Raw genomic sequence first — 245818 nt, 5'->3', positions numbered from 1 at the left:
TTCCACGGAATCGTACGCAGGTAGAAATCCCGTGAGGAACTGGAAGCCCGCAAGAAGTTTGTTCAAAGCGGAATATTCTCATTCGTTTTCGTTAACCGCTTTTCCCGATCAGGGTCGCCAGTGGTCCGGAGCCCATCCTGGAACAACTGGCCACAAGGCTGGGGAGGGGGTGCACCCTGGATGGGCCGCCAGTCCATCACAGGGCACACACACATTCACACACTCCCTCACCCATCCGCGTACGGGCGGATCAGTGTCACCACTTCACCCGAACGGCATGTCTTCGGGCTGTGGGAGGAAACCAGAGCGCCCTGAGGAAACGCACAGAGACATGAGGAGAACACGCAAAGTCCACAAAGACCGAGTTGGATTCAAATCTACAGCCAAGCAGCCCTGGAGTTACCCGCTGTGCCACTGTGCCGCCCCAAAGCGGCGCAGCTCAGCGTAACTGTCGACCAATTTACCACGTAAATGATACGAATGGTGTATAATTACCCAACTGATTGCAATCATTTAGGGTAGTCATACAAAAGAGGGGATCGTTTGACTCTCTTTGCTTCTTCTGAATATCAGGTTTAGCAAGTCAAAACCAAAAATCACCACGTGCCAGTCATCCCGTACCACGTTTTTACTGTGCCAAACCGCTCACCCATCTTCCCGATCGCCGGCTTTCCAAAGGCATTCAACCTTTGACGGTGGTTCCACTCACTCGTTTTAGCGTTACCTCTCTCTTCACGCTCGCATCGGGCCCGTGGAGAACCTGAGCAGCACGTGCTCCTATTTTCATCACGTTCCTCTTCCCAAGCAGTAAAACTCACCTGGACCATGTGAGAAAGTTCCTGAAGAAACAAGCATGACCCAAGAGCAACCGGTAAAACGTGCCTGACCTCGCCTGTCGCTGCACATGGTTGCTGGTGTTCAGCCCTGGTCATGGAGACCACAGGCGGTGTAAGTTCAGCACCCATCTTTGAAACTAGGAGAACAGAAGGCCAGATGGGTTCAGCCGAAATCCGAATCGGCGCTGATGAAGAGGGAAAACCCTCACACGCTCCCTCCTGCCAGCAGGGCTGCGAACCATTGCCCTACCGGATGTTTTGGGAAACGCCTCCCAAGAGCCGCAGCGTGAACCAGAGCGTGTTTATACCTTGGACCGCTTCTACGTTGCTCGCACGTACGGCCCAGCAGGTACCGTGCAATTAGAGCCGCTGCCGTTAAACTCTAAGAACCAGGGTTTGAACCCCACCTCCTCCTGCAGTACCCCCGAGTAAGGTACTTTCCCTGAACTGATAGAGTAAAAATTTCCCAGCCAAATTAATGTAATTAATGGGTAAATTAATGTAAGTTTAGAAGCATAATGTGATTTATGATCATAAAACTCTTGTTATGTGTTGTCATTATAAATGACTTGTGATTTGATTTATCAGTCTTATATTGCAAATGATTCTTTCCCTACAGCTGAGCAGAGAAGCATTATGAGTGAGTATGATCATGTTAGGGGAAAGCATTTCACAATAAAGGAGAAAGATATATGGTTTACAACCCCAAAGTTATTTAGTTTATTTAGTTAATTTTCACTAATTACAGCAATAAAAGAACTACAGATTCCATTCATTATTAGTAATTGCTTGTCCATTGCAGGGTTGCAGTGGTCTGGAGCCTATCCTGCAAGTATATAATGTGAGGTAGGGAATAACCTGGATTGGGGGCCATTACATTCTATCCACACACACACACACACACACACACACACACACACACACACAGTTTAGTGTCACTAGTTCACCTAAAATATATGTCTTTGGACTGTGGGAGGAAACCAGAGCAGCCAGAGGTTATCTACATGGACAAAGGGAACATGCAAACTCCACACAGACCGAACTGGATTTGAAAACATGTTCAAACCCACTTCCCACAAGCAGTGAAGCAGCTGCTGTGCCACCCCCCCCAAAAACAGAATTTAAAAAAAAAGTGATAGAAGATGATAGTAAACGTAGCAGACGTTTCAGATTCAGTTAATCACTTACCATGATTTTACACGCCTGGCCCTCGCACCAGTTCACAGTAGCGCTTGCAAGCCTTGGCCAAAAACGGATGGACGCCTCGGACCAGCGTCACCCGTACGGATGAACGCTGTTGTGTTCAGGTGTCCAGAAAACAATAGCGGCATCGAAGCGGAAGGCAGAGAACAACGGAAGGAGAACCGGGTTCGAGAAAAAACGTTCGGAATTTCTGAGGGATTAGAGCTCGGTCGCTAGTGCTAGTTTTACCGAAGTTGGTGAGAGGCGAGATGCACGTCGCTTTGGAGAAAAGCATCTGCCAAACGAATAAATGTAAAACTCATCCGCATTGTCATGCAAACGGATGTGCGGTTTTACCTCATTTATACTGTACTGCTGCTTCAATTTCAGGGTAAATACACATGCAAAGGGTTCTCGGCAGCAGGGTGCCCCTGAGGGTGGAACAAACACACACACGCAGAGTCTGAAACCGCTTATCCTAAGTGGGGTCGCGGCGAACCGGAGCCTAACCCGGGAACACAGGGTGCAGGGCCGGAGGGGGAGGGGACGCACCCAGGACGGGACGCCAGTCCATCGCAAGGCACCCCAAGCGGGACTCGAACCCCAGACCCACCGGAGAGCAGGACTGCGGTCAAACCCACTGCGCCATCGCACCCCCGAAACGAGATGAGAAGCAAAGACATGGGCATAAGAGGCCAACGTGTTGAACAAGGTCATCGCAAGCGAAAGAAAGAGACACGGCCTGCCCCCGTTTTCCACACACCTTCACACACCTCCTAAAACCTCAACGCAAACAGAAACAACGAGATACAGGTAAATGCGTGAGCGACGCTGTAGAAATATCTATTAATTCGAGCTGGATTTACACGAAATATGAATATGAACTTCCCGCGGAGGCCCTTGCGCGAACCCTGCCTTTTTAAATAAAATATTCCAGTTTTGATGGAATGCAGGAAAACTGTCATTCGTAAAGAGGCGTCCAGAATTCACGTTAAAATATTAATAAAAGTTTACATGAACGACAAACACACTGGACCAGCTCTATACCCTCACTAGGGTGTTGGAGGGTTCGTGGGAGTTTGCCCAACCAGTCCATATGTGTTTTGTGGACCTGGAGAAGGCATTCGACCGTGTCCCTCGTGGCATCCTGTGGGGGGTGCTTCGGGATTATGGGGTTCGGGGCTCGTTGCTACGGGCTGTTCGTTCCCTGTATGACCGGAGCAGGAGCTTGGTTCGCATTGCCGGCAGTAAGTCAGACCTGTTCCCGGTGCATGTTGGACTCTGCCAGGGCTGCCCTTTGTCACCGATTCTGTTCATTATTTTTATGGACAGAATTTCTAGGCGCAGTCAGGGAACGGAGGGTGTCTGTTTTGGTGGCCGCGAGATCTCGTCTCTGCTTTTTGCGGACGATGTGGTCCTGTTGGCTTCATCAAGTCAAGACTTGCAGCGTGCACTGGGGAGGTTTGCAGCCGAGTGCGAAGCGGCGGGGATGAGAATCAGCACCTCCAAATCCGAGGCCATGGTTCTCAGTCGGAAAAAGGTGGATTGCTCCCTCCGGGTTAGGGGGGAGTTGCTCCCTCAAGTGGAGGAGTTTAAGTATCTTGGGGTCTTGTTCACGAGTGAGGGAAAAATGGAGCGGCAGGTCGACAGACGGATCGGTGCGGCGTCCGCAGTAATGCGGTCATTGTACCGGTCTGTTGTGGTGAAGAGGGAGCTGAGTCGTAAGGCGAAGCTCTCAATTTACCGGTCGATCTGCGTTCCTACCCTCACCTATGGTCATGAACTCTGGATCATGACCGAAAGAACGAGATCGCGGATACAAGCGGCAGAAATGAGTTTCCTCCGCAGAGTGGCTGGGCGCACCCTTAGGGATAGGGTGAGGAGCTCGGTCACCCGGGAGGAGCTCGGAGTAGAGCCGCTGCTCCTCCGCATCGAGAGGAGCCAGTTGAGGTGGCTCGGGCATCTGTTCCGGATGCCTCCTGGACGCCTCCCTGGAGAGGTGTTCCGGGCTTGTCCCACTGGGAGGAGGCCTCGGGGCAGACCCAGGACACGTTGGAGAGACTATGTCTCCCGGCTGGCCTGGGAACGCCTTGGGGTTCCCCCAGAGAAACTGGAGGAGGTGTGCGGGGAGAGGGAAGTCTGGAGTACTCTGCTCGGACTGCTGCCCCCGCGACCCGGCCCCGGATAAAGCGGAGGAAGATGGATGGATGGATGGATGAACGACAAACGCGAAAATGATCGCGCCTCAATTGCCGTCATTTTTTTCGTGGCGCTCCTGTAAAAGTCAGGATTTAACTGGTTTAAAACGTGTTAGAAGAAACAGAAAATTTACCCAGTTCTGTCAAAAACTTTTGTGGAGAAAATATGTTTTTAACAGTTCTTGCCATCAAGAGGCCACATTACTGAAACAAAAAAAAAAACACAATAAATAAATAAAAAAGGAAACTTCGTTCACTCGGTTCCAATTCTTATTCAGATGAAAAGCGGACTAAATAAAGTTTTATCAGAATTAAAATACAATCACATTTTCCACCCATTCTATACCAAGATGTGACCCTGATATCAAAAATGAGTTGTGCAAGGTGAATTTCTTAAAAAATTCATTTTATAAATTTTCTTAAAAATTAAAATGACATTTTATCGGAACTAAAGTAACGCCCTCGGTTAAATGGTCTCAAGAAATTCCGATTTTTCTCGCTGACTCCAGGCGGCCAGTAAACCGGCAACGTTTATCGTTATGAGGATGATATTCGTGTATTTACAACACAGTACAGTAAAGCAGTGCAGGTAAATAACCAAATTATGGAGGACACAGATTTTCTGCACAGATAAGGTGCTGGGTGGGGGGCACAAACATGGCAAGCGGAGGAGGACCGTTGAGGACCGTTGAGGACCGTCCGGCACCACCGCCCTCTCCATCCCGCCCGCAGGGTCCTTCCCTCCAGCAGCAGAGCTGCTCTACATGCACCGCAGCTCCCGCAGGCACCAGGTGCTCCTGGGAGGAACAGAGATGCAGTTGTGCTGTGTCACAAACACCCCCCCCCCGTCACCCATCACCCATCACCCGTCACCCATTTCCCTGTCCTCCTCCTTCAGCCATGCGGAAAGGGTCGCCTTGTCCTCTTGCCTTGGAGACTTAGTCCCTACTGTACATGTCACCCCCAGCTGCTATTTAATGTCCAAATTTGCTGAGACCCATGAACATTCATTCAGAAGTCATGTGGGTCCAACGAAAGCGATCCTGCGTAACTCTAACCCCCCCGCTGTGAATAGCCCTATTATGAACGTCTCTGAGCAGAGGGGAAGTGTTCGCTCCGCTTTACATCCTCTCTCTCACACGGGGGGGACAGCAGAGAAATTTCAAGCACGTACCAGTTGGCTTTCTGGGAAGCAGGTGTTTGAGGATCTTTCCTCTTGGCGACTTTATCGTACGACTTCCCCTTTAAAGTGACAAAGGAAAGGAAACCGAAGAGGTTACAAACACAGACGTCGCCACCTCGGCGTCCTAAAGATTGGGAGCGCTCGCAGCACGGGTTGCCAGTTCCGTTCCCAGGAGGTGTCCCGCTATTGCACCTTTGAGGAAACTGCTCCGGCAGTATCAGGATCAGTAAAGTGATGAAATAAAGACAGTATATTTGCCCCCTGCCTGAGCCAGGTAACGGATTCCTGGAAAAACCTTTTGTAAGGTGAATTCTCAAAAAGGCAACATGTAACCACATGTATTTATCAGACGCTTTTCTCCAAAGAGACTTCCAATGAATTCTATGTAGTGTCATCAGCCCACACACGCCTTATTCACCGCGGTGACTTACACTGCTAAATACACTACTTACACCGGGTTACTCAACCATACGTCAGCGGAACACACACACTCTGTCACTCACACAGTAGGGGTGAGCCTGAACAGCATGTCTTGGGACTGTGAGAGGAAACCAGAGCACCCAGAGGAAACCCACATAGAGATGTGGCGAACATGCGACCTCCACACAGACTGAGCGGGGACTGAATCCACATCCTATCGCACCGCCTAGGCGCTGGGAGACAGCAGTGCTACTCGCTGAGCCACCGTGACACAATAACTACAATGTTTCAATGGTCTAAATTATTGTGTCCCTGAGCTTCAAATCCGACACCCATTTCTGCTGAAATATCACCAAATTCCATCGAAATGGACACAAATACTTCAGTTGTTAACAAGGAATAACAACACGGTATAATATTCTATGCGCTTGTTCAGCTTTGGAGCCGTTACATACCGTAAACTTCCAAAATGATCACAGACGAAACATCTGCAAGATACTTAGTGTTTATAGTGTTTATTCAGCCTTTAATGCAAAAGAGAAGAAAACAATAAGGAGAGGAAAAAAAAAAAAAAAAAAAAAAAAAAAATTAATGAAAACAACGTGAATGGACTGATGCTCAGTGGACACGGTTCGGACAGTCCAACCAAGACCGTGATCAGACATTAAAATGATATATATGCTGACATTACGATGAAGGGTGAGGACTTAACGCAGCACGAGACAAACTATAACTGAGAAGAGCAGCTCGCGTTGACCGATTTCTTGCAAAAAACCCAAAGCTGGTCCTCATAAATGTGAAGAAATGCTTTGCAAGCTGAAGGAGGAGGAGCATGAAAGGAAACTCCTCGTGAAGCTGAATGACCGACTGTCATCGATGAATGAGACCAAGATGCGGTCTGAGCAGCTGGGCCACTTTCGAGTTCAATGCGCCAGCCCTCTTCTGAATATCCGCTTTACCACTGTAACCCCGACTTGGACCACAGTTACCAGTAACGGATTACAGCGAGTCACTTTTACTACGTTGCATGCAGATGCGGTGTAAGAATCCTTTCAGCTGCGTTCATCCCCTCTGGACGGTTCATCGTTTGACAGCACAGATTCGCCGAGGAGCGACCGTTAACGCGACGACGCCATCCCCGTTTTTTCAGGAATTCCGACGGCCTTCTGGGATGGTTATGTACCACCTTTGTTAGCTGAAGGTTTAATTCGAAAATTCAGGAAATATTCATTAGCTGGTTCCTGAAAACACGCGGCTGCACGTTTGCCGTCAGCATCCTCCGACCCGCCGACGATTTCGTATCCCCCAAGGCCAGAGACGCAGCTTCTATTCAGTTACGTTGGCGAGATGCATCGTGCAAGAGCCACGTGGCTCTGACTGCCGGGCCTCGGATGTTTGCCGCTTAGAGGTTCGAAGTGCGGTCCACATACACTAAGGTCCGAGATGACTTTACAGGTCGACCTCCTGTTCTGATTTTGGTTATATAGACCGTTGAGCCGTTCCTACAGAGCACTCTAGAGATTATGGTGTCTAAAGCTCAAGGACCTGTTTTGAAACGCCACCAAACCAGCTCTGAAACGTAGAGGCATGGACTCCACAAGACCTCTGAAGGTATTCTGTGGTATCTGGCACCAAGACGTTAACAGCAGATCCTTTAAGTCCTGTAAGTTGCGAGGTGGGGCCTTCATGGATCGGACTTGTTTTCCCAGCACGTCCTACAGATGCTTGATCAGACAAAGAGAGGTACAGCCTGGACAGGATGCCACTCTATCACAATGCAGCCACACATTAGCCTCTCATCTGTTCACACTAAGGGCAGTTAAAAGTCACCAATGTACCTGAACTGCTTGTCTTTGGATTGTGGGAGGAAACCAGAGCACCCGGAGGAAACCCACACAGACATACGGAGAACACGCAAGTTCCACACGAACGGAGCCACATTCGAACATACACCCTAACATCTCGGGTCCTGCGTGGCAGCAGCGCTACTCGCTGTGCCAACTACAACTACATTAGACCTACAATATGCGGTCACACTCCCGCGCTTTAACCATTTAACTTGGACACGCAGTAAAAGTAGGAGCAACGCTGCATCCTGGTCAGCGATTATGCTCGGAAATCTTATTTTGGGAACTCATATTACAAGAGGGGTAATATTTGACCCAGTTCTGCAGTCTAGGGAGGTTATTTATCTAAAAGTTGTGGAATTGTCCATTTCTGTGTTGCAAAACATGGTATTTTAAAATTTTACTTGTCAGTGGCCCAGTAAACAAGATTTTTAGATTAAAACCCTAAAATGTACAGCCAAGTGATTTATACCTAGTCTTGCACTGCATAACTGGGATCACTTCCTGTGTTTGTGGGGTCATGTCAGAGAATGAGAAATGTTTTGCGACACAAAATTGAAATAAATCAAATTTTAAAACGGGTAAAACTGGTAGATAATACACTCGCATGAAGGAGCACCAGAACACGTGAAACAGGTTAGCTCACGTTTCTTTCTAAAGACACTTACAGCATTTAGCTACTTGGTGAAATTCACACCTAGTGCAGCTGTGTAATTTTTACTGCATCACACACATACACAGATTGAAACCATCTGTCCCGAGCGGGGTCGCGGCGAGCCGGAGCCTAACCCGGCAACACAGGGTGCAAGGCTGGAGGGGGGACACCCGGGACGGGACGTCAGTCCATCAGAAGGCACCCCAAGCGGGACTCGAACCCCAGACCCACCAGAGAGCAGGCACAGGCCAAACCCGCCGCACCACCACATCCCCTTTTACCGTATCAATCCAGGGTAAGTACCTTGATGAAGGGTACTACAGCAGGAGGTGGAATCCAAACCTCGAAGCAATACGGCGCCTGCTGCCCAGATCATCCGTAAACACGATGCTTTGGAAATGCCATGCTCTCTTAGGTCAGACTTTTTCCTTTTTTGAGCAAGAACACCGAGTTCCCTCCAAGAACCAAAAAAAGAAAAGCACATGATCTGCATGATGTCAGCGTTTAATATCTGCCATCACAGTTTTCAATCACGTTTGACTCCAGGTTTACTGATATTATGTCATGAGTAATGGAACACCGAACACTTACGTCCTTGGCGAGACTACATTTAAAACAGTATAATAATGTAGACGAAATAATTATGCCCATTTGAGTATTGTCAGGATGAAGATATATTAAGCCCACTTCTCCCCGAATTCCAAGGCTAATTTCTTTTTCATCTCTGGGGCTTTTGTGCGCTGATGTATTGCAGAGCGTTCCAATCAGTACGGATTCATGCACACAAGGGCTGAAAGAAAGCATACATAAAAGATATGGGTTTGCAACCTCAGTGCTCGTCTTTTACCTCAGAATACTGACTTGAGTGTGTGTTAGACAGTGTCGGAACGCACGCTCACATGCAGGACCAGGCCGTGTTGGCAGCAACCTTCCTTCCCACAGCTCATTTGCGTACAAACACAAAAACTGGTGAGGAGTTCACTTCTCTCCAGTTTATATTTGAATTTTTTTTTAAAAAGACAACATGAGCTTATATTTCACTGGTACAGAAGTCCTAAGTACAGTATTTACACTTGTAGCTAATTTTTTTTTTTTTTTTTTTAAACCTGCTAGACACCAGTGTTGCTGTAGTCTTTGCCACTTCACACCTCAAATAAATTACTCAATGAAAGGACTTCATATTACATCTCTGGAGGGACATACAGCAACAATCATTAAACATAGAAAATGAATAATTATTTTTATAAATTTAATAAACCTTGAGGTGATATTGGAAAAAAAGTGCTTAACATTTTTCTTCGGCACAAATCTCAACAGAATAATTACCCTAATAAAAGAACTGCATCGAACTCAAGTTGCAGTTTTGAATAAGACCTGTATATCATCAGCAATTCATATCTTGTGCAGTTACAGTAAAGCGAACACTGGAATTCTGCCTTCACTAGAGTACAGAACAAAAAAAATTTACGTTTTTAATATGTCATTTTAATAATAGGTATAATGCATAAATTAAATGAATTGTAACATACATGAGTTTTTAAATCAGGGGTTGCTTAAGAGAAATTGAGTCCTAGCCCTGGATAACTACTCTGTACTGGTTCTCATTATCAAAATTTTTCAACAAAATTAAATTTCACAGAACACAAACAATAGTCCCCACCCATATTAAAGCTCAGTAAAAATTCAGCTGCATCTGCAAAGTGCCTTCAGAAGCATTCTGTTTTTAATGCGGATTAGAGCAAACCTGGGACTACCTGCTTAAGAAGCGTCCAACTGCAACACCCATCTCTGTACCGTTTGCAGAAAGCAGGTATGATGTCCCAGTGGCTTTTGAACTGGACACTGGTGATCATTTTGCTGAGCAGAATCTCATGGCAGAAAAAAACCACTTTACAGTTTCAAGGTCATGTTAGACCTACTTTTTCACCAAAGCAACAAAAAAAGACAAGAATCCAAGAAAAACCACAGCAGATCAACAGTTGAATCAAGGTACAAGGCAATCTGACCGTGTCTCAGTGTGTTGTCATGGCAAATGTTCAAGCAGCCACTCTCAGCATCTGACATAGCCATTTTGTGAATATTTACTGCACATGTGTACATTTACTCTGAAATATACCATGAGAGACCATGAGGGGAGAGCACCCAAGAGCAGAGTTAATTTCAATCAACATTAAAAAGACAAGTACTTGGTCACCGGAATTAAATATTTTGAAAGCATTTGGAAGAAGAAATGCTACCAGCTGGTCTTCCCCACAACAAGGCTCCAAACCCAAACTCAGAGACTAGAAATTACATTATGCACCAAAAGAGGGGAGGGGGGGGGGGGGGGAAGAGGATGGGAACACAAACTGACGGGGGGGAGCTCCAGAATAAGCTCATTCTATCCACACTGTCAGTATGCGTTCAGTCACAGAACAGTGTAGAATACCATAAACCTCCTCCAGTGTGAAACACCACAGATGCACACATACACACCTGCTGGTCAACATGTAATGCCCTGGGGTTTATTTTTTGTGAGTTCGGTAACATTTTCATGTTCCAAGTGGTACACTACAAAAACAAGGGTAAATGATGCCATTTGACCGGGCATTCAGATTCTGATACTGAGGAACACAGTAGCCTTGTATTTTAGTACCATACTCTTCACAGAAGAGAGCTTCAATGATTCCAAAGGAAGGCACCCAATACTTGTGGTTCCGGCCTTGCAGCTTTCTGGAGTTTTTTTTTTTTTTTTTTTTTTTTTAAAAAAAAAGGAAAAAAGCTGGCTTTTTTTGTCATTTTTCTTTTTTTAGAAATGGAATGATGATATACGTACAGTGATTACTGCCATTCATCTCCCTTATATCTTTTTTCATAAACAAGTAACAAAACAATGAAGTCTTTCAATACAAGAAGCATAGTCATTACCACAAGACAAAAAAAAAAAAAAATACAAAAAGCTTCATTTGTGTTGTACAAAAAAATGGACACATACACACACACATATATATATATATATATTTATATATATGTGTGTGTGTGTGTATAAAAACACATATTAGGACTCCATTTAATGAAAACCAGGGACCAAGATTATAGAAAAGCAGCAATAATGAAGAGTAACAGTTATAGTGCTTTGTTAATTCAGAAACCACAATGGCTTCTGGGAAGAGACTTTGTTACTTGTTGTCTTGGGACAATATAAATGGAAGATCCCACAATGTAAGGTTACCCATGAACAAAACTGATCCTTTAACTCCACCCCCCCATCCCACACGAAACCCTGCCTTCTGTATGTATGTCACCATTAGTTCTCCACACTACACAGAACTCAGGTACCCCACAAGGGAACCTGATTAATGTTCACAATATACAAAATACAGGAGTCCATAGCTACCTAACATTTACTACAGCACAGGAACCAATGAGGGTACAGTGTACAAAAAGAAAAAACAAAAACCTGTAAACACAGCACAATAAATAGATAAAACAGCAGGTTTCTCACCATGCACGTGATGACATATCTTCCCTATATAACTCACATCTCACACACTCGCTTCGGTTTAATTTTCTGACATTTTTCCCAAGTGCAAAACATCACAAATGAAGAGTTCTGTATTCAAGTAACATATATACAAGGAATATTACAAATATGCGGTACTGTACATATAATTGTCATATAATTTATAGATGTTGATTCCTCCTATTAACAGTAACAAAAAAAATTGAAAAGCGATGAGATGAGAATTGCAATTAAGTCCCAACAGTTGCCATGGAAACAATGTGCTGCATTCTGCCATCCTTTTGCATTTAAAATGCTATGATGCATAGCACCTGGATGAGAACCCAAGCACAGGACCCTGCCGGCAGACACTACGTCACTTCCATGGCCACCGTATTGTCAGCTAGACTGTTTAGTGCTGGCTTCTCTTGATCGTGCTTTTCCCTGTAAAGATGCAGGAGAAAAAAATTACAGTAAAAAGATATTCAAAATTAAGTGTGGCTATTTATTTTCTCTGAAAAGATAACTGCTGAAAAAAGTGACAGTGACAGTGTTTGAAACTAGAGGCCACTGATGGCCAGTGCTGCAGCACATACCAAGATCTGAGAAGGCTGTGCGAAATGCTCCATCCTAGTCCAAGGGGTAGAGAACCTTGAGGCTCACCTTGGCACCATGTCCATGGAGGGCGCAGTTGTGACCTTGGGCATTTGACAGTTGGCAGCGACAGCAGCCAGCTTTAAGGCAGATGGTGGCATGGGGCCTAGAGTTCTGGGCACATGGCGTGCACTCAGGGCGGACACAGAGGTTACGGTGCAGCTCGGCGAGGACACGCCCAGGCGGAGGTTGTTCCCGATCAGGACCTGAGTAGTAGAGTTGGCGGTCATCCCATGGTTGCTGGGCTCACTGAGGGAGCCAGGGACTTGTGTGGTCGTGCTGGACACGGTGTTGCTGTTGAAGGGCTGGTGGACAGCAGACCCCGCTGTGGATGTGGTTGTTGTCATTGGCTGGCTTGTGTGAAGTACAGTGGATGAGGTGCTACTGAGGTGTAAGCCCTTGTATACTCCTTAAAAGGGATTATGGGTTGGGTAAGAAGAATAATGGAAAAGTCAGTGACAATTATGCAGGCAGAAACACACTGTCATGGACCTACAGTTCTTAGCTAAAAGGTTACTGGGTCATATCCCAGAAGGGTTCGGCTGTTATATCCAGTACAGATAGACTGAAATTAATTACTGTCTATCTAAACTATTTTGATACTAGCCATATAAACCTAATTAACGACAAACCAAACCACGTTCAAGACCATCCTCACCTGAAGCTTGAACGACACCATTGACGCCGACTCCCAGAACGCCATCCTCTTTGGGTTTGTGCACCAATAGCTGCTCGGTTGTCACCAATGCGGAAGCAGCAAACTGGGCACTTACGGAATCTAACGTCTTGGACACCAAACTCTGGGGAGGAGAGAAGTGTGTGTGCTTGGACATGTGATAAGATGTCCCAGAAATGCTGTGCTTAATGGGACAGGGCCCATACCTGTGTGCTGCTGGTGGCAGACATGTTGCCAGACGTACTGCTGGCATGCTGCTGCTGTGTCTGTGCCAACTGTTGCTTCTGCATCAGTGCCAGTTGCTCCTGGTGCTGCTGGTACTGCTCGGCTGTGAAGCCTTGGTGAGGGAGGACAGACGTCAGAAAATACACAGACTGAGATGCACGTTTTAATATGGCCCAAGTGGTCATGCCACAGATGTCTGGAGTTACCAAAGTCTGCTGCAAATGATCGAGCACTGGTTTGGAGCAATTTCAACTGGTGGGGTGTGCCAGGACTAGATGGGGACAGAGTCCCAAAAGGCAGGGTAAAATATACATGGCAGTATTGTTTACCACCATCTGTTCAGCACTATCTGACAAACACATTTCATTTAACCAGTACCTATTCCACTGTGTCTGATTACAGGAAATATGTTGCTAAAGTTCTCAAGATGATGGAGCAAAGCATAGATTCTGCTTAGTCTCCCCTTAAAGTCACTGGAGGAGTGCATAAAGTGGCTCTGAGGAAAGCATTCTGTGCAAAGACAAAGGAATTTGCATTTAAATGACTACTTTCAAAATCTGTATGTATTACAACTTCTCACTTGCACTTAAGATTCTGAAAACAGTGCCTAGGGAGACAACTGGACTCAACAGGAGGGAGACAAAGTCCAAAAATGTAGGTTTGCAACGGAAGATTTCAACAACACCAATATCGACTCCCAGTCCCTCATCATCATTCTTTGACTGCTTCACAAGTGTCTTTAACAAACCAATTCAAAACCCAGAGAGATCAAGTAACTGATGTAGCATCACTGCATTTCAATAAGAAAAAAATCTACTGACCAGCTAAAGAGAAAAAGACACCTTAATTCATGGAATAATTTACTGGAATCAAGCTTAATTACATCTGAGCTGCACTGCACTAAAACTGGCAGCATGGAAGAGGACCCAGATGACAGAGCATTGCTCCGTCATTGTATTCATCGTTAAATGGCTGACATGTTGCTGTTCCCTTTTAAAATTCACTGTTGGTTGCTAATCCTGCCATTTACGCACACTGACAAACTGCATTTTATACTGCTGTTTTTAAACTGCCTTTCCCGTGTGTTTTTTGCTCTTGGGGGGATGGGGGGCGGACAGCAATCAACATGTAATAAACACGCCAACTGCTGTTTTATAATACAGAAAAACCACAACTTAACACCTCAGTATCAAACTGCAACAAAAAAAAAACCTCTTAAAGAATGGAAGAACGTCAAACAAAGCGCAGAAATAGCACTACGGAGGCAGAGAAGAGGAAGTTTGACCCTTTCAAATATATACTAGTGTTTACTTAATTAAGGAATGTTTTAATCATTGGCAAGGAAAACATACTGGATAGTGAACTAGCGGATTAGTCTGCTCAACTCTCCCGTATCAATTCACAAGATAACAGGTCAGGATACACTCACCGGTAGTGACAGCTGAGGGACCACAGCCCCTTCTGCTCTGGGGGGGGATGCTGCACACCATAGTGCCAGACTGCAAAGAGGGCGTTCTGGCTGATCCCTGGTACGGTCTTTTTGATTGAGGCTCTGTGCCTTCAGAATCACAGGACGGTAGTATCCGGGGTCTAAAATGTTTCCATCGACATGATTTAATTTTCAACAAGACTTTGTGAGGGTGGGGAGGGCTGCTTCTGTCCGAGGTATTCGTATTTGAGGTACTGGCTAGTGCATGGACTGTGGTGCGGGCTGAGTGTGCTGGTGATTGCGGATCCAGCTCAGCATCGAAGTCCGTGAATGCTCGATCCAGCAAAACCCTGGAGTGGGAAGAGGGGAAGTGACAAAACTAAGTCAAGGTGGATGCTTGGGGAAGCAGTAAACAGACCAACAATGCATTTCCAGCCTAAATATATATATATATATATATATTTTTTAAAGGCACTTCCTAAACCATTTTTGTGGGAGTTGACAGAAAAACACTTCAGGCTGCTTCGTACATGAGTCAAAGGTACGAGTAACCGACTTCAAGTGTGAAAAAGGCATTTTGCACACACTGTTGATCACTCACCTGCCACCTCGGCCCATGCGTCTCCGCGCCAACCCCACACAGCGGTGTGGCACCGAGAGAGAAGTGAGGCAAAATCTGTACCGCACATCTCCAAGCCCTCCGTCAGATGGGCTATTCCACGGCCATGCACCGCAATGGTCAGTTCGAGGCTGAAGAAACAACAGAGAATGAGTAAGAGTGACAACAAAGGAGGGAAAAAAAGAACAAAAGACAGGGAAAGAGACTGAAACCTACAGCATAGTACTGACAGCCTGCCTTCCTCCGGAAAGCAAAGGGACCGTCTGGGTCATTTTCTTCTTCTGCCTCTGAGGAGCCTGAATGGATCTGTGGAAAAGAGGTAAGAGCAGATGAGAGCAGCTCCTGGCAGGTGTAGCTGAGGACGACAGAGCTATAATGTGTCAGTACCTGGGAGAAACCTTCGTCGTCTGAGCTGGGGAAGTCATATTGGTTGAGGTCCTTGGCATTGAACACTGGGGGACTGGACTGCTGAGGAGCAGAAGCTGATGGCTGTAAGACTTTGGACTTCTCATATTTCCTTTTTGTCCTGACAACTTCAGTCTTCTCAGGCTATGAGGATCAGGAAACAATCCATGGTTATGAAATGCTCCGAGGTCTAGCTAGAATAGAGACTTTAAATGAATAAGTCTAAATGAATCTATTGACAAGGATCACTGTATTTCTGAAACGCATTCTTCCATTTTTGGTACTCTCTACACCTCAATTCCTTTCATACTTCTTTGACTGGTATCAGCCTACAAACAGGAGTTCTCCAAAAACCTCAGTAACATAGTTTAAGATAACCTCCAAGAGCAAGAAATTTACCAGCTTGAGCACAGAAACAAGAACAGTGACGTATACGTGAACTTGTGTCAGCTCAAAGTCTGTCCAAGACATGGTTCCCTTCTCAGATTCGAAACAAGCCCCAATTCACAATGTTTCCCCTGCCCACCTTCCCAACCCGCTCACCTTGGGCTTGTAGTCCTTTAGCTCCACATGATCTTGATGCCTAAACTGACTGCTGTTGGACAATGGAACGATGGGTACCGTGTAAGTAGGCTTGACCAGAGCTCGTTGCGCCAGCACCTCCGCCATGACTTCACTGCCGAAGTCAGCCATGCCATACCTGCAACCAGAAACAACATCAGTATTCCCAACACGCCGATACACATTCTCATACAAACATATCAGTAAAGGTGTTTTAGTTTGATCTGGGTGGTATATCAAATCATTCCAACTTAAATATTCAACATGTTTCTTAAAAAAAAAAAAAAACTGCTCATGTGCACCAGTTGTACAGGTCTACTGGCGGGGGGGGGGGGGGACTCAATTACAAATGAAAAAGCTTCAGAAGTGGAATAAATTCAGCACCTAGGCACAGGGCAAATAAAAGCGGAGCTAATAAAAAGCAGCTTTAGCAAGGAAACCCACAGACTTCCTTGTTCATTTCAGATTTCATTAAGATATGGTGACTGTTAAAAGCAGCCCAGAAAGCCAGATTCCCTGAGTAAAGGTAATTTACATATCCCCCCCCCCCCCAAAAAAAAAAAATTGTGCTGCAACTGCTGGCGGACCAAGGACCTGCACGCTAACGAGCACATTTGTTTGACCCTGCTGAGCAAATAAGGGCAGATTTAGCTAGTGTCACTTGCACAAAGGAACACAGAAATGTGCATTCAATCAGCATGTGCAAAAAGAACAGAGTTAAATGCAAGACAACGGTATGCTGTTAGATAACCACAGAAACAAGTTATTCTTCTAGTACATTCAGGGGCCCAGGTAGGATGACAAGCACACCTCTTCTCCACAATCTCCAGAGTGAGGTGTAGCAACTCTCTCTTGCTTTTCTCCCTGCGCTTAATCATCTCCAATATGGTGACCGCTCGGCTTAAATCTCGCCGCAGTTTCAGCATCTTTTCGTATGATGCCTCGTCGTTCTTGCGGTTCTAGAAATGGAAGCATAAATAAGCTTTAATTATATCGGTGCCTACAGATTCTCTGTGTCTTTTTTTGGTCACAAACACCCATTACTTACTTTAACTCCTGAGCTGACTCCTAAGTCACATTTTTACAAAAGAGTCTAAACACAAGTGTGCCAGCTAATGCAATGTATATCCTACATTGTATTATCTCCTATTACAGCATAATTATACCCATTTATCCTGCTAGGAAAATTACAGTAGCTATTCGGATTATGTACGTTGTTCAAGGGTTACCTTCACATAGTTAAACCACATGCAATGTATCTGCATCATATATCCAGCGTGGTGTCAGCCTGTTGTAATGCTGCAGACCTAGTAAGTGGGGGCAGGGCGTTACCTTGCGCGTTTGCATCTTCTCAGTCCTCCGGCGGAAGGCCACATAGGGGTCGTTCGTACTGGAGCCATCGCGCTTCTCCTGCTTGACTGTAGGAATGAGGGAAATGTTCTTGCTAGCTTTCCGTTTGCATATCCAGTACTCAAACACCTCGCGGATCAATTCATCGTCCTCCTTGAGAAGCAGCTTGGCCTCTTGTAGTGTTACCAGCTGGAAAGAGGAAGATAAGTGGGTCACTTACTAATGATTTCACCCAGCAGTTTGGATATGCTATCAAATCCAGCACTGGTTTACTGCTGCACACACAGTGGAGAGCAGAAAAGGCTGGGCCGTATGACATGCTGAGGATCTGTGGGCTCATGCTGGAAATGGGGGCAGAGGAGAAAACCACAGAGCACAAGGTCTGTACCTCAGATCCAGTAAAACTGTAAGAATAAAAGAGAAACAAATTCATGTGGCAGGAAAGAGCAAGTACTTTGCAGCATGTTACCTGCTGTCCGCTTCCCTTTTCCAAACGGTCAATCATCTCCTCAAACTGGAGGGGTGTTATCTCCATCTTCTTCTTCAGCTTATTCACAAACGCCTCATCTTCTGAATCCATATCATAGTCTGGCTGCTCTGCATCCAGACTGAAAGCTGCACCATGCAGAAGGAAGGAGATTCAGTGTCCAGTTCTTTCAAGCAACATGCACACCTCATGAGCACCATCTACATTTTGTCTTGGACTCCATTAATTTGTCTCTTTAACCATTTAGGCATTGCCCACTAAATGGGGCATTTATTTGCTCTAGTATTATGCCAGCATCTTCTGTTCCTACATTTCTTTATGTATGCTGCTTTATCCTCATGTAATTTCAATCAGGATTACAAAAGGTTTAACCATTACTGCGTTAAACACAAATTTTTAAAAGTGTAACACCGACAAACCACAAAACTTGCCAAGTTTCTCTAGTTTTCACCATACCCAAAACCACCTGACTGCACCAATTGCCATTTGTCAAGTAATGCTCACACAGTACAGTGCTACAATTTCTTATTAAATTAACAAAAGTCAGAATTATGGACAGGAGAAACACACTGGGCACTGCTATTTCCCAGAAGTCACTATTTTACACATTGTTTTGCTCTCCCATACACACACTATGAATCCTGGAACCACGTGCCACAAATGGATGGATGTAGATGTTCTCACGCTCTTGCCACTGAATATTGTTGTGGTGTCCACAGCTTTCAAAATCTATATGGAGTCTATAAGAAAGCCATGGCATAAACTTTGCCTCTGCAGCAAAAGTGACTAAGATGCAGAAAGCAATGCTGCATGTTACTTACGAACTGCGTACAGCGTTAAGAGAAGCAACCCTTTCCGCTGGCTTGGAGTCAAGAATGCAAATCAGCTCATACATTCCTTGCTGTCCACATGCTGTCACTCCTAAATATCTTCTTTTAAGCGAAAGAATGATTACTGCATACAAGACCAACATTTACTTATTATACTATCTGACACCCAGGGAGACTAAGGTAACCTAATAGCACCATGCCAGGTACAAAATAAATACGCTGCTTGAACATGCATCAGGAAACTTTGCATTACAGTCAAACTTTAACAGCATATATGAACAGTTCTATTTGGGATCGGTACATTTTAAAGAATGTGAGGGTCCTGTTTGTATCAGTAAAAAATAAAATGAAAATACCCTGGGACAACCCGTAAGCACCAGAAACTTAAAATACAATGAAAAGAACTTGTTCCTTGGAACATTTTACTTTACTCAACTTCATGGTAAGACACCCAAAGCAGTAATTTCAACTGTTCCAACATACAACTGTGTTTGTCCTAAGGCTGACTAAGGTCTACATCAAGGGGACATATCAAGGACGATGTTCTCAGCTCAAAACAACAAGTCAGGGGAAAAGCAGCTCCTGTAATGCAATGGAGTACCCCAAAAACAAGCTAAACCATAGAAAAGAAACACCACCTTTAGGCAAACAACAGTTTGTTTCTTAAAATCACTGCAGCATTATGTTAATTGACTAGATCCTATGACATTTCTGGGAAACAAACCACAGAAAAAGAGTTGGTAGATACACAGACAGACAGCGTCCTTGTGAGAATTCATTGTTCAAGGCTGCAAAAAAGTGTGCCTGTAAAATGCTGTCTCCAATGTGCCACTTTTGTGAGGTCAGGCAGTGAAGACCACAGCACCCCCCTGGGATGGAGGAATGTAGAGTAAAGCTTCCTGGAGTGTTATTTGATACTGTCAGTAGGAACAACAAATGCTGGGCTAGAGGGGTATCACTGGGATACAGCTGCAGGTACTACTCAAACCATCAGTCTTGCAGACAGTGTAATATTTTACACATTCCAAATCCGTTTCACTCTAAACCCACAGAAAACTGGAGCCATTCATAACTGAGCAACAAGCAGAAAATCTCCATTACATCTATTCTTTCTGTTTATGAACCTAAAATCAACAGACCTGTACATCTAGATACTCAATTCATATTCCAATGTAGTTATATCAAAAAACAGGATCTGTCAATTTTGAACAGACATTCTGAAAAAAGAATTATACGTTTTGAATTCAGTTCTGAGGCCCAGTTTCCGTGCAAGTCAAAAACAAGGGGAAATCAGCTCAAAAACACAAGTGATAAACGTACAGAAGCATATAATTACAACAAATTTAATCTAACCCTAAACTATGGAGGGGGAAAGAAATGTGTGCATATTGGATGTGGGAAGGCCTATACTCACGCTGTATGTGAATGAGCTGCTTTGGCATCTTGAATTCCCCGGGATAGAGGGAATCATAGTAGATAATGTTGCTCTCCGCTTCAGGTACAGGGATGACCATGTTCTCCCGCTTCTCCCCATAAACCTGCTGTGCCGAGATGGCTCGCTGGAGGTGGTGTTCCTGACGGGAAGAGAGAGGAAACAGGTAAGTGAAACCTGCATCCACTGCAAGTGATCTGCTAATACAGAGGACAACCAACTTGAGCTGGTCCATCTTCATTAAGTCATAATCTTGTGACGACACAACATTAAAATTAGAAGAAAACGGACTTTAGCAACAATTAATCTACTTCATGAAACAAATTATATCCGCTATTCTCAGAAGAGTTATTCTAATTTATTTTCATTATTCCATTATGGCCCGTGAAAACAACTTCTGGCATGGTATCTCCTACTGCTGCATATGAAAATGCAGGATTTGTGATAAGGCATATCAGTTCACAATTTGAGGCACTCTGACAAAAAGGAAAATCATCTACATTACACAATTTACGCTGCTGAGAAGCTACCATCAGGTGCTAGAGGACTATTCTGCATCCTTCCCCAATCTCAGCTAAAACAAGCTCAACCATCCAAGACACACAGTGCCTCAGATGCTGATAAAATGCAAATGACAATAAATGGGTAATGAATGGGATCCTGTGACTTCTTACTTAAAAACAGTTGTAAAAAGGAATTGCCAGAGCAAGTCATAACTGACATACAAACTGGCCAGTTAATTTCTTTGGGTTTTAAAAAGTTGAAACATTCAGAATGCGAGAGCGACCATTAGCTTTGCCACAAGTAAATGTATAAAGGGGGGAAAAAACTGTTAAATATATTGTGTGTTTGTGCTGAAGAAAAACATGAATAACCTGGGCATAAAATCTATTTACATTGTCCTTGGTGAATTTTACTGGAAGGGTTCAGATTAAGTACCTTTCTCAAGGGTGTAAGAGCAAAGCCCTTCTGTGATCTTGGGGCTTGAAATGACTGACTGTGCCTTAACCATAATACCTGCCACCCAGCAATGTTCCCAGCCACCTAACCCCCTGAGACAATATTACATTTAAAAAACCTGCAAACCCAAACCACAAGCGAGTTATCCTGGGTCATGCCTAGCATAAGCCTGAGGCTGGAGCACTTCTGAGTTGTGAAAGCACCACCCATACAGCATTTGAACAGTCTCCTTTGGCCTGAGCACTAGCACTGTATTAGAGCATAAAGCATACCAGACCAACAGGCCAAGTAAACCCTGCACTCACAAAACACTGCAGGGGGAAATAATTGTATCACACTTGTACCAACTTCCAGCTATACCCATAATTTACTGAGCCACAATACCTAGCCAAAAAGACCTTGCACTGTGCCACTCTAAAAAACTAACTTCAGCAAAGCCCTCACACAGTGCTACCATGCCAAAGTCCTAGCATCTCTGAACTTCCAATGTCCACATCTACTGTATGAGCATGCCACCCATAAACTTAGATTACTGCAATTTCTATAGGTCCTAAAAGAAAGGACTGCTGGGTAAGCCATGTGCTACTTGGTGGTGAAACTGGGAAATCATGGCTACATTTGTTTTGCAATAATTCCTGTATTAACTGGAAGTACAGTAACCACATTTCCTAATTTTCAGACCATATGTTCAGTCATGTTAAATTCATAAATTTTGAAATGGATGGTACTGGTCTCACCACTGCTCCATCACTCTCCTCTATTGATTGGTCCACAAGAAACAAGGACTGGCCTTTCTCTGCTAAAATACAATGACACTAGACAGGATTCTTTGGAAAGCGTGCTGTTAGAGAAGTCAAGATCAAAACCAGACATCAAATTTGTCAGGAAGTGATCGCGTTACACTTAGAACTTTGAAATTTTTTGGTTCACACCCATGACTACAGAAATTAACATGTACAGCAAAATCTTGGAGAAGGTGTACTGTGTGTACATGGACTATAAATGACCATGATTATGCTTGGTATCACGGAGCAGTACAACACCACAAAAGTCCAAATGTGAGATTTCTTAAAAAGCAAAAGGAGAACACCAATACAGTCCAAGTTATTTATTAAGAGGTGTTTCACTGAAAACAGGACAGCACTTAAAAGCAGAGGAAAAGCAAGCCCACTTATCTGCCACAGCATGAAAACTGATGAAGATAAATCCCTAGATGTCAACAAATGGTGACTGTGATGCATCAAATCTATGCAAAGAGGACTAATGACTGACTTTTCTGTAATACAGAAAATGCAATTAAGAATTATTGAACAAAGATATTAAAATATAAAAACAGACACACAGAACAAGATTAATACAGACTGCGAGAAAAGATTTAAGTAAATAACCTGGCACCGAGGTGCACATTAGAGAAATCTCTGAAACCCAAGACCTGACAAGACTATTGCACCACGACAGCTAACTGAGTTTAAGATACACCAACACAAGACTGATTAAAAAAATAAAATCAACTGAGTCATTTTCCAAAATAGTGATGAAGATGTACAGTTAGTGTAGCCACCCAATTGATAGCCATGGGGCTCGACGTAAACACCGGGGCAAAAGTTTTGAAAAAGGGTTCCAACCCTGTGGTCCCTACCATTTGCTCTCCTTGCCATGTTCATTATGGGAATTTGCCACGCAGCAGTGTTTGACTCCATTCACAACAAAGAGGGTACGAGTCTGCCTGGTACAGGACTGGCACGGAGCCCGGTCCAAATGAGGGCTCACAGCCAAAATGAGGAGCACAGCTTCCCAGGAGCATGGAAACATTTAAGGACTTGCAGGGGGTGCAGAAACCATTGGGTCACAAGTTCTCCCTGGCAGCAAAGAAAGTGGTCTTCAGAAATTATTCAAATTAGTGTGAATCTGGACTGCTGACAATTTCATACCAGTGCCTGTTTTACTCACTTCCTACAGTTATGTTTCAGTATAGTACAAGGCAGCAGTGGCCAACTCCAGCAGACAGATCAGCTGTGGGTTGTAAGACCTCACTATCAGTGAATGCAGGCCACACTGTTCTAATGTTCCCAAAACTGCTACTCGGAGCACCTTTCAAATCACATAAGGCACTGGCAGCTTAGCAGAACTTAATATACAGTATACTCTAACGTGTGATGCTGAAATGACCAAAAGAAAAAACCCAACCACATACACAAGTTTCATAAGCTTTTAATGTTCAACTTTAAGACAAAGCATAGTCTTTCTTGAAAACACAAGTGAAAAAAGAAAAATCCTGACAAAATTCAAACATTATAGTCCAATGTTAAAATGCAGAAATCTTAACTGAGCTCAAATGAAGACAGCTTATTAACATAATTCCTGGAAGTAATCTGTGTCAAAGCTATTGAAGCACCTTAATCAAGCTGAAATTAAGGCATTTCAACAAAACTTGTCATCTCCTAATTAGCTTATAAGTGACAGCAAAGTACCAGAAAACTGCAGCTAATAAATGCAAAGGAGATGGAGGACAGAAATGCAAAACAGGCCTGCAGATCTCCATGTGCTCCCAACTGCTGCTTTTCCATACAACTATTTGCATGCATCTCACAGTAACACTGATTTACATAGCTGCCTGCCTCTAATTTACTAACCTGGGCATTTGTGCTATATATGCTGAAACCTTTATTTACATTAAAATGAACTGCAGTCACCTAGATTCCACACATCACAAATGTGCTGCAATCATAGACACAGGACTTTAAGTAAGCAAAGACCTTTAAATGTAAACAAATATATTTATCGGTGGCTGGAGTTTTTGATCACAATTTGCTAATTTGATGTGATTACTTAAAACCATTTCAAAGTTTTTTTTTTTTACTACTAAAGTGTGATGGTCCCCCCCCCCAAAAAAAAACACAATTCAAATATCCCAATAAAAGCATAGTCATTCAAAAATACCAGTGTTTCAGAGACATATGGGCACACTGCATTTTCCAGGATCTGGATATTTTCCCACTGACATCCAGCATGCAGATTCTTCGCTGTAGAAGTGTTGAGCACGCAAGTGGTCATCGTCTAGAAGTAGCTTCCAGGACACTAAAGTCCCAGACAAAGTCAGCTTCTGAAGAAGGCATGATTGAACATTTAAGAATGCCTGGACAAATTTTTAAAGCCTTTTAATTGGTCACAGAATGCAGTGTCTGTCACAGTGCTTTTAGACAGTCAGTCAACACACCCTTACTCAGCTTACATACAGAAGAGATTGTATATCACTTTGGGGAAAAGCATCTGTTAAATGTAAGGCATATATTTTGTTTTGGTGTCCTTGTGCTTTCATAAAATGTGACGTATCACTTGTTCAAACAGCCGCACACAGCAACAACATTCCAGTATTTCATTTATATGCTTAATAGCATATCCAGGCTATGAGAAGGTTTCCAACAGCATGGACATGGACATACACATACACACAAACACACACACCTCTAACACCGCAAACCCTACCCCTAAAAACAGAAAATACATGGTAAAGACAGATTTCTAGGGAAAAGTATGGAAATGACACTACCTCCGAACAAATTTTAATGAAAATAGTTTCAAAACATGTAATATACCATGTTTATTCAGCCATGCCAACTGCCTCCCAAAAAGCTCTGCTGCTTTCCATGTCAAATAGTTCCACACAGTGGTTTAAAAAAAAAAAAAAAAAAAAAAAGCCTGCAGTGATTCCGTTAGAAGGCTTCCTTCAGCACAAGTACGTAGCATTTCCTAGACAACTTTGCTGCCAGCGCACATGGGGAAGGAGGTCACAGACCAAGACAGCCCCACATATTTCAGTGTAATGACCAAGTAACAGCAGGCACCACATCTCCATTGTCATTCCTGGCTGTTATGCAACAGTGTGCTGCTTGAAGGCAGCAGCAGGAGACGTTCTGCTGACAGATTTCCAACCACCCCCAACCCTGCGGCATACTCCCAGTTGCCAGAGCCCCCCTGCTGAGGTTCTGTACTACAGATAGCAACATTCACAAACGCTCTACAAATGTGGGGCAGAACAAATCTGGGGCAAAAGTGTTTTTTGTTAAGAGACTCAGATTTGACAAGTTAACAATGGCATCATTTCATGACTGCAACCCTCCAGACCAACTGTTAGGAATCCTAATTTCCACACCAGCAAGTGTTCATTTGGACTTATTTTTGCAATGAAAAAGATGCTCAGTAACTGTGCATACCATTCCCTTGAATCTCACAAACATTTACAAAATGCACTGATTAGCTGGGTCTGGAGAAGCGACGACGGATGATGGAGGAAGTGTTGCACATCCAAATGACTATTTAAATGACAACAATGTAGTACCAAAAAAACAAAACTGGTGGAACTGGATAGAGCTGTAACCTGGGTTTGGAGCTGAAAACATGCTTTGTTTACCCCCCCCCCCCCCCAAAAAAAAAAAAAAAAAAAAAAAAAAAAAAAAAAACACAAAAAGAAACCTAAATGCGTGAAAAACTGAACACTACCAGAGTGAAAGAAAAAAAAATTCCATCATACATATACTGGCAAAAACATGTGCAAGAAAAAAGTTAATTTACATTGAGCACATGCTTTCCTCCACAATGACTTAATACCTTTTCACCAAAGATGAGGTTAAATAGACTACAGTGCTTCTTACAGTCAATAAGATCATACAAAGAAACACTCATATATACATTTAGGACAATTTAATCACCAATTCATTTCACACAAGTCTTTGGACTGTGGGAGAAAACAAGTGCACTTGGATCAAACCCATGCAAATATGGCAAGAAGATGCAAACTCCAGAGACTTTGCAGGGACTGCATCCACATCCTTGTCCAGGCACGAAGACAAACACATTTGCAAGAGAGAAGACTTAATAGTACTGTTCTTTGTATAAGCACATCAAAAACTGTACTTCAGAAGCCTCTAAGACGGAGGGCCACTCCTCTCCCTTCACTTTAGTGGCACCTACGGTACAGTGTCCACTTTTCAGCCAACCAAGAAAATTACCGATATCAGGAGGCCCACACCCTAAATCTTGTGAGCCAGTTCACGTGCAGGTTCAGTACATGAACGCAATTAAACAGGCAGCTCATTTAATAATTATTGTAAAGAAATATGCTTAGCACACTAGCAAGAAAGATGTCTGGTAGGACCAGGATTTGGGGAGAGTGCAATGTAAACTGAGCAGCTTTGATAGGATTTTGTAGAAAACCACCTCTGAAATGTGTGAAATCACTGGACACAATACTATAAACACTATGCTTTTACAGCTTCGACCAGACTTTGCATCCAAAGGAGTTTACAATTTAACCCATTCATGCATCAGAAATCATGAGGAGATCAATTCAAATAAAATACCTGGGCCAAAGGTTTTACAAGAGCACTCCTCTGAGATTTTAAATAGGCAACCTTCAGACTCCAATCCAGTTTAACAGGGCCCAACAATGAATTAGCAAGTTCCTTTCAAATCTTAGACACTATGACTTGATTAAAATGCTGATGAGAAGTGAATGAGGGAAGCTGGTTTCTGTACTATATCTCATAACCACTTAGACCTTTATCATGTGGAGGTTCAAGTAAAATCATCCAGGCTCATTAGATGTATTGATTAGAACAGAGTTTCTTTTCTTTTTTTTTTTTTTTTTTTTTTTTTAAATACACAGAATGCAGTGCTTGACAGGTGCAGCACTAACGCCACTCATCAAAACAAATGAAACCGCATCATCTACAAGCCAACGAACAACCATGATGTAGCACTACTTCAGAATAAAGACGTAAGCAATGATACACACCAGTTCAAGTAAGACAAGGCTGCAAAAGCACTGCTTCAAGTCATTTTTAGCCAAGTTTAATCAAGTTCCAACCATGGTTAAGGGAAATTTTCCCCCAAAACAGGCTCAATTGCTGCAGTTGCAATTCAAGTGACCATTTTCTTCAGAGCAGCTTAGAAGTTATAAAGTAGACGACTTCTATAACTTAAAAATAGATGCAGAAATGTGTCAAACAGTTAATATGAACAAAACAGCTAAGCAACAGCCTAAAAATAAATATCAGTCCACAAGCAACAGTTCCTGTTCAAAACACAATGTCAAGACATCTTCAGTTGCCGACATAAGCTTCATGTCATATTTTCTATGACATGTATGCTGCTTTGGAGAAAAGCATCTGCTAAATACAATAAATTTAACAGTCAGATTTTAAAATAAAACTATGTTCTGATGTAGCTAAACACCTTTTCTTCACATCAAGAGTTTAAAAGCCAAAACAAGAACAGGGTTGTACCACAGCAAAACTGCAGCAGTACTATAAAATTGTTTCAACCATCACATTTCCTTTTGCTCAACACTAATTTCTGAAAACAGATTAAACAAAACCATTGTGATGACATACTGAGAAACAATCCACTACAAATCTTTCCTTAACTGTCTCTTCAGAACATTTTGGCTCCAATACGATTCTATGGAAAGACTAACACGTCACTGCCAGTAGGCTCTCGCCAAGGATGTGGCCTTGGAATAACAAAAGTCCTACAGGCTGTTCACAGCCAGCATTTCATCTTAATGTTGTTCATCAAGACCAACTGTTCCAATTAAAGTCAAATGAGTCAAACACACAACAGTTACTCAAGACCCCTCGTGTACAACTCACCAACAAGGACTAACAGCCATTTAGAAAGCAAACGCTTTGAACAAATGTTGGACACATTTCTGCTGAACGGAGATATGCAAAGCACTGGACCCAGGCCAAAGGGTACTACACGTGAAGTACATATCTTATGCACTGTACTAACAGACTACACCTTTTTCTGACTACGAGAACTAAAGACACATCCCATCAGATGTTGGAGGCTGTCAAAAGGAGGAACAGAAGCAAAACAGGTGACCCCCATCATCATGAAGCACCAGAGATTATACCAGAGAAAATTCAGACACGCACTCAAGCATTCATAATCGTAGAATCCCAGATTTTCCACAACAGCGGCACTTTCCAGGATAGCCTCAGCATCCTTCAATTATTCAACATATTCCAGGAGCCGTGCGAGTGTTTTATTCTGTAAATATCTTACCAAAAAGGGGTAAATTAGTGTCAATTATTGATTACAAAGGGTCATGGAGATTACAGTTGTTAAAACTTGGTATCAAAATACACAGTATACAGCATGCATTTTATTACCAATAAAACTGCACTTCTGTTGCAGAGCTGACATACATTACATATCAGAATACCTCAGGTTTCTAAAGACAAAGCTCAGATCTGCCTTGATCATTTCTCATTTTCATGTTCTCCCCTCAGGATTCACAGCAGCCTTTGTACTTCAAAAACTACTTTGACTTGCTGCTGCATATACAAAGCAATGAAAAAGGTCAAGCTAGATACATTTATTCATTTACTTACAGCAAACATTCATTTGGGTGTTCCTTCTAACCCAAGCACTGCTGATTCAGGGGGGCTTTGAGGTGAAATCACTTATTCCACTATTTGGTTTCAGTCAAATACATCATCTCCACAACTAAAGTTCCCAAACAAAATCTTTTGGAGGAATGTAACAGCTGAAGACATCCTGGACCATACAGACCTTTCATTGTTCATCCTGCCAGTAGTGTTTGTGGTGAGTAGGGTTACAGACAAAAACATGAGCACAAAAAAACCCTCTATGTAACATACAGGATTCAAAGCAAAACATGTGCTTTGAGTGTTGGGGGAGGAGTGTGTGTAGATGTTCAATATTGATCTCACTACAATTTTACAGTACTTGTAATATGCCATATATTACTGGATGCAAAACAAAAAATGCCCTCAACATGTGCATGACTGAAACGGGGGGCTGTTTGTGGCACTGCAAAGAAACCTGTTCTACTGGCTGTAACAGGAAAGTATATTCTTTTCAAAAAAACGAGTTCCATTCTAAATGAAACCCACAGCAAGGTCTCAAAAGAAACTTGTCTTGAGCGTTCACTGTAGCGTATTATTGAATGGTCTTCAGTTTGCTAGTGAGCGGGTGACTGGCTACGAGGACAGTTTCCCATATGCAATGCTTTGAAATGAGGAAAAGCCTAAATTAATCCAGCCACTGAGGAACATTTCTGTGACCAGCTGGAAGGTACTTCACTGCTTGATGTTCCTGTGAAATGTGCTCACTCCATGCACAGATGGGTAGGACCACTCCCCCACCACCACATACACACACAGAACCCTAAAGCCTGCAGTACTCACTACATTAGGGCAAAATCATGCATTTTGTTGCCCCAGGACTGTTATTCAGCAATAATTTTTGATATGGACATCAGTTCCACTTCCTTTACGTGGGAGTTCCAAACTACCAGGAAAAATGTAGACATATTGATATATGCAATTCACAACTCTTATTTCTATGTGCCACAGTCTGTGAAGAAGCATTCAGGAAGAATTTCATGATACTTGTACCTATGACAATAAACTTGAACTAATCCAACTGCCAACACATAGGTCACCTGTAAGCAAGGGCAGAACAACGCATCCTCTCCAGTGCTAAGGAGAGCACACCAGAGGATCCGGGAACAGGTTTAAATTCTCATTTCTAGTAGCTCAAAAAGACACCTTACTTTCAAACTGAAGCAGAAAAAGAAGGCTTCAAATGAGCATTACTCTCTGTGACAGAGCAGGTCTGTCTGAGCTAGGGTTCAGGAGTGAGGGGCGGGGGGAGTCATTCTACCCTCAACTTAAGTGTATGCACACACTGACTGACTATTCTTTATATCATACACAAACATAATATACAAGTACACTCAATCCCTCCAGAACATGTTATACATTTGTGTTCCACTAATATACCACATACCCAACAGTATTGGTTTAGGCTTGGCAAAAGACCCAAGTAGGTTCTAAGGTGGCCCCTGCCAGTGGAAAACAAATTACTACGGAAGTTTGTCATAAACTGGTTTTCATTAATGAGCTTATTTTATGAAAATGAGAAAAGGGTAATGTAATTGAAAACTATGCTTCACTAACTGAACATATGTAGCTCAATTTTCACATCTAACATTGATACCCCTTTGATAAAAATGGTTGTCCATACTATAAAACAGGCTATTTAAAGAGCTTGTTTATGTACTCTAAGAGAGCTGTAAATGTATAGAACGTGTGCTGCTGAGGGCAAATGGGAAGTATTGTGGTTTTTTGTAGATACTGTATATAGTTGTTTCACACTGAAACTTTTATTAAACACCTTTGGCACTAACAAGGTTTGTTGCAAATTAGCTTTGGAGGGGGGGTAAGCACATTCACCCCACACCAAGAAAAGGCGTGACACAATCCAAGAGACAGATACTCCACTGGCAACCTATACAACTTCACGTGGGCTTCTTCCCACTCCTGCATATTTTACCTCTCTAATTTTCTTACTCATGTTTATTCATTTTATTACTGCACAACTATATTTCTGCCCTGCCTTAGATTTTTGTAGTTTAATATTACATCTTTGAGAAGCAAATATTCTGTAGCAAACTAAATCAGCTAGTATCAGAAGTGTTTCATGGGTACGGTTTGTATGACGCCCCCTAGATTTTGTTGCTCAGTTATTACAATTAATCTGGGAAGCCAAAAGAATACTGATTAATGAACTGGATCTGCAAATGATGTGCCTGCCAGCTTGTTGTTCATTTGTATGACATTTTCCTCAAACATTTTACAATTTTTCACTCACTTACAGAGTTGGGTATTTTTGCTGGTGCAATTCATAGGAAGTACCTTGAATGAAGGGTAGTATAGCAGAAAGTGGGATAAAAAAAAAAAAAAAAAAGTTAGGTCCTTTGAGTGGAAGATGGTAGCTGTAACCAGTATACCAGACAAAATTTCTGATGAACCTTTAAAGGCACCTTTACGAGGAATGTTCCTGCTGAATAAACAATAAAAATGTATAGGCAGTAACACTGTGCACTAGACAAGTCACTTTGAGTATCCTTTGTGCAAAAAAGGATTCACCTCTACATTAGTGCATTCACCTTCTGGACTACCAGCGGCATGGTGCAATCCTACCTTGAGGGTCTCATCAAAACAGTGATCCCACCCAGATCTCTGCACTCTGCATCTTTGGGTCATGCAACTGTATCATCTCTGGAGGAATGGAAACCTGAATTACTCCACTTTTCCACAAGGGCTCTTCAATGGTGGAGTGATGATACCTGCTCATCTGAACTTTAGTAAACTGAAAACCTCTTCAGGCAGCATCTCACCCCAATACACTTCTTTTGGACCCAGTTGGCAAACGTGAAATGACCACCTATGCTTAGTGTGCACCATTCAAGCACTTAGATGGAACAGTATGGTACCTGTCATAACAGATTACCTAACTTCCTTACTGTATGAATATACGACCATAGAACAAAAACCCTACAATGAGCTTTCAGTGAAATTTTACAATAATTCTCTGATGATCAGGATGGAATAACTTTACATTTACATTTATTCATTTAGCTGATGCAAAGCAACATAGTATTGATCTACCTACACACTATCCTTATCTTAGCATTCGGTTTCTGCTAACTGCACTGTAATGCAACATCTCCAAATTCCTTAATATTCAAAATGCTTTGCAAAAACTACCCACTAATATGAACAAATAAGCAGCATCTGCCTGCTATGAGGCAGATACCTAAACAAGTGATAAATTCTTTTTAATTAACACCTGTCACATTATCTTCACAGTATCACACCTCTGTTCATACTTCAAAAAAAACAACAAAAAGGGACAAAATTACTCAATTTTATTTATCCCCTAATCCCCTACTCTTCTCAGTTGACACCTCTTCCCTTGGCCCTGTCATCACCTCTCTCAGATTCACCTACAACTGCTACGGTGATGATACCCAGCTCTTCCCTCCTTTCCACATGGAGCTACAGACATTTCCTCATACATCGCTGCAGACATTGCTACCTGGATGTCTGATCACCACCTACAACTAACCCTGTCCAAAAGAGAGATCCTTCACCTCCCAGCTGCCCTGTCTTCCCATCTTAAACTCTCTATGAAACTGGACAATCCACTTATTTTGCCTGCCTCCTTGCCTGTCTCGCAATAATGATTGACAAGTCCATCTTTCTCTCAGCTCACTGAAGCCAGAGCTTGGACCTGCAGATACACCCTGCACAATATCCACAGGATCTGGCCCTATCTAACAAGATGCTATGCAACTACTTGTCCAGGCCCTGATGATGTCCCACCTGGACTACTGCAACTGCTCTCCCTCTGCTACCAAACCTCCACAGCTGATACAGAACACTGCTGCACAAGTTGTACTTGACCTGCCAAAGTGCTCCCACATAACCCCCCAGCCCCTGCACTGGCTTCCTATAGCTGCCTAGATCAAATTCCAGACTCTGGTTACGGGTTACAAAAGGATCAGTGGAACTGCTCCAAGATATCTACAGGACCTGATCATCCACTATTCCCCAACCAGACTGCTATGGTCCTCAACCTCTTCTTGCTCGGTGGTCACACGCACCAAAATGTCCAAAATCAAAGTTTTCGGTTACAACGCTGCTGTAGTGGAATTACCTCCCCTCCTCACTCAGTACTGCTGAATCTCTCTCTACATTTAAAAGGGCCTTAAAACTCACCTTTTTCGGACTAGTTCATCATCAAGAGCATGTTAAAGTGTAAATGTTTATGCTCAATAACTTTGTGATTGTCTATTTAATAAAGGATAAACCTTCATACAGCCACTCGTATCACGTACTTTAGTTCATATGGTGCAATGTAACAACTCTGCTTAGAATCACACATCTGCATCTAAGTCTTTCTGTTGATGTACTGCACTCACTATTTTTCTGTGATATGTACGTCAATTTCAAGAAAAGCGGTTGCTGAATAAAGAAGCGTAAACCCATTTAATAGTAGCTCACCCACACCTTAGTACTGAAGGCAGCAACTGATCAATTGTATTTTTAACATTTAAGACTTCACACAACTTACACCACCCTTAAACAGAAAAAAAAATGCATTTCTTCTGCTCATGCAGAGGTGTGAATAAGTCATTCTACTCAACATGCTTTTGACAACTTCAACAGTACATGCAGAGCACAAGCCTTGACGGCAGCCTAAATGTTGATCATATTAAACCAGTAGCGGGCGAAGACTGTCTTTTAAAACAATTAAAATGTCCACATCCTTTCTTACATCAGTGAGCACACAAAACAAGTTGATACATAAAAGGACAGCTAATACAAAACAGTATGTATGACAGTAAGTGTGTTATTGGATATTTTCAGGCCAAGCTGAGACATGATTTTAGCGCATAAAACAGGGAAGAACAGGCAAGTTAACGTGTGTGACCGGATCACAAATAGTACTCTGCCAATGTATATACTTTTCTGTCTGTTGAGTCAGCAAGCAAGAAAACATTCCACAATCTTTCCAGAGCTGTGCATGGGTCCACAAAACACTGAAAGCAGATCAGACCACACTGTAATGTCAAGGGACTGTGACCTGAAGGTTGACAGTTCTACCCCCACTCCTTATTACTGGGTGTAGCTACATCAAGTTTACTGCATATTTTTAGAAACTGTTTCTTCGGTAAAGGCGACAAATGTTACATAAATATTACACTTTCCCATGAGTACAAGAGGATAGTTTTACTGTAGCAGTTCAGGGTAAACACCCCATCTCAGGGTACTGCAGCAGGAGTGGGATTCAAACTTCCAACGTTTTGCTTATACACTATACAGCAGCAGCCCTACCCAGAACACTACAGCTGCTGGCAAAGCAAGAACAGTGATGAAGGGCAAAACACCAGAAGAAATTTTAGATACGTGCATGAAAATGAATTTGAACACATAGCTGCTGCTGAGTATTCCATACAGATATTATTGTAGCTTTTCCAGAAATGGAAAAAAAAAATTGCTTGCAGTAACCCCCACGGGAGCCCAGCACACTTCACTTGTTCTTGTTTGACACGATGCACTTTCTTCACTGCACCCACAACCCTTGACACAATGCAAAAGCACAGCAGACCTGGCACACGTGATCCCCCAAATATAAATGTAATACATGATCATCACATCCGCACAGACCACCGCTGTCACACAGAGCTGCGCGACCCTGCTCCCTACTGACCGGGCAGCGAAACAGTCCCCGCACGTTAAACAGAGTCAGAGAGCCGTCACGATAAAATACTTAGGGGCAAGCAAGGTGAAACTCCAGAAGAACTCAAAAAACTCGAGTACCTCCACACTGACCACAGCATAAAGACTGAGACTCACTGCTGCTGGAACGCATCAAACCCATGATGTTTACTAGCGCCGCTGTGAGCGGATCCTGCGCTCGACGATATGAAGCAATGTTTTCAGTAGCCGAGACCCGGCCTTTCACACGTGTTTCTGGGCTGCAGACACTCCTCCGTCGCGCTCAGCGGCCGAGGCCATTGCGACTCCGCGGCGCCCCCTGGCGCCTGGCCTGGCGGCGCGCGGCCCCCGTCCCGAGAGCAGCAGCAGCAAGACGAGGCAACGAAATGGCGGACCCGAGTCCCGTCACGTGACCCCCTTTGTGCCTCGCGAATTGTCTCCTGGCGAAACGGTCTCCTGCTAGCGGCCGCGACTACACAATCTTGAACCGGCGCGACTTTATATGAACGCAGCCGTCGTATAAGTGCAGCTGGCGCGGCCGCCGCGCGCCCTATCACCGCCTTTCTGTGAGAAGAAATGGCGGCCATTTTGTGCAAACTTGCGCAGACGAGATAGGGGCGCCCCTCGCGCAGACAGTCCGGCGTTATTGTTCAATGTCGGTTTGGTAACAGCGTAACGTACCGATTCCTCCTCCTTCTCCATCCCAGTTGGCATCTGCGGCACTGCCCGGTTAATGGAGGCATATTCGTGCAGGTCGGGTAAATCCTCGCAGCGGAAGACGGGTAGTGGCTTGGAAGCGTCCAGCGCCCGCGCCCGAAACGACAGTTTGCTCATTTTTATAATTAAAAATGCTGCATAAATCTGTCCGATCCCCTAAATATCACAAGTGTTCCAATTTTTGCTTTCATTGATGTATCTGTGGCGTTCTCCTGGTGTCTATCGTTCGACTGGTGGTGACGAAATGTTACTGGCGGTGCAAACGGAGCCGGGAAGGCCCGGATCTTGGTCGCTCTCTGTCGGTCTCTTTTTTTCAGCCACTCCGCTCTCTCTCCCTGGTTCAATACGCCATGGCCAACATGGCGGACATTAAAAACTCTGAAACTCTCCGCTCGCTCCTGGCGGCCCGACTCCCCCCCCCCAATCACAGGACAGCCATTCCGGCACGGCCCCGCGCGCATGCGCGTGCGCGTTCGCAGCCGCGCTCTCGTCGCCCCCAGGGAAGGAGGGGGCGTGTTCCGTCGCGCGCTTTCAAAACAGCGACGGAGGGCACGGAGCCGAGCGCTCGCATACACGCGGACCGGACCGAACCGCAACGCTCCTCCTGGTTGTCATAGATAAGACTGAATACTGAAGGGGAAGGACGGGAAGCAAAGGCCACCGAACTATCGGAGCTGCTCATACACCGCTGAAGTAACTACAGACCGCTACATCTACCGAATAGCACAGTAAAGTGCTAGTGCGCGAATTTACTCCGGTCCATTTAAGAGGACGAATGCAATAAACGTGCTTAATGCATTTCTATTCAATCACGCAGCTGCCATTTCGGCCAATTTGGCTCAAGAAGTTGGTGAGAATTTTCAAGAAGTGCCTGAATGTTCGAACATACCGCCCCCGTGTGGTGTATATGTACTGCTTCTCAAATGCTCTCTGAAAGGGATAGAGAAAGAACACGTAGAAATAAATCATGTACAACAAATAAGTCGTGGTTGGTTCACTCTTGCACTAGCAACGTAAACCAAGTCGGAGTTTATTCGAAATAAACAGTGCGCATTTCAATGTCTCATCAGTAGTCAATTACAGAAACTTTTCATTGCACTATGTCTATTAGCCTGCCTTGTTGTATTTGTAACCAGATTGATACTTTTTTTTCCTTTTTCACGGAAAAATTGTATCTGAACATTATGGGCCAATACTTATCAGCTCAATTAGTAAAATGTTGCCGTTTTATAAGAAATCGTAAAAAAGGTGCACCACAGTGCTGCAATAAAGACTTTGCTGACTTCTCTTACAACTACAATAGAGAGACACCTGACCAGAGGACGGATTTAACATTGCATCTAAAAGCTGGCATGATAAAATCTCAAAAAACTGACAACTGTAGACTTCCTAGAGATTAAGCAATGACTATTCTCAGTGACAAGGCAAATGATGACACTCATTCCAGAGTAACAGGTTAATTTGTTTCATGAAATTGCTCCTTTAGGCAAATTCTTCTTGCAAGGGGATTTCATAATGTTACTTAAAAAAAGCCTCCTTAATTGCCTTCCCAAGTCAGGGGTCATGGTGGTCCAGCGCCTATCCTGGGGGTACAGGGTGCAAGGCTATGTAAGGTACACCCTGGACAGAATGCAGGTCCATTGCAAGGTAGTCTCACACACAGCAACATAAGTTACCAGATTACCTCAGTTGTGCCTTTGGACTGAGAGGAAATCGGAGCACCCCTAAAAAAACCCAGGTAAACGTCAAGTACTGACTGAGCTCTTGTTTGACCATAGACTGCGCCAACATGCCTGTGAAAAATGATTGTTTACAGATAACTGGACAAAAAGTGTCACCTAAAATCAAAAAAACCAAAGCAAAATGGTACTACATGACAGAAATTTTGTTAAAATACTCTTTTAATGTCCTAATTTCATTGATCACTTATAACCACTGGATCAATGCAGTCTGGAACTGATTGTGGAAATAATTATTCTACATATCTTTGGACTGTGGGAGTAAACTAGAGCACCTAGAAGAAACCTGCAAACATGGGGAGAACATGCAAATTCCACACAGACTCAGCAGGGACTGAATCCACGTTCTCTCCCACCACCCAGCTACTGTGAGACAGCACCACTACTCATAAGTTTAACATAAAAAAAAAATTTCACAAGATCACTGCCTATACTCTTTCCTCTGCACAACATTATCAAGGCTGTTTATACTTTAATGATTGATTTAATATATGAATTTTTATAGTTCATTTCTAAAAGAGCATTGAGGGGCAGGAGGCAGAGGATACAACCTTACACCAATAGGACTCAGGTTCAAAACTCACTCATGTTGTGGTTCCTTACAGAAAGGTACTTACACTGAACTGTTACAGTAAAAAAAATTAAAAAAATCACCCTGCTGTATTAATACATAAATAACTAAGTAGCTTAGTATACAAACCTGACATAAGTCTCTCTGGCGAAAACTGAACTAAGTAACACTTAATCTGCTTTTTAAGTTGTGATCTATTGAGTGAGTTTTTGATATTGCTTAAGGCTGTTAATGTGAGAGGATGTGGTGGCGCAACAGGTTTGGCCGGGGCCTGCTCTCTGGTGGGTCTGGGGTTCAAGTCCTGTTTGGGGTGCCCTGTGATAGACTGGCGTCCCGTCCTGGGTGTGTCCCCTCCCCCTCCAGCCTTACACCGTGTTGCTGGGTTAGGCTCCGGCTCACTGCGACCCTGCTTGGGACAAGCAGTTTCAGACTGTGTGTGTGTGTGCGTGCGTGCGTGTGTGCGTGCGTGCGTGCTGCCAATGTGATAGAGAGCAAGTAGCAAAGCAAACCAAGTTTGGTTTTAATGTGGAAAAAGTGACTGTCAATGAAGTGCCCAAAGGAATATTTGTCTCCATCCAGTGGTTGTATTAAAACAGGGGAGTCCAACCACCACCTAGCAAACCTTATTTTTACACTAGTGGTTTTTGTTTGTGCTGTAATGTGGAGGCTAATACACCAGATTTACCAAGACTGAGAAAAACTTTTAGGGTTTTAGGCATCTTGAATCTTTGTTGCAAAATGTCTAGAAGTAGCAATGTCATTGTTTTTAAAAAAAAAAAAAAAGTTGGGGAAGTAAAATGAACAAAAATACCACTGTTCAGAATAATATGGCCAGTGTATGAAAAGGGGTTATATTTTGATAAGCTTTTAAAGAGTATTATGCATCTGCAAGTATCAAAATTTCTCAAACTATGATGAATAAACTAAGTTATGAAGGTGGCATCTTAAATCAGAAAACTGTGAGAAATGAGTCAAAAGACAACTCAACGCTACAAGACATGTTGTATCTAATTGTTTTTAGGAGACTGACAATGCAACTACTCCATTCATTTCCTCACTTAAGTACAAACAAATGTTTATACCACCTCTGTTGCAATCAATGGATCAAGACAAGTACTTATGAGACACCCCACGACTGGTAGGTCCTCTTTGAGCCTCCCTTACAAAAGCCAATTTGAAAACATGAGATTTAATAAGTTGACATACAGACAATGTTTATGACAGTTAGAGAACACTCCTTCACCGTATGAGCAAATACAACACCACACTGACATCAGAACAGAATGGACCATGGCAGCAGTTCTCTCATCCTAGCTCACAAGTTTCAAACATGGAACTCCAAACTTTGTGCTCCTCCCTTGCAGAATCCGTGGACTTCCCACTCAATTGCTCAGGAGCTTACAGATGACACTCACCCAATAGGCAGAACCACTTGGACCCTACCTGTTCTCCATGGGAACATATTCCACCACTTCTTCCACTTTTCTCCCTTCTTCTGTATAATCCATTTCAAAATGGTCACCTCTATTCCTATGGAGGCCTGTAAACAGGGGGAGAACACACATCAACACATGATGAACATTAAGAACTAACACCACCCCACACAAACACACACTAACACCAGATCATTTTAAAGCAACTGGTACCATAACTACCAGCTTTATGCAGTAAACTATGGACATAATGGTTGTCGTCATTCACAGCAACTCCAACAAAACAATTACAAATGAGAACTATGCTCCAAATCAGACAAAACATGAATATGTAAATATGTTGTTTCAATGCAGCTGCAGATGTGCAAGTAAGCCCACATCTGTTTTCCATTCCTTCATCAGTTCAAATTGTAAAGTGCCACTGAAGAGTTCAGAAAAATCCCAACCCACAATTCTCACAGGGGTCTTGGAATGTACTCCAGGCATCCCAGCACATACCAATTCCATAAATTTATGTCAGTTGCTGAGGAGGGGGATTTCACACATGCTCCTCCCACAAGTCACTTTTGTACAATTTACAATATTTTCTCCCAATTCAGACAATGATTTCTTAAGTCTCTCCATTAAAGCATACAAACCTCAGGAAAGGTGAGCAAAGTATCTCCACTGGAGTCTATTTATAAGCCGTATGAGTTGCAAACTTCTTTTCACCTTTTGGACTGCAGGCTGCAACAGGTGACATAACAAGAATGGAGGAAAAATGCTACTCAGTCAGGTCTTCTTGCAGCACTATAGGCACGTAGTTGACCACGGGTGTCACTGTGAGCAATGGGATGACCTCCAGCAGTACCATTCAGCCAAGCAAATGTAGGCCATTCTGGGGTTTCCTCATTGCAGATGTCAAGCCTGAAACGTCAGAGACTCAAACCACTGTCCTGCATGGGCAGCACCCATGTAATGATGACAACAGCATCTCCATCCCCTCAATAGAGCAGTTATGCAGTCACTGCACTCATTCGAACATCACAGAAATTCAGTAAATGACATTACATACAGGTTATGCCTCAGTATACCTACCACACCGTCCACATTTGTATTATTCATTTGGTAGGTATCTTTCTCCAACACAATGTGCAACTTGGTGCAGACAAAAGGTCATTACAGTAGTCCAATATCTTGCATAGACATGATCACCACATCTTGTCAGACACCACCATTTTGCTAGTACCCATTACACTACCTACAAAATAAGAATCAAACAGTGAATGCAGTGCACATCTGTTTAAACACTGACATTTTAAAAGCAAAGTTGTTCAAACTGCAACAGGATCCTATCCCCCAATACTTGCAAGTTAAGACGTTTCTTAACGTGCAGTACATAAATCTCCATATTAGAGCTTAACATGTGCTCAGTGTTTTTTGTATACATATTTTATGTTTTGTCAGATTTTTAATTTATGTGAAATCAGTTTGTGGTGCTGGGTGTGTCCAGTATTGTGTACTGTATGGGTTCTGTTCAACATCATCTTAGGATGATTCCACCAACCACGGCAAAAAAAAAAAAAAAAAAAAAAAAAAAAAAAAAAAAAAAAAAAGGCAGTCAGTAATATTCATACCAGATGGCACAGAACTAATTTCTGGAGTTGAGGAGATCAGGAGAAAAACATCTTAAGCAATAGCTTAAGAAAATGTGTACCTTTTTTTCTCCATACAACAGGTTCATTATTCAGTATAAACAGAATTTTTGCCATTATGCTGTCCTTTTACATCCACAACAGGTATTTCATTGCCTACCCCATTTTATTCTACAATACATTCAGACACAATGCTTCCATTAAAAAAAGTATACACTTCCTACCATACTGACAGTCTCAACCAATCAGTGATGGTAAGTTTGTCTCAAGCAAAACAGCAAACACAAACTTTTACAAATAAACATGTAAACTACCATTTTTGATCACATAAACAGCTTTTATAACATGAATACCCTTACATTACCATAAAACATCTCTCAATCAAATGAAGATCTAGTATCAAATGCTGCACCTGTTTGCACAGAAAAGAGTCGGTGATCCTACCATAAAAATCTGAGTGAAATTATAAAGCTATCTCCTGAAAATGTTGCAAAAGGATGTAAGGATAGATTGAAAAGAGGATCATTAAGCTCACTAAATGCATTGAGAAACATTAATCCAAGTATCAGTTTAGTTATACTAATAAAATTGTATGAATTCTAAAAGCCAATGATGTCCATCATAGTATTTGTTGGGGAAGTTGGTCACTGCAAAGGCTGTCTCATGATCGCTATTAATACCAACTGTGGTCTTACCATTCTAGCACCAAATCCTGGGTCAATGGATCACTATCCTGCTTTATTAGACAGACATTTGTGACCACCATCCTTAGTTGGGTTCAGTTCTTTCAAAAATCCAAAATCTGACTATACTTCCAAGCATGGTGACATTTTCATGCACCACATCTTCGCATGAAGGTAATGGTCTTCAGGAATAGATGGAGCCCCTTAACAACATGTTCTATACTGTGCTTGTAACCAAGCCTGAGAAGACCACATGGGTGAGGTGAAGAACAAGCTCCCTAAAAAAATGGATGAACAAGTAAAATTGAGTACCAAATGAGCAGTGATATCCTGTGAACACAACTTGTACCAGAAGTTGACTCCAGGCAATACATGGTATGATATGTATGGATGCTAACCTGTATGTATGCAGGACTGCAAGGGTAGAAGATTTTTATGTTCATGCCAAAGAGAACTCTGCTTCTTCTAGGTAATTTTTACTTAAATACCCAAACAGCTCCTCACATTTTGCCCAAGGGACAAGGCCACCTCTTGCAGAAAGGGTTGCAATCAGGTTAATAAGCTGCAGCCAAAGCTCCTCCAGTGAAGAACAAATGACAGACACCTGAACAGAAAGACACTCTAGGCAGACAGGAGGCAGTGTTTGAGGAAGAGCCACCTTCAAACAGCCACAGGTTCTCAGAAAGGAGACAACTGGTTGACAAATGTAGCAAGAACAGGCCAGACAAAAGAACCCCTTTAAAAAAAAAAAATTTTTTTTTAAAAAAAACCCACCTTAGTTTTCATGGTTCTGTATGACAGTCAACAGGAACAACCCTCACCCTAAAGTGAACCTTGTCTAACAAGTTTTACTGTAGAGATCCTGTAACGTCAGAATTGTCTTTTGAAGGAAAAAAATGTAATGTGTATCACAGCATGATGCAACTACACAATTTCAGGGTTTTGAGTACGGTACTTCATACGCCAAGTGCAACGAAAACCGATCTTTAATCTCAAAGAACAATTTTTCACTCTGGCAGACCACAAAGGGCAACCTGAAGCAGATCCAGAGCCTCTGCCATATACAGCCTCTATTTAATGGTGCAGAGCCCAACTCCTTAATTACCACATCTCACTGAACATGCCCCTTCTCCAGATGCTTCTCCTGCAGATGGCAGCTAGTACTGCCTAAGCAAATTTAATTACTTGTTGTAAAACCCATTTGACAAAGCTAACTACCAGCAGTCATGGACCCAACTGGGAGTAATGCATCCAAACTAAGACATGATGCATTTTATTCCTATAATCTTGTGTTTTCATGAAGTTTCCCCCATTTAATTTCAGTTTCTCATTGTGACGGCACAAAAGAAATAAATTCAACTAAGTTGTAGTTACAAATGAGAATACTTAAGCATTTCAGACATTCTGGTATTTGGGGGTTTTTTGGACTAAAATTTGCACAGCTTGAAAGCTTAACTTTTCATTCGGCAAACTTCTGCTATCAACTGGTTCTGCAGTATGTGTCAGCTTTGATCTGAACTGTTCTAATTTGTTTGTTCTCAAAACCAATTTGTTATGTATTGTTCATTTTGAACTGATGAAAACCTGCAGCGTCAATGAAGAAATTAATCAAACAGAAGCCAGCGCACTATATTTTCACTCTGCACAAAGCTGCAGAAGTTCATTAAGGTAGTTCACGCATAAGCAGTTCTATTTATGCAAATGAGGTCAATACCCTGCATTTCATTCAAGTGCCAAGTTGTGTAAATGTATCATGCAGATGCTTTTCTCCAAGTGACTTCCAATAAACTATGTAGTGGCATCACCCCACACACCTTATTCACTAAGGTGAGTTACACTGCTAGAAACACTACTTACAATGGGTCACTTATCCATACTATATACATCAGTGGAACACCCTAATCATAAACTCATGTTGCATAACCAAATCTACACACAATATCACCCTATTGTTATGTTGGATATTATAACAGAGCAATACAAGGAAAAACGCTTGAGTGAAGTCTAGTTATAGCCCCTATTCAAGGGTGCGAGTGCAGGGACCTATCCAAGATACAAACTAGCAACCCCCATATCATAGATGCATGTCTTCAATAAAGTACAGATAATCAAAATACACTGAGATATACATTTGAAGCATTAAACAAATTGATACTAAGCATTTGTTTTGACTAATACTTTTCTGTTATATCATCATTAGCCCATAAATCATAAATGAGACAATTCAGGCCATTTAGATTTAGTGTTAAATAATTTGGTGAAGTTGTGTCCAGTGCTTTTCATTTTTGCTGCACTCCAACGCTAAATCCACCCTAACTCTCAAGTAGAAGGATAGACGGCATCATCATAAGGGTAACCATAAAGGGGGCCTCATTTATCTTGCTGTCCAATATAGCACACCATTTGGACTGCACAGCTGACATGCCTGGGAACTTGTTCTCCTTACAGATCCTATTTCATGGTACCTATAACAAGGCCAACCGACACCTGTGCTGAGCTCAAGCGACTTCTCCAGATCAAGTGTAAGCATTCATAAAACCATTCACTTCAGACAGCACACCACATTTTAGCTGCAACATGAAAATTCACTCCATGACCACCTAAGGACAATCTATAAATGAAGAGTCAAGCCCCCCGAAGTCATGTTAGAGTTTTGACAGTGCAGAGCACACCAAAAGGCGGTCCTAAAGCCAAAGACCTCAGCTTTTATCAACTTCTACAATAATATACCATTACAAAGGTCAAGCACTCAATATCCTTCTTTGATCAAAGATGCCAGGTTCTATTATTCATAACGACTAGGTGTGTGCTGGTTCTTGCCAATAAAGCGGATGTGTGTGTCATGCAAGCCTTAGGAATTCTTCAAAACTGTTAGGTAAAACAAAAAAAAAAAAAAAAAAAAAATTTTTTTTGCTCCTTCGACATTCTCTCAGATTGCCCCGCCTCTTCGGCGGTCTGTAACATCCGCAGTTAGATCAGGCGTCGGTGGCACGGCGGGGCAGCACCGGTACAGCGGCGACGCGAAAATGCAGACAAAAGACAACTCCGAAGTCGCGCGAACCGCATTATCGCCTCTTCAACGGGTACTGTGCCGCGCGCGCGCGCCCGCGGGCAAACCATCGCGATAGGAAGACAAAACGCGCGGCCCACTTTCCGTTCGGCATAAAAGAAACGCGCAAAATATCAGGAAAAGAAGAGGACTGCGAGCGATCCACAGCGCCACCGTCGCGGGCACGTCGACGCAAACAAACAAAACGCACCACCCCCGCGGTTCAGCGAAGGACCAAAAACTAAATTATTTAAATACCAAAAAGAGAGAGCTGCGCGTCTGCAGTTAAAATAGTGGGAGGAAAATACTCTCGTCGTGGGCTGAATAAATCCTCGTAGTTGACAGATGTTGTGACAATGTGAGGCGGTTAGGGTTAGCGCCAAACTCACTGTCCGGTAATCTGGTTAACGTTAGATGACGACTAACTTGTGTCGTTTCAGCGAAATATCATACGTCAACGTCTAGTTTAACACAAGGCTTGGCCCCCCACCCCCACTACACACACAAACTGGAGAAAAGAGCCCCTCACACACACCGCTAACTCGTCCCTTTGTTCCTCCGGGTGCGGAGCGCCCTGTTCTCCCTGTTCGTGCTCCGCTGTCAATGCCGAAGTGTTCATGTTAAAGTGTCGGTGTCTTTTTCCATGAATAATGAACAAAGATCCGCACAGTCGCGCGAGGACGCAGACTGTGTGTGTGCGCATTCTGCGCTGCAGCCGTCGCGCTGGCATTAGGGAAGTAACACAAGTTTCCTTTATAGCAAAAAAAAGGAAAAAAAAAAAAAAATACACACACAACAAAGGGAGGCGACGCAGCCTCTCCGTGAGTCCATGTTCCCGAAAATGGTACACTTACTGGAGAACACTTCGGCCCAAACGTGTGCCTGAAAATGGAGCGTGGCGTTGACGCGACACTATGGGCGGAATTCATAGAGCAGAAGGCTAGCTGAGGACAGACAGTCACCGACTGAAGCACTGACGGAGCGCCACACACACACAAAATGTGTGCGTGAACCGTGTGTGAAAAAGAAGCCATTTTCTTCAAACGTGAAGGGAAAAAATTAATTTTTAAAAAAAACTTACCCGGTGAATTATTGTGGCGGTGACAGTCAGGCTCAGCGTGGTAACCTGCTGACTAGCTGGCCAGCTAGCTACCAGAAAGACAGCGCGCCTGATGATGTTGAGCGAACAACGAGCGCCATGCAGCAAGACGTGTCCGCGAGACATCCTCTTCGGCTTCCCTCGCGCGCTAGCACTCCACGTCTCCCCAGGCGCGCGAACCGCGGCGTCTCGGGCTCCTCCACGCGCGGTCCCCATCGCCCATAAAACAGTACTGAAATCAGCAGAGAGCGCGCGAGTCAGTGAGGGAGGGGGGGCCGAGGGGGGTTGGCGCGAGCGCGTTCAGGAAGACCGAGATCCGCTCGAACCGGAGAAGCGCTTCGCCACGGGGTTAACAACTTTGCAATGGCAGACGAGCGCCGCGCGATTGGACGGTGCGTGGCACCAGTCACCTGTGGAGGGGGGGCGCGTGCGTGCGCGTTTCTGGGGGGGGGTGTTCGGTTCGAGCGACGGACGGGCGCGCGCGGCCACACTGCGGCTCGCGCTCCCCCCAGAACATCATGATCATCCGCGTTGTCTGAGGAGCGGAGGACAGGCCGTCCGAAGAGGCGTCACACAGAAGCGGTGCGCGTTTTTTTATTCGCCCAAACGACGTCCTCTGAGATACTGCACTGTTCGTGTCTCGTAGTAGAAACAGAAGCGTATTAAAAAAAAAAAAGAACACCAAACCAGTAATTCAACGACTTCCTAAAACAACCGACATGCGGAAATTTCGGAGTTTAAACCTTCACCTTCCGACCAAGTCAACGTCATTACCACCGCCTGCTTTTGTTGACTTACTAGTTACCCCTCAAAGTTAACTACTGTATTTCTCCTTATTGAAATAATTAAAACATCAGCTTCGGTGTGAAGACCAAGACGCATGTCTTCGATGTAATTAAATTAAAGAACATCATTTTGAGTAAATGTAGCTAAATGGCAATAGGCGATATTACATTCAGATAATAATAATCGTATTGTGTGCAGAATAAATTCCAAAAAATAATAGAATTGTTAAACGTCGTACGGTATTGTACTATATACACTGCAGCCTCACAATCTCACACACACACGGAATCAGATACTGTGAGACTGCAGTCTGTAGTACAGTACGTATATACACAATACAGTATATTTACATAATCAGCCATACACTCATACAGTGCATATTCCTTTCAGACTACGATCTTTCAGAGATGATCATTACATTGTTATTGTTGTCATTATTTTGTACTGTAAGTGTAATGTGCACTAGACTAGTCCAGGACAAAGCATGCAGTAAAATCACAAGTAAGTAGCATCGTGGTTCGAGCTGTCATCTTCCACTTATTACCCAGGTGGTTCGAATCCCACCTAGAACAGCCAGACCTTCCCCATGTCAGTTATGCCCGCACTGGCATCCCTCACCAGTCACTGTTTCAGTGAACATCACAAGCTAAAGCACCACTTTGACTTGCACCTTCCATCAGCGATTTAAAAAGTTGAATTAAGGGTTACATGTTTATTTCCATCAGGAATCGGAGGACTTGGGTTCGAATCCCTTCTCCGTCTGTCTGTGCTATCCTTGATTGAGGTACTCAGCATGAACCGATACAGTAAAACTTACCCTGCTGTATACATGGTAACGGTAAGCAGCCCAGTGCTGTTGGGTGCTTTGGAGAAAAGCTTCAGCTAAATAAATAAGTAAATGTATAGTAGTACCAGTATGCCCAAGAGCGTCTGCATTTATTTACATGATCTGAGCTGTAAATCTGGCGATAAGTTAGGCGTGTTTTATGCTAAACGATGACAGGACATGCATGTGCTGCCCCCAGGGGGGCTTTTTTGCCATGTGGACTGCAGGTGGGATGGGGGGGGTGCAGGCCTACCATCGAGTCACACGGTGTCTCTTCTACTCGTAACAAACACCACCCCACCTCAAAAGCAGCTCTGTCTTTAAAAAAAAGCTCCTTTTGATGTCTCCTAAGAATCAGGTGACCTTTGTGTTTGTATTGATTGAATCTTTGTAAATAATTCACCTCTGAGTGCAATAGCCATGTTGGAACAAGGTACAGTACCTCAGTGATGGGATTTTTTTTTTTTGGGGGGGGGGGGGCATATTTCCCTTCAAGCACCGTATATATTGATCTTTTTCATAAGCTTTTGATTTGGAAACCACAATCCCAGCTGTATACGGTCTATGTTGTTAACCGGAGAAAATTACCAAGGCTGAGGCTGTAATTTTTTAAAGGAGGAAATGCTACTTTCACCAGGAGGGGAGTTATTATTTCTGAGGGCCTGTAATCATATTATGAAGTGGTGGAGCTGATCTTGGATGGGTTTATTGTGCCATGGTTCCAGTAATTGATGGCGAACTGTGGTTTGATGGGGTAAGATGGTTAATGCCTGAAGGGTGCCTTCTTACATTTACATTTACACTTATTCATTTAACAGATACTTTTCTCCAAAGCGACCTACGTCTCAGCGAAAATACAATTTGTGCTTTACGTTAGGAGAAAGAGAGACATAGTTGCAGATGTGTGATTCTTAAGTACAGAGAGAGTGTGTTCCACTGATGTATGGATGAGTGACCCATTGTAAGTAGTGTAACTCACCGCGGTGAATAAGGTGTGTGGGCTGGTAACACTGCATAGTATCGATCGTAAGTTGCTTTGGAGAAAAGTGTCTGATACATTTATTTACATTTTCATTTTTTATTTAAGTAAACCTAGTTTATTTCTTTCCACTTTATGCACAGATATTCATCGCAGAAGTAGGTGCACAAAATTCAGGACAGATGAATCCTGATAACCTTCCTACATTTTTTTTTTAAGGTACACAAACATTTAGATACAATACAGCAGTAGCGACTGTGTAAAGGCTTATCTGGTCATAAAGTTACGGTGCATGAACATTTACACCTTACATGAGCTGGAGAGATCTTGGGTGAAGTGAGTCCAGAAAAGGTGAGTTTTAAGACCCTTCTTGAATGTAGACAGAGATTCAGCAGTTCTGAGTGGGAGGGGAAGGTCATTCCGCCACAACGGAGCCAGAACTGAGAACCTCTGCACTTTACCTTTCATCTGCGGGCCCACCGATCGAGCAGAAGTAGATGAGTGAAGCGGTCTGGTTGGGGTGTAGCGGTTGTTCTTCTCTGCCACCACCCCTCATAACAAATATTGAATATTCCTCAGATTACAGCATCCCAGCGAACCTCCCCCAGGGTAAACATAAATACCGAGAACTAGTTTCAGTGCAGTTCTCACACATTGGCAACATCTTGCATCATTTAGTCAACAATGGGTTAATTGATCTGCAATGAACTAAAAACTGAGGCCCAAATCCTGACTTCCAGTACAATAGCTTCTCGACCTTTACAATGAGCGCTCTGTATTTTCATCTCAGCGTCTAGAAATGTCTCGACAAACGACGGAGAAAGAGCATGCAGATCAGCCCTAAAGCAATCTATAATTTTCATTACGTTTTGGGCTTTCTACATCAGCTTCAGAGATTAATCATTTCCGTTATAGGCTGTAACAATATCAGATGGGCATGTATAAACGCTGGCGTTCTTGATCATCTAGGTAGGCTGAGCACGAACAGTGGAAATCCCCCCAGCTCCTGCTCATGCGTTATGTAATGTTCTTCTGCAGCATCTTCCGTTGATCTCGCAGCTCTCGGTTCCCAAAGGCGGGCGCAGGGCACCGTCGCGCCCCGGGCGCAGGCGAGAGTCGATGCAATCCTGCTGTTCCGTCACCCTCCCGCCTCTGGCGCATCGTCATGGCTGTCTGATGGGCAGGCTTCATGCTTCGCTAACCCAGCCTGTCGCACATTCTCTGATATTCCCGCCCTCCGCGGGCATCGGCACCGGAACATGTCGGGTGACGCTCGCCGTCTGACACACACATGCGTACGCGCGCACACACAAGTCCAGCCAGCAGAAGATGAATAAACCGGCGTGGGGCACAATAGTGCGCATGGGTTTGTCGGATTAGTTGACACAGCACAACACCGCTTCTGCGTCATCTCCAAAGCGATGGCTGAACCGATGTGTGTGACGCCCGGCCTGTTCCCTGACGGTAGATCCAGGCTACGACCCTCCCACCGCCCACCCGCTCCACACACAGCCCAGTGACCTATGCGGTCTCCAAGTTTGGGTTGGTGGGGGCCCACGCTGTGCGGTGGGCTCTGATCTGACACCCCGCCCCCAACAGCTCACCCTCCCTCATCTTTCTGAGAGCTGTTGTTCTCAGCTGCTTACTTTGTGCTCAGCAAAAGACCCCCCAGCCCCCCTCCCTCTCATCATTGCCAGGGAGAGGCCCCTCTGTTCAGCCACATCCCCTCTCGGCCTGCAGGCCCGTGTCCTCCTCTCTACCCCCCCGGAGTCTCCTAGCAGGGATCCGTGTGGACGTCCAAGCCGCCACGGCGAAAACACGGCTGTCCCTGCAGAGGCGCTTCCTCCCTGAGAACATCCACGTGGCCAGGCATTGCGTGGAGCTCAAAAGGATCTCAGAAGGGATCATCGTGTGAAAAATGCATCATTTCGGTGATCTTAATCCACCACACTACATGATGGCAAGGTGACACCCTTTTAAAACATTTGCGAGATGCTTATCTGGAAAACCCCTAAAATTCGGTAACTTCATAACATACTAACATGGTGTGCAACAAATGTACATGCTACGATTTATTTGTCTCATACAAAGAATTATTTACATAACCTTCACGGTTAATCATTTCCTACTGCTATAGTCATCAGTATGTGTGATTGTGTTATGTGACCATTTACCTGCATATGTAAATATAATTTATCCCACTCCTGCTGTAAATATTTTTACATTTTGTTCAATGTACAGTCAAAGACTTACGTCTTTGTAGTATTCTTTTATTACCATGAAGACTTATAAATATACATATTACAAATCAGTCCAATAAAGATCCACATACAGTATTCTGAGAGCATTACGTCATTAAAAATACTGTCATCATGATGTAACAGGAATATTCTTTTCGCATTGCCCCCTTGTGGACAATAGCGGCATTGCTCGTTATTGGCTTGACCCATATTAATATTGTGTAATGACATTTAGGTTTGTAACCCCCTTAGTCTTTTCTGTTTCACTTACTGACACATGTTAACTCAGAAGGACTAATCAATACCAACAGAACACAACATGTTCATAGCTCTCGATATTCTGTCATATACAGTAATTGTGGTGTGGTAGAAGGCCGGGGCAGGTTATGCTTACTCACGCATAAAAGGTTGATCTTTTGTAATGTTGAATGAGGAGGCATCCGGACCTGCATAGGACCTTATATATAGGACCCGTATGATCATTTCCTCTCCTTAAACAATTCATTATCCACCAGTAGCCGATTCATTACCCAATAAGTACACAATGAAGATATGCATGCTGTAGTGTATATATGGATGTCGTTGTTCTGAAATAGGATAGTCATAGAAGGCACATCCTGCTATTAGTGGTCCTTTAACTGGCAAACTGTAAGCAAACATTTCCTAATGTGGGAAATTAACTGTTAGAATGAGAGGTTTTGTGGATTGGGAGCAGGCCACATAGCTGGACACTCAGAGTTCATCTTGTTGTTGAAATCACTGCAGTGAACAGGGACACGTGGTTGTGGATCAAGGTAGGGTGGTCAGTGTGCAGAGAGGAGGTTCAGGAGAACAGTTAGAAAGGGCTCACAGCTGGATACTGTGCACATGATCCATTCCTAGCAGTCAACAGCCTCCTTCCCCTGTCCTGAAAACAAACAGCTGTACATATTCAGCGGCATGGTGGCACAGTGAGTAGCGCTACTGTCTCACAGCGCCTGGGTGGTGCGAGAGGTCATGGGTTCGATAACTGCTCGGTCTGTGTGGAGTTTGCATGTCCTCACCGTGTCTGCATGGATTTCCTCTGGGTGCTCTGGTTTCCTCCCACAGTCTGAAGACAGACTGTTCAGGTTCATCCATAGTGTGTGAGTGACAGAGAGAGAGTGTGTTCCACTGATGTATAGATGAGTGACCCCTTGTAAGTAGTGTATCTAGCAGTGTAAGTCACCGTGGTGAATAAGGTGTGTGGGCTCATAACACCACATAGAGTTCACTGGAAGTTGCTTTGGAGAAAAGCATCTGCTAAATAAATAAATGTCAAATGCAACATATATGAGGAACCAAGAAATGAGCTTCTACATGTGTCCCCTGCTGCTGGTCATTATCTTGACAAGTTGGGTTGAGGGTCAGGGGTGTGAACTGAACGGTCAGCGAGGTGATGATCTCATTCGGTTCACGCTCCACAGTGAATGTTTCCTCACTGGGCTTTATATTTAGGATTGAGAATCGTCGTCACGGCGCTCTTGTAGATGGGATTCTCACCCTGCAGGGAAGAGAGTCAATCCATTACTCTCAACTCACTGTCCTCATGCCAGGTAATGGCCATGAAAATGATGAAATGAAATATGATGCCGCACAAGGCTTGGTCTGTAACAGCGTCTCTGAGCTAAGAGCAGCTCTGTAACAGCAGAAACAACCAAAATTCTGGTAGGAATATTTGCTGTACTGTCTTTTCCCAGCAAGATGTATGCAGCTTTGGAAAAAAGAACTGGCTTGGGTTAGGGTTAAATAATTGTAAATGTAAAAAATATAAATGACAAAAAAGGTAAAAAAAAAAAAAAAAACGAGTAAAAATGTAAAAATAAATATAAATGGTCATTAATTCCTGAAAAACTCTTTGTAAGGTGAATTCTCATAAACTGAAGATGTAATTACCATCAGTTTCAATGGTGAAAATTCTGACTTTTCAGAGTCCCACAACTGAGACCCATTTATGCTAAAATATCACAAATTTTAATTAAAATGGACGCAATCACGTCAAAAGTTAACAGCAGTTACCAAAACAGCGCAAGGCAGTTTCCCTTCATTAATTACTCTATAATTTTGTATATCTGACCTCATCCAGCTTTACACCTATTACACACCCTACCCTTAAACGCTCACAAATATAACATACATACATACATATGATACTCAATGTATTAATTCAACCTTTCATGCAAAAAATAAGACCAAACTGAACAGAACATTTCTGCAATCAAGAGAAATCGATGAAAACAAGGTAAATGACACTCCACGCCGTGGGCCCACTCACCCTGTCCCAGCGCGCCCGGCCCAGCTCCCTCTGGAAGCGGGCGAACTCCCTCCGGTCGTGGACGGTGGTGAGCAGCTTCCAGATCAGCAGCAGAGCCAGGCCCAGCAGCACCACGGAGCCGGACGCCACAGCCGTCACCAGCACCACGTTGGGGCCTGGTGGGCACTCTGCGGGGGGGGGGGGGGAGGGGGAGATGGTCATTATATCCGCAGCCCATCTTAGACACCCGTCTGGCTCACGCTCTCAACACTCATAACAATAAACACTGTGGTAGCTCTTAAACATTGGAGGCACCGCAAAATATTAACTGTAATAACCCAGAATTAACAGGCACTCGGTGAACTAATTCTTCTTCTAACCGCAATGGACTGTAAGCACTGCTGGTGTTGCCACAGTAAAGGGGTTTTCACCTCCTTTCTTATTCCATAGTTTAAAGAAAGAATAGTTATTTATAGGGGGTATTAGATCTGATCCATATTGAATAAATGGAAAAGAATACCGTTGCACTTCCGGAACTAATCTGAAACGAAATATAGTCATTCGTTAGCGTTTAACGCAAAAGTGGTCTCTTGGTAGGAATATAAACCTTACGCTCTCGTTTGGCCGCCAAACAACAGAAGCTGTAAAACTGCATATCAAAAATGATAAGGCTGTACAATGCTACTGATGTGACATGGAAGATTATTATTACCTTTGACTGTTATTCATTATTGAGTTTTAGTGAATTTTCACTGATTTAGACAACTTCTCCAAAGTGTGACTGTGTTCTGAATGTTGTTGACTGACACCCACAGACTGATATATAAATATATTTATAGCCTTCCCACTTTTCCATAATCTTTGGGACTCATGTAACACATTAAAGAGACATTGGGATTCTCCTGTAATTAAATTTTTTATCACTCTAATGTATTTAAATTGGGGTTGGACAACGGTCCTGCTCTCCGGTGGGTCTGGGGTTCGAGTCCCGCTTGGGGTGCCTTGGGATGGACTGGCGTCCCGTCCTGGGTGTGTCTCCTCCCCCTCCGGCCTTACGCCCTGTGTTGCCGGGTTAGGCTCCGGCTCCCCGCGACCTCGTATGGGACAAGCGGTTCAGGCGATGTGTGTGTATTTAAATGGACTTATTTGCTTTTTTTTATTAGAGCTGTGTTTATGTGTAGTGTTTATTTTTATGGGATTCCCTTTTTTTGAATTTTTGAATTAGTTAACCGTTTTGTGCTGTCTTCCCACGTAATGTATATTATTGTATTTAATATAGTATGTGCGTATGTGTCCCATGTATGAAAAACTGAAAGTGATTTAAAAGAAGGTAATGTATTTCTGATGAACACAATACCATGGTAAGGGAACAACCCAGCAGGGCGGACTCACCTCGGTGGAGAGCTATGTGGATGTGGGCGGAGATGTTCCCTCGCTCGGCCTGATGGGAGAAATGCACCCAACAGCCACGCGCATCCCTCTCACGGCAGCGGCGCGAGCCGAGCTCGCGCTGCTCCTGCGGCAGGCGGCCGGGTTCCGACACCAGGGTCACGTTGAGGGGTCCGCACTCGCCGCGACAACGCTCTTCCACACGGTCCCGTGCCGAGGCACCGCACAGGACGCACTCTCTGAGGATCGGGGGCGGGGAAGGGGGGTGGGTCACTGTCAGATGAAGGGCTGTGCCAATGGGACCCCCACGAGTTGCGCTCCTACCTGTGCAGGGTGCAGACGTCCGGACAGGAGAGGCACACCTCGCAAACCGGGCCCTGGAAACGTGCGTCCACGCAGACGCAGGCGCCGCAGACGCAGTGGCCCCGCCCACTGCAGAGGAGGCCATCGGGGGCCAGGCAGGTGGCTGTGGACAGCGGACATTCACAGGCGCTCCCGCCGAAGCCCAGAGAGCACTGGCACACGCCGCAGTCACACCTGCCCCGGCCTGACACACACACACACACACACATACACACACACACGAATGCTGTCTTGATGGTGTTTCAATGACAGTAATGATGATGACGGTATAATAATGATGATGACACTTTATTTGCATACAGGGATTCTATACTGGTTCTTTAAAAGCACTTGGATGACATATGTGGACTTTGGTATGCTTTTGATTGCATTGTTTCTATTCTGGGGGTGCGGTGGCACAGCGGGTTTGGCCAGGTCGTGCTCTCTGGTGGGTCTCGGGTTCGAGTCCCGCTTGGGGCGCCTTGTGACGGACTGGCGTCCCGTCCTGGGTGCGTCCCCTCCCCCTCCAGCCTCGCGCCCTGTGTTGCTGGGTTAGGCTCCGACTCGCCGCGACCCCGCTTGGGACAAGCGGTTTCGGACAGTGTGTGTGCGTTTCTGTTCTTTCGTAAAATGGCATTTTCATACAATTTTATCTCATTTGTTGCTGTGATGATGGTTTGATTGGAGGTGTATTAGATGTTTCTTAGTATTTTACTGGAGTTTGATGAAGTTGGGTGGAGGGAAGGGAGACGTTGATGTTCTCGTACCCCCGCAGAGCCGCCCCTGGTACTGGTCACAGTGGAAGTTGTCGCACTGGCAGAACTTGCCGTAGTAGGTGTGCTCAGGGTTGCGGCGGGGCCGGTGGCACACACACTCGCCGCACACACAGTCGCCTCGCCCGCTACACACCTCGGAGCTATTGTCCCGGCGACACAGCGCCACGGCGCCCTCGCCGGCCGACACGCCCGCATCGCACTCGCAGGATGCCCCGACCCAGCCCTCTTTACACCTGCGGGGGTGGAGATGATGGGGTTGAGTAAAATTGGAGTAAAATACCTCATTGTGAATGCGACTCAGTTTATGTGGACTTTGTATGTTCTCCCCATTTTTGTGTGGGTTTCCTCCAGGTGCTCTGGTTTCTTCCCACAGCCCATAGATTTGGTGACTCAAAGTTGCCCATACCGTGCGTGTGTGTGTGTGTGTGTGTGTGTGTGTGTGTGTGTTACACTGCTTGTCTGTACAGATGAGTGAATGACAGCAGGGAATTTATTGTAGTGCATCTAACACCGAAAGTCACCTTGGATAAAGGTGTCAGACAAATACGCGACAATTTTTGTTCATCATTTTGGACAAAACTGTCTGCTTCGTGAATAAATCGTGTAAACCGGGGTCCCGATTACAGGACGCCAGACACACTTACGTGTTCATCTAGCTGATCCTTCTCTCTAAAGCAACTTACACCATTAAGCTACCTGCAGTTATTTCCCATTACTACTACTTTTGTTTATTATTAGTACTGCTTATAATTATTTTACTCATTGATACAGCTGGGTAATTTTTTTACTGGAGCAAATGAGAGTAAATACCTTGGTCAAGGGTGCTTAAGAGAGTGACTCGAGCCACTTTGCTACCTGGTGTCACCTCAGACTCACCGGCAGGCCCCGCACTCGAGCGCCCCGCGCCCCCCGCTGCACTGGGGGCTGTCCTCCACTCGGTGCTCCTGGCAGCGGCACTGGCACAGCGGGCGCAGCTGAACCTCCACCTCCTCGCCGAAGCCCTGCGGCCTGATGAGCAGACGGGATGGCTCAGGCGCGATGCCGCAGGGAGGAGCGGTCACGCTCACCTGGAAGGTCACCTGCATGCATACGCACACATACACACGTGGCCACAAAGGCAGGCTTTAGCTTCACGGGGGGGGGGATGACCTCACCAGACCACGCCCCTTCGCCCAACTCGCCCACAACGTGAGCATTGGGGACACGCTCACCTCGTCGCCGATGGAGATGTTGGAACACCTCCGCCCCTCCTCCCCTGTCTGTACCACGTGACCCTTGCAAGAGGTGTTGTACTCAACCTGGTACCCTTGGAGCAGCTCACTGTGGTCCATGATGACCTCCGAGGTCAGAGCCTGAAGGGCGCGAACTCACATTTACCACGGTAAAGAAACTCAGCAGCTGCTGCGCGAAAGCAGCGGACATTTTTGAGATCGAAGTTACAAACCCGGAGCTGAACTGCGAAACATATGATGAAGGTAACATTACCGGTTGCAAGGATCATACAGTATCATTTAGTGCCTTGTCGTCAGCGGAATATAACAGGGTGTCGCACAGCAGCTTCGGACAGAATCAGTTCTGAACGTTTGCGTCCAAACTCTTTTCGTGCCTTTTGCCGCAGTGCTGCAATGGCAACGGCCCAGACCGCTGGCGTAGGAGAGACGGCTCTCCACTTACATTGTACGCGTCCACAATTAACTGCAGGATGTTGTGGGAGTCGCTTGATAAAGTTCCAACGGCAGTCTTAGGAAATATTTCCTTTAATCCCTGCGGGCAAAGTAAGAGAGCAATAATAAGGGAAAGAGCCAAGATTCCGTTCGAAAGGAACAAAACTGGGACATGAGAACACTTGGGACTGAGCAACTTCTCACATAACATCGGAGACCCGCTGAGGATAAGCGATTTAGTGTTTATTTAGTGCGTTTTATTTACAGGGCAGGTATTGCTCACCATTTACTTGTAATGGTTTTGCAAATTCTTGTTGTATTACAATATTTGTGACTCGCGATTGTGAAAAGGAAGGATGTTAGCAACACATGTGACGCTCTTACTTCGTACAGGTGGACAACGTCCTCAGTCACTGCAAAGATGGTCTGGATGTTCTTCTCCTTCAGCTTCTCGGCCATGTGGGCCAAGGACGGGTAGTCCTGAGGGACAGGGGTGCGAACGTGACACCTCTCTCACATACGTGTACTGGTCAGACAGAGCGAGGTAGGAGAGGTCCATACAACTCCCCGGTCCTCTGTTTGGTCCGTGAACAGCCTGGGTTCGACTCCTGGTCAGACTTGTCCATTAATACAAAGAAGCTTTTCCAGAGAACCCTTTTCAATGGATTGGTGACCGTGTGACCTGAAGGTTGTTGGCTCACATCCCATAACTGCCCCTCTAAGGATGCGCTTTGTACTCTTTTGCTCCAGAACCACAACAAATGTGTGAAACCACGATTTGCTTGGCTGAACAGCATTAACAAATAATAATACAGAAGTAATAATTAAATTAATAATAATACCACTATTCAAATGAAGGAGCCTACATAAAATATGTAATTCAACATTCAGTTTATAGCTTCAGTTCAGATATAACAGCTCCAGGCAAACCTAGAGACACACACACACACACACACACACACATTGTCTGAAACCGCTTGTTCCAAATGGGGTCGCAGGAAGCCGGAGCCCAACCCGGCAACACAGTAAGGCAAGGCTGGAGGGGGGAGGGGACACACTGAGGACGGGACGCCAGTCCATCACAAGGCACCCCAAGCAGGACTTGAACCCCAGACCCACCAGAAAGCAGGACCCAGCCAAGCCCGCTGCGCCACTGTGCCCCCCACTATACACATACAACAAAGGACAATTCCTCTGGTTTCATGAAAAACATGTTACAGTTTGCATTTACAGCAGAACGTTGATTATCCAAACCAATTGGGAGGTTGGTTCAGTTAATCTAATAGTTTGATAATCAAGCAGAGATGAGAATACCCAGCAAGTAAATTATTGTATGCAAGGTTATTACTACTGTATTTTGAACTATGTATACTGAAATATGTTTTTATTGTATATTATAAATGTATTTTATAATATTATAAAAAATGTAATTTACAATATTATAAAAATAACTAATTTAGGAAATAATAACCAAAATGCTTCAAGAAACAATGTATAATGTATAGTTATATTTATTAATCTAATTGCTTTACATGGTTTCAACTGCAAATCACACTTTTCACATGTGCAAACACAAGAAACTGCACAGAAATATGAGTACAGTACTGTAATTTTTTGGGGGGGTTGCAGCAGTTTGGATGAATGACGTTCGGATAAATCGACGCTCTACTGTATTCATTTTTTGACACAATTCCTGAAGATACTTACACTGATCTGCCCATTTGCACAGCTTGGTGATTTTTACTGTATCTATTCGGGGTAAATACCTTGATCAAGTATACTACCGCAGCAAGAGGAGGGATTCAAACCCCGGACCTTGAAGCAGAAGGCAACAGCTCTAACCACTATGACGCCCACAGCCTCTCTGCTTGTTTTAGAGAGACATTTCTACAGATTGTGCACATTCGTTGCAGACGGAATTATCCTCTGTGTCTCTGTACTGGTTCGTTTCCCAGTTGGTCACATTTCTCACCTTGGGGCCCCGGGGCAGAGTGTGAACCCAGGGTCTCAACGCTGCGACACTATTTTGCCAGGATCTGCCGCAGTTTACCAAGCCGTTCTGAACGAGGAAGTGTGTTCTTTGGCAAGTTGTGCTCCTACCCAGTGCTTTTTCGCTGGCGAGCATCAAACCTTTTCTCTGTACAGCGACTCGACCGTCGTTCCTTACAGGATTCTCAGCGGGGGGCCATAGCAGAAGATGCAGGTTTGCCTGTACCCTCAGCTGAGCCTGTGGACCCCCCCGGCATTGGCCTACCTGTCGTTCGCTCATGGTGTACACGTTATTCTCCAGGTGACACTTCCCGTCATTGGGGAGCACAATCCCGCCCAGCTTCCCGTCCCCGGCAAAGTGGAACCCGCCGTCGGTGGAGAACACCAGCAGGCGCGTCACGTTCCTCCAGCCGATCTGCTCCTGAGAAAATAATTACTGCGAGGGTAAGAAAACTTTAAAAACTTTGGATCTCATTAAAAAGTGACATTTCTCATTCGTCGATTGCTGTTTTATGAATTATTTCCCCTAAACGCCACTTACAAGCATTAAAATGTAGGAATAAAAAAGAAGACAGGTTTTAGGCCTTCATAAAAAAATTACCTGCCTCATGGTTGACCATATAGTCAAAATTGGGCTTTTATGTTTTTGCTTGTTATCTTTGTTTAAGTTAAAAGGGAAGGACAATGAGGGTTGGAAAAGACAATTTATAGAAAGCATACCGCAGTCAGAATAACACCACCAACAGGGTAATTTCTTGGGAGCAAAGTTTTAGAGAAGAGGCAAAATGATGACATCTCTCTTTTTACATTTTAAATACGGCATCTCTTTCCCATTTCAATTTAACTTTTCATTCAAGATTTTAATTTGAACAATTTTTAAATTTTGTAATTTTTAAATAAAAATTTTAAACGTAAACTTTTAACGTCATTATTTCCTTTCGAATTTTTCTTTCCTGGGGTGGTAGTTGTCTCAGACATGAGTGTTTAAGGCTGCCTCTGCTTCCCTCATACACAAACATGCACTTTCACCTTTCGGTTGACTTGCGACGCCACGAGACAGAAATCCAGCGTCTATACGACTTCCCTTCAGACACAATGCCAGGAAAACGGGTGAGCGGCGCAATGAAGCGTCCACAGTCGCTCTCCAGAAGGAGCCATTGTGCAAGATGAAAGAGCAGCCTCTTCCCCGGCGGTTCCCACCTCGCAGACGGTGGCCTGCATGAGGGCGTCCAACCCCCCCTCCGGAAGGTCCATGTTTCCCGAGATCCGCTGCCCTCCCACCAGCTCCTCGAACAAGCTGCCGTTGCGGGTGAGGCCCAGGACGTGGTGGAAGCCAAAAGCCTTGGCGCAGGGCTCCTTCCTCTTGCAGGGGTTCTGGAGCATGTGCTCCGTGGTGCTGATGTAAGGCATCACCGTTTTGTCCACGAAAGCACCAAACCCTTGAGGCACACAAAAACATCGCCTGCTCAGTCTTGTTCGCGAAACGCAGTCTGAACGTCCACAAGCGGAGAGGAGAAACTTGCCGATTCGGAAGTCCTCGGTGATGTTCCTCATCTCGTCCATCAGGTCTATGCCCAGCTTCTTCACGTTCACCAGATCATCCTCCATGGAGAAGGAAAGGTCCATCAGGTAGTACAGGTCTATGGGGTAGTCCTCCACCCGCTTGAATTTCACCTCGAAGTTCTGAGGCTCACCTGCATGGACAGAATTGAGAGGAACTCACGTTCAGCTGCAGAGAAGTTAAATGAAGAGCACAGCACAGAATATGGGGAGATAAATCCTGATTCCTTCCCGTAACGCTCGCAAGTTACGAACAGAGCCAAGCCTGAATAAATAAGTACGGCAAATTTTTTGCCTGCAAACTTTGGGAGATACGAGCAAACTACAAAACAGGCGCAAAACGAGCCTGGCTGTAGAAATAACGAAGGAGAAATAATCAAAGTCAACTCTATTCAAAGTCAAAGTCAACATTATGGTCATTTGGTCATTCTACCTACAGGTGAGTTACACATATTGGAGAAATAAATTTCGTTTCTCTTTGGACCCCCGTGTCACACAAAACATACAGTTCAGTCTGTAAAAAGATAAATACAACAGACAAGAGCAGAACAAGACAAGACAGTGCAGCACACAGGCCAGAGTTTGGCAACAACGAATACAATATGTACTATAACTATATAAATAATGAAGGTGAGCAAGTGTTTTACACCTTGTTTCCAAACTATATGAGTATGAACAAATCATCTTATGAACAGATTGCTCTCTGCAAGACGGGTGCTTACTGCAGACAGGTACGTAGCGAATGTAAATTAAAGCAGTACACTGGAAGAGCCTGCCATCCCTGGACAAGACATCTTCCAGGACACCCTTGAGGTCTGGACTGGTCCAGTGCTGGACTCGAAGACATACCTGGGCGCAGGTGCAGTAGGACCTGCTGGGGCTGGAGCTGTGTGATCTGGTGGCTCCTCTGCTTGGGCTCCCTGACGTGGGAAGTTACCGGGCGGTCGCGCAGGAACACGCTCGATCCCCGGGGGTCTTCTATTGCGGAGCGGGGGCAGCCCCTTTCCAGCAGGGCCTGCGCGAGGCCACAGCGCTCCCAGGTGTGCTGGGCTGGACCAATGAAGCTCTGCACGCGTGTACGTACGAGGACATGCGGAAACAGGCACGTGCACACGGGCGCGCCGGAACAGGAAGGAAATTGAAGGGATCTATCCAGAAGTGGGTAGTAATGAGGTAAATTTACTCTGGCACATGCAGTTATGCTGAAGTGTGGAAATTTTTACTTTTCACAGTAACTGCTGGCGTCAGTACTTTCCGCTTCTACTCTGACATGTTTCTGTTACCCTCTTGTTACTTTTGAATTTCTGGCATTTAATGTTAACTTTTACACACACACACACACACACACACACACACACACACACACACACATTTTCTGAACCGCTCGTCCCATACGGGGTTGCGGGGAACCGGAGCCTACCCGGTAACACAGGGCGTAAGGCCGGAGGGGGAGGGGTCACACCCAGGACGGGACACCAGTCCGTCGCAAGGCACCCCAAGCGGGACTCGAACCCCAGACCCACCGGAGAGCAGGACCCGGTCCAACCCACTGCACCACCACGCCCACATAACTTTTACATTTCAAATTAAATAAATAAATAAATACAGAAATTTAAAAAAAATGAACTCCTCCAGCCACCTCTGGACCTGAAACTCTTGGCCTGTTAAGTGAGCTCTCATCTGCCAGTAAGAGCTGACTGTGTACCAGTTAGATCAACTAGCATCCCTCTAGGGTACAACATGGTAAAGGGTGCAGTGCAATTACCCCTCTGCATTTAGCGTAGACACTCAAATTAATGATGGCTTAAAGGACTAGAGATGTAGAGGGAGACACAACCTTTCAGCTGTATAAGTGTGCTGCTTGTCATACTTATCAGCTCAGCAATAACGCAGTAAAATATAAATAACAAAGCATCAATTAACCAGCAGGTATTACACACACAATGTCTACAACCGCTGGTCCCGAGCCTAACCTGGCAACACGGGACTCAAGGGACACACCCTGGACGGGATGCCAGTCCACCGCAAGGCTCCCCAAGCGGGACTCGAACCCCAGACCCGCCGCGGAGCAGGCCTCGGCCAATCCCGCCGCACCACCGCACCCCTCAGCAGGTATTACATTTCTATGAATTTGTATGCAGTAATGGAGTGTGAGAGCTGGTGGAGTGGTGGCACACGGTGGAACACCCTTCCTTACCTTCTCTGCACACCAGGCGCACAGGGGGCCGGACGCCAGGCAATCCTGACAGTTCGTCACCCCTGTGGAGTGACACCCGTGCTCTCTCCGCCGGCCTTCGGGACGGGAGGGATAGGGAATGGGGATCAGATTGATCGGACTAACACGCACGGGTCATGATCGGACCTCCTTGTACTTTTACCCCGGTGATCCCGCACCGTACCGTGAGCTCCTCGGTGAGCGAGCCAACAGAACAGGAGCAGTCCAACAGTCACACCTCGCAGAACCATCTGCTCAAAAATGAATTTGCACAAAAGAAACAGGAAAACACTCTGAGCAGAACAGTTTACTTTAAATGGCCATTCTGTTGTTTCCTTAATTTTTTGTGGCATATAGATCCAGAGGGCAGCGTCTGTGTTTGGAACATTAAACTGGTTGACACGTGATCATACACACACACATTTTCAGAACCGCTCGTCCCATACGGGGTCACGGGGCCTACCCGGCAACACAGGGCGAAAGGCCGGAGGGGGAGGGGACACACCCAGGACGGGACGCCAGTCCGTCACAAGGCACCCCAAGCGGGACTCGAACCCCAGACCCACCGGAGAGCAGGACTGTGGTCCAACCCACTGCGCCACCGCACCCCCCCACGTGATCATAACTGCACAATAATTTAAGTGGATTACGGAATGTCTGGACATCCTTTCGGAACTCCTTAGTTCGACCTGATCGCACGTGTGAAATACTGCAGCCTTCTGCCCTCGTTCACAGCACACGTACGTAGCGCTGCGTGCAGTTCCGCACTCTACCGTGATACGCGGTCAACTCTTTCTGTTTCTATGTTGCTGTGACCCGCTTCCATTTCGGCCATCAAAAGAAGAAATTTAAGCCTTAGGCGGTCAGATGAAACAAAAAGTTAATGAAAAACCATCCACGGACCAGCAGTTTTAAATAGTACTTACATTAAGTCAGCTTCCCTGGTCATTTACGTTGTCAAAGTGTGAAGGTTATGCAGCGATCATCTTGCCAGCTGGTAGGAATGTGGGGACAAGGTCACTGTCGCCTCAGTCCTGGTGGTCCTGGCTCTGGCGTCAGTGGAGACTGAGGGATATCTACCACCCTGAATGCGTCTCCTCCCTAGTGGAGGCAGAACCTCCAAGAAAACTCCCGAGTCCCCATCTCCAGACTTCCAGATCTGACTGTAATAAAATGCCCTGGTCTCGCTGGCCACCCCCTTGGACCCAGGTTCCAGCCCACTCCTCCCACCCCTGTTTTGTCAGGCAGTTTTTGTTAATACGCTTCCTGTTTCCTCCCTTTGGGTCAATCTGGTGTCACGTTCAGCAGAGAGGAATCATCTGGGCTACGGTGGGAAGAATGAGTGACTCTGTGGATGTAATGCACTTTTTTGTACCGTTCTCTCAGATGCAAGTTGCCTTGGAGAAAAGCATCTACCGCATGACTAAACGTAAATGTAATGAGACATCTAGACCTGACACTAAGGTACAACATCTCATTATCACGAACTGCTTGTCCCATATGGGGTCGCGGGGAGCCGGAGCCTAAACCGGCAACACAGGGCGTGGGGCCGGAGGGGGAGGGGACGCACCCAGGACGGGACGCCAGTCCGTCGCAAGGCACCCCAAGCGGGACTTGAACCCCAGACCCACCCGAGAGCAGGACCCGGTCAAACCTGCTGAGCCACCGCGCCCCCCTTAAGGTGCAAGATTTATTGCAAAAATAAACTCGGGGAACAACTAATAGGTGGAACGTTACTCAGTTATCCCTTTAATCTCATCAGGGCACAAACTCAGGCCTTAGATTAGTTCACCCAAATAATGCACAATATTTCTTGTCCAATATGTCATACTTAAAAATATCCCTTCCTGACATACATAATATTAATACCTAGATATATCTGACTGGAATGTCACGGGCCAGCCGAACCCAACACCCAAAGTCAGCGTTTCTGTGAACTACCACATTGGTTGTGCTCTTGACGCACCAGCCAATCAGCAGCCACCATGCACTGCGTTGAGCCAATGGCAACACGGCTTGGTCTCCTGCAGCAGGATGTTGAAACGCGCAACTGCAATAAAAACACCAGCAGCTTCCTGTTGCTCTCTGTTGGTTTCCATTATATGCTGTGCAGCACTGTGTGCCTGTGCCAGTCTGAGGCACGTTCACATCGTGAGTCTGAAGGGTCTGAAGCAGCTGTGTTTGAGCTGACACACACACACACACACACACGGTGGGAAGGAACAAGGACCGCACAGTCAGTCAGGGTTGTTTTGGTACTTTATTTAATAAATAAATTCAGAAACATTGCGCAAAAAAGTGAACATGAAGCAGGAACAAAAAAAAAAAAAAAAAAAAAAAAAAAAAGGCACTTTCAAAACAATAACGTGACACATATAGACAACATTTTTTATAGTTTTAAGGCTCTGGAAGGCCGTTGCCTTAACACTGATCTTTACAGACGTTGCATTTCTGACAAGGCCGGGAACGTGCAAGCCTCCTGACTTGGGGGGGGGTAAAAAAAAAAAAAAAAAAAAAAAAAAAAAAAAAATTAAAATTCATAAAAATATAAAAGGAAAAAAGCAATAGAAACAAGTGTGGACTGGATCTCGGTCTTCAAAATTCGCTTGTAGTTACCAACGGAAAATTCTTTAAAAATAAGGCTTTTGTCTCGCAAATAAGGCAGTTATATTTGGCATTGCTTAAAATGAGCCCAGAGAAGGACCTGAGTTTAAAAGTTACTTTCTGCCAACATCCATAATTCACTTGTCCTCAAAGTATTCAGTTTGTTATACCACATTCAGATACACATATTTAACACGAAAAAGGAAAAAAGCAAATGCAAGCACCCATCTTTCCCATGCTTGTAAGAATCAGCACAGAACCCACCAACTACTTCCACAGCACCTCCTAAGGTTGTACAGCATGTCGGTTACCACGGTACAGAGATCCCGGCTTTCATCTCAGGTCCTGTCTGACGCTCATGACTCAAACTCCACAGAAAGAGTTTCTCTCCCTCCGTCCACATGGGTCGGCGGAAGGAAAAAGGCACAACCTGACATTTGTTGACCTTGCCAGTCCTGCGGCAAAAAAAATTACCCATATAAAACAAAAGTAAACCCAAATTTTATACATGACTGTACATTTTCCTTAAAAATGATGCATAGAAAAAAAAAAAAAAAAAAAACAAACTGTTAGTAAAACAAAGAGAAAGAGTGGCCTAACTTAGCTATAATACTGTGACTAAAAACCAAAACAAAAATGAAAGGAAAAAAACAACCCTCCCTCCCCTCCCTCCGTCAATCTTTTGCATACAGTGTTGATATGAGAGAAGTGGAGCGCCATCATTTGCCCTCGTATTTGGGGTTGACCACAGTCGTCACGGCGCTCTTGTAGATGGGATTTTCACCCTAGGAGGCACACACAGGGCAGAAAGTTTGGCCCGGCACATCGATCGCAACACGGACATGCTGAAAACACACAGCTGTTATTATTATGTGAAAAATAAATTCTCGCATTTTACTATTCCTACATCAAGCCTTCTCATGCAGAGTGGTCTCACGTTCAGATCTCAGTTAATAAAAGTTTAAGAAACAATCCAACCGAAACCCCCGATTTCAGCATTAAATCTGACTAATTAGCCGGTTAATTTCCGACTAATTCACCTCCAGTACGTCAACGCGGTATTGAATTCGTGCATGCTTTCCTTAGAGCGCCGGCCCAGAACCCGTTTGGGTTATGTTTAGCAGGGATGGACGAGTAAAGGTCAAAGGTCACACCATGCCAAAGGAGACCGGATACAGACCGGGATGGACACGTCTGCCCCAGCGCGGTCGAACGCAGCCGTGGAAAAAGCAGAGTAATTTCCGAGACACACCGCCGTATAATAGGCAAGGCAGGGTGATTTACAGAATGTCCCTGTTAGACCTGCCCTTCAACAGACTGCGTGCATCCCATAGGTGTCTGTCTACAAGGAGTGCTTTGCGTGTGTCTGCGCACGTGTGTGTGTGCATGCCTGCGTGTGTTTCACCGAGTCACAGAATGTATTCGCTACGCGTCCCACTGAACACCCACAGCTGAAAATTATATTATCAGCAAGTCCCAAATGATATTTGTTGGCAGCAAGAAATGGCAAATGGAGACGAGGGATTCTGGAGGTGACAGGAACATGAATGTGTCTCTCTCTCACACACACACACACACACACACGCAGAGAGAAAACCATGCAGAAAACAAAAAGCAGAGGAAAGAACTGGAATACAAACTGGGACTCAGAGGACTGCAGCTTTGCGTCCATAGTGCGGATTCTGGAACTTATTAATAGGACTCCTGTATATGGGATTCTCTTGCTATGGGTAGATAAACGACAGGGCAGAAAGGAAGTCAGAGCAAGAAACAGGACACACACACACACACACACACACACACACACACGACAAAGAAATAGGAACACAAACATGATGGCAGGAGTGACTCTTAGGGCTTGGAAAAGAGATTCGCCTTTCAACCCTGGAGCTGCGTTTCAGATTTCTTCCTATTCCTCGTATTCTCATCCAATATGAATGTTTATAAAACAGTTATAAAACATAGATGGTCACCTAATATGTTAACCCATCTGACTGACTTCATTCCTTAATCGTTATCACAAGTTATACTCCTCTTTTTGGGTTGATGGTCTATAGACCTGACTATGGGACATGACACCACTCACGTGTCACCACACACACACACGACAGATGAACAAAATGAGAATAAAACAGGTCAAATTCGGTGAAACTCGTCATCAGTTATTTTGTGCGTTCAGATGCTTGGCGTGGAGGCGTCACGAAGCCTGATAACCATCAGATGAACAAACAACACAACCCAAGTGTGAAACCCACAGAACATTAATACACATAAACTAGGAACTCATGTCACCAATGAAGCACATCACACAGGCTGCTACAGAATGTCTGCCTGTTCACAACTGGGGGGGGGGGCTGCGATCTCTCTTCGGCATTCAGTCGAGGGAGAAGTTCAGAGCGGTCGGCACTTTGTGGAAGTTCGCATTTCAACTACCTGAAAGGCCAAACTGCTCATTGCATCAACATTGCGATGCTCTGCAAGCGCCCCCACTAATGAGAGTCCCCTGAAACTGCAGCGTCCCTGTCCCACCCCACCCTACAGATACCTACGGGGGGCAAGGTTCCAGGTGGGACAGACCACCACTCTGTTTAACACGCACATTTTACTGCCGGTCAATGTAATTCAATGACCGACCTCTAGGGGGCAGCACTACTTCAAGAACAAAGAGGTCAGTCTCAAAGGGAGGATCCAACGGGGCCTTCATTTCCAATTGCTGCGGGCGCTACACCAAAGGGGTGGGGAAATAAGCATGAAATTGATTTTAAGCAGATGATGAGGGTTTGACCTTCTTTCAGGGACCCGGACCATGGAAACGAAAGGGGAAACCCAGCATGAGCCTCGAAAGGCCCCGGGGCCCGAGAAGACCTGCCAGACACTGGCACACCCTGCAGGCGTGTTTTTGCTTTCCATTCCCACCCTCTGGGAGAAGCGGAGATCACCAGAGCAGCTAGGGACATCTGCAACGCGCAATAAAACGGCGTCCAAAACCAAACGCCCGGTGAGCCGCGGAGAAAAGTCCGGAAGGGCACGGGCCTTACCGTGTCCCATCTGGCGTTCATCTTCTCCTTCTCGAACTTGGCGAACTCCCTCCTGTCGTGGATGATCATGAGCAGCTTCCAGATGAGCAGCAGGGCCAGGCCGATGAGCACGATGCCGGCCACCACCCCCGCCACGATGGGGAGGACGTCAGCGATGTCGGGGCATTCTGTCGCGCACGGAAACGCGGTCAGGGTATCGACAAGACCGTGTCCCCCTGGCTTCCTTAAACTACCGGCGGACACCGAGTTCACGGCCCCGCGCCAACACCCAACACAAGCACCGGACGATGCGGGACCAGCGGGCTGCAGAGCGAGGCCTACTCACCACGCTTCTCCACCACGTGCACGATCTTCTCCGTGTTGTTGTCCACCATGTAGGTGTAGTAGAACCAGCAGTCGTTGTTGTCCCGCTCCTTGCAGTGCATCAGGGGGAAGGCCTGTACGGGCTGGGGCAGCTTGTCCCGGTCCTTCACCTTGATCAGCTTGAAGTAGCCGCAGTCGCGCTCGCAGGTCTCCTTCTTCTCCCCGGTGCCGAAGGCCCTGCACTGCACGCAGTCCCTGCGTGGACGGACACACGCAGAGAAAATTGACCACAGTGCTCCAACATGGTACCAAAAGGCGAAATACAGTACCAGAGTGCATGACTTGACCCTTAAAGCTCTGTCCGCACTTTTCTGTTGACGAATGCAGGGGGTCCTCGACTTACAGCGACTGCCGCTTGCGATGTCCCATCAACCTTAGGGTGTTATTTTCGAGTCCTGACATTCAGTCGTAACGTGTAACACCAGCCACTCCATCCGCTGTATGACAACTCCGGTTGGCCAAAGGACCAAATTCATTGACTCGGTCAGGGACTGCATTTTATTTACCAAAAAACTGTTCTATTTTCACAATGCTCTGTTTGTAATTCAAATTACAAGGCATTTACATTTATTTATGTAGCAGACACTTTTCTCCAAAGCGACATCCACTGAACTTTATGTAGTGTTCTCAGCCCACACATACCTTATTCACCATGGTGACTTACACTGCTAGATACACTACTTACGCTGGGTCACTCATCCATACATCAGTGGAACACAATCTCTCTGTCACTCACACACTATGGGTGAACCTGAACAGCATGTCTTTGGAGTGCAGGAGGAAACCAGAGCACCCAACGACTTACACTGCTAGATACACTACTTACAATGGGTCACTCATCCATACATCAGTGGAACACACTCTCTCTGTTAGAGTAAAGGATTATAAAGTAAAAACAGTATTGTTCAAGTGCAGAAAAGAAAGCTACAGAAAACTGAAGAAATCAAAAGTGAAGCGAGTGCAGCATGAAAATATTGTTATATTAAAAAAAGCCCACGGGAGGCGCGGTGGCGCAGTGGGTTGGACCGGGTCTTCTTCTCTGGTGGGTCTGGGGTTTGAGTCCCGCTTGAGGTGCCTTGCGGCGGACTGGCGTCCCGACCTGGGTGTGTCCCCTCCCCCTCCAGCCTTACGCCACGAGTTGCCGGGTTAGGCTCTGGTTCCTTGCAACCCCGTATGGGACAAGCAGTTCAGAAAATGTGTGTGTGTGTGTGTGTGTGTGTGTGTGTGTGTAAAAAAAGCCCTGAAATTAGTCAAAAAGTACAGCGTTGCATTAATGTGTTTAAACTATTCATCCTGATGATTCATATAATACGCTAGAAGTGGAAATGAGACTGATGACAAACCCAACTTACGACAAGGTCATTGGAACGGAAACCACTCATATTCTCAAAGCTAATACAAGATCTATAAAAAGTATTCACCATATTGGACTTTTTATTGATGCATATCAGAGAATCGCAACCGATTCAATTCAGGTTTTTCAGAACTTTAACAACGTTGTGCAACAGCAACACACGAAGTCCGCAGGGGGTGAATACTTTATAAAGGTGCTCTAAATAATGGTGGGAAACCAAAAACGGTGCATTGTGGGAAAGGCCGCACTCGGTCTCGGTCCGAACACCGACATGCCTCTTCCTTGAGAGTTACTATAGTAAGCGATCAGGTTACAGCATTTCAGGGCTCCAACTTACAGTGCCCCTATATTACATTGAAAAATATATATTTTTTATTATACGCAGATAATTTCTTTAATAGATACTTTTCCAAGAAGCAACTTACAGTGTTACGCTACCTTCCAAATATCTACCCATTTATACAGTTGGGTCATTTTAACTATGCCAACCAAACGCAAGTGTCTTGATCAAGGTACTACAGCAGGACATGGGATTCGAACCTGGTCCTTTGAGCGAAAGGTGGCAGGTCTAGCCACTATGCCACCTGCCGCTAGAAAAATCCAAAAGGCGTTTCAGTGAACTGAGCTTTCAAAACGGAGGAAAATCCGAAGACCCCCCCCCCCCAACGGAGAAAACACGGTAACCGGGCCAACAGAGTGGCTCCAGCTCCAAACTCCCACCCCAGGAGACTCACTTGTGCTCCGCGCAGACACCGGGGCAGGTGGGGCAGATCTCGCACGTGGGGCCCTGGAACTTGGGGTCGGTGCACTTGCAGGTACCGCACTCGCAGTTGCCCCTCCCGTTGCAGATCTGCTTGTTGGAGGCCAGGCACGTTGTGGTGTCGAGCGAGCAGTCGCAGGCGCTGCCCGTGTAGTTGGTGTCACAGATGCACACGCGGCACTCGCAGCGCCCGTGTCCTGGGTGGGGGTGGGGAGAGTAGTTACCAAAAGGGTTCGAACATCAGGCCGGAGCCAAACAGTCCATCCGTCTAATCTGCTGTACATTTACATTTTATCATTTATCTCACACTTTTCTCCGAAGTGACTCACAATGTTAAAGTTACAATTATTGACCCATTTATACAGCTGGGTCGTTTTGCTGGAGTAATTTAGGGTAAGGACCTTGCTCAAAGGTACTCCAGCTGAGGGCGAGGCTCGAACCTGTTACCGTTGGGGGTCAAAAGCAGCAGCTCTATCCGCTACGCTACCGGCTCCCCCACGGTGTAAATGTGCACATGCCGTTTACTATAGCACCCATGGGGCAACAGGTGGCAGAACAGTTAGTGCCTCGCCTCCAGGCCTGAAGGAGCCAGGTTCAAAGCCCATTTACTGCTCTTGTACCCTTAATCATGGCACTTACCTCAAATTGATACAGGAAAAACTACTCAGGCGTACGAAGTGTTAAATAACGATAAGCAGCTGAAGAGTGCGAGATGCCCTGGAGAAAAGGGTCGGACTAATGAATGAGCTTAAAGGGAAGGAAAGCGCTTTACAGGGTGCCCCCTACGGGAGGGAAGATCGGCCCACCTCCGCAGAGCTTGTTGTTGGATCGGTCGCAGTTGAAGTTGTCGCACTCGCAGTACTCGCCCGAGTAGCGCTCCTCCGGGTTATCCCTCTTCTTGCACTCGCACGTGCCGCAGACGCAGTCGCCGTTGTTGCTGCAGATGTCGGTGCCGTTGTCGCGGCGACAGTTGGCGTCCAGGTCGTCGCTGTTCACCTCGTCCGAGCTGCACTCGCACAGGCGGCCCACGCGGCCGTCGTTGCACCTGAGCGGGAGGGACGCGGGGACGAGCGGGTGCCGTGGGCGAGGGAGCGAATAAATTACCCGGAATCCCACCCCGAGCTAAACGAGCGAACTGGAGAAAGCGGCGCACCTGCAGGCTCCGCACTCGAAGGTCCCGTTGCCGTTGTGGCACATCTTGCTGTTGGCCTCGCCCGTCTTTTGGCACTCGCACTCGCAGATGAACTTGAGGACGATCTCCACCTCCTCGGTGAAGCCCAGCGGCTTGATCTTGATAGTCTCCGGCTTGTTCTGCTTGGGACACTTGTGCGCCGTGACGCTGATGTTAAAGGAGACCTGTGAGGAATAAAAGAAAATAAAAATTACTTACCACATAGGGACAGCTGGTAGCGTAGTGGTCAGCATTAGGGCCTTTGGACCCAAAGGTTGTGGGTTCGAATCCCACCTCTGGCTGTAGTACCCTTGAATAAGGCATTTACCCTAAATTGCTCCAGTAAAATTACCCAGCTGTAGAGCAATGCTTGTAAGTGTAACAATGTAAGTAGCCTTGGAGAAAAGGATCAGCTAAAGGAATAAATGTATGTAATGCAACACTGACCCAAATGCGTGTACCGCAGACACCCTGGGAATGATTATTAAATATCACCTTTTCTTGTGTATATAGCAGAAGCTTTTAAGAAGCTCTTGCTCACAGGAAAAACCCACACACATGCAAGATGGAGAGATTGCACCGTGCTGGACAGGGGACAGGAAGAGCTGCCAGGGGTTCACGGATGCGAACGTCAAGCACTGGCAGGAAACGAAAGCTCTGACATTAAGGCGAGCGAACGAGAGCGCGGGCGCTGACCTCATCTCCAATAGAGATGTTCGAACACTTCCTGCCGTTCTCCCCCTCTCCCACAACCCCGTTCTTGCAGTGGGACTGGTAGGCGATGGTCACGCCGTCCGGCAGCTTGCTGTTCTCCAGGATGACCTCTGATGACAGAGACTGCCACGCAGAAACACCAGGTAACAATCGACGATGTGAAAAGGGAAAAAACAGCTCTAGTGCATCCTGGCTGTGGCCTTGCATCCTATTGTAATAGGTTTAAAAAAAAAAAAAAAAAAAAACGTACACTACTCTCACAAGGACACACTCACGTTGTACGCGTCAATGATAAGGTTGATCACGTTGCTGGAATTGGCCGACAGAGTCCCCACCGCAGACTTCGGAATCAGGTTCTTCAGCTCCTGGATGGAGGGACAAGAGGAGCAGTTGAAAGGGAGCGTATGACGACGCGCGGAACCAGCCCCCTCCAGCCCACGTCGTCGCACATCTCTGGCACAAGACCCGAACCGCTTCCCTGGTCCGGGAGCCCGTTTTTACGCGTCCCACACGAGGGACGAGGCAGCTCTGGAAATAGCCGCAACGTAAGAAGGGGCCGCATTTAGAATCTGTTTCAGTTTCGTCTCCGGAGGAGGAAAATAGCCTGGATTTCCAAGACAGGCAGACTGCTCGGATAATAAAAAAAGAATCTGGAACCATACAGCTGGAATCCACCCCACAATTCACCAGTAAGTGGCCATAAAAGGGCCTTTTTCGGACTGGGAGCCGTCAACCGGTGCGCAGCAGGTGACGGGAACAAGTAAGACTCTGTGTGTGTGTGTGTGTGTGTGTGTGTGTGTGTGTGTGTGTGTAGGCTGGCGCACAGCACTCCTGTCTGCAAAAGCGTCGGACCCCTAATAAAGAGCGCTTTGTGACCCCGCAACCCAAGGTGAAGCTGGCACGCCACAGCTACCTTGTACACGGGCTGGAACTCCTCGGTGACGGCAAAAATGGTCTGAATGTTGTTGTCGCTCAGCTTCTGAACCAGGTGAGCGATCGAAGGGTAATCCTGAGGGGGTGGAAAAGCAAAAATGGATACGTTTACATTTATTCATTTAGCAGACACTCTTCTCCAAAGCAGTGTAAAAACAGAGTAAACGATAGTGTATTTCACCACCAGACAGGGAGCCAAAGATGCAGACGGGCAATTCAGTCCGTTTTTCTGATGCCACCGTTTAAACCAGCACACAGCACATGGGTAGCTGCATATAGAGCTGATAGGAGATACAAAGGTGTTTGTGGCAAATGTTGAAATGGAAATTTGTGCTTGAGACCCTTCTTGAATGTTGGGAGGGATTCAGCAGCTCTGAGAGACAGAGGGAGATCACCTCACTGGGGCCAGAATTGAGAGCCTTCAGAGTTTAGATTTTGGGCCTCTTGTGCGTGGGACCACCAAGCAGAGCGCAGCGGTCCGGTCGGGGGGTAGTGAGCGATCAGTGCTCTTCAATCCATATTTTTGCTTTTTAAAAAAAAAAAAAAAGGGGTAGACTGGCAATTAAATACCGAGAGAGAAACACACGTACATAATAGTGGCTCATGGTGTACATGTTATTCTCCAGGTGACACTTCCCATCGTTGGGGAGCACAATCCCGCCCAGCTTGCCGTCCCCGGCAAAGTGGAACCCAGCGTCGGTGGAGAACACCAGCAGTCGGGTCACGTTCCTCCAGCCGATCTGCTCCTGGGGTGGAAAGGCCAAGAAGTAACCAGACCGCTAACAAAACCGCAATTTACCGAGGACTAAGCTGCGGGTTGAGCAGCTTGCAGCTAAAACGGAAGGGCTTCACACCCACCCCGCAAACGGCCACTTGCATGATGGCGTCGAAGCCGCCCTCTGGGGAGTCCAAGTTCCCAGAGATCTGCTGCTGACCCACAAGCGTGTTGAATTGCTGCCCATCGTTGGTGAGCTTCAGCACATTCTTGTAGCTGAAGGGGCTGGTGCAGTTCTGGTCACCCGTGCACGGGTTCAGCAGTTTGGCCGGCGTGGTGCTGATGTAGGGCATGACCGTCTTCTCCACGAAGGAGCCGAAACCTGCGGCGGGAGGCGACAGCAACGTGAGCCGTGACCAAGACGCACGTGGGGCGTCGACGAAAACCAGGCGGTGGCAACCAGCACCCGAGCGTTAAGAGGCGCCACAAGCAGGGCCCAGCGACCCGAACCGAGATCATCGCCGACACAAAAAAAAAATGGAACGAAGGGAACAGCCAACACATTTAAACTGCGTAGAGCGACAGTTTAATAGAAAACGTTACCTATAAAGCTGCAACTTTTCGAAGACACGAGGCGGCGATGCTCATACGATGTTAACGTCACGTATAAGGCTGCAAATCTTCAATTTTTCAAAAACTTTGGGTAATTTTCTAAAAACATTTGTTATTAAACAAGTTTAATTATTCCCCCCCCCCAAGACTGTAATTTGATTGATTGATTTTAAAAGCAAAATTTGACACCTACAAATGTCGGTACCCCTGGGCGACCAAATGATAAATGTGCCCCTGCTCGTACGTTGGCCCCCCATACAAAGATATTCACTCCCCCACGACGTAAAACTCCTTTCTGATAAATTTCAGTTGCTGAGACTATTTTGAGAAACAAAGTATTTAAAATTACCCTCAATTTTTTTTAAGAAATTAATTTTGAAATATCACATTTCTAAACACATTCCTGCAATGCTTATAGATTTAAAATATTTATAATCAATTATATATTTTTTTTTAAATAACTTTTACAGCAACCCAAATTAAAATTACATTCACATTTTATTTATTTATCTGCGGCTTTTCGCCAAAGAGACTTACATTAATCTTCCTACAGTTATTTACCCATTTATACAGCTGGCTATTAATTCATGCACTTCTTAAAAATTTTAGTCCACTACAAGCAATAAAAAATATATTTTAAGTTACGGTGTCGAGATACGTTTCTAAATGCCGTTACATTTGTTCAAGTGCCTCTCGTATTTACAGACTCGCTGTGGAATAAAGTGATTTTTCCAACGTTCCCAAGCATTTAATGCCACTGTTTTCTCCATAACCCCTATAGCTCCATCACTTCTCATTACTGTAACAGGATCTTGTTGCAAATCTTAAGGAAGTTAAAATAAAACGACTTATTCCGAGAGACATTCGAAGGCCTGAGACGCCGTTACCGAAATTTTCGCCGGACCTTTAGAGATTAAGAAATATAACACGAGAAGCAGAGAACAGGGCTGCGGTCACGCCGTTCGCCGGGGGGGGGGTTGACAAAGAGCGCCCGGTGCCGGACTCTTACCGATGCGAAAATCCGAAGTGATCTTGGACATCTCGTACATCAGGCTCGTTCCCAGGTTTTTAACGTTTTCCAAGTCATCCTTCATGGAGTAGGACAGGTCCATCAGGTAGTAGAGGTCAATGGGGTAATCTTCAGCCCTTTTGAACTTCAGATTGAAGGACTGGGCTTCACCTGAGAGAAACGAGACGGGAGTTTGGAAGGGATCCTGACAACGGGCGTAACGTGGTGCGTAAAGCTGGAAACGGAGGCGAAAGATTAACGTTCGATAACGTGACACTTTACATCAGCTCCCGGAACACCAGTGACTGCACGCAGTAAATGATAGATTTAAAGAAATAATAATTATTTTTATAAGAGGGCGTGGTGGTGCTACGGATTTGGCCGAGTCCTGCTCTCTGGCAGGTCTGGGGTTCAAGGCCTGCTTGAGGTGCCTTGTGATGGACTGGCGTTCCGTCCTGGGCGCTTCCCCTCCCCCTTCAGCCTTGCGCCATGTTGCCGGGTTAGGCTCTGGTTCCCCGTGAACCCCGCTTAGAACAAGTGGTTTCAGTCAATGTGTGTGTGTGTGTGTGTGAGAGAGAGTGATTATTATTATAATAAATAATTCCAAAGGAAACTGTTCAATGCCTTCATCACAAACCACGGAGATCCTATTCCGATGATTTAATATGCTGCACGCAGACTTCAGAACGATTAACTGAGTATTTCAGGGTTTCAGGTTCAAACCAATGACATTCATCAAGCTTTTTTTATGCTTTTTACGGAACTATAGACAGAGGTTCTACATTTAAACACAATGTTTTCTGTAAGGGGGGTGCGGTGGTGCAGTGGGGTGGACCGGGTCCTGCTCTGGGGTTCGAGTCCCGCTTGGGATGCCTTGCGACAGACTGGCGTCCTGTCCTGGGTGTGGCCCCTCCCCCTCCAGCCTTACGCCCTGTGTTGCCAGGTTAGGCTCTGGCTCCCCATGACCCCGAATGAGACAAGCGGTTCACAAAATGTGTGTGTGCGTCTTCTGTAAGAGCTGAAATTCACTGCCTGAGCCAATTTATCCCTGACATTTACATTTATGCCTTTAGATGATGATTTTCTCCAAATGGTCCTACAATGGTGATGTTACTCACAATTATCATCATCATACATTTACATACAGCAGTGTCATTTGTACTGTATCAGTTTAAGGTCAGTACCTTACTCACAGGTATGACAGAAGGAGCTGCGAGTGGAACCTGTGCCCTTGGAGGTGGCAGCTCTAGTCACTACGCCACCTGCTGCCCTGACAGGGCGATTCTGCTGTGACAGGTGAGCCAAAGCGAGAGTTACCAGATCGGAGGTTCAGGGTGAGCTTCTGGGGCTGGATCTGCGTGATTTGCTCAGGAGTGAGCTTCTTTCCTCCGGCCTTGCTGCGGTTGGTCACGGGTACGTCCTTGTCGACGGTCTGGCTGCCCCGGGGGTTTTCGATCTTAGCTACACTGCAGCCTTTCTTCTTCAGGGACTCCAGGTCATCGCAGCGGGCCGATTTGGGCTCTCCCTGCTTCAGGAACTCCTGGAGATGGGCGAGAAGGTCGGCCACGCGTCAGGTGCCGGATCTGGGCGGGACGGGACGGGACGCCAGGACAAAATTAGATAATTTAGATAAAGGTTAATACCGCTGGGGGTGGAAATCAAACTTGGGGCATTTGAGTCCAAGGGCGGCAGCCCCAACCACTAAACCACTACGCCACCTACTGCCTCGTTAAAATAGAAGTATCCCAGAAGCCGGGCGAACCCTCGCACCTCAACTCATTTGAGGGTGAACGTTCGGAGCTGCAGGAGAACGGTGAAGTGGTTTCAGCACCGTGACAAGGCTCCTTCCCGCACTGCAGCCTCAATCCAACAATTTTTGGCAGGGAAAATAAATAAATAAATTCCTGTAATACCTCGCCCTCCACATTCATCCAACTGTCCCCTATGACTTTTTTCTGCTCCCAAAAGAAAAACAAAAGAAAGGTGAAAGGAAGGATCTGATGACAAAACCAAGCATCCAAACGCAGCTCTTAGTTGTATCACAGCTTAAGACTTACGGGGCACGGAAGGTGGGAAATTACTATGTTTTCCTGATCACACCTTATATGCAGCTCTGAAACTAGGTACAGTTAAAAACAGATCATGAAGAAACAAAAATTTGACTTTATGAACAAAAAAAAATGTTTGTGAACATTATACATGCAGATTGCATAATTTTATACTTTAACAACAAAAAACGGACTGAAAACTTATTTTAAAAAAACTGAAGCCGATGAAGGGAACAAATAGATTTAAACTATTTACTGCGTAGAGCGACAGTTTGTTTCAGAGAAAATGTTGCCTACAAAGGTGCAATATTTCACGAGAAGAAGTGGTGATGTTCATACAATGTTCACAACATATGCGGCAGCAGATCTTCGGTTATCTATTAAAACTGTTCATTAAGTGAGATTTTTGCATTTTTCCCGCAAGACTGCAATGTATTTTTTGACTGTAGAAGCAAAATTTGGCACGGCAAAATTGACCAGCATGTTTGCCAGATGATAAATCCAACGCTGCTCATATGTCGGTACCCCATACAAAGACATTTGCTCCCACATGATACAATTCATATTTTTAAAAAAAGTAAAACTTTTTTTCGGCAGCTCTCCAAACTGAAGAATTAACGGATGCTTCCAAGTTAACATATCTGAAGCCTTCCCTCCCTGAATATTCCTTTGGGAAACACCGATTCTGTATTTCTCCAGCACCAGCGGGGTAAACGGGGTAAAGTCCGTGCGGAATTCCTACGGCGGTGACGCACAGCGAGCGCTTTGTGCGGCTACCGTCGTGCAGAAAGGCAGGGAGGACAAGGGGCCTGTTGTTGGGGGCCGGTGGGTGTCCCCCGAGGCACGGGGATGGCTCTGTCGGTCGGGCAGCGCAGAAACGCAGCCCACGCGCAAGGGAGGCCGGCATGTTGGCGGCACCCGAACGCGACGGCAGGGCTCTTCAGGAACTGACAAAGTGAAAAGGAGAAATGTGGAAGGAAGCCTTCGATCTTTTAAAAGAGTGTGTTTGACCACACGCCTGGGCGCAGCATAAGCGAAAATGGAGAATGCCATCTCTCTCTCTCTCTCTCTCTCTCTCTCTCTCTCACACAACCTTCAGCCACCGAACAGTACTTACATGGTCCGTACACCAGCCGCACTTCTCGCTAACCTGTATACACTCCCCGCAGGATTTTGCGTTTGCCTTGATGCATTCGGTCCCATCTGTGCAGAGCAGAAGAAAGTGAACGTGAGCAACGGGAGACGTGCTTGAGCGGAAGCGTCCGACACACCGCAGCAGAGCAACGTTATTTTACTTGGAACCCAAGTGCAAACCCTAACTGGAAACTTCATTGGAACATTCTACCCCAAGGAAGAGGATGGGGGCTGGGGGGATGGGGGGTGGGGGTGCAGAGCAGTGACATCAACGCACAGGGACTGCGTGCCTGTTTGGTCCATGAGACACCGCAAACTGGATCGCCAGTGTATGACACACACTATTTTACTAGACTCACGTACATAAAATAGTGAGTGAGGGACACTGATTCCTTATAAATAAGCTAGGATTCATCCACTGCCCAGCAGCTGATGATAACTTCACAAATGATCCGTTTACCTTTATAAAGCACTCTTAACAGAACCACCTACAGGTGTGACTAAACGGAACCAGACAAAGGTAACAGTTTGCGAACAGTGCATAAGCAAACCAAAGAGCAGCTGAGGAGAGGAAAACAAAAAGACTCCGAGCACAAAGAAAGAAAAACTAAGCAGCAGTAGCCCCACCCCACCCAGGACACTGGAGTGAGATTAGACCTTACCTTGCTGAGCAGTGCTGCAACAAACAGCTCCAAACAATATCAACAGCACCTTCAGATCCATCTAGGGGGGAGAGGAAAAAAAAAAAAGAAAAAAACCCACATTAAAGCCAAAGTAGGTCATGCAGAGTGGCGGTTAGGAAGCGGTTTAGCCTCCCGTGTCACCCCCCCCTCCGTCCAGATACCACACGCAGACTCGAGTAACGCAGCCACACACCAGCACCATGCCCGAGAACCACTGCACGCAGGACTTGTGTTGGACTTCATATAAAAAGTTACCCTTAAAGCTGCACGTTCCAGGCATACGAAACCCAAACCAGGTTCGAATCCCACCTCCTGCTGTAGAGCTCCATCAAGGTACTTACCATGAACTGATACGGCAAAAGTTACCCTGCTGTATAAATGCTTAAATCACTGTTATATCTTAACATTGTAAGCTGCTTCGGATAAATAAAGAAATATAAATGAAAAATGACCCCATCCCAGATACACCACCCTGAATAATTAAATAAACAAGCATCAGCCCCAATCCCATTCCAGTCCCCGGGGCCAGCGGTGTGTCGCCAGCTCTCTTCCACAAATAGCATCAGTCGGGGCGGGAGGGAGGCGACGGTGGGGGCTGTTCCCCGTACCCTCAACAAGACAAACTACACACTTGTTGTAGCATAAACGCTGTAAAATCCAGGATGGGCCACTCAACTCATTCTAACGGCATTAAACTGACACAGCGAGCAGACTCATTATAAACAAAACACTTAATACTAATTCTGAAGCCAAAGAGGGAGTGAGGTGGGGGGGGAGGAGAGGCTCCCAGCGCTGAAGAACTCTGGGCCGGAACAAGCGGCTTCTCGCAGAGCATCGCTCAACGATAACCGAAGCGAGGACACCCACGGTTCCTGCGACACCTGGAGGCGAGAGGTCGTGCGAAGTCACGCTACACGTGACAGCGGACGGGCATCGCGGTCGCGGAAGCCAACGGTCTCGCGGCTCAGGTGTAACCGGGGGGCGCGCCGAGGAGCCCCGCGAGTAACAGACGGAAGGTGCGGCTCGTGCCGTTTCCCTACCCGCGTTCGCCACCATCCGCGTCCGCAGCCACCTCAACCGAAACCCCTAGGAGTCACCCAGGGGTCACGCACTCAGTCCGAAAGTGCACGCACTCAAAACCGGCACATGAATCAGTCTGCCTACCTGCGCTTCCCCGAAAAGAAAAGCGGCATAAAAACCAGCGTGCTTCTCACATATTTCATGCAAAATTATGAGAATCGCCATAGCCGGCGCGCAGCGTTCACCATAACGCCGCGAGGCGCATGAAAAGAGAACCGCGTCTTGTCGAAACATGCGATATCCGACGGGAATTTCCGTCATCTCGGGGCTCGTTCTTACTTCTGGGAATCCAAATTTGAGTTATGGGCCCAGACAAGAGCCCTGGCTCACTGCGTACCACAGGTATGGTACCGCACGGTACAGCACGGCGCAGGGCGAGCGAGAAAGGGCCGGGGAAGGAATGCTGAAAAGTAAGCGTAACGACGGGGGGAGGGAGGGAGGGAGGTTTCACGAAATCATAATCTTTCGAATAGTTTGGCTCAGAAGCGTGGAAAGTGAAATTTCGCTGTGGCGTCTCTGCAAAGACCGAAGTACCATCTGTAGCGCGTTAATGTTAAAGTCATAGAAGAGGAGAAACGCAGGACTTGCAGGACGGACGGACACACACACACACAGAACACATGATGGCTGAGCTGATACCTCCAGGCTGATTGGCTGATTGGATGCACCCCCACCCCCCACAGTGTTATCAGCTGAGAGGCTGCAGACAGCAAAGAGGGGAGGTAAAGGGAATTACCTTCCACAGCTCACTGGACCAAAAACGGTTCTTAACGGTGCTTAATCCATACCAAGACTAAAGAGGGCTGCATTAAACCACTTTGGTCCTGTACTATATTTTTACGGGGGAGGGGCGTGGTAGTGCAGCAGGTTTGGCCTGGTCTGGGGTTCGAGTCCTGTTAGGGATGCCTCGCGATGGACCGGCGTCCCGTCCGGGGCGCGTCCCCTCCCCCTCCAGCCTTGCGCCCTGTGTTGCTGGGTTAGGCTCCGGCTCACCGTGACCCCTCTTGAGATGTGCGGCTTTGGACTCTGTGTGTGTGTGTGTGTGTGTATATATATATATATTTTTGCAGCATTTCAGTCACAGCTGCATTGCTGCCCTCAGACGGCCTCCTCCGGTCGTCAACTTATTACCGATGAGTATTGATGAACATCTGGGAACCTTCAACCTTCTTGTTGAAACATTAAACTCACGTTTATTTATTTAGCTGCTGCTTTTCTCCAAAGCGACTTAATGATTGACCTATTCACGGAGACGGGTAACTTTTACCGGGTCAGTTTAGGGTACGTACCTTGCCGAAGGCTACCACAGCAGGAGGTGGGACTTGAACCGAAGGTGGCAGCCCTAACCAGTACGCCTCCTGCTGCAGAGTTTTCACCGGGGGCGGCGAGGGAGTCGGCGAGCTGCCCTCCAGCTACTATACCACCGACTGGCCAATAGAAGCATTGTTCATTACATCTAAGCCCCACTCAGATGTGTCTATGTACTAAAAACGGACATGAGACAGCACCTCCCACTGGAACACACACTCTGACTAACAGTCTGTTGGCTGGTATAGGTGTGGAGTCATACTGTGAGCATGTGTGTGTGTGTGTGTGTGTGTGAGAGCACAGTGAACAGACGCCCAAGGACACGCGGGACAGGCGTGAGCCGGCCGACATTCCCGAAAGCCCGACTCCCCCACCGGTGAGGGCGGGGAAAGCAGTGAGCGAGGAGCTCCATATTTGGTCAGACAGCTGCCCGCTTCCTCGCTGATCTCACGTTCCCAGAATTCTCCATCGCGGCAGCAGCCCCCACCCCGATTACCCATTTCCTGTGAAAAACTGCGGCGGCCCCGGTACGGTCAGCGTTTGCGATGCTGAGGAGAGCAGGGCTCTGGGGGTCTTGCTGGGACACGATGAGCCCACAGCAGAGCACTTTACGCCTGCTAAAAGTTCCTCTGAAGTAAAGTTCGATTTGCTACAACACACGTCATTCACACACCAACCGCTGTTTTCACCCCTCCCCGTCCCTTCCTCTTAGCCACTCACCCCGAGGAGAAAGGAGTCACTCCTTCCATTGTCTGCCGCCCTCCCCTCTCCTCCCCTCCCCTCCCCTCGTGACACAGTGCCCTTCAAAGCACGAGTACCAGTGGAACGTGTCCAGGTCCCGATATCAACACAACACACCGAACTGGTCCTCTTACATACCATTTACATCTATTCATTCAGCAGATCGTTCCTCCAATTTAATTAATTAGTGCTGATCTGACACCTATACCCAGTGTAACAGTGTTAGTTACTGCAGTAAACTGCCTACAGTCATTCACACGTCTATAGAGAAGTACACACACAAGCAATGGGCAATGAGTCACCAATTCTATAGCGTGTGGGTGGAAACCAGAGCACCTGGAGGAAACTGGGAGCACGTACAAATGCCACACAGCCTGTGTGGGTTGCAAACTCACATCCAGTACTACCTGGTATGGCGCCCCATAGATCTCTCTCTCTCTCTCTCTCTCTCTCTCTCTCACACACACACACCATCTGAAGCTGCTTGTCCCATGTGGGGTTGCGGGGAGCTGGAGCCTAATCCAGCAGCACAGGATGCAGGACTAGAGGGGACACACCCAGGGCGGGATACTAGTCCGTCGCAGGGCACCCCAAGCGGGACTCGAACCCCAGACCCACCAGAGGGCAGGACCCGGTCCAACCCGCTGCGCCACCGCACCCCCCTCACCCCCTAAATCGCCAGATACAAATCAGTGGGATGCACAGAGATTAAGGACAAAACCTTGCTGGTTCCCCTCCTGGAAGTTTCTAGAAATAACACAGAAATTCATCTTTCTAAAATTAAGATCTTGAGCTGTTCTGGAGGACGCTCCTCTGCATCACTATGGAAGCCACTCAGCTCTTCGGCGTACGCCCCGCGGTAAAGAACATCCCTCGACCCCGTTCAGGACACGGCGCGGCCTCGAGCCCACGGTGCTGGAGACGTGCAGATGATCCCCTGGTGCCTCCGGACTCCGAACTTGCCCCAGGACCGCATTCAGAAGCGCACGGAGCAGCAGATCCCCACCTTGGTGGTTCCGCGTGTTCCTCTTAAAGCTCAGACCTTAATTTAGATCTTATTTTATACCTTGAGATGCAGTGATTGCAGCTTTAAACAAGGGGAAAAAGTCTGAGGAGCTTTAGCGAAAATCCAGGTGCATCACTGACCAAAACGTCTCATCGGAACCTGAGCAGACGAGAAAGTCTGCTAAGAAAGCCACGCATTCCTAGCAGATGGACTGAACCGGTTCCAAAGAGAGTAAAGGTTTTTTTTTTTTTATAATAAAATAATAAAAAAAGAAAAAGTGACTCGTGATCTAACCATTTTTATGGACGTAAAACCCAAGTTTGGAGATGGAAGCTTGGGTACCAGAACATTCCTTGTTTATACTGGCCTGACGGCCGCGCAGGAGCGGCGCGAGCGAGAATACGCGTTTATGGAAACTGAGAAAACGCGATCTCAATCATTTCCTGCAGTGGATGCGCTACGAAAGATCACGCTCAAGTTTCCGTTTAAAGCATCTTAAGACGAACGCGAAGACCGCCGAGCTGCTTTCAGTGGAGGAGCGGCGCTCTGGAAGCAGGCGAAACCAAACAAAAAAACAAATCATCACAAGAGGCTTCATTTTTAACGGAATTAAAGAGCACAAGAGCCCTGAGCTGGGAATTTAAAAGAACCACAGAAAGAGCAGCAAACTTATTTTTGCACAGCATACATACAGTATTTCAGGGTACATAACTTGCTGGAGGTGAGATTTGAACCTGTGACCGTTGGGTCTAACAGCAGCAGCTCTAACTACACTACCAGCTGCCCCTGTACGTATTTTTTACGGACACCCTCCACGCAGCACAATCGGCCAGCGGCACCGTGGTAAAGGACCTTCTGCGCTCCAGTTCCAGTTTTCGTCCTCAAAAAGCCGATTCTCTGGAAAACGGTGCAGCTTGTAGCACAGTGATTAAGAGCTCCTGCCTTTGGATCCAGAGATCGCAGCTTTGATCCCCACCTCCAGCTGTAGTACCCTTGAGCAAGGTATTTACCCTCAATTGCTCCAGTAAAATTCCCCAGCTGTGAAACTGGGTAAATAACTGGAATCACTGTAACCTTAAGAGCATAAAGTCATTCTGGAGAAAAGCATCAGGGAAATGTAAAAAGGCACAAGTAACAGGTACTTCGCTCCGACGTGACCGTTTCTACGAGAACACGGATGTTAAAAGAGCTCAGATCTGGGAGAAGAAGATGAGAGAAAGGAAAGAATAGATATAAAATCGCACAGCAGGCAGCACTGGAGCCCCACACCACCTGGTGGTTTTGAGTTCAAAGCGGCAGGGCTCACGTGGGCTTCCTCTCACAGTCCAAAGACGAGTGACAGGTTAACAGGTAACTAGAGCCTGCAGACGCGGTGGCGCAGTGGGTTTGATGGGTCCTGAGCCAAAGACTCACCGGAGAGCAAGTCCTGCTTGGGGTGCCTTACGATGGACTGGCATCCTGTCCCGGGTGTGTCCCCTCCCCTCCAGCCTCTCGCCCTGTGTTGCCGGGTTAGGCCCCGGCTCCCCACGACCCCGAATGGGACGAGCGGTTCAGACAGTGCGTGTCACACTACATTGCTGTATAAATAGCTGATTGCAGATCACCGTCTGTCTCGCTACAAACCATTATACCACCGGAGGTGTGTTTGTCACAAAACGGCCGTGAAGTTGGCATCAATAAAGACGTCTCGCGAGCGAACGAAAAGTTACGAACTATGCAGTTACGGAAAGAGCGCGGAAACAGGAGATAATCAGGTGACGGCGTGTTCCACTCAGGCTTTTTTCTGGACGCCGATTTTCCGCATCGAAAATAACCTCTGCCTGAGGAGTCAAGCGAAGAGAGGAGGAGGATGTGGGTGTCTGTGGGTGAGAGATGCGCACGCACACACAAACACACACGCAGAATGGTGACTGGTGCTCCCCTGCACTCCAAAGCTCGGTCGTGCTCTACCAGCGCGTGGCGATGCGTCGGGGCAAACGGTGCATTGAACTTCAGACCCTGAAAAGACCTTTACATGATGGGTGGCGGCCTTGCGCCAGCAGTGGGGTCTGCAGAGAGACAGCAGCTGCATCCTGTGCACTGCTGGATGGAGGTTAGACTGAGATACAGCTTCCTGTGCTCAGCGAGTCTGTTTTTGTTGTGTCATTGCTGCTGTGTGCACCCCCCCCCCCCCCACCACACACACACACACACACAAACTACATGTGGCAAAAAGTCTGCCCCATCTACCAAGCTCCTCCAGTCCCCATAGACACTTCTTCACTACACTCACCTTCCTTCTCCATGGGGGTGGGATGCACTAATCAGTATTGCGGACACCCTCCTCCCGCCAAGTCAAAACCGTACAGCAGGTGGCGCAGCGGTTTAAGCCACCGCCTTAGGACTCAGTGGCCCCAGGTTCATCCAGCCTCCTGCTGCATTAACCTTGATCAAGGTACTTACCCTGAATTGATACAGTAAAAATGACCCAACTGAAAAAAATGGGTGAACTCTTCCAAGAAACTTAACACCAAGCCACTTTGGGGAAAAGCATCAGCTAAATGAATAAATGTAAAATGAGACCAATTTCAGCTTCTCCAGTACTTTTACCTCATCTTGCACTTCAACAGCACAGCACTGTTAGGAGGCAAACAATGGGACTGAGCAAAACCGCTTCATTCAACAGTCTGGCCCAACCCCCACCCCCCCCCCTTTTTTTTTTTTTTTTTCTTCTTTTTCTTTTTTATCTTTTTTTAAATACCTGGGACAAACATGTCCCACATAATGACACAGTGCCTACTTTGCTTTGCGGGCGAAAGCTAGAGTGGGTGTGTAAAGGGGTTGGCACCCCAGTCGAACCCCACGCAATGCCACAAAGCCCAAAATCGGACCTAGCGATTACAGCCCTTCCCTGCATTTTCGCAGATCAAAGGTTAGATGCAGCTGAACTCCTGTTGCCCCCACCGTTACGGTCTTCCAACAATCTAGTGGCAGGGAGGGGCTCCCTGAACCCGTCACCAGCCCGAAGTGTTGTCGCGGTACTGTGAAATCAGAAGCCTCGTAAATGGCAAGCAGGCTGGTCTTCCTGGGAAGCACCTCACCATCGTGGCCACTGCTGATGTGTTCGAAGCAGAGGTCGGGAAATGAGCCGTAAACGTGACACAACGCAGAAAGAGGCCGAAACTCACGTCATCGGCAGTACAACTTGCGTCGGGGGTTTATGACCCCAGAAGACAGGAGATTTAAAGGGGAGGGATTTTACTGCAGCGCAAAGCCTTTCTCACAGCTGTTATCTGGCCCTGGGGGGGGGGTGGTTATATCAATGGTAGCTGCCATGACTCACCTTAACCACCCCCACCACCCCTCCCCCAGCGACAGCCGCTCCAGAAGAAGCACGGCTCCTCCATTTGCTTAATTAAAGTGATCCGTGGATTCCGTGAAACACAATGGGACTGGACCTCGATCGCTCGAAAAGGTTCGGTACGGCACAGGAAGAGGACAAAGCGCATGAAAAGAGCCCTGAAATGGGAATCGCGAGCGTTTCCAGCTCAGCGCCCAGAGCTCCCAAAGTCAAATGTATTGACATCAAAATCACGTGAGCGCGGAAAAGCACAAGGAAACAGCAACCGGTGGCACGACGGAGCACATCCGCTTTCTGTGAAGGGCGCACAAAAGCAGCCTGGATCACATATCAATCGACAAAGAATTGGGATTATTCAGAAATAAACTGCTTTAAGATAAATTACACATTAACAGACACCTTTTCTCCAATGTTTAAACGAATGAACGTAAGCAGGTAAGAAATCGAAGCACACGTAAGTCAATTTGTTAAGGTGACATGTTTCTGATGGAAGACAGGATGAGCAGTGTCCCGGGGGGGGGGGGGGGGTCTACACTCAGTCATAAACCAACTCTCTTTTAGGACAAAAGATTATAGTGAGAAAGTACAGAAAGGGCAGATTATCCCCAAATACCATTAGGCTCTTTTCATTGAGATACATGAAAAGTGCCATAAAAATGTTTATAAATTAAGACTATTAAGAAGTCTGATTAAAAACATACACTGGATTCTCACACACACACACACACACACACACACACACACACACACACACACACACACACACACACAGACTGAAACCGCTTGTCCCTGTTTATTACATACACAGTTCAGCACACGTTAGAGTGCCTTTAAACATTTAACTCAACCCTTACTGTGCCCGTCAATTTGTTGCAGTAGATTGTGGTCTGTTAGTATGAAAGGTGCTCAGTTCCAATCCGACTCCTGTGCGGCTGTATTATGTACTCTTGATCAAGGTACTCACATTTACATTTATTCACTTAGATGCTTTTTGCCAAAGAGACTTCCAATGAACTCTATGCGGTGTTACTAGCCCACACACCTTATTCACCGCGGTGACTTACACTGCTAGATACGCTACTTACACTGGGTCACTCATCCGTACATCAGTGGAACACACTCTCTCTGTCACTCACACACTATTGGGGAACCTGAACAGCATGTCTTTGGATTGTGGGAGGAAACCAGAGCACCCGAAGTCTGACACTGTAAGTCACCTTGGTAAATAAGGTGTGTGGGCTGGTAACACTATATAGTATGCATTGTAAGTCGCTTTGGAAAAAAGCGTCCGCTAAGTGAGTAAATGTAAAGACATGAAACAACAACATTTAAGCATATACGTTTTCATGAAGGGTATTAGAATTATTAAAAGCGCAAAAACAGTTATAAAGGAAATGGGACAACACTGGCTGTGCATCTTGAACCCACTGAGGTGTCATCACCTAGCAGATGAGCTCAAGTGCAAAAGATCACATCTCCAAGCAACATGATACAGGGCCACAAACAAACAGACACACATAACAAGTGCTGAAGATTGTGGTTCGAACCACTGGTTAACCACACACACATCGAACTAGTTTAAAAGTGACACAGCACACAAGTCCATGCAAAACAACTGTACACTTTAACACACTTTCAAGACTGAGCCCAACTCGGAACGACACATTGGTCAGTATTAAAGACATTAAATTACACAATGTCCATGCAATGGCCAGTCACCGGGGCGCCACTATCACCACTAAAACAGAAAGGTAAGTACAAATGGGTAGAAAAGAGCCAACTACAATATATTTACAGAAGGATAATGGGAGGAAAAAACTGAAGTGGACCAGGACTGCATTGATACAACTGACTGTGTCATACATATTAAAAACGCAAAAATGAGTAATCTGGACTACTTGAGTAAAAAAAGTCAGGAAAAGGGTGAGGAAAAGTGGTGCAAACGGGACATGGACGCAAAATGAAGGCAACTAAGTTGATCCAAGTCTAATAATTCACACATTCGCTGCAGAAAACCAAAAAAAACCCACACTAATAGTATATGTACTCGATGTATTATTAATTTATCATCATCATCATATGTGGCGAGGCAACGTCACAGCGGACAATTTCCCAGAAAACACTTAGAAATAAAACGACTTTGCCGTAATTTGTGTGTTTGTCGAAAATAACATTAATTTAATTTTCCTCCTCCCAAGTGCTCGTGTCTCACTTCGCTGTAACTAAGCTCGGCTTTGTTCGGCCGCTGAAAAAGGGCCTCGGGGGACACATTTTGTCCACGGAGACACTCCCAAAAAAAGTACAGCGAGAACTAACTTTTATCATCACGGCTGTAACTTGTTACGGCGACTGTAAGACCGGAGTAGCGACTTAACAAACAACATCCAGCGGCGGTTTGTGGAAAAGTCGAGAAGTTTTTTTAAACTGGGATCGTGGGGAGGAAAAAGGGGAAAAAAGTTATTTTTTTTTTCCCCTCCTTCTCCTTTCCCCGCAAACAAAGGAGTGAAGTTCTGCCACTAGGTGAAGCACGGCGCTGAGCACCGACTGAACACCGCGGGCGCAAAAAAACGAAGTTTTCACGGCGGTGAAACGAGCGCCGAAGGGTTCGCAGAGCGGAGCCCGTGTCGCGTGTCGGCGGCACAACAAAGGGGCCGCGCGCACCGAACTCGTTACAATGTATCCAGCGCGCGAGGACAGGCAGGCGCCACACGGCCTGGAACGGCGAGCGCGGCGGCGGCGGCCTGTGTGTCTGAGGGTCTCGAGGAGCGCTGGACCCGGGCCTGGTGGTCATCGCGTCCGGCCGGGACCGCAGTGGACCGCCGGACGAACAAAACAGCGATCACCGCCTCCACCAGCAAAATCATCCTCATCATATTTGTGTGTGTGAAAAGTGTGTGTTGACCCAAAAGTGTGTGTACACGATCGAAAAGGAAGGGAGATAAAAATGGACGGAAGAGTATCCGATAGCCTCTCTCTCACGCTGAGCCGCCATCCCCACCCAGAAATACCGGAGCGTTAACCACACACACAGAGCCCCACTTTCAGTGCCCCGGGGTTGCGGGAAACCGGTCCCAGCAGCACAAAGCCGCGCGCCAAAAAACGCGCACACACACACACAGAGAGAGAGAAGGTGGCAGAAACAGACAGCGCGGCGATCATCATGCCATGATCACTACTAAGTATTACAGCAAACACACCGGCCCGGGTAAAAGACAAAGCACTTCCACAGTACCGACCTTTCAGGAGCGCTGCTCGAACCCAGAACCTTTCGTTCGCCCCGGAAGGGACGCGCATGTACGTGTTTAAATCCCGAGTCGCGCTCCGTCCTTCGCTGTCCACACTCTCCCGGTGGGGGGTGGGGGGCGGGGGGGTCCTGCTCCGACTGCGGCGACCTCACACACACACACTTATTGTACACGACCGTCGGATCGCTGACTCGCGACAAAACACACACACCTAAGCTGCTTCACGTCACCTAAACCATTTTCCCTGCGACAAACGAGGAGAAGCTCGGAAGCGATGGACACATGGAGGGCGACGAAGACACGAGAGTCCGGAGGAGTCGCAGAAAAGGACGAGTCAGCAGCCGTCCGACGATCCTCCTCCTCCTCCTCCCTCTTCATCGGGACCCACCCGCTCAGGAAATGCCACGAACACGTCATGGGCTCCCAACACACACACACACACACACACGCGCGCGCGGAGCTGACCGTAATCTTTAAAAGGATGAAAGTTCCTTTAACATAACACTGTCATCCACATTCGCGCCTTCAGATTATTTTTGCTTCTTCACAATTTATTCGTCTCACCCTTGTGACTCACACAGATGATTGATTCTATCATCTTATTAATAAAATACCTTCAGGTTAATTTATCCTTTTCCACTGCAGAGTGCTCTTTCCGAATCATTTCATGATTAGTACAGTGCTTCAACCGAAAGGCAATACAGCTGGATGGGATTCGAACCTACAACTATCATGCTACAGAACGACAAGCCTAACCAGGGCACTGTCAGCTGCCCCCACTACTCTGGAGAGTAGGAGAGTGTTAGACTATCTATACATTATACTATGATAGTAATAATAGGTGTCGCAATATTTTTCACAATAAACCACTTGTCTTTAATATGCCTCAAAACTGAAGACAGACAGACACAGTCTGAAACCATTTGTCCCAAACGGGGTTGTGGCAAACCAGAGCCTGACCTAGGAACACAGGACGCAGGGCTGGAGGGGGAGGGGACACACCCAGAGCGGGATGCCAGTCCACCACCAGGCACCCCAAGCGGGACTCGAACCTCAGACCCGCCAGAGAGCAGGACCTGGCTAAGCCCGCCGCGCCGCCGTCCCCCCCGTAAAACAGAAAACCCATCTAGTATTAGGACACTTCAGCTTTTTCCTAACCACACATTTTGAACACGCTGATGGACAGATCTACAATATACTTTTCTAAAGCATCCAGGAATAAAATCTCGGTGAAATGTATCACCGCACTACGACACCTCCTGCTTAGTGTGCGTCTTCTAACTTTCATGGTTCAGAGAGGGGTTTACTTTAGCGTTCAAGGTGAGAACACACCACACAAACTGATACAGATAGTGTCAGAGGCGTTCCGTCACACACCAGGAAGACCACCTCTGCTGAAAGATCAGCGAGGTGTTGCTTTCGAAGGAGTATCCAGCACGGGCTCTGGATTTCACTTCCCCACACACTCCTTGGTCACCAAGGCGACCAGGGTGCGGTCAAGCAGGGTGTCAGGTCCAGCTCTTTGTCAATACAGTGGCAATGAGATGAGGACCCTTTTAATGCATTTATTGTAGTGGAAAAATGTTCATCCTCAGTATGAGTGTTTGGTCTGGGCTTCTTCGCTACAAATATTTGCATATATTACACATAAAGCAAGCTAAAAATGAAAACAACAAAGTCTGAAGAAAACAAGAAAAACTCAGTGCATCATCTCACACACCCTTAAGTGACATCTTGTGTAATGCGCACGAAGTATAAGTGTTAGATCTGCTTTTACTTCATTGTTTTGCAAGATCCAGTGGATCGTGGAGTTTGAAAATAGATCTCAAAGAAACAAGAAAGTGGTGCTCTCTCACATGGGTGTGACCAAGACTTCAAGTTTACTGTAAACCATACATGAAGTTCTGCTGTGCCGCTTCCTGTGAGCTCACAACTTGCCGAAACATTTGTGGCCATACCAGCTTAAAGGGCACATCGAGACGGTCTCGCTGTCGCCGCTCTAGTGGCGGTGAGGCGGAAGCTGTTTCGATGTCCAACACATGCGCTTAATTTTTGTCGACACACACTTCTCAATAACTGCCGGACTGTACACAAAAGATGTTTAGAGACACATTTGTTGAGGCCCAAAAGCTCAAAAGCTGCTTGCTCTCCCTCAGCTTCAAGACATCAAGAAGCTCTTCAGACAACATTACCGGGCAGCAAACAGGCAGGAAACTCAGTTTTTCCTGCTTTTCCCCCCGAGGTTCAATTGCTCCGTTTTCTCTTTAGAAACTATGACCTTTATCTCTTTAAAGTCAACAAACCCTTTTTGAGTGGCCTCTCCCGGTCGGTTTGTTTCCTTGTTAGAATCATACGTGAATCTATATGTGTGACTCATATGTTTCTTTATTCTCTCTGTTTTTGTTCGTCAGGAAAGGTCGAACGCTTTCCTACATCAGGCAGATAATTCAAATGTCAATTTGTTGTGCAAATTAAAGTTCATAGGAGCAGGTAATGGCCTAGCGGCCGGCTGAAATGAAAGTCATCTGACCTGCTCAAAAGGGTGCCGTTATCAAGCTCCTCCCAAAGTAGGATTCAAAGCGCCACTCTGCTCCAAGTATTGCTTAAATCTCGCTTCCCAGCATCCGTCCACCCTTTATTAATCACCAGTCGTCCAATGCAGGGTTGCGGTGATCTCAGAAGCCTTGGGTGTGAGGGAGGGAGGGTACGCCCTGGATGGGATGCCGTTCCGCTGCAGGGCGGTCACACGCTCATTCGCTCGCGCACACTAAGAGCAATCTAGAGCCATCAGTTCATCTGAAACACATATCCTTGCACTGTGCGAGGAAACCAGAGCACCTGGAGGAAACCCACACAAACACAGGAAGAACATGCAAACTTCAACAGACACACTGATATCACCCAGAGACTGTCAGAGAAAGTCGAGAGAAAGTGCAATCCACTCTAATATTTGATGACACGCTAATATTTTGCAATAATTATGCAACGTTAGCATACTGGGGAGGTTGGACAACCAGCAAGTTAGAGGTCTTTCGTATTCCAGCCTTAAAAAGCATTGTTTTTGTTTTCTCCCCTTTGCTTCTTCCTGTCCCCCCCACGCACTTGTTTAAACTGTGCATCGCTGTGGTTATTAAGTTCTCTGAGACGGCCTACTAAGAAGGGAGCTGTATGAAAATAAATCGCAATCCAACCAGCTTCCCAGGCCTCCGGTCAGAAAGGTTCAACGGCAGCTGCCCTTAAATTTCCTCGGGGGGACCTTCTTCACACGGAGTCCCATCCTCTTTAAAACGCCAACAGGTGCCGTCCCCATGTTGTTTTCTCCGGTAACGTGGACCGAAACGTCTGCGCTGAGCAGGAAGCTCATCGGTCGCCCCCGTGTCTGCGAAATGATGCGTGTGATAGAAACACGGCGGTAGTGCAGGTGTAAAAGTAAGTAAGTTAAACCAAGCAGGTAAGTTGAACCAGGTGTTTAAATCACAATCACTTATTCAATTTACAAGTTTATTTTAAGATTTAACATTTAGATTCCATAAGTATATCTAAATATTTTCCAAGAATAGTGACCATCCCCATAGGGTTCACACACTTTGCATCAGCGCTGTATTTACACACAGGTCCTCGGTCACCACAAAGAATGGCCAGGAGGGGTGTGGAGCCATTGGCGCTTGGACCCCCAGACGTTTATTTGTCTGCCCCTTTTCTCTTTGGAAGTTTTTGTTTACCTCTCCTTAGTTGCCAGTAGGGTTACTTTATAGCTATTATTATTATTGTTATTATTATTATTGCTACTTATGTTTGTGCTGTATTTTCTGGAACTTTGTTCCACGCTCTGTGCTGCTCCAGTGCGGAGAGCACCATATAAAAATAAATTGGAAATTAATTTGGAATCGGTTGCTGCTCCTCTTGGACTTTTCTAGAAAATGCTGGTTTCTTTCACCTGCCTCTGAACGCAGCGCAGCCGCACAGGGCTGAAATCGGACGGAGGCGGCACAGAAGAGCTGCTCTGTTGCATTAGATCATCCATTTAAGGTCTCCTGGAACCAGTTCTGCGCTTTGGTGGAATTTTGGTATGAACAGGCTTCCTTTGCATAACAAGTGCAATTCGTTTCCAAACTTCTCGTGGAATTCTCATAAAAATAACTGTAAATTGCCCCCAGTATAAATGGGAGGAATAAATAATGTCTTCTGAAGGGTCTTCAGTCTTGGGCCTTGAACATGTGCTGGGCATCTTGAAATACGGAGACTGAGCGCGTTTCGGAGCGCGGCGCCCGACGCAACACTCCGAGAGCGGCTGTCAGCGATCCAAAGCGTAAATCTAGAAGCACGAAGGAAACCGAAGCAAATTCATATTTACAAGGAGTGTTTAGAACTGGTCATAATCTCTCCAGGCCGTGGAGAAAAATACTCAAACGCTCGTTCCTGGGTGCCAATACTTTTGTCCAAGGCTGTTTTTCCACACAAAATGCAAAGCTTTATATTTTTTCAGGGGGGTGCGGTGGCACAGTGGCGCAGTGGGTTGGACCACTGTCCTGCTCTCTGGTGGGTCTGGGGTTTGAGTCCTGCTTGGGGTGCCTTGCGACGGACCGGTGTCTCGTCCTGGGTGCGTCCCCTCGCCCTGTGTTGCCGGGTTAGGCTCTGGTTCCCCGTGACCCCGTATGGGACAAGAGGTTCTGTGTGTGTGTGTGTGTGTGTGTGGTGAGTTTCACTTCTAGGTTTTCAGTAAAATACAGAATACTTTTTAAGAGATTCTCACACATATACGTATCTTTCTTCACTTTGAGATGCTGTTTTTATATGCATTGCATAAAATAAGGATTATTATTATTATTATTGCTACTACTACAACAGTACCTTATGGTTACAAGACAGTGGCAATGCACAGAGAAGCTGTGCCATTCTTCCGGGGGGAGGTTGCCGTCCCAACGAGTGTGAGTCAACAAGTTGTTATGAAATGTTTTGAGCACATATTACATGTGCTCATTTGTGCAAATTCTTTCGACGTGACTTTTAAATGGCAGCAATCAGGCTCAGCAACAAATTCCAGGTTCCGCATCATATTTACCAAAATGTGGAACCTGAAGCCACCATAAAGCTGGGGGACGTAGGACCATAAAATATTACACAAAACAGCCTCTCGGTTATTATCAGTTATTATCAGTTATTACAGAGTGTCTGGGGCCTTTCCGCTGATATCGGCGGATTAGTCCTCCCGCCCTACGAGTGCCAGCATTGCCGCCCCTGAGCCACAGAACGCTGTAATCACAGAGCGGAGTGTGTGCTGAAGATCCTCCTCCTCTTCCCCGCTCTCTTTCATGTCACTACAGCGAACGGCATCACCGCTTAAGGTAAACGGCCAGACCAGGAGCCGAGCCGCCGGGAGTCCCGGACGGACGCCGGAGCCGAGAGATCGAGGAAGCGCGAACCTCAGACCCCGAGGTCTCGACGCCCCACGCCGAGCGCACAACACGGCGCGAACGCAGCAAGAAGACACCCCTTCCCCGTTCGCAGTTCCCCTTCGCTGATGCGCCGCGCATCCACTGTGAGCTGACATTACTGGAATCATAAAGCAGCTCTTGCGGCACTTTCGAAAAAAAAAAAAGCACTTATTATTAGTATTATTACTGATGATAATAATGATAAATTAAAAAAGCAAAAACCCAGCAACTGGGTCGCTGACATGCAGAGATAAAGGCAACAACACAGACTAATATTGGAAATGGCTACAAAGAGGAAGAAAGTATCATTAGGATCCTTCATACTACCAAAGTTCCTCCAAAAAGCTTCTAAGTTTTTGAAAATAAAAATAGAAATAAATAAATAAATAAATAAAATTGACACAAGGCTTGGGAAGAATTTGGTGGAATTATGAACAGGCTGATTTTCCATTTAGTGTAATATTTCAATATATTAAAATCCTCCGACTTATATTAATATCGTAAGTTTGAACCGGGAGGCATGCGGGCACAGCAAGTAGCACTTCCAATGCCTGGGTGGGGCAAGAAAGCATCTGCATGAGTTTGCTCTGGTTTCTTCCCACTGTCCAAAGACATAAGACGCAGGTGAACCGGTGACACTAAGTTGCTCTTAGTGAGTGACTCTCTCTCTGTGTGTGTGTGTGTGTGTGTGTGTGTGTGTGTGTGTGTGTGTGTAGAGCTACCCTGCAATGGACTGCTGTCCTGTCCAGGGTGTATCCCCCAGCCTTGCTCCCGATGCTTCCAGGATAGGCTCCAGTTCACTGCGACCCTGATCCAATGGAGGGAAGTTTTAACCGAATGCTCAGTTTTCCTCACCACCAATGAATGAATGAACGAATCAGTCAATAAATATAAAAATACATAAAAAAATGTAAATTTTTAAGCTAGTTTTGACTTGCTGTATCAAGAAAGTTAATGCTACGTTTAATTAAAAAAAAATGACAGATGTCGGTTCTGCATTTCGGCACGCGAAGAAACCTCTGGAGGTTTTTCGAGCACTAATGGTCAGAGACGCTAAGCGAAACCCTCCAACACTCAAGAGATGTCCCCTCTCTTCAGAGCTCAGTCGAACCCGATCTTCGGTTTTGTGTCACACCGTGCACAGATCCTTCGTTAGAACTTCAAGTGAGCGGGTGCGAAAGTTCCTGGTTATGTCTCTCACACTCATCCTGCAGGACGATGGGACAGCGTACGGCGGTTGTCCTTGGCAGCATCATTTCGTGATGCTTGACAACAACAACTCCGGCTTTATACGTCTTTAAACACAATACAGTGCCTGCTGTTTCTAGGAACAGTGATTATTTACTAAATCACACACACACACACACACACACATTTTCAGAACCGCTTGTCCCATACGGGGTCACGGGGAACCGGAGCCTAACCCAGTAACACAGGGCGCAAGGCCGGAGGGGGAAGGGGACACACCCAGGACGGGACGCCAGTCCGCCACAAGGCACCCCAAGCGGGACTCGAACCCCAGACCCACCGGAGAGCAGGACTGTGGTCCAACCCACTGCGCCACCACACCCCCTATTTACTAAATCATTACATTATTATTTGTTCCATTGTTAAATCTTTTTTTTTCGTTTTTGCAGCAAAAAATCGAAATATTTAAAATGTTGAAGTCTGCGCAGGTCGTGCCTGCCATGCGTGGTATGGATTTTAACAGGGAATTTGGGGGAGATCCCAGGAAGATCCAGGAGGGGTTACGTCTCCCGACTGGCCCTGCAACACCTGGGGATTGATTGGAAAAGGAAACTTTGTCAGCTGCATCCCCCTGGAAAAGCAGTGGGACACCGACAAGTATATATAAATGAATTAATGCAAAATAACCATATTGGCATAGCAGGACACAGTATGTGATTTTGCAGTGTTTCATTTGCTTTTTTCAACCAAGTCTATGAGGAATTTGTGCAGAGTTGTGCCCCCTTGTGGCAGGAGGCCGTATTGCACAGGGGACTCGACCGGACACATCAGTCACCACCTGTACTTTGATGCTGCGCTGAGTTTTCGGCGAAGACAAAAGTTCCGGTTTCTCACCGGAGCTCGACATCACCTCCGAGACAAAGAGGATGTCGTGAACGCGGCCCGTTCTTACGTCTCTCTGGAGGAGCGATGAGCTTCGGGGAAACTTCCTTTGCGAGAAAGGCTGCAGAGCCGAACCCCACTGGTACCGCGGTAACTCTCCCGAGCCCCTGTGAACATTCTTCCACGTAACATACACTCAGAGAATAAGTGCACCAGGCAGCGGAAGTAAAATAATTACATAAAATTAATTCCTAAGGCATAATCAATAATTAATACTGTTGCACAATTACTATTCAGAAGGTGTTTTCAGCTGGACCACTTCATTGCAAAGGCCTTGCTAAGAAGTCAAAATAATGCAGTGATGGCACCCTGCATAAAACACCGTCTGAGAAAGAACAACGACAATAACAATAACAACAATACTCATAATACTGGGTGTATTTTAAGTGCTTATTTGTAGTCTGTATAGAATAACAACTTGATGCCACGTCACTTGAAAGCAGAAAAGAGAAGAAGCCCCAGACAGGCCCACGTTTGTTTTGCCAGCCCAGACAGTCAACCTCATTAAGGACTCCTTTAGTCGGAGGGGCGTGGTCTTATGAGGAGGTGGGGCTATGTGGGTGGGCGGGGCCATTGTCATTATGCAGGGCCCTCATGTGTCAGAGTGTCATAGGAGCACCTTGCCGATTCCCCTGTGCTTTACGCTGCTCTGCCTTCATAATAAGAGCTTTATTTTGGTGCTTTGCGAGCGGATGACAAGCCGACCTTCAGCAGGTATTTATACCCGACTGCGAAGCGTAAGAGCCGCAGCCACAGTGTGTCGGGAGACAACAATCCCACATTCCTGCCACAACGATACGCACATGGAGACTGAGAGATGGAATGCCCATCCCACTGTTCCCTCCTTGTACAGGACAGCAATGCTGGACTTTCCAAGCGGAGGGAACGTGATTCATGTCCCAGAGCTCTGCTCACCTGTCTGCGTGCACATGGTGGAGGAGCTCATCGATCATCGGGGTCCTCAGCCTCCTCGGATCATCTGTGGTCTATGGGTGCGGTGTCGCGGTCCGGGTCGGGAGTTTAGTTGGCCATAACTGCAGGAACACGAAAAACCTGGAACAGGAAAACAGGCCTGGTGTTAGGGCTTTGTATCAAGCGGTGTGCCGTCCCAGCGGTCCAGCGAAGAGGACCGTGGAGCAGGTGTGTTCTGTTCAGCGCAGGTACAAACGCTCCTGCAAACAAGGCCTCGGTTAACATTCCAGGCATGCTGGGTAGTTTTCGCAAGGCTCTGCTCAGTCAGTGTGTCAGTGGGTCTCCAATGATGGGAAAATGTCTCCTCAAGTTCTTCTGCATCCATCCATCCATCCATCCATTATTAAGAGTCATTTATCCAATGCAGGGTCACTGTGGTCCAGAGCCTATCCTGGAAGCATAGGGTACCAGGGAGGATACAGTCTGGATGAGGCACCAGTCTATCAGAGGCCATCACACACACACATTTACAAACACACAAACACACACACACACACACACACACACACACACACACACACACACACACACACACACAATACCGGCAATTTAGAGCCACCAGTAGAAACTCCACACAGACCGAGCCGGATTCGAACCCATGTGACTCACCAGCGCTAAGTACTGTGACGCCATACTGCCGAGTTCTTCTACGGTTATCATAAATCCAGGAGGGACCTTGACTTTAATTATATTGACATGAAACATGATCACAACACAGTAGTGTCTGAGAAACGAACATCCAGTTTTAAACCTCAGCCTTGATCTTCTTGTAAAAAAACGGTTCACTTATAAAGTAATTTTTTTGTCTCTCTTTCGGTCCCCTTGTCCTCTGTCTTGAAGCCATCGCTCACTTCTGCTTGTTGCTCTTTCCTTCACAGCCTGTTTGTAGGTTACGGAATGTGCCGGAAGCACCTCCTAAAAACTTACAGGGTGCAGTCCATCATTGTAACAAGTAGCTCTCTGTCTTTACACGCACATGCACACAGAGGCTGAAACCACTTGTCCCGAGTGGGGTCGCGGTGAACCGGAGCCTAACCCGGCAACACAGGGTGGGGACACACCCAGGATGGGACGCCAGTCTGTCACAAAGAATCCCAAGCAGGACTCGAACCCCAGGCCCACCAGAGAGCAGGACCCGGTCGAACCCGCTGCGCCACCGCACCTCCCCCTGCATACGTATATGGGGCATCATAGGGCGTCATATATACATACATAATACATACATAATATATATATTCACAGTATGTCATTATATATATAGACGCACAGATACCCACATGTATAAATGTATGTGTGAGCGTGCGGGTGATTACATGTTCCGTATGCATACACAGATTTAAAGAAGCGACAGAATGAAGAAGGTGAGCTGCGAAAGGCATGACGCACGCTGTGTGACGGTTCGATGTCTCCTCCAGCGCCGCGGTGAGCGGGTCAGGAACGGCGGGCGAGTCGTGGTCTCAGCGCAGAGCCTTTTCCCATGATATGAACTAATAACGTTTGTAGCAAAACTGCAAGTCACTTTGGGTACATGTTTGCCAATATGGTTTGTGTAACCGTGGCGATCTGTCCTCCCGAACCGCCCCCAACCCGAAGGCGGGGCCCAGAGTGCTGCTGGGGACATCAGACGACGCATCTCGCCGATCGATGGCCACACGCTCGGCGTTGTTACATACTGCTCATTCGTCAACGGGGCCCTTTGAAATGTGACCCTCATGTGACCGCTGTAACACGAGCTCAGTCGCATACCGGGGGTTGGGGGGGATTTTCTTCATCGCCAATAAAGATGTGCGGGTGACAGATGACTTGGGAGCAGAAACAAGCGCAAAGAATGTGAACAACCAATCGCATCACCTCTTTTTCCTCCCACTTCTTCTGGACATGGGACATCATAGGGCATCATGGGACATCGTGGGTCAAAATGGGGGATGATGGGGGATGATGGGACATCATGGGACATCATGAGGGATCATGGGCCATCATCTCCGGCAGCCAGTTCAGTTCACTTTAGTAGGTCTCAGTCATGTTCACCACTGCTGCCCCCCTGTGGTCATGGAGGACATGACATGACAGACAAGATCTCTCCCAACTTACGACTGTAAGACTGTGCTTTTTCACTCTGTCACTGTAAGAGTGTTCTGGAAAGATGCAGACACACACACACACACACACACACACGCACACGCGCACGCACTGTCTCCCGGAGCGCCGACTGCGCAAAGAAGACAACTTAGAAGCGATCTTTGAAGGACACCGTGAATCGGATGCTGCTATCAGGCCCTTTAAATGTCACAAACATTTTCCCCACTAAGAAGGAGTCCGGATGAAATCTCGCAAAGGTTACGTTTCGGTTTTTGCCCCCCCCCGCCCGCGTCTCCAGATTCACACACAACGACAACATTGATCATTCTTCTGTGTGCGTTGCATTAAACAGTTACACACGCTTAGCAAAGCCAGATAGTTTCTCAATGATATTTGTATTATGATTAATTTCGATTATTACTGGGCAACAGTAATAATAAACCCGGAACGGAGTAGTAAATATCCAGCTGTTTACCACGAAAATGTGTACCATGATAAGTAAAGCCGAGTTTTTTTCTTATTAATTCTAATTGCGGCTATGGGCATATTAACGCAGCAATAGCACTTGTTACATGTTTGTCCTTTGTTTACTTATTTATTTTTTTTGCGGTCGTGATGAAGCACTTTGGGCCTCTTTGCTGTGGCTCTGTCGTGAGGATCGATGGCAGAGTCTGAGTTCCTTTAGGATGGTGGTTGGGGGGGGGCAGAACAGCTGTCACTTCTGTCTCCGTGACACTTTCCCTGGATGTCCTGCGGTCCTTAGCGCTCGGCCCGAGTCTGTCACGTCAGGCGACGGCGGTGCCGGGGGGGGGCAAATCGCAGTAAAATTAGGTCAGACAGCTCCCCCCCCAACCTCCAACCCCCACCCCACCGGCCACACACTGACATACAGCGCTTACGAGGGGCAGACGTCTGGCGGAACGGTCCGGGGCCACCGCCTGCCTCCATCCGCATCCACGACTTCGGTACAGAGCGGAGAAACGACACCTGAGTCCTTTATGCCACAAATTTCCCCTTTTTCACCCGGAAACAAACGCGGCACCGAAGTCCACAGGAGCCGAGCATCACGTGTGTTTCGCCGCTTTGTTAGCGAGCCTGGGGGCGGTTTCAGTGTGTTTCTGCGCTCTGACCCTTGGGGTTAGGGTTGGGGGTTCCGCCCTCGCCCTTGGGCTCTGTGTGTCACTGAGCAAATTGTGGAGCCGTTTGGACAAATGCATGACCGAGCGGCCTAACGACAGAGGAAAAACACTCCGTACCGACATGATGCCGTACAGTTTCAGAGACCCTGCGCACAGGCTGCTGAGATCGACTTCGATTATGCATTTCTGGGATAGAAAAAAATTACGATCAAATAAGACATCGGGACAAAGAAAGGGGACAATAAACGGTGTTTAAAAAAAAAAAGGAGAAAAAGTGAGAACAGAAAAACACGAAATTCACAAATAAATAGTCTGAGACCATAAATTTACTGCACAAGCTTGGGTTTGGATTATATGTCGCTTGCGTCTGTCGGTCGATGATGTACTGTTCACTTTAAAACGTAAAAGATCATTCCTGAAGAATGTTCTGTCTATAAAAGCTGTTTTAGCTCGATGTGAACAAGTTATGACTTGATTCAAACTGCAAAGAGAAGATTGAATTTTCTCCAGTCGACGTTCTCGCACTACAGTAAAAGCACTTTCATCACATTTGTTATTCATGCAGTGTTGTGACATCTGTTCTTGTTCACTCAAAATTATTTTAAGGAACTGAATGGAAACTGGGTGGAAAGTATCCAGAGAAGTGACAATGTATCCAAAATTCATTTTTTTCCCCCAATACTTTCATTTTGCAACTCTGCATACACACGCCTGGAACTGGACTAACGTGTGAATCCACACAGAGGAAAAAAAGGAGAATTCTGGCTGAGAACGAGTGTCGACATGGAAAGTTCCGGCAGCATCACATCACACTGACAGCTTTGCTGAGCTGTCAAACTGCTCACACAACAGTAACTTCTTTCCAGTTTTGTTACTGTTACAATTACACACATTCCAGTGGATAAAGTGTACACTATGGTAATTTTTGAGGTATTTTTGAGAGACTTGAGCCAAGAGCCATTAAACAGATATTTATTATTGCACAAGAAAACACCTACAAATTAATTTTCCTTTTCTGCCACTTTTTTCTCTCATATGCTAGAACTGAATCATCCCAGGCAGCTTCTTTACCCTGGTCACGTGTTAATATTCCAGTGGTTTGAAACCGATCAGTGGCGTTTTTTCCATGTCTTCAGCACCAGTTTCTGTCTTTTATCGTGGAGTTACGTGACCCAGTTAAGATCCACAGGTTCTACTTGCTGGATTTGTTCTCGGTTCTCATGGACCGACCACAAAGAGAAAAAAATGGGCTTTTCTACATTTATGGAATGGGCCTGATTTTGATCAAATCTGCAAGGGGTCCTTCCAGAAGCACAAAGAAATCCTGTTTTCACAGTCCTTCTCCCTGTGACTGCTCCAGAGGATCCTCCTCACCGCGGTAAAAAAAAGCTGCGTCTTTGGTTGAAGCGTCTCTCTCTGTCCAAGTGCTCTCTGTGGGTTCAGGCTCCGACCAGCTGGCGCAAAGAATCCCCTCCGCTTCCAAACATTTCCAAAGTAGTGATTGAGAGGAACAAAAGACCATAAAAAACATGGTATCTTAACAAAACATTTATTTCGGCTGAATCTTTGGAATGTAGTAGTCATGGATTATAGTCGCGGACAAGAACAAGGACAGGTGACTGATTCTTGAGATTGACCTGGGCGTCGTAGTACAAATATTATTTAAAGTTTTTTAAGGCCTTGCTGTTTATTTCCCTTTTTCTACAACAGCAATTTACAGAAGCAGTATTGAAAATAAAAGTTTTTCGTAAAAAAAATTTGCACAAAATCTTTTATGACAGTACAAAACAAAGCGATAATATACTAGTTAAGTGGAAACATTACTATAGGAAATCTGTATACCTTTTTCAATAATGAAAACATCTCATTAGTTGTACATTTCAGAATTATATCACATAACCTGAAACCATATAAAAAGAAAAATTCGTAACACTGTATTTTTTGTCTTTTTCGTTTTTTTTTACAAATGATTATTATAAACACATAAACTTTTTAAATAGATTTATCAGTGCAACATTGTTTCTTTTTATTTCACGCTACAGTATCCTTTTTCCTCTAGTTATTGTACAGAACCTGTTTCATAGCCTTCTTTTAGTTACCTGTCTAGACTCGTTTATCATCGGGCAGCTTTAAGACCGAAAATGTATCCAAAGGGACATACATGCAGCACTCCGTGTTCGTTCATGAGAATCCTTCTGGGTTTGGATGGTGCTGTGGCTCCGACAGCACGGCCACCCAGACGCCCATGGGCGCCAGCAGTCAAATGCTGTCAGTGAAAGCCATAGTTTCTTGCTCATCCCTGCCGATTTGGGCGTGCGGCGCTCGAGCAGGCACGTTTCCGGTTCCTCTGCTCCCGGTCCAGTTTCCTTTGGAATCCAAGTACCGCTGCTGCAGGCGATCCCCACGCATCATGCTACGTACCACATATCCGGTGGGGGTGTCAAGCTGCGCGTTAGGCTCCAGAACGTCTTAGAATGTCTGAACTGTGGATGTCTGTCTTGTTGGCATGACTCAAAGCACACACAGAACACACACCTTGTCTACAACACTTACTACAGCACATTGCTTATTTGTTCATGTACTTTCTTTGTATATCACATCCCAGTGACCCTGCATCCTTGGTGCCTCACACAGCAAAGGGTGCTCTTTTCAAATGGTCCGGTTGTGTGGACAGGCGGACAGGCCAGGAAGGGACCTGCTCCTGCAAGTAAAGCCAACGCAGCTGTGTTTGTTTTTCATTTTTGGTATCATGGCAGACAATTTGCACTTCGTCTTCTCATGGTCCAAGGGAAATCCTGATCGTGATTCCAGGCAGAGATGTAGACGGCAGCATGTTGACGCCGATTCAGGACACAGAGGAGCTGTGAGGCCAAACAGAGCCTGATATGTGTTTTCCGTCTGGCTGGATATTGACACCAACCCATGTAGGCGTACAAAGCAACCTTCAGCGACTTCATACATCAGTGTCTTGCCAGAGACAAAAGCTTATGCAGAACAGTGGTATAATAAAGTGGATGTGACTGAGTGGAGGAACAGGCAGTTCACAAACATTTATACTACCCACGCAGATGAGTTAGGCATGAATTTAACTAAACACACATCACATTGACTAATAACAGAGTCTATTTTTTTGCAGGTACCAGTCGTGCAAGTGGTAGAATGGGAGAGTAGAATGGATGTCGGTAGGAAGTCGTGGAGCCCGTTGATTAGTCCGTTAACAAAGAGAATTTCCTTGGACCTAAGTTTTTGACATCAGACACCGGCTTCAGAGTTTTGCTCTGCTGTCCAGCATAAAAAGAAAAAAAAAAAGCAGAAAAAAGCACTTGTCACTGCTCACAAAAAACAGACGATTGTATTTACAACACACAACCCTCAAAAAGGGATACTGCAGCTTAAAAAGGCAATTAAAATATATTAAAACCTGTATATTGACAACACGCTACGAGGGGGGGGATTTGTCTGCTTCGCTGACTCAGCCAGCTGATGTCTTTTTGCTCTTGTTTTGAGACATAACGAAAGCGTAAAACTCCAAAATCAACAAAGGAAGTCAACAAAGATGTAACAAAGGCACTGTCGGAACCATACATGGGTTGGGGCTTGGGTCAAGTTGTGCCCTTGGATGGCAGAATTGGGGGGGGTGGGAGTGGGGGTGGTTGATGGGGAGTACACTGTATGTCCAGCAGAGCGGCAATACTACATATTTGTCACTATGGTTCATTTTGGATTTTCACACCTTATGCCTAGAAAGAAATAACATCTTTGAAATTAAAATATAATCATGATTTCCTTCCAGAAAATGATAAATACTTTAAACATTGCCTCAGTTGGTCTCAACACCAGCATCCGATTGTTAAAATGAGGAGTTAAAAATTTTTTCCGAAAAAAAATTAAAAGAAAAAATTTAAATATCCTCTAACTGTACAGATTCTTTTATTCAGTTTTATACACAGTGTCCTCCTATAAATAGGTTTATCTCACTGTAACTCCTGAGAAAATCTTGGCTCAGTCACAACCTCCCATTGGTCCTGACCCCTTCACCCTACATAAAGGGGCAACTGGCAGGTCCAACTGGGCCGCGACCCGGAGGAGATGCCTCTCTTGCCCCTGCCCGGTCTGTCCTGGCACAGCTTGGCACGACCTTGCTTGGCACGTCCTCATGCTTCCGAATAGCAATTCTGTGTGTTCAGTTTATCTTTCTTCAGTTTGACTCCGTCCACCAGCTCAAAGTTGTAGTTCTCTAGAGCTGATAAGTTCCTGTCCGACATAGCGCTGTGAGAACAGGCGCAGTAGAGGACAACCCCACATATGGCCCCCAGGAAAACCCCCAGGGCACTCATGGCAATGATAGTGATGAGGATGGGGTCTAGGGTCTTCAGCATGTTCCCTGCCCCGTTGATGTCGTCAGTTTTCTCATTGTCAGGGAAGTCTGTGATGTCCACAACTGAAAGGCAAGAGGACAAAGTTAGACAAAGAAACAGACTGGCTCAACTATACAAGCATTTCTGGACATTGGTCTACATAAGGATCTATGGAGATTTGAAATACATAAGGTATTTCAGCCATATGCTGGCATCCTATAAATATGAAGTACTTAATGCTTCATTCAAAGACCACATGCAATGCGAAACAAATGTTTATAAAAACATATCGCTGTCCTCATGCACGTTTTTGACATAGCATTGAAGACCACTTATGGACTCATGTCGAGTCTGTTACATGCTATTACTGTGTATGTATTAAGATATGATATGGTAAAGAACTGGGGTGCATACTGATGTCCTCTGGCTGGATGGGCTCTGTGGGAACATCTGGGTCTGTGAACAGAAACATGATATGTATGTATAATTAACACTCTGTCCCCTGTCCATAAAAAAAAAAACAGTTTTCTGAGTGTGCATAACACTGAACCCACACCTGAGCCAACTGCTCTGCTTACCCTTGCAGTCGTCTGCATTCAGGTTGTCCAGGATCCTGATGTCGTCCACTGCGATGTCACCCAAAATGTTACTCTCCACTACTGCTTCGATCACAACCTGAGGGAATTGTGCAAATGTTTAATCCCACAGCTCTACAACAAGAAGGTACTATTCCTACATGTACGCAATGATTTTGTTTGCTCAGCTTTTTGTTTCTGTATATAATGGGAGTATATGGAATATGGCTGTTGAGTAACTGACTTTGCAAAGAAGTATAAGAAAATGGCAGCAACCTTACAGGCTAGAACAGGTTTTTTTCAGGCGCAGCTGTTGAACAGACACAGCGCAAAGGCTTTCTGACATATTTGGACCCATGAAGATGCCACAAATCCCCAACTATGAGGGACTGTGCCCAGCTCATCAAGAGAGCAGCAGACTGAGCTCACTTGAGGCTCTGAATCAGTATGTGGCTGGACTATTTGGTGTTCTTCTCTGGAAAGACTGAGGAAGACCTTGGGCACAATGTTTCACTGTTACAAGCCAAAAGAGGATATAAAAATAGAGATACTGTACCATGGACCAGTGCATTCTGGAAGAGTACAAAGTACCTTGGGATAGAATTTTAAAGGAAGAGGCGCAGCTCTATGGGATTGTGAGACAGTACCTGGTAGGGCTTGTTGGAGCGGGGCACCAGCACGCGGCCCTCCCTCCAGCGGCTACCCTGGTGTCCACTGACGGTCCACAGCAGGACATCGGCAGCGCCCTCTGCCGTCTCCTTCCGCTGCCTGACGTGCAGTGAGCCTATGTGTGACCCAAACATGTGGTACCAGAAGGAGATGCACAGGTCCACGTCCAGCGCCGTCACCACTGGGCTCACCAGCCGCGCTGCCTTGCTCTCCTGGGAGCTGGTGGCCAGGGTGTAGATGAAATTACCTGACCCTCCTGTAAGGGTGGTGAAGGAGGACGTAGTCACATCGTGAAAAATGGCTGCACTGTTAGATTATATGAGAGTGGGGCTGCGAAAAAACGTATGTACCTATTTTAACATTCACAGAGACTTATGAATATGTCCACCTACTCAACAATTTAACATTTTGAGTCAAACATAAATGAGCCAAATTTTAGGCCATTACTCTACAGTGGTGAAACTGAGCATACTCGAATACACATAGCATCTTCATGCTAATTAACCCTCCTGGCAAACTCACCTGTGTGGTCCATGTTGGGGCCAGTGTTGAGAGTTGGGGTCCCACTCGACTGGATCTGCCACCTCAAAGTGCTGTCTTTTTCTGATGTCCATCCGCAGAAGGAAGGGCTGTCAGCCCAACCAAAATCACATGCAAACCACAGGTACTCTGCAGTAAAAGGAGTTTTCATCAGTTTGTTTAACTTAGATTTATTGAGCTGATGCTTTTCTTCAAAGGGACTTATAATATTAACCTACTTGTAATAATTTCCCCATTCCGTGCAATTTTACTGTATCAAATCAGGGTAAGCGCTGTGCTCAAGGTTACTACAGTAGGATATGAGATTCTAACCTGGGTCCTTCAAGTTTAAAGCAACAGCTCTAACCACTACCCTTATTTTATTGCTCTATTTTAATAAATATTCGCTTTAAAATATTGCAGTATTTATATTACACTTCAATTTTTCTTTTTGTTAATTTTTTTGTTGGTTATTGAATGCGATGGTCAGTGCAATAATCTGCAACCCAGATGAGTAGGGAAACAACACACACACACACACACACAGAGTTTCAGAACCGCTTGTCCCATATGGGGTCGCGGGGAACCGGAGCCTACCCGGCAACACAGGGCGTAAGGCCGGAGGGGGAGGGGACACACCCAGGATGGGACGCCAGTCCGTCGCAAGGCACCCCAAGCGGGACTCGAACCCCAGACCCACTGGAGAGCAGGACCCGGTCCAACCCACTGTGCCAACGCACCCCCCACTTAGGGAAACAACAATGCATTACTATTCAGAACCACAAGGTGCCAGCAGAAAGCCACAGATGCCCTACAAATCAGATGAAAAGGGCCGAGATGCTGCAGGGCAGAAGACAGACAATGAAAAGGGAGGGAGAGAAAAAGAGAGAAAAATCTGACACAATGGGGTGGAAAATATCAGAGACCCAGAGAAGACCTTGCAGAATGAGAGCCTGAATCCCATTAATGATGTCTTTCACAATACAGCCTGAGTCTTGACAAGGTTAAATAAACAACATACAATACAAGAGAGCGAATGAGGGGGCCTTTAGAATACATACCGCGGAGTGCCTGCCTTCACACTAGTGCGCAGAAAGTGTGATTTTTAATGAGAAGGGTGGTAAAATTTAAAGGGAGAAAACATTGGGCTGTGAGCTTGCATGTCACTGCGCCTCTTCTGTTTGGTCACAGACCTAAGCACAAGTGGGACTGACAGGCGGGCTGTACATAGAATAAATGTAATGTACATATGTACAAATGTACATAAATTAGTTATGTAGGTCTAAAAGCTGTCCTTATGTCTAGTGTTGCATGTTTATATTTATGCTTATTTACATAGCACCGTGGTCCTGCGAGACACGACATTTCGTCCCACTGTATGTCCACACATGTAGTGGAATGACAATAAAGCTTGACTTGACTTGACTAGACTAGAAGAGAACGGTGTTTTCTTTCTCTGTGAGGTCCCGTGAAAGCAAATATGTAATATGGTCAGTTTTCACAGAAACATGACACGTGCTGATACACATATACATATATATATATATTGATTTGACTGCTAATTGAGATTTTAACTGGTTCCTGCAGGCTCCAGAGTACTTGTTCATAAATGCAAGAGGGTAATGGTGGGGGGGAACACCCATTATACCACACGTCAGGCTGTCTGCCATATTCTGTGGAAAATCCTGTCCCGATTATTTTTGTTTCAAATCTACAGCTAAAGCAGTGGCTTACGCAGACATACTGCTGGTACCAGCGCCATCTAGACCCCTACTAGATGAAGACTCATGCTGAGTATTTTTACTGCTTTGCAGTATTCAAGTGCCAGTCAGGAATCACCAGGAAATACATAATCCATAAAATGTCGACCATAAAGCTGAACATGAGCCGCACATCAGAAGGAAAGTGTTGATGAGGTGATGAGCTCTGGGACCCATGGACCTCCCTCCCCCAATTAGCCAAGGTCGCCCCATTAACAGCCTCCTAAGCCAGACCCAACCTAATTTGCATGCATGTGAGTTGCGGCTGATTAGCGACTGTGCTGAAGAAGCACAACACCGTAACTCATAATGCTCTGCGAAAGCCGCAGAGATACCTCCTGGGAGTGATGTGGGGGCAAAGAAAGACATGGAGACAGAAGTAGAGAAAAAACAGAGAGACAGAGACAGGAAGAGTGAGAGAGATGGAGGGCCTAAGAGAAAAGGCTGTCTTACCAGGGATGGTGTCTACCTCCGTCGTGGTCTCTGCCACAGTAGTCCCATCTGTTAGACACAGGCACACAAGTCATGGCTGCTTGGAGGCTGACTGCATGTCAAAGGAACTCACAAAGCAGGCACTCTTTCAGGGGGGTGAACACATGCCCTTATGGTGACGGAACGTGCACTAGAGACATTCATTGCTTGCGTTGACTAATGCAATTCATAAAGTGCAAAACACCAGCGTGTGTGCATGCAAGAGACACGCAAATAACTGCAAAGTGCAACTGTAGGCCAACAACAGTGCTGAGCGGTGAGGCTTTGACTCTCAGCTGGAATTCAAAAGCAGAGCTATAGCTGCCAGGGGAACAAGGAAGGGATGTATGAGCGTGGTGTCAGCACCTGTCACGTCGTAGTCATCACCTGTTCCACTGTGACAGTTGGCCTGCTCATCGTCACACTCATCTGGTACAGAGGTGGTAGCAGGAGCTGTGGTGGGCGCGCTTGTAGGTTCTGTGAGAGGTGGATGGAGAGAGAGAAGAAGAGAATGAGAAAAAAAACACAGTACTGAGCACTTAGGAACAGCACTGTCTCACACCCACCGACACAAAAACACACGCCAGAGCTCCACTAATGTTTGCTGTCACTGGTTCTCATTGGGGATCTCCCAACATCTGTCCTTCTATTGGGGGCTTTTAAAAATAGAATCTACGTCCCGCCCTAGGCTGCTGTATCCTCTCATTAGGCCCTGTGTGCCCCTTCTGCATGTGGGTAGCACCCCCTTCCTTGGGCAGGGAAGGGCTGAGTGGGATTCACAGGGAGGGACTCACTCTGCCTGGTGCGTTGAGAGGAGCCGCCCCAGCACAAGAACCTAAAATTCTCCGTTTGCTGTGAAATGTACTTTTGTTTACTCTGAGTTATACATAGCTTGGAGAAAAGCGTCTACTAAATGAACAAATGTAAAATTCCGACAGCATTCAGATTTGGTGACAGAAGAGAAGGGGCCCCGGAAAGAGGGACTGAACTAGATGCCATCTTGTAGGCCATGCTCTCTTATTCACCATAATAAGAAACATTAGCACTTGGCCAGTGCTCCAGCAAGACAGACGGAGATTCCATGCTGTTAATGATGTTGATGACCATCTTTGTTCTGGACATAGCTTTGGCTTTGGGACTGTGCAGCAACAGCTGTGTGCATTTAATTTTAACCAGGACACCTCCTCCCACCTGCCATAGGCCACACCCACCATAAGTCATACTGCTGTTTTCATTTAGGCAGAAAAATCATTCCCAGGCTTTAAGCTTTGGGAGGGCCAGGCCCAGCAGCTCACCCTGGATCTCACAGCCCAGCAGCTCCAGTCGAAGGCCCATGCCTGCTGCCGTGCCCCTCTCCGGGTACACGCGTAGGTAGCGTGTCAACAAGGGCTCCAGAGTCTTTAGTTCAGGGGTGTCATAGTTCTGGTTGCCCTCAAAAATCTGCAAAGGTGAGGAGGGGTTAGGGGGGAAGGAAGAGAAGGTAAAAAAATGTCCATTGACTGCAAACAACTTTGCTGTAGGCGTACCCCTGTACCCAAGGGCTGGCATTAGGGTCAGGGCCATTCTCACCACACCTCCTCTCTGAACATAAAAGGAACTTTGAAGAGCAGAAGAAGGCCACCAGATCCCCCCCAAGCTGACATCCCAACAATATTAATCCGCAGTGAGAGCTGGAGCGCAAGGCAACGGGGCGTTGGGCATAAGACAGCCTGGGTGCTTTGAGTCGGGCCTCTGAGCACGCTCAGTAGCTCAGTGAGAGGGAAAGCCCTCTCCAGGAGGCTGCTCCAATGCATAACAAGTGACTGATGTGAGAGCATTAATGCCTGCGAGCACAAAAAACGCTTCCCTCCTCCTCTTTGAAGGCAGCTGAAGGGTTGTTCGAAGAAGACAGCAAAGGGAGCCAGTGGTTGGAAGGAGGGGGTTTTCACCCCTTTGTGAATCACGCATCAGTTTGCACTTGCAGAAGACTCGCATTTCTGGTGGGTGGCTTATAAGTGGGAGCCAACTGCAACAAAGACCTCATACTCACAGTACACCTAGGAAGAGAGAATTGTCTAGGGGTGTGGACAGGTCTCACCGGTTTCACTCATTCCTATCAGTCTACCCTGAACTGAGGGTGAAACTTGACCCATGGGTTATTATACAGCTTGAGTGAAAGATAAAGAGAAAGAAGTTGACTTACAGACCTGAGCAGAATAAAGGAAATTCAATGAAAATTGAAGACTTCATGCTGGAGAAGTAGCATGTGAGCTTTCATATGACCCCTTCGTTCCTCAGAACTCCCACTGATTATCAGGATCTGATTATTACTCCATCATGGAGATCAGTGTCATACACAATAGCATAATTCTGAACACCTTTAAAAAAACATTAATCTATTTTCATTTAAGTGATAATAATGCAACAGGTACAGTTAGAACACTTATCTACATATATCCCAATCTGCTTAATGTACTTTGACTGCATGCAAAATTACTAATGACTGTTTATCACAATGGCTTATTATATTCCATTAAATGAAGCACCAAGTCTGACTATGAAAAATGAGACCAGTTCCATGGTTAGAGATAATGTTAAAAGTTTTCTATTTGACAAAATTTTTAAAAAGTAATGCCTTTTTAATGGGCTCTTTTCACTGGGAGGTAGCCATGAGCAGAACATGTAGTTGAGCACAGATAAATAAATGCAACATTCTTAAGCCTGTCGCACTTTAGTATTGTTTCTACTTTTTCAGTTTTTTCACCCCATTTTCCTATTTTAGCCTTTGCAAATGACTCAGCTTTTGAGTCCGACTACTGACAACTACTGAAGTGACGAAAAGTGAACGTAGGCTGAACTGTGCACCGTGAAATCCACGCTCAATCTTTCATTCATTTTCCATCTGCTATTTTGACCAGGCAATGTAATTGATTAAGATGTGGCTCCTTGTAGGGACTGCTCTCACTTGGCCCACGGTCACACCTCTATTGTTATGGCTCACCTTGGGCCTATCACTCCCATTGGTGTCCTGGACCATCTTCCAGTCGGAGCCATTGTTACTATAGCCCAGACGAAACTTGCGGAGGAAGACCTTGTTCTCACGGTGCTTTCCGCCTTGGATGATGAGCCCACGCAGCAGCTTCTCTTGGCTCAAATCCACCTGCAGCCACTCGTTGGTGTAAGGTTTGGCCTGAGGTGGCAGGAACCATGCAGAGCGGCTGGTCAGCAAGCGTGCATTCTCTGGCATCCAGTTGCGGTCCTGGTGGGAGGAGGCTGTGATCTGCCCATCAGAAATCAGGCCTGACACCATTCCCAGCATGCCTGAGCATGGGTACTCTGTGTGAGGGAGAGACAGGAAGTGTGAGAGGGAGAATCACAGAAAGAAATATACAAACACCAAGCAATGTCAAGTTATTCCTGGTCTATGAGAATAAGAGGCTCTAGAAGAGTCTTATGTGGAGGCAAGATAAACTAGACTGTCTTTTGCTCCTTACTTCTTTGGCTCCCCAATGCTGTCACTTTATAACAAGCACACAGCACTTCTTTGTTGATGCTTCAGGCTACACAGGGCTACAGAGATGTGCTACTATGATGGTATCTCTGCTCATTCTGAAAAAGATGGCTGAATGGTATGTGCAAAAACAGAAAGCAACAAAATTAGGCCTTTAATAGAAAGTCAATCATGCTAGCTATTTGCCTGTTTTTTTGTCTCATTGCTCTGTGATCCTTCCTGTTCCAGTGAGGCAGCCCACCTGACCATAACTTTAGAGCAAGAGACATTACCTCCACCTCCCCTGCCTTGACTAATGTCTCTTGACTCCTCACATGCTAATTTCTTGCCCGTGGCTCTTTTCTCCAGGCATCTCATTAAAGGTGGGTCTTCATTTCCCTTGTCACATCTTTTGATTTGTGCTGCACACTCTGCTTCATCTGTTCTAATCTGTGTCCTTCCTTTAGTCTCACTCTCATCTTCACTGCTCTTGCCTTGTCCTGCCCCTGGACAAAAACTGTGCCCAGCTTCTGGATTCCCCATTCCGGATCTGGGCTCCAAGTAAACGGAGACTGGCTGTCTGCTTCCTATTATTTTCATTCCATGGATTAACTCAAAAGACTTTACTGTGCAGACCTGCAGTAACTAACACTGTTCTGCATGATGTACTTCCATGGAAGGAATAGAAAATACAGTTTTTGCTTGGTGGCATTTTGGCTGTATTTATTGTAATGAGCAGAGTAAAAGGTTGATTGTCAAGCAGAAGAAATGAATTTTTCCCATCATATAAATATTTTCAAAATTCTCAAAGGAAAACCTTTGTGGCACCACCAAAGCTGAGGAAACAGTATCCATTTCAAATCCACAACCCCACGACCCAAACAAACTAGTGCTGGAGCTTTTTTTCTCCTGTTTTTAGGAAAGTGTTACTGTGCAAATTTCACCTCAAAAAAGTGTAGCCACATTTTTTTGAAGAATGTCAGACTGGGTTTTTTGTGAGGTGACATGGTTATAAATGAATGTCAGGTGTCAAATAAAAAGGCTGGAGAAAGAGTGACTGCACCTCCCTCGGTATCAGCACTGAGGGACTGGGGCATTTTTATGTGGGACCTGTGTCGAGACCAGAAGGCCTTCCAACTGTTCTTAATAACCCTAAACTCTTGATTCCTACTTGTGCCTTTCTCTGCGTCTGACAGGTGCTCTGGCACTGTGACAGGAGTAATGTTTCTGCTGTACGCTGTGTGTCACAGGCCCAGAACGGCAGTCTTGTTTATGCGTCGCTGTTTGTTGCAGACTCCTGACGCTGCAGAAAAAAACACTGACACTCCCTACCTTGCTGCAGGATTACAGGCTTTCGCAGACCGTCTGTTTTGACGTTTGCACAGTCAACAAGGAATAGGAAAAGGCAGGTGTTTTTACACTCTGCCAGGAGCACTCTAAGGGCTTCTCCTGCCTGGCTATAGGAGCTGCTGGCCTGGCATCAGAGGGGTGTGCACAGCACGGTGGTGATGTCATGGGGAGAGTGTGATCATAGCCTGTGGTATGCTGCTGCTCAATTGGCCCTTAAATAATGTAGCTGCAACTATCTTTATAGAATTTTCACAGATCCACTTTAAATACAGTGGCTGAAGAACAGGGCTAACGTTTCAAAGACCTCATCTTCACATTAGATCAGGTAGCAATACAGGGACACAAGCGGTCAAATCTGTATTGCAAGGAGGTAGGGGTGGTGGAGGGCCTCCAGAACAAGAATGCTAACGATAGAATGAGAGGCAGCTGAAGGGGCAGAAGGCACTCAGCCAAAGAAGAGGCAACCCCACTGTTAATGCCATTCAATTTGAATGAAGTACATCCAAACATCAGGTAACATAAATATGTAATAAACTTCATGTGCCACTCATTCATAATGTAACAATACGCCTATCGCTTCGGAGAAATGCTGTTGGATGTTGTACTGATGTTTGTGAATAAACAATTTATTTTGTGTGAAAATGCACAAAATGATGTCACATGCTAATGTGAAACAGACATTTACAGAAAGTAGAGGTAAACCCTACATTCTCATCTTCAAGACATAAAAATGAAACCACGTGTTTTTATCTGCATGTATAGCTGAACACATTGGCCCTGAAAATGTGAGCAAGATGGTACAGGATGGTTGGAAGGTGCCCTAAGACCGACCTGAGATTTTACAGCCATACACCTCAAACCGCAGAGCAATTCCAGTCTCCCAGGTGACAGGCCGGATACGGACAAAACGGGTCAGCGTGGGCTTCGGCAGGTCTGATATATGCACATTGGTAGGGTTGGAGTTCCCCTGGAAAATCTGGGAATCGGGACAAAGAAAATGGATGAATTATTCACATTGTTTAACGGGTATGTCTGGGAGGCTCAGGTTGAACTGTTCTCCAGAAATGCAGGAATAACAAAAGAACTGTATTTGGGTCATGTTCCACAAACACTGGTGATGTGTTGCTATTACAGCCAGACCACAGGAACGACCAGCACACCCTCCACCCACCCCACCACTGAAAGTGAACAAATGAGACAATAAGAAGGAAGAACACTGACATTCATTTGTTTTGTTGCTCATTTTGAGTTTATCTTTGCTGTTTGGGACATCTCTACAGCAGCCACTCCTCTGTAACAGGCAATTTTCAGTGTCCAACCTCCGTTCAATTTTTAAATAGTGCGACAGATTCTTAATGAGGCTGAGATCAGGACTTTGACTAGGCCACTGTAGGACAACCACCTGTTTCTTCTGGAGCCATTAAATGTTGTTTTGCTCTTGTGCTGGGGATCATTGCCCCAATGAAATAAGGACTTCCTCTCAAGCTTCACTTTTTCAGCAGACTGAAGCAGATTCCACTGTATTTTACTCTACCCATTCACCATCTAATTTTAACAAGATGCCCAGTCCCTGCTAATGAAAAGCAGTCCCACAGCATGAAGCTGCTTTCCTGAGACATGGGCAGCATTGCATTTGTGTACGGGAGGGTAGCACAGGAGAAACCATTATACAACAATAATATCTTTAAGCATGTTTCAAGTTTGCCAGAAAGTATGTAATTGACCTACCTGTGATGCTGGGAAAAGGTGTTGTGGCCAGATGAGAGCAAGGCAGGGCCAATTTAGAACAATTTAGCCAAAGCTCATAGTACTATATGCAGTGCAAGAAACACCATGCCTACTGTAAAGTATGGTGTCAACAGGACAATGATTCCAAACACAGGGCTGAAGCCACACCACAATGGCTCAGCTTTTTATTTTTCTTAAAAATATTTTCTAACATAAAAGCAATGTGACCTTAAAATAATTAATTTTGGGCTTTGATATTTTGAAATAAACTTTCAAAGAAAACAACAAATTTGTGATTCAGTAATATGAGAGAACTGGCCACGAATTTGAATACTTTTTCCAGACACTGCATTATGCTGTCTGCCTTAGCTGGAGCCTCCTCAGTGTTGTGCAGAGACACCAACATATTGCACTTCCTCTTTAGTGGAGCAATGAGCAACCTACTACAGTCAGAATTACATTTCAGTCACAACCTTTCCCTCACTGCTTCTGCCTCTCCTGTTTGTGTTTATTTGTGTTGTAATCATAAACCAACTGCTGCTAGGCAAGAGCTAACAAATAACTTTTATATCCAGCTTAAGCGATGCTGCTTAACCGACTCATTTATGACAGAACAGCCAGTGCTGGGACCAACCCCTGACCTTTCTCTCTAAAAAGACCCGTGTCCCCACAGCAACTACTCGGTTGAGTGGTTGTCACACGGAGATGTCACAGGTCTTGTACTATGCGAGGCCCAAGAGACAATGAAACACTGCACTTTAAAGGCAGGCAAAGGGGTACCATTAGTACGCAGAGTAGTGCTATCGTCTTGGGCCCAGGGCAGTGGTTGTCACTTTCTTGATGGCAGAACATGCAAAAAAATGTTGTCCACTCTCCAACTGTTCCGCTCGGTCGCTAACTGTTAAAAAGCTTTTCAGTACAATATAGGGGTGCCTAAACTGCAAGATCAGCACCTGCTAAATAGACCCTCTGCATACAGAAGTACTCTAGAGTCTGAAAAACCCACAAGCTTGACATCACCGTGAAGGAGTGCCTCTTCCAAAAAATACAATAATGGCACCCTGAGATGATGTAGAAAGCAGGGCTTCGGGACATGCTCGCATGTACTTTACTACGCAAAGTATGGCTAATGATGATAGCCTGTTGGCTGTAGGTACCAGTTCTCCCTGTGGGTAGCACACACAAACACACGCATGCATGCATGCACAAATAGTCGCACACACAAACTCATGCTTTCCTTCACCACAAGCAGTGACAGGCTGGTTTGTCTTATGGCAGTATTGCAACCTTTTTTGGTCATACTGTATGTGATCCACAAGCAATGTTTAACAGGAAGGTCACCACAACAGCTGCTCAAACAGAGGCCAACTTTGTTTACTGTGCAGTCTTTTCAACTTTGCAGCTTCTTCTCTTTGCTTTGTTCTCTGCTTCAGAATGTGCAGAGGCGAGAGCGGCTGATGTGGATTGCAATTACATCACCCCTGAAAGTAAACAATAAAAGCGGAGGACACTTGCTCTAGATGTAAATAACGTACGTTGTGTTGAAGTTGTTCCCTTCTTCATGCATTTCTGTGAATACTGTATACTGTATGTACACAGAGCCCAAAGAGATGATCTTTCCACCTGAGCTGGCCTGTTTAGCCACAGTGCATTAAGGGTGACAAGCAATGATCTCTAAACTAAGACATGACTCTTGGCAGTTAAACACATATGTATATGTATAACTATTGCTAGATTGTTTTAACTGACAACGGTGAGACCATTCTGCAATTATGCTAGTCAAAGACTACTGTCTGTGTCAGGGTTTAAGGGAGTTAAAATCCTGACAAATATCCCTACTTTCTGCTTAGAGTCCTCCTTCAGTGTGATCCAGTCCTCGCCACTGGAGCTGACATCCACCTTGTAGGAGGTCACGTAGTACGACTTCTTGGTCTCCTGGGAAATGGCTCCCTGTGTCCCAATGCCCGAGACAAACCGAAGGAAGCCAAGGTCCACCTGATTTGGAGAGAAAAAAAAGCCATGCACTCCTAAGTTTAGAGTTCAAGAATTAACTTATAATGCAAGAAACAGAAGCTATCACAGGAAGACATAAGCATATTTCTGGAAATACTAAAGGAATATGCATCACTAAGAAATAAAGTATGTGCTGACAACAAAGTTAATAAAATGAAAAATGTAATAATTGCTGTGGAGAACACAAAAATGAAAACCTTAATTTCCTGCAATGGGAGACATCTTATCAAATAGAGCTGAATGATGAATAAAACGGGAAATTTATAAAAGCACTAAATTATCAAAAGTGATATATCCTCTATATTAAACATCCAGACATTTTACAGTAAGCAAGAATTTCAACACTGTTACTATGGTTTATTATATTTTATGACAGCACATCCTGAGGAGGATACAGGCCTAATAGGCTAAGCAGAGCAGAGGTCCATGTTGAAAAGAACTAGGATGAACTTGAATGAGGCCATAGTGAAACTGATGAGGGTCCTGGGCAGTTTTGTCACACTGGTGCAAAGACTGTCCCTGATCCATGACTGTACCCCATCCTCCTTTCAGTGTGCACCAGGACACTTTAATGCTGCCTACCCCCACCTCCTTATGTCGATCTCCTGTTCCTGTCCAAATGTGAGGCATTGATATCTGTCCACCTCCAAAAGTAATGTAGGACACTAAAGCCAGGTCTTCAGTTTCTCTGCTTGCCCTCAAACCCTCCACGTCTATAAAGTGTTTGATCTCAGCTTCCCCATTTGTAACAAGAAAAAACAAAAAACTAAAGGCTTGCTTTCCAGCTGCTCTCAGCCCTACAGCAGCCATTGAAACACCAGTCACATCCTCCCAAATAGAGGAGAGGGAGTAACCCACCATATTCCACTGGGTGACAGAAAGCCTATGTAAATGACTTTCACAGGCTGCAGGAGTGTGGACTGTTAGTGTTTCATAGCCAGGCGCTAAGAGGCACTTGATGATGACATTAATATAGCATAATACAATTGAAGGCAAACAGTCAGACTCAATCAAATTTAGATCTGGGGAATGGGGGTGATTGCCTGTGGATAGAAGCATTTGGAGCGGTGAGATGAAAAATGTCTGGGAGGAGGTGAACTGAGAGAGACCAAGGGAGGCTGTAGCTGCTGAGGGATGGTGACTGAGTTGCCAGTGAAGGATAGATCAAGGCTAGGAAAAGAATGAAAATGAAGACAAGTGCAGGGGTGGGCTCAAAGTGCCAGGTCCATACTCAGCTCCATGAATTTGCAACCAAACACGCTCCAAATGAATCTACACAACATAACTGCATGCAGCCTACTGCATGCTGCATTCTCACACACTCCTTTCATTAGACTGAATCAAAGTAGGGTAAATAATGCTTTTCTTGTGCCAAAGGCAACATAAAAATGATTAAAATCATTTGCAAAATAATTTCCCCCCCTGCTCCAGGCCACAGAGCGCATACCAAATAAGGCTTCAAAACTTTTCCTTCTACTATAAATAGAGATTAAGGCTAAACCCAAATTTCTGACCATTTTCCTTTTTTTGAATCATGGCAAAAATTTTTTTGGGTATGGCTGCAAATCAGGAGGAATTTGAGAAGTTAAAACAGCAGTCTGGTAATAATGGCACAAGCCTCCTTGTGCAGCAAAAGAAAGGAATGGCTTTATTTTTCCACTTGGGAAGCTTAATCTGTGCTCTCCACTAGGAAACATACATTGCACATGTATCAGTACAACAACCCAAAAAAAAATAATAAAAAAAAACTGCTGATGTGCTAGACATTTTGTTGCATAGCCGTCACCTTCAGCCAAAGTGACTCAGTGATCCAAAGAGAACAGCAGTAAATCCAATGTAAACTGGGATGCGAGCTGCCAGCTTGGACCACTGACAAGGAAGCTTACGGCATGGACAGCTCTGGAAGCGATGACTGGTACTTGGCCTGGATCCTGAGCATTGACTGGTACTTGTTAGTCTGTGAAACGTGAGCCTTTTGCGGCCTTGGAACAGCTTTTGTGAAGACGTTACTATTGACTTACCATTTTCTCATTAACTGATGAAGTTCATTCCGGAGGTATACAATGGAAATTTAACTGGAACCATTCAGGTCACACAGCTTGTTCAAGGTTACCAAAGTAGGGTATGCAAAGTAACAACTTGAATGCATAACCTACAGGTTACAAATCTATGTTCCTTAACACTATGCTACCAGCTGACAGCAGGTTGCGAACACCAACCTGACTGCTGAACAGCTCATTGGATATGCCAGATCTTGGTGAAGAGCTTTGCATTTCTTTTATAGTCTGACTTCACAGAATATACAAAGTGTAATCTATATATACTGAGCAAACATCAAGAGGAGAGGCACAGGCAGGCATGAGTTCAAGAGAGGAGGTCTGGTTGTAAAGTGAGGTAGATCAATTTCGCAGACACAGCTCAAGCATAAGGTGAGAACAGAGAAACTGTAACAAATTTCCCACAGTATATTTATGGACTCTTCTTTTAAATGTACAGTTAACAATAATCAAAGCTATAAGACAAAGTGCAAATCTGAGAGTTAGCAAGAACTGGCAGTCTGGCCAGTGAGACCGGTTATGCTGAAAAATCAGTGCTGACAACTGGCCGCAAAGAACACGACATGTGCCAATCTGAGATGTACAGTTTAAGTACTGACGAAACTGATAGCTCATGTAAATACCTAAGTGGAAGAATGATCCCTCCTAATAGCTAAGAAAGGCCAAGAGATTTGTGGAACACTAACTTGCCTTTTTGGAATATGCGCTTAATTCTGATTTAGCATAGTTCTTTGTAATACACACACACACACACACACACACACACACACGGGGTCGCGGGGAACCGGAGCCAACCCGGCACCACAGGGCGTAAGGCCGGAGGGGGAGGGGACACACCCAGGACGGGATGCCAGTCCGTCGCAAGGCACCCCAAGCGGGACTCGAACCCCAGACCCACTGGAGAGCAGGACTGTGGTCCAACCCACTGTGCCACCGCACTCCTTCTTTGTAATATTCAGATTGTATTTTTACTGAGATGTACGTCGCTTTGGAGAAAAGCGTTTGCTAATTGAGTGAGTGTAAATGTAAATGTAATGTAATAATTTATTTACAAATATGATTACAGTGGCAGACACAGAAAAGTGGAAAGGGAATAAAATATGTTCTTCATTATAGGCTGGCTGCTTAGCCCATCATGTAATTAGATTAGCAGGGTTTTACGAATTGTCTTTGTGTGAAAAGTTCCTGCCACCCTAGCCAGCAAGACACCTGTCCATTTCAGGAAGGTCATGGTGTTGTGCTCTCAGAGTCACAGTTGCACTTTCCAGTGGGGGCATGAATGCAGATTTTTACTGCTGGCTGTTACTGTTAGTGGGTTGGCGGCAGAAAGCATGATTCCTGGGGAGGGTTTAAAAAAAAATGAGTTTGCAGGCCTCTTTCTTCCAAATTCTCCTGACTGTAGGGGAGAAATTCAGATAGCTGCCTGTCTGTGTGTGTGGGCTGAATGGATGATGGAGAACTCAGGGGAGAATGCATTAATATTCTGTGGATTTTCTACTTCCTTACCTCTGTCTCTCCCTGTCTCTCTCTTGGTCTTTGTCACAGAGCAAAAAAGCTAATGTTAAAAAGGTGATTCAAATTCAAACTCCAACCGGCAATGGTCGACTGGAGGCTTTCACAGTGTCAAGTCTTCAGCAGGCTGATGCTTCACGCACTCGGGCAAAAGGCAACAGAGGGGTGCAGCTATCTCGTGGTGATACTAGATCTATCCATCAGTTTCACCTGCTCCTTCTAATTTTATGTATATCACCTGGCTGTTATTCAGGTTCTAAAAATTCCATTAACTAAAGGTATAATTAATTCCCTTTCATGAAAATTGTATTACTTGATGCTGAGAGACAGTCCACTGCTTACAACCTTTAATTCATCAGCCAGTTTACCTGGCAGAATTACTTTGGTATTTTTAGCCCCAGCTGACTCTCCGAGACATTAAATTATGCACACCTGAATATAATATATTTTCTTGGCAATGAAAAATGACCTCAGTGGACCGAAACTTCAGCCGAACGACCAACAAGACATACTGGATCCTACATGTGTTGTATCCTTGTAACCATAAACACTAGTTTGCCTGTCAACATTTGACAAAAGAAACACTAGAATAACATCGTCTTCTAAACACTAGAATAACACTGTCCTCTCTGCCAAGAAAAAGCTCTATCTGCTTTGCCTCCATAACCTCAACAGTTCCTTAATCTGCTACTAATGATTTTCAAATAATGTCACACACGCAAATAGAAAAAAAATCACAAGTCTGTATTGAGACACAGCAGATTGTTTTGTTTTGTTTTCTAAGCTGCTGTGCTGCAAAAGTCTGTTTTGGATCTTGGACCGAAGTGAATGAGGAGTGAGCTAGTACTACTCAAAGCCATTGAGAGGCCCTTATCTAAGGCAGTGACTACATCGGCCAAGCCAAACCATATTCAGCACTTCATCACCGACAAGCTTATGTTAATTACAGGCCTAAGCTCTAATTACTCATCACATGCTGGAGGCTTCCAACAAGCAGCTCAATGGTTCTCATTTGGAAACAATAGAGAGTGGACACTTCTGCATTCTGCTGACCACTACCTATTGGAAACATGTTAGGACATAAAGCAGAAACAGACAAATCGCAGTAATGCCTTCATGCTTGCACAGGTTGTGCTCTTCCCTTCTTGCCTGTCAGCACAGCACAAACACTTATGTGGGACAGAAGAGGATGGCAGTGGGTTGTTTAAATTTTACAGGCAAGAGGAAGTGACACTTATTCTCTCAGAGACGTGTTTGAGGGCAGAATTCTTAGATCACAGATTCTGCATGCATGTGAAAATACCCAATTCCCTCTCACACTTTGACATGTATTCTCCCTGTTAAGTTGAGTGACTCTACATCTCTACAGTGTTTTATTCAACAGTTTTTTCTTAAAGCATATTAAAAAGCATGCTTTTCAAATACTTAGACATTATCACCGTATTCTTTGCTTTGTGTCAAAATATTTTTTCCTAGAATATTTTCCTATAAATCATATTCTGAAGTCTGTTACTGTTCCCTTCATCAGAATATTCAGATGATAAGCAGCAACGTTTATACACAACAGAAAACGAATGTTAATGTATTAACATTGCAGGATTTATGATAATGGCAGTCTGCTCTGTAAATAAATTATACACATATGGAAGGCAATTATTATAAAGGCAATGAAGAAAATGCAGGCTGCGGATTACTTGTATTCTACCGTTATATGTTACACAGTAGAGATGCTTTTAAGTATTGACAATTGACTTTTTTAGACAAAATGCATAATTCATGTCTCTCCTGTGATCAATGGCCACTGTCTAAGTGAATACGTTTGTTTCAAGATCCACTCACTTTTATCGCATCCCGCATGCCTTGACGGTGCTGGGACTGTGCTATCAGGGCTTTTGCCATGATATGCCCATAATTCATTATGTCAAAATCTCTGAAGACTTGTGCTCCTCTCCCAGAAGACAAGGCCATTTCAGGACTTCTGCTCCCCTATCCAGATGCATACCTCCCACTAATGTGCAAGCGACAAAGATGGACTGTGCCACCTGACGAACAGCAGCAAGGTTAAAGATGAAACAAGGGCGAAGTCCATAAATCCGATTTTGAATGGGGCAATAGAAACCCTTTTTGACCTTTCTTGATGGTGCAGACAATGCGCTAACCCTAGAGCATATCAGGTGTGATGCAGTGGTCTTACAAAAGGCAGTATATTCAAAGTCAATGTGCGTGAGTGAACATGCTGGAAAAAACCTCCAGACACACCTACCCTTCACCTGGGCCACCTGACATGCCCTTAACCTGCCATGTCATGATGAGGCATTAAAATCCATAAGTAACAATGTTCTAGATTAACTGTGCATAAAGTCAGAACTGCCTGCTGTAAGCACCTGCTCACAAATTAATAAAACAAATACTAAGTTCATCATGTCCCTCTAAAGGCAAATGAGATGATTTGTACTTTCTGACCGTCTGTGCCATTAGTTGCAGATTGTTTTGTAGATCTAATGTGCTTAATCAAAACGAAATGAAGAATTCCACTCTTAATAACACTCCTTTTAATTAAACTCCTTAAGGAGCACAGGGGCATACGGGTGGCAGATTTCTTTAAATTATACATTAAATGTCGACAGCAAGATTCTTTTTGTTCCCTTGGAAACAGATGTGCAGAACTCCACACTGGCACTTGATTGGCTGAGTAGAACTGTGGTGCCCAGCAGACCATGTTAGGCTTTTTTTGGAGAGGTTTTGCTGCCAAAAACACCCGCATCTCTACACTGAAGAGGATCTTAAATACTTGCAAATTTGCGCTGTATTGCTTTCTCTCATGCTCATAGTGTGACAGCCCATTTTTGATGGCACTGAAAGGCATAAAAGCTCAACAAATTTAATGAGGGGGAGGGAAAACATTCATGAAACCTACTTAATTATCGTGAATAAAATATGAACTGGCAAGTATAAGTGATGCAGGACAGGCTGGTTTGTTTTTTTAATGGGATGTTCATTTTATGCGTCCCAATCGACAAAGCATTTATAGCAGATTAAGAAGTGAAGTTTCTAACAGGAACGGATTCTGTCTCCTTAAGTTTTTCTCTTTCCCTGAGCAGCCCTGCTGGCTGTCTGCCTTCTGAGTCAGGACTGAGCTTTCTTTAGGTTAGGACCTCCAGGACAGTGCTTTAGACTTTCAGCCACGGCCCCAGGACCAAACACTCAGTTTTACTGCTATTTGAAAAAGCTGACCATTCAGCTGGCTTTCTGCAAGTTTCAGTGAGCTGAGAGCAGTGGTCTCAGCAGAGGGTTATCCATACTCTGCCCATTTCCATCCACATGCTACTCCAGTCATCTCTCCCAACCAGAAGCACACCAGCCCAACTTACATCAAATCAATTTGTCTGCATGTGAAGCACGGGGCGTTGTTTAGATAGTCATAGGAAGGTCTTGATCTTAGAGCACCTAGAGTAATACTGACTTTGAACTGGAAACGTTATTGGCCCCCTGAGGAAAGCATAAGGCTTACTGCATTCAGCATGTCGGGGCCAGCAAAAGATGGAAAGCTGGGCATGCTTTGCATGTGGCATATGTCTACAGCAGAAGGAATTTCCCTTTGAATCTCTGAGCCATTCACTGTAGTGGACCAGACAGAAAAGGGATGACTTCACAGAGGAAGCAGTGAAGTTGTAGATAACAGGTTCCTATTGGTTATAAAGTTCTGCACCTCACTATCAAACAGGGATGCTGAAATAAGTGATTACCACAGACTACGTGGAAAGATATGCTAAACAAACTATTTGCTTATTGCAAAAGAAACAAAGGTAATTCAGGCGCCAAATAAAGAAACAACCCTGCTGTTGATATGACTCTGTTAAATGCAAATGTAAGTTCCAGTAAAAGTTTCAGAGGATAAAGAGGGGGAGGGAACAGAGTTTCTGGGAAGGCTTTAATTGCCGGTGTTTTGCTGCAGACACATCCCATTCCTTTTATTTATTCATGAAAAACTCCGGGTATCAGAGAGCAGGATCTGCAGTATGTACCTGTATCCACTCTTTGCTGGAGTCCTCTGCTGGAGTCCAGCCATTCTCATAGTAGTTGAGCCGTGACCTCTCTGGTGACCAGTTTGCGTTGTACTGGGATGAGGCAATAATCTGGTCAGAGGTGATCTCCCCTGACTCCATTCCCAGTGGCTCCTTGCAGTCGAAGTCTGGAAAAAAGCATCCGCCTGTTAGAGGGCTTAAAGAATGCAGAAACTGAAAAAGACCATCCCCAAGGAATGGAGGAACTCAGTTTTCATTTAGTGCCTGAGAAAATGAAGTGCAGGTTGGCATTGCCTTTGTCCTTCAGTACCTAACGGAAGCAGAGAGGAAGTGTACTACACCAAATCATAAAGAACCATTCATAAAACTTTTACTGTAGTGCTCTAAAAAGTCTATACTTGAGGCAAAAAATAATTGTTTCATTGGAATTATATTTTGTAAGATGACTCAGGGATGTTGTGGAGTTGGTACACAATAAGGAAATCTGGGAGCAAAACACAAAGTTTCTCTTTTGGTTGCCTACAGGCACAGGAACATGCAGCCAAATCTTTGTGTTCAGAAACACCTGGGATAAGAATGTCTTTGCTCATTTGCCTGGGTGCATGACTGCTGTTCTTAGGCAGCTGAGGATCTACAAAATGTGCTTTTAAACTGAGGAGTCCTGCATATTTGATCACGGGTGCATGGACACAGGCAGAGCTACACCACATGTGTATGCATACATATACAGAAGTGAACACATTCAGAAATGTGGGAACACACGAACACACACACACACACACACATACACACACACACACACACACACACACACACACACACACACACACACACACACACAAGTCCACGATATCATAATGGGTGCTTCATACTTTTAACAGCCTCCTGCTCTTTTACCTACAGGCATGAGTGTAGGGCCTCACCAGGGAGGTAAGTTTTCCTGTTTCAATAATAGTCTAAACGGAGATGCAGATATTTTCTCTAATTTCCTGACTCTTTTAAAATATAACGTAAGTTGCCAGTTAGAGCCCTAATGAAAAAGTAAGAAAAATCTTTCAGTTAAAGATGCCAAAAGGCACTAAAAATAAAATTATGGGATCTTGGCCCAGCAATAGAAAGCTTTATTCAAAGCATCTTAGTAAAACTGACTGAATGCTTTGAAACAAGAAAAAAACTTCAAAAATTCAAAATGTAAAAAAAAAAAAGCAAAAAAATCATAATTGCATATCTGACAGTTGGTACTACGGAATGCTAAAGTGTGGGAAATTATTGAAATTATTCTTGACAAGCCTATAATAGATCTTAAGTTGTATTTTGCCACAACATGTCTTCTTTTCAATCTGCCATGCTAAGACAAGGAGTTGGTGACAAGTGCCTTCATCGGCACTCTCACAATGGGCCCAGCTAGAAATATGCATTAATCCCTGTGGGTCTCTTTAACCATCTGGGATAATTAGTGCTTTATTTAATGCTCCCCAATCATGATGACACTCATAGAGTGTAGAATGCTGTTTGTGGACATTCTTACAAGCTTATGGTGGTTATTCTTATATATGAAAATGTTTAGTCAGAACATTTCTCAAATCGGGGTGAGGGGCAAGGTCTCATGGAAGTCTACCAAGAATAGTCTGGAAACAGACTGGTAGATGTATTTTGTCTGCGATCTTATTTAAACATACTGCAGTCCAGATCAAAATCTAATTCATTCATAGTGAAAGTATACAGACAGAACTCTTCTTGAAAAAACAAAGAAACACAACTGTAGGCTGAGCAGTGGAGGACAGATCATATCACTACAGCAGCTGGTTCAACACTCTGCAATGATTCGGTCCAGGTGTTTCCCTTAATACATTTGCCGGTTGCTTTCCTAGCTACAGGTATGGACTGTCCGATTGTGAATTGGGAGCCCCCTGGTGGTTGGCCAAGGAGTGAGAGTCATGGAATATTTCAATTATGAACCACAACTTATGAACCTGACCTCATAATATATTAAGTTAATGACAAATCTCTTCAACATTATAGTTAAACTACAGTAATCTGTTAAAAAAAATGCCAGTGTGGACCTTTATTGTTACCTTGAATACTTTGCTGCTAAATGTAATTTTTTTTGTATTTGTTGTTCCAGACAATGTCTAGATGAACTGTAGGAGAAGCCAGCAATGTGGTATGGACAGGAAGGGCTCACCCTCTGGAACAGTCCTCTCTATGACAGTGTAGTTGGCAGAGAAGCCCTCCTTGGCAATAGCGTTGTCCGTGTTGATTGTAAGCGCCAGAATCCCGGTGTAGGAGATGATGCGTCCTGGTGTGTTCTGTCCGCAGAACCGGCCGATGTATGGGCCCACTGTGGGGAAACACATCCAGTCAGTGATCCTCTGACCCAGTACTGACCACCCAAACTGATAACAACCACTTGTCAGGGAGGGAATATAGCTCTAGAATTCATGATAGACCACTGGAGAATGATATACTCATCTGCAAGACTTGATCATCCACTACACCCCAACCAGACTGCTATGCTCTTCCACATCGGCCTGCTTGGTGGTCCCATGCACAAAAGTTAAAGCATGAAGGTTCTCGGTTCTGGCCCCGTTGTGGTGGAATGACCTCCCCCTCTCACTCAGAACTACTGATTCTCTGTTCACATTTAAAAAGGGTCTTAAAACTCACCTTTTCAAGACTCATCTGAACACGACTCACTTCGCCCACGATCTCTTAAGCTCATGTAAGGTGTAAATGTTCATCCACTATAATTTTAAGATCATGCCCAAATAAACCTTTATGCAGCTACTCCTGTAATGCAATGTAAATGTTTTATATATATATATATATATATATATATATCTAAAAAAAAATTACTAGGAAGGTGAGCAGGAATCAAGGATATTCTGATAAAATTTTATGCAGCTATTCGTGTGATGAACATTGGTTCATATGGAAAGCATATTGGTTCATGGATGGAAAGAAAAACTAACTGCACATAAGAATCACATGTCTGTATCTAAGTCTCTCTTACTGGTAATGTAATGCACACATTGTATTTTCTATGAGATGTATGTTGCTTTGGAGAAAAGTGGCTGCTACATGAATAAATATAAATGTAATACTGTAATTATACACACATGTACAACACAGCCAGGCCAGGGGACAGAAACAGAAACAAGAAAATAACCCAAATCCTGCAAAAGCTCAATGTATATGAACATTTACAAAGCAGACAACAATGCTTTTACAACAGCAGACCTCTGTCATGTCTCATTCTAAATGCATGTGTACTTCTATACTTCCTAAAATATGCAAGAAAGTTATCCCACCACAAATGAGCACAATTCACTCCTAGCTACTACTTGGGGAATCTAATAAGGGGTCCTCCTCTAGAGGAGGTGAAGTCAGGGTTGTCTCTGTTCAACAGGTGTAATTCTGTTTTTCAGTTGAATGCTGGGTGAGGCCAGGAGGCAGCTGGACATGAAACAAGACATGAAATTTTGTAGCCAGTAAATGGTCGAAAACGGAAAGTTGTAGATGTGTGAAAAGAACAGTAATAACAAGACTGTGACACACCCTGCTGAAGTGACAGGATGTATATGTGCTAAATGTCAGAGGAGTCATCATTAACCATTTTTCTGAGTCTCGCTGGATGGAAGGAAACCAGAAGGCCCTTTTGCTTATCTCTTATCAGGGGTAAGGTGATCTCTTTCTCATATCCCCCGTTTGTAGGGACTCAGTAAAGATGTAAGTGATTTGGAGTCATGAGGGGCAGGTAGGAGCTGATAATGCTGTTCACATGGAGAGGCTTGTAATAGGGAGGATTTGGTCCTCTAACAGGGCTGGGGAAGAATAGGGGCAAATGAGGCAAATGATTAGTTGTAATGTGCAAAAACAGCCATCCACTAGGTTTTCCATGGGGTGGTTAAATTTTCAAGAGGCGTGATGTGAGCGACCATGTGCCATAACAGCCCAGAGTCCTGGGACTGTCAGGCGCCTGGCTCAAGATTGGAGAGAGGAGGGACCCCTCCCATATCCACCCAGCCCCCCACACTAATGCAATATTGATCTGCTTAGCTTCAGTCATGACTCCTCACCTCAAGATTCTGTCTCCTCCCACAGAGACACCCTAGTGTTCCAAAACCAACTTTTGAAACCCCCATCACAAGGGATGTTGTGGCAATTCGGCATCTTTTTCTCATATTTCTGTTTTCATTTACGGTATGACAAAAAAAAAAACCTTGAAACCAAACACAAAGTTACGCCAGTCCAGCATTTTTTTCACAGCTCCAAATGCATCCCTTTCCCTTTATGTGAACACAAACAGAAAGGTGTGCCGTTAAAAAATGAAGGTCTCCTCTGTCTACAGTTTTCTTGAGAAAAAAAGCTAAGTTAAAAAACTTAACTTTGTACAAAAGGTCTCGAAGCATGAGCCTCATGATCACTATAACTCTCTACCCTCAGACAAAAATAAAAGGTGATAATTAAGTGATGGAACACAGGGCCCTCTAGGCGTTCACTGTCTTTTTAATTAACACCTGTTCTTCTCTAATTTGAAAGGAATATTTCTGAAGCCTAATTTATAAATAAACCATTATTGGAGATGCCTGCCAATTTCATCTGCTTCAACTGTACGCAAGCTGCCTGGGTAAAACACCTGCTTACTCTGAAATCTTTCCAAGATTTCACACAACTGTATATGTTAAAATCTGCACTGCCATAGAAGTGGGTACTAAATTGGCCTGACTACTTTGTGCTCCAAAAGAAAACGAATCTTTGAAAACGTTTATTGATTTCAGACAAACTGGTTCATTGGACTGCAGGCAAGTGGCTGCTAGGGGAGACCCCAGGGGCCAGGGGCAAGCTCATCAGGCCACCAGAGCCTGACCCAGCCTAGTCTGACCCCACACCAAGGCCTTGTTGATTTCCATTAGGCAAAGAACAGCAGCTTTTGCAAAGACTCAGATAAGAGCAATGCATTCCAGGCTTAATATAATGCTTGTTGTGATGCCTTCCTTTTCTTCTCCTGGGACATCCATAAATCACAATGCAACCATGATAATATCACCAAGGAGAAGATCCATAAAAACAGATGGGAAAAATACATGTACAAAGAAAACACACACATAAACAAACACATAGGACTAGAGAGTATAAAGAACATCTTGACTACCATTCCACACATCTTAGCACACACTGCCATGTTCCACTTCCTGCTTAGCCACACCCACCTGGGTGAAGCTATCACTTCCCCCTTAAAATCAAAGGTGAATGTGGTACTTTGCCTGGTGTTGGCATTATTGTATGTGCGACTACAGGCTCTTAAATAGCCATAAACCAGAAAAAAATGAAAAATCATATATGGATTGTGTATGATTATAAATTTTCCTCTGTCAAGAGGAAATGAAGAGGGGTATAGGTGAAGGGTCAGTCAAATATCTAGCGGAACATGTGAAGGAGATACAAGCAAACAGCCCCTTTTCATTATGTGAGCAGAGAGTACAGATGCACACCTGGAGGACACTGCCCCAAATCATCCTCCTCCTTATATGTTTAATAATACTAATAATAATCACAAGTTTCACACCAAGACAGGATCCCTAAGCAAATTCATGTTGCATTTGGTGACCAGTTTTATAAATAATGCCAACCAGACTTAGGCTTTTTGGTGTGTTTGAAGATAAATCTTTTTATATTTTAGTGGACAGAGGAAGAGCAAAAATGGCTGGTGCTACATATAATCATTTAAAGCAGGAAAAAAAGGCTCCCAGTTAATACATGATCCGCCTTTTCAATGTTAGTCAAACTACGCTTTTTGAATGCAATTTTACAATAGATGTAAAGTACACATGTGATACAGACCACATTTTGGTTTTATGTGGTAGTGTCAATAAGGGCTAAGACCAGGAAAAGGCAAAGTGTGATGCTGCTGTGTTGGTAACCCATTAGTGCATGTGTGTTATGTGATGTTATACTACAGGCTGATACCATGGAAAAAACACTGTGACTTTTAGCTGAGTGAGTGAGCCAAATGACTATGAGGACACATACCTCCAGGAAAACCATCCCAAATCTCCAGCCGGTCATAGCGACAGAAGACCCCTGTGGGAGGTGTTGTGTCTGGCTCTAACTCAAAGCTCTCGAACTCCAGAACAATCTCGGACATCTTTGGGGCAAAGATCATGAAGGTGCAGTCCAGATTATTGGGGTACTTCTCTGGGAAGCCAGGGGACTTGATGACACCACTGGTGGCAGTAAAGTTCCGAGAGCACTCCGGCCCTGAAAAAGAACAGGCACATGAACAACAGCTAAAAGATTATTATTTCCTAAACCTTTTCTTAACAGTGCTACTGTTCAGTCTTGGTCTGTCTGTTCTTTTCACTTGCTCCACATGTTACAGTTAGCAAGCAACAGGGGTTGCACTTCCCATATTTACATGGCTGCTGTGGTTGGAGGGGGGGGGTCACAGTCCATCTACAGTGCAACAGTGGAGAAAGACTCACAAATCTCTTCATCTGCATATTTACAAGCACAGTATGAAACTGCCATGTATTTTATATCCATAAATAATTTTATTGGTACTTTCACAAACACTAGAACCGCGACCTTTGCCAGAATAAGCAGATGGAAACTGAACTGAAACATTAGAGGAATCACCCAGTCAGTCACACACTGATCCTGTGTGAAAGGATATGTTGTCCTGTTCAGCTTCCCCAGGCTCATCTGTCGAGTGTTTTGTCTTTGTGTGACTGTCTTTTATGGAGCAAGCACCAGACACAACAAAAAAAACCCAATGACTTTACGGACATTTGTGCCAAGATGATGGCTTCAGACAGCTGTTAACGAGTTAATTAAAAACACCGTTTTTTTCTAAGTTGCTTATGTTTTGTTGCAGTTTTGCTAAAAGAATACAATAAAAACCTGGCTGTTGGCACCATTTCACAAAAAATGAGAAAATGAAGCTGTAAACAAGATCCTCAAAACCTATAGATGAAGCTAGCCATCACCAGAGGAGTGATAAAGACTTGCCCCAAACCACTCCTGTGGCTTGCTCTCTAAAGGAGTCCTCCAGGTGCTAACTTTAGTACCAATACATCTGTAAAATACAAAGCAAATACAGCAGCTCTGCAGTTATACACCTTCCTTAATTTAAACAAGGCTATAAAGAAACAGTGACACTTTCAAAATCCAGCTGTGGTTGGTAGTTGGTAGTTTATCATTTATTTGTACTTATGACAACCAGCCATTATGGATATTATTTTATTGTGCCTAATATATGCTTCAGCCAGGTTTATCTGCAAATCCTTACTCTTGTATCTTACTTTTTGTTGATACTACCATCTTTGTTTTATGTTTTTACACAATCCTCCCAGAGCTCATTGTCAAAATTTACTAATGTAATAAATCTGATTTCTAACTTTTTTGTATAAATCTGATTTTAGCATGTCCACTATCTATAGTTCTCAACTTTTTAGAATTTAAAAAAAAAGAAGAAGCAGTACCTTATAAGTTATTGTTGTGCAGGCTGAAATACATACCTAGACTGGTGCATTCAACCATATCATTCAACCATGTTTCCAGTATTAAAAAACTTTACCGTGACTTTTAAGCAACTAATAGATTTCCGGCTCACTTGTCCAAATGATTATGGCCCTGGCGCCCTGATGGCCCGAGGTGTTATTCTAAGTCCAAAGTGGTTGTTGGAGCTGTTTATTTTCAGTCGACTTGCAGTCTGATAATTAGACAAACACTTACCACCAGGCTGAGGCAGAAAGTAATGGTCGATGGAGAAATGTGTTTTTTGGATGCAGGTGGGAATAGACCATTGACCTTCATCCCAGCAAATGGACGCTAACATACTTCAGATGCACCCACCTTAAAGAACCCCAGCCTCTGCTCCATTCCTACTCACAGCACCTAATCCCTTCATCCCCTGCAGTTATTATGCCCGTACCCATTATCCATGAAGGAAGACACAGAAGATGAATAAGGGTTTGTGCCCGCAAAGAGAGAGTTCATGTTTTAAGTTTCGTTTCATGAGGGTGCATTTTGTACATGTTTGTGTGAAGGGGGGGTGTTCCCTCTCTGGATGTGACCTATGCTACCTGAATGAGGGGCGCATCTCCTCCTTGCATTGATGCAGGTGCAGCCTTAAAGTGTACGAACAGATCCGGCATGGTAAATATCATTAATAGATGAAAGGCTGATAATGGACCCCCCCCCCCCCCCACCCCTCCAGCAGTCCTGAGATATGCTAAGGGAGCCTTGAGTGTGTAAAGGCAATGTCGTCATCCTGTCGGGCTCATACCCACTTCAATGTGACTTGAATGGTTCTGATGTGGCTCAGAAATCTGCAGTTCCAAACCAGGAAGCATGTGTTTCTGGTTATGGGAGTTGCACAACGCAGAAAGAGACAGGACTCCAGAGTAAATATAGACCATTTTAACGTTCCATTTGTTGTATGAAATACCACATAAGCTCATTAGGGACGTCAAAAGTGAGACACTAGCTACCATCCTTTGTGTGCTGAAATGGTGAAAAGAGAATGAATACTCCATGCTGCCCATGCTAATAGGGGAGTGCTAAGTCCATACATGCAAGCTGAAAGTGGTAAAGGCCCTGAGGCACAAAGCTCATATACTCCATTTGTACCCTCAGCCACTTTTAGGTTGGCGAAGCGAGGCCGGCAATTTGCTACCCATAAAATAAACTGCGGAGCTAATTAAGATGCTGGGCCTGAAAAACAGCATGGTCATTTGGAAAGCAATGGAGGAACACAAAAACCTAACAAGTTTTCTCCCAATTAAGCATTCCTTCGCGCTGATGATTCCCCTTGTTGCTGTCTTTTACTCTGCCTGATCAGGTCTCCAGACAGAACTCTGACACTGTGTGTGTGTGCACAGGCATTTGTACACACTTCACTATAAACAACAGCAAAACCTGAAAACAGACATTGTGAGCATTTAATGTTAGTCTTTCTGTTTAAAAATGTATAAACTTTAACATGTCCTTTTGGAGGTGAGATTTCAAACAACATATTATGAATAAATGTATATTTCTAGAATGTGACTGTTGTGACTTGCATGTTTCACAAATGCTTGTACAATGCAGAAATTCTGCTTTGACATTAGAATGGGCAGCAAAAGAAAAGAATAAATGCCTGTGAAGATGTTGAAAAATAACTTGTTTATGGTTGTAGTAGTGAATTACTGCAAAAATGTTTATTTTGCTCTTGTTCTCCAGAACTGCCTACCAAACAAATGCCAGTTCTAAAATGGCAACATCTAAGATAAAACTCTTCAGGAAGCTTCTTGCTAGTTAAGATGGAATTCAGACATAAAAATTTTGCAAGGTGAGGAACAAATGAATAGGAGATAGATGGCCCTCTGACCTCATGCTGCAACTATGAAGAAGGATCTCAAAGCCCATCTCTTTTAGACCCACTTCTTTTCTGATCTCCTGACACATACATGAATGTGCCCATTTGCTTTCTGCTATGATTATGATGTATTTGCTAGTTGAATGCGAGTTCTATTGACAGCTTCTTGAGTGATGTGTACCAGTAAAATAGAGGCATCAAACCAACAAGCTGTACTTTGATAATTGTATGTTTAGATCAAAAGATCTTTGTGTATTGCTGAGTTCTATATTGCTTTGGAGATAAGCATTTGTTAAATAAATGAATGAAAATAGTTGTGTTGTTTTGACCCCTTATTAAGACAAGTAATTCAGTTAGTTACTTGCTTTGATAACTTTTCTCCAAAGCAACTTACAATGTTACTCTACTGAAATTTTATTTTTTCCACACATTTACACAGCAGTGTAATTTTCATGGGAGCAATTCAGGGTAAGTACCTCAAAGTTACTACAACATTAGGTACACATCAGCAGTTCTAAGCACTACAGTACCTGCTGCCCCATAGTCTGTCACACCAATCTGGGGAAGCAGCAGCTTCATTTTGTCAGGGAGTTGTGAGGAGAGACACTGAGAGCCAGGTCCCAAATAAGGATACTAGCCCCTTACAGCCCTTGTGTGCCACATACATGCATGGGGTGGTGCCATCACAGAGTTTTCTCCTGTAGTATAGTTCTGCCACAATGTGAAATAAATGTGGCTCTGGATAAGAGTGACAGATAAGTGACCAAACTGTTCATTTTAAAATGTAAACTTTATAGGAAGTTCCTTTCTTGTTCCATTGCCTCATTACCATAAGAACTGGTAGGTTGGCCACATTGGAAAATGCTTACCTTAAGCAAGTGAATATGAACAAGGTTTATCCTAATGACAAACACCAGGAGGCAATTACTTGTGTTACAGCACTATACGGATGTTTATGCTCTCCCTGGCTTGTTAGATAGAAAAGATTGTTTCCAGTTCCTACCTCTCTTGGGCATCTGCAGTAATGGATTTTTTTTATATGTGTGACTATGGTTTGATATTCCTTTTGCTTCTACTTCTGGGTTTACAAAAATTATAGTCCCTGTGTTAACATTATCATAATTATCACATGCTCTATCGATTTATCAGAGGTCAAACTCAAGATAAATGCTAGCATGAGAAAAAGAAAGAATTCCAGGTTTTAAAATATATATATATATATATATATATATGTGTGTGTGTGTGTGTCTGTATATATATATTGCAGTTAGGAAAAGAACATAGAAGAAAACAGTATTTATTATCAAGTGGCATAACAATCAATACTCTGACCACAAATGTTACTTCATAACTTGGAAAGTATGCTTTAACACTACTTGAACAGTCAGCTACTCAACCTCAACAAATATTGCATCATATAATACCTCCTGAAAGAAGGTATACTTTGGTGCTTGGCCAGCCATTATTCAGATATTACTGTTTTTTAATTTTTAACTGTAGGTACACATTACAGTCTTGAGAGGTACACTTGTAGCTTTAGATGTTTCACTCCGTAACTAGAATGATAATGAATAATACATACCCAGCATGTTTCATAGACCTTGTCTAATTGAGTTCAACAGTGAAAGTAAATCATGGGTAAAAACTGACCTGTTTTGAAGATTTCATAACGAATGGAGAATCCAGCCCCATGTGTCTCATAATCTGAGACAAACTTGATGTAGAGCTGGCTCCCAGAGGAGACGATGGGTGAGGGGGCGATCTTCCCACAGTACTTGCCCACCAGCTGACCAGTCTCATCCACACCATCCCGCACCTCCACATAGTCATACCTAATAACAAATGCACATGTGAGATGAATGAGTAGGGTGGTCATGTTAACTAGTCTTCTTGCATGTGATGTTAAATGCATAGTCATATCTTAGAGTCCAGAAGAGAGCTGGCTGCTCAAACAGACAGCTCAAGGTGTACCTGACAAGGTCAGTATCAGAGGAAAACTACTGAGGAACTATTGAGCCTCCAAACCCTGTTTCAATACATACGCAAAGCCCCTTGCCCAAAGTTTAGACCTTTCAGACAGTTCTGGTGACATTGGTTGCATGTCCTGTCTCTTTTGTCCAGGGTGGAACTAAACACCTGCAACACACATGGCTTGTATCCAATATCCCTACGAAATGGCAAATAAAGGACATTGACTTTGAGCAGTTGCTGCGGCTCTCCTGTGCTGCTGCCTCAAACCAGACAACACACATCTCGGTTACTGGTGTGCAGGATCCTCTAACTGAGTCAATGCCATGGGGGCAAAGGGGAGAGAGGGAATTAATTGCAGTTCTTTGGTTGGCAATACGCAGTCAAGCTGGAAAACAGGTATAAATAAGGTCAGAACTACAGGAGATTCAGATGCCTAAACAAGTGCTAGATGAAATATTCTCCTCTGTTTTAGTTACACTCTCTCAAACATGCATACATGTTTCCTGTACTATACGTTTCCAATAGATCCAGGGATGACAGACTTAAGGCCTCACGTTAATATACTCCACATACATTACTGTCCAGTGTTCTCCTTTTCTATCCCCTCATTACTGTTCAACACTAAAGAAATGTACAACATAAGTGGCCTCTTCAGAAGAAAAACAAAAGAAGACGATCTGCTTTTGTACCCAAGCATAGCAATAAGATTCCTCCATCTACAGAAATGTATGAAGATGTTCTTTATCAACTATGCAGCCTCCTCCGCAGTTGAAAAACTATCATTGCACAAATGGCCAAAAGAACAATTCCTGTGCCCCATGAGGTAAGTGAATATTTGAAGAAAACAACTATGTTCAGGATTGCTATTTGTGCATAATACCATTTAAACTGCAAGGTGTGGGATGGAGGAAAATGAAGGAACATGGTAGTGGCAACCTCTCCAGTGAAAAATGCAGTTCACTTCTTGTGGTACCACAAACATCCCAACATCCCCCCTCCCACACACAGCACAGCTCCCCAGACCTGTCTCACATTGAAAGGGAAGCTTGTGAAATGTTAACAGAGCCACTGAGGGCAATACAGGGATGCGGGAAGCTTCTGGGAGGGAGGATTGGGATAACAAGATGGGGAGAAGGAAGATTAAATGGAGAATATGAGAACTGATGGGGCAAAGGGAGGGGTCAGAGAGGGGCCTCGTTCCTCAGCATTGAGATTGGGTCCCCGGAGGACACGTAATGCGAGGATGACTTCACCCACCCCTCCCCCCTTCACTGGAAGTGATATCAGTTCATCACTCACAACCTAGTGTCACCCACCCCGTTTCCGCCAGATCGCCAAGCTGACATTGATGGACTCATGGGGCCTGAAGGGACAGTGGACCGCCTGCTTGTCGCCTGCCATATTTCATACCCCCAACCTTATTCTCAGTAAAAGGTGGGATTTTGGTGAGCCCTCTTTGTTGGATGACATCTCATTGTATTGATGCTGTTTCAACTGGGGAAACCTCAGTTTGTGAATGTCAGACAGTTCCCTGGGACTTGGCACTCTTCCTTTCCAGAACCCTCCGGAGCAATGCAACATTTCATCAGTTTGTTTGTACTTTCAAAGGGAATCAGGGTATGGTATGCTCTATTTGCTCAGCATTTCAGCATTTCAATTGTTTACACAGTCAGTGTCAAACCTTTGTGACACAGGAGCAGTAAATTCTGTTTGGCTTCTGTGTCAACAGCTGTTTTCCTAACACCACTGAAATTTTTTTCTCCAAACAAACAACCAAAACTTATATGAGTAAAACCTACTTGTTGTATATGAGATGAGGTCCAGCCAATCAACAGCAAATCTTCATGTAATTTTTCTATACTTTTTTCTCCAGTTTTCCCAATAACAACCATTAGATACAGAACAGGAAATTTATTTCACAGGTTCTTGGTTCTAATAAAAAATTTTTACTAGGATGGTGATTTGGAATCGTGGATATTCAGATGAAGTTGTACGCAGCTACTTGTGTGATGAACATTGGATCATGTGGTGGATAGAAACTAACTGCACTTAAGAATCACACATCTGCATCTATGTCTCTATTTCTACTGATGTAATGCACACATTGTATTTTCAATGAGATGTATGTCGCTTTGGAGAAAGCGTCTGCTAAATGAATAAATGTTAATGTAAATGATTGAATGCACCCATAGAAGAGCGTCACAATTTCCATACTAATGCAACATTTTAGATATGAAAGTATGACATGTTACAAATTCCGACAGTAGTTGCAAACACTTGCAGTAGTTCCAACCCCCATGACCCAGTGGTTTCTGAATGTGTTACACCAGAGCCCAGTGACCATTTATAGAGGAGGGCAGATCTCTGACCATGTCCGCTTTGAGCTTAAAAGCAAGCACACAAATTCTCAGCAGTAAAAGGGACTTTGTTTATCACACAGACTTCACTAGGCTTTAGAAATATTCACAAGGAGCTAGATATAGCTGATTAGGGTAGAGACTGTGACCCAAGTGGTCAAAGCAAACCATACCAAACCAAACTATCCTAGACAACATTGTTCTTCTTCATCTTCCTCACTGACACTTCAGTTTCCATTTGCCTGTGGTTTTTTTTTTTTTTTTTTAAACAAAACTTGAAAATTTCAAATGTTCCTACAAATATAGACCTCAGTAACTAAAATAAGCTGTTTCTAGAATTTTAACTCCAGCACATCAACCCTGCCTCTCTGGCTCCTCTGAGAGACTCTATAAAGACAGCTGGAGGGAGAGAGGTGCTTTGCAGATGGTGAGGGAAAGGGATCTGGGCCTTTTTGTATTTGGCACTTTCAAAGAAAAACAATCCTCCAGCGACATTCTCCACACGTGCCTCCCCACCATATGAAATGCCACTTGTCCTGGCACAGGACAAAGTCTTGTTCTCCTCCCCAACTGAGTCATCAGTGCCCTTGCCGGCACATAGGGACTGGTTAGTCACATGTTCACCCCTAAGGCTCTGCATGAGTAGACATTGCAGCTGTGGGCTCACAGTCACTGCAGTTAAGTGCAGTGGAGGCCCATTTCAGCAGCCACCAGTGGGTCAGCCCCGCTGAGGGAATGTAGTGAACTTGTGGTTGTTAACAAGTGTGGCATAGTACCCCTTGTGCTTTTGTTGGGGGAAGTGCAGTCTTAATGCACATCTCTGACAGACCTTCTCTCCTGGTTTAAAGTTGACTCGGTGGCAATAAGTACTTCACTTCTTGAATACCCCAGCGCAATGACACAGATTTGCCCGTCCACAATGGGAGCAAGCTAAGCCTGAATGGCAATGGTCAAATCTGAGAGCCCTTCACTCCAGAAAGTGAAATTTGAACAAAGTTAATTTCTGGCAATAAATCCTTTTGTATCAGAAAAACCACAGTCTGGACTGACACTGGAGACAATTTAGTATGTCTGGTATTAGTTTTATCTCTTAGAAGGCTGGTTTTCTCCAACACAGATTACACCCAGTCTTGGGCTAAATTACATGGTCAACAGGGATTCTGCACTGAAAATCCCTTTCAGCCAAAAACTATGGAAAGTCTGTATGAGGAAGACCAGCCTACAGAGTTATACTAGGAAATACCATGTTGCACTTTAATTATACCACTGCTACTTGTCTTATTATTTAGTACTTGCATGATTTTAAGTTTAAAATTACCCTTCTTCGGACACGCTTATGAAACATTAGTAATTTTTACTTTGAGCTTTCCTAACGGTTGTAATCTTGTACTTGCTCCAATGTAGACCTTATTTGTTAGTCTTTTGCTTTCGAAATAAACAATTTTACAGTTAAAAAAATCCCAAGAGAAATGGCACCCTCATCTCAGCATGACTGTAGTTAATATAAAGCAGAAAAAGCCTAAATGAAACAGACTATGTCAGGGGAGGCACTAATACAGCCACGAGTGTCTGTGACAAGGGCTCCACCCCAGCACCTCATGAGGCAAATCATTAAACAGACTGTCACTTCCAACCAAAGTATAACACAGTTAAGGTCTGCAGAGGGCGGAAACGAGTGTTTCTGGATTTCTAATGCCTGGAGGGAATGGAGCTTTACTGACAGACATGGTGCATTTTGACTCAGTTGCATGACATTAATGAAGCCGCCCTCCCCCCCGCAAAAAAATAACTTGAAACCCTGCTGCTCAGCTCAGGTTAGTAATCACTGTTTGTCAGCTATCCCAGCAGAGAGGGCAGAAACAGGCATAAGCTGAATGAGATGTGAAATGTGTATGTGAGATGTCTAAAGTGGAAAATTTTTCCTGAAGGTTATTCTTTGCCGGTTGGGATTTTGAGCCTCTTCTCAGATTGCGGCTCTCTCCCTACATTCTACCTGCGTTCCAAGGCCTTGGTATGGCCCTCGGTCATCGGTAGTTGTATGTTGAACGAGCCTCCACAAGTCACAGCTACATGCATCTAGCTGGTGTTTGGGACCCAGTTGCATACAGTTATCCTTCTTTGGAAGGTAGCTAGATTTGTGCCCAATGCACACCATCATGCAGGGACAATCATCATTACTGCTGATGGATTCGCATGGCTCAATCCATTAGCACTCTAATTATGCCAGAGACAGATCTGCAATCTGAACAATCATATTAAAAGAAGCGTTTAGGCCGAGTTACGGCGTCTCGTTCATCTGTGAGCATAATGATCCTTTGTGAGGGGATACAAGAGCACCAAGAAGGAGAAACTGACCAAGGGACTTGTGACGACACACTTGGTATTCCTCACAATACAGGGGAGGAGAGGCGGGGCCACATCAAAACCAGGAAGTGGCAGAAAGGCTCCCATCATTTCTCAGAGATGGTCATGGTCATGCCTGGCTCTTGCCCTCTCTATTCACTGCCTTTCTCGCAAGCTTTCCCTGCAGAAACCTGCTGATACTAGAACATTACCAGGCCCTCTCCCTGCCTTTTCAACTGAAAGCTTATACAGGGACTCCATTTTGCGGCCTTTTAAGGAAAGGGCAATAAGGTGGAAGAACACAAAGCACACAAACAGAAAAACACAGATGAAATGGCTATCGTGATAAAGAGGTGTTGTTCATGCCAAAGGAAAGACATGAAAAAGATGGCTAATTTCCTCCACCAGTAATGCAAGGGGAAGACCAGGTGAGGCACCGAGGCCCTTTTGGCCCGTAAAAGCTCTTCATACTTTTATTAGTCCACACTTGGACAACAGCTTTAAAAACCATTTAAAGCTGCAATAACACAAGTGGAAAGGGTTATTGCAACAGTATTAAGAAATCCACTTTGCTCCATGCAATTATCATCACTTTATGTTTTTATGGCAAAGCATTTAGCCTTTATGTACAGTGAAAATCTGAGTGGAGAAGCGAGTTAAAGGGGGCCTTACATTACACATTCTGGTTTTTCATTTTTTAAACAAAAGTCTGAATTGAGCAATTATAATTGAAACGGGCAGAATATGATGATATTCCCAGAGCTAACAGCTAGAAAAATGGAAAACAATTTCCTTTTTTACTCAACTAAAATGAAATCACTGCAAACGCATGAGTATTCCATTACGTACAGGCAGATGAAAGGGATTCAGAAGACAATATGTAGGAGAACAGGGGATGTTCTGAAGGGCACGTCTTTCTAAGTTTACTCCCCCTGGTCAACTTTCACAAATCCTCTTCACTTGTTTTCCTTGGACATCTGGAAATTAATGGTGTAATTTACTGGACAGTTCACAGCTTCTCATAAAAGAAATGTACATGGATCTTGCCCCCAGGCTTTGCTTCTGACACCCCATTTGGCCCGCCTTGACATCAGAGACGGTTGTGGTTTTGGGGCTGGCTCGTCTTACTGAGCATTGTAACTGTGATAAGTTGCCAGTGGGGGTTAGATGTTGGGCTACTGGCCAGAGGACACAAAACTGCCTGCTGTTAAAACCACCAACCCCACCCACTTTGAATGAAAGGGGAAGGGAACAGGAGTCTACCATGCAGGCATCTTCAATGATGATAGTGCCCAATTCATCATATCTGTAGACATTTGGAATTCAAAACAGAGGGCCATTTGCTCAAGCTTTCTTATTTATCCACAACAAACATAGGAAGACATGCATTCTTTGTCTGGTCTATAAAGCAAAAGAGTACTAGTTTCATAGCATTCTGCAACCAGAAAAAAAACACATTAAAAGAAAAGAGAAAGTGGCTTTAAAGGGATAGTGGAAATACATTACTCTGTATAAAAGCAGGGATATAACTGCTAAATTAGAAGACAGCAGAAGAAAAGAGGCATAGGGGAAAAACACAATAAAGTGTATGGCCCATTTACTTACTCTAGCGCAAGACGTGCCCTCATTCTAATGGGCTGCGTGCTCTACGTTCGAGCCTGGACAGGGGTCACCCAGAGGTAAAGCCTTTTGGGTGGTGCTCCAGACTGCCTTTCCCTCACAATGCAGACAGAAAGAGACAGGGCCTAAAGGGTCACCATTACAAAGAGTTTGATAGACAGGCCCCTTCCTTCCTTTCTCATCTGGCTGTGTGAATTCTTTAATGTGGCTCCATACTGACTGGGGACATTGTGGAAGTGTGTAAGATGTGAAGGTCTGTGTGGCGGGGGGATTCGTAGGCACTGCACCTGGAGAAATTCAAGTCTTATTAAGTTCTTTGCATAGCACTAGGGGCTGTTTGGGATCTGCTGCATTGGGCCAAGTCTATTTCCTTCTGTTGTGATGTATCTGTTGGGCAGTTTCCACAGTGATAGAGGACAAACAGCCACGCAAAGCTGTTGCGCCACACCCACTGCTGGGGAGGAGGAGGAGTAGCAGGAGGAGTATAGGAACAGGCAGCAGTCCAGGCTCTCCTGGTGCATGGCATGGCATCACCGTCTGATTAATTGCCAGCCTGTGACACTTCCTTCCTGTCCCCACTCCTCCCAGGTAGCTAGCATTCTCTGCTGCCCTCCATGCTTCTGAAACTGACTCCTTTCTCCTTTTCCACTTGTTCCTGAGTCCTCTGATAGAAAGACTGGAGGGCAGAGAGAGGGGGGTCATGTTGTTAATGGAATGGGTGCCAAGAAGCACGTCTCCTCAGCAGCAACTGGTGCAGTCTGAAAGAAGCAAGAATTGAGGCCGAGGGAGGGGGTAATAGAGTTCTGGCATGCCACTATGATGATCAAAGTGAGGACGGCCATGTGCTCGCCAGCTTCTGGAGGGCAAGATGACCTCCCTGTCCAGTGGGATCCTGAACCCAGTGCGAAGCTGGTGCTGATCCGGCTGCTAATTAACCACCGCATTCTAGCTAAATCACATACCAAGTGCCTACTGAGTGGAGGGAAGGGGGTACTGAGGGTGGGACAACACACTTAAGGGTGGCTTTCAGTGCCCCATGGCAAAACTTTCTTTAGTTGAAGTGTTGGGGGGGGGGGGGGGGGGGGGGGGTTTACAGCCAGCTTGCTATTGCCGTAAGGCAACTCTGGTCACTCCTGCATACATAGACTTCCAGGGAATCATGCAATGGCAAATGACCCAGGAACTGTGAGAAGCTCTTAAACCTGAACCAGAACCACAAGACAGTGTGCCAGCAATCCCTATCTTCTTCACACTCCTGGATCTTCAATGGCAAGAGATAAGGAGCATCCCTCATAGCAAGTTAAATGTCCTCAGGCAGGATAGAGCAGAATAGCAAAGGACCACACTGGTTTAGACAAGAAAAGTGCCTGCTACAACTAGGAGGAAGGAGAGAATGTGGACATCTTCAGCATCTCTACCAAGACCATTCTTGTCCTTTGTGACAACTGCTAAGGGAACTACTTTTCCATTTATATGGTTTTTTCTACGCAGCCACAGAATTGTGCACCCAGTAGAATAAAATGTACCCAAGGAAACAATAACAGAAAAAAGGGTTCTGGGTAATACTGGCCTTATTCAAAAGAAGGATTCAGAGCTTACAGCTTTAATGCTTCATACTTTAAAGATGAATAGGGGGAAAAAGGAGAAATGCCCATGAAAGGGTATAGATTTTTATCTAAATGTTGCTGAATCTAGCTCAGATATCACCTGCAATGTTAGAGTGTTACTGTGTATTAGCAAAAAAAAAAAAAAAAAAGCAGTTGAAGAAAGAACTATTTAATATGGTTAAATGACTCAAGGGTGAGGTCTACACAGTAAAGCCTTGTACTAAAGGCCCAAACTATGACCCAGCCCTCCTGTCTTACATCTGTCGGAAGTGCCCTTGAGCCTGCATGATGACCTTATTGCTCAGGCACAAACAACAACTCTCTTCAACCATCCATCAACCCCTGTAGGGTAAGAGAATGGTCTTGCTTTCAGGTGTTACGTTGGTGCATGAGCCCAGGGTACAAGGAAGAGTATAAAACAGAATTTGATTACACATATACATGAGGTATGTATTAGCAGTATGTATATAGCTGAATGTTATTTATCAAAGCATGTGAATAGTAATATATTCAATCACAGCACTTAGTAATAGTATACCAATCAATTAAAGACCAAGAACGAATAAAACAATTTGTGACACTTGGATGATGGTGAGAGATTAACAGAAACGGATAGGCATTGGGTCTGAAATGTTCCTGTTGTCAATCGTTCACACAAACTCAGAGGAAGAAAGGATGACAAGCCTCCTGACAGTCATCTTACTGGGGCCACATTTGTACTCTCACTAGGCTGACAACACCTCTGTGTATACACTTTTTGGAAAGAAAAAACTCCTCTCCTCCTCCATTCAGACATGAGCCAGCACACCAGGAGAAAAACTGATTTTGATCATCTGGAGAAACAGTCCACCAGCATCCGTTGCTTCCTCCTGGCCTTTCTTTATGGGAATACACTATGCCAATATTCACCTTAATTTAACAACGTTACCCAGCCCTAAAAACCCAACCTTTTGTGCTGCCTTATGTTCCAGGTGAAATCTAAATTAGCTAGCTTTGACTAGCCTGTTCCCATTTTACCAGTCTAGATGTCAAGTTTTAAAATATAAAACTAAAAGGTCCCTTTATAATGAAGACATATTTGAGTTTATAAAAAACCTTTCCTTAATATGATTTAATTAATTTAAATCCCTTAATCTAAACAATATAAATTACTGCTCACAGAAGCAAATTAGTGTTTATCGTGCAAGTTTATTCGTGCAAGTTTAAGTGAACAAATGACTTATGAACAAGAAATGAAACATTTCCACAGTTGAAAAATAAATGTATCATTAGAAAAAAGCCATAAAATTATTTGGCAGAAAACTTAGTTTTTAAACATCATTTTATCATCAAAAAAGCCCTCATAAATCCTTGGCAAAGGACTCTCAGGAGTTATCAAGACTATCAGAATTCAGCCTAATCTTGATTACTTTAAGAGCTCAGTTGTAACACACACAACAAATGGAATGAGACCCTGGAACAGGACTAGAAAACCTTGTGATCATGAGTGCGGAAAAAGGGGGGGTTGAAGGCAGGGAATATCCCCAAGTTCCTGAAAGACGTAATTTGTAAGCTATAAAAGCTCAACCCCTGACTGTGGTAGACCACCCTCAGACAAATTGTATTTTATTTTTGAGCTTGTTTACCACAGCTGAAAATTGGGAACAACGTTTTTCTCAGCTGTTGCATTCAGCAGCATTCAACAGAATTTCGGTTATCATATATCCAACAAAGTATTGCACATTACATTTAGGTTTATGACTTACAAAATGTGGTTTATTTAAAAGATGTCTGTACACAAAAGGGGCAAGGCCAGAAAGGGGTGCTGGACCAACGCTGTCAGCAAACAACTTTGCCCATATCCCCAGCTGCAGCCCCTCCACTCAGAACAGGAAATGCCTATTCTTAATGAACACGATCCTGATTGTGTCATCGTCCAAACAATAGCAACTTCCCTCGCTTTCCTGGCAATGCTTTGGCTATAGCGCTAACAATGCAGAGGGAGGCTGAATTGGAGGACTTCCAGGACCCTGGAAAGTCCAACCTGAAGGATGTGCATTCTTTGTGCGCACAGTGGAGGGTGTTTGCACTCTCAGTGGGGAGCCTGATGTTCTCTGAAGGCTCTCCTCAATCGCTCACCACTGGAGGTCAGTGGAATGTGTTTCTTTCTGAATAATATGTCTTGGAGTTACAGGGGGCGCGATGGTGCAGTGGGTTGGACCAGGTCCTGCTCTCCGGTGGGTCTGGGGTTTGAGTCCCGCTTGGGGTACCTTGCGACAGACTGGCGTCCCGTCCTGGGTGTGTCCCCTCCCCCTCCAGCCTTATGCTCTGTGTTGCCGGGTTAGGCTCCAGTTCCCCGCGACCCCGTATGGAACAAGTGGTTCTGAAAATGTGTGTGTGTGTGTGTGTGTGTCTTGGATTTGAGAGAAGTGACAGGGCTCAAATTGCAAAGGTCTTCAGTGTATGTAGTTTCCACAAAGGAACTTTCCAAAAAGAAATTCTTCAAATGTTTTTCTTAATGCCCTCTCACAGATCAGACTGCATGGTCTGTTACTAAGGCACTCCCTGCGTCCCCATTCAGTGAGGTTTTTGGAGGAGTGAATTGACTCTGTGACTCAATGTTTTAGCTTCCCTTGCCCTGTCCACTTCGCAGCAGAGTTCCCAGCTGCAGACATGGGAGGGTGGGCTCTATCAATTTCCAGAAAATATGTCTGGTTTCATTCACTCAGCGAATCCTGACACATCAATAATTCACAATGCTGTCGAGGCATGTCTGCAGGATCTTGATTTTGAAATGGGATTTGAGAACAACTGTGATATGGGATGAGTAGGATGCATCCACTCCGAGCATGCAGAGAGAACTTGCTTAATCACTTTAAACACAACAGGGAAATATCGTAACTCTACAACATGTCCCTCATACCACACACACACACACACATTTTCAGAACCGCTTGTCCCATACGGGGTCACGGGGAACCGGAGCCTACCCGGCAACACAGGGCGTAAGGCCGGAGGGGGAGGGGACACACCCAGGACGGGACGCCAGTCCGTCGCAAGGCACCCCAAGCGAGACTCGAACCCCAGACCCACCGGACAGCAGGACCGTGGTCCAACCCACTGCGCCACCGCACCCCCTTCCCTCATACCAAAGTTTCTCAAACATTCTCAACAAAAATGGGAACGAAAAAGCAGGCATTCTGTCATTTATGACTACCTTCATGTTAAAACAGAAAAGGAACATAACTCACGCATCTCATTTCCATGCAAATATATGTTCTACTCAGGACAGTTAACACTGCACTTGGCTCAGTATCATATAAAACTACACTTGGGGGTGAAAAATAGCATATTTACCCTTCTGTCATTTAGCAGAATGGAAGCACATTCTAAGCTTATTCCTTACAAATCCCCGAGGTCAAACTTTTTATGACCTAAAAAAATAAAGAAAAATATTTGTCTTATCAGTATAATTTTTTTCTACATTTGTAAAACAATCTTGTTACACTTAAGTATGAAAAAATAGTTAACTTTTAGTTAATTTTCTTTTTCAAATGCCAAAGTCAAGTGTTTTCCAAGTGGGCAATTTACAGAAAACGCGGAGAGCTGTCTTTCCGAGTTGATTTACAAGTGGACAATAAGTGCGTCTTGTTCAGGCTGGGACATATGTGCACCCCACTTCCTGATTATTAAATAGGTAGTAGCACTGAGGCATGCTTTGTAACATTTCTTACATGCTATCTGATAAGGAAGGAATTCTGCCATCATCAGTTTCCATTATGGCAAGAACGTTAATGGGAGCCAAGCTGCCACAGGCCATCATGTTACTGAGGCACAAATTAGGTTGACAGAGAGATCACGTCATGAACTGTATCTCATAGTCGAGTAAACACAGAGATTTGGACTTGGACACTGAAGCATGTTTCCACCCAAACAATGGACTACACTTTAAGAAGAAAAATGTGGATTTGCGGCATTCTTGACACACAATGCAAAATGGAAATGGCATTTTTCTATGTCTATAATCAGATTTCAATTAGCAAAAAAAAAAAAAACCCTTGAAAAAAAACTTTATATACTGTAACAAACTGAAATATGAGTGTTCAGTGGGTTGAACTGTACCTCTATGTTTAAGCAGAACACAGTTTTAACAGCTTTAACATGTTATTTTGGTTGGGGTGCCATGATTGTATTTCATGAGGATTTCCTCTGACTAGTTTGTTGTGTATCCTGTACAGCTGTGGTTTATGGCTGGTTGGCATAATGTGAATATGGCTTTATTCCAAACACAATAAGTACTTTTGACTGCACATGACCAATCTATGCCAGCAAACAGTTCCATCAGAAGGAAATCTATAGACATTTATAGGAGCAATTAATTTTCTTAAGATAACTGGTATTTTAACACAATTTAAAAGTAAACATAGAAAAAACTACTTAGAGGTGTATTTGTAATAACTTCTTTCCACAGAAAACGCATTCCTATCTTGTGTGCATTTAAAACTATTATTTCCTCCCTGCAGTCATCACTCTGGTCATTTTTTTTTAGTATCTTTGAGATCTCAGAAGACATTATTAGTCCCTGGTTGCTGAAATTTGATCCTGTAGTAGTCTAAGTCCCCCATCTGCTAGACTGCACTAGTCACCAGAGTCATAAATAACAGACCGTTTGCAGAGCAGTAAAAAAGCAAAGGCCATAATAAAGGATGCAGCTGAGAGTATGTTAACAAGGAAAGACTTGGTGCCGGAATTCCAGTAATACGGCGCGAACCCTTCAAACTGCAAAAGAAAAAGAAAAACAAAGATGGATTGTGTAGGATGGACATGACAGAAAATAAGGAGGAAGAACAGCAGACATACACATTGAGAGAAGAAAGAAGGAGAAGCAAAGAGGGGGAAAGAAAAGGACAGAGAGCAAAGGAGAGACAGAGGGAATGGAGCGGGCTGGGACCTTCCGGATGAGCTAAGCAGAGCAACACACTGCATTCCAGTCCCAGAAGGGGATTTTACTATGAGCAACAACTGTCCACCACAGTGCCTTCCAAAACATGCAGAAAGATTTCATTTACTCCCACGCTGACTGCATGGGAGACTCAATCTTCAACAACCCGGGTTCTCTTTGTCAACGAAAGGCCAGGGGCCTATGTTGTCAAGTAACATCCCTAACTACTTTGACTTTCTTAACATTTTAACTGGCAAGAGGCAGCTGGGAAACTAAAGTCTGAAAACTTACAAGACAGACCCTCTTTGCGGAAGCTAACAGGATATCCCAAAGAAATGCAGCAGTATTTAGAAATTCTGTATAACGAACACAGTAATTAACAGTACAGTAGCTAATAAAAAGTAACCAAATCAGGCTGCATACAAATAGCAAAAATCAGGAATATGCGACACCTTGATCAACTGGAGACCCTTAGGTTGGTGATGTTTTGCTACAGTGAGTCAATATTAGTTGCAACTATTTTAATTAAACAACACATTTGTGCATTAAGCGCATAAACTGTGAAGTGTCTGAGAAAGCAACACGGCATAAAAAACAAAGAAACTGTAACAACAATAACATGAGTTTTACACACTTAACGTCAACATCTGTTCACCAGGCAGGGTTCAGACGCTAAAAATGTTCACCGCCACCAGATGGCGCGGTTCCACATCAAATTTCCCCACCACAGCACAGCACTTACTTGCACTCTCTGTCCTCCAGGTCGAAATGGGGGTTGAAGTTGATTAAGATCCTCTGGTAGGGTCCTGGGGCCTGTATCACCCACACACACTTCTGAGACGGCAGGTACGAGACTGGATACCCAGGTGATGTGAGATAGTTTGCATTTGTGATTCGGATGTGTTCTCCGCATTTATCTGAAAACACCAAAACAAACGTAAGCGTTACATCAGTACCAGGCTTAACATCTGGTTTCTGTTAAGTTTATTTTAATTTTGGGAGACAGTTGCGGCAAATATTCAGAGTTGATCTGAAGTATTACGTTGAAAAGAATTCAGATCAATGAACAGTTCACAGTTTAGTTAAGAATTACAAAGGAGGCATACAATAAAATGTACAAAATTAAAAGGGTGTAAACTTTGAAGTCCTGTAAAGTTAAAAAAAACATTCCTTGAAATATCACTGTGACTTGTTAGAGCTTGGGATATGAAATATGAAATGACATCAGTAAATAATACAGTGGACCATCCAAAAGGATTTACTATTCACAATAAATGCCATTTCTAAGGGGAAAAAAGGGAAATAAGGAATTTAGTGGTGAAGCACTTTACCTCCTGTCATTCTCTCAAGTTTTTAATTGAGTTATAAACTTATAAAATGTTTTCCTGCCTACATATTCAATTGTGGAATCGAGATGAAAAGCAGTCACCAGCCTTCATTCAATCTGTCCCCATTTGAAGTGACGTCAGCAATTATCAGAGATCAGCTAACACGTGTCATCTCAGTAATTAATACACGGTGTTCACCTCTTTATCTCATATTTCTGTGTATTCCTGAATTGCTGCCATGTTAAGAGTGAAGCGTACTGTTACCAGAGAGAGGACCACCAGCTGATGACTGGGACAGGAGAGTTGGAGTGGGAGACTGTGTAGAACAGCAGGGAAACTTTAACCACAGCAGCCAGATCAATAATAATAATAATAATAATAATAATAATAATCTTTATCTGATGCCTTACTCCAAGGTGACTTACAAAATTAGACATCCATTTTACAGTGACTTAACCATTTATATAGCTGGGTATTTTTTACTGTATCAATTCAGTATAAGTACCTTGATCAAGGGTACGGCAGTAGGAGTGGGATTCAAACCCAGAACCTTCAGTGAACAGTTCTAACTCGGACAGAACCCGCCGATGACCCTGTCTCACGGTCACATCCCAGGAGAAATCTCCTTCCAGACTTACTGCGACTTCCAAATGACCCTTTAGGCTATATTTTTAAGTCTATTTATTATCAACAATAATCACTTCTTCTAAAATATTACAACTATTCATTTCCTCTTGGTCAGAGCACTACAAGGCCGGAATGTGTATTTAAACTGAAGCAGAGAAGTGTCCATTCATTGTTCATATGCATTTCTCTCTCACTTTTCAATACTTTATCTAAGAAGAATTTTTTTTAATATAAAATAAAACAATAAATGTGTGTGGTATTTTTATAAGAAGCGGGTCATACGAGCCAGACTCTGCCCGTCACATTTTTCATCCGATTGCGATTCTGTCCAGGAAAGCCACCCACCAGTACTCAGAAAGCACTTTTCAAAGCACTTTTCAAAGTTTTTTTTTTTTTTTTAAAAAAGAAAACACTTAAAAAATTTTTCAACTTGAGAACATAAAAAATGTTTTTCCTCACCATTTTTGAAAGCACCCGCAGCTAAGATTCCCGTCCAAAGGAGCACAGCTAATCCACAACGCATCCTCGTGTTTGTGACGAACAAAATATATTAAATCAAAAGGGAAAGTAAACTCCTCAGGGCTCCGTGGCGGATAAATCTCCCTACTGGACTTGGGTAAGAGAAAAAGGCGGTGGAAGAGAGGTGTCAGTGGTCAGTGGTGTCGGCGGCGCGCTCCGCGCTCCCCCGCTCTCCTCATCCCCACTACGATCCGTTCCCGCTCTCGTGCCCCGCTCCTCTTCCCATCTCCCGCTTCCAGAACACAACTCCGGCCTCTCCAAACCCCTCCGAGGGCTCGTCAGGCGGGTTTACTCCTTCCTGTTTAACACTGAAAGAAAAATAAAAACGAAATTAAGTAAATGTTCATAAATTGGACTGCGCCTTATTTCACGTCAGAAACGAACTGACGAGAGGTCGCGCGCGTCGCCGGTGTTGCCCGTCGTCTCGCGCCGCGTTCACTCCTCGAGTCCGAGGAAGCTCGAGCCTCACGCACAGACACCCTCTCTCTCTCACACGCGCGCACACACACACGCACACGCACACGCACATCTGTAGAGCGGGTTTTGCCGCCACAGATACTCCGAGCGCGAGATGCTCTTCGCGGTTCTACCGTCACCTCCTCGCGTTGGGCACCAACGGCCACCTCGCGTGCTCTGACTGCCTGAGCGAAGCGGACCTGTGTGGGACCGGAGCTTCCAGAGAGGAAGGAAGGAGCGCGACTTAAGACGCGGAAGAGCCGCCACTGATTACAAGCGGATACGCGAGTGCGGAGACACAGGCGCGCGGACCGAGTTGGCTTTGGGGGGGACAACTCTGGTACCGCGTGCCGCCGAACTGACTGACATAGCGAACGGGTCACAGCCCCGTCCCTCGACGGGCACCCGCAGGTCCCACACGGGTCCGCGCCAAAAACAGCTCCATAGCGTTCACGTCGCATTCGGCTCGCCTGCCGCGCGACGTCGCGCTCCTGAAACAGTCTCGCGCTGGATTTCATTCTACACATTCCTTCTGCACCTAACCATTAAAGATTTAATTTCCGCTGTAACACTGACTGAAAAGTCATCACATTAAATCAAAGGCAAATCCATAATCAGCGCTCGCAGGACATAATTACACGAAACACCAGTCTTCAGCACTCAGTGACTCACCCCTTTTCTAGCGAATAAATGTCCAAATTATATTTAAATTATTAAGAAGTAAGTATGTAAGACACTGCAGTCAGGTGGAGAACTATAATATCCGCATACTGAGGGATAAGTAACGCACGGGATGGTCACTTAATAATGAGAAAAATAACAGCAGCTGCGCAAACTATGACAAAATATGTATTTGTTGCGTTTTTAGGAAAAACAATTCGTGGCACTGCCACTTATAAATCCTTAACACAGATCATTCGTGACACATTTTACATGTTTTGCGCTTCACATGATTTTGCCAGATGGCGTTTCACATGTTTCCATATCGCACCTAACGCGCAGTTCCGCGCACATCTGTACTCTGACAGGTCGAGAGAAAGAACGAGAACAAATAACGCGCATAATAACCAAATCGCTCAGCCGCACCGCATCATTTCAAAAGACGGGCGATAATACGAATAATAGAAACAGTCACCTGGTCGCTGCGTCTCCACAGATCAACGTCCACTTTCCAGTTCTGCGACGAGCTCGCCGGTTTGTCGCGCGGTTCGATCGGTTCGGCGCGGGACGATCGCCGCCGGTCACCTGTCACCAGGTGGGCTTCTCGCAAGACCGCGCGCCGCTTCTCGAAAATCTCAGGTTAGACGCTGGCGTGAACCGCGGGCACGCGCCGACGAGGAACTGCTGCTGGGTCCGGGGTTCTGCTTCACCACCCCCCCACCTCCTGTACATGACAGCACGTGAGGCGACACGGAGCACGAGCAGCCAGCCCGCCGCCGCCACCAGATCACTCAGGGGTCTGCCGAGGATGCGCGCGCCCAGCTCGGGATAAACACGGGGCGGGGGGAGCGAGCAGTCAGTCAAAGGGGCCGGTGGTGGGCAGGAAGAAGAGGAGGAGGAGGAGGAGGAGGAGGAGGAGGTAGGGAGGTAGCGGGGTAGGGGGGTGGGGGAGACAGGAGGCCGGTCGGGCACTCGGCGCGCGTTCTTTGGGACTGGATGAAGTTCTCGTTTGGAGAGTGCGCGTCCCCGAGTTGTGCGCCTGAATCGAGGTGCGGCCGCACGCTCCTGCTTTATCGCCGTGTTGTACATTGAGAAAATTACAGCTAGAAACCCATGAGAAACAGGCCAGGCGTTATTGATACATTTTTTAAAGCACAGTACTGATCCGCGCGCTCCGTCGCCCCCCGTCCCCCTCCGTTCCCCATCGGATCCCGGCGCCCGAGAAGCTCCTCAGACACAAGAGTTCATTTCAGCGCTAATTACCGGGATCCGAATAATCAGTTAATAAAACATTTAATGACTTTGAACAAAAAAAAGAGACGCGCGGGGTTTTGCGGCTTTTCTGATCTGAGTGTCACGAAGCGCGACTCTCTCCCTGCTTCTGATTCGTTTTCTGAAGAAAGAGGATTAACGAGACGTCTGGAGAACATAAAAAATGTATAAGCCGAAGATGTAACACCGCTGCAGACACATTTACTGTGGTATGGAGGCTCGGCGGAGACACGCCCTTTCCACTCCACGCAGGATCACAAAACACAGTAGCGAGTCCTTGTAAAATTAAAGGTACATTATAACCCGAAGTAAATCAAATCCAAGTTATGTATTAATGTGCAAATCATTTCATTTATCTGCACCAATCATCAACAAATTTCGCGATGGAGTCGAGCCACATTATTTGTTTTCGTTCTTTAAATCGGGAGCTGGAATTGTGGTTTGTTAAGCGCACATGATTCCGGGAGAATCCCGGCGTCTAATTTGGTGTGTATCTGCCTGACGAAAAAGGTTGTTTATTCATGAACACTGTGGTGGACACGACCCCCAACGGAGAGCGCACAATTCAATATCTACACTGACACCAGTTACACCCCCGGCGCGCGCTGGACCGGACACACACGAGATCATTATTGCTGAAATTTATTTCTCGAGCTCTCCTCCAACTCCTTTTAAACTTAGAAGTGTTACATGAGTCATTTGGAAATGGTTAACCCCTGTATACAGCAGAATATTCTTCCTGTATCGGTTCCGGTTCAGAACCCTGATCAAAGCTACTGCAGCAGACGTGGGATTCGAACCAAGCACCTCCAGATCGCAAGAGAACAGCTCCAAAATGTTACAGGAGTTGGAATTGACCTCAAACGCTGCTGGGCTCCTGGGAGCCTGAGAGACGAAGCACGCAGAAGCTTGGAAAGCTTTTAAGGACCGTGAAAAAACCCCAAGAACCGAGGGGGTCACACAAAAAGTACACACTGACACACACTTTCAGTGGAGACGAGTTCCAACCCTCCCAAAGGAATTTCTGACACCTCTTAAATACGAATCCTGTTAAGACAACACAAACATCCCATTGTTTCTATTTCAGTCCGGGCCGCAGAGTGTAAAGTTCAGAGGGCCACAGAATGACCCGCTAATCCGTTTTAATACACAAGGTCAAATCCTTAAAACGCACATTTATAAGAAGGTCCTCTAAACTCGAGTCCCCCTTCAGCAGGTGGACCCCGATACACAAAGTTAATATGAACCCAAAAGATGCGTCTTCTAGTGAAACCTTAATAACACGATGCAACTAAATTTTGCAAATTTCTTAGTCAGGTCATTTTTTTTTTTTTTGTGTTGATTACATTTATTCATTTAGCAGACGCTTTTTTCCAAAGTGACTTTCAATGAACTCTATGTACTATCAGCCCACACACCTTATTCACCGTGGTGACTTACACTGCTAGATACACTACTTACACTGGGTCACTCATCCATACATCAGTGGAACACACACTCTCTCTCTGTGTCACTCATGATCAGTTCACTTTAGTTGAAGTTTTCAGCTAGTTAAAAAAGTTTACCGATTACAAAAATACTATAGTTCTTCTACATGGTCAATTTTAGTGTGGTACTTCACAGCTACTAGAAGATACTACACGCACACTCACTGAAACTACTTGTCCCAACCGGGGTCGCGGGAAGCCAGAGCCTAACCTGGCAACACAGGGCACAAGGCTGGAGCGGGAGGAGACACACCCAGGACAGGATGCCAGCCCATCCGAAGACACCCCAAGCAGGACTCGAACCCCAGACCTACCAGAGAGCAGGCTCTGGCCAAACCCGCTGCACCACCACACCCCCTGGAAGGTTCTAGAAGGTATCATAACATTCTAGAAAAAACATTCTAGAACCCATTAGATCCTGAAAGGTACTGGAATATTTGGTGTTGGGAACCCAGTGCCAAAATTTGCCAAAATTTGGTAATTTTAAGACTATAGAATATTTTTCTAAGAACTGACATGCCAAAACTAGACTGATGCCAAAACTATGCTTTCTCTAATAAAACTGAATGGAAAACGCAAATACAGCACTTTACATTTAAACATATGTACGCATGCAACATTTTATGTAAAACACATTTTACAGTCACAGAAGCTAATCATTTTAAACCAAAAATATAAAAATGTAGCAGCAGGGCTGTTTGGGCATAGGTTTGAATGTGGCTCAATCTGTGTGGAACTTGCATGTTCTCCCTGTGTCTGCCCAGGTTTCCTCTGGGTGCTCTGGTTTCCTCCCACAGTACAAAGACATGCAGGTCAGGTTAACTGGTGATGCTAAATTACTCATACTGTGTGAGTGAGTGAGTGAGCGACTATGTATGTGTGGCTACCCTGTGATGGATTGGTGTTCCGTCCAGGTGTATCCCTCACCCCTCGACTTTGTTCCCAGTGATGTCGGGATAGGCTCCAGACCACTGTGACCCCGACCAGGACAAGCAGTTAGTGAAAATGAATGGATATAAAAATGCTCTTCTTTTTAAAGATTTAGATTTTGAGTTGTAACGACACATGTTGCATCCTCCCATAAAGAGACATATTTGGAATAAAAATACGTTACAGAGAGACACGGTCACAAACAAGGGGTGCAGCGTCAGCAAAATGATGTAACAGAGTACAGCATGGGCCCTCCGTGTGGGTAGAGTGCTGGCTTTACCACAGGACACATATCATACGTATCCAGCTAACGTAACTTTCAAAATCAACTATACCAGTTTAAAACTGGACACTGTCTATTGTTCATATTGTTTTCAGTTTAAATGATTTTGAAATTTGCGTGTGATGCCGTAAAACAGCATTTGGAGAGCACCAGTGACAGTGGAACAGGCTGTTGGGGTGTTGAGGTTACGACTCCTAGAATTACGACCTCAGCTAATAAAATGGGGGATTGATGGGATGGGGGTTGGATACTGTAGGTTGCTGCTGCAGAATCTCTATGGTCCCTGTAAATACTTATACTTTCAGTTCGGTTACACTAGATTCATCGCATAGGGGTGGTGAAAAGTTTTCTTCAAATACCCATCCATTGTCAACAACCGTTTGTCCCATGCGGGGTCGCAGCAAGCTGGAGCCTTACCCAGCAACACAGGGCGCGAGGCCGAAGGGAGCGGGGACACACCCAGGACGGGACGTCAGTCCGTCGCAAGGCACCCCAAGCGGGGCTCGAACCCCAGACCTGCCGCACAGCGGGGACCGGCTGAACCTGCCCCTCCCTCGAATATATATTAATTTTTTAAAGCGTTTGCTTATGTACCACCAGAACAAGACCGGAGCCGTCACGAAACAAATTAAAACGGACTTAATAGTACATTTACATCCGTCTTGGAGATCTAATCCAAGCCTTAACCTTAAACCCGACACGCACCCCTGACAGGGAGCAATTGAACAAATGCCCTGCAATCAGATGTCATTTAGAGCTGTGTGGAAAATCCTTGACGCAGTGTGTCCTTGGAGTCGGCACAGCTGAACACAGCATCGGGGCTCCAGAAACCGACACCGCAAGGTAACACGTGAAAACGGACCGTGAGCACACAGCTATGGACACGTGTGTGTCGAGCGCTTACTCGGGACAGGAAGAACGCCGCGGGCGTGTCCGGGGCTGGAGATCCGACGGCGGCGTGCGCCGTGCTCCGGGTACGATTGTGAACGGGGCCAGCGAAACGCTCGCCTGCAGTCCCGAGAGCAGGGCAGATAAGAGGAGCACTCCAGTAACCCTCCGAGCAGATAAAACATGTTAATGGTATATTTATGAAGCAGAAAGAACACGTCTCTTTAAAACAAACACCGTCTGCAATTTCCTCCGCTTGCTGATAACACCGCTGGCCAAACGTGCACAGGGCCCTCTGTCAAAGCAATATTAACTGCGCCGGTGTCTCCCGGCAAATAAGGCACGGGGACAACTCGGGAATGAGCAATTTCGGAAGGGAGACTGCTGCCGTATCTAAAACGAAGAGGATTTTTGAGGGAACAATGGAAGCACCATTTAAAGGATTTGCTCACTCGTATCCGAAGTAATCTTTAATACGTTCCTGAAGAAAAATTAGTCCGGCACAAAGGCTGACACTCTTTCCCCTCGGAGAACGGTCTGGTTGATTTCATTAATGCGGCTATTCTTCCACTGTATGCACCCCCGGACCAAAACAGATGTTAATTTACACAATGAAAAACCCTTAAAAAGTGATTAATTAATTGTATAAATTAGTTAGTACAAAGAAAACTGTGAAAAAAGAAATACAAAGTTAAATGAAAATGTGGCGGAGACTAGGCACAGCGGCTGCTCGTTTAGAAACTCTGCAGTTATTACTAATACAACCGGATGGTAAAGATGGACTTTTTCCCTCCTGTAGCCACATGGGTCATAATGTACTCATGTAGAAACACAATCAACGCCAACTATAGTATGAAATTTGATCATAATAATACATAAGGACCAAAGACATAGGTACATATACAGCAATGTCTACACTTATGGATACTGAAATTTCACAAAGCGAAAGATAATTTCTCATTATTTTAAATGGGAAAAATAATAAAAATGTATTCCGAGCCCAACTGAAAACCTCAACCCAATTTTTCGAAAAATCACCAGAACACAGTGAAATGTCTTTGTAACAATCAACCCATGATTTCAACACAATATAGAACAGATTTACATTTTTATTTATTTTAGAAGATGCTTTTCTCCAGAGTGATGTACATTTCAGAAAACGATACAAAAGAGCATGACAGCAACAGACGGCGACATCTAGACGTAGTCACGTTAATCAGTTTGCGATTATCAAACGTTTAATGAGGTCATTAATGGGTTTGTTTCAGGCAGTACATTCCGGAAGTTGTGTTTTCCTTATATCTAGTTAACAGCAACGACCATTCAATAATAACAATAATATGCTGAAAAAAAAGTGCAGACAACAACTTAAATGAAGAATTACTGTAGTCAGCAAGAGGGAAGAAAAGGTGATTGTGAATTGTGGAGGAGGGAGGAGGCTTGGCAGTCATTCTTGCGGTGCCGCTGCACAAATGTGTGGACAAAGCAAACAGCGTACAGGAAATCAACAGGAGACGGTGGATGGTAAACCAACTGCAGCGTATTAATGCACTTCCACTGCACTTGCACAACGTACAACTTTTAAAACTTTTTTGGTACGCTTTCTGCTAAATTTCATCATAGGCATTTTTTTTCCCCCCCACAAAATCGAAAATTAGGTATGAAAAGCCAAATTCTGTTGTACCAAAATTTTGGATAAAGACGGTTTGTAACTCAAGGGATGCCTGTATAGTATAAACCATCAACGCTGGAACTTGGGAACCTTCCTTCTGTTTTCTAGTGTAACCATGGTATGTTTATAACTCTCCCAAACCACCTATCTGATACCTCTGATTCCAAACTAAAACTGCTGGCCTTCAGAATTTATATTTATTCCTAAAGCTTCATTCAGGAAGCAGGTTTGCCTAATAATTATAGCCACGGACGATACTTACGCCCTTATTTTGTTTCCATTCAAAATCAGTGTCATGAGTGACAAGTTGCTGGAGAGTGGAAAAACAAAGCATGTCTCGTGATGATGTTTGTGATGTCACTAATTACTTTAATAATTACCATATGAGATGCACCTGTTCCCAATTAAGGTCTCATTGATTCCAGGCCTGGTGAAAGAAGAGTCTCAAGGACACAGCGAAAACAGAATGAGACTGCAATCATTTCAGCGTTTGGACTAAGGACGGTCGCTTTTGTGCAGGAAGGCAATGTGCGAATTGCATCTGCTACCTTGAGACGGCGTCCTCGTGTTTCAGCGTCCAGCCAATAGTGTGAACTAGGTGTCCGAATCCTTTTTTTAAAAAGTCGCACTCTAGGTTTGCCCTGTGAGGATGAAGAAGCTGTTTATGATGGGGAGAAGAACCAGGGGAGCTCTGCTGCCCACACGCTGGAACCATTAACCCTCTACCAGAGTAAAATTAGTCATCTCTCACGCTTTCAGTACCAATGGATCATCTGCGTTTTATGTGCTTGTGCTTAACATTTATTTATCTAGCGGACGCAGACACTTTTCTGAACATGTAATGATTAATGTGAGGCATTTAGCCGATAAGGTGACATAGCCCTATACACGCTACAGTTATTCATCCCTCTGTACACTGGAGCAATGAAACACGCACATGCAATAAACACGCACCATGGACACTATAGAGTCACAAATTCACCGGAACCGCATGTGTGCGGACCGCGGGAGGAAACCAGGATACCCGGAGGAAACCCGCACGAACACACGCAAACTCCACATCATCTACGTGTCCCAAGACGCTGGTGCTACAATCTATTTTATGGCGACTGCGTTTATTGCTGGGCTTACAGACATCACCGATGCTTGGGCAGCTTGAGGATCGCATAGCTGGTGGGTTTGAAACCCTTTCCTGTAGCCGCACTCTTTATTAAGAGGAGCTGGTATGCTGTGCAGCGCATGGTTTATGTTTTAATCATGAAAGCAGGTTACGGTTTGACTGACTGCTCTACAGAACGCTGCTCAGAACCTGTTGCTCCCAGGTGCTCGGGAAGGCGGTTGCTGTTGTTGGCCTCTGGCCGGTTTAGCTTTCCTGCTGTCTGAGTTTGCTTTTATGTATTGCAGAAGACCAGGGAGATAGTTGTCGAGAAGTTGCCTTCATGATAAGCACCGTGCGCTCTCAAAACAAGACCAGCCTGGATGCTGCAGTGGTACGAAAAGTCAGATTTGATGAGAAACTACCAGATGAGACGATGCTGGACTGAGCGTGACTCTGGTTCTACGATTTTTTGAGATGGAGATGTTTTTTTTTTTTTTTTTTGGAAAACAAAAATAAACCACAAATCATCTTTTGCATCTGTAGATTCAGTGACTCTGCATATCATTTCATATTACAGCAATGCAGACTAGCCTTACGGAGCGTTATTTCACGATGTATTGTTTGCACAGGATTCCTTTTATGTCGGTTATTTTAATTCCTGCTGGTGATGTCTCGAGTCGCCGCTCAACATCCGTCTTTCTGATGTCTCGCATGAAGTGTATGTGTGTGAGTAACACGCTCTCATACTATTAGTCACTGTCAGCGGCTGTATGAAAACTGACTGTGTGAACAGTGGGCAACCGCTGAATAAACAGCACCTTCCCTCTATCGCTTTCTGCCTTCTTAGGACAGGCTGCCTGACAAGACTTGGATCCAGATTTTTAAAATTAATTGGTATAACATGTCTTAAGGTACGCTCATTTTTAATAAGGCCTCCGTAATCCCGGCTGTACACTCTGTTGGCCGAGGAGAGAAGAAGTGAGCCGAGATCCCCTCCCTCCCTCCCTGTACAGCGGCGAGCGGAGATTACGCAGCGCCGGGGCCAGGGGTAACAAAGACTGCGCCTCCCCCCTCAGAGATTTCCACCGAGGTGAAACTAAGTGTGAAGCAAATTAATAAGGGGTTACGAAACTCCTCTGGAGTCATCGTGTGAAGAGTGGGTGCGGAGGGTGGGAGGGCAAAACAAACTTTTGAAATCTCACATCTCCGTCAATTGTGAACGGCATCACTCGGAGGAGGATGCGAAACTGAGACGAGGATGTACCGAGTGGAGAGACGGCGGGTCGGTGATACGTAGTGGGATGCGGAGCCATTGCGTATGAATATGCACATCGGATGAATGAAACATGGAAGGATTTCCTCTGGGAGCAACTGACAGATTCCGAATTAATGACGAGACGGGGATGGGTACGCGATGGCGGCACCGTAATTGGTCGCGTGGTTCGAGCACAACCGCTCATGTCTTGCGGTGTGACGGCTCTACATGAAAGCCGACATCTTCACCACCATCTAATAAATCTGTCTCTTCAGAGGGACTCCACATGCACTGGTTTCATCGCTTAATAAGTCTTATCAAAGCACAATAAATCTTGCCTCTAATAACCGCAGTGTGTATTTGATTTAACATTGGTGTTTCTCGCCACATTGTTACATACAGGAGAGGCACTAACGGTCTTTCTGCGAATTACTTGTCAGTGTCGGATTTCCCATTCCCAGGACCTACAAAATTTCTGGGGCCTAGAAAGGAGGGACAAAATCAAAAAAGCAGAAAAATACGAAAAAAATGACAAAAAGGAGAAAAGATCGCGAGACAGAAATTTAACGCAATGAAAACTCCAAAATTACATTCCAGTACCATAATTCCAGAATTTCCAAGCGAGAGCTGATAGCGTAAAGGATTTGAACTTGCCTTTCGAGCCGACCGTTGCAAGTTCAAATGCTGCCTTCTTTTGTAGTGCCCTTAAGCAAGGTGCTCACCATCAATGAGTGCGGTAAAAATTGCCCAGCTGTAAAAATACTGTAGGTAAATAATTGCAGGTAGCTAATGCTATAAGCAGGGGGGCACGGTGGCGCAGTGGGTTTGACCGGGTCCTACCCTCCGGTGGGTCTGGGGTTCGAGTCCCGCTTGGGGTGCCTTGTGACAAACTGGCGTCCCGTCCTGGGTGTGTCCCCTCCCCCTCCAGTCTTACGCCCTGTGTTGCCGGGTTAGGCTCCGGTTCGCCGCGACCCCGCTCGGGGCAAGGGGTTTCAGACTGTGTGTGTAACACTATAAGCTACTTTGGAGAGAAGCATCAGCTAGATAGTAAACGAAGGTTTCTATCTTCTTCATCAATCACATGTTTCAGCATTAGAACCGTTTAAACAGTATCATGTCAATCAAAGCAATTTAGTTGCTTTTTACCCCTCCTTTGGCACATTTCGGAGGGAAAGGTCCCAGGGCCTGCGAATAACGAAATCCGGCCCTGGGACTTGTAAATCTCAGTGACGTGGTAACCTGCTTTTATGGAGGGGGGTCGGTGCAGAGGGGCCCCACCGCACAAAGGAGGAACGGCTGCCTTAAAATGGAGCACAACAGGACAGGCTGCAGAGCGAAGCGGTGGCGGGAGCCGAATGTGGGTCAGGCCTGAGCGCCACGGAGATGGAGCAGTCGGAGACAGACACACTTTTATTGGGGAGATTGATTCCATGTCTGCTGACTGCGAGCGCCCCGGGCTCGTGGCCTCCGGTGGAGGATTTTTCTCCCCTGCGCTATCCTCTGTGTCAAGGGGGTGAGTCAGAGGAGAGAAACAGCCAGCAAGGAATGAGCTGCAGAGCACGGCGGGATGATCTCCGTGATGCCACGTCATGAAACCACACAGTGCTATATATCCTGCTTACACAGAGCACGTGGGGGGTTGTGGGGGGAGCTGCTAATGCCAACTAACATGTGACTGGATTAACTCTGTCCAGGAAAGCTCACACTTACACTCCCTTTGTCAGTTAATAAATCAACAGCGGGGGCCAGTTTGGACCACTCTGGAGGGGCTTCCTGGAATCAAGGTTATTTCAAAAAAGGTATCAGGAATATATGCTATTATTTTCTGTTAAAAGCAAAACATACCTATGTAATCTCATATTTTGACAAAAAACATGATAAAACAAAGCTACAGAACCTCTTCCGTAGGGTGTTTGCTTTTTTCAAAGTTGGAGGTAGAGACTCTACTGCAGAGCACCCAATGGGCTTGGGGCCCCACTGGGTCAAATCAGTTGAGTTGGCCTAAGACTGGCTACTAATAAAAGTCAATCGGTGGCTATGGCAGGCATCCACCTGGTCCACATCTTAAGGGCTGGGTGTCTTTTTCAAGATGAACAGAAGAGGAATGAGAGGGCAGGACCTCTTGAGCCCACTGGTTGTGGTACCTTCTGTCTCCTTCACGGAGCACAATAAACTGGCCATTATGATGGCAGTGAAGACTAGCTGGAACAGTGAGGGGGGTGCTGTTCAAGAGGTGACATCTGCTGAGAGCAGATGTGTCTCACCCAAGGTGGTTGGTGACACCTTGTTATTTTACAGAAACAGTTCAGGTAACATTGGAGCACGGGCCGTCCTTCAACTTGAACCCAAAAGCCACAATGCCGCCTGCTACTGCGCAACTGTAGATTATCGAACTCATTTTAAAATCTCTGTGCCCATGTTTGCATGTTAAGGATGTTCTGAAAGTGTGTTTTCAGAATTTAAAAATGAACCATGTAAAAATTTCAAAATTGTGAGAACAGTACAAAATTATGATGACATTATAGAGTATGTTCTAAGGGTAAAGGTCATGGCAGCGTTCTTCAGCAACATGATTCGAAACTAATTTTTGCAAAAGCTTGGTACTTATTTCATTGCATGATGTTCCCCGCGTTTCCCCAGAGTCGTATGACCAATCTGGATCCGAGGTGGGCTGCTCCAGTCTGGTTTGAGACAGTCCGTCTCATGACATCATCCCCCCAGAGGGTCTCCAGCTGTTTGAATCAAAAGCAAAAGCGACAGCTCGTCACGGCTCCTCCTGTCATATATTTAATTTTTGAATTATGAAGCGTTTAATCAAAGTGGCTGTCTGACAAGACGCAGATGAATAATTAGGAGGAGCACAGCAAGGTCAACGCTGAAGCCATACGGTTCAACGAAATTTGTCCAAGAAACTGCAGTGCCAACAACGCTTTGGCGACAAAGAAAAAAATCTTCATTTGCACATCATTGCAGCAGTGATACGATATCTCGGTACTGCTGGAATTTATCTTTTCTCGCAATTTGTGGTTCAGCATCCAAGTAGCATAAAATGGGGAAAACCAATAAACAACATACAAATGAATGACATCTAGTAAGTAATGTAAGAAAGATACATTTACATTCATTCCTTTAGCTGGTACTTATCTCCAAAGCAACTTACAATATTAAGCTTCTTACAATAATTTCGGTTTCAGTTTCGGTTCGGTTTACTTGATTCTCATGTCTGCAGCTATGTCTCTTTCTCTTAATGTAATGCATAAATTGTACTTTTGCTGAGATGTACGTCACTTTGGACAAAAGCGCCTGCTAAATGAATAAATGTAAATGCAATTTACCCATTTATACAGCAAGGTGATTTTTACTCTAGGGTAAGTACCTTCATCAAGGGTACTACAACAGGAGGTTGGATTCAGACCTGCAACCTCTGAGTCCAGAGGCAGCAGCTCTACCCACCACACCGCCAGTTGTAAATGAAGAACAATCAAAAGTAAATCGTAATAACATAATAAAGGCTAAACAATCATAAAACTAAAAAAGCAAGTACGCTTCAACCGTAGTAAAGGGAAAGTATTTTATAGGGTTGTAATTAAATCAAATAACTCTGACAGTGTGACACGGCGCACACGCTGTGCGGTAAAAAGCACATCTTACTTACAACAGGTGGATTCCACACGAGGACCTACGAAATCGCGTGTCGCTGTGAGTCACGAAGGATGGCATGGCCCATCAAGGCACTTGGAGCAGCGATGGTCCTGCCAGATGAGGATCCAACACGATCCCTGCAACGGGAAATCAGGGGAAAAAAAGAAAACTGTGTGTTAAACTTGTTGTCCCTTATGTCGTTTTTCCACTTGCAAATTGTTGCCATCGGTCATGTCAAAAAGAAAAGCCTGTGAAACGCAGCTAAGCAGGCATTTAATTTGTCTTTTTTGTCACCAGTTCAATGGCCATTCTCTGACCCATGTAAACATGCTCCTTATTGATTTTGCTCTCTTTTGTACGGTGCTGTGACATATGACAGCGCTGCTTATCATTGTGATCAAGGCCAAGGGACACCATATCATTATGTTTGTCATCCATGCAACGGAGACGGAAAAGACAAGAGGCAACTGATGGAACGCTAATTGTCTAAGTGCATGTCTCTTGATTGGCAACCGAAAGAGACAGAAGAAAGCCATTTATAAAATACAACTGTTTCCATCCTCAAATGACAGTGCTGGATGGTGTGAAAATTTTCAACATGTAAACCACCAAAAATATAACACAGAGCGTGAAGATCTCTCACCGGCACCTTTAAGCAGGGCTACCGCTGTATAAATACACACACACACACAGACTAAAGCCGCATGTCCCAAGCAGGGTCGCAGTGAGCTGGAACCTAACCTGGCAACACAGGGCACAAGGCTGGAGGGGGAGGGAACACACCCTGGATGGGACACCAGTCCATCACAAGGCACCCCAAGCAGGACTCGAACCCCAAACCTGCCAGACCTGGCCAAGCCCGCTGCACCCCCCTGCTGTATAAACACACACACACACACACTTTCAGAACCGCTTGTCCCATACGAGGTCGCGGGGAACCGGAGCCTAACCCGGCAACACAGGGCGTAAGGCCGGAGGGGGAGGGGACACACCCAGGATGGGACACCAGTCCATCACAAGGCACCCCAAGCGGGACTCGAACCCCAAACCTGCCAGACAGCAGGACCTGGCCAAGCCCGCTGCGCTCCCTGCTGTATAAACACACACACACACACACACACACACACACACACACACACACACACACACACACACACACACACACACTCTCTTTCAGAACCGCTTGTCCCATACGGGGTCGCAGGGAACCGGAGCCTAACCCGGCAACACAGGGCGTAAGGCCGGAGGGGGAGGGGACACACCCAGGATGGGACGCCAGTCTGTCGCAAGGCACCCCAAGCAGGACCCGAACCCCAAACCCACTAGAGAGCAGGACCCGGTCCAACCCACTGCGCCACCGCGCCACCGCGCCCCCCCGCTGTATAAATATTGTTCGGTCATTACACTGTGTAGGAGTTTTTTGTGAAAAGGCAGGCTGAGGAATCTTTCGACCAGGCGCAACCTGCACATCTGGAGACTTCTCACGGCGCTGGAATGAAGAGGAGCCTTTTCAGACAACAGTTACTCAGCTAAACGATGAAGCGCGGTCTCACACAGACAAGAGCCCTCGAGAGGTTCTTCCTCGCTGATCTCTGGACAGGAACCTTTGACGGAAGGAACAAGGTCAGCGCTGAGGTTACGTTTCATTTTTTTTTTCACAGCGCGTCTTCATTCCGGAGAAGTTGAAGGGCAGGAAAGAAAGGCTGGAGCAAAGTCAAATATAATTGAGTCCAACACTGTTTTCCCCTCTGAAATTGTGGGAAAACTGCATACGCCTTGCAGAAACGTTTGCTTTCAAGAACACGCAAAAAACTCATCGAGCGAAAAAATGAATAAGCAAAAACAGAGCAGAAAGGAACTTGGCTGGAGATGGGAATTTACAGAAAGACGGTGGTAAGGCGTCAAAAGTCTCGTTGTTGCTGCCAGAAAGGGCGCGTTGGCACCAACGGGAGCGTCCGTTTATTCTGCCAAAACGGGTAACTCAGACTAATGAGGGACACTGTCGGGAGAACGTAGCAGGCTGACAAGATGATTTCAGACACCACTTGGGATTTCAATGCAGTTCAGGGGCCTGTCTGGTCCCAACTCCTTCGGGGTCCACTGGGAACACTGGGAATGTGAACTGTTTTGCTTGGCTGCTCGGAACTGTGCAATCTTTTGGTTTAAGACATATCTTCTTTTCTCTCAGGACTGCTTCTTAACATTTTTTACATTTCCAGACTAATCAGGACTTGCTATATACAGTGGATTTTCACATCCACATACACAGTGTATGTTATGACATACGAGTCGGAGTCTACGCTAAAGGACACCTGAAAAATATCATACGGAATACCCCCTACCCCGGATAAGGGCAAGACTTGCTGCGAAGCACACTGGGGTATCCATTTTTGGCTTTCCCTATCCGAATGAATGAATGGATGGGGGGTGGCATGGTGGCACAGCGAGTAGCGCTGCTGTCTCACAGCCCCTGGTTGGTGCGAGAGAATGTGGGTTTGATCTCTGCTCAGCCTGTGTGGAGTTTACATGTTCTCCCCATGTCTGTGTGGGTTTCCTCCGGGTGCTCCGGTTTCCTCCCACAGTCCCAAGACATGCTGTTCAGGTTCCCCCACAGTGTGTGAGTGTATTTCACTGATGCATGGATGAGTAACCCCTTGTAAGTAGTGTATCTAGCAGTGTAAATCACCGCAGTGAATAAGGTGTGTGGGCTAGTGACACTACATAGTATCTGTTGTAAGTCACTTTGGACGAAAGTGTCTACTAAGTGAATAAATGTAAAATGGATGGATAAATTAAACTTTATTAATGATTAATTCATCTTTATTAATGAATGAACGAACCTTAACTGACGCTTGTTAAAACATAATAGTACTAGACTGTGCCATGCCCACACACACCTGTCACTCACGAGAACAGCTATAAAAGGCACACAAAGTCAGGCAACCCACCACCTCCTCACCTCCACCTCTGCGTTGTTCACAGGGTCCCACACAGGGGGGTCAGGGACTGTCAGGTGATTATCGGAGAGATGAATAGGAGGAGACCCCATGTGGTCAGGATCAATGAGGGGAGGCTGCCTGTGAGAAGGCTCAGCGCAAGAGGGGAAGCATGGTGAAGTTTACTGCAGTTCTACCCCAGTGACTCAGCATCGCAAGCGATGCGTTCTGGGCGACACAGACGCTTTAGCTGGCAGAGTTTTCCTTTTACTAACGGCGGCCGAGCATCAAACTTCACAATAATATCTGGGTACATTTACAAGATTGTATTACTGGACTTAGGCCAGACCAGTTGTTTCATTTATTCATTCCAGTAAGATGCCATACTTCAAAGACAAAGAGTGCTCCGTGTCACTGTGCATTTCTGTTTTACAATAACTGGCCAATTGATATTACACATACAGAACACAAATTTCTGGACGTTCACCAAAGGGAACAATATGAGCTTGTAAAACTCAATCTGTCAAAGCTTGCAAGACATTTTTTTTGTACATTGGAAGCAAAAAAAAACAAGAGAAGCATACTTTGTTATTACATTGGACGCAATAAATTCACCAGCTGAGGAGGTAATTAAATGCACGGTTCTTCATTAAAATGACTGAAATTATACATAAATATATCTGTGATATATTGTAACCCCCTAGATAAACGTATGTGGACTATTTGCAACCCCTCAGTGTACGGTCTCTGACTGTATTTCGTTGTGACCCTGTACTGCCAAATAAAAAAGTAAGTTAAAAAAAAGAAAAAAAAAAATATATTACACATGAATAATTGAAAATAAACCCACTTAGCAAGAAGAGCACCGAAATACACATTTTTTTTATTCTGCAGCAGGCTACAGTATTACAGGCAAATAAACCAAGCAAAATTTTCTATTTTAAAATGCAGCATAAATAAATCAACATTTATCTGTTTAAAATACATTTATGAATGCGGCAGGAGTTTTCGGAACCCGGTGAAATAACGACACCACCCAGTGCAGCATAAATGAAATTCATACAAAGTACCGTTCTTTTTGATCGACAAACTATTTGTTTCAAACTGAAAAAGACAAAGAAGGGCATTACTTCACAATATTAGTGTCGAAGCTTCACAGAATAAATAACATTGAACCGCAATTTGACGTAAATTATTAATCACCCCATGCGTGAAGAAATATGGTTAACGTACGCTGGAGCATTATGACTAAGAACTGAGAATCATTAATCATATTTGTGCGCCGCTTATTAATGTTCTGCTGAAGGTCTTTAACTGAATAAACATTAGACGGACAACAGCTTATTTTTTAGAAAACACCGCACGGGATATTTTCGCTCTTTTTCAGTTTATATTACAGACTTTAGTTCTGTCATAATAATTTTGCTGGGAGTAACACATTCTGGTGTGCGTGGTTGGTTTGCCGGTAGGGTGGAAATCCAACATGTTCAACGCTGCAAGAAAAGTCAAAACTGTGAAAAAATGTGAAACAAATTAATTCATGAGAGAGCTTTTGCAGGAGGAAACAGGCCAGACCTGAAATGTAGATAAGCGTTCAAAGCCATAGAATTTTTTCCAACGTTGCTGAGAAAAACCATTGAGGGAAAATCTTGTGAGATCAGCCACGGTTATACGAGCTATTAATTATTACTAAAAACAGCCTTAGAACACGTACCATATTTGTTCATACACAAATAACTGGTTCCGCATTAATACAGGAGATGGCTCAGTGGCGTCATTCTCTCCATGGGGAGGCTTCACCAAGTATTAGTTGTGAGGATTGCAATAATTCTGAAACCTGTGTTTTGTAGAAAAAAATTGCATTACTCGAGAAAACTATTTATGTTTGAAAAAAATATTCTGTTAAAATACAAGTAGCGTCCCTGTGTACTTACACCTAAAACATCACCCATTGCATGTGCACGCGCACGCACACACACACACACACACACACACAGAGTCTGAAACCACTTGTCCCGAGTGGGGTCGTGGCGAGCCGGAGCCCAACCTGGCAGCGCAGAGCGTGGGTCTGGGGGGGAAGGGGACACACCCAGGACGGAATGCCAGCCCATCGTAAAGCACCGCAAGCGGGACTCGAACCCCAAACCCACCAGAAAGCAGGACCCGGCCAAACCCATTGCGCCCCTGCGTCCCCCTCATTGCATGCGTTCATTTTATATTTTAATTTTCGCTCATTTTCATGAATAATCATGCCAGTAATTCTGGAGCTGACTGTTTGTTCCTTTCTCTTGATTGCTTCAAAATCAGAAACATATTTTATACATGGTTGCTGCTACTTGACTTGAGGCCCTGAATCGTTCCATTGTTATGCACTTTCCCCACAAATATTTTGGCCTGCATGGTCCAGGAAATCCAGTCGTCAACACAACACAAACCGCTCCTCTGTTTTCTATCTCCTCACATCAGGTCACATGTTAAAGTTTCACCTAAGCTCATCCACCATAAAGGACTCAAGTTCCCTGGCAGATTTTTAGGAAAAGTATTTGTTGAAATACTTCAAGCGCTGACACAGCCTACATTTTAATGTTAATTATGAACATCTTGCATATGTGAGATATATTTACGTTTAAAAAGCTCCCAAAACACACAAAATCTGAAACCGCTCGTCCCATACGGGGTCGCAGGGAGCCGGAGCCTAACCCGGCAACACAGGGCGTAAGGCCAGAGGTGGAGGGAACACACCCAGGATGGGACACCAGTCCATCACAAGGCACTCCAAGCGGGACTCATACCCCAGACGCACCAGAGAGCAGGACCCGGTCTAAATCACTGCACCACCACGCTACCGTGCCCCCTCCTCCTAAAACACTAGTATTTCAAAAACAATACCTAGTAGACTGGTAGTTCTGGGTGTGTACAGTGTATTATACAGGGATGGTATGGACAAGAACGCAGTTAGGGAAAAACAAGCAGTAATACCCATGGATCTCCATGCTCTATCATGTGAGTTAGAGCAGAAATGTCAGAACATGTGTTGTGGGTGTGGTTGTTGGGGGAGTTTAAAAGACTCCTGAGGATAATTAGCCGAGTCCCATCAAAGTAACGGAGTGTTTTCACTGCGTTAACTCCCGTGGTCCAGACACTCAGGAGCGAAGGCCCGGCGATAAGGCACGGCGGGCTCCTCTAGATAACACCGTGACGCCGAGGAAAAACAGACCAAGTAAAGGAGCACAATGCATCTCGGCAGCCAGGGAGTCGGAAGTTTGAAATGCAACTCTGCTGAAACCTCCCTGCTGCATAGAGAGAATGAAAGCCACAAGTTACAGAGGCCTTCAAATGCAGAAAAAAAACAAAAAAATTCCAAAAGCGAAATTTCAAAACAAGGCATGAGGTTCTTCGGAAGACAGGAGAGCAAGTTTTCGAAGCATAGAAAACTCTAAAAAAAGCAATGATTGGATGAGATGAATGCATATTGTGATTACTAAATGAAGTATAGTTATTTAATTCCAGTTTATACCAAATGCCTTTTATTTATATCAGCATCATCATCATCATCAGTATTAGTAAATGTACTACTGGGGTGTAAATCTACCATAACACGCATTCTTGTACAGTTACTCAGAGAATGTGTTTCGCAAAAGGTTTCTTTAGGTAAACTTTTACCGCGGTATTCCTTCGATAGGACCGCAAGATCAAATGGCTCCTGGTAACTGTAGGTCTGAAAGTACGATTTAATTTTCTGGGCACATGCCACGGTCTTCATTTGAACCAGCAACCCCATCAACCTTTCGGAGGTATATCTGAAGGAAGGCGATACATCCGTCCAAACGTGCCACGGAAACCCCTGTATGCTGGAGGCCCAGGCCCGTACCGCAAAATGCTGGGTAGCTCTCGGTGTACCAGACGGGCAATTTTGTTCATTAACTTCACGGATCTGGCCGTTTCTATGGGAAAAGCGTGGAAAAGCAGCTTACCCTGGGATTCAAGATGATTCCCCTTCCCAATCCGCAAGTCAAGGAACCACTGGGACTGAAGGCTGAAGGGTGTCTTCCTTCTCCAGCCACAAAGTGCAGGCTGACAAAGCAGCATCAAAGAGCCAACAAATCATAGATTCTCCTCTTTAATCTTTTAATTATTGAACCACAGTGCCGTCACGCTGTTGACCTCTCAACAGGAAGAGGATGTGCTAATGGCGTCCTACTGCCCCAGCACTCCCTTGGGTGGTGAGGACACCTCCAGCGGAGCTCTGACCACCAACAGACCCTCCGTCCTCAGGCATGTAACCCTGAGGATGGGGGGTCCGTTACTGGACGGCGCTCCGTCGGGGGTGTCCGCATGCCCAAGGAAGTGCTGGACAAGCCAAGATGACCGGGCACATGAAGCACAGCTTCAATCCCAGGTTCAGACACACTGAAGAAGAGATCCGGGGCCTGTGTTGCTCCCAATATCATTCACCGCACTGAAAAAGCAGAAAGCAAATAATGTCAGAATTCATCCTTCGTCATATTAACAATATACAGAAGCGGGAATGCTTCAGACAGATATTGAATAAATATTTTCCACTAAAGAAGGTACAGGTGAAACAAAGCCCTCATCACATCAGCCGTCGGATTTGCACACAGAGACGATCATCTGATCAGCTTCTTTATTAAACTCTTTATTTTAATGCCCCCTTTTTTATTGGTTTCGCGTCTGAGTTCTGGAAGCCACACAATAACCTGATGTCTTATTCATTTTCGGTGCCGCAAAGCAATAATGATTTGGCACCACAAACAGATTTTAAATGAAGCTTTCCTCCAAGTAAAAAAAAAGAAAAATACGGTAGTGCAGTAAACGTTATTAGGAAATACGCTTTATAAATCAAACAGACGTTATCTGCATTTCTTTATTATTTTATTCAGAAATCCAGAAAGTGGATTCTAGCAGCTTAGAGAAGAGGAGGCAATTTTCCTGAGAAAACTTGCAAAAAAAAAACAATAGGATAATTACCAGAGGTTGTCGTGAATGATCATTTCTCAATGTATAGATTACAGACCCTGGATAAGAACTTTCCGCAGTGATATGGTGATCCGCCCGGGCCCCATCCCACGGCGGCGATAAGACGGCTGAACAAAAGGCGGTGCGCTCTGACGGAGAGAGCTCTGCCGTGTTTACAAAGGGGCAGGCGGTGTGGATCCCGTGTACCGTGTCACTTATCTGCCCCTCGGCCTTCATGGTGAAATGCAGCTTCTGTGCGGGGCGGGAGTGGGGGGGGGGGGGGGGGTTTTCAAGGCCGCAGGACATCCGTCTTCCTGGACAAGTCAGGACACGTCTGAAATCCCACGCAGCCCAGTCACCTCTTAATGATGAAGAGAGTGCCTGGCAGACCTCCGAGACTCAATTAAACCCTCTTCTCATCAACACAGTCGGTAATTACTGCAATCAAGGGCCTCTCAGTTCTCAAGGTTGCAAAGTTTCTTGTGTATGAATATTTAAATTTTTTTTTTTTTTACCTTTCAAAATCCAAAAAAAGTAACACACACCCATTACCTGAACTGTCACTTTGTGTAGACAGCTTGTGGGGGAACAGACGTAACGCCTCTCCGTGCAATGTGATTTATATACCTGAAAGATCTCATATGGAACGAGAGCTTTTTCCATAATGAATTTGTGCAGCCCATCACTAGTGTTATCACGCAATACTGTAATAAAATACAGTACTGCAGATAAATACATGTCTATGAATGCGTGTGCTGTATGTATTAATACGTGTAGTGTATGTGTGGTGGAGAAAGAAATATTACACAAAAAGGTATTAAAACATTATCCCTATTTTTTAATAAATTATTCTAAATGTAACGAACAATCAAGTTATCCAGCTATCTTAAGGAAAACTGAGAGTCAAAAAGGTGACAAGTTTAGTAAATGATTTAGATTAGTTAGATTACGCTGAATTTAAGGGGGTGCGGTGGCGCAGCGGGTTTGATCGGGTCCTGCTCTCTGGTGGATCTGGGGTTCGAGTCCCCGCTTGGGGTGCCTTGTGATGGACTGGCATCCTGTCCTGGGTGTGTCCCCTCCCCGTCCAGCCTTGTTCCCTGTGTTCTAGGTTAGGTTCCGTCTCGCCGTGACCCCGCATGGGACAAGCAGTTTCAGATGGTGTGTGTGTGTGTGTGCGCGCACACACTGAATTTTAACAGGAAGGACAACGCACAACACACACAAGCACCTTGAGGTGATGTATGAACTAAGGCCAATTCAGAATGTGGTGCCGACGGAAAAAGTTTGCTAAAATTTGCCTGGTGTGTGGACAGAAATGCTCCAATTTGCAAAAACACCGATGGGAAAGCAGATATAATGGAATAAATTCAACGGGTTCTCAGAAGTGAAAATCATTTGAATACTCGCAAAGTAAAGAATCTGTGTACATACCCTGAGGTACGCCCTTTTGGGTTTCAAGGAATTGGCATTGCAAGAAGTCTGATTTAATGCCCGACTTTGGCTTACGAGGCATTTTTATTTTTTTTTTTTAATTAACAAGGACTGAATTTGGATTTTTGGTGCCTCCTGACAGCCAAGTGGTGCGAAACCAGAGGCACCATGAGCTCTTCTTCTCGGTTAAAGTTTGTCTCGTGCCGCATTAACTTTCCACACTCCATCCGCGCTTATTTACGAGTTTCACCTGTTATAATATCAGCGATCACGTCCCCGGTTGGACTGTCCAAACCATGTCCGCTTGTCTAGCGAGTGCCAGTTCATTTTCATTGATTTTTTTCCCCTCTCCTTCTGTTTTTTGCATTAAAGGTTGAATTAATACATAAACACTGAGTATCATATGTGTGTATGTTTTATTTATAAGCATTTTTAAACATACGGTACATAATGCCTACAAAGCTGAACAAGCACACATAGACAGTCATACAAAATCACACACACTGACTGAAACTGCATGTCCCAAGCAGGGTCAGGGTGAACCGGAGTCTAGCCCAACAGCACAGGGCGAAGGGCTGAAAGGGGAGGGGACACACCCAGGGCAGGACAACAGTCCATCACAATGCACCCCAAGTGGGACTTGAACCCTAGACCCACTGGAGAGCAGGACCTGGCCAAACCCACTGTGCCACTGCACCCCCTCTGTACAGTATTATTATACCATAATGACTATTGAGTAATTGTGTCCAATTTAATGGAATATGTTGATATTTCAGCATAAATGAGTGTCAGTTTTGGGGCTCCATTCAGCAGCTAGCCCGTTATTACAGCTTTGATTCATGAGAATTCTCCTTCCAAAGGGTTTTTCAGCAACGCTTTACCTTCGTCACGTGGGGTAAAACTGTGCTTGTATTAAAAAAAGATGAATTTCCAAGTTGAGGTGAATCTCAAGCAGCCTATTTACATTTGTGAGCACAGTACAGTAGGCAGGATGAGTAAGAATGGCTCGAGATTCCTGTGCAGAGTGGAGGCGGCATCTTGATATTCTGAATTCCCCTTTCAGTCTCTGGTCCCCCCCCCCCCCTTCCCTGCCCATCCCACCCAGAGCAGGCTGCTGGGAAGAGGAGGAGGAGGAGGAGACGGGGTGATGCGAAGGGCGTGAGGTGGGGCTGGATGGATGTGAACGGGGGAAGTTTGTCAGGGACCGACTGATGCTGGAGAGCGGACTAATCCCCCCGCTGACGTGGCGGGCGCTGCTGTCTCCGGGAGGGCGGCGCGCGACCCGATGGAGATCATTTCTCTCTCTCCCCGGGTGCCAGGCTGTTGTGTTGTGCCATTAAGCGTGAATTGTGGCGTGCCTTCACAGATTATTAAAATGTTTAATCTCCTCTCCCTCCACAGCCGCTAATTCGAATTTGCCTGCATCTTTTGTTAATTCGCAGTTCATTTCGAGTAATGCTTTTTTAATTTTAAAAGCTTTCCCCTGCCATCGTGAAAATAATTTAAATAACAAAGATTAAAAGTTGAACGTGCCATCTCTTTCTTTGATCCTTCAGCAGCCATTTGACTGTCTGCTCCCAATTCTCCTCTCTGAAGCAGGAGCAGAGGAGTGGATCTTGCAGAAAAGGGCAAAAAATGGCGACACACACCTGTGCGCCAACACAGGGGTCACGCGTGGACACCCGGGCTCACGCACCTCACTAAAAGGTGCGTGAGGAAGCGCGTGAGCGAGGCGACAGTAATGAGTAGCGACACATCTGTGCCGCTTTCCGGCAGGTCCTTTGTGGGACTGAGGGAGATGCAAGAAAGTCATTAAAATGAACCTGCCTCCACTTGACAACACTCGGCACTCTCCGCACTCCTCCTCCGGGAGCTGTTTTCCCTTCGTGATAATGGTTTACACCTCCCCGTAGCCACAGTCTAGTGCTGCAAATACCCAGGGACTTGGTTTCTAACCTTCTGAAAGGCAAGGAGACCAGGGGAGAGGCCTTCCCGTCCATGTCCCCACCCTCTCAACCTGCCCTCACGAGGCTAAAGATGGACATAATAACGGAGGGATTCTCGAGAAGGCTTCCTTCCATCAAACCAGTGGTGCCTGTCTTTTCGGCTCTCCCGGGGGTTTCCTGTTCATCTATCATGCGGCTGTCTTCCAGTTACACTGTTTACTCCCCCTCCTCTCCTGGGCAAAACAGCCCCATGAAAAGCTATTGAGCTTTCAGCCCCATTGTAGATCAGTGTGACTAATCCAAACTAAACAATATAAAAATGCTACATTGGCTCATGTGGAGTTTTGAAGATTTCCTTGTATGTTTTGCAATATTGCACAGGGCAATCTGTCGCCGAACACTGTTAATCTCTGCGGCGATGTCTGGCATCTGTGGGTTTACTCCTAGCAGGTATGGCCTGATGGCGGTTAAGATTCTTGCTGAATAAATTGGATGCAATATCTCACCCATGAAGCCGTTTTCACTCCACATGCATACAGAGGTGGGACACATTCAGGCCAGTGCCAGCTGATCCAAAAACCACATTGCTTCATTTTCACCGTTAGAGCATTCGTGCAGCAGTAGCGGTTTCTCTTTTGTACAGGGGGGTATGGGTAATGTGAGAAATCGGGGAGATGGAGTGGGTGGTAAGAGTGTTAGTGCGGCTTTGCTTATGGACTGCAAAAAGCATGCTTGACTTACTCTAGCATTTCTTGGCATTTATGATGACCAAATTTGGATTTCGCAAGCCTCTAGACAGTCAAGCGGCCATGTGGTCTTCTTCTCAATTATAGTTTATCTCACGCTGCGTTAAGCTCTCAACCTCCATCAGCCCTTTACTGGTTTCACCTCTTATAATGTCAGTGTTCATGGCCCCATTTGGACTGTCCAAACCATGTCCACTGACTGTCAGTTCGTTTAATTCATTTTTCATTGATTTCTTCTCACCGTTATATTTAATTACAGGTTGAATCACTACATTTATATTTATTCATTTAGGTGACGCTTCTCTCCAAAGCACCTTACAATGGTAAGGTTACAAGTATCTCAAACTTACAATTATTTACCTATTTACACGGCTGGGTTATTTTACTGTAGCATTTTAGGGTACGTACCTTTTTCAGAGCTTCTTTTCAGGGGTGGCCAGGTAAGACCCAGTGATTTCATTGGGGTGGGCAAAAAAAAAAAAAAAAAAAAAAAAAAAAAAACACAACTGACTGTGACACGCTGTATCAAAAGCAAATTCTACAAACAGAAATTCTATAAATTCTACAGAATTTCTTTATTACAAATGCACACAAGAAATTACAGTGGCACTGACATAGAAATGTCTGTAAAAGCATATAATTTAATAGGATCCCTATTCTGCATTATTTCTATATTTAGATGCTAATGATGCAAATCGGGTATTGGAAATTATTTTTTTTATGTTTGCAGATACAACTGATGTAACCTACATAGCTGGTGGGCAACGACCGACCACATGAGTGTTTCTGCTCATCTCTGATTCTGGTCTGATGTGTGTTGTGTCTGAAGAGCTTCTCCACAAGCTCCCTCTCGGACTGTATCTCTGCTGCCTCCTTGTCTCTCTAAGCAGCACACATTTCCCCTGCTTCTTCCCTCTCTGTAGCATTCAGTTCCCTGCCTCGTCTTTGTCGTTTTCAGTTTTACCGCAACTAATCCTCTTTGTAAAGGAATATATTTTCCTTTCTTCCCCTGCTTTCCTTCACGCTCTGCAGTTTAGACAAACGCAGCTATCAAGAAACACTTTTATTATTATTAAATAGAATAGCTACCTACAAAAAACAGTGACAGACTCATAATGTAAGCGTATGATGTGGTAACATTTAAGTGCTAACATTATTTTTTAAAACTAGCTAGCTAGCAGCTGCGGTGACTTTAGCTACATAGCTAAGTTACGCGATATTAAGCTAACATTTGTTTCTCATGAGGAAACATCGCAGTACCTCAAATTTTCACGAAATGGTAGTGAAATGTAGGTAGACAACACTGGTTTTACTCTCTTCATCACAGTATCCCCTTGAGTCGCTCACTTGAGCCGGACAGGACTTGGCTGCGGTAACGGTACCGAAACTGAGTTTTCCCGCCGTTTGTGCCGTGCGGGTGGTTCGTAGCTCTTCGGCATAATAGCGCCGCACGGAACGCTATGTGCGTCATACAAGTTTGAGTGGCGAAAAAAGTCACTTGTCAGTGTGGTCAGAGCGCTTTGCACAACAGGGGCGGCCGAGCTTCAGTCGGGGCGGCACTGGCCACCCACGGCCACCACGTAGCTACGCCCCTGCTCAAGGGTACTACAGCCGGAAGTGGGGATGGACCCTGCAACCTTTGGATCCCAAGGCAGTGGCTCTAAGCACCCTGCTACCAGCAGTCCCGTATCACATAAATATTAAGCATCACATCATAACCGTGTCCACTTTAACACAAACACAGCAACATAAGAATGTTTTCAATGGACTGCAACGATTTATGAGAATTCATTTTATGAAGGATTTTCAGGAACCAATTACCTTCATTAGGTGGGGATAAGAGCGTATTCAAATGCAGCTTCCCAGAAACAGCCCTCCGCTTTGCGCACCGATTTGTTATACGCAACGAGGAGCTCGTCTGCGTCCAATTCCAGTGACAAATTCTGCTGTTGTTGAGAACTTGTTCACATTTCATTCGGAGTCGTCCATTCTCGATGGATGTGAAGTGCTCCGGCATATTACAGCCCCTCTGCGAGTGTGAACAGATACAGCTGCTGTTACGGTATGCGACCCCGGTACAATGACAGCTGCCACATCGGGGGAGCCGGCAGACTCCACATCCTCGCACTACTGCTGTAGCCCTCCGCACTGGCGGTCAGCTTCGCTCGGGGGACACCTGCGTGTCTGATGGAGATCATCATTATCCCATAAGCAGACGTCGGAATCTGAAATTCAAATGACGACAAAACCAGAAAGCCTTTTCAAAGCGGCCTAGGCCTGATTGCAAGCTGCAGCCGCACAACATTTAGTATTCAGGGAAGGGACAATGTTGGCTGATTTTGTTCAGAGGGTATTTTTCAACACTTAGTTGTTCATTTTCATTTTCAGCAGGGCAGGGAAAAAGAAGGAGAAAAAAAGCACGAAAAAGCTTTCTTTATATTATGATGTTTGTGGTGAAAAGCTGAGGTGGCAGAGGTCATCCCCACCGATGAAGTAAGGGGGGCAGCTCAGTTGTACGTGGTGATTGGAAACCCTGGTGATCTCATTTATGAAGCGTGCTTCGATTTAAAATGTAAATGCACAATAACAGCTAAAAAACCGATTAAAAACAATTTCCTACTCTCACGTCACAAAACATTTGTGTATTCAGCACGGAGTACGACTGAACAGGCAGGAATTCCAGTAAAGTTTCGTATTGACCTCACTTATTTCGTTATACTGTATTTTTATATGAATATTTTGCCAAATAGGGGGATGCTGTGGCACGGCGGGTTCAGCCGGTACCCCCTGTGTGGTGGATTTGGGGTTCGAGCCGTGCTTGGGGTGCCCTGCGGCGGACTGGTGTCCCACCCTGGGCGTGTCCCCCCCCCCCCAAGCCCTGTGCTTCTGGGAAGGCTGCAGCTCGCCACCACTCGAGTCAAGACAAGCAGTGACGGACGGACGGACGGACGGACTTTGCCAAAAATCACAGTCATAATCTTGGATTTTGCTAATTTTGTTCAGGTAGTTTTTCTTACAGCAAAGTGGGGCTACTGCAGAGAACATACCACCAGTATACAGTACTTCATTGTTGTACCATACGCACAATGCATTGTTTTCACAACATAATTGATTCTCTTCAGGATATCTTGTGTAGCGGGGGGAGTTTTCCAAAAGCGAGCGCAAACCTTAAGAGAACCACTTGATAATACTGCCACCATAGCAATCTCCACATTACGAATTGCAAGCAGACAGTTCAACTGCTGAGGGTATTCATCAGCCTGCGGAGCTGTGCGCTGACTAACAATCATATCAGTTGCATGAAACTTCACATCTAATGTAACTAATGTAACTATGGAAGCACATCATTTGGTACACAATAAACCTGCAAAGTAATAAATACACCTAGCCATCCATTCATTATTAATAAGCTCTTATGAAATGTACGGTGCAATTGTCCAGAGCCTCTTCCAGAAGCACAGGGCATGAAGCAGGGTACGCCCTGGATGGGACACCTGTCCATTACAAGGCAATCGCACACACATTAAGGGCAATGTAGTGTCACCAGTTCACCTGAAACACCAGTCTTTGGACTGTGCAAGGAAATCCGCACGAAGAAGGGGAGAACATACAAACTTCACACAGACTATGCCAGATTTGAAAACACGAAAGAGAAGCTGTGAAGCGCTGATACTACCCACTGTACCATCTTTCTCTCTTCAATAAATAAATAAATAGAATAAATAAAACTGTTATTATTATCAACTTCCAAAAATACTTTGCAGGGAATAAAATCTAGGCCCTAACTGACCTTAGTCAGGAGAAAAGAAAAAAAAAAGGAAGTGCTCCAGTCTACTGAGAGCCACATAGAGAAGGGCACACATGTATGTAAAAGTCAATTTTATGCACAGCTCAAAAGTGATTAAATATTTATTCACTTAGCAGATGCTTTTCTCCAAAGCAACTTCCAATGAACTCTATCTAGGGTTATGAGCCCACACACCTTATTCACCACAGTGATTTACACTGTTAGATACACTATTCACACTGGGTCACTCATCGATACGGCAGTGGAACACACACACACACTATGGGTGAACCTGAACAGGATGTCTTCGGACTGGGGGAGGAAACCAGAGCACCCAGAGGAAACCCACACAGACACAGGGAGAACATGCAAACTCCAAACAGACTGAGTGGGGATTGAACCCATGTCCTCTCACACCAGCCAGGTGCTGTGAGACAGCAGCACTACTCGCTGTCACCCACACATGCCCAACCCTAAACACATGGTGTGTTTCTCTAACAAACGTTCTGCTGCAGCCACTGCTGACTGATGAAGATCTTGTCCCACCAAGACACATGGCTCTATAAGAGGTGCGGTGGCCACCCGGTCTGTGAAAACACATCCATAGGTGAGCTGTAGGAGATGAGAAGCCACCATGCTTCTTCCATTTTTCAACCATTTTGCACGAACAGAGCAGCATTTTCCTTTCCACAGATATCATGCGCCTCACCTCAGCTGGCACAAACCAAAAGATCTGAGGAACAAGGTCTTCACGAATATAAGTTTGTGCCTTAAGGTTCTTTGACCTGCGGAAGAAGCTCCAGTTGAAACCCGGCTTTTTCTCTGCAGAATACCCGCATTGTGCTTTCCGTCAGATGGTATCGGAACACTACAAATGGCGTCTTCCATTTTTTTATTCCCTGGCTTTCACCGCTCTATCTGTGCCGTGATGAAAACAGAAAGTGTTCTGACATTTATCTTAGCGTGTATATTTTTATCTTTTTTTGCGAACAATAGAAAAGGTGTTCAGTGCTACTGGACAAAAAAAAAACAAAAAACTGTAATGCAACACAGAGACCTGTTATTCCTTTGGCTGTTCATGGTCTTACATATTTTCATTTAGCTGACACTTTTTTCCAAAGGGACTTACAATGACTTGCCCCTTTAAATAGGAGGGTAAATTTTTTACTGGAGCAATTTCCAGTAAGGGTCTTGCTCAAGGGTACTACAGCTGGGATTTGATCCTGCAACTTTTGGAGCCAAAGACAACACCTCTAACACAGACACACATTGGCTGAAACTGCTTGTCCCCAACAGGGCCACAGTGAACCGGAGCCTAACCCAGCAACACAGGGCGCAAGGCAGGAGGGGGAAAGGACACACCAAGGATGGGACACCAATCCGTCGCAAGGCACCCCAACCGGGACTCGAACCCCAGACCCACCCAAGAGCAGGACCCAGTCAAGCCTGCTGCCCCACCGCACCCCCCGTCCACCTCTAACAGCGATGCTATTTGTTGCCCTTTAAGACAGCTCTTCCATGGCTCCTGTGCCAACGTGCTGCTGGCTCCAATCTTGCATGAGGCTTAAATGAGTGTATCAGGGCACATCAGTATTTTTGTGTGCCGAGGCCTGTGCACAAACAGCATAACTGTTCGCATCAAGTAGGAAGAAACTATATTTGTGGAGCCCCATGTGCATGTTTAGCCCTACTGCTCAGCCTATGTTATGGTGTTTCGAGCCCAAACACACACTACTGGACACAAAGCAGCTGCCTCGGTGAAGTATCGGCAAGCTGTCCAGATATTGTTTTCTGTGGTACAGCGCACTGAGAAAGCACTTTCTGGAACTGCATTCATGGAGTGGATCTGGAGGGACCCAGGCTGTGATGACTGAAGTGTTTTCTTCATTTGGTCTTCTGTGCCCCTTAAACAGCTCCTGTATATACATTCGCGAAACAACATTAATCTCCTTGTCATGGGAAAAAAGGAGCTGATGCCAGAACCTGCCCTACACATTAATTTGACCGAGCGAGCCTACGTTCGGTCAGACTTTACCGCGGTGATTTGGGATTAATCTCTCCGCTGCTTCCACAGCATTTGCCGGTTCAGGTCGCTGTTGCAGTCCGGCTGGTTGTGTCGAAAAGACGTTTGAAATGGCGAGAATTAAAAGTTTTAAAGATTTTTAAAAGGTCGGAAAATTGCAGATCGAATGCAGACTTTCCTCTGCGATGTCTGGTGTCAACAGGAAGGGTTGAAAATGGAGAGGAAAACAACTGATGTATTACCGATGCCACAGAAAATGTCGTTGGGAAAGGGGAAAAAAAAAGAATCCTAGAATCGGCTGCAGTCCAACACGGAGTGAATGAAATGGAAGAAGGCGAAAGAGGTTGTCCATCCATAAACACAGGCGAGTTTATTGACGTCGTTTATTGAAGGGAGCCGGAGTGCTAATGAGCGCTCAAATGTCATCAGTCAAACCAGCAGCTCATCTATCGGCTCTGTCTCTTCTTCCTTTTACTCGGGACATTGATTGACGTTGAACGAACAGATGACTGCCCCCGGACTTCACACTCGTTCGTTCCTCACAGTGTTGCCACGATGAGACTGGAGCTCACATGGACAGCTTTTAATCGCAGCCTTTTGGGGAATGTGACACATGTTGGTTGTTGCTGACAGGGGAGCTTGGAAGGAGTCTCTGCTGGGTATTTGTGTGGTGGTCCAATCAAGTGCATTTGCACTTTACCTTCATTGTTTAGTCTCTTATTTACTCAGAGCTGTATTTTCATTATTTCAGCCTTTCTCAATCCATCCATTCTGATCAAGCAAGCAAGCATGCTGATGGAATCACTGGGCACAAGGCTAACAGGGGTACACCCTGGACAGGACGCCACTCCATTGCAAGATGCTGTTTTATATGTTTCTTTCCTCTTTGCATCTTTTTATTATTTTACTCATGTTGCAAACTTGCTGTGACATTGCAGAAAGTTCTGGAAACTTCAGGAGAGAGCACCTTCTGTAACTGGTGACTTTCCACAAGTGCATATATGAGACTAAAAGACCTTGACTGGCTTATCGGAAAATTGATAAGAAACACATCTCGGCATGAGTTAAAAGAGCAGAGCTGAGATGCGAGGTAAGATTTTGCATCTACATCAGCTCAAGAATGTCCTACACTTCTTGAGAGTATACTGTGTGCATCCATCCTGTGATGGATGACTGCAGAAGTTCTGCGCAGAAGAATTAAATCTATAATATAAGAATTAATCTATAATTTGTGCAGTACAATGACAATAAAGTCTTCATTTCAATTCAACTCAGAAACAGAAGTAAAATATTTTCAAGTTTCATCACTGAGTCTCCGAAGAACATCACGTCAGTTTCGACACGGCCATAGAAGGAACAAGGTTTGGATGAGTTGGATGCAGGAAGTCAGGGCTGAAGGCTTTGTTTTCATACTGTTTACTGGAGTAGTCATGGCTTTTATCATAGCAGCAGGTGACCCATTTCAAGTCTTGGAAACCCTGTCCATGTGCCTTGATTCTCAGTGAATCTTCTCACCCCCCAGGGAGGGGAAAAAAAAAACAGGGTGTGGGGACCAATGGTTAAGAAGGGAAACAAGATGACTTGCACACCAGATGCAGTATCAGAGTGTAAACAGGCATGAAGATGGACCATGGATTAAGTATGCAAAATGACACTTGGAGCAATTAACCCCCCCCCCCCCAAAAAAAAAAAAAACACCATAAGCAGAAGGGAGATACAGCTGGACTCTGTTGGACACTTTGGAGTTGGACTCATTCAGACCATGGTCTAGTGACCATTCATCTCCTGAGGCATCCTCTCCAGACACTTCCATGACAAGCCATCACACCTGGTGAGATCCTAAGATTTGCGCACACACTTTTGCATTTAGTGTGTGCAAGCCTTCTCATCTCTCGTTCTTTCTTGTGGAAAGAGCACAGGGAAAGTCAGCGCTATTTTCGCGAAGGGGAGCGATGCACTACAAAGCCCCGCCCTCTCCTTTGTTGTGTGGCCTTTCCTCCTCTGCACCGATTGAATTTCATAAGAGTCCGACGGAGAACTGAAGATGCCAAAAACAAAGGGACTGGCTGATCAATATTTGAGAGGAGACTCTTTGGTTTTTACTGCCACTCTCTAGCCACAAGCCGGCACTGGGACCGAGGCCAGAGGACGTCCTTGTGATCCCCGGCGATCCAGGTGACGTTTCATAGGGACTTCCCTTGATACATTATAGATGAACTTCGAAAGGTAGACACCTGTGCTGTCATCAGAAGTATTAAACTCGCTGAACATTTCTACCTCATATCGCTCCCTTTCTGTTCCTCCGTCTCTCCTCAGCCTGGCTCACTTTTCCCACAGATGTTGCTCCTTGCAGACACGCGGTATTGAGTTATTGTCTGCTGTCTGAGAGATAGAGGGGACATGAAGGAATTCAGCAGCTTCGTTGGTATATCAGCACGGAGGCCCGCCAAGCCGCAAGTGGCTTCTGAAGGCTGTTGTTAAACACCAGGTAATAAAAAATAATCGTCTCGCATTTTGGTGTCGGGCCTTCTGCCTCCTCAAAATAAGGGGGGAAAAAAAAAACCTGACAGATGCTATAGTTTATTTGGCCAGTGAAGCAGATCTCTCTAATGCAGCAGGATCTTCATAGCAACCTGCTCTGCAGTCAGTGCAGTACTTCTGTACAGTGAGAACGTAAATGATAATCTCAGTCGATTTTCATTAACTCCTACTGATAATTAATAGCGGTCCAGAAATTCCACTCTGCTGGGGATACGCCACCTTTTTTTAGTACGACATTCAAGTGCAACAAAGAAACACTAAATTTTAACTTTGCGCGTTTCCTCTTCTGTCTGTCTTTCGAGGACTGAAAATGAGCTTAAACACAATGCGAGATCAGTGAAGAGTTCTTCGCGGACCCTCTAGAATCATCTAATCAGCTAATTTCACTTATTGCTTTCATCGGCGAGCTCTAACAATCACGGGGAGGCAGAGGACTGCGAGGGCAGCATACGGAGGCGCCTCCAATCTCATGATTAGCAAGACATGCAAAAAAGGGGCTACCAATTACTGCCGTCGAAAGGGAAAACAACAAATAACCCTAATCAAAGGCTGTACACAATATGCAAATGTTGTCCTACATCAACACTGCGGCACTCACTCAAACGTGTCAGAGAAAACCCAACCCATCTGTGTGAAGTCTAGCAGTAACGCTCTCCTAAAAGTCAAATTAAGGTCTAAATACATTTTAAAAAATGAACCGATACAACGATCGGATCGTGCTGCTGTTTGCAGAGAAAATCGTGTTTGTTTCGCCTGCGTTCATTTACAGGGTCTGCAAACTCTTTTCTCCCGACCAATGGAGTGTGCGAATGTGGGGAAGAAATGAACAGCTTAGATTTTTATGTCGCAGTAATTTCTATTCCAGTAAATGTCACCCGAGGAGTGAATGAGACGAAGCCGAACAGTCTTTTAAGTCCAGTTTTTGATTCTGCGTGACATTCTAAGTTTTAATGATCTGAGATTCCCTGTTCAAAAGAAATTCTTTGCATCTCAGGCTGATCTTTCATTTGCTTATTAATCTATACATTTATCTACGTCCTCGGTAAGTAATATTCAACTTCCCTTTTTTATTGTGAGCTTGAAGGGTGCCGCATCAAGCTTTACTTGGACGAGGAACTAGTTCGATTGAAGAAAAGAAAATATCTTCCTACACGTAAAGAATTCAGAATACATTAGATGTACAGGCAGACAATCTTTTTTGTTTTTCTCTTCCTTAACTTGGGGACAAGGGAGTTCGTCTTTACGCAGGTTGAAGCTTTGTATCGATGGGCAACAGCTACCACTTGTCTTTTAAAATTTAGGAATTCCACTGCAGCAAAAAGTCTCCCGGGTCACCTTTTCCTTTCTCCAATTCTACTAGAAGGACTCCTTCTGGAAACGAACAGGACATCATTGCCGTGGCTCATCTTACTAAGTTACGCAGCGGCATCAACAGATACCAAAAATATATGGATTAAAAACAAAAAACCCCCGGTATGAAGGCTAATCTGTCTTTTTAAATTTTCATGTCATCGCTTGTTTTTCCTTCATTATTTATGTGGGGAGTGATTAATGATCAGTACACGTTGTGTGTTCAAGGGAGGGGAGCCCGACTCCCAGCTGGCAACTCCTTCACTTTTCACAACTCTTGGAGGGTCTTATGAGATCACGCTGCACCCCAGGGCAGAACTTAAACATGTGTGTCTCTCCCTCAGTCAACGGAAAGGTGTATGCGTGTGCGTAGATCCTATGCACTGCTGCTCACCTGTCCTCTCTGCCTTTCTCAACCCTCTCCAGTCATGGTATCCTAGGTAACCTTCTGGAGGACAAAAAGAAGGTGAGGGTTTCAGCAAGAGACATCACTACGGTATTGTTGTTTACGACTGCTTTGAGGACCAATCATCGCTGACGCAGGTCCATGCTGCCATGGGCGCCGGAGCAGAGTGAACCGCCTCCTCACCAGTGTCCTCCACCCTACACACCAGGGACATTATCGTTTCCATGGCAATGAGGCTGGTGTTTCTGTGTGAACATTTACAGATGTGATTATTACCTCTGACATACCGCGCTGTCAAAACCATGAATAGTTATTCATTTGTTGGTGTCAACTGGAAACCCGTCTGTTTTTTTAGTTTCATGTCTAAGGATTCAATTCGATAAAGTGATGTTTATACGTATGGGGGGAGACACGAGATCCTCACAAAGCTTTTTCAAGGATAATTAGTCATGTTATTCTCCTGCTAATCAGTTTTCAGCGGTTCAACGTTATTTGAAAGAATGCAGCCAAACAGCTTGGCCACTGCTTACCAGGCAATAAATCTAAATTTGAACAGTGTGAAATTCAATAAACCTGAATCTTAATTACAGCTCGTGTTCATATTTTACTGGGCCGTGACTGCGTACTTTCTGGTTTGTAACAGAGCGACAAAAAAACACAAACACAGGAATGGCAGCTGACGTCAAGGTGGGAAACTGCACCTCATAAATCAGTTTCACAGAATTTCCCCTCAACAGGGGAGACGTGGTTTACTTTTGAAATTAAACCTCACTTCTTCATATTTTTCCAATCGGTCAAACTGCCCTTTAAAAGATCAGTGTGGTGCAGGGCATGTGAAGGCATTTCTACGCACCTGCCTGTTGTGTCCGTGCCACACCTTTAGAGTTGACGGCAGGAGGGACTCATGTGTGTGTGTAAAACTGTACCTTATTTCTGGAAAATTTGGGATCTGCCATGGTTGTGCACCCATACACACCCCCTTGAACGGAGCAAAGTCTATCTGTTTGCCTGCAGGCAACTCTGGAACTGAGGCCATCCAGGTCCTCTTTGTCAGGCCATTAGGTAGGAATCTTTGCCCAAGGGTGTGCGACTGTGTGTGTGCTGGGGTTGAGGTGGCAGCAGTGGCCCAGCTGATGGATGGCGCTCATGCCAGCTGGCTCGGCAGTGGAAGTGCAGCCTTGCCAAGGCTGGCAGTGGGCAGCGCGGTGTCTATTTTCTTCGGCGTGTGGCCTCCGTGTTCAGCGCAGAGGTGGTCGTCCTGCCCTGCCTCCTGGGCTTTACTGTCTGGGCTCCGCTACGGATCAGTCACTCAGGCCTCCCGTGGGCACAAATCAGATCTTTACATTTACATGTATTCATTTAGCAGACAGTTTTCTCCAAAGCGACGTACATCTCGTAGAAAATACGACGTGTTCATTACATTAGGAGAAATAGAGACCTTGTTGCAGATGCGTGATTATAAAGAGCAGTTAGTTTCTTTCCACCATATGAACCAAGACCTGGATCATATATTAGCCAATACAGACTTTCCCACACCTTACAAAGGCAGTTAGTTCCTCAAAAAGCATTCGTAAGGTGACTTTTCATAAATCAAAGATGCTTAAGAATTTCCTTTAGTTTCAATGGTAAATATTTTTTATTGTTCCTGAGCTCCAAAACTGTTGCCCATTTATGCTAAAATATCATAAAATCAAGTTAAAATGGACACAGTTACTTCAGTAGTTAACATTAGTTATTATAAAAAGGTATTTTCCCTCGCTAATACCAACCAACGTCAACAACCGCTTGTCCCGAGCGGGGTTGCAGCGAGCCGGAGCCTAACCCGGCAACACAGGGCGTAAAGCTGGAGGGAGAGCGGACACACCCGGGGCGGGATGCCAGTTCATCGCAAGGTACCCCAAGCAGGACTCGAAGCCCAGACCCACCAGAAACCAGGACCCGACCAAACCCGTCGCACCACCACGGCCCCCTCATTAATAATTTTGCCATATTGTGTGACTATCCACCTGCACTTGTTAAGCTCTTTCGTAGCTATTATGTACCATTAGTACAACAGGTGAAACTAGTAAACAAGGGCTGATGGAGGGTGACAACTTAACGTAGCACAAAATAAACTGTAACTGAGAAGAGCTCACGGCGGCTCTGGTTTCGCACTACTCAGCTGTTGGACGGTGCACAAAACCCACATTTTGTCCTTGCAAATATGACAAAATGCCCTGTGGCCCAAAGTAGGAGTATTACATGGAAGTCCTTGTTAGAGTCGAATCTCCACAACCCAAATGGGAGCATCTCTGGACATAACTGCGCTCTAATAGCAATCACCTTCCGTCTTGGACTTGCGTTTGCACGTTCCGTTATTCAGATGTAAGAACTCCAGTAACAAAATGTCAGTATATAATGCAATATCATCCCTAAATATCAGACTCAACTGTTATTTTTAAATACATCTGGGACTGTCCATCCTTGCAAGTGAGGCTAAAAAACACAGAAACCTGTATTTTCATAGCTGGCTATGCCAAAAAGTTTTATGTTACAATAATTTAAAAATTTTTCTTTCATTCTCATGATAAATATGCTCGCTAAGTATGCACAGATGTGGAAGGAATCTGCCAAGAGACTAACATTAACCACTTGAAATAACATGCCGCTTGAATTTATTGTACTTATCATCAGAGTATTGTAATAAATCAATTTATTATCACCATAAAATATGTGCTGGTGTTGATGTTTGCAGCACGTTCTTATTGCATTGCACATCACTTGGCACCTCAGCGAAGGTAAAACGATGCACGATGTTTAACGTTAAATGCGTTAAGGACATGTGCTGCAGTTCCGCAGTTTTTCCCACAAAAGCGATGCGGCGACCGTGTTCCTTGTGTTTGAAACCGGAACTCAGACAGCACAGCGATCAGTTTTCCAACTTGTGTGCCTTATTTTTTTTTCACGCAGCACATACCTCTCTTTTCCATCTAAAGTAGTAATGGGTTTTTAAAAAACAAAGAAAAAAGTAACGTACACAGAAATGCAACAAAAAATATTTTGAGATTTAAAAGTCACTTATGAACCTTGGTTTAAGATCGATGCCTTTTTCTCTAACCCAGCTGAGTCCAAAATAAAGCAGAAAGGAAATTTTGAAGGAGCCTCAACTTTCCTAGTTTGACACTTTGTCTTGCGTTGAGATAAGAAGGAAATGATCATGTGACCACAAACCACTTTACACACTCTTTTCCCACCTTTAGCAGTGACAGGACCCGTCTTCCTTCACAGACCTTGGGCGGGTCGCAGCCGGCCCTGTGGGAGCGGCAGAGGACCAGGGTGCGACAGCCGGTGGACGACTGCGGGTCAACGGCAGCGAATGGCCTGGCAGACGGCAGAGACCTGAAGGAGGGAGAAAAGGAGCCATAAGGGCAAGGATAATTAGAGCCCGTCCCCCATCCCCATGTTCCGGAATCAGCCTGCCGATGTCACTGGGGGGCGCGGGACGTGTCAGCCATTGCCCCTGCAGCGATCGGGCCACCATGCTGGATGAGTGACTGAGACATCCAAATCCTAGGGATAATGACATGGCAAAGAGATTTTAAACAGGAACTAAGAGGAAAAGGGTGACGGAGGAAAAGAAATATCCTCTGCGCTGTATAAACGGAACCGTTTCTGAAGTATTATTATTATTATTATTATTATCATCATCTTCGTATTTCTCACTTCAATGCACGCCCATCTTACATTGAAATGTTTCCCTGTTCATTGACTTACTTTTCTACTGCATTCCCTTGCTAACATTCATTTTTCTGTTTATTTATACGAACGTGCGCTTATTTATGTGTGTATTTCTGCTGCTGCAACCAAATCGAACTTCCCTCACAGTTTCCTTCTGTTCATCAGTTTATTCATTCATTATTATGTACAGGTGCTGGTCTTGATTCTTTGCTGATTTTACTGCTGGAATAAAGGAAGAGTTATTTCAGAAAATAATGGGTTTCATCAGTGCTATATGATGGTATTTCAATTAATTTATGCACAATAAACTCTTTATCCACAATCGGCTGGCCTTCTGATGGCAGTGATGGTCACCGGGCTATCGGGCGCGTGGATGATTTCACCAAAAACACAACCGGAACCACTTTTCCCGTGCAGAAACAATCTCTTGTGTAGCCTGTGCTAGTCGGACTTGAGTCCGTGTGTGTGTGTGTGTGTGTGTGTGTGTGTGTGTGTGTGTAGGTGTGCAGGTGTCTAGGGGTACGCGTAGCAGTGGGTCAGTAATTTCCATCAATATATCTGACAGAGGGGCTTCTGAAAAAACAGTCACATTCAACCCAAACAACATTCAGGAGATTTAAACAATTGCGCTGCATGTCACTCAGCGGAAAGGCACCTGCGTGGGGAAGAAGCTGACAGCCTGTTCAGGCAATGAGAGAACTCCTGTAAAAGGTCTCTCCGAGTGCCTCTGACAGTATCGCCCTTGGGAGGTACCCTAATAAAGTCAGAGTTTATTCTGCTCGGCGTCTTGTGTTTGCGTAAAATAGACACATTGTAAGAACAGGTCACCCCACTGGGAGCAAAGGCAGAATTCGCACCGAGGTGGATAAACACAGCGCTTAGCGGCACGCCCGTTCGGGACCGCCGGCCGCCTTTCAGTTCAGATGATGCAAAAACCATATGTAAATGAGGCAGGGTGGGTAACATTTTACAGAATGCCATGGAATAATGCAGCAGTCGCATCGTGGGCCGGGCAGCCTGGACGTCTGGCGCAAACTTTCTCCATCGAGAGTAAATTGCCTCTGTTCTCATTTGATCAGCGTCTCCATAATGTATGCAAAGGAAACATGGCACGGTCCGTGTAAATATCACGCAAATGTCACGTTCATTATGAAATGCATAAACGTCCGGGCTTGTTGTCCTCTCCCCCCTGCCCACAGCCTCAGATCGGCGCCGTCCTAGTGAACACATGTGCGGTCAGGGAACTCTCCCGGGACTAACAAGGGTCAGAGGCCTGAGTGCCACATCCCGCCTCCGCTGGCCTCCCTGCCGAGAGACACCGGTACTCCTACAGCGTCTGGCATGCCTGGTGCCAACGTGCTGCGGGATGGGCACACGGAGCCCCAAGCAGTCGATAATCCTCTCTGCATCTTCTGCCTTCAGCAGTCTCCTGGGAAGGGGACACCGCCTTGATCCACAGGGACGCTTCCTTCTCTCTGCTGTATGGAAAAGAGACCCTTCCGTGACCTCACCGGCACCCACTGAAGGGGATACTCAGCGTTCCTCTCTGAGATGGACCGGGGCCTGCAATTAGCTAAACGGCACTCTAATGGCTGTGCACGCCATCTGTTCTCAGCCCGGGCGGAGGGGCGGAGGGGCATCGCACCTCTTAATGGGCCTAAATATTCGCGCAAAGCAATTATCTGCCGCCGCCACGTGACTTCCGAAACCAGGCGGAGAGCTCGGCAGGGGCGAACTGCCATTGTGCGTGACGGGACGCTCCTTGGAAACACTTCCTTCCAATTACCTCCCTGCCCTGCTGACTGCACCCCCTGGGCAAAAGGACCGCCCCCGATGTGAGGACGAATGGCAGTATTCATGGGCTTAGAGAGGAAGGTAGGGAGCCTTTAGCAATCCGTGACTGTTTGCCTGCCCGAACCTTGTCCTCCGAGCTCGAAACGTGGCTGAACTCCTTACGGCGCCTCGAAGGAAGACCAATGAGCCCTCGAAGGGGTCACGCTGTGGCCTGGGTGCATCACCTGCGCAGGTAGAAGTAATCGTAATGATGCTGCCACATTTCTTGCTACTGATCACCAGCACTGGAATAAAACATTATTTTATGGAAACAAAAAAGATAGAAAGTATCCTTTCTGTTTCTTCGGTGGTCCGTCAGAAACACTTAATCTCTTTGAGCCTAACAGCTGCAGCTGGGAGACAAGGGGTCATTACCACGACACGTTTTAGGTACACCAGAGAGATGCAAGGAAAGAAAAAAAATGCCTAAAAATTAAGCCTATGCATTCTATTGATTAGGAATATGGCAGCCGGTCAGCCATTAGCGTTCACGGGCACAAATAAAAGATGAGGAAGGGGATACAGGATCTTTAATAAAGCAACAGCTTCATTTTTAACCACCGCTGAAAGTGTGCTTTCAATTGATTTCATCCTGGAACCAGAGATATTGATATACTCCATCCTTGTGGAAAATCAATGGAAGGTTTCATTTGGAAAAAAAAAAAAAGCAAATAAATAAAAAAGCTTCCCATGAGCGGCCTAAGGATAAGAAAGAAACGGGTTTTCAACTGCTGCACCTCCCTTGGTTTACCCCACCCCCTCCAGACTGGCCTTCCTTTATCTGCTGTTAATTTCTTAAGGACAGGGTACAAGGATAAAGGAGAGTGACAGGTGAAAGATTGAGAGAGATAGCTAGAGAGGGAAGAGAATAAGGCATGAGGAACTGGGTCGATGGGGAAGGGAGCGATGGGGGGTGGGGGTGAGAGAAGGGCGGTGGCATCCGATCCCCATGTGTGAGCAGACGGCGAGGATCACGGGCCTCGTGTGGCCAAGGCCAGATGACTGCATCTCACCGCATCTCATCGCTGTGGTGGCGGTAGCCCAGATTATCTGGTGCCGATTGTGCCTCTGTTATCCCGGGGGTTGCAGGGGCTGGGGGGGAATAGGCTCTGCAGTTGGCAGCATGGGAGGAGAAGGAAAACGTCTTGCAGACGAAGGTCTCGGCTTTAAATAAACGGAATACGATAGGAGGACAGTGACAGGAATACGCTGAGCCAGGTTAAAAAAAAAAACGTGAGGTGTGGCGGTCGGGGGCCTTTTTGGAGGGAACGGCCTGTCAGTGGCTTCGGGGCTGTTGGCCTTGGCTCAGTCGGGTGTGAAGCGTCCATCACACGGGGGGCTTCCTCACACAGCTCGCAGAGATACGCCGCAAACCAGGGCTTACCTGACCTGACTGACGGGACAGTGGGAATTTCGTCCAAGCAAACAAAATTCCCACTCTGGGCACCTCATCCTGTCGACAGGTCTCCAAACCGCTCTCTAACGCCGAGGTGAGAAATACATAGTCTGTGTTCAGCTGTCACTGGAGCGTCTCTCAGAAATCACCCTGTCCCCATCTGAAAAGTGGCGATACGGCCACCCAAGACCGTTCTTCAATTATTAACTTTTTCCGTTGTCCACTTTTTGCTATCCTTAAGCGGTCGGTGCCATTAAAAACCATTAAACTGTTCACTCAGGAAACGCAAATTCAATCTGTGAGGCCAACGTATTACATAGAAGCTCCTTATCGGCTCTTCTGTACGATGAGAGTGTATCTCTACACTCGGACTCAAGATAGAGGGAATCGATACAATCAATATTAACATGAGTAAGAGCCCTCGCGTTGGGGAGGGGCCTTGTCAGTCAAATATCAGTTTATTACAACACTATACAGGCCAACCTTCATAAGGCTCATGGCTACCAGGCGCTTACTATGGTTAAATAACACCGAACACACTGAATAATGAGGGCTTGCATTGAAAAGCCTGGGGCTCCTGGCATTCTGATGATATAATACCCCCCGGAGACTGACTACGCACATCTGCTCATGAAATACCAAAACACTTATGCATCAGGTGGTGCTGGACTGCAAACCTGTAGGTTGGAGGTTAAGAGAGATTCTAACAGGTTGTACATATCCAGATGGATCAGTTAAGGGAAATGCAGGGAAAACTGTGCGAAGGAAAACAAAAGTGGTAACGAATACTAATACTAATTTCGTAACCTCACTAACAAAAAAAAACGCAGCACTAATTTTGCGATACCAGAGAAGACAGTGACACAAGGATGTTTCTCAGCCTTTGTTGTGTGTGTACCTGTGCTAATTTTTTCTCTCCCCATTCATGGATACCTGTGTAAAAACACTGTGAGAGGGATCTGCGGGGCTCCTCTTGGCTGCGAGCTGCTTTTTCCCAATATTAGCTGAGCGCTCAATTCCCTCAAGTCCTTTGGAGGCAAAGGACCTGATCCCGGTGAGTCCAGAGGCATGGTGGGAGGTAATCTGGCTTCCTGACCCCTGGGGGGATTGCAGTGGCCGGGGGTAACGTATGTCTCCATTTCATTTCATTTGCTGCTGGTGTCCAGTTGCTTACAGAATCACAATTAAATAGATTCCCCGTCACCCTCCAGCCGTGGATACCAGCGGACATGTTAGATGGGTTTACCTGGGTCAGTCTGCGCTGAAAAATTAACCGTTACTTACTTAATGATGTCTTGCCACAGCTCTATCAGACTGAGGTATTGCAAGGGGACACTTCCATTATTTTTTCTCCCCCTAAGTGACGCACTCGAGACTGCTGGAGCTGTAAATCCTAATTGGAGTACGGTGCTGAAAAAGATGTAGCTGGATGTGTAAATCCCATCCAGCCTGTCTAACAAGGTCCTTGTGTTGGTAATAAACATGTAAAGGAGATGGATTAGACGGGACCTGCTTGACAGGCAGCGGCTTTGCATTGTCTCGAGCAGTCCTGGCGAAACCCGCGCCAACGGCCAAGGCCGGGGGCCAAGGATTCCCTTCCACCCTGCTGTTGTGTTAGGAATCCAAGACAAACTCCAGAAAAGCTCGGGAACCACCTTCAAACCAACAGTCATCTAGTCCGCCATACAGCATCAGCATGTCCTGGAAATATTTAAGAATGCATGAAGGACTGTCTGCAATACAAAAAATTAAAGACTGGTTGACATGGAGGAATATGACACATTAACTGTACTTTAGAATCTCATGACTGCATCCAAATCTCTCCTTCTGTTGATCTACTGCACTGCTAAGCATCTGCTAAATGAATAAATGCAAATGTAAATGTGAAAATATATAAAGGGGGTCTGGGTGAATAATGAATAAACAGAAGCAAATGTCAGAGACAGAGTGAGATGATGTGCCAAGACTCTACCAGATCATGTTCACTAGTCACATTTTCATGATAAAAAAAGAGAAAAATGGAGATAGTTTGATACAGCTTTTTCAGAATATATATGAGATCTAACAGTGGCAGCAAAAAAAAATTAGAACACCACCACCTTTCAGCCTCGTGTTATTCACAGTGTCGCTGTCAGACTTCATAGAAGATCTTCAGAGGTAACAGCTTCTCAAGCCTTGACGATTTGCACTGATCTAGCAGCTTCGGCTCATTGGATCGGCGATCTTTGTTCGAACGGCCCGCTGCCTTATGCCTAGTTTGTCACTACCAACTTAGCCTCCTTTAGTCATCTGTTTATTACCCATCTTTTACTGCCTTTTTTTTTTTTTTTTTTTTTTTTACACACAGCGAGGGCTGTGAGGAGCAGCAAGACAAAACGCCATCTGCAGCTGCCGTTGGCCAGGTCACAGTTCACGATTCGCCCCCAGAGAGCTACATGACAAGCATGTAATAGATTTTTCCCATCTTTTTGGTCGGGTCTGGAGGAGGTGTCCTCGGTAATGAGGTTCCGACACCGCGGGGGTTCAGACACGCTTGAGGCCGAGCAGGACGCTTCTTTACTGACAACAGGGATCTAGAGTCATAAAATGAGGCTCGTCTGAAGACCTGCATGGGGCTCATGTGGCATCTGCGTGAGCTTCATTTGCCTCTGGTGTTGGAGGGGTGTGACGGGAAGACTTGCATTTACAGCAGGTCCCATTGTGCTGCTTCGCACAAAGTGTTTAATCAGACCCTTCTTCAACCAGGTCTGCAGTGCATCCCACTGCTCAAATTCTAAAGCAGCTACCCAAACACAATCATTTTCAATGGACGGTCATTTAGATTTTAAAAGGCTGCAGAGAGAATAGCGTTCGTGCCTAGACCTGACATTTGAAAGTTCCCGGTTCAAGTCCCAGGAGGAGCCCTGCTGTGTACCCCTGAGCAGGGTACTTAACTTGAATTGCTCCGGTAGAGTGTCCAGCTGTGTAAATGGAGCAGTAACTCTGGAGACACAGTTACCAGCATGTTTAATTTCACCAGAGCGTGGTGTGGTTACGTTGTTTGCATGTCGGGTTGTTAGCGAACTCCACAGGGGACATTGTAGCAGGGGAGGTCTTTTTCCCTACCTTCTTTTAAATTACGAACCCCAGAATCGCCCAACAATGCTTTTCACATTCATATTCACACGAATAAGCTTTGGGGACCGATACGTAACTCTTGCAAAGTATCTCGGTGCAGAAGAAAAGCTATTGCCATTAATTTTTATTTTTTGCAAACTCCAAGTTCTAAATGAGATATCACTGAAAGTAGTCAGCTGTAGAATACGTTCACATACGGCTGTTTCCATAGAATGACTGTCATGTGAATAGATAAGAAAGAGGAGTTTCATAGATAAATACAGGCCTATGTGTGGTGTTACTTTCATTTTCACCACGCTGCAAGATGATGTGAGGAAGCAGCACGCTACCTCAATTTGCCATAGGGTAATTAATCATGGAGCCATTAGGCATGCATCGACAGCCCAAAATGCCTTCCACATACTTGATTAGGATAAGCACATTACAGACGACTGAATATTTAATCACCAGCCTTGATATGTATGACCTGAACCCCTTTCCCATTTCACTGGGTCCGAAGTATCTCCACATGAGCAAACACTGGAGCGAAGGTATCTGATCGGGGCCCCCAGAGTCTGCGGTTTCCCTTTAACTCCAGTCCCAACTTGTCATTTAAAAGTCATCTTTTGGGCTGAAAGTACCATCATTTGGCATCTGAAGGTACAAATTAGTTCTTGACTGGAAAGTGGCCCAGGAAGCAAATGATTCACACCTGCTAAAGGCAGGTGATGTTATTTTCTATCCAAAGGATTACTTTAATTAATCAGTTGGATGCTGTGACATGATGAAAGCCTGCAGGCTCTGCAGCCTTTGCAGAGCATGATTGGACACCTCTGTGCTTCAGTTAGCTGAAGCAAGGTTGGGAATGCCTGGTGCTGGAGACCAATGGCTTGAGGACCTTATGGAACCCAAAGGAAATAAAACACTTTTCTTTGGTCTCTCCTTTCTCCCAAGGCCAAACTATCCCTGCCAACTGCACGAAACACCAACGTATCCAGAGTTGCACTTTCCCGATTCACCCTCTCCCCCTCCAGCGAAGAAGACTGTTGCTAGAATTGTCCTCGTCTCATGAAAGCTTCTCCTCCATCTGTTTGTTTAAACAACCACAGGTCATTGGGGTTTCTTGTATACCACCTTGTACATGGAGCCTTCGGTTATTACAGCTAACTGGCGGGGTGTCAACGGGTCCCACTTCAAACATTGTAAAATGTTACTGGGTTGTCAGGTCTGTTCTATTTAATATCCCTGGAAACCTGAAGCACTATACTAACTATTTAAGAGATACTGAAAACTAACTGTCCCTGATCTTATTTAAACTTTTATACGTACAAGACAAGGCTGTGCACGCACCAGTGAGAGCTTAAATTGTCCACTTCATAGGGTCAGCAACAGATGGAATCATACCACATTAGTTGTCTATCCTGTGTTTTACGCACCAACTCGAACGATGAACCTCGGTGCAGCAAGTGGTAGGGAACAAACTAGGTTTGCTTGAGTCTCATGTCTGCAGCTATGTCTCCTTCTCTCAATGTAATGCATACATCGTACTTTTTGCTGAGATGTACGTCGCTTTGGACAAAAGCGTCTGCTAAATGAACAAATGTAAAATGTAAATGTGGTTGTACACTGAAAAACAGAAACCTTCTCTACTGGGTCTTACTGACATCAGTCAAGTCGCCATGTGAGCAGTGGTTACTCCACATGAAGAAAACAATAGCTTTTTTTTTTACATGCAGCTAGGCTGCTTCACTCATGTGACTAAACAGAGTAAAATCTGCATCCCAGGGAAATGAAAAAAGTAGAACATGTCTCTGGTTTCAAAATCAAGCTGTAAACTTTCATTTGAATGGTAGTTTTACACATTGTTTTCCACTAAACACATGGATGTGCACATGGTTTATATGGAATTTACATTTTAAAAACAGTATACATGATGAAATATATAGAAAGACTAAAAACATACAACAAACAGTTGTCTAAAAAAGCCGAAATGTTTGTTAAATGCGCTTTTAATAAAATGTTTCTGTTTTCTTTATCTTTGTTAAGCACAAACAGTAAAGCCGGACCATGAAGATGGGGTGGCCTTGCTGTTGGGCGGTTTGAACTGTCCAGGACCTCACTCATTTTGTCTACCATGTCTATGACAGTTTACCTGGTCTGGACTGATGGACATGAAATACAGTCGATCATGAACCAGGAAGATGCCAGACCCTGGGCTGTGTCTCAACAGAAAAAAACTCTCTATGGGTGAAACCCACTGCAAAAATGAAACAAGCTTCTTACTGACAAAAAATAATGACTAGTCAAGTGAGTTTTTCCATTTATACATCTGGATATTTTAAGCATGTTGGTCAAGGAAACAATAATCCTGTAGGTCTTGACCTGGCAACCTTCAGTCCATACCATTACTATGCTACCAGTTACTAAGCTGCCACCGATGGGCTCAATATTAATATTTTAATGTCTCCACAGTATGGGGGTGCGGTGGTGCAGTGGATTGGACCGGGTCCTGCTCTCCGGTGGGTCTGGGGTTCAAGTCTCGCTTGGGGTGCCTTGTGGTGGACTGGCGTCCCATCCTGGGTGTGTCCCCTCCCCCTCTGGCCTTACGCCCTGTGTTGCCGGGTAGGCTCCGGTTCCCCGCGACCCCCTATGGGACAAGCGGTTCTGAAAATGTGTGTGTGTGTGTGTGTGTGTGTGTGTCTCCACAGTGCATGAAAACAATGGCACAAATACTCTTTTGAGAGGAAGATACAAACATGAAAGGTGCAGTCATCATGTAATACACACACACACACACACACACTGGCTGAAACCACTTGTCCCAAGCAGGGTTGCGGGGAACCGGAGCCTAACCTGGCAACACAGGGCGTAAGGCCGGAGGGGGAAGGGACACACCCAGGACGGGACGCCAGTCCGCCGCAAGGCACCCCAAGCGGGACTCGAACCCCAGACCCCCGGGAGAGCAGGACCCAGTCCAACCCACTGCGCTACCGCACCCCCTCATTCATGTAATATATAACAACGTAAATATTTTCAGTGGTAATTTCATTGCAACCTTGTCACAGCCCATCTGCGGAATGCGCAGTATTATTTAGTGCTGAGAAAGGATCTGGATGCTCACAAATTGCCAGGTCTGTGGACCATTACTGTGTGTTTGTTTACTTTGAGGAATTGGTGAAGGACCCCTTGTACCAAACCTCAGCAACGTACAGAGATCCAATACAAGGCATCATGCTGTGACTTGTTCCGAAAGTGTATATAGACTGGAGGAAGCATTCTGATGGAATACTTCATTAATATTCAAATAGTTTACACCTCCCACAGACCCTGGATAAGGAGCAAGCGAGGAACTGAGGGTAAAACCAGAGACATGTCCAATGTGCTACTGAAGTGTTACCAAGGCAAGCAGAAGAAATTTAACCCTTCCAGATGTCGTTTTAATAAAGTCACTAAAAAGGCTGGATGGTTACCATGAAACGAGACTCTCATCATAGCATGATTCATATTCCCTTGAGACCTGGGGAATTATGGTGAAAAGGGTTGTTAAAAATCAATGATCTGCAGTTACTTTAGCCCAATAATCAATAACACCAAAATAAATAAGAATAATTTCTTTTGGCAAGAACAAAGAAGTCTTTTGAGAACAAACAGTGCCACATTTCCTTTCCACATCATAAACAATAATAAAATTAAAAAGAAAAATCTCTCTCGAGAACAGCCAGAAGGAATTTACTTAAAGGTCAAGACAGCTAAATAAGTTTAAATAACAAGATATTGCGAAGGACTGGTGTATGAAATATTTCTCCTCTATAAAGTGTGTATTAAAATGGACAGATAGTTTTTTGTTTACTATCAGACAGCAAAATGAAAAGAACGCACATCAGTCCGTTTTTCTCCATTCAAATCAGCGTAATTTGACCTCAAGGGAAACTTCCCACAGCTGAAGAAAAAAGACCTTTTTCTCTGCATGACTGCATAATTCAAATAGTCATTCCATCTTCCAAATGAAGCCATCTGAACAAAAAAAAAAAAAAAAAAAAAATACAAATAACAGGAATAAAACAGCATGGGTTGTGATATTTACCTATAACTACTACTGCTTTGCTGTAAATTCAACGACAGATGGTCCCCCGATTTACGATGGATCGACTTGCGATTGTTTTTTGCCTTACGATGGTAAGCTGGCAATAGACATTCAGTAGAAACCGTTCTTCGAATTTTGAATTTTGATTTTTTTCCAGGCAACCGATATGCGGTGCGATACTCTCTCGCGATGCTGGGCAGCGACAGCGATCCGCATCTCCCAGCCTGTCACGCAGAGGTGTGTATTAGGTGCATTAAATGCATTTTCGACTTACGATATTTTCGACTTATGATGGGTTTCACGGAACGTAACCCCGTCGTAAATCGGAGACCACCTGTATAGAAGAAAGACAAATTACAGTGATCCAAATGTCCAACTTCCATACACAAAATTTCAAAATAGCAAAAAGGGTCTACAAGATAGAGGAACGTTCTAAAACACCCATTTCTGACACCCTGGCAGGTATTTCAGTGCAACCCCCACCTCCTTCCCATCCCACATGGCTGACCTAGACTTCCTTAGTGCGGGTACTGGGCAAGTTTTGTTCAAGTGTGGTTTCTGTAGTCGAACACACAGATTCTGAATTTTCACAGGTTCACGCATCGCACCACACACACTATATACAGTACTATACACACACTTACACTGCGTTTCTCATATCCTCAGTGTAACCAAACCACACGTCCCCCCAACTCAAGCTGTGATCTTAATCTGAACTTAAATGTCACCCTGACCTTCGACGACTGGGTGAACATACCACTCGTACGTTGAACCCTGTGCTTTTATGGTTGCGATTAAAATTAAAAAGCTAACTCTGTAATGGAGAACTGAGGGGCGATATGAGGACACGTAATCCCCCTTGGATATAGGCCTTCATGCACAAGTATTTAAAATACAATAAAATGCTGACAAGGTCATAATCAAAAGTATTACAAAAGAGAATTAAACTGCTGCCCTTTTCATCTCTGTTTTGCTTGACACTCACCACAACCGTTCCCTTTTTGCTTGCACCAGGGATACAGTTTTCTTTTTAAATTATGATTTTACCAACTCAGCAGGTTAATTAAATGCTTTTCCAAGAGCTCGACTAATAATAATTTGGTTATTTGGATTTTGAAGCCTATCTTTCTGCTCGTATCCTAAACTGGATGAGTGGGGCTTATGACCAGAATACATCTACATACCATCAGCTGCATTGTCTTCCAGTGTGTGGAGATAATGGCATACGCAGAAGCGGAGATATTGCCAAAAGGCTGCTGCTTTGAGTCCTGGGATAGCTACTGCCTACTGTTGGACCTTGGAGAAAGGGTTTGTTTCAATTAAAATATGCAGCTGTGTAAATGAGTGAAGCTGTGCTGTGTGGTGTAACAGCATCTGCTATGCATGTAAGTAATGGAATAAAAATTGTTTGCACACATGGACTTTGTCTGGGGTGCTTTTCAGAGATCCAGCACAGATTCCAGCGATGTCCACCGCCAGGTCGTGCTCCACCCAGTCTGCTCTGGATGGACTACTGAGTTTGACAGATGTGCCGGGCAAGGCTCTCATACCTCGAACACCTCCTCCTCACCCTGCCCTGGAAAATCTTTGCACTCAAAACCAATGAACATTTTAAAAGTGTTCTCTAGGAAAGTCCCGCCAGAGCGGTGTAAAAGAAGCCCCGGGGCCTTTCCCTGCGTGGTGTGAAAGCATTTTTGTTTGCACATGACTTCTCTTGAGGAGCCAGCTGCTGCTTAGTATTTGTCAGGACCTGGCAGGGGGATCAAGCACAGTCACGGGGCACTTTGTGTTTGGACACTTCAGAGGCAATAGAGAGCAGAAATTGTGCCCTATGGTATAAGTATGCTAGTGAATGGTGCAACTCCTTAGGCACTTGAATGTATGCTTGCAGAAGTCATGACAAATCATAGACCAAAAAATGTTGGAAACAACGTTGAATAGGGTTTCCCTTCTCTTTTTGGGACAGATATAATTCAATTTACAGAACGTGGACATTTTTACAGCTTGTCTTTTGCTGCAGAAATCTCTGAATTTGTTGACTGGAGAATGGACAAACAGCTCACACTGACCTCTCGATTCAGCACGACCTCGATGTCCTCCTTAAGGAACGACCTGAATAGTCATTAGCCAACCACGGTAACAAGGGTGACACCTTGACCTCAACACAAAAGGGGACTAACAAAAGTCACACAAGTTTCTCTGACCAGTTGAAATACCAAAAGTTTTACCTTGATTGCCTTTAGGGAACAGAGATTAGCAGGGACTGAAACACATGTAAAATTGCTGTTATTATACGGATAACCAATTTGCCAATATTCTTCTTCTAAGATATTTATTCATACAGACGGTCCCCGAGTTACGATGGTCCGTCATGATTTTTCAACTTATAGGTTAGGTGTATTAAATGCGTTTTCGACTTACGATATTTGACTTACGATAGGTTTATCGGAACGTGACCCCATCGCAAGTCGAGGACCACCTGTACTCTTTTGGCATTTCAAGGCAAACAGCTGTACCCATCTGGGACTCGACGGGCAAACTTCAAATTACAAATCTGTTCCCTTAAGCACCACATTACCCGCTGCATTGTAGGAAAGTGCAGGATTATATGAAACGGATTATGAAAGCAGGCCATGCTTAAGGTCTGCCGTTGCCATCGATCTCAGAGAATCATTAATGGCAGAAGGGAAAGAGCAGTGCTGAGGGAACCCAAGTCCTTTTGGCTTGTTTGGGTGGCCCCAGCAGAATGGCGGGCCTGTCCTCCGTTACCGCGGCCCAGACATGAAGGTTTGTTCTACCATGCCTTTTTCTACCAGCCCTACAGGAGTTTTCTCATGAATAAGAAAACAAAAGATGTGCATGCTGGACGGTCGGTTTCAGCAGAGCCCCTGTGTGGTGCGGTGGACGATAGGCAGGCACATAACTAATGCATGGTTATCTTCAGGCCAGACAGAAAGAAAGAGATACTTGCTTGTGTGTGTCTGTGTGAAAGCCGTAGACTTAGGATGAAGTTGAGGTACGTTTCTGAAGAGTAATTTATGTATTTCCTGAAGAGGAAAGGAATATATATTGCATACACAGCGAACTACAGAAGTATTCAGATCCTTGATCAATTCCTTAATTTTGCCAAAACACAAAGTGTGCACTGGGTCCGTCTGTCTCAGACATTCAAGTAGTGAATTTTCAGAGGTACAAACACTGTTGCAGAGAGAACATGACCTGCATTCTTAAGTCTAGCCATTAGCTTGCAGTAAAATGCACCGGAACAGAGCATGACAGTAGGTATATGTTTAATTAAACACGTGTCCAGTATTCCTGAGTGCTGGTCATCAAGGAGATGACAAATATTGCACATTAATGGGATAAATAAGTCAAAAATTGGCAATGAAACGGCATGCAATTTTTTCCATAATGCAATTGTGGAAACAATGTATTTTTTGCAGTTATTTCAAATATTTTTATTTTTAATGTACATTAAAGGTAATAATATTCAAAGTCTTCAAGTATATTTTTTTATTTATTAAAGCTATGCCTGACACTTTTACTAAACCTACTGAGAAAATAATTGGGTGTATATTATTAAACTTTTATGGACTGTATAGATAATAATGAAAGCTGAAACTGGCCAGATGTTGAAAGCTGCATAAGATAAGTGTTTGAATAGGTCAACAATTGGAATTTTTAAAAGGAAATTGTGGAGATAAAATTTTTTAGTAATTTTATGGAAGGTGTCATTTTAGTGTTGTTTCAAGTTAATAAAAGACAATAAAATAAACAATCCAAGGGATTCCCTGTGTAGTACACTATGCTTCAGGGATTGGTTCTTGTCTGTGTGATAGACCTGGAGTGGGACCACCTCCCAGCTGCTCCTACCTCCTGTCGAGAACTCTGTCAAACCGGTCAACTCCCTCATTTTGCCTACCTCATCGGCTAAGAGCCTGGGTGTAACTGTCGATTCAAATCTCTCCTTCTCTCAACATATCAAAAGCACAGCCCAGTACTGCAGATACTTCTTAATCTCTCACCCTTATCTCACAACAACTTCTGGTGCGGGCCATGGTTATGTCCCGCCTGGACTACTGCACCTCTCTCTGACCTCTGCCATCAATCCTCCACAGCTGATACAGAACATTGCTGCACGAGTTTTGTTTGGCCTGCCGAAGCATTCCCATGTATCCCCCCTCCTCATCTCTCTGCACTGGCTTCCCATAGCTGCCTGGATCAAATTCCAGACTCTGGTTACGGCCTACAAAAGCATCAATGGAACTGCTCCAAGATATCTACAAGACCTGATCATCCACTGTTCCCCAACCAGACTGCTACGGTCCTCAACCTCTTCCCGCTCGGTGGTCCCGCGCACCAAATGGTCCAAAATCAAAAGCACAAAGGTTTTTGGTTCTGGATCCAATGTGGTGGAATGACCTTCCCCCCTCATTCAGAACTGCTGAATCTCTCTACATTTATGAAGGATCTTAAAATCACTTCTTTCAGACCATCTTCTTCCTTGTTCTCTTAAGCGCTCAATAGACGTGTAAACGTTTGTTATGTTTAGTAATCTTTAATAACAATTTGTTTAATAATGGGTAAACCATTATGCAGCTACTCGTGTAATGGATACTGGTTCATGCTGCAGTATGTGACAAATTGACTGTATTGAAGAAACATCTCTGCATCCAAATCTCTCATTTTGTTCACATAATGCAATCTTTGTAGTGTTCACTGAAATTTAAGTCGCTTTGGAGAAAAGCATCTGCTAAATGAATAAATATAAGTGTAAATAAGCATAAGTAAGAAATATATTGTTGGTTCTGATGTGGGACTGCATTAAACTGCATGAAGGAACTTCTGTCTCCATCCAGCGCCTATATTACAACACAGTAGTCCAGCCACCACAGTTCAAACTCTACTTGTGCAGTAATGATCATGTTTCCAGGGTAATTTAGTGGTCGGTACACTACATCTGGCCAGTCTGGCAGAACGGAGGGACAAAAACCTTTCGGGTCTGAGACCGTAGTATGTTTCTCTATACTAAAGCATCTTATACAAGCTGGTGAACAGAACAAAATACCCAAAAGTGCAAATAAAATGACAGTGCAATCTGTGAAAATGTGGTTGCACTGAATAATAACTTTGTTGTATGAAAAAAGCATATATATTTTCATAAGCTGTTAGTGGTGTTGGGGGCGTGGTGGTGCAGCGGGTTTGGTTGAGTCCTGCTTTTTGGTGGGTCTCGGGTTCGAGTCCTGCTTGGGGTGCCTTGTGACAGACTGGCGTCCCATCCTGGGTGTGTCCCCTCCCCCTCCGGCCTTACGTCCTGTGTTACCGGGTTAGGCTCCGGTTCACCGTGATCCTGCTCAGGACAAGCGGTTTCAGCCACTCTGTGTGTGTGTGTGTGTGTGTGTTAGTGGTTTTCGTTGTAGGGGACCCTGCCATATGGGGTATTTAAGTATAGCACAGCATAACGATGGTTCAAAAATGAATCTCAAGAAAGGTTCTTGTGGGTTCATTCCCTTTCCGGGAAGGCTGTCTGAAATGAATACATTTTATATCAGCCTCCTTGGTATTCCTTCAGCCAGCTGAGCTGTGCTGCCACAAACCAGAACCTGCCAACGGAATGACACCACTTCTGAAAAATAGGAACTATAGGTGTTTTTCCCTACAAGCATTATCAAAAATGCCTTTGGAAAAGAAACATGGGCATTTGTTTTAAATCTATTTTTTGGCCCTCCCCGATAGTGATGCTACGCACTGATTGGTCGTGGAGGAGCTCAAGACAAGTCTTTAGTGTGCAATAAGCAAAGACGAATCCCCACCTGTTCCCACAAATGAACTCATGAATTTTTCAAGCGAATGCAAATTAGAACGACTGGTGAACAACTGTCTTTCCAATGAAATTATGTTATCAAACGACACAGACTATAGGAGTAATTAACAGGGACCATATATCGAAGCAAACGAGAGGAGACATGCTAGTTGGATTTTTTTTTTTTTTAAACGGGAAGAAAGGCCTCCTTTGAACACACACCACCGTGCGGATCTGTGTTTAGCGGAGCGGGCGCTCCAGTAGATCTGCCTGTGCTGTTTTCCGCTACAGATGAAAGGCACAATGCGCGCGTTATCACAGACACACACATTTGGTTTGGCAATCCACTGTTACGAGAGTGGGTGGGGGGGGTTGCGGGGGGACATTTCCCAGACATCTTGCGACGAGCATCATCCAAGGCTGTTCTTTAGAGGAGCTGCGTTCCTGCCGACGGCAGGTCTATCTTCACCCCACCTATGCATGCAAACTGCTGCCTTTCTGCTCCCCCTACCCCAGGGAGGTGCGGATGGGTAAAATGGTTTTAAAAAAAAGAAGTCCAACAGCTGTGCTTTTCATTCCTTGTATCACAAAGGGAATGTGGGATTCGCAGGAGGTCCTGCATTTCATTCCTGTCTGTCTCCATATACTGACCTCCCCCCACCTCCAGTCTGCACTCCCTTTCAGACAGACAAACCATTGTCCTATGATCCCTATCAAGTTGGGAAGAGATTCCTTGCAGGCTAAACTATTCCGTTATACTGAACTTCACAAACTTTTCCGGTCACACGCTTGCATAACTTCTCAAGCTGTAATCTTGAACATTTTCCTTATTAGTTCCTTCAATACATGGTGGGGTATTCCAATAACCTGGCACGTACGTCTCAGCGACCTCCTGTCTAAATTACACACAACGCACATATTAATTAGAGATGTACGGGCTGCAAGCCCTGCAGAGAAGGGTCGTGTGAAAATCTCGCCGACTCCAATCAGTCATAATGTTTCCCAGGTCATTGACACACGTGCAGCAGTTCACATCGCAGGCAATTTCTGCGCTATGCTTACAGTCGCCTTTTCTTATGAATCCTCACCTTCATTTCTAGTGGCTTCTTGTCTTTTGTTTCTCGCGCATCCAATATTTCGAACAATCACCTTGCACTTTGTTTTCGAAACCTCTTGGGCTGAGCAAATAACCAGAGGTAAAGGGGACCGAACACAGGATCGCATTTCATTGTACTTGTTTATCAGTGATGAGGTGGGTTGGGGGGCTGACAGCTTCCAGTTTCACCTGTTCCCTTTGTTCCCTTTGTTTTACCAGACTCAATCCAGCAGAAGAGCGGGATAAAGCCCGGCGCGCCTCGGGAGAACACTTATGCCGTTTCGGTGCCTATGAAAGCAAAGGCCTCGGAGATAGTTTTGCTGCATGATGAGAGCGATGCTTGGCAGCCACCCCCAGTGCCCCCTCCCCATCCTCTTGCTGCGTAATTCGATGCCAGCTGATTTTTATCGGGGTCTTCATTACGGAGCGCTGTTTCCCCAGGAGCGGTCGGAGCGCCGGTTCCACTTCAGAAGCGACTCTCTCTCCCGGGATAGATAAGGCAGCTCATCAATGGGAAAAGGTCAATCAGTCCGTCAAACCCTCTGCTTTTCCAGAGGAGCCGGACAGACACAGATACCGTGTATTGTACTCAGGTGTGAGACAGCGGGGAACATCAAACACCTGTGTATTTGGACAACATACACTCATAAAACCATCATGAGGGCGCGCGAGCGTGGAAAGTATGACCCAACTGCTCCGAGTCACTAATCACTAATTTAATAACTATCTTGGCAAGAATTAAATTTTCTTTAGACTACGAACATGACCTGAAAGTTTTAGCTCTTATCGGGAGTAATGACATTTTCCTTGCTTATCTCCAATTACTAAAAGTCATCGCCATTCAACAAAGTGTACCAGAGGAGGTGCGAAAATAAGTCGCAAGCATGGAGATCGGTGATGGACTGTTCGCTGCTCTCTACCGAGCTGAACGTTAAGTAAAGTTGAGACGTGAATGTCACTTCAACAGTTTGATCAGAAAATTCACACAAGTCAAAACACCTCTGTTAACCGTTGAGCCGTGTTAAAGACAGCTTTCTATTTTGGTGATCCTGCCCAAAATTATGCAGCCCATTATAACTGTTTAAAAAGTAATTATAAATCACAGATGATCGCCTAATGGTGTGTTACCAGCTTCATTCCGAGTCATTATTATTATTCTAGACTTCATTTTGGAATTTATCCTCTATAGATTTCATTTACCTGAAATGATTCTACTTGTTTTGAGTACGGTAAGTACCATTTATGTATAATTTATGGGGCACCATTAGAACATTTGAAACTGTTGCAAAACATGTATCTTGGCTAAATTCTGACATTACAGTCTGTGATAATCACACGTTTTTCTCTGGTCTTTGCTATCGTCAAAATAATGCTTGCCCAAGATGGATGGTGAGATGAGATCTGACCTACAGCTGTAGCTTTGTTTGTGTGTGTGTGTGTGTGTGTGTGTGTGTGTGTGTGTGAGGATTAAGGGAACTCCTGAATCTGGCATATGACACGCTTTGATTTTTATTATATTTTCACCATTTCATTTTCTATGAGCATATCTGAGCGGACACGCAAGCGATGTACAAAATGTGAATAAAACAGGTTAAATAAAGTGAAACTGGTGATCATTAATTTCATGTGCTCAGGCGCCTGGTGACTGGGGGGCGCTGTGGATTGGACCAGGTCCTGCTCTCCAGTAGGTCTGGGGTTCGAGCCCCGCTTGGGGTGTCTTGCAATGGACTGGTGTCCCATCCTGGATGTGTCCCCTCCCCCTCCAGCCTTTCGCCCTCTGTTGCCGGGTTAGGCTCCAACTCCCCACAACCCCGTATGGGACAAGCGGTTTCAAATGATGTGTGTGTGTGAGGTGCCTGGTACGAAGGATGTCATGAAGCTGAACGGCAATCAGATGAAAAAACCATATGCATGATAGAAAATAGTTATAAAAGGGTCCAATTTGAGCAGAACACAACAGGAGGGTTAAACATTTGATACCCCCTTCCTTTGGTTTCAGGTGCCCGGAGGTCAGTCGCCCTGCAGAAACACCCACAGCAAAATGCTTTTGTCTCACTCTTCCTTGGTTCCTCAGTCCTACCGCTCACTCTGAATACAAGCCCTTCTAGAACGGCCCGCTTATTCTTGACTGTCCCTGGTGGGGAACGCGGATACAGATGTTTACGGGAGAATACCGAGCAGGTGGACAGTTTACTGAGCGGTGCGGAGCGGCGCTGTCTGATCGATGCCAGATTTCGGTGGTGGGTAACGGACTCTGCTGGAGCCTGTGAGCTGCACCTGGCAGTAATGCGATAATTGGCCTCTGACTGCCATCAAAGAAGTCTATTTTCATTATTGCCGAGTGCCTCTTCAGCGCTAAACTTTTTTCTTTTGAGGGCTGTAATTGAAAACTCTCATCTTACTATAGCTATTTCGACTTAAAGGCATGAAACATAGTCATACCCCGAGATATGCCCATTCCGGCTCGGAGACTTCGACTTAACATGGAGTTTTATCGAATAGCCCTAACTTGACTTACGGGGCATTTCTTCGCATTTAGGAGGACCGCATTTGGGTTTTACGTGCCTCCCGACAAATGAGCGCCGCGAAACCGGAGCCAACTTGTTCAGCGAGTACAGATTCTTCGTGGCTCCGTTTGGACGGGCCAAACCATGTCCACTTGTTCACTGAATGTCAATTAACCTGCATTGCTTTCATGGACGGGGTGCCGTGGCGCAGTGGGTTGGACCACAGTCCTGCTCTCCGGTGGGCCTGGGGTTCGAGTCCCGCTTGGGGTGCCTTGCGACGGACTGGCATCCTGTCCTGGGTGTGTCCCCTTCCCTCTCCGGCCTTACGCCCCGGGTTGGCTCCGGTTCCCCCCGACCCCGTATGGGACTAGCGGTTCTGAAAATGTGTGTGTGTGCTTTCATCGATTCCTGTTACCTTTACTTTTCTGTTTTAAATTCTCGATTTAAAAGGTTTAAGGTTGAATTTTTGCAATAATATTGAGCATCGTATACATGTATGTTTGTGAGCGATTGCTAAGTGTTTGGTGGATAATAGCTGTGAAAGAGCTGACTGGGTGCAGGTGGGCAGCCATACAGCCTCTCACACACACACACACACACACAGTCTGAAACCGCTTGTCCCAAGCACGGTCATGGCGAACCAGAGTCTAACCCGGCAACACAGGGTGTAAGGCTGGAGAGGGAGGGGACACACCCAGAAGGGGATGCCACTTTGCCACAGGGCACCCCAAGCAGGACTCGAACCACAAACCCATCGTAGAGCGGAACCCGGCCAAACCTGCCGTGCCACCGCACCGCCTGCCTTGTTATGTTGTATTCTAAAATCTAATGTAAATTAAGTAATTTTGTCCATAATATTGGGAATTAATGATATTTTTTATATGAACAGGTATCAATTTTGTGACTCAGGGACACAGAAATTTTCTCCATTGAAATTAAAAGTAATTACACGTTCAGTTTTTGAAAAAAAAAAACACTTTACAAAAGGCTTTTCAGGAACAAATTACATTCATCATGCAGGGCAAGACTTTATTTTCTAGTGTAAGAAATATGACAGGTACCACATTCTAGATGTGTGACTAATATCTGCTGGTCTGTCATTCAGAAAATATATATGAAGAAAATGTAAAAGATGGCTGGCAAATTGGAGATGATGCTGCCAGCAGAAGCCACAAGCCATGCACAAAAGCATCGTGCCAAACCCAATAGCCACAGAGCTGCCAAAGCAAATATTCCCTATATTCCCTATTTAGAAACCTCAGATGTTGTAGATGATTTATAAAACATTAGCGGAACTCTGACAGGCTGCCTCACGCTGTCAAACATTACATGGCCTTCATTTTTGACGTTCCATGAAGTGCTGGATCGTTCCAAACAAACGGAAACCAAAAAGCTTGACACAAAACCGTGAACGTGTCATGGTCGGGTCTTGAAGGAAGCGGCGGACCCGAGTGCAGAGCGGTAATCGTGGTGTCTTCGGGGAAATCCAAGAGAGGAGGTCAGAGGACGGGCAAAGGGTCTTCGAGGCGCGAACGTCGTAACGGGGAGGATCCAAAAGGCGAGGTCAGTACACAGGCAAGAGGCAGGAGATCGGGGGAACAAGGGACGGGTTCGGGGAAGGCGTTCGGGAACAGGAAATGGCTGGAGAAGGTCGCTAACGAGGAGGCGGATCAAGGTTCCGCATCAGCTGCTGGTCTGACGCAACCTTTTATGCTGCGGTCTGCGTTGCGTCCCAGGTGTTCCGTGTCGGCCCGGAGGCGTGGGCGTGGCAAAACGTTTATGGAGAAGTGTTTGTACACAAATACCTGTCCTCATCACTGGCATTTTTAATGGAAGGGTATAGAAGCTAAAATGTCTGCAAGATGCTGGTTGGAAACCCTGTTGCGCTGGGTTCCGAATGCTGTTTCTATTTTGCAAAAAAAAACCAAACCTCAGACAGCATTCAGTGGAACATGTAAACATTTTCATGTATTTATTTAGCAGACGCTTTTCTCCAAAGCGACTTCCAATGAGCTCTATATAGTGTCATCAGCCCACACACCTTATTCACCGCGGTGACTTACACTGCAGGATACACTACTTTCAATGGGTCACTCATCCATACAGCAGTGAAACACACTCTCTTTGTGACTCACACACTATGAGTGAACCTGAACAGCACGTCTTTGGACTGTGGGAGGAAACCAGAGCACCCCGAGGAAACCCACACAGACACAGGGAGAACACGCAAACCCCACATAGACTGAGGGCAGATCGAACCCGTGTCCCCTCACACCACCCAGGTGCTGAGACAGCAGAGCTACTCACTGTGCCGCCGTGCCATCCTAAGTACCCTATTCTATATTATAAACATGAGAATATGTTTTAAAGCACATAAATAATGAAATGAATAGGTTCGGTTTTATTTTGTATCCCACTACTTTACATCGTTGTGTTGCAGCTCCAAAATTCTGCCTACATTAATTGTGTGGTAACAAATTTTTCAGCTCAGATCCTTTTATGGGATGCCCTTCTGAGGACTCAGTCAATATTACTTTATGTGCCATCTGCGGCTAAAGAGGCCACTTAGAAGCAGCAAACTGCATTTGTGTTCCGTGATTTTGAAATAAGTGGGTAAATCAACTGCAGAATTCTTTTTTCTTTTGAACCGGGGAAACCGATCACTCACGCACTGCTTAGAGAACGGCAAACGCAAAAACTCTCCGCCGAATGGCATTACTGTCATGTTAGGACTTCGACGACAGATGTGTCTGACAAGAATAGGCCATCGGCTAAGATTCACCGTCCCGCTGCTCCATTAATGGATCTCGAGCCGGTGGCCTGAATCCTCCATCGCCCTTCCTCCTGAAATTGAAGCAAGGCCATGGAAACACTCCACTGATCGAAAACACATTTCCTTCTCCCTGAATCCTGGAATCAAAGCCACATTTTCAGGGAAAATCGAGGTGGTCTCAGCACTGGCCTCCGGCTGTTCCTAGACTCCTGCAACGAGTATGAATGAGTTCAGCTTGAACACTGTGCTCATCTGGGTACCGAGATACTTTTCAACTTCTTTTCATTTGACAGGGCGAAGATCCGTCACGCAAGTCGGCTGACCGCTCCTGCACACTGATCACATGGCGACGTCATCTCTGCGCATCAGCTGCACCTTACAACAGCCTGTGGTGTCACAGCAGGAGGAAAATATATTCGAAACAACATCCATAACGCAGTCTGGAAAAAAATGTTTCAAGAAATGGAGAACAAGTTCGAAGCCCACCTCCTGCTGTAGTACCCTTGATTAAGGTACTTACATTTTCCAACCAACATCAACAACCTCTTGTCCCGAGCGGGGTCGCGGTGAGCCGGAGCCTAACCCGGCAACGCGGGGAGCAGGGTCAGAGGGGACACACCCAGGACAGGAGGGGACACCGCTCTACTGCAAGGCACCCCCAGGAGGTCTCGAACCCCACATGTATCACACAGCTGGCACCAGTCAAACCCACTGCACCACCACAGCCCTTACAGCTAGGTTTACATTTATTTATTCAGCAGACACTTTCCTCCAAAGTGACTTCCACTGAACTCTACGTAGTGTTCTGAGCCCACACACCTTATTCACCGCGGTGACTTACACTGCTAGATACACCGCTTACACTGGGTCACTCATCCATACATCAGTGGAACACTTACCTGGAATTGCACCAATAAAAATTATACAGCTGCGTAAATAGGTAAATCGGTGTAAGTAGCTTGACAATAAGTTGCGTTGGGCCAAAGTATCCGTTAAATGCGCATTCTGATTTTGTGGAAAGTTGGAGTTAAAAGTCAGCTGTATTTTGGTGCTGCAAAACCCATTGGCCATGTAACCGCTGCCCTTGTGACTTTGAATCCACAAAAAATCAACTGCTCTTTCATAAACTGTACAGGGGACAAAGATGTGTCAAACTGTCACTTCACTTTCAGCCCATACACTAAGGCGACACGTATTCTTGCTTTGGATGAATCGAGGAGTCGCGCTTCTCCTTTCCCTTCCCCTTTACGCACACGCCGACGCTGTCCGGCTGCATCTCGCAGCAACAGCAGCTCGTTCGCTTCTGGTTATGTTCTACTTTCTGTGCCACATGGGGTCCTTAGCTTAAAAGATGCAGGGTCCACCCTCAAGATACGTGGAGCAACTAGGGGCCCAATTAAGGTGCGCCGTGTCGCCCTTCAGCCGAGGAGATAATGAGGCTAATTGTTTCCTCGGAGTGGATACAGTGTCAGAGGGCCCTTCGCCACCATCCTTGGAGGCCGTTGACCCGGAGTTGTTTACAGCAATCAGCGTACCTGCCGACGCCCGCGCTCAAAATAATCCGCGCGCAAAGAAACAAGTTTTCAAACATGCCGCGACCCGGCACACAAAAAAAAAAAATAACTAGAAAAAAAAAAAATCATGTTCCTTTGGAGTTGGCAGAGCAAGATATCAGATGTTTTCTGTCCATGTCACCAAAGACTTCCATCGTGCTCCTGCACTTGCTGCCTATTTCTGCCGCTGACATGAATCACCACGTATTGCTCTTCTTTTACCGTGCTGCTCTATTGTTTAGGATGCGCCTCGGTGCCTTCGGGGTGACGGGCTCACGGGGAGACGAGTCTTTCACATTTTAAAAAGTGAAATTTAAGCTGGAATGTTTTATTTTGCAGAAAAAGCATGTTTCCTTCTGCTCCAAGTTCCTGTCACTTCATACATCATGTTCATTGCCTCTAATGAGGGACAAGACAGCCCAGGTGCCTCTGGTGTCTCTTGTACAAAACAAATGCGAGACGCCCGATACACAAGGGGGGCCGCGCTGGGGGCCCCGAAGCGCTCCGAGCCCATGGTCTCAACACTGTGGCCTCCCTGCTCTAATTGGAGGGCCCAGACTGGCAGTGTGTTGTGGGAATCGATCGATGACATGTCCGTCATCACAAGACCCCACCCGGGTTACTGTTATTGGCTGTCACGGTTGAGCCTCGGTATCAATAACTGCTTGTACTAAGGCAGGGTGCTAGTGGTCTGGAGCCTATTCTGGAAGTGCAGGGGCCAAGAAGAGGTAGGGTCACCACTCCAACACAGGGTAGCCATACACACAGCCAGAGGCAGCCATTCATCTATCTTTGGACTGTGGGAGGAAACCAGAGCACTGGATGAACACAGGGAGAACATGCAAACTCCAGACACAAGATCAAACCTATTTTTAGTTGCACATCCTAGGCACTGTGAGGCACTAGCACTACCCACTCTCCCACCATGCCCGTCCCCAGATAATTACAACTTATGCTAATCATACTGCAGTAAATGTGATGTAAATCTGGTGTGCAAAAATGATCAATTATTATGGACAGTTTTCTTCAAATTCCTGAAACCAGACTGCATAGATTTCCCATATGCAAACAGCCCTTCTACCAGTGTACAGGAAAAGGAAAAAAAAAAAAATCTGCACGTGAATTTAAAATAACTCTCCAAAAGTTTGTGTTTGGACCTCTGAGAAAGTTCTGGATCTGAGGGCTCTGTGCTGTCAACGCCTGTGGTTTCGTCTGCCTCCCATTAGCTGCCGTGGCGTGGCAATCAGACCAGTGTCTCATAATGAGGGGCTTTTCGTTGTCTCGGTGACACAACCCAGATTTTTCTACAGAAGAGAGACCCCACTGAGTACCATCCTGGACTAATATTCAATCCAGACATCAACCCTGCATTTAGATCTGTGTTCTGAAACATCACATCACATTTAGATTTTCAGATGAGCTCATCTTATTCTCATCTGCTCTGTTATGAATGAGCAATATTCGTCCAGCAGATTTATCGTAGTGGGTGGAGTTTTTTTTGTTTTTTTTTTTTTTTTTTTTCCCCTGCCTTTCAGGCACCTCATACAATCTGTAATTACTTAAAGTAAACTTTCTCACAATTTGTACTTTTTCTGCTGTCTGTTTAAAATTTGCAGAATAAATCAAGATTGATTACAAATCTCACTTGAAGGAGGTTTGATTTATACACACCAATCTTATCCGGCCCAGTACTGGGAAGTGTGTGTGGGGAGGGGTTGGGGGGTGGGGGGGTTGGCTTAATTTTCCTTCACTTGGCTGATTACAACAATTACAGTTCCACCGTCAAAGAATTATGATGACTTCTACTGCAAAGCAGAACACCTGATGTTTCATATTTATGCATTTGGCAGATGCTTCTCTCCTAAGCAACATTTAACAAAACCCAAATCTCAACAATCAGTTACGAGCAAAAGGAAGAAAACATTTCTGGCATGTAAATGAATTTTAAATTCTTTATTTTTAGCCTAAAATAACATGCCTAAATGTCGAAAATAATTAAATAGCGACTTTCATCTCAAAGTGATCTTAAGCTGTATTATTTTCTGACAAATTCCTTAAAGACATCCAAGTATGACTATTTCAATAAGTTACTTCTTCCAACTCACTGAAATAAAGTAACCTAACCCTTACATCCAATGGCTTGAGACTTTTTACCATTTTTTGCTGGAATTATTCTTTCACTTGCAAAAAGGAAAGGTGTCATGTGGTAACATCTTTTATGTTCACTATAACTGCAGAAATAAGTTTCTTTCCGTCAGCTCTTGCGTGGCTCAGTAAGTGACCCTCAGCCTCTTTCACATGAACAGTATAAATGGAAATCTGAACAACTCATGCACAAAGAGCACCGGGAATTCATATATAAATATGTAAGACTTTAAAAATTTGCAAAAAATCAGGGCAGCCAAAATAAACATAAAAATCATGTATAATCAATAACCTCTTGCTCAGAGCAGGTGTTCCAAAGCCTATGGTGGAAGCACAGGACACACACTATGGATCATTTCACCAAGTGACCTAAGACACACGTCGTTGCGCAACACGCAAACATCACACAGATTGATCCACTTTTGAACTCACATCCAAACTCTAATGGCAGGACCGTGAGGCACCAGAGCTACCTGATGTTCCGCTCAAATATAAACCATGTAACACAAGTGGCGTTAACTGCAAATGAACAAACACACACACACACACACACGGTCTGAGCTGCTTGTCCCATACGGGGCAGCAGGGAACCGGAGCCTAACCCGGCAACACAGGGCGAGAGGCTGGAGGGGGAGGGGACACACCCAGGACAGGACGTCAGTCCATCACAAGGCACCCCAAGCAGGACCGGAACCCCAGGACCCGGTCCAACCCACCGCGCCACATACAAACATTTATTTTGCTTATTGGCCCAAGAAAGAGCAAGAATGACTTAAGCATATGGCAGCGTAGAGCATCCCGCACCGGCAATCAAGCAAATGTTAACGCGTTAAGCCCGGACCAGATGGGATCCGGTAACGCGAGCTGTGGATGACGGCGAATTTAGATGCAGAGTTCGCAGTGATTTCTCGCAGCAGTCATCGCCACACGGGCCTTTGACCCAACACTGAAATACTGCACAAGCTACTCGCTTATTACCGCGCGGAAAACCAATTCGGTTACAACGCTCGGACGGGCGATTCGAATCTGGTCCGGTATAAGTGGACCCAGAGCGAAGAGAATGATAAGAAATATTGGCCCGGACGCCGGAGGCACAGAAACGAGGACCCATGACGGATTGTAAAATGAACAGGCTGTTTTTTGACATTCAGACGCACGGCCCGAACAGCGCTGCTACCGACAGATAGGGGCAAAAGCAATCAGGGGAAAGGGTACGCCGCAGGACTCTCTAACAGCATTTGAGCGTTCAATGCGCTTCCGACGGAACCGTTCAAATGCAACTTTGAGATATCAATCAACATTAATCTGCCTTTCGTGACACAAGACGCAGTTTGCAATTCGAAGATTCCGCCGATCGCTCTTTTTCTTCTGCCCTCTCCCGCGGAAGGAAGTCCGTGGGCAATTCGTCCCGTCACGCGCTTGGCTCTTGGGGACGGGTGGGGAACGATCTATTTGGGACTTTCAGCACACGTTGGTTAGACTGTCTTTGGGCTTGTACCAGAGACGTTCGCCTCCTGCCCTCCCCCACCCCACCGCCTCCAGCATCCCTAATTCATTTCCCCACTGACCCTTAGCTCAGCACAGATTCCATCACTTGGTGAAATTCCTCTTCTGCACCCTGATTTCACCTCGGACCTTATCTCTCCATCCTCAGAGCCGATCTCCATACGACCGATGGCAATCGTGCCACCAGGACATACACTCTGTTTCAGCCCCTCTCTTCCTGCTTGATGTGCAAGACAAAGGCGGAAATTTTACTTACCACTCATAGCGGGCCACTTTGGCGCTGTGTGCCAGACGTGCTCTGTCGAGACGTGGTGAGGTTACATTCCGACAGGCCTTCCCTCCTAAACGTAGCTTACAGCGAAATTACCTGCTTAAGCATGTTTAGGGCTCGTATTCTGCCATTTTACATTTACAGGTATTCACATAGTAGGCGCTTTTTTTCCAAAGTGATGCACAAGCCGGAGTAATGAGAAGTGCAATTCACCAAGAGACAGAGAGATACAGCTGAAGAGATGTGATTCCCAAAGTACAGCCAGTTTGTCCAGTACCACCGTTTTTGCTGGTATATATTACGCAAGTAGCTACATATAGAAGTGATTTTGAAATACAGATTTTAAATAAACTGGGAATGTTGGGTGAGCGTGGGGGGTGCGGTGGCGCGGTGGTGCAGCGGGCTTGGCTAGATCCTGTTCTCTCGTGGGTCTGGGGTTTCAGTCCTGCTTGGGGTGCCTTGCGATGGACTGGCGTCCCGTCCTGGGTGTGTCCCCTCGCCCTCCGGCCTCGCGCCCTGTGTTGCCGGGTCGGGCTCCACTTCACTGCAACCTCGCTTGGGATAAGCGGTTTTAGACTGTGTGTTGTGCTAGTTTATGGAGCAGTTATGCGATCGGAAAATGAAGGGAGTCCGAAAGAAACGTGTTTTGAGATCTTTGTTTAACGTTGAGAGGGATTCAGCAGCTATGAGGGACAGAGGGAAATCATCTACTGCACTGGAGCCAAAAATTAGAACTTATAAGCTTTTCACTTTGGACCTTCCGCACATGGAACGACCAAGCAGCCAGAGTTTAAGACGCAAGGTTTTAAGTGAAGTATTATATCGAAAGGCTGAAGTGTGTCTATAGATCGGAGTGAAGTGAGACGCCCTTAGGTTCCCCACGCTCAGACAGCACGGAGCGCTCAGTTTGTCTGACCCCCCAAGAGGATAGCCCTAGCCACTAACCCGCCACCTCATGTAACCTCCTTGGCTCACCCAGGTCAGCACGACTTGCTGACTCTACACTCCATACTTCCACCAGCGTTGGAAAAGTACAGGATGTCACACGAAAGCAGCGACGCCTCTTGCTTTAGAAATACACCCATGATGGGAGATTGGCTGTTCCACACTGATCAGCATCTCAAACACACATGGCTTCAGTTTGGGGGAAAGACATCAGTGGTTCTACGTACGGTATTGTACTACAGCATTTGTAAATATTTAAGAAAAGTTAATGGGAATTTTGATAATTGTATTGTGTGGTGAGGCAGAAAAAATTTTTCTCATTTGGGCTTTTGAACGATTTTTGGATATACTTGCGTACTGCTTGGAACAAGTTAGAATTGTCCCAATAAGAAATAGTGGTGTTTTTTCATTTCGGTTTAGTTATTTTCCCCTAACGAAAGGATTCTCGGGACCAAATTAGGTTCATAAAGGGAGGGATGGGCGTATAATCCATCAGCTCTCATCCGGCATTCGCTCCTTCTCCTGCTTCGAGAGTTTCCGTCACCTCAGGACTTCCCTTCCGATATATCTGCCAGGGGGGTTCAATCGTTCTGGATGGGGAATGGATTCTGACAGGGCGTGCCGGGAGATGAGAAGACATCCGTTTGCAAAGGTCACCCCTACCGGGCCACTGTTTGGCTTCCTGGTCCTCCGAGGGAGCGCGGGAGCACCGTTTCTCCCGGCGAATCTCGTGGAGCTGGAATCTTGTGGCAGAGCGCAGACTTCCTAACAACGCATCGCCACGGAAACGGCAATTTCTCCCGCAGCATCACGTTCAAACATGCAGGAGCGACATGCAAAACGAAATGATGGTGAAGACTTGACATTTAGTTAACGCCACGGCGCGGAATGGAACATGTATTTGCGCGCGCGCACACACATGCGCGCGCACACACACACACGCGCGCGAGTACAGGTGAGGAGCAGAGACAGGTGGAGCCGCGCAGCTCCTGCGTTCTGTATGCATGTTCTGTCACAGTGACGATCAAAGGCGGTTAGTCTCTTCTCAAACCCGGCTGCTACCCTTTTAAAGGGAAATAATTGGATTCCAAAGAACCCTCCGACTGCACTGACATATGAAGTCCAAGCAAAGTGGGGGAAAGGGAAAAGAAAAGGCAGAATATTTTTGTGCAGACACGGTTTGGTGAGCACAGTCTTTGATGCTGAACTTTGGAGCTGCTGTAAGATGCATAATTAAAGTGACACACTTTGGGAGGGGAGGGGGGAGGCCCTGGCTCCCTCGAACCTGCGCGAGCGCGCACGGGAGAGATCCCTGGCCCCGTTTCAGCCTTGTTTTCTTCCCACCCCGAATGGCACATTTTCTGTTCCGCAGACACCTTGCGAGATAACGCGGGGATTAGCCGCTTTTTAATTTCTCTCGCCCCCTTTTCGGGTGTCTCCGAGCAACGCCAGGCTTCGACCGTGGCGGTCCCCCCCCTCCCTGGCGTAAAGGCTACGGCTTCCCTGATAGCATTCATTTCTGAGCCCCCGGATTTGTTTACTTAATCCAATATCCATGCCGTGTGTACACAGGCATAAACAGCCGCGCAAAGATTAAAAAAAAAAAAAAAAAAAAAAAAAAACAGCTACAAATGGCAAAAAATAACAGGATAGCGGAACGTTCAGCGTTTATGGAACTGGTGGCAATTGGTGAACGAGATAGCTAAATTTGGTTTTTGGATTATCGTCATAAAAGATAAGTGAACGTGCTTAAAAATTCGAGCATTCACGCCGTATGTACGTCCTGGAGCGGAAAAAAGGCCAGCGAGAACGCACAAAAGCCAGATCGCCCCAGCTCACCGAAGGCATGGATAGAATGTTCAACAGTGTGGTAAGAATAAGGTTATCTACCTGGATTTTATTATGTTTTATACACGCAGTACCTTGTGTTATTAACACCTGACTTTTTCCATATGTTGCGTTTCGCCTTTTTCAAGCAGCTTTGCCAGATGCGGCAATTTGGTTGTTCACGAAGAAAATGTCAGTCTGGGGAAGGGAAAGGGAAAAAAAAACAAACAAAAAAAAAAAAAAAAACGCAAGGCTTGCTTTCACCTTGAGCTGGATGTTTCCTGTCAGGAACCTTCACAAGTCCTCCGGTCAACCAGTGGCATTTCCTCTCAAATCCTCCCCTAGTCAAAGCGACAGGGCCCCCCCCCCCACAGCCCCGGCCCCCTTCCTCGTCCCGCCTCCACCGCAGTCCCCAAGCTATCCGATATCACCACCTGAAGCCGCGCCTTTCGTGTGGGCTTTTGGCACGTGGTGTTTGGCATGAAGATGCGCAGAAGATCCACGCCTGGCTGGAAGGATCCCGCCTAGGTGCGCCCCGCCCCTGCAACTGTCCCTCCCTCCGATCGAGCAGGCCAAATCGGATCTCCATATACCCAGCGGAGACGGATGTCTGGAGACCTTCAGCATGATAGGACGGGATAACGTAGCGCATGACACACATGATACGGGACGGTCCTCCAGGAGAAGAACCGGAGGGCATTTACTCCACTGCTGCGCACGAGCACGGCGACTTTACATCATCTGTTTACAGGCTGAGGCTATCTTCCATCATCATGTGATCAAACCGTTTTCGCTCTCTCTGTGATGTTATTGTGCATTTCATCAATTGGCCTTTTGTATGTTTTTATAGCCTCTAAACAGTGATTTTAGTTTTTCATCACCCCCCCATCAGGGCAACTAAGTGCTTCCACAGAGAAGGCCTTATAAGACAGAGAACAGTCTGGTCTTGATCAAGGGAACTGGACACCTTCCACCACCCCAGCTGTCTAAGCTCTTTCCATGTTTTCATCTTGCATCTGTCTGGGGCCTCCTCTCCACTGCCGGCCGAAAAACAGGACAACTAACATCTAAGAGCTCGAGTAGCCAGCAGCACCCCTGGGTCCCCAGAGCACCTTCTCCTGCCATCGCCCAGCACTCCTCATCTCAGGAAGCAGCTCCGGTGCTCCTACAGGATGGTCCACTTTGTCCCAGCAGAAGATTCCTTCCTGAGACAGACGCGGAAACAGAGGTCACTCTTCAGGACGCGTTTGCTAACTGACCATCGTGCTTCCTCTCCGCTTTCAGCCGGCCGCACAATTTACATTTGCCTTCATTCATTCAGCACACGCTTCTCCGAAGCAACGTACAGCTCTGAGTGAACGAAAGTGCATCATCAACAGCTCAGTTACAAATATAGACCCGCAATTGTCAAAGTACAGTCAGTTATTCCAAGATCACCAGGGCAGATTACAGAGGGAGCTGCATGTAGAACCGCCAGGAAATACAAAGGTAATTGTGACAGATAATTAATTGCAAATATATGGGGAAGACAGAATATCAGGAGAAGTGAGTCTAAAAGAGATGTATTTTGAGATCCTTCTTGAATGCTGAAAGGGATTCGGCAGATTTGAAGAGAAGAGGAAGCTTATTTCAGTACATAGGAGCCAGAAGCAAGACCTTTTCAGATTTTAATTTTGGACCTCTTGATGGCCCAATGAGCTCTTCGTAGGCTTGGCGGTCAATGACCGCCAAGTGGCCAGAGGTGGAGGAGCGCGGCGGTCCGGCTGGGAGGCAGCGAGTGTAAATGATGATGCAAAGGTGGAGATTGCAGTCATGAGGAGGACTACAACACCAGACATGCATGCCGGCACCACCCCACCCGTGTGAGGCACAGGAACGAGCCGCGGTATCTCGGGCTGCGCTCCTGACCTCCTCTGGGTCATGCAAACCAAATTTAAAAAAGGACAGTATTCCCATCCCGCACGAGCCTCTTGTTCGGCCCTTTAAAGTATGTCAGCCGCCTATTTTCAGACAGGAAATTAGCCTTATCTGAGAAATGTGTCTTTTAGAGATAGCCGGTTGTAATTTCCTTTGCGTACTTGATTTTTAAAAGGGGTTTATTTGTTCACAACAGCGCTAGTCTAATAAATTACACCGCACAGTCACCTGGGGCAATTTTAATTTCTCCTGATGCTGTTCGCCGTTTTTGATCGGTCGAAACAGAAATGGAGGAAACGGATGCTAAGCGCCATTTAAATTCCGTCGCGAAAACGGCGAGCGCGAGAAGGAATGACACGCCGAGCGATTTGCAACGGACTGACACAAAGGATGTATTAATTATTTACACGTATTTATCTTGTCTACGGAAGAATGAATGGTGGCGCTGCCTTTATCTTGAAGTTTACCACCTGCGCTATACACAAACTCAAAATAGGCCGAGAGTATCTGTCGGCGCAGGCAGCGGTGTAAATAAATACGATAATATTAATTACAATTGCTCATTAGCGGAGCCCGTTGTTCTGGGGAATGAGCCTAATGATACGTGGGGAGCGCAGGCGTCCCTGAGCTGTAGGCCAGAGCGAGGGAGGCGTGGAGGCCAGGGAGGGAGGCAGGCTCACTGGAGATATTTACATTTACATTGTTAATGCGCAACCCAGATATCCGAGCCTGCCATTATACCGAGATCTCATCCCAGCGCCTTTGATGGAAAAGAGCAAGTCGCAAGGGGAACAGAAGGGAATTTAAATAATAATAACGGCCTGCCTGGATCCGCGCTTCTTCAGTCAGCGCCTGCATCGGCGCAAGGAGCGTTCCTTTCTAGCGCGAGCCGTCAATGTCATAAAACGCCCCCGTCGAATGGGACGGAACGTCTCGCACGGCGGATGCGTCGCCAGCCTACTGTCTTTCTTTGTTACGACATGTTTTATTAAGCCCTCATTTAATTAGCAGCAGCACCTACTGTACATCCCCACCGCAAAGCAATGCTGGTGAGGCCTCATCGTGAATATCTTAGCGGGCGGAATGTTCTCGTGCGGATGTTTGACATTGCAGCGCAGTCGCTCTCCGAACCAAAGAGGGGCTCCCCGAATGCGCGCGCCTATTAAACAGGTCACTGAGATGAGCCCTTCCTCGGCAGTCCAGTTAATTACTTCTCAAGCAGCAGGATGTGCCTACAAGGACTTTCCGTCGAGTGTGAAATTAGCCAGGGAAAAAACAAACCAGCGTTTCTGTAAAAATATTAATGGCTGCTGTTTAAATCCGAGAGGAACGGCTTAATTAATATCACGCTTTGATTTGCAAATCACGTTAAGGAGAAAATGACGTCGCAAAACTTTTTACGGAAGTCCTTAAAAATAAGTTACGCTTTGTAGCGTGGAGCTCGGTGCGTAACCGCGTGTTGAAATTCCGGTAGTTGTCAGCGCAAATATTATATAAACTCGTCGAGCGAACAATAAGAGGGAGCGGCGTTAGCACCGCAAGCACAAAGTACGTGCCAGTGGGCTTTCTATGGGCTCTGCGTAGATATTCTAAACATTTTCTCTCATTACAATATGGTAATATGTATCACACCATGACAACGGTTCGATTCCATTTAGAGCAGAAATAAAAGCCGAAATAACCTATGTACAGTGTGACATTTGGCCAGAGTGAGCTGGAATTCTTCTCTGATATCCTAATTAAGGGCTATTGATGGACAGCTCATTCAAATTGTCCTACCACATCTCCCTTAGCAACAGCTCGAAGCAGCACGCTGCCCTTGAGAAGTTAAGTTCGAGAGGAAGTATTAAACAGCAGAAAATATATCATGAGGAAGAGCGGGCACCATTGTTCAAACAAATCCTGCTCAGACTAAATCCTTGTAAAGGCAGCTTTGGTATACAGTTGTTGCTGGAAGGAAGGCGCAAAATAATTGGAAAAAAACAGCATCGCAAACTCACCAGGGGCATGCTGGGAGGATCAGCTGGCGATGCCATGGTGGCCTTGGCCGAGATTGAGTTCATAATAGGTAAAAAGTGAATAACGCAAAATGACTTGACGGAGTTAGTAACCGTTCCCAGATTTGGCAGAACTGGGACTGGGACTCGGGTTCCTGAGCTCAGGGTGGAACACACACATTGTGGCGAACTGTTCCTTATCCTTAAAAATAGCTTCCACACTACATCATCTTCCATAGGCAGTAGGGAAATTGTGCCACATCCTGATTATGTAAAGTCCAGCAGCATTAAATTTTAAGCTACGGAGAGTAGCTACTTCATTTGGTAGCTGCAAAGGGAATTTGAGATGTAAACAGGAGCTGAAGACATTTGCTGGTCCAGAATGTCTTTGGCTCAGCTAAACCACCTATACGGATGGGCAATGGAGTGAAACAATTTAATTTTCTTTTTTTTTTTTTTTTTTTTTTTTTTAAAGTTTGGAGCCATAGGTCCATTTAGCCTTAAAAGTGCACATTTGACAAAAATAAGCTTTGACTATCCACTCTAAATTGTATGCAATCGGCTCAATTAATGAAAATTCATTTATAGTCCACTTTATAATTCACAAGTAGAGTTAACATCTCCTTTATTTGCAGCACTCCATTACTCACAAGGCAGAAACGGTCGTTGAAAGAAAAGTGAAATAGTTTTTTACACCACGTTTTAAACATGCACTTGAGCAGGAATGCTAAAGGCCGGCCAAGAAGTCCGCATGCACGCAAATTGAACTTCAGTAGGAATTATTAGATCGGTACGCCCCCCTCCATTGTCCATTGAACATCTTCTTCCGTGTTAGTGGCTGGATGTCATTAAAGTGGTCGCTGGTGGCTCGGAGTCTATTACATCCTCAGCTGCATGCATGCATATAGACTTAGTGGGCACTCTGTCCACTGGCGTTGCATTAAAATGTTTTTTAAAAAAAGTAGCACCAACGTGGCATTTCATAAAAATTGAAGTACCAACAAGGAAAGAAAGGTTTTGATAGATTTCTTGACAGCAGCCCTAAATTCTTCTTCGACTAGAAAAATACCCTTGGCCTTACGCATTTCCCAGCAGCTACGTCCTGTACTAAACATGTGCATTCTATGGTCTTTCACAGTAGCGTGCACGCGCCATGGCGATCCCACACCATTCGAGAGACTCCGAGAGGCTAAAGAGCGTCAGAGTAAACCCACACCTCATTATCATTGCCTATTGATACCCTGGTAATGAGAGGCTTTTCACCGCAAAAACGCGCCTTTCATCCATTGTCGATGTACATAATGAGAAAGTGTATTAGAGCGCAGTGACAAGCAGTGTTGGAGATACAAGGGGATGGGGGGAACCAATTTATGATTCTCGCTGTGAAAAACTCCAGATCCCTTGGACAAATTTGGTTGGCTGCCCTGCTTTCTCTGCCTTGTCACTGTACTCGCTTTTCGCTTTGCACCAGGGCCAGTATCTCTTACGTTTCCCAGAAGCCTGCTTCTGGAGATGGCAGACGGATTCCAGCCTCTGGGCAGTGTCCTCTGAGTTACTGTACTGACAAACTATTCGGCAGAGTTCAGCTGAGAAAACAAAGGGGTCTGTGCCAAAGCAAGCAAGCGGGCGCCTTGCAATCCGGCGCTCTGTGCGGTAACTGACAGCTTGAGACCTTGCCCGTGGAAAATGTCAGCGGCGAGAGAGACGGGGAGCGGGAGAGCGAGCGCTAGAAGAAGCCGAGGAAAAGAATATATAAAGCTGCTCTATGCATACAAATGAATGCCAGTTTTTAAGGTGGGTGCCCACAAGTTCTGACCTTTTGGGGAAAACAAGCAGCGTGGATTTAGATTATACGTGTGGCATATTCTTAAGTATTTGCTTACTGCTCATGATGGGGCCTCGTGACAGTTTGACCGGTGGGATTATTGGAGGTTAGGGTCTTTGCAATATTTTATCATAATACAATATTATGGTGCCCCAGATAGATATATGTTTGCTGTGAAAAAGCTCATGGGTAAGGTATTTTATGCATTCTGCTTTTAAAAGTCATGCTGGCATTATCTGATAGTCTTATCTAAGATTAAACATCTGAGCCCATTTTTCTGCCTGGGTTTTTCCTTCCCCAAGAATGCAGTTCTTTTCCCATTTCATGGGTGAAAGTAAACATTTTGAAATTGAGTGATTAGTTCAGGAAAATTTATCTCCAAATGGCTTAGATTCCTTTCCCCGGTTGCCGCTGGACTCCGGTTTCCTGCTCAAATCACTGCTGAGCATCAGTGTCGCCGTACATCACACAGCATCGCAACTGGAGGAAGGGTGGAGACTATTGGTTATATTTTTCTCTTCATCTCCCTCCTCCCAGTGTGGAAGTAGCTGTTTGTGTGTTGACCTTCTTTTACTCACTTGGTTTCCTCACCCCTTACCCAGGCCAGGCATGCCTGCCTGCTTTCATTAACGGGCAATTGTAAAGATTTGAGGGGGGAAAGTTTGGGCTTACAGAACTGGCCCGCGCTGGTGGATAATTCCCGCAGTCTTCTCAAGCCTTCGGCACTGGACAAATGGTTTGAGACAGCTTCACAAAACCAGAATGTAAATGAATGAGGGTAATCCTGGATGCTTCGGCCGATACCATCAAACGCTTGGATTATAATTTCATGAGACGGGGGAACGAGTCAAGGCCGCCGATGACTGATGCAAAGAGCTAACTGCTGAAAGCCTAAGCAGAGGGTCTGGAGCAGAGTCACGAGGGTGAGACTACCCCTCATTACCCCGGTGGGATCGGCGGTCACCCCAGTCCTATGGGCTGGATGCCGCCGCTCTTGCTCTGCGTTCAGCCACGGTGTGTATGTTCCACTGTCCTCATCCATTTCCATTCCAGCCATCCACTAGGCTCCAAATACCCTGCTTCCACTGAGCCTTTTGGGCAGTCACCTGGAGTGCCCGCTGAGTGGCAGCCACTGATATTGTGCACATTGATTTAAAATTACCTGGAGCTACCATGCATGAGGAGGCCAGGAGAGAGAAAGGATTCTCCTTTTTCATTTCGGCCTAAATTCAAGGTTGAGAAAAAAAGGTGGAAGCACAACAGGGTATGGAGCATGGTATACAACGCAAACCAAATTATTACAGCTGGCTTATTGAAACAGAGGCCTGGGAAACTGTACATTTGATAAATTCAGTTCAGATTGCTTGCTCGCCTCTCTCTTTTTCTACTATAAGCACGCTGTAGCAGTGGCAGGAAAATATGCTCTAGATTCTGCATGTTTTATTACCTGTTAAAGGCATAAAAGAACACAATAGAAGATTCTACCCAGGAAGTTATGAAACACTGCAATATGTGTAACCTTGACATCAGAAGGAAGACAGACTGTGTGAGGAGAAGTTAGCCTGAAGAGAATACAAAGTATGAGAGGAAGGTGGTCAGCTGCTCCTGGTATTTCCCATGGCCCTCAGAGCTGCTGATGTCATACAAACATATTTTAATCCACCCTTGTTGTTTTGGAGCCGAAGCCCTCTCCGCTTCCTTCGTTCTTATCGCTACAGGAAAACCTGTGCGAAGAAGGAAGCTCGTAGCTTCTCTAACGGAAACAAAATGCACATTTCAAAATGTGCCTCCATTGCTGGACGCTTCATGGCATAGAAACTTCTTATCAAATGGTGAGCATTGTCCTGCCTTATGAAGGTAATTTGTTCCTGAAGAACCCTTTACAAGGTGAATCCTCATAAATCAAGGACAATTACCATTACTTTCAATGGTAAAAAAAAAAATCACACGTTTCCCAAGCCTGAAAATTGTCACCTATTTTTGCTTAAGTAACAGAATCCTATTCAAATGGACACAATCACTTCAACAGTTAACATTAGCAATCATAACAAGGCAGCTTCTCATCATAAACTACTCTAACGCTGTACGACCGCCTGCCTATGCTCATTCAGCTCTTCCCTAGGCATCATGTACTGTACACTTAAATTCACAAAAAAGTATGACACTCAGATTTTATGCATTTATCCTTTTAACACAAAACACGATTCACAATCACCCAACAAATGGAAATGTTTGGACAGCCCGAAACAGGGCCACGATCACAGAGACCATAACAGATGGAAATAGCAAACAAGGGCTAATGGAGGTTGAGAATTTAATGCGCACCCTTTCTAGTAGAAAAGCTTGATCTCTATCTACTATTTCGCCGGTGGATGTGGACATGTTTCTGAGTTCATTGAAACCTTTCGTTAAACCTTCTGCAGAAGCACGCAAAATATCATAGTGTATCAGCATGCATTAATACACTGAATTTACAAATTTGTGTTATATACTATAAAAATGTTCAAGTACTCAGCCAGTCAAGCGACTGAGGTGATAACTTGTTTTACCCTTTGTTTGTTTATATCGCAGAGACAGATATTCAGCTTTATTGAAATCAGGCCGAGAAGCCGCAGGAACAGTTTATTACAGCATCTTCTTGTTTTGCAATATGTAACTAAGCATCGCTTCTGAAGGGTTGAATCCAATTTCAACTTGGAGCAAAGCAGCGTCTCTCAAATGGGCTCCTCGCGGCTTCCTGGAGTATACGGAACAAGCAATGCGATTGCATTTTTAAACCAATGATTTCTGTAGCCTGTGAGAGCCCAGGAACCCAAAGCAGGAAATTGGTTAAATTAGATAAGCCCAGGGTCTCGAAAGGAATCAGTCCCTCTTGCAATCTTAGTGGGATGAGCAGGAAATAAACCCACCACCCGCTGGCTCCAGAGACAGGTACCCTGCAAGCAATTGTGCGTTAAAGAATTCCCCTCTGCAGCTACAATTTACTTGTATTATGCAGGGGTAATCGTGGGGCAAGTTTTTGCTGTTGGCGACTATAAAGGACAGTGGGAATGCAAAGATACACAATGTAATCAGCAGTGCCGGCAATCAATTCTGATGTGGTTCCTTCCATCTCTGTGCTCTGCTGTGCCCTAGTTGTTGTGGTTTCCTATAGGGATCCACGCGTTGCTCCCTCCCCGGCTTTCTAGGGGCAACATCACCGCGCTCCTCCCCATGCTTCCTTTCACGACTTGAAAACTGCCGATTCTCTGGTTGTCTGTGAGCAGCACTGCCGAGTTTATCCTTAAGGATCCCACGGTGATATTCATATAGCTGGTTTGTGGTCACGTCGGAGCAGAGTCACTACATTTCTCCACGTGGTTCCCTCAATGATCTGTGAACTTCTTATTTCCATGGCTGTTCGAGTCACGCTTATTTCTTGGTTCTGCACTCCTTGATGAGTAGGGCTCACTTTACACGCACCTTCACCAGCAGCCTGATTATCTGACATGGCTTCCTGTAGTTATGCATCTACCAGACCAGTGCAAAAATTCTCCACGCTTATGCAGACAGTGTCCAGCAAAGCTGGGGAGCAGCTGGACGTGGAGCTCGATCACCAATACCGTAAAGCACGACACTCCCCTGAAATAGTCAAATAGCTTTTTGCTTAACTAATCAGATCCACAAAGAGCCGCATTTTGCGCTGCTCTTGCTTCGAGAATTTTGAGGTGTCAAAACACATGGTTTGCCATGCCCACGCCACCGAGTCAACGCGGAACACCTGGGGCGCGATACAGATGGATGCATAAAAGGCAGCGTCAGACTAGGAGCTGACGCGGAACCTTGTTCAGCCTAGTTACTGCGATCTCCTTACGACCATTCCTCTCTTTCCTGATCCCTTAGTCCTTTCCTAGTCCCGTACCCTCTCCTTGAACCTCGTTGTCTCCTTATGATCATCGACCCATCGCCTGTGTGCCGACCTTGCCTTTTGGATTGCCCCGTGAACGACGTTTGTACCTCGGAGACCTTTCGCTTGCCCTGTGACCAAGTTCCTTGCTTTTCCCTAAATATAGCCCGATTTCCACTCCGTGCTTGGGTTCACCACTTCCTTCCAGAACCAGACATGACATGGTTGCTGTGTAGCATCAAAACAATTGAACTTTGCTCTTTCCCCCCCCACCACCGTAGGAATATTAAAGCCATAGTGAAAAAAAACCCCGAAATAGGCAATGCCTTTTTTGAACCTTTGGCTGGGTCAGGGTGGGGACCTTTACGATTTATGGAAATTGATTAAATATGTACATGTAATTCCCAACAAGTTGGTTGGTCCCTCGAGCCAAAAAAGGAAACGAGTTTTTTTGAGCATTTAAGTTCGGAGAATAGGAGAAAGTCCCATAAGTGGTCCCGGTGCCTTCAAAATCCCCATGCCGAAGCCTAAATGAGGCCAATCATTTCACAATTGAGCTAACCCATCCACTGCAGCCCCATTTCCATGGCACATCACACAGCATGCTGATTGTGAAGGATGTTGCACTTACACTCTGTTAAAAGGTTCACAAAAGCCCACATCTTTAGGGCACCCTGGAATAATTTGATTCCAGGGTAATTCCAGGGGTAATTGAGTGCACCGGCCCCCAACACGTGACCTTGGGAGATGGGCTTGGGGGCGCTGCTGGGGATTAGAGCCAATCTTGGCCTGTTCAGGGTGCTGAAACATGTCATTCCACCCTCTACCCAGCTCGGGAGGAAGCCCTCGGACTGTGTTCGGTTTGCAAGCCGCCGCAGTGCGACTCAGAGGCCCGACACCTGCCACTTTATTCCTCTTTGTTTCACCCGCTTGTCAATTTGTTTTCTGCTACAGCTGATTAGTGCCCGACTCCACTCCCTGCTTTGAAAATCAGTTGCAGCAACAAAGGAAATCCAGATTTAATCTGCTCCAGATTCTCTTCCTTGTGGTTTTAGAGATAAAATAGGAGGCCACTTAGAGGGGCCAAAAAAACAATTAGGTCCCATGCGCACAGCTCACCACTCCACATACCGTGAGGGGTTTTAGTTGGCATAGTGTTCTGGTTATAGTCTTCATTTCCTCAGTGTTTAAGCTCTTCTCATATCGCAGCATACACATTTATAGCATATCATCTGGCTCTAATTCCTTCCTGAAAACGCAACGACTATCGAAAAACCAAATTATTACTTCCATTATTTCTTGTGGGGAAACATTTAAATTTATTCCAAGTCCACCCCATGCTTCACCTCAAATCACCCAAAACAATGGCTAATATTACGAAGAAATAGAAAAGTTATACAAAACAGACCTTAACATTAGACATAAGATAAATTCAAAAAATAATTTTTCTGAAATAAATTTACTTTGATGGTGTCTGTGGACTGGCGTGAAAGCAGCTAAACAGTCATTTATATAAATTTATAATTAGAAAATTAAAACACAACTAGCCCAAACAGAAGACGCAATGACAAACACGTGAGAACGCGAGTGAGCCGGAGTGCGAGACCACAGCCGAGAGTGTGGGTACACTGTTCCCACAATGCAGTGCATCTCAGAATCCCTCTGATAGAGTCACACACACACACACACACACACACACACACACACACACACACACACACACTGTCTGAACTGCTTGTCCCATACAGGGTTGCGGGGAGCCAGAGCCTAACCTGGCAACACAGGGCGTAAGGCTGAAGGAGGAGGGGACACACCCAGGACGGGACGGCAGTCCATCGCAGGGCACCCCAAGCGGGGCTCAAACCCCCAGACCCACGGGAGAGCAGGACCCGGTCCGCGCCACCGTGCCACCGCACCCCCCTCTGATAGAGTCGACTGGCACAATTTTGAATGCAGTCTCAGACCTGATGCTGCATAAGAAAATGAAAAGAAAAACCTGATAATGTGAAAGTGAATATGTGGAAATGAGCGTATTCTACTGAGCCACAGGACAGGATAGGAAGAGTATGTTCCTTTACTTCACCCGTCTTTACCGCATACACAGGACCAGTCCCATCTCGCATAGGTCCTTTTGGGTGCCTCCAAAATCTATTCCACTTTGTATCACTTCACCTCCATTACAGAGCAGTGCATCTTTTGGTACCATCACAGCAGCAAACTTGGTCTCAGGGATAATAAGTTAAAGTAAATCATTTTTTCCAACAATAGGGTGTTTGACCTTAAAGTGGAAATGACATAGCAGTAAAGAGCAATATCGAACAACATTGAAAGAATGGAGAAAAACCTGGCAGTACATCTATGAAATGAGCCACCCAACCTCTGCTACTCCGCCAACAATCATTTCACAACTCCCTTTGGTATTGGCTCCATTCTTGATTTTCATACTTTCACACTCAGACTTGCTGAGGGAAGGTCAGTACCCAATCACGAGATGGGGTTGTTCATCATTTGAATTGTGCTGCTTTAAAAATGAAAATCAGTGAAAATTAGTTTTAATGGGTATTAAGCTGAAATGTCTGTGTAAAGTTGAATTACTTATAGCAGCGCTAGAAAGAGTTCCGCAGCTCACCTAACTGCATCTTTACCCAGTACTGGGCGCAAGTTAAAACACATACACACATCTTCAGAACCGCTTGTCCCATACGGGGTCACAGGGAACCGGAGCCTACCCGGCAACACAAGGCGTAAGGCCGGAGGGGGAGGGGACACACCCCGGACGGGACGCCAGTCCACCACAAGGCACCCCAAGCAGGACTCGAACCCCAGACCCACTGGAGAGCAAGACCCGGTCCAACCCACTGCGCCACTGCGCCACCGCAAGTTAAAACAAGGTAAGGAAAAAAGGAATTGTGGCATGACATAGATGCTATAGTACCACAATACAAGGATGCCTTAGCTGTTTTTCAGCAATATTGATCTCTTGAAGACATTAGGGTAAACAGGAACAGAACATGGTCTACAGTTTGTCCTACTTATCGTGAATACAATTAAATCACTAACGCTCCAGAGATTTTGACGTCATATCCTGTTCTACTAAGCCTTTGTATAAAATGTTGAAAGATGCCCATTATACCAGGAATGGCCGTGTCTTGGATTAAGCGTCCTACTTCATCCAGAAATGTGTGGAGAACACAGTGCAGCACACCTGACCGACAGGAAACTACTTCCTGCTCAACTGTCTTACGGAAGTATTCTGCCATTGTCACCAAACGGATGTTTTATGTACATGTGGAATGTTTCCTGTAGCATAAGCACAAAAATCTATGACTTTCACACTCATCATAGACCAAGTTACGAGGTGTTAGAATTCACAATTATTTTATGTTCTAAACTCAGGCAGTCTGATATACCTGTTTTCATCTTTTTCTAATTTTTACCGTATACTTAAATTTTCAAAATATTGATATTCAACCAAGTGAGGCAGTCATACAATATAAAGCTACATACAATATATACGTACACACAACACTACTTGATGCCCAGTGTCACAATTGTTTTATTCTTACTACTCCACAAGGCTTGATGGAGTGCAGTGTGTCACAGAAAATGCAGGCTAATTTTACGAATCTAATAACAATGGCAGTTGTGTAAGGGGAAGAGGTAGCCGTTACGGGAAGAGGAGACAAACACACCGAAGATTAAGCGATTTTAAAATGCTATCTACATCCTCTCCTGTGTCCCTGCTTTTATTCAAGCTCCAGTTGTACAACATTAAGAAAAAAGAATTTCTTCGGGTTTAAGGTTCCTATTGGACTACAGAGGTGACCATTTCAAAATAAGTAGTTAAAAGAAAAGACTGTATAATCATAAGGGGTCTCATGTACCCACTGTTGCTCAGCATAATTTAAAACTTCAGGCTAATATGCCTAAGAATGGATCTTACCAAACAATTAGTATGTGTTTCCCATGCATGAAAAGTAAAGCATGGCAGTTCTCGGTTCTGGCTCCGTTGTAGCGGAACGGCCTTCCCCTCTCACTCAGAACTGCGGAAGCTCCGTCTACATTCAAGAAGGGTCTGAAAACTCACCTTTTCCGGACCCATTTCGCCCAAGATCTCTCCAGCTCATGTACGGTGTAAATGTTCATTCACCGTAACGTCACGAGCATCACCAGATAAAGCCTTTATTCAGCCACTACTCCGGCATTGTTTTTGCTTGCTTGTGTATCTTAATATTATTTTAAAAAAAAAAAAAGTAGGGGGGTATTAGGATTTGTCTATCCCGTGTTTTATGCACCTACTTCAACGATGAACCTCGGTGCAGCAAGTGGTAGGTAACAAATTAGGTTTGCTTGAGTCTCATGTCTGCAGCTATGTCTCCTTCTCTTAATGTAATGCATAAATTGTACTTTTGCTGAGATGTACGTCGCTTTGGACGAAAGCGTCTGCTAAATGAATAAATGTAAATGTAAATATGTGTAAGATTCAAAATTCACTGCAGATACATAGTATACATTTACATTTACCCATTTAGCAGATGCTTTTCTCCAGAGTGACGTACATCCATAGAGAAATACAATATGTTCATTACATCAAGAGAAAGAGACATAGTTCCAGATGTGTGACTCTTAAGTACAATTAGCTTGTTTCCTTCACCATATGCACTGATGTTCATCACACAACTACCTGCGTAAAACTTTACCAGGATATCACAGATATTATACTACACAGTTTGTTTTGGCATCGCATGGAAAACTCAGTATCTAATAACATGTGGAAACATGAAATTACTCCAATTTTAAAAAGCATTAAAAAACAGCACAGATTACGCCAAAGAAAACAGAAACAGGTGCGCAGCGTACTGGATACAAAATTAGAGTACAAGTTGGACAAAGCTGAATGTTTCAGGTTTCAGCTGCAGAGTGGATAACTACCTCTGTACATTATTTAGAACAAACCTACATTGCCAATACATTTACATTACATTTTACATTTATTTATTTAGCAGACACTTTTCTCCAAAGCGACTTCCAATGAACTCTATGTAGTGTTATGAGCCCACACACCTTATTCACCATGGTGACTTACACTGCTACATACACCACTTACAATGGGTCACTCATCCATGCATCAGTGGAACACACTGTCACAATACTCAAATATGAAACGAAAATAGCATTACTGTAACCGGACCAAAAAAAAACCTTTGAAACTTTATTCAAACAAAGCAATCTTGGCAAAATTGGGCACAAACTCGAACTTTCCCTCGGAAAGATGCCGTAGGCACCACATAGGGCTGTGGAGGAGATCAATATCAGACCATCAGCCCTTGTTGTCTGACAGCATCTCGATAGCATGACGGTTCCTCTGTGAAAGGGATTCGCCTCTCTGAAAGAAAAAGTCTTTGTTTAGGCGCAGATGATCACCTCCCACCAGACCAAGCTGCCTTCACGACAAAGGATCACATCTCCTGCAAGAATCTCCTAATGGCTTGCACTGGAAAAAAAACATGTTGTGGAAGGAGAAGCAGAGGGTCGAAATATAGTTGGCAAACAACATGTCGTTAAGTTTCAAACGCTGTGAGCCCCCTCGTCCCGATTTCCTCTCTCTATCCTCCCTCTCTTGCCCTTGTTTGCTTCCGCACCATAGAAAGTGTGTTTCCTGGTTGGCTATAGCTGCTGCACGTTCTACATACAACAAAAAAAAGAAAGTTTCTTCAAGTTGGAGAGAAAGATGAATGGAGGTGGGGGTTATCATTACATTTGTCTCGTTCCACGGGGGCAAAGGAGCTCGGTTGTGAGACTTTTCTGCCACCGCCTCCCCAGGAACACACACCTCTCCATCTCCCAATCCATGTGCCCCAGACTTGTCCTACATTCTAACACTTCTCTCTCATTTACCTCAGGCTGTGAATGTCATTGTGGAAACATCTGGCAGGGATGGCGGTTGGAGGAGAGACAGAGGGACTCAGGAGAAAGAGAGAATTTTTGTCATTAAATGCTCAAAGTTACCAGAAAAAGGGATTCGTCGAGGAACTGGTTACAAAAGAACTGATGTTATAATACATGTTGAGCAGTGAAGTAAGCCTGAAATTTACAGCAAATAGCTGGAACTTCTTGAACAGCTGATTAAGGGGCACAATGAGCTTTGTGAGCCTTGGAATAATATAAGCTTGCAAAAATAGCTACTGAGAGAAAAAAAAAAGAATCCTCTTTGCTTCTAGTACTAAATTGTATTTTCATACTGTATTGTCAGAGGAGCAGTTTGAACATTGCGACACAATGGTCTGCTTGAAAGCACACTTCTTCTATGAGACAGACATATCATTCACCGATGCGTTTAACATGGTTTTCCAAAGTGACTCATGCTACCAAAAGGCTTCCAAGTGTTTACTCACTTATAGAGTGGAATGATCTTTAGGGTTAGGACCTTGATCGAAGGCAGTTCAGCAGAAAGTGGGATCTGAACCTGGGAACTCTGAGAGCAGAGGCTGTAGATCTAACCCCAAACCACAACACTGTTCTTCACCATTAGTCCCCCCACCATTATTGGACCCAAATCTGTTCTTCATACCACATCTTCATATTCAGGTACCATGATAAGCCCCCCCCACACACCACACCGTTAAGTAGCAAAGGATAAGATTCTGTTGCTGAAGACTCATCTAGAGCTTCAATTTCAAATCACATATTATTTCAAGATTATTACTTAATGTAACTTCAAACAGATTTCACCTCCTAATCTGCAAGGCCAGCTTGTAAAATTGACACACTGCCTTCATGGGGTTTATAATATTTGACTTTATGTTACTTTACTTTCCTCGGCAAAGGCTCTCATCTGGAAGGGAGTCCTCGTGGACGCAGACTTATTTTAAAACGGCGCTAAAAGCTGTTTTATTCATGTAGAGCACATATTACGCCCACCAGACATAAGGCTGTAATAAGACGATGTTTCGGAGAAAAAGATTTTCTGGTGCATGTCTACCACTTGTACCTCACAAATCCTCGATTAAGTGCGGAGCGCCTTCCACGGCTAATTGCAGCGCAGCAGCACCGGGCGCTTAAATGAGCTGACGATAAAGGATTTGAACAAGTTTTACTGAAACCGATAGACATAGGTGAAGAGAGATCTAAACTGGTCGTGGAATCACGTCCTTGCGCAGGAGACTGGGAGGTTAATACACGGTACACATGCAGCCGTGTAGCTGCTTATGCAGTTTTTACCACAGTCAGAAGATGGCCAGGATGTTGGTAGGAATGAAAGTTTTAGGCAAATGCAAACTGTGCTGTGTGGGACATCAAGCCTTTTTCTACTGGGGATGTCCCAAAACAGACCCTATGCAGTATGTACAGTAGAGTTCCCACAGCTTTAGAAGGCTACTGACTATTCTAAGATGCATATGAAAATGTTTCACAGATAACCTCTACAACATTTTTCAAACTCGCACCACAGAAACGGTGTACAAGATTTGAGAAGGGGATGCTCAAAAGAAAAATGTGGAATACACGGTGTTACATTTGTTAAATCCTTGTGTGCGCATGTTTTTCTTTTATGTATATACAGTATAACATATAAAGCATATATTCTATATATTCTTTTTTTTTTTAATGAAAAAATGACACCTGCTCAGTTTTCTCTTTCAGTCAGAAAAGACACACAACACCCATGACCACAATGATATGGTGGCATTAAAACAACTTTACAGCACATAATGTTATGCACATGATGTACTGCATAATATTCATATAGTTGACACTTCTGCAAAGCAAATGACAGTGATTCACCCATTTATACTGCGAGGCAATTTTTACTGTATTAATTCAGGGTAAGTGCCTTACTCAAGGGTGTTATAGAGACAGCCGCTCTAACCGCCGCACCACCTGCTGTAAATATAAAAATACAATAAAAATATATAATCCTCGTATACATAAACTAGCACTTGCAGTCGTCGTGTGTGATATCAGAGTCAGCATGAGTGTCTGCTAATGCTGTAATGAGAACATCGCCTTTCCTGCATGTCACATAAACCTTCATTACAGGGGCCCTACAGTCTGCGCTCCTACCGACGTTGGGGGGCTAATTAAACTCATAATATTACTGAATTGTTAAGGAAAGAAACAAGGCTCTCGTAAAAGCTTCGGCTAAATCGACCTGTGATTCGATTGCGAGGGAACGGCAGGGTAACGCGATACGACATAATGTTGCGCCGGGCGGCAGGAAAAAGGGCGTGCTCCGCGATGAATCCGAAGATCCGAACGTCATAAATTACAATTATTTTCACTGGAAGGTTTGAGAGAGCCACTTAGCATCTATCAGTCCGTCCATATGGCACGGAGATTAACTCCCGACATTTTTCCTCGGTGCTCCTCGAAATTTCATTAGGAGGAGGAGGGGGAAGCGAAATAAAAAAAAAGACCCCGGTGATGTGGTTAAGAAACCGGGGCAGCTGCGCTAGAGAAATAAATCACACGGGCTCTTAAAACATGCTCGGAGTGAGCCCAGCACTTCACATGAGAAGTTTCAAAAACGGCCTTCCAATTTCTTGGCGCGAATTCCCCTCCAAGGTTACTGCATGCTCTGCCTTTCTCCCCCCCTTTTCTTCTGCTCAATTTATCCTCCTGTTCATTAATTCCCCATGAAAAGCACTTTAAGCACAAACTGGCTGCCAGTTGTTGCAGTCTTTGTTGCCAGTATTGCGACGCACACAAGGGCTGCAGATGTGCCCCACACCTGCACGTAGCTTCCCCCCCCCACCGAAGCTTCGTAGTCATCGGCATTTCAGACATATTGGTCTTCTACATGTGCAACTGGTAGGTAAATGTCATATGCTGGGATTGCAATAGCTGACGTGGACGACACGCACTACATTGATCTCTCTTTTCACTCGCCGCACCCCTTGTAGACTGCCGCACTCGTCCACTTCGGCCCATTCGGTGGTTCCACGTAAAAGAGGTCCAGAAGCACAAAGGTTTTCGGCCCTGGCTCCAATGTGGTGGAATGACCTCACCCTTTCACTCAGAACTGCTGCATATCTCTGTACACTTAAGAAGGGTCCCAAAATTCACCTCTTTTGAACTCGCTTCTACTCCAGTTTTTATTTATTTTTTACATAACTTTGCACTGAATAATGGATAAAGCTTTATGCAGCTACCTGTGTGATCTTTACTGGTTGATATGGTAAAATTTGACTTGTTAGCTAAACTCTAGAATCACGTGCCTACATCCAAATCTGTCCTTCTGTTGATGCAATGTACTCATTGTATTTTTCTATGAGATGTACGTCTCTTTGGAGAAAAGAGTCTGCTAAACGAATAAATATAAAACGGCAGTAATTGCCGTGTGGTGCAAATGGGTAAATAAATTTTAAGAAACCTGTCATTGAAAGGCCCTCTGAAGAAAAATATCAGCAAAATAAATTAAGATGTTGAATCTGCAGTTTGAGTTCTGGCTTATATTTACCTTAATCAATGGCTGTGATTGGATGAAACTTAACATGATAGGAAGTATATACTTGACTTCATTATGAACATGTGACTATGTCAATAAAGTGAAGTAAACTATATCAACACCACTGAGGGTCAAAAATTCTTTGACTTTTATTCTGCACAACGGCTTGTGATACATGCCATTGTGCAGGATGAAATACCTGTTGTGGAAGTAAAACGGCTGTTTAGTGGGGCAAAAATACTGTTGTACTGAAAAATAACCCTATTGTATGGAAAAAAAAAGATATGCATTTCTGTGATTTGTTGCTATTCAGACCCTACTAAATGAGGACAGTGTACGATGGTTTCTGTAGTACTTTTAGAGATTTATACGGTAATATTTATCTGGATATGAAACATTAACATGATCACAAATGAAAAAGACCTGCAGCTTCGGGCTGATAATGAATTACCCTTTTGCAGAGAAAGAACCTCTTGCAATAACCCGGCAACCAGGTCTTGTAATTTCCAGCACATTTGAGTCTTAATTGAATTCAAGATGGATCTAATTGACAATTTGTCTGGCAGATCGTTGGTAATCTAAAAATAGCCTACTGTACAGGAGAACACTTATACATGGCAGTGTGCAACTGTGAAAGCTCTGAACCTGGCTGGCAACATTTATGCGCCAACGTGCATCCTTATACTTTCCGAGAATAAGATTTTTAGACTCGTTACTTGACGTTTTAAAGGAGGGTTACAAAATAATGAAATGAAAAAAAGTTCCACATAAAAGAACCAGCTAAACCTTGGAGGATTTTGAGGTAAGACGTAGTACAGTTGCCCGCACCGTCATCAGGGGTTTAACGTGACCGCGTACAAACCCGAGGCCACAATTAGGAGCCAAGGCAACTCGTGGCGGTTGCTCCAAAACCGAGGCAGAGGGATAAAAAGACATGTCGGACTACATCGCAGGACCTACGTTCTGGAATACGTTCATATCGGGCCTATTTCCACACTTCAGCCGATGGAAATGCATGTAAACACAGGTAAATCAAAAGAATCTGTTCTCATGGTGCACTTGCATAGTAAGAGCTCGAGAGATAGATTATGTAACATCAAAGTGTGACAGCCTGAAAAACTATTAAAAAAATTCTTCCACTATCAAAATTCTAATTAAAAAAAGAAAATCACAGCAGTGCAGGTGAACCCTGCAGCCATAAATGCAAAAATGACTGCGGAGATTCCTTCTGGGCTCAGCTTTGTGTTCACTTTCAGTGCAAGTGCTCTGTATTTACAAGAAACTGAATCTCCTCTGTACACAAGGCAAAATAGAAAACCAACCCCTTTAAAGTTTAAATAAAAAATTACGAAATAAAACAAATTTGCATCGTTCAGACAGAAACCGGGCCTTCGGACTACAAAGCACAACACACGCAATCCACTGTTGGGTACTGAATGCTTCAATAAATATTTCTTACAGAAATAAAAGAAAAAATAAATTGAATTCCAGCGACGGTCGGCTTTACAAAGGCTTTGGTTGTCCTCCAGCTCTCGTACGGAAGTGCAACTTTGCCGACTTGCATTCCTCATAAAATTCCAGATGAGATGCACAGTTTTGCAATAATTCCAAATGTGAAGAGCGCTGGCAGTCGTCCTCTCATCGTGGCCTTGGTGTGCGATTGGCTGCTCCGGAACGGGCGTCAATCACATTCTGCTTTTGCGCTTTCTTTACCGTAAGCTTTTGTAAATAAAGCATAAACGCCAACAGAGACGCATTTGTCACGTTCGCTCAATTTTTATGGCTGCTATATGAGGTAACACAATGTACAGTATTCACTTTATATAAAAGCGCATATCAGTGTGTGTGTGTGTGTGTGTGTGTGTGTGTGTGCGCGCGCGTGCGCGTACACAATACGTACAAAGGTTAAACGCTGACATGTTTGCTCTGAGAAGACATGCGAAAACCTCAAACATTTATGCAAATTCCACATCTCAGAGCAAAAGAAAATATTGTTTGGCTCATGAAGGAGTGTAAATGTAGGAGTATCAAAGCAGGCAAAGGATTTGCGATCAGACACCAAAGGGGGGGAAAAAAGCGGTACAATGAGTCGAGATGGTTAAGCGGCATGGTAAGAGAGGAGTTTGATAATTATGCACCATATGCTCACTGTGAAAGTGTGAGGTAAATAAGAGCTATTAGACATAGCCCTGCAAACACAGTACAGTGGCCTTCCCACCGCTGTCATTTCCATACGAGCAACGCAGACTGCCAAGCGGGTTTCAACACACTTGCGAGATACTGTAATCTCACCTGATTATGAGGAACAGTAGCAACTGGGTTTCCATCCTACACCTTTTTTTTTTTCTTTTTTTAAAGGAGAAAGAAAAAGCAAAAAGCAGTTTAAGTTTTCTGGTTTTGTGCATTAGTGCCTAAAGCTGCTGCCAAAAGAAATGTTCACTTCTCCCCACAGGGATGCTCTGCAGGGCTGCCGAGAGGCCCGGATCAAAGCGCGTTGTGATGTTTACCTGCTTGAACGAAGTGTGTAAGGTGTGTTGGGTTGCCACCACTAAAACGCACACACACAAACACAGACGGACGGACGGACACACACACACACACACACACACTCACACACTCACTTTCTCCCCTGCAGCCAAAGGGAAGTGCCCGGTGGAAAACAGGTGCTCCCACGTTTTGTAATTCTCCCCACACACACACACACACACACACACACACACACAGACACACACAGGCTCACGGCTGCCATTGATTACTCAGAGTAATTAGATGACAGCTGTCCAGACATCCTACCGCTGCTAGCAGGAAAATGAAAACAAAATCTGCTCCAGAAGCAAATAACGAAATGTCAGAGGGATAAGACGGAGAAAAGAAGAATTAACAGAGAAGGTTCCAAATGGAGAAAAACAACTTGATTCTTCTACCCTTATTTGGAGCCAAAAGACCGAAGAGCCAATTAACGTGTGCCGTAGTTACATGTGGTGCTTGGAAGTGTCCGATAGCAGAGGGCAACCTGCAGGCCAACGAGCCAATGGTCTCAAACGGTTAACGTCTCACGTCCACCTGAGTCAAGCGCTCACGCAATATGCGGTTCGTAGGGGTGTTCCGATACGGTCCCCCCCCCCCAACAGCAAAAGGTTCGC

General features: G+C 45.2%; 4 protein-coding genes across 11 annotated transcripts; all 4 read right to left on the bottom strand.

The window, feature by feature from the left end:
- Positions 1 to 11336: 11336 nt before the first annotated feature.
- Positions 11337 to 45805, bottom strand: LOC108927743 (enhancer of polycomb homolog 1-like). Of its 5 annotated transcripts, none has more exons than XM_018741238.2 (15): positions 45438 to 45805; positions 39001 to 39097; positions 20453 to 20612; positions 18191 to 18336; positions 17704 to 17910; positions 17182 to 17330; positions 16354 to 16510; positions 15793 to 15954; positions 15622 to 15711; positions 15388 to 15536; positions 14787 to 15136; positions 13339 to 13469; positions 13115 to 13256; positions 12466 to 12865; positions 11337 to 12246 (listed from the first exon to the last, which is right to left on the bottom strand). In XM_018741238.2, the coding sequence occupies exons 3-15, from the start codon at positions 20550 to 20552 to the stop codon at positions 12174 to 12176; spliced, it is 2256 nt and encodes a 751-aa protein (XP_018596754.1). In that variant the 5' UTR covers positions 20553 to 20612; positions 39001 to 39097; positions 45438 to 45805; the 3' UTR covers positions 11337 to 12173. The 5 variants fall into 5 exon arrangements, 4 of the variants coding, with proteins under 4 accessions (XP_018596754.1, XP_018596756.1, XP_018596755.1 ...); XM_018741240.2 differs by lacking the exon at positions 45438 to 45805 and adding an exon at positions 44892 to 45043; XM_018741239.2 differs by lacking the exon at positions 45438 to 45805 and adding an exon at positions 39629 to 40019.
- A 5735-nt stretch (positions 45806 to 51540) lies between these two features.
- On the bottom strand, positions 51541 to 63649 carry LOC108927630 (integrin beta-1-like). Its single transcript, XM_029246418.1, has 16 exons — positions 63420 to 63649; positions 62678 to 62744; positions 62476 to 62570; positions 61128 to 61344; positions 60242 to 60412; positions 59919 to 60157; positions 58984 to 59139; positions 57114 to 57209; positions 56740 to 56829; positions 56277 to 56417; positions 55942 to 56144; positions 55057 to 55298; positions 54272 to 54494; positions 53951 to 54186; positions 52580 to 52746; positions 51541 to 51808 (listed from the first exon to the last, which is right to left on the bottom strand). The coding sequence occupies exons 2-16, from the start codon at positions 62742 to 62744 to the stop codon at positions 51743 to 51745; spliced, it is 2409 nt and encodes an 802-aa protein (XP_029102251.1). The 5' UTR covers positions 63420 to 63649; the 3' UTR covers positions 51541 to 51742.
- Positions 63650 to 64739: 1090 nt separating this feature from the next.
- Positions 64740 to 90732, bottom strand: LOC108927721 (integrin beta-1-like). Its single transcript, XM_029246108.1, has 16 exons — positions 90343 to 90732; positions 79611 to 79671; positions 78932 to 79017; positions 77084 to 77306; positions 75767 to 75937; positions 74289 to 74527; positions 74021 to 74176; positions 73411 to 73506; positions 72773 to 72862; positions 72480 to 72620; positions 71766 to 71968; positions 71419 to 71657; positions 70587 to 70809; positions 68461 to 68693; positions 68136 to 68302; positions 64740 to 65882 (listed from the first exon to the last, which is right to left on the bottom strand). Exons 2-16 carry the CDS (start codon positions 79669 to 79671, stop codon positions 65817 to 65819), a joined length of 2394 nt encoding a protein of 797 aa, XP_029101941.1. The 5' UTR covers positions 90343 to 90732; the 3' UTR covers positions 64740 to 65816.
- A 13378-nt stretch (positions 90733 to 104110) lies between these two features.
- nrp1a (neuropilin 1a) lies at positions 104111 to 155189 on the bottom strand. 4 transcript variants are annotated; one of them, XM_018741250.2, is made up of 18 exons: positions 154858 to 155189; positions 153207 to 153574; positions 151535 to 151709; positions 137624 to 137805; positions 132646 to 132873; positions 128798 to 128953; positions 126613 to 126779; positions 118845 to 119000; positions 116109 to 116253; positions 113439 to 113773; positions 111754 to 111898; positions 110825 to 110935; positions 110441 to 110488; positions 108231 to 108377; positions 107687 to 107964; positions 107043 to 107139; positions 106879 to 106920; positions 104111 to 106547 (listed from the first exon to the last, which is right to left on the bottom strand). In XM_018741250.2, exons 2-18 carry the CDS (start codon positions 153268 to 153270, stop codon positions 106261 to 106263), a joined length of 2763 nt encoding a protein of 920 aa, XP_018596766.1. In that variant the 5' UTR covers positions 153271 to 153574; positions 154858 to 155189; the 3' UTR covers positions 104111 to 106260. The 4 variants fall into 4 exon arrangements, with proteins under 4 accessions (XP_018596766.1, XP_018596769.1, XP_018596768.1 ...); XM_018741253.2 differs by having other exon boundaries at positions 110846 to 110935; XM_018741252.2 differs by lacking the exon at positions 154858 to 155189 and adding an exon at positions 153863 to 153935.
- Positions 155190 to 245818: the final 90629 nt, after the last annotated feature.

The sequence above is a fragment of the Scleropages formosus genome, chromosome 19, assembly GCF_900964775.1.
Source record: "Scleropages formosus chromosome 19, fSclFor1.1, whole genome shotgun sequence".
NCBI classification, from domain to species: Eukaryota; Metazoa; Chordata; class Actinopteri; order Osteoglossiformes; family Osteoglossidae; genus Scleropages; species Scleropages formosus.
Note: the sequence above shows the minus strand (reverse complement) of the source record. Positions and strands in the feature narration are given on the sequence as shown.

Coding starts and splice junctions, on each gene's coding strand:
- LOC108927721 (XM_029246108.1), bottom strand. CDS start 79,671: ATGGATCTGAAGGTGCTGTTGATATTGTTTGGAGCTGTTTGTTGCAGC. Junction 75,938..77,083: donor CACCCTGAACCTCCGATCTG/GTAACTCTCGCT, acceptor CGTTTCTCTCAG/GTGAAGCCCAGTCCTTCAAT. Junction 68,303..68,460: donor GCACGTGGTGGAGAAGCGTG/GTGAGTAGGCCT, acceptor CGTGCGCGACAG/AATGCCCCGACATCGCTGAC.
- LOC108927743 (XM_029246220.1), bottom strand. CDS start 35,364: ATGAGCAAACTGTCGTTTCGGGCGCGGGCGCTGGACGCTTCCAAGCCA. Junction 18,337..20,452: donor GCAGCTCATTCACATACAGC/GTGAGTATAGGC, acceptor TGCATGGTGCAG/CTTTCAGTCTGGATGCAGAG. Junction 12,247..12,465: donor TCCATGGACATGGTGCCAAG/GTGAGCCTCAAG, acceptor GCATCTTTACAG/GGAAAAGCACGATCAAGAGA.
- nrp1a (XM_018741250.2), bottom strand. CDS start 153,270: ATGCGTTGTGGATTAGCTGTGCTCCTTTGGACGGGAATCTTAGCTGCG. Junction 107,965..108,230: donor CCCCAACATGGACCACACAG/GTGAGTTTGCCA, acceptor CCACCCTTACAG/GAGGGTCAGGTAATTTCATC. Junction 106,548..106,878: donor CATCCAGCCAGAGGACATCA/GTATGCACCCCA, acceptor CTTGCCTTTCAG/TTGTGGACATCACAGACTTC.
- LOC108927630 (XM_029246418.1), bottom strand. CDS start 62,744: ATGGTTCTGCGAGGTGTGACTGTTGGACTGCTCCTGTTCTGTTGGCTC. Junction 61,345..62,475: donor GCGCCTGGTGTGCAGAGAAG/GTAAGGAAGGGT, acceptor ACACGCGTGCAG/AGCTTCATTGGTCCAGCCCA. Junction 54,187..54,271: donor GACGTCTGCACCCTGCACAG/GTAGGAGCGCAA, acceptor CCCGATCCTCAG/AGAGTGCGTCCTGTGCGGTG.